Raw genomic sequence first — 232,454 nt, 5'->3', positions numbered from 1 at the left:
AAAAAAAAAAAAAAAAAAAAAAAAGAATGAAATAATGCCACCTGCAGCAACATGAATGAACCTAGAGTTTATCATACTAACTGAAGTAAGTCAGAAAGAGAAAGACAAATACCGTATGATATCACTTATATGTGGAATCTAAAATATGACACAAATGAACTTATCTATGAAACAGAAACAGACCCACAGACATAGAGAACAGATCTGTGGTTGCCAAGGCTCGGGGGAGTGGAGGGGTGGATTGGGAGTTTGGGGTTAGCAGATGCAAACTATTGTATATAGAATAGATAAATAACAAGGTCCTACCATATAGCACAGAGAACTATATTCAATATCCTGTGATAAACCATAATGGAAAAGAATATAAAAAGAATGTGTATATATATATATATATATAATGTATACGTAACATAATATATATTAATCACTTTGCTGTCCAGCAGAAATTAACACAACATTGTAAATCAACTATATTCCAATAAAAAATAAAAAAATTAAATTAGAAGACTGAAAATATACTTAAATCTTAGGCCTTAATTAAGAGTGTTTATAAAAAACAATAGTAAAAAACACTTGTTAAAAAAAAAAAAAAGGTTCCAGTCTCATTTTGTACATTTTTTGCCCCAGAGCTAGAATCGGCCATTTTTTTTCAAGAAGTTCTGCTAACTTTTAAAGGGAAGGGGTATTTAGAAGCCTTTTAGCACTAATAGTGTTCAGTATTACTGGGTTAGCCTTTGTTTCAGGACTTTTCAGTGAACAGAACTAGATAACACATATTTTTAAGATGAAATTCGTCATGAATACATACTTTCAATTCCAGTTTAAATTAGACTATGGGATATTTATTTAACATCATTAATCTTAATTTATATCTTCTTTCTCCCATAAAAGTATCCTTATTCTAAACAACACCAACATAAATAGCCCATTAAATTTATCTCACAACTGTATGTATAGCAATATCGACACTACCAACAATAGTATGATTATTGTTTTAAGATATTTCTGCAATTTTTTTTGTTCTTAAAGTATATCATACTAGGGATCCATGGACAAATTACTGTGTTACAAAGTCATTTGAAATAGTCTTTCCCTGTTTGGTTATGTCACTAACTCAATACACGACACTCAATTGTTTTCACTTATTTTTTATATTAAGTGATTGATATTTTAATTTATGCTTATAAGTATGTGATATATTTACATGATCCAAGGGCAAATCTACCCTTATAGTCACATAAGTCTAGATTGTATTCCTGTTCCATCTACCCTATTCACTCAAACTCCCTATTGGTAAATATATTTTTAAAATTTAATGGTTTACACTATCATATACTTAATGTTAGCACCTATATTTACATATAATCATATTTCTTCTCTTTCTTAAATAAATGGATCAAATATGAGCACAAGGAGAAGTAGCTTAAACAAGATACAGGGACTTCCCTAGTGGTCCAGTGGTTAAGAATCCACCTTACAATGCAGGGGACGCGGGTTCAATACCCGGTCAGGGAACAAAGACCCCACATGCCGCAGAGCAACTAAGCCCGTGAGCCACAACTACCGAGCCTGCACACCACAACTAGAAAGAAGCTCACGCGCCACAATGAAAGATCCTGAGCGCCGCAACTAAGGCCCATGCAGCCATAAATAAATAGATAGAATGCTTCTGATGCCTAAGTGTCTTTCTCCTGCAACTCCAAACCCATACTTGCTACTTTGGGTGCACGGATGGTTAGGTCAGCAGGCTGGGTCCACCTGTCGCCTTTCCATGTAGGAGGCTTCTAATTAGCGGGAAAAGAGTATTTTTCTAATATATTGCAAGGAATAGCCAAATCTTCCTGCAGGAAGAAGAAAAGTGAACAGCGGTTACCTGTACCTAGCATAGTACAATCAGAAGGCCGTAGAAACCATAGGGGACAGGCTTTTCAGCGCTGGCTCTTCTTCCTGCCACGACTTTCCTGTGATTATTGCCAGCTGAGTGCATGGCCTCATTCCTCTCTCCCCACTCTCCCCATCCCTTCTCTATTGCACACAGGACATCAGTCTCCAAGGAAAGGGACTTTTTTTCTAGTCTGCCAATCATATTGGGAAAGTGCTAGCCACGCTTACCTTCCTGGGAATGTTTTCAGCTCATCTGAGAGCACTTTGCATTTCTTTATCAGATCATCGAAGAAAATGCAGCTTTTATATAGGTGCAGGATTGCTATAAGAAAGACGTACCTATAGACTCTACTGTGATTTCAGAAAAAGCGAAGTCATTATATGATAACTTACAGCAAAAGGAAAGTGAAAGGTCTAAAGCTGGAGAATTTAATGCCAGCAAAGGAAGGTTTGATAATTTTAGAGAGAGATTTGGCTTTAAAATGTCATGATATCAGGAGAAGCAGATTCTGCCAACCAAGAGACAGCAGACCAGTTCCCAGATGTCACTAAAAAAATCATGGAGGAGAAAGATTATCTGCCTGAACAGGTTTTTAATCAGAGGAAATTGCCCTATACTGGGGAGGTGGGGGGAAGCCACAGAGGATATTTTATCACTAAAGAAGAGAAGCAAGCATCAGGATTTAAAGGCAGGAAGGGATAGGCTAAGTCTACTGTATTGTGCAAATGCAGTCAAGGTTTATGATTAGGACTTCCCTTATCTATAAAGCTGTTAATCCTGAGGCTTGAAGGGAAAAGATAAACACCAGCTGCCAGTCTTTTGATTGTACAAGAAGATTTGGACAATGAGAACGCTTTTTCTGGATTGGTTGCATTGATGCTTTGTACTTGAAGGCAGGAGGTACCTTGTCAGTAAGGGACAGTTTTTTACAGTTTTATAAAAATTTTACAATGATTGTTTCACTAGTATATAGGCTAGGCTACCAGGAAGCAATCATATTAATTATACTAGGCTACAATAAAGCAATTGTATTGCTGCTTCTTTGTTATCAATGCATATATTGGTTATACCTGTAAATAAACATGAATTTCTTTTTCACACTATCTTTTCAATTCTGATATCTAGTATTAGTAACACATAAAACGTCTATAGTATTTGTATCACATAAGACAATATTGATGTAGGTACTGAGGGACAGATAATTCATCTTGTAAATAGATCATGGAAACTTACGGTATCGATAAAAACAATACAGTGCTATAAATATATTTTCTTTATGATTTTCTTTTCTCTAGCTTGCTTTATTGTAAGAAAACAGTATATAATACATATAGCATACAAAATACGTGTTAATTGACTGTTTATGGTATTGGTAAGACTTCTAGTCAACAGTAGGCTATTAGTAGTTAAGTTTGGGGGGAGTCAAAAGTTATTCATTGATTTTTGACTCTGTGGGGTTTGGTGCTTCTAAGCCCTGTGATGTTCAAAGGCCAACTGTAGATAAATGGGAGAACAGAGACAAATTTTCCATGCAGAATATTTCAAAATAACTTATGTAGATACTCCCTCCTCAAGAAAGTGGAGTATAACTTCTCACTCCCTTAGGGCAGGTTCTACTTAGGGACTTATTTCCAAAGAGTGTGAAAAATGGGGGGAAAGTAACTTTACAGTGGAGAAACCTGGCAACACTACCTTAGCCAGGTGGTCAAGGTTAACTCTAAGGACATGTCATGTTGATACCACATACTCTTGATATGATGTGTAAAAAATGGTACTTCACCTCTATGATCTTCCTCTCAAAACTAATAACCTCTCAGTTAAATCATGAGAAAAACATCAAACCAAACTAATTTGAGGACATTCTACAAAAATACCTGAATAGTGCTCTCCAAAACTATCAAGGTCATTAAAACAAGTAAGATCTGAGAAACTGTCACATTTAAACTCACAGAGGAGATTAGGTAAGACATGATTACTAAATGTAATGTGGTATCCTAGAAGGAATTCTAGACCAAAAAAAGGACATTAGAAAAAAAATAAAATAAAATATGAATAAAAATATGAAGTTTACTTAATAATAATAACAATGTATCAATATTGATTCATTAGGTATGATGTAGTAATTCAAAATGTTAATAATAAAGGAAACTAGGTGTAGGATATGTGGGAACTTTTCCATACTCCCTTTTATATGAACTTTTCTATAAGCCTAAAATTATTCTAAATTTAAAAGTCTAGTTAGAATATTATTAAAGTAAAACTTTAAAATATGTTATTAATGTAGTTTTTCAGGAAACTCTTCAAGCTGATATCAAAATGTAAGTAAAAGAACAAAGTATTTATGAATAATGTTCAAAACACTTATGAAGAAAAAGAAGGCGGTAGGACAAACAGCAAAACTTTATGTTAAAGCTTCATAGTAATTAAGATGGTATGGTGTTACCACAGAGATAGGAAAGAGTCATAAATTATGGAAACAAGGTATGATAGAGTTAGCTCTATAGGTCAGACAGAAAAAGACAGATTGATCAATAACTGGTGCTGAGATAATTTGTTATTCATACAGGAAAAAATAAAGTTCAATCCATGCTTCACACCACACACAAAAATACATGCCAAATGCATTAAGGATTTCAATGTGAAAAGTCAAAACTTAAACTTATTTGGAAGAAAATTTAATACCTTTAAGACCTTAAGAAAGAGAAGGATTTCTAAAATGCACACAAAAGCACAACCCAAAATAAGAAAACATTTATATATTCTATTTCACTAAAGTTAGAAACTTCTATTCATTCAGAGATACCATAAATAGACTGAAAAGTTAATCCATAAACAGAGAAAAGATATACACAGTGGACAGAACAAACATAGGATTAGTATTCAGAATACATTTATATCAACAAGAAAAATAGAAACAGACCAATAGTCAAATGGACAATGCAGTAGAGGAAAAGTATGAAAAGATAATCAACTTCATTTGTACTCAGGGAAACGAAAAGTAAAATTACCATAATTTGTCATTTCCTACCCACCAGATTGACAAAAAATAAAAAGTTTGACAATGCCAAGTACTGGCAAAGTTGGGAAGCAATGAGAATTTTCATGCTGGTCCACATGTACATTGTACAGTCACTTTGGAAAACAATTGGGGATTCCTCTATAAAGCTAAAGACGCATAAATCCTACATCCAGCTCTTTCATCCTAAACACGTACTCACTCTCGCTCCTATAAAAGAATACATGTACACATTATAATTATAAGAATACAAATAAAACTTCATCAATTAAAATAACTAAATAATGGAAATAATTCAATTTTCCATCTAAATTATGATGAATAAATTAATTGTGAGATATTGCTATGATGGAATGTTATGTAGAATTGAAAAAAATAAGTAAATAGTAGCTACATATAGCAACACAGATGACTCTCCAAAGAGATTGTTAAATTATGAAAATAAGTGACAGGAGCATACATAAAACATAATTTTATTAAATAGTCTTAAAAAGATAAATTAAGCAAAATATTTTTAGGGAAAAATTTATTTTGGTAACACTACAAAGAAAATAAAGAAGTTCAAGATAGTGGTTATCTCTGTAGGGAGGAAAGTAGATAGGTTGGGGTGGGATATACAGGAATCTTAAAAATCTTAGGAGCTCTATTCCATAAACTGAATTATGGCTACACAGGGGTCTAGTTTATTATTACTATTTATGATTTTCTTAAGAGTGCACATTTAAATTACATATATATTTTTGGGTGCAATATGTTTAATAATATTTTAGTTAGATGCACATGTAAATCAATAAAGAAAAACCTTTGAACTAATATTCAGCTACACTAGTGATCAAATCACTGAAAATTAAAGCAATGAAAAAAAGTTTACTGAATTCACAAATAAAAAATTAAATATACATATTTTTACATACAAAACAAAGGGATAATAAATCAGGTACCCATGTTCAGTTTATTAGGTACTAACCATTATATTTCTAGGAAATAGTTTGGCAGCATACATCAAGAGCCTTAAAAATGTTTTTATCATTTGGTGTAATTCATCTTCTACTTTTCGAAGAAATATTCAGAAAGACTATGTATTGATGTTCATCATGATGTCTCTCATAAATTCAAAACATGTAAACAACTTAATGTCTTAATTAAATATAAACAAATAAATTATAGTATACTCATGAAGTGAAATATGCAAACATTAAAAATATATCTTCGAATTATAATAATGTGAGAAAATGCTTATATGAAGTTATGAGAGGAAAAATCAAGATTCTGAACAGCTTATACAATATCCAGGTATGTCTTAAAAGCCTAAAGTTAATTTTCTTTGATGCTTTAATTCATCTTTTAGGCATCTATTACAAAGTGTCTGAAAATATTAACTTAGATCTTTGGAGGGAATATTTTAGAATATTAATAGTGATTATCTCTGGAAACAAAAATTATAGGGGCTCCTGGGAGTTTTCTTACACATTTTTTTATGCTCTACACTTTTCTGTGCCTTTCAAAAATCTCACGAGAATGCAAATTTTATACAAAAAGACGTCATTAATGTTTCTTATTAATTCATTCAATAAATATGCATTTAATATCTGCTCGTCTAGACAGTGAGGATTTGTTTGTGAACAGGACTGACACCATCCCTTCTCCCTCAGACCTTACATTCAAGGAGAGGAGACAGAAAATAAACAGGAAAAAAAAAGCCCTGCTTGTTTGGATGTGGGGTGAGACAGGAAGAGCGGACTCAAGATGGTCTGAGCAGCTGAGAATATGGTGTCATTTACTGAGAGAGGGAGAAAGTGTTCCAAGTTTGTCAAGTGCATTGAGAGGTTACTGATCAAGAAATACATGTGAAATACACATATAAAGGACAAGTGTCAGCGGGATGGACACTTGGTTGAATACACTGGAAAGCTAACTCCCCATTTCTCTCCAAGTCATAAAAAAAATAAAACTTTGTTTTTATTATGAAAATTTCAGTGTAATGAGTTAAGCACTTTTTATCAGAGGGAAAAAAATAGAAAATTAAAGGATTTCCAGATTCTATAGCTCTTTGCAGCTTCAGGTTTGAATTTCTTAATTTGCCTGAGATGCTAAGAGAATTCGGTGTGGAAGCTTTTGAGAGGCATTTTATAAGATCCCTTCACCAGATTCATTTTTTCACTATTTGCCTAAAGTTTTACGAGGGTCCAAGCATTCTCTAATTATAACCATTATCTGTACTTCAATGGTGAAGACTAATGAATCTCTTTTTTGCTTCTATGATTTTCACTTCTAGTGATTTTCACAAGATCACTTCAATTTAAGAACTATGGGGGCTTCCCTGGTGGCACAGTGGTTAAGAATCTGCCTGCCAAGGCAGGGTACACGGATTCGAGCCCTGGTCCAGGAAGATCCCACATGCCGCGGAGCAACTAAGCCCGTGTGCCACAACTACTGAGCCTGCACTCTAGAGTCTGCGAGCCACAACTACTAAGCCCACGTGCCACAACTACTGAAGCCCGGTGCCTAGAACCCATGCTCTGCAACAAGAGAAGCCACTGCAATGAGAAGCCCGAGCACTGCAACAAAGAGTAGCCTTCGCTTGCTGCAACCAGAGAAAAGCCCGTATGCAGCAATGAAGACCCAACACAGCCAAAAAAATAAAATAAAATAATAAAACAAATAAATTTATAAAAAAAAGTTTAAGAACGATGATGTCATCTCCAAATGTCTTAATGTCACACACACCTCATACTTTAACAGTTACAAGTAGATTCATATGATATTATTATATGGCAACTTAGGTAATTGTAGCTTATCAAGCATCAAATAGTCGAATTATTTTACACACTCACACACCTGAGAAAATAACCTGCACTTCTTAAATTAAAATAGAGAAAAATTTCAATACCATATTATATGACAACCAAAGTCATAGGAGGGTCTCTACAATTTCATCCCTACAATCTTCTCCCTTCTTTTCCTAGAATGCCCTGCCCCATCCCCATCTGAACTATTGTTATTATTCTTTCTATTGTTACTCCTCTTTCACAGTACACTTTAGGAGATCCCTTTATCTAATGGGCCTAACTGACCCCCTGTTCCCCCCTCGACTGTGTTAAGTGCTGCCATATCCGTAGGAGATCTCCTTGTGCTCACCTCTCTCATAGCTGCATGGAATTTGTTATTTTCATCAATTATTGATTATCAAAGTCCAAGACACTGTGCTAAGGACTAGGGATATGGAGGTAAAGAAAATAAAACCTATCTGAAAACCCCTTGAAGAAACAGAAATTTTATAGTTCATGCTCACTATTTTTTAATCATACGAATAAATAAATTAATTTGGAAGCTAGACAGACTCAGTATTATCAGAGTTGGCCATAAAAAAAAAACTTTGGTGGTTATAATATCCTCTGTGATTAAGTCAACAGAGCATAAAGTAGATTTCAAAAGTTGAGAACATTTCCTTGGGTCTGTTGACCTAAAATCTTGAAGGAATTAAAACAGCACTTTTTTTTTTGTGGTACGTGGGCCTCCCACCGCTGCAGCCTCTCCCGTCGTGGAGCACAGGCTCCGGACGCGCAGGCTCAGCGGCCACAGCCCACGGGCCCAGCCGCCCCGCGGCACGCGGGATCTTACCGGACCGGGGCACGAACCCGCGCCCCCTGCACCGGCAGGAGGACTCTCAACCACTGCGCCACCAGGGAAGCCCAAAACAGCACTTTTAATTAAGAGAAATGAAAAGTAGTCAGAATATAAAGATATGAGCTTTTGATAAAAGTTGCAAATGCTTTTAAAGCACTGAAACGGTCCTTTTTTTCAGGCCATAAATTTGTTTTGTTTTGTTTTCACATTTTTGTATGTGTGCAATGCTTTTAAAATCAGTGACATATTGGGACTTCCCTGGTGGCACAGTGGTTAAGAATCAGCCTGCCAATGCAGGGGACATGGGTTCGAGCCTTAGTCCAGGAAGATCCCACATGCTCCCACACGGAGTAACTAAGCCCGTGTGCCACAGCTACTGAGCCTGCGCTGAGTCTGAGAGCCACAACTACAGAGCCCGTGTGCCACAAATACTGAAGCCCACATGCCTAGAGCTCATGCTCCACAACAAGAGAAGCCACTGCAATGAGAAGCCCGCATACCAAAACGAAAAAGTAGCCCCTGCACGACACAACCAGAGAAAGTCCGTGCGCAGCAATGAAGACCCAATGCAACCAAAATTAAATAAAATTAAATTAAAAAAAAAACTCCGTGACATATTGTGTAAAAACCTTGTAATTAAGAAATCAGAAACTTAGGTTTTAATGCAATCATCATCATCACACCTTTGGGGGAGGTTCTTAGTATCTCTTAGTTTAAGCTCCCACATTTGCAAATGGGTCAAAGATATTTGTCCTTTTGTCTCAAAAGACTGTTATGAGGTTCAGTTGAGTGATCATAGATTGGAAATTTATCAAAACTTAAAAATGATAAGAGAAATATACTTTTTGGGGGGTGGAGTTCTGTCATTGCTATCTACGGTAGGCAGACTAATGTGCCCTGCAAAAGATGTAGAAGTCCTAATCCTCAGAACCTGTGACTATGTTACCTTATATGGCAAAAGGAACTTTGCAGATGTGATTGGGTTAAGAATCTTGAGATGGAGAAATGATCCAGGTGGTGAAAAAGACTCTCCTTGATCAAACTCTGGTCAGGCTCCTCTAAGCCCTCTTCTCGACTAGGCCTCAACCATGGCCTGTGAAGACTTGAACAAACATTAACATAGTTTCTAACAGCTCAAGTGTGCATCTAGGGAAGATACTAGCCCCTCCTTAAAGTTCCTGCCAGAGAAAACTCAAGGCTGCCAAAAGAATTTACTGTTTGTTCCAGCCGACCTCTGAAGGTAGGGCCCCTGTCTCCCAATCTCTGTGGGAAAGTAGGAGCCTAACTATGATGAACACCAGTTAGCACACCCAGGTGGGTTTTACATGAACCAATCCTCACTTCCTGCTCTTTATAGTTTTTCATTTTTCTGACTCTGCTCAAGCCATTGCCACTCCCTACTCCCTCATTCTCCCTTTAAAATACCCAATCACCTCTGCACAAATTAGAATTGAGCTCAGCGTTTTCCCCTATTCTCAGTAGTCACTGAATAAAGTCTGTTTTTATCACTTTAACTGATGCCTGACTGCATTTATCTTTGAGAGTGAACCAATATAAAATCACAAGGGTCCTTATAAGAAGGAGGCCGGACCGTCAGAGAGAGAGAAGGAGATGTGACAACAGAAGCAGGGGTACTGATGCAGCCAAGAGTCAAGGAATGTGGGCAGCCTCTAAAAACTGGAAAAGGCAAGGAAAGGATTCTTCCTTCAGAAGGAATGCAATCCTGCTGACACCTTGATTTTAGCCCCCTTTGAAACTATAAAACCTCTAACCTTCAAAACTGTAAGATAATAAATTTGTGTTATTTTAATCCACTAAGTTTGTGGTAATTTGTTAAAACAGCAATAGGAAACTCATATACCATCCATGTTACATGATCAGCCCAACAAAAGTGTGTTAATATCATCTGACCACATGAGATAGTATTAAATCAATCATCTGTATGGACTTTGTTGACCATGGAAGATCAAGAACTTATAGAAAACTGACAATCAACACAGTTTTAAGGAATATATCTTCAAATAGGTCCATGATTCAAAATCAAATATCTTTGGGAATTCCCTGGCGGTCCAGTGGTTAAGACTCAGTGCTTTCACTGCCAAGGACACGGGTTCAGTCCTTGGTCAGGGAACTAAGATCCCAAAAGCTGCACTGTGTGGCCAAAAAAAAAAAATCAAATATCTTTCTTTGGGAAGGTGCAATAAATGCTGAATACCAGAGCATTTACAAAAGACTGAGTAGAACTTCTTGCCAAATATTTAAGGGTTAAAGCATGACCATTTCCTCAACACTTCTAACAAGGCTGATTCATCTTTACTGAAACTGATTTATTTCACAATTTCTAAGGGAACTTTCTGACTTATATGATAATGCACTCTTAATTAGCTCTGCTCATAGGGGAAATATAATAAAATGATATACTCTAGACCCAATACCAGCTTCTTACAAAACGTTTAAAAGGTTCCTTCTGTTTTCTTGGTAAGCTTGCTTACAGGAGGGAAAGAATGAGGGACTATTTTTCCAGAAACCGCACAGAAAGACCAGGCAGGCAACGATCAGCAACTACATGTAGTTTCTATGCTGGAGGTCAGATGTGATTTTTATTTGGTCACTTATTTTCCCTCTCTTGAGTTTAGAATGATTAAAGATATTTGTATTTCAAGGTGTTTTTGTTGTTGTTCATTTGTTTGCAATCCTGAGAGGTAAAAACATAACCAATGCCACCATCAGATCCTTTCATGTTTTCTAACTTACTGATTTGTTAAGTTTCCATTGTTAATGTCTTTCTTAGTTAATATTATTCAGAATAAGCATCTAGTCCAAGTTTGCCCAGTTGTGAAGATGGCCGTTAATATTCCCATTTATCTCACATATCTCTAATACTCTTAAATGTATACTTTATAATCTTTCAATACTTCTGGCCTCAATCAATTTCTTCAAGATACATATAATACAAATAATTGTGCCCATTTCTATTCTGCTGCATTTTTGCCTACCATATCTGGGGAAAATAACTGGAAAGTGACTTATTTTTAGGACTCTTTCTGATGTTCATCTAGGTTCAGGGATATTAACAATTCAAACTGGATGAACACTTGCAGCAAGGGAAATGGAAAGTATATTTTTCTGGGAACTCCTGTTTTGTCACCATTAAATCATACTATGAAACAGTTTCAGTTTGGAAAGGTTCCATCTCTGCTCCATCAACCCTGTTGCTCCAACTGGGCATTTTCCTTCAAACCATAAACTTCCTTCAGCTTAGTTTAAGTTTAAATTAACTTCATCAGGAAAGTAGGTAAAGAAAAATATTATGTTTCAACTGTAAGTTTGGAAGGGACTCTGTTGCTGTGTCCCTTTGTAATGGCAAAACTGCATTGATGCAAACAACCCTTCTTTTAACACATGTGCATGATACACATGGTTTAGGAAAAAGAAACCGATTATTGCCTGAGATCCATTTATAATGAAGTAATGTCTCTAAAATTACCATTGACATTCTACCTTCTTCGGTGGCAAGTCTTGCAAAAGCAACAGCTAAATGAATTTGTTACTTCAATTTGTGGAGGATTATAACAGGTATTTCTACTCATGAGGGCCTTAATGTTTCATAAATTGAGAGTTGCATTCTAAATTAATTAAAGAGGACCCAGTAGGAGAAATGCAGAGTTAGCTGACTTAATCGTGGAGCCTTGGGTAACAACAAGTCTCTAGAAATTAAATTTCATACGACTCTTCCTTTGAAGAAATGCAAACTGATCTTCTAGAGAGTCAAATTAATTTGGTTATCTATCATGGTTTGGGAGAGTGAGGCACTGGATAACAACTTACTATTACTAAGAAAGAATTATAACTATGCCATACCTAGCTTGACAATTTTATGCAAGGACTTTAAGTATAATAAAATATAATTAATTTTCAAAAATTATATGGTATGGATTTGTTCTTCTGGGAATGGCAGACCAAGGCTTCCACTGAAGACAGCTAGAAAATCTAGGCAAAAAAAGCTTTTTTAATGACTTGATGGAATGTTACAGCTAATAAAATGGGGGAAGGATTACTGAGCCAGAAGCCAGTGGAGGACATAGGCCTGGGAAGGAAGTCTGGAGTTTGGGGTCACTTTTCCCCTGGGGATGTTTGCCAATCCTGGAGGACTCCTTTACCAACCCCAGAGGCAGAGGCTGAGGTTGAATGGTGCTTTAACAACCTCACAAGGAAACAGAGAATGAGGTCCGGAACCTACCAAAAGTGTGTCTGATGAGCCTTCTTTCTTTAATTTCAAGAAAAGAGAATTGCACTCTAGGAGCAGGGGTGAACTAGAAGTTGACGACCCAGAAAATGAAGAAAATGTGTCTCAGCTTCGATTATCTCAATGCCCAGAGTTGGAATAATATGAAGGACCCGAATAGAAGCAAATTTAAATCCACCCTGGAGGAAGTTTACATCTTCCTAGGATTCCAGTTTCAATCTGGCATAATCAAAAATAACCAGGCACATAAAGGAAACATAACATGAACAAAAACTGGAAGAAGAAAAACCAGACCTGCGGAAGCTTCAGAGAGTGAAGTTAACAGACATGGACTCCTAATTGTTGAAAAAGAAAAAGAGTTTGCTCGTTGGCTTATTCAGGTGAGAAAGGGAAAGGATTCTGAAATATCAAGTTGCTGAAGCATTTCTGTTTCCAGACTAGCCAATCCAGACTGTGTTCCCTCTACCCTAATCTCTCCTTAGAACCACTCAACACAAGCCCAAACCTTATGGGAAGCTCTTCCCCACTCCCCCTTTCTGACACACCCCATGGTTCCTTCCAAGTGCATTCTCTTTGCTGTAGCCAAAGGAATAAAAACCCTAATTTTAACTACAAGTATATTTCCTGTAGTCTTTGCCTGGTGGCTTTGACACAATTCAGCCAAAGATTTAGTACCATTTCCCTCCATGAGGGATAGGAAAGCTCTGATATGACTTTCTAGCAATTGCAGACATAATAACCTAAGAGTAAGAGTGTGAAATATGAATGTCTTGAGTAGTGTGAGCCATCTAAATGATGGAGGAACCCAGAGAAAACCATGATTCAAAAAGACACATGCACCTCAATGTTCGTTGCAGCACCATTTACAATAGCCAGGACATGGAAGCAACCTGAATGTCCATCAACAGAGGGATGGATAAAGAAGATGTGGTACATATATATAATGCAATATTACTCAGCCATAAAAAAGAACGAAATTGGGGCATTTACAGAAATGTGGATGGACCGAGAGACTGTCATATAGAGTGAAATAAGTCAGAAAGGGAAAAACAAATACCGTATATTAACGCATATATGTAGAATCTAGAAAAATGGTATAGATGATTTTATTTGCAAAGCAGAAATAGAGACCCAGACATAGAGAACAAACAGAACAAATGTATGGATACCAAGCGGGAAGGGAGGTGGTGGGATGAATTGGGAGATTGGGATTGACATATATACACTATTGATACTATGTATAAAATAGATAACTAAAGAGAACATACTGTATAGCACAGGGAACTCTACTCAATGCTCTGTGGTGACCTAAATGGGAAGAAAATCCAAAAACTAGGGGATATATGTATATGTGTAGCTGATTCCATTTGCTGTACAGCAGAAACTAACACAACATTGTAAAGCAACTATACTCCAATACAAATTAATAATAAATAAATAAATAGATAAATGATGGAGAAAAGCCTTAGACATTTACTGCCTACTAATCACATATCTGAAGAAGTTAATAACAATATAATTCAAAGATTGTTAAAGCTGTAATACCAATCAGTTCCTAGAAGGAACCAAAAAAAATGACATAGACATCATGGTTTAGAGCACCTAACACCAGATGATATAATCCTTCAAGTTTTATATAATTTTTTCTACTTCACTTTTTAAAAGTTGTAATTCAGCAACTTTTGTTTACAATAAGCTTTGCCTTGGTAACCAGTTCATAATATACTTATATGAATACTGAAAGGTAATATTATTTGATTTTCTTTGACTTTACTTTTGAACACTTATCTACTTGAGTATCAGAGACAACATTTTCATCAGTGTCTGGGCAAATGAAATCAAAGTCTCTGGGATGGAACCCAGGTATTGGAACATTTTTAACCTCCAGGTGATCTGAAGTTCATCCAGGATTGAGAATCACAAGTTTACACCTCTATATCTTAAAACAAATACAAAAAGAATGCCTTGTTTAGGATAATGAATGACATTTTTTCAGGTTAAATTATCCTGTTGTGTAAATTAACTAAATAATTGAAGCAAGGTTTAAGTTGCAATGATAATAAAAAGTTCTTTTCATAACCAAGAGGAAGGTGCCATGTAGATCAGACTTTCCACTATATTTTTTCATTCTACAAAGGTTTATTGAATGACTACTATAAGCCAAGCCTTGGGCACTGGAAGCAAGAGTGAACCAAAGAGACATGGTCCCTCAAGGACCTATGGTCTAGAGAAAGAGCCAGACATTAACTAAACAGTCATATAAATAAGTATTTAAGAATGATCTGTGACAAATGCTATGCTATGAAGAAACAGTACAGAGTGCTCTGAGAGAACACATGGGAGGCTCCCGTCTCAGTCCAAAATATTAGGGAAGTTTGAGTTTGAGTTGAAATGTTTGAGTTGGGAAATTAAAAAGAAGAGCAAGTATATCCCAGAAAAAAAGAAAAAGCATGTGCAATGTCCCTAAGAAGAGAAGTGATGTAGGGCAATGCTTCTCAAAGTTGAATTGAAAAAGAATTTTTGGGGGGAGTCTTATTAAAAAGCAATAGATCCAAAGTTGAACCTGGCATTTTCATTGCTAACAAGTTCCCAGGTGACACTTTTGGTCCTCAGATCACAATTTGAGTATCAAGAGAAGAACATTCAAGAAACTGAATGACTTTTAGTGTGTTTGGACCACAGAGAGTCAGGGAAAAATGAGGCAGGAGCCACATTACACTGTAGGGTCAAAAATGTCATTGAGTGCTAACAGTCTGCCACTCGATTTTGTTTTGCTGGATTGATGAGCTGGATTGATGAGCATTATCATCTAAAATTAACAGTTTATTTTCCTTTTTTTCCAATCTGTATAACTCATTGAATTTCTTACAACTTCCAATACAATGTTGAATAGTCGAGAAGAGAGGGCCATTTTTCTTCTCCCTGACTTTAATGGGGATGCTTCTAAAGTTTCACCAATACATATATTTGTTTTAGTCTTTCTTGCATATGCTTTTTCCAGCCAAGGAAAATTTCCTTTATTCCTTGTCTGTTAAGTGTGAGTATGTGTCTTTACTTGTGAATAGGCGTTGGATTTTATCAAACCACTTTCAACATCTATTAAGATATCAAATGGTCTTCCCCATTTAATCTAACTTAGTAAATTATAATAATAATTTTCTAATGTAGAACCATCCTTACATTTCTAAGAAAAATATAGCATAAAAATCTGGGCCATAAAGTATTTTTCTTTTAACTCATTGCAGTATTCAATTTATTAATGTTTCACTTACGTTTATATTCATAAATAAAATTGGCTTCAAGTTTTCTTTTGCAGTTTCTGTCCAATTTTGGTACAGTGTTTCTCCTAGCTTCATAAAATGAACTGAATAGCTTCCTATCTTTACCAAGATTCTGGGACATTTGTATAAATGAAAATTGTTTCTTGAAGATAAGCAAAGCTTGCCCAAATTCTGTAGGAATCTAGGGCCTTTTAGAAATATATCTTTTTTTTTTTTTTTTTTTTAGAAATATATCTTACTACTATATAAGCTTCTTATATGAATCTTGGTCTATTCAGGTTTTTTTTCTTTTTTACTATTTGATGAGTTGATGTTAGGAATTAAACATTAAATAAAATATAAATTAAATTATATTTTATAAACTGTTGGCATAATGTTGTAGGTAGTATTCTCATAATTTTAAAGCATCTCTTCAGTATCTCATTTGTCTTCCTTGATGTTGCTTATTTGTGGATTCTCCTTCTTACTTGGTTATTTTGACACTCTTTTCTACCTTTTTAGTCTTAATATTAGGCTTGGTTTTATGAAGGAACGTTTCTTATTTCTTTAGTCTGTTTCCTATTTCATCAATTTCTTCTTTTTCATTTCTTTGTTTATTCTCTCTTTGGATTATTTTGTTTTACTTTGTCTGGTTTCTTGAATTGAAAGATTACTTAATTTAATTTTGAGCTTCACTGCTGTCAAATAACTGTTAGTTTGGTTCCATTACACTAAATATCTCCTATAAATACTACTTTAGCCACATTCTACAGCTCTTATTATATAGTGCATTCTTTCACTTATTGACTTAGTGAATACTTACTGAGCACTTACAGAGTTCCAAAAACTGTTCTAATTGCTAAAAATACAACAGTGAATGAAATAGATAGTTCTTCCCCTCATGAAACTTACATTCAACTCTTATTTTAGATGGACTGAACAGAAAATGCCTCTCTCACAAGGTAAAGTTGAACAAGAATGAGAAAAAATCCAAACAAGTATCCAAAAGGAAATCAGAATAGGCATAAACAGTAAGTAAAAACAGTAAGCACAACAGCAAGTAACTTGCTGCAGAGGAAGGAAGTGGGTGTGGAAACAGCACAGAGAGTAAAGAGGAAAGTTGTAGGACAGGAAACCAGATGGGACCTGCAAGGCCATGGTTAATATTTCTAGGTTTTATTATAATTGTGATATGAAACCAATGGAAAGTTTTGAGCAAGGAAGTGACATGATCTGGCTCAAGTTTTAAAAGTATCTTCCTGGTAGAAAAGACAGTCTCTTCAGTAAGTGGTACTGGGAAAACTGAACAGCTACATGTAAAAGAGTGAAATTAGAACAATCTCTAACACCATACACAAAAATAAACTCAAAATGGATTAAAGACCTAAATGTAAGACTGGATACTATAAAACTCCTAGAGGAAAACACAGGCAGGACACTCTTTGACATAAACTGCAGCAGTATCTATTTGGATCCATCTCCTAAAGTAAAGGAAATAAAAGCAAAAATAAACAAATGGGACATAATTAAATTTAAAAGCTTTTGCACATCGAAGGAAACCATAAACAAAATGAAAAGACAACCCACAGAAAGGGAGAAAATATTTCCAAATAATATGACTGACAAGGGATTAATCTCCAAAATATACAAATATCTCATACAGCTCAACACTGAACAAACAACCCAATCAAAAACTGGGCAGAAGATCTAAATAGACATTTCTCCAGAGAAGACATACAGATGGCCAAAATGCACATGAAAAGATGCTCCACATCACTAATTATTAGAGAAATGCAAATCAAAACTACAATGAGTATCACCTCACACCTGTTAGAATAGACATCATCCAAAAATCTATAAACAACAAATGCTGGAGAGGGTGTGGAGAAAAGGGAACCCTCCTACACTGTTGCTGGAAATGTAAATTGGTGCAGCCACTATGGAAAACAGTATGGAGGTTCCTCAGAAAATGAAAAATAGAGTTGCCATATGATTCAGCAATCCCACTCCAGGGCATATATCTGGACAAAACTATAAATCAAAAACATACATGCATCCCGATGTTCATAGCAGCACTATTTACAATAGCCAAGACATGGAAACAGCCTAAATGTCCATCAACAGATGAACAGATAAAGAAGATGTGGTACATATATACAATGGAATACTACTCAGTCATAAAAAAGAATGAAATAATGCCATTTGCAGCAACATGGATACAACTAGAGATTACCATACTAAGTGAAATAAGTCAGAAAGAGAAAGACAAATACCATATGATATCACTTATATGTGAATCTAAACTATGACACAAATGAACTTACCTATGAAACAGAAACAAAATCATAGACGTAGAATACAGACTGGTGGTTGCCAAGGGGGAGGGGGTTGGGGGAGGGATTAAGTGGAAGGTTGGTGTTAGCAGATGTAAGCTTTTATACATAGAATGGATAGACAACAAGGTCCTACTGTATAGAACAGAGAACTATACTCAGTATCCTATGATAAACCATAATGGAAAGAATATTTAAAAATTTTTTTAAAAAAATGTATATGTATAACTGAATTGCTTTGCTTTACAGCAGAAATTAACACAGCATTGTAAATCAACTATACTTCAATTAAAAATATATTAAAACTGAAAAAACCCCCACTAAAAATAGAGCTACCATATGATCCTGCAATCCCACTCCTGGGCATATATCCAGAGAAAACCATAATTCGAAAAAATACATGCACCCCATTGTTCATTGCAGCACTATTTACAATAGCCAAGATGTGAAGCAACCTAAATGTCGATTGACAGATAAATGGATAAAGAAGATGTGGTATATATAGATAATGGAATACTATTCAGCCATAAAAAAGAATGAAATAATGCCATTTGCAGCAACATGGGTGGACCTAGAGATTATCATATCAAGTGAAGTAAGTCAGACAGCAAAAGACAAGTATCATATGATATCACTTGTATGTGGAATCTAAAAAATAACACAAATGAACTTGTTTACAAAACAGAAACATACTCACAGACAAAGAAAACAAACATATGGTTACCAAAGGGGAAATGTGAGGAGGAGGGATAAATTAGGAGTTTGGGATTAACATATACACACTACTGTATGTAAAATAGGTAACAAGAACCTACTTATAGTACAGGGAACTATACTCAACATTTTGTAATAACCTACAAGGGAAAATATTCTGAAAAAGAATATATATATATATATATATATATATATATATATATATATACACACATAAACTGAATCATTTTGCTGTACACCTGAAATTAATACATTATAAATCAACTATACTTCAATAAAATATATTAATTAAAAATAAAATTTTTTAAAAGAGCAAAATAAATAAATACATACCTACATACATCATAATAAATAAAGTATGGATAATGGATTATAGTGAACAAGAGTTTTTCAGTCCTGAGGTGTTTTTAATTTACACTTTGGATTTTTTTTCAACTTTAAAGGCATTTAGCAAATAGCTTCTATTTTCTATCACAGTATGTTTCATATGCTTTGTCTACCTGATTTGTAGATTCCTGTGAAAAGTGTATGAATGCTCCCTCTGTGACTTGATGATGCATTGTTATATTTCTATTAGTTACTACTTAACATATTTTGAGGTGATATTGTGATATTGCTATATAACAATTCATGGCCTTCTTGGTAGATTATTCTATTTCCCATTAAGGTTCTCTCTCCCTGTTCCTTTTTTTTTTTTGCATTAAATGTTTTGTTTATAATCCTTAACCTGTCATCTTGTGACTGTTATTTGCCTGGTATTCTCACTCCCTCATTACTCTCTGTCTCTCTCTCTCTCTCTTTTTTCAACCTTTTAAGGTTATTTTTCTTAAGGAGCCAGGCTACACTTGGAACATTTATTTGTTCATTTCTGATTACCACATCTTAGCACATGGATAATTTGAGGAATATCTAGTGAAGGACAATAAGGATTGTGAAGGATCTGGAAACCATAGTGCATGAATAAGCTTATAACTGTAGTGCACAAAAAGAAAACCTACAGGGAAGATAATAGTTGCCTTGACATATCACAAGGTCCTGTGAATATGTTATTGGAACCTGGAATTTGAGAACTAGAAGAGTTATTCTCCTTGTCCAAGTTCTTCATTCTGCAGACCAGAAAAGTTAGCTCAGGGAGATGAAAACCCTGACTTAAAGTCACAGGGCAGTTAATTGCTGAGTTGAAGATACAATACTGAGCTTCTGATTTAAGCTAGTCATGCTATTTATAGCTATAGGAAGGCTGACCTAGTGTCCGTAAGTAAGAAATTTTTAACAGTTAGAGTGCTTTGAAACTGGAATGGACTGTTACGGTGTGAATCGTGTCCCTCAAAAAGATATGTTGAAGCCTTAATCCTTAGTACCTGTAAATGTGATCTAATTTGTAGAGTCTTTGTAAATGTAATCAATTTAAGATGTGTTCATACTGGATTAGAGTGTCCATATACGACAGAAATTTGGACACAGATACACAGGGAAGATGGTGTGTGAAGACAGAGACAGAGATTGGAGTGATGTATCTACAAACCAAGGGGCACCAAGGATTGCCAGCAAACACCAGAAGCTAGATTGGTTGGTCAGAATATGGAGAGATTGGAACCCTCATACATTGCTGCCAGGAATGTAAAATTGTGTAGCCTCTGGAAAACAGTTGATTCTTCAAAAAATTAAACATATAATTTCTACCTGACCCCGAAATTCTATTCCTAGCTGTATATCTAAAAGTATTCAAAACAGGTACTCAAAAAAGTACATGCACACACATGTTCATAGCAGCACTATGCACAATAGCCAAAAAGTAGAAACAACCCAAATGTCCATCAACAGAAAAACAAGTTGAGATATACACATACAATGGAATATTATTCAGGAATGAAGTACTGATACATGCTACAATATGGATGAACTTCAAAAACATTATGCTATGTGAAAGAAGCCAGGTACACATATTGTGTAAAAGATCACATATTGTGTGATTTCATTTATATGAGATACACAGAACAGATAAATCCGTAGAGACAGAATGAAGATTGGTAGTTGCCAGGGGCTGGGGACAGTGTGGAGAAAGGAGGAACTGCTTAGTAGGTAAAGGGTTTTACTTTAGACTAATGGAAATTCTTTGGAACTAGATAGAAGTGATGGTTGTACATTTTGAATGAAGTAAATTGTTGCTGAATTGTTCACTTTGAAATGGTTAATTGTATGTTATGTTAACTTCACCTCAATAAATAATTTTTTTACGTGGTGACGGACTTCCACTTCCATTTCCGGACTAGATGGAGTAGACACACTTTCCCCATTCCTGCTACTAAATAAATTCCTCCCCTGGATGTTATATATAAAACAAATTAGGAATGACATACATACACTACCATGCATAAAACAGATAGCTAATGGGAACATGCTATAAAACACAGGAAGCTCAGCTCTGTGCTCTGTGATGACCTAGATGGGTGGGATGGGTGGGGGGTGGGAGGGAGGTCCAAGAGGGAGGGGATATATGTATACATATAGCTGACTCACTTTATTGTACAGCAGAAACTAACACAACATTGTAAAGCAATTATACTCCAATAAAAAAAAAAAACACGATGAGACTCTGAAAGGTAGAAAGAAAAAATCAGACTGTCTAGAGACCTTGGGATCTGAGAAGCAACATGGTGATATATTCCTTGGGTTTTCGTTTTGCTTGATATATCTTAAACTGGGTAATGGAGAAGCCAGAAATTTGGAAACCCCAGTACTACAGACCAAGAGAAAAAAAAAGAAAAAGCCCAAAGAAAAGACTTCTCTCTCCATCCAAAGGACCAAGAAAGAAACAGTCTGGCAAGACAAAAGCTTTTCAACAATTGCCCTAAACTAGTGATACAGCACAGAAAAACATGCAGCTTCCACACTGACCCCCATCAACAAAGGCTGAGTGGGGAGCCTAGACTCCCACCCAACCAGAGGTAAAGAGAGGTCCCTCCCCTCCCTGTTGAAGTGGTGTCAGAGAAGGTCTAATGGAGAGTCAGGGCTTTCACTACTATGTGGTAGTAACAAGGCCACCCCAAGCAGTGACAATGGACGCCATGTGGGGAACAGGAATGAGACACCCCTGCCCTTCTCAGCCAAGGTGATATCAATGGAAGCTTAGTGTGACAGGAATGCTCATTCTCACCCAGCTGTAAAGAGGAGCACTTCCCCCACCCTGCATGTCAATGGAAAGTGGACTTCCACCTCCATTTAGTACTAATAAAGCAGCATCCCTCTTCCCCCACCAGAATGATGTCAAAGAAACCTGCTAAACAAACTAATGGTTACCAGTGGAGAGAGGGGATTAAGAGGTACAAACTATTATGTATAAAATAAGCTACAAGAATATATTGTACAACACAGGAAATATAGCCAATACTTTATAATAACTATAAATGGAGTATGATCTTTAAAGATTGTGAATCACTATATTGTATACTTGCAAGTAGAACTTGCATACATCAAGTAGAACTCAATAAAAAGAAGCCTACTGGGCTGCCCTGGTGGCACAGTGGTTGAGAGTCCACCTGCCAATGCAGGGGACACAGGTTCGTGCCCCGGTGCGGGAAGATCCCACATGCCGCGTAGCGGCTGCGCCCGTGAGCCATGGCCGTGAGCCATGGCCGCTGAGCCTGCGCGTCCGGAGCCTGTGCTCCGCAACGGGAGAGGCCACAGCAGTGAGAGGCCCACGTACCGCAAAAAAAAAAAAAAAAAAAAAGAATCCTACTAAAGCAAAACATTTAAGTATGATTCAGAGTCTCATGACAGAATATAAAAATTCCAGGTTCAAACAAAAATCCCTCGTCATCCTAAGAACTAGGAAAATCTCAACTTGAATCAACAGACACCAAAACCAAGATGATGTAGATAGATGCTAGGATCAGCTGACAAAGATTTTAAAACAGTCAAATGAAGAACCAAATGGAAACTTTAGAACTGAAAAATATAATAACCTTAATAAAAAACCAAATGAATGAGCTCAACAACAGAATGGAGGGGGTAGAGGAAAGAATCAGAAAACCTGAAGATAGAACAATAGAAATTACCCAACAGAGTAAACAGACTGACAAAAAGTGAACACAGCCTTAGGGACCTGTGGGACAATAAACTATAACAAAAGATCTAACATTTGTGTCATAAGAGTCCAGAAGGAGAGGAGAAAGAAAAGGATTGAAAAGATATTTGAAAAAATAATAACTGAAAATTTCTTAAATTCCACAAAAGGCGTAAACACACAGCTTCAAGAAACTAAATGAACCTCAAACAAGATAAATTCCCAGCCCCCAAAAAACCAACATAGTATAATATCTTCAGGGCATAGGGCTTGGTAAACAGTTATTAGACATGACACCGAAAACATGATCCATAAAAGACATTATTGACAAATTGGATTTTACCAAAATTTTAAATATTTGCTCTGTGAAAAACTTCTGTTAAGGGGATAAAAAGACAAGCTGGGGCTTCCCTGGTGGCACAGTGGTTGAGAGTCCAACGCCTGCCGATGCAGGGGACACGGGTTTGTGCCCTGGTCCGGGAAGATCCCACATGCCGCGGAGCGTCTGGGCTCGTGAGCCATGGCCGCTGAGCCTGTGCTCCACAACGGGAGAGGCCACAGCGGTGAGAGGCCCGCGTACCGCAAAAAAAAAAAAAGACAAGCTAAAGACTGGGAGAAAATATTTGCAAACCATTTATACTACAAATGACATATTTAGAATATATAAAGAACTCTTACAATCCAACAGCAAAAAATAAACAATCCATTAGAAAATGGGCCAAAGACATGAGCAGATATTTCATTGAAGAGGATATACATATGGCAAGTAAGCACATGAAAAGATGCTCAAAATCATTAGATATTAGAGAAATACAAATTATAACCACAGAGAGATATTATTATATACACATAATTTTATTATAATAGCAAAAGATTTTAAATAGTGACAATACCAAATGCTGATGAAAATGAAGAAAAACTGGATCACTCATACATTGCTGGTGGGAATTTAAATGGTACAACTACTTTGGAAAATAGTTTGGCGGTTTCTTAAAAAACTAAACATAGGGCTTCCCTGGTGGCGCAGTGGTTGAGAATCTGCCTGCCAATGCGGGGGACACGGGTTCGAGCCCTGGTCTGGGAAGATCCCACATGCCATGGAGCAACTAGCCCCATGAGCCACAATTACTGAGCCTGCGCGTCTGGAGCCTGTGCTCCGCAACAAGAGAGGCCGCGATAGTGAGAGGCGCACGCACTGCAATGAGGAGTGGCCCCCACTAGCCGCAACAAGAGAAAGCCCTGGCACAGAAACGAAGAGCCAACACAGCCATAAATAAATAAATAAAATTTTTTAAAAAAACAACTAAACATACACCCACCATATGACCCATCAATCATGTTTCTGGACATTCACTCTAAAAAAATGGAAAAATGATCACAAAAATCTTTCACACTATTGTTCATTGCATCTTTATTTGTAATAGCCCCAAACTGAAACAACCCAGATGTACTGCAAAAGGTGGATAATCAAACTACAGTACATCATACCATGGAATATTCCATATTCCTTTTTTCAGCAAGAAAAAGAAATGACTATTGATATATACAACTTCTATGAATCTCCAGGGAATTATGCTGAGTGGGAAAAATAAATCAATCTTAAAGAGTCATATGCCACATGACTTCATTTATATAATATTCTTGAAATATTATATGTATTATATAAAATTATAGAGATGGAAAACAGATTAGTATTTGTCAGAGGTTAGAGATGGTGGGGAATGAGGGATGTGACAATGAAAGGGAAGCACAAAAGAGACATTTGGGGTGACAGAATTATTCTGTATCTTGATCGTGTTGGTGGTTACACAAATCTACACATGTGATAAAATGACATGAATGTTCATTGTACCAATATCAATTTCCTGGTTTGGGTATTGTTATATTTATAATATAATACTATTATAATAGTACTATTGTACTATAATTACATAAATTATAACCCATAGGGGAAACTGGATATAGGGTACACGGTCTTCCCTGTATAGTCTTTATAACTTCCTCTGATCTATAATTATTTTTAAAAACTGGTGACTATAATTAGACAGCCATTTAATTTAGAGGAACTTTGCTTTAGTCGTATTTTCTAATGATTTAGCATGACCCTCTGGGACATTTGGTTGAAATTTAAAGGAATTACCACTAGATGACACTATAGATTGCACAACCAAACCATCAGAATATTCCCTAAGGGTTTGAAATTTATTTAAGCCTCTATTGTTTTTTTTTTGTTTTGTTTTGTTTTGTTTTGTTTTTGTGGTACGCGGGCCTCTCGCTGTTTTGGCCTCTCCCGTATGCGGAGCACAGGCTCCAGACGCGCAGGCTCCGCGGCATGTGGGATCTTCCCGGACCGGGGCACGAACCCGCGTCCCCTGCATCGGCAGGCGGACTCTCAACCACTGCGCCACCAGGGAAGCCCTCTATTGTTTTTAAAAACATGGACTTGTAAGCATATAAAAGATGGAATTTACAATCAGACAAAACATTACTTTCTGTTGATCTTAAATCTCTATGTCTTAAACCTTAGAGATGGTTTTTGTTTTTAAAGTTTTGGTTCAACTAAAAAAAAGCTTTTATTAAAAACAAACAAACTTCTAGGTACTTCCTTAGAAGCACTAAAGTTATTTTGTGGCCATGATTGAAGAGCAGAGATGGTGGAAATATCACTAAAGAACCCTGAGATATGTAAATCCTGTGAGTTAGGTACCAAATCTGTGAGCTAAGCTACAAACCAACTGCAGATCAAAAGGTATCTGCATGGGTCTCCCCAGTTCTCTAAGCGTCTAGGAGGGCTTTTAGGCCAAGCAAACCCACACCCATATTTTTCTTGAAGGTGAACCTGTTTTGCCTGGTCTTGGAGTGCAAGAGGGGTCATGTGAGGTGACAAATACATTTCAACCTCAGAACCTTTGTTCTTGTTGTTACCTTTTCCTGGAATAATCCTTTTTCAGATGTCTGAAAGGGAGGCCCACTCCCTCCCTTTACACAAGTCTCTAAAATGTCACTTATTCAGAGATGTCTTCCCTGAGCCACCCTACCATATTTAGCAAACTGCCCCCTGCCCCCTACACCGTATTTCTTTAGCCATGCCATCTGATTTCTTTTATTCTTCCTAGTACCTATCTGACATTGTGGCATATTTTTTTCCCAAGGTAGGAACTTAAGTCCATTTTATTCAATACTCCTGTCTACCTAGATCAGTTCAAACACATGTTTGTGAGATAAATGAAAAATTAAGAGAGATATATAGCAGGGCTTATAGAGCACACACAATAAATACTGGTTTCTAGGGCTCCTGAGTCTTCTACTTTGCTAGCCTGTTCCTGGTATCCTCTTCTGACATCTAAAAATCTACAAGCAAAACATGGCTGTTTGAAGCTCTTAACAGTTCAGTATTTAAAATCTGATGGCTTTCCAATGAATTTTTTTAAATAAAGCCATATTTTCTAAAAACCATATTTTTTAAAGGGCAGAAAATATCATAAAACAGAGTAATTAGTTGTCAGCCAATACATGTAAATTTATTAAAAATTACAACTTTAATTAAATTTTATATTGGTTTTACCTTCTGCCAGTAAAAACTAAACATGTGGCTTTGGCTTGTTCTTATGAAAAACTAACAAGTGTTTCTTAACATAAAATAAGTATAAATCAGCAGTAATATTATTTTTTCTTCTCACAGAGGTAGCATAAAATGATACTCCATAATACCAACATAAAAAATTAGTACTCATGCTTAACTACTACCTCCTCATCAGTAGTTTTTTACTGTATGTTGAGAAAGTCGTAATTTCAATCATATGACTTTTTTATGTCCTTTATTCAGGTCATAGTTTCACTGAAAAGGTGAACTAGCTAAAAAAAAATGAGAACATGATTCATATTCAAACAAAACCTGTTCACAATTCTACAATTCAAAAAAGTTCTGAAAAATTTAAAGTTTTATATAGTCTATAAAATATGACCTGAGCAGCATATTTGGTATAGCAGAATAAGAAATTCTGAAAATCAGCTCCTCCATAAAGGCAATGAGAATATTGGCAAAAAGTGTCAAATCAACTTTTTCAGAATTCTGAGGAATAGCCAAAACTCACAATAATACAAGGAGCATTTATGAAGAACTGTTACAACTCAATATTTAAAAGACAAATAACCCAATTTTAAATGGGCAAAAGATTTGAATAAATATCTCTCCAAAGAACACTGTATAAATTACCAATAAGTACATGAAAAAGTGTTTGACGTCATTAGCCATCAGGGAAATAAAAATCAATACTGCAATGAAAACCACTTCACAGTCACTGGGATAGCAATCAAAAACACGGACAAGGCAAGGTTGAGGAGAAATTGGAATCATTATACATTGCTGATGAGAATGTAAAATAGTGCAGCCATTTTGGAAAAAAGTAATTCAGTTCCTCAAAAATTTAAACAGAGTTATCATATGACCCAGCAGTTCCACTCATAGGTATATACCATATTTTCACACAAAAAAACTTGTGCCTGATTGTTCATAAGAGTATTATTCATTATAACCAAAAAGCCAAATATCCATCAACTTATGGATAAACAAAATGTGATATATCCATACAATGGAATACTATGCAGCAATGAAAAGGAGTGAAGTACTGATATCTGCTATAACATGGATAAACCTTAAAAACATTATGCTAGGAGAGGGGGAAGATGGCGGAAGAGTAAGATGCGGAGAGCACCTTCTTCCCCACAGATACATCAGAAATACATCTACACGTGGAACAACTCCTACAGAACACCAACTGAACGCTGGCAGAAGACCTCAGACCTCCCAAAAGGCAAGAAATTCCCCACGTACCTGGATAGGGCAAAAGAAAAAAGAATAAACAGAGACAAAAGGATAGGGACGGGACCTGCACCAGTGGGAGGCAGCTGTGAAGGAGGAAAGGTTCCACACACTAGGAAGCCCCTTCGTGGGCGGAGACTGCGGGTGGCAGAGGGGGAAAGCTTCGGAGCCGCGGAAGAGAGCGCAGCAACAGGGGTGTGGAGAGCAAAGCGGAGAGATTCCCGCATAGACGATCAGGGCCGACCGGCACTCACCAACTCGAGAGGCTTGTCTGCTCACTCACCAGGGCGGGCGGGGCCTGGAGTTGAGGTTCGGGCTTCGGCCGGAGGCAGGGAGAGGACTGGAGTTGGCAGCGTGAAAACAGCCTGAAGGGGTTAGTGCACCACGGCTAGCCGGGAGGGAGTCCGGGAAAAAGTCTGGAGCTGCCGAAGAGGCAAGAGACTTTTTCTCCCCTCTTTGTTTCCCAGTATGTGAGGAGAGGGGATTAAGAGCGCTCCATTAAAGGAGCTCTTTTTATTAAAGGATTAAAGGAGCTCCAGAGACAGGCGCGAGCCGCGGCTGTCAGCGCGGACTCCTAAGGCCGCTGCTGCCGCCACCAAGAAGCCTGTGTGCGAGTACAGGTCACTGTCCCCACCTCCCCTCGCGGGAGCCCGCCACTGCCAGGGTCCTGTGATCCAGGGACAACTTCCCCGGGAGAACGCACGGCGCGCCTCACGCTGCTGCAACGTCACGCCGGCCTCTACCGCCGCAGGCTCACCCCTCATCGTGCCCCTCCCTCCCCTTGGCCTGAGTGAGCCAGAGCCTCCGAATCAGCTGCTCCTGTAACCCCGTCCTGTCTGAGCGAAGAACAAACGCCCTCAGGCGACCTACACGCAGAGGCGGGGCCCAATTCAAAGCTGAATCCCCCGCAGCTGTGCGAACAAAGAAGAGAAAGGGAAATCTCTCCCAACAGCCTCAGGAGCAGCGGATTAAAGCTCCACAATCAACTTGATGTACCCTGCATCTGTGGAATACATGAATAGACAATGAATCATCCCAAATTGAGGAGGTGGACTTTGAGAGCAAGAGTTATGATTTTTTCCCCTTTTCCTCTTTTTGTGTGTATGTATGTGTATGCTTCTGTGTGAGATTTTCTCTGTATAGCTTTGCTTTCACCATTTGTCCTAGAGTTCTGTCCGTCTGTTTTTTTTGTTTGTTTGTTTGTTGGGTTTTTGTTTTTTTTACTTTAAAAATTTTTTTCTTAATAATTAATTTTTATTTTAATAAGTTTATTTTATCTTACCTTTCTTTCTTTCTTCTTCCTTTCTTTCTTTCTTTCTTTCTCCCTTCCTTCCTTTCTTTCTTTCTTTCTTTCTTTCTTTCTTTCTTTCTTCTTTTTCTCCCTTTTATTCTTAGCTGTGTGGATGAAAAGCTCTTGGTGCTGCAGCCAGGAGTCAGTGCTGTGCCTCTGAGGTGGAAGAGCCAACTTCAGGACACTGGTCCACAAGAGACCTCCAGCTCCACGTAATATCAAACGGTGAAAATCTCCAAGAGATCTCAATCTCTACATCAGCACCCAGCTTCACTCAACGACCAGCAAGCTACAGTGCTGGATACCCTATGCCAAACAACTAGCAAGAAAGGAACACAACCCCACCCATTAGCAGAGAGGCTGCATAAAATCATAATAAGGCCACAGACACCCCAAAACACACCACCAGACGTGGACCTGCCCACCAGAAAGACAAGATCCAGCCTCATCCACCAAAACACAGGCACTAGTCCCCTCCACCAGGAAGCCTACACAACCCACTGAACCAACCTTAGCCACTGGGGACAGACACCAAAAACAACAGAAACTACGAACCTGCAGCCTGCAAAAAGGAGACCCCAAACACAGTAACATAAGCAAAATGAGAAGACAGAAAAACACACAGCAGATAAAGGAGCAAGATAAAAACCCACCAGACCTAACAAATGAAGAGGAAATAGGCAGTGTACCTGAAAAAGAATTCAGAATAATGATAGTAAACGTGATCCAAAATCTTGGAAATAGAATAGAGAAACTGCAAGAAACATTTAACAAGGACCTAGAAGAACTAAAGATGAAACAACACAATAAATGAAATTAAAAATACTTTAGAAGGGATCAATAGTAGAATAACTGAGGCAGAAGAACGGATAAGTGATCTGGAAGATAAAATAGTGGAAATAACTACTGCAAAGCAGAATAAAGAAAAAAGAAAGAAAAGAATTGAGGACAGTCTCAGAGACCACTGGGACAATGTTAAATGCACCAACATTCGAATTATAGGGGTTCCAGAAGAAGAAGAGAAAAAGAAAGGGACTGAGAAAATATTTGAAGAGATTATAGTTGAAAACTTCCCTAACATGAGAAAGGAAATAGTTAATCAAGTCCAGGGAGCACAGTGAGTCCCATACAGGATAAATCGAAGCAGAAACACGCCAAGACACATATTAATCAAACTGTCAAAAATTAAATACAAAGAAAACATATTAAAAGCAGTAAGGGAAAAACAACAAATAACACATAAGGGAATCCCCATAAGGTTAACAACTGATCTTTCAGCAGAAACTCTGCAAACCAAAAGGGTGTGGCAGGACATATTTAAAGTGATGAAGGAGAAAAACCTACAACCAAGATTACTCTACCCAGCAAGGATCTCATTCAGATTTGATGGAGAAATTAAAACCTTTACAGACAAGCAAAAGCTGAGAGAGTTCAGCACCATGAAACCAGCTTTACAACAAATGCTAAAGGAGCTTCGCTAGGCAAGAAACACAAGAGAAGGAAAAGACCTACAATAACAAACCAAAAACAATTAAGAAAATGGGAATAGGAACATACATATCGATAATTACCTTAAATGTAAATAGATTAAATGCTCCCACCAAAAGACACAGACTGGCTGAATGGATACAAAAACAAGACCCATATATGTGCTGTCTACAAGAGACCCACTTCATACCTAGAGACACATACAAACTGAACGTGAGGGGATGGAAAAAAATATTCCATGCAAATGGCAATCAAAAGAAAGCTGGAGTAGCAATTCTAATATCAGACAAAATAGACTTTAAAGTAAAGACTGTTACAAGAGACAAAGAAGGACACTACATAATGATCAAGGGATCAATCCAAGAAGAAGATATAAAAATTTAAATATTTATGCACCCAACATAGGAGCACCTCAATACGTAAGGCAAATACAGCCATAAAAAGGGAAATTGACAGTAACACATTCATAGTAGGGGACTTTATCACCCCACTTTCACCAATAGACAGATCATCCAAAATGAAAATAAATAAGGAAATACAAGCTTTAAGTGATACATTAAACAAAATAGATTTAATTGATATTTATAGGACATTCCATCCAAAAACAACAGAATATACATTTTTCTCAAGTGCTCATGGAACAGTCTCCAGGATAGATAATATCTTGGGTCACAAATCAAGCCTTGGTAAATTTAAGAAAATTGAAATTATATGAAGTATCTTTTCCAACCACAATGTTATGAGACTAGATATCAATTATAGGAAAAGATCTGTAAAAAATACAAACACATGGAGGCTAAACAATACAATAATAACAAAGTGATCACTGAAGAAATCAAAGAGGAAATAAAAAAATACCTAGAAACCAATGACAATGGAGACACGATGACCCAAAACCTATAGGATGCAGCAAAAGCAGTTATAAGAGGGAAGTTTATAGCAGTACAATCCTACCTTAAGAAAAAGGAAACATCTGAAATAAACAACCTAACCTTGTACCTAAAGCAATTAGAGAAAGAAGAACAAAAAAACCCCAAAGTTAGCAGAAGGAAACAAATCATAAAGATCAGAAAAGAAATAAATGAAAAAGAAATGAAGGAAACACTAGCAAAGATCAATAAAACTAAAAGATGCTTCATTGAGCAGATAAACAAAATTGATAAACCATTAGCCAGACTCATCAAGAAAAAAAGGGAGAAGACTCAAATCAATAGAACTAGAAATGAAAAAGGAGAAGTAACAACTGACACTGCAGAAATACAAAAGATCAGGAGCGATTACTACAAGCAACTCTATGCCAATAAAATGGACAACCTGGAAGAAATGGACAAATTCTTAGAAATGCACAACCTGCCAAGACTGAATCAGGAAGAAATAGAAAATATGAACAGACCAATCACAAGCACTGAAATTGAAACTGTGATTAAAAATCTTCTAACAAACAAAAGCCCAGGACCAGATGGCTTCACAGGCGAATTCTATCAAACATTTAGAGAAGAGCTAACACCTATCATTCTCAAACTCTTCCAAAATATAGCAGAGGGAGGAACACTCCCAAACTCATTCTATGAGGCCACCATCACCCTGATACCAAAACCAGACAAGGATGTCACAAAGAAAGAAAAGTACAGGCCAATATCACTGATGAACATAGATGCAAAAATCCTCAACAAAACACTAGCAAACAGAATCCAACAGCACATTAAACAGATCATGCACCATGATCAAGTGGGGTTTATTCCAGGAATGCAAGGATTCTTCAATATACGCAAATCAATCAATGTGATACACCATATTAAGAAATTGAAGGAGAAAAACCATATGATCATCTCAATCGATGCAGAGAAATCTTTCGACAATATTCAACACCGATTTACGATAAAAACCCTGCAGAAAGTAGGCATAGAGGGAACTTTCCTCAACGTAATAAGGGCCATATACGACAAACCCACAGCAAACATCGTCCTCAGTGGTGAAAAACTGAAACCATTTCCACTAAGATCAGGAACAAGACAAAGTTGCCCACTCTCACCACTCTTATTCAACATAGTTTTGGAAGTTTTTGCCACAGCCATCAGAGAAGAAAAAGAAATAAAAGGAATCCAAATCAGAAAAGAAGAAGTAAAGCTGTCACTGTTTGCAGATGACATGATCCTATACATAGAGAATCCCAAAGATGCTACCAGAAAACTACTAGAGCTAATCAATGAATTTGGTAAAGTTGCAGGATACAAAATTAATACACAGAAATCTCTGGCATTCCTATACACGAATAATGAAAAATCTGAAAATGAAATTAAGAAAACACTCACATTTACCATTGCAAAAAAAAGAATAAAATATCTAGGAACAAACTTACCTAAGGAGACAAAAGACCTGTATGCAGAAAACTATAAGACACTGATGAAAGAAATTAAAGATGATACAAATAGATGGAGAGATATACCATGTTCTTCAATTGGAAGAATCAACATTGTGAAAATGACTGTACTACCCAAAGCAATCTACACATTCAATGCAATCCCTATCAAACTACCACTGGCATTTTTCTCAGAACTAGAACAAAACATTTCACAATTTGTATGGAAACACAAAAGACCCCGAATAGCCAAGGCAATCTTGAGAACGAAAAATGGAGCTGGAGGAATCAGGCTCCCTGACTTCAGGCTATACTACAAAGCTACAGTAATCAAGACAGTATGGTACTGGCACAAAAACAGACATATAGATCAATGGAACAGGATAGAAAGCCCAGAGATAAACCCACACACATATGGTCACCTTATCTTTGATAAAGGAGGCAACAATATACAGTGGAGAAAAGACAGCCTCTTCAATAAGTGGTGCTGGGAAAACTGGACAGCTACAAGTAAAAGTATGAGATTAGAACACTCCCTAACACCATACACAAAAATAAGCTCAAAATGGATTAAAGACCTAAATGTAAAGCCAGAAACTATCAAACTCTTAGAGAGAAACCTAGGCAGAACACTCTATGACATAAATCACAGCAAGATCCTTTCTGACCCACCTCCTAGAGAAATGGAAATAAAAACAAAAATAAACAAATGGGACCTAATGAAACTTCAAAACTTTTGCACAGCAAAGGAAACCATAAACAAGACCAAAAGACAACCCTCAGAATGGGAGAAAATATTTGCAAATGAAGCAACTGACAAAGGATTCATCTCCAAAATTTACAAGCAGCTCATGCAGCTCAATAACAAAAATACAAACAACCGAGTCCGAAAATGGGCAGAAGACCTAAATAGACATTTCTCCAAAGAAGATATACAGGCTGCCAACAAACACATGAAAGAATGCTCAACATCATTAATCATTAGAGAAATGCAAATCAAAACTACAATGAGATATCATCTCATACCGGTCAGAATAGCCATCATCAAAATATCTAGAAACAATAAATGCTGGAAAGGGTGTGGAGAAAAGGGAACCCTCTTGCACTGTTGGTGGGAATATAAATTGATACAGCCACTATGGAGAACAGTATGGAGGTTCCTTAAAAAACTAAAACTAGAACTACCATATGACCCAGCAATCCCACTACTGGGCATATACCCTGAGAAAACCATAATTCAAAAAGAGTCATGTACCAAAATGTTCATTGCAGCTCTATTTACAATAGCCAGGAGTTGGAAACAACCTAAGTGTTCATCATCGGATGAATGGATAAAGAAGATGTGGCACATATATACAATGGAATATTACTCAGCCATAAAAAGAAATGAAATTGAGTTATTTGTAATGAGGTGGATGGACCTAGAGTCTGTCATACAGAGTGAAGTAAGTCAGAAAGAGAAAAACAAATACCATATGCTAACACATATATATGGAATTTAAGGGAAAAAAAAAGGTCATGAAGAACCTAGGGGTAAGATGGGAATAAAGACATTACTAGAGAATGGACTTGAGGATATGGGGAGGGGGTAGGGTAAGCTGTGACAAAGTGAGAGAGTGGCAGGACATATATACACTACCAAACGTAAGGTAGATAGCTAGTGGGAAGCAGCCGCATAGCACAGGGAGATCAGCTCGGTGCTTTGTGACCACCTAGAGATGTGGGATAGGGTGGGTGGGAGGGAGGGAGATGCAAGAGGGAAGAGATATGAGAACATATGTATATGTATAACTGATTCACTTTGTTATAAAGCAGAAACTAACACACCATTATAAAGCAATTATACTCCAATAAAGATGTTAAAACAAACAAACAAAAACATTATGCTAAGTTAACGAAGGCAGACACAAAAGGCCACATATTGTGTAATTCTGATTATTTGAAGTGTCCAGAATAGGCAAATCCATAGGGACTGAATGTAGGTTAGTGGTTGCCAGGGGAAAGGCAAGGGAGAAATGGGAAGTGATGTATATATTCTAAAATTAGAGAGTGGTGATGGTTGCACAGCTCTATGAATATATTAGAAACCTCTGAACTGTACACTTTAAAATGATGGAATTTATGGTATGTGAATTATATCTCAGTAAAGTTGTTTTTAAAAGTAAAAATATGACAAACTCATCTGATAGCAAAATCTAACTACTATAAAATTGTTCATTGTCTTTCTTTATGCCACTTAGTGTAACTATTCATACATTTGCCTGCAGAAATATGACTGCATTTCTTTATCAACTGCTGTCCTGGGCCCTGCTACAGGTGTTACATATTAGGAAATGTGTTTGCTCTTTACCTTTCTAAAGTGATAGCAATTCTGAATACTTAAGGACAGGTTCCAGGGATTTTCGAATAACAGCCATGAACCTAGATTATTATTCATTACCACTTGTATAATGACAAATACTGAACTTCAATTTTGGTTTCCCTCTTGTAGCCCAAGACTAGAGTGAACAGATACATGTTTAATTAAAAGGCTACTATGAGGTTACTTGGCCTGAAAGCATTCCTAGACACTTAGAACAAAAAGGGATTATCTATGATCTATGCAGATACCTCTGACCTAAAGTTGGTTTGTAAACTATGTTTGGTTCTTAATTCACAGAATTCACAGCTCTCAGAGGTTTTTGTTGATATATCTACCATCTCCCATTTTCTATCACAGCCACAAAGAAACTTTAGCACCTCCAGGAAGTGCTTAGAAATGTTTTTTTTTTCCTAAACACTTTTTTAATGGGACCAAAAGCTTAAAAGAAAAACATAAATAAACAACAAAGCCAAATAAACACATGCCTGTACAATGTACACTTTCTGATACAAAGATCTCCACCATCATCTGTAAGAAGACTAAGGTTTCTCTTAGTGAATCACCCGTGGGATGAAACACGAATCAATGGAATACCATAAGTCAATGTTTCTTTCCTGTTAGAAGCGCAGACCGTGAGTACTATACACGTCAACGCTGTAATAAAACAACCTGTGTGTCCCTGGAGAACCTCGGTGGATTATTAGTAGTTCTCGGTCTACACTTTTGAAAATACTTGACTGTGTTTAATGACAACAACAGAAATTCCAACAAAGTAAGAGCTAATTTTTAGTTTGCCTCTTGCTGGGAGTTGAAAGATACAAAGGACCCCTGAAAATATATTTAAACCAGAGTGGCTCGAGTACCCTATACCTAGGCCAGTGGTCCCCGAAGTGGTCCCTGGAAGAGCACTGCAGCATCAGTATCACCTGCACACTTGTTAGATATACAGATTCTTGGGCGCCACCACAGACTGACTGAATCAGGAACTCCAGTCAGGGTGGGCAGTATTTTGGATTCACAAGCCTTCCAGGTGATTCTGATACATGCTGAAATTTTAGAACTACAAAATGTCCATGTGGAATATGGAACGTCCCCACATATTCCAAGATATTTTGGAAAGTGCTTTATATAACATTCCCCTTTTAGAAAGTCATGCTGCACATTAACTGCATATTAAAGGCTTGGAGTAGCCTATAGTAAGGGAAACATGAAAGCACAGGAACCCAGGGGACTAATGCAGGGCATTACAGTGCCTTTGGGGGCAGTTTGTTGCTTTCCTGGAGGTATAACTTCAGTGTGCAGAGACCAAATATGTTTTTCCTTTAAGCACTGCCATAAAAACTATTTTTAATTATTTTTATTTTTATTTGCACTTTTTTTTTGCCTTGCTCGGCTGCTATTGGTCTTTATGTAAGCACATCTGCCTGTCTGTAATGGGCTATGGTAAACTGCTCTGGTTCCCAGAGGGACCCCACATGGCTTGTCCACCTCCCCCTGTAGGAGGGTTTGGTTTTAGACTGTTTTTTTCCATAAAAGAAAAGCAGGGATGTGAGTCAAGTTGCAAAGTCTCAGAAGCTGGCACAGATGGGGTTTCTTAGCAATACTCTAAAAAGGCCAAAGGAAGTCAAGAGTGGAACATTCTCTCTCATTCTTTGTATGATATTCTTTTATTTATTTATTTTTGTACATCAAATTCACCCTTTGCCCTTTAAACATCCATTTAAAATTAAGAAAGCAATTTATTATTGAAGAATATGATAGCCATACTGCCTTTTTAAAAAAACACATACTCTTTCACCTCTAGGCTTGAAACCTCAGTCTCAAAATGATCTGGAAGAAATAAGCAATTCTGCTTTCATTATTGGCATTACAATTGTGCTCTATTAAACAAAAAATTCTACTTTCTGTTCTCGGCAAAAGTATAGATCACCAAGATATATATTTTGTGCATTAACCTTATTCTTCTCTACCTTAGTTTTTTCTTTGCATCAACCTTCTCTCTTACTTCTACTTTACATTATATTTTTTATCATGTGTTTTTACCAAGCTGCTTTACATTTTCTAGAAGTAATCGATAAATAAAAGTGAATTTGTATTCTCTCTTTCATTCTTATGTGTAAAGAATAACCAAGTTCTGTTTTTTCCTTTAGCATTCTTTACACCTTAGCAAATATTTTTGGAGCATCCACTGTGTCTGCCCTGTGGCAGGAACCATAGGTATACAAAATTATATCCCTTTTATCCCCAAAGTACCAGTAAAACAATTAGGCAGAAACACCATGCAATTGTGGAACAATTCAAATAACAGTCCCAGACAGTGGTGAAGTAAAGAAAGGAATGTCATGAACAACATTATCAAAATGACTTGCAATCAGATTGCATAGACAAATTTAGAAAGCTGTCTACATTTTTTTCTTCTCTACTTATGATATAAATTGGAAATAAGATGAAAGATTGAGAAATACTTTGGGTTTTTTCCTATTAACAATCATTTTATTTTACTTGCTTTTATTTTTTTTAAACATCTTTATTGGAGTATAATTGCTTTACAATGTTGTGTTAGTTCCTGCTGTATAACAAAGTGAATCAGCTATATGTATACATATATCCCCATATCGCCTCCCTCTTGTGTCTCCCTCCCACTCTCCCTATCCCACCCCTCTAGTTGGTCACAAAGAACCTAGCTGATCTCCCTGTGCTATGTCTCTGCCTTGCCCAGCAAACATTTGCTTACCAAACACTTCCTTTTCCATCTCTATGTGAATTGCTTTCCTCTGCTTTAAAGTCCTAAACCACTAACTCCAACATCCTTTTTTTTTTTTTTTTGAGTGTGGGCCCTGTTTTGATATGGTAACTTCTAGATACTACTTTGTGGTCAGAAATTAGAAGACCTTCAAAATCAGGGCAAGAATTTGCAACTTTATTTGGGTTGAAGTTTTCAAAAGGCAATTGATGGAATATGATGAACCCTTCAGGATACCTAAATCTCTACTTCTTGTTTTTTTATACATCTTTATTGGAGTATAATTGCTTCACAATGCTATGTTAGTTTCTGTTGTACAACAAAGTGAATCAGCCATATGCATACATATAACCCCATATCCCCTCCCTCTTGAACCTCCCTCCCACACTCCCTATTCCACCCCTCTAAGCCATTGCAAAACAGCCAGCTGATCTCCCTGTGCTCTGCGGCTGCTTCCCACTAGCTAGCTATTTGACATTTGGTAGCGTATATATGTCCATGCCACTCTCTCACTTCGCCCCAGCTTACCCTTCCCCCTCCCTATGTCCTCAAGTCCATTCTCTATGTCTGCATCTTAGAAAATGGGCGGAAGACCTAAATAGACATTTCATCAAAGAAGGCATACAGATGGCCAAGAGGCACATGAAAAGATGCTCAACATCACTAATTATTAGAGAAATGCAAATCAAAACTACAATGAGGTATCACCTCACACCAGTCAGAATGGCCATCATCAAAAAATCTAGAAACAGTAAATGCTGGAGAGGGTGTGGTGTAAAGTGAACCCTCCTGCACTGTTGGTGAGAATGTAAATTGATAAAGCCACTATGGAGAACAGTATGAAGGTTCCTTAAGAAACTAAAAATAGAACTACCATACAACCCAGCAACAACACTACTGGGCATATACCCAGAAAAAAAACATAATTCAAACAGAGTCATGTACCACAATATTCGTTGTAGCACTATTTATAATATACAGGACATGGAAGCAACCTAAGTGTCCATCAACAGATGAATGGATAAAGAAGATGTGGCATATATACATAATGGAATATTACTCAGCCATAAAAAGAAACTAAATTGAGTTATTTGTAGTGAGGTCGATGGACCTAGAATCTGTCATACAGAGTGAAGTGAGTCAGAAAGAGAAAAACAAATATCATATGCTAATGCATATATATGGAATTTAAAAAGATGCCAACATCCTCTTTCATCTTTAGCTGGGGATGGTATTTTTTTGACGAGTTACTCAGTTCTCCTGGGTCCCTCCCAGGAGGGATTAAACTTTTGTTATTAAACTTTTGTTTTACTTTCTCCTGTTAATTTATCTCATGTCAATTTAATTCTTAGACCAGTCAGAGAAACCTAGAAGTTCTTCCTCCCTAACATCTTCCACGTAGAAAGAACATCTAAGTGGAGACTAAAAAGGTTAGAATTTCTAACCATATTTCTTAGAATCCCCTCAGATTGTCATTTCTTTCATTACAACCAGTTGCCTCCTTGAATCTCTGTCCAACTCAGAAGTCATGGGGAAAGTTAGAAAGATCTTTTTTTTTACCAGCTCTGAGAAGGAAAACAACATGTACAAAGAAAAATGGAATTGAGAAAGAACATGGGTAAATGAAGAAACTATAAAATGTTCAGTGTGGTCCATGTAGAATGATGCGGGGAGTGGACAGAGGTCAGGCTGGAAGGTAAACAAAAGCCAGCACGTGAAGGACTCATATTCTATACTGAGCTTTTGTACATTATCCTGAGGACTAAGAGGCATGGTTCTGTTTTTGGAACCTCTGTCAGAGGGTCCTTCTGACTATACTGTCCCAAAGAGAACAGAGATCATCCCAACTTGCTGGGTCCTATGGAAAGCTCTGTTGATTACATGATATATTCAAAGATGGAGACCAAAGGAGATTGTCTTTGGGAAGATTTTTCCTGCTTAGAACACTAGTATCCAACTCTGTCCCCAGGCTTCTTTCCCTTCCTGTTAGAAACTGGCTTTGCCTCTGAATCCAGGGATTTATGGCAAGTAAATATCCTCACGAAAATAATGGTGATTAATACTTTTTTAAAAAATGTAATGGGATTTCTGGTTTCGAGGTCTGTGTGTAAGGAGCTTGGAGTCACCCTAACAAGTAAAAAGCTAAAGAGACTGAAAAATCAACAACTCTTCTTAGATCCATAAGGGAAGTAAGGCCACAGGGCAAAGGCTACCCCTAAATTTGGGGAACACAGAGAATCACAATTTACCAGAGCAGAAAGCTGCAAACTGAAACCTCCGTGGGAAGAAATACCCTGCTAGGAAAACCAGAGCAGTAATTGATAAATTGCTGGAGGCAATTTGTCAGATTTGACAAGCCTGAGAGTGAAAAACTCCAGGGGGATCCAATTATAGGGGGCCACCACCACATTCTGGGGACTCTCACCTCCAGGAGCTTGACCAGGTCCTCACCGTGAGTACTGGAGAAAAATATCCTCTTGCTTCCAGCAGTGGGAAAGGAAAAGGAACCATTTTGAAAAACACTAGAGCACTCTAGTTCTTCTTAACAAGGTCTGCCCTTAGGAGAAACTAATTAACCACATTTAACCTGCTGGGGTTTTATCAGAGGCTAATTGAGCCAGGGGAAGGGAAATACCCAACTCCAGCCCACTCTAGCCTTCCGGTTTCACATAAATGTAGGGGAGGGGAGGTGATGGAGGGTGCAGGAGAGGAGATGAATCAGAGTAACACTTGCGAAGTTCACAGTCAAGAGGTGTAGGCTCACTGAAACACTGAGACCTAATCATAGGACTACAGAATGCTTCCCCTGCCCCCATACGTCACCATCACATTAGTAAAGGCTTATTTACAGCAGTTTCTTTTACCAAGTACATCATGTCCGGGTATAAGCAAAAATTGCAAGATATAGTAAAAAAACAGAAAACACAGATACAGTGAACCCTCCTGCACTGTTGGTGGGAATGTAAATTGATACAGCCACTATGGAGAACAGTATGAAGGTTCCTTAAGAAACTAAAAATAGAACTACTATACAACCCAGCAACAACACCACTGGGCATATACCCAGAAAAAACCCATAATTCAAACAGAGTCATGTACCACAGTATTCGTTGCAGCACTATTTATAATATACAGGACATGGAAGCAACCTAAGTGTCCATCAACAGATGAATGGATAAAGAAGATGTGGCACATATATACAATGGAATGTCACTCAGCCATAAAAGGAAACGAAATTGAATTATTTGTAATGAGGTGGATGGACCTCGAGTCTGTCATACAGAGTGAGGTAAGTCAGAAAGAGAAAAACAAATACCGTATGCTAACACATATATATGGAATCTAAAAAAAAAAAAAAAATAGTTAGGAATGGTGTAATTTAAATGGCTCACCACAATATTTTGAGGTTTCCAAACTGGAGAAGTTCAAGATTGATGTGAGGGGCCAAGCTGGAAAGGCCTGACACGCCTCACAATTTGATACAAGGGATTTTCCATTCGGTCTCTTTTTATCAGTTGCCAGGGGCACTTCATAAAATTACTCACCAGATATGGGAAGGTCTTTCAGTTTCATCTGATGGGTGTGTTCTACTTCACTGGAAGAAAAATCAGTTTACGTTTTACTAGTTTTTTTTTTTGGTTTTTTTTTTTTTTGGTTTTGCGGTACACGGGCCTCTCACTGTTGTGGCCCTTCCCGCCGCGGAGCACAGGCTCAACGGCCATGGCTCACGGGCCCAGCCGCTCCGCGGCACGTGGGATCTTCCCGGACCGGGACACGAACCCGTGTCCCCTGCATCGGCAGGCGGACTCTCAACCACTGCGCCACCAGGGAAGCCCTTTACTAGTTTTTTAAGATTTCTGTATTAGTCAGTCTATGCTAAGTGCTATACAGCAAACAAAACAAAAACCCAAACTCCCAAGTCTCTGTAACACAATTAAGTTTATTTCTTCTTCATGGCACAATCTAATGTAGGGAATAGGAGAGGGGGACCTCCAATCCATAGTCGTCATTCAAGGATCCAGGCTTCTTCCACATGGTAGCTTGCCATCATCGAGAGCCTTGGAGTCTTCAGCGTTGGGCCAAGTGAAAGATATATTTCACTTCTTCCCATGATCCATTACAGCCACGTGGCTCCACCTAACTGTAAATGATGCAGATAAATGCAATCCAGCCCTGTGCCCAGGTTCTCTTCCTTAATTTCCAAGTGAAGACTAAAATTAACTGGCTCTATATTTCTGATTTTTTCCAGTATGTTTTTTGTGACAGTCGTTGCCATAGTTTTCCCTTCCCAGCTCTGGTTGTAGGCGGTCATTTGGATATTAACTGGATATCGTCATGACTTTTAGATACATATCATAAACAACTGAATATATTTGCTTTCTCATAAATTGTTTATTGTTCATATTAATTTAATATGGAGACAAGAAAATGAGTGGTATTTACAAAACCTATTTTAACGTATCTCCTATGTCTTTTAAAAAATTTTGTAGCAGAGAATTCACTGAAGCAGTGGAATTACATGCTACTTTACAGAAACAATTATGTGACTCAAGAGACTCTTGTTATAATAAGCCATAAATTTAGCCTTAAACTTTCTAGTTATCAGTATGAATAGTAAAGGGTTATTTGATCTTACATGGATCCTAATAATTTATCGTCATAATCATTTCATAAAATATTTTGGAATGTAGGCAGAATGGAGAAGAGAACCAGTGAGTTGGTAGGAGATACTGAACACAAATCCCTTTTTGACTTCCTGTGAATTTGTCATGGAAGTTCACAAATTTATAAAAATGCTCTATGCATAGATTGTATTTTTTGTGAATAAAACATTGAAGGAGTAGAGCTTCATATTTGACCCAGGCAGTTGATGGGGGTTGGGGGTTTGGATGGGGTTCAAGAATAGGGAGCGTCTAGATGAGATTCAGATATATCTGATGTAATTAGCTGCTCCTTCTGAGAAGAAATTAGAATTCTACTTGGTAGATTTTAATGAGTTTAAAAGCCACTTCTGTGAACCCCACCCTTTGTCTCTCAGCCCTGGGAGAAACTCTCAAAGAGTCAAATGATCTTAGACTATAGTCCTTCATTTTCTTATCTAAGTATAAGAGTTTAAGCTCTCTACTTTACCATTAAATGTCTCTACCAGGCGATAAATCATTCACTTGGTTTTCTCAGAGAACTTTTCCCTTGTAGCAGGCTTGCAATAAAATTGTGACTCCTTATAATGATTTCATTAGAGAAATTTCTTTACAGATATTTTTCAAGGGATTTTGTGATTTTTTAAAAAATTCAAATTCAACTGAGAGAGGTAACACTTAAACCTTCATCAGCTTCATTGTTGAATTTATTCATTTCCTTTCCAAAGGCTTGCTTTTGATAGGATGGCTTTGATAGGAAGCCAGAGCCTCAGGACATTGATGCCTGAGGGGAGGAGGGGGGAGCAACTCTTAATGGGAGAAGATATTAGATTCAAAAGTCAGCATAATTATAACAGGGAACAGCCAAATCTGACTCCATGTTGCATCTGTTTCTTTAACTTTTGCTTCCCGTTGCTTTTGTTCACTAAAAGGATACTGTCTATACGTAATGGCCTGCATCCGGGAACCCTGCCCCTCTGCCTGAATGTTAAACCAAAGTGCCTTTGTTCAGGGAAACATCCGGACCCTGTCCATCTGTGGACGGCTGCAAGAAAGAAGAAATTTACACATCCCCTCCCCGAGGCTGGCCATTCCAGCGGATATTTGCAAAATTTATGGCCTTTTTACTTTACTTCCTCACCTCCTCCCCGTCTCTGTGTTATAAAAGAAACTGGCATCCAAACCCCGATAAGATGGTTTTTCGGAGACACTAGTCTGCCATCTTCTCAGTCTGCTGGCTTTCCCAATAAAGTCATATTCCTTGCCTCAGCACCTCGTCTCCGATTCATTGGGGTGAGCAGAGTCGTGGGGTGAGCAGAGTGAGGTTGCACTCAGTAACATAATTAGAAAGCCAAGAGAGACCCAGGACGCAAACTGATGTGTGGGATAAAACAGTTGCCCTCCAGCTCTCTGACTCTAAGCTCTAAAAGCCAAGGATGAGATAGTATATTGTCTCTGCATTTTATAGAAGGCTACTTATTTATTTATTTATTTTTGCGGTATGCAGGCCTCTCACTGTTGTGGCCTCTCCCATTGCGGAGCACAGGTTCCGGACGCACGGGCTCAGCGGCCATGGCTCACGGGCCCAGCCACTCAGCGGCATGTGGGATCTTCCCGGGCCAGGGCACGAACCCGTGTCCCCTGCATCGGCAGGCGGACTCTCAACCACTGCGCCACTAGGGAAGCCTGAAGGCTACTTATTTAATGCAACTTAACTTTTGGGGAAAAAAAAATGTAAATTCCTCTGTGCATCAGTTATTTCGGGATATTTGCTAATTCCCTATGGACCGTACAAGGACTGCCTAGGAAGAATGATTTAACTCTAACATCTGCTCTCTAAATGGAATAGACTTGCCTCAGCTATCTTGATGTGAACTATAAAATTTACATTTTTGAAAATACATAGATTTAAAAAAATATAACTCATCAATGTTATAAAAATTTCTTTCTTTATATACTTTTCATCAGAGGACTTTTAGTGGTACCACACCTCTTGTACTGCCTCAGGAACCCTGCCCCTCTGCCTGAATGTTAAAGCAAAGTGCCTTTGTTCAAACTCAACTCCAGCACATCTGGATTTTTCTGGTGCTGCACATTCAGCGCACCTGCAATAATTCTGTCGCTATTGCCGTTGCCATTATGAATAATGGAAAATTTATTAATTAAAACATGATATTTTGAGGCACCAGCCTCACAAAGTATCAAGGAGACAAAAAAGGTACCACTCCTGACTTCCCAGTTCTCCAAACACAGCACTTTTGTCTGTTGAGGAAGGCTGTAAGTGATAAGTATTCCCGGGCGTCTGGTCGGGTGTCCACCCGATGGCACTCCACCTCATCAGGCCTCAGTGTGTCCTCACCTCCTTTCCTTGGTCAGCTCTGTCCCATGCTTATCCGCTACCACATCTAAAATATCCCCTGACTGCTGTTGTCCCTGGATGTTCATAGGGGCTGGGTTGTCAACTCACCTCCAACCTGCACCCTGGAGAGCAATTGTCTTCCCAGATCCAAGTCTCAAGTAATGACTCATTCTTTCCTTCTTTAACCCCCCTCACTGATCATTCCTTTTTATTATGTTCTACAATTCTCTGCTGATACTTCTTCACTAACACCAGCAGCTCTGAAATTGACTGCTTTTAGGGAAAATATACTTTTCTACTGAGATTTTTCTAAAGATTTTTCCTATATAACTTTTATACTCCCCCTTCCTTTAGTTTACATGAGATTCAGTCAATAACCCCACATATGCCGGTCAGTCTGTCTGACTCCTAGGGTGAACACATTGGTTGTCATTCAGCAACAGTTGAAAATAATTAGCACTAGCAGCTTCCAAAGAGAAATCTTCTGAAGGAGTGAATGGTTGGGAGCGTTGCCAGTGGCAGGAAGCTTAGACTAGCGATTAGGTCACTCCCACTGAGTCTTTGATTCATAGGTTTGCTTCCTGTAATTATTGTTGAACCCAAGTTTCCTTGATGCAATGAAAGAGAAAAGGATGATCAGGTGAAATTCCAAGAGCAAAGGGAGAGAAATAGCTGCTCAAACCAGAAGATATAATGTGACCCATTACCCAAAAGTTGCCGTAGTTTGTTGACTAATTTCCCATTATCCTGTCAGTGAGTCACTCTGGCTGTCAGACTTCATTCCGGTTTATAACAGTGCATCACTTATAAGAATTACCATCAAAGAAGAAGGAACTGGCCATAATCTATGAGCAAAGAGCAAAGAGCTACTCTTACCTTTTCCGTTCTATATTTGAAAACTTTCACTTGTTTTTGAAATGTTTTCTTTATATCATGATGCACTATTGTTCAATGATAAAATATAAACAAAAAACCACGCTGTTATCTTTCCTGTCCTAGACACCTCAGCCCAGGACTCTGGAATTGCCACATGAAACAGACCAAGAATTAGCCCCACCAGGACTCTGTGTCTGACAGAGGCCCCAGGGAAGATGGCAGGGATCTGCCCCACTGTGCTCCGTATCTGTCTTCAGGTCAGATATGTTCTCCCATACACTTTGATTAGCTCTAACTATTCCTTAATTCATTGGAGCTATTCATGCTGTCAACCCATACTCCTCCTCATGACTCTCAGCCTCTGAAAGCAGCTCTGATGAGGAGGTGCCTTTTCTTAATATTTTACGTATTAGACATCATCTCATTTTTCAGTTTTTTTAGAGGTCAAGTATGAGAGTAGTCCACATGTAGCTTCTGGTTTTACCCAGTGCCAACCATGACTATGGTCAGCAAATCCACTGATACCAAAAGTTTCTGTGAACATTGTGGGATTTGTTAAAGACTGTGTAAGGAACAGGGAAAGGAGGAGTGACATCGCACACCACACAGCACATGACAATAAATCTTCATTAGTCGGTTGCTGTTTTTTTAAATTTCCTATTGGAGATACTTTCCTCTCTCTCCCTTTTCCCTCCAACCCAGCACTCACTCCCTCTGCTTCCTTCTACCTTTCTTTACTATGCAGAGTGCCTGGGTGCTGGCCAGCTTTTACTTTGCTAAAGGTTTATTAAAATCTTATTTCGGGACTTCCCTCATACTCTAGTGGCTAAGACTATGTTCTCCCAATGCAGGGGGCCTGGGTTCAATCCCTGGTCAGGGAACTAGATCCCACATGCCACAACTAAAGACCTTGCATGCCGCAATGAAGATCCCATGTGCCGCAACTAAGACCTGGCGCAGCCTAAATAAATAAATATATTCTTATTTCAACCAAACAGTCTCTCTTAGGAAAGCAACGTCGGAGTGCAATTTAAGTTGTTGTTTTAAAATGTAATTTTCCAGATCATTGCATTACACAATCTGTAGTTTCTTGACTTTCCCGTGTCAAACTAATTTTTTAGATCCAAAAACAGAGCCACAAAATAGTTCAATTGGTTTCTCAAAAGTTTTAAACAATCCCAATTTTAGTTTTACTGGCATTCAGATAAATTGCTCTGCTTTTCCCCCCGCTGGTATTCCTACCGGCCTTCTACTATATCAGGATAGATGGTTCTGTGCAAGACTGTGTCAACCATTTACGTCTAAGTTTATCTTTTTTGGCTTTTTACTTCTTTTCTCCTTAAGTCTCCCACATTCCTTTTCTACAGGAAGCATGGAAGAGATAAAAGGTGACGGGAAAGATAGTAGTTTTTGGCTGCTCGCCTCAACTTTGACCTTCAGCATTCATCAGCTAACTTTCATGTCTAGCCATATACTTTAAGATGAGAAAAAAAAAAAAGGAAAGAAAGGAACAGAACCAAAGGAGAGAGCAGTTTCTGTTTTCAATGCTGTGGAGGGCTGATTGTTAAGTTTTCTGAGTTCTGGGGGCATTCAATGGAAGTTTCCTTCAGAAGTCACTTGCTTCCCAGCACTGTTCCTTACCTTACTGGGTCACATCCATCATTTGTCTCATTTCTTCAAATGCGTGCTGTCATACGGAAGAATAAACAGGAGTGTATGTAAGTACCAACTCATTTGCCTTGTTGGGATGGGAAAAAAGAATTTTTAAAATGCCTATTATACTGATGATACTTCTACAGTTTCACGAAACTCAACTTGATATTTCATGAAACACATCTTATGTGCAACTCCTTTGCTGGTGCTGGGGATACAAATGTGTATGAGACAATTTCCTTTCTTTGATGAATTTACAATAGATGGCAAGATAATTTGACAATAGTTATCAAGAGTCATAAAGATGTTACTACTCCCAACAATTTATTTTAAAGGTAAGATTCAATATAAACTACATGAAAAAAGGAGTTTATTGCTGCATGAATCATAACCAAAGGAACTGGAAACAACTTGTATAGAGGTCAGTAACAAAGTATAGTTAAGTAAAGATTAAAATAAAATATTGTCATTTAAAATAATAATTGTGAAGACAAAATAGGAAGATTAACCATAAGGATATACCACTGATATTAACTAAGTTCAATTTCATTATGGAGGCATGCTCAATTTCATTTTTATAGTTAATCAGACAGATTTAAGCATAAATACACCCTAAGAAGTATGGTATCATTATATAGGGTCAGGGAGTTTATAGAAATTAGGACAAGGAGAGGCTATCTCTTTTAAACAGACTAGAATTGTACACTGGCCACTGAGAGGGGAGACTCCATAATATATTACAAAAAAGTTTTGGGGGAACAGTTAACTATAGGCTGCATGATATAAAATTTTTCTTTGGGATCCAAAGTTTAAGTTTACGCAGCTGAAGCTTAGGTTGTTTCTATGACTGCTTCAAACCTCCAAAAATACAAAAACATTCAAGTTATCTATGTTTTCTATATAGAGCCCCCAAGTTGTCTTTAATAGAAGAAAAAAAGCTAAATATACATTTTTATTACAAAATAGCCTAAAAAAGTACCTGGAGTATTATAGAAGAATTAACATGACAATTATGAAGAAAATATAAATGTGTTTGCTAATTCAATAAGTTAAAACATAAGAATAAAAATTATTTTTGATTTTGGGCTTCCCTGGTGGCTCAGTGGTTGAGAGTCCGCCTGCCGATGCAGGGGACACGGGTTCGTGCCCCGGTCCAGGAAGGTCCCACATGCCGCGGAGCGGCTGGGCCCGTGAGCCATGGCCGCTGAGCCTGCGGGTCCGGAGCCTGTCCTCCGCAACGAGAGAGGCCACAACAGTGAGGGGCCCGCGTACCGCAAAAACAACAACAACAACAAAATTATTATTGATTTTGAATACATTTAAAAAATTTTAATTGCAAAGGGACAAATTCTTGAAGAGCATATGTAAGCATGTAAATAGTCGTATTATGGGTGGTAAAATTGTACGTGAATGTTTTTTCTTTTATTAATTAAAATATTTTTATAATTAAATAAAACAGTAAATCAAAAGCTGAGACTTAGTTGTCATTTTCTACTGAATTCATCACCTATGATGTCATCTATGATGGGAGCCCATCTATGAAGGAGGAAGCCACATCTATCTTTGTTTTTTTTTTTTTGTTTTTTTTTGCGGTACGCGGGCCTCTCACTGTTGTGGCCTCTCCCGTTGCAGAGCACAGGCTCCGGACGCGCAGGCTCAGTGGCCATGGCTCACGGGCCCAGCAGCTCCGCGGCATGTGGGATCTTCCCGGACCAGGGCACGAACCCGTTTCCCCTGCAACGGCAGGCAGACTCTCAACCACTATGCCACCAGGGAAGCCCCCGGGAAGCCCCCACATCTATCTTTTAAACTGGAATAATTTTTTAAAGACCCAAAGCTTCTTTGGGTCCTTACAGTGGTTCAGTGTTAGAATTTGGAATGTAATATGAAAAGAAGTCTACTTCTATAATTTTTAGACAAATGTAGACTGGAATCCTGATCCTTCCAATCACAGGAAAAGCTACTGAAATGCTAGTACTTGATTTCCTTACTTGTAAAGAGAATAATAAAACCTACTTTTTTATTTGTCTTGTTTTGTTTTTGTTTATGTTTGTTTTGCTTTAAGAAGAATAAGTGCCTGGTATCTATTTGGTACTCAGTAAACGTGGATGGGAGTTGGTGGGAGTGTTGGCCAAAGCCTGACTGCACTCTGGAGGACATTGACCTCGAGTTCACCTCCATAAAGGGCACAGCTCCTCATGATACTACTTCACGGAGGGCTTGAGGGAACAAAAAGATCTGGCCTTCACCAACACCCCTGCCATAAATGTTTCCTTTGCGGAAAGAGCAGAGTACAAATAGAAGGATAAATAAATAACCATTCTTCTCCTCTCCCTCTCCATCCCTTCATTCTTGCAGACTAGTTGACATTTACAAAGAAGCCAAGACTCTCCTTCCCAGTCCAAGGGAGAGGTAGGACAGGTGCTACTATTAGCTGTAACATTTATTCATAAATTCATTCAACCATCTATGGCGCCGCCAGAGACGTAAAGATCCTCTGGTGCTGGGTTTCATAAGGGATCAGCAAAAAGGGTCAAGAGAGAAAAAATGTTGAGCTTTATTTTAAGCTTCTGATTGTGTTTTCCATAACAAGCTTAATAAAACCTTAATTGGGGGCAATTCATCGCAAATGTCCTGCTTCTTAATTCTTTTGACAGAAGCTAGCTACCATGGCAGACAAAGGGATTTTACAAGGATTATTATGCAATGTTGTACAAACAGCCAAAACTGCATTATGCTCAGTATCTTTGAAGAGCCTGGCGTTCCTCCTTTGGAATGACTCAATGTAATGTCCTCCACAGTGTCTCTTGGGAGACTTACCTCCTGTCCCACGTATTTGTGGTCCTTCATCCACACCCAAACTTTGCTCCCACTCTCTGAATTTCCCAATCTCAAGTATTTGTCACACTGAGTTATTAAAGCACCCTGATTCACTTTCACTCACTTAAATAGTTATGTGGAAATTACTCATGTCGTTGGCTCCTGGAAAATAAATTTGTAATGATTTTTTCTGAGCTGTCATATAATATGCTTCCTTGACATCTGGAATCCAAGTGCGGTGGAGTGGAGTGATAACAATGCTATAGTGGTAACAGTTAGAAAACAGAGATATGATGGCAAAGGAGCCATTAGAAGAAAGACAATAAACTTGAGTTAAATTTAACAAGCAGATGTAGAGTATCAATCAGGTACAAAAAGAATCTACACTAGCTGTGGAAAAGGCTACAAAATGAGCAAGATGTAATCACTCTGGAACCTTCAGAAGCTTATGACTTAGTGGGAAAATGGATATTGACAAGTATGAAATGCCTTATAGATTACAAATAAAGCTATATAGGAGTGCAAAATAAGCAGTTATTAACCCTGGATATGACAGCATATGGGCCATGGAACTCGTTAACATCTTGGGCTTTGTAGCCAGACAGGCCTGGGTTAAAATATTAACTTTACCATTTACTGGCTTTCTAGCTTTTCCATCTTAAGCAAATTACTTAATCTTCTGTGTCTCAACTATCTCAAAGATAAAATGGGTTTAATTATAATAATTATCTCATCAGATCACTGGGAAGCTCAATTAAGCCATGCATATGTGCCCCGTAGCCTCCTGTGAGAAGGGGGAAAAGAGGACTTTTAGGTCAAGCAATTTCCTGTTAGGAAAGCAGAGTGGAAGTTGTACATATCCATCTACTGACATTTCACTGGAGAAAATGTAGTCACCTGGTCACACACAACTGAAGGGGGAGCTGGGCAATGGAATCTCTAGTTGGACAGCTAGAAAAAGGTAGAAAAGATCCGGAGCAATTATCAGATGGCCACGATCTCCAAAAGCAAATGCAATAATTCTTATCTAATGGTCAGACTTTTGATCCACATCCAGAAAAAAAGCCACAGCTCTGTGAAAATGCCATGAACAGAGCAGACAGAGCAGACGAGAACCAAATCCTCATCCCTATTCCACAGGAGAGGAGAGATGTTGCACTTCTAGAGTACGCTAATTTGACATTGTGAGCGAAATTAGGGCAATAGAGAGGAAGCTTGCATCTGTGGTTTTCCCCTGGTAGCCTTCAGTTTTTCCTAGGCTGCTGTTGGAAGAAAATGAAACATATCAAAAGTGTGGAAAGGCCGAGAGAAGCCAATTGGTACAGACACGCTGGCTACAGGGCAGAGTGACAGCTAACAGCAGGGATGGAGACAGGGCACGCCAAGCAGAAGGGTACGTGGGTCTGGGATAATTTAATACAGTGAAAGTATCCCTAAACACACTTGAATGTTCTCTGAAAGCATCGCTGTGTTGCTGCCAAGCACAGAAACTGATGTTCATGAGGGTGAACTGGGTGAAGAACATCCCTAGAAGACGGATATAGGATCCAATATTATTTACATTTTCTCCACCTCTCTTTATCCTCCTCCCTATCTCTCCTGCACCAAAAACCAATCCTGAGATAATTTTTATCCCAATTAAATGAGATTTAAGTGAACATTAAGAAAATACATTTAATGAGAAAAGAAATCTCAAAGGTGGAACCTGTAATCTAATGGAACAATTTCTGTGTGGCCAACAAGGAAGGTTAAATGGCCCAACATTCACAGAATCAAGCATTTAGTACAATTCATAAAGATATATTTAGTAGATAAAATTTAAATGCTGCCATGCTTTAAAGGCAAACTTCATTCACCCAGATAGCCTCATTACCCAATAGAATTATGCAAATCAGGTTAAACCTCATGAACTTGATATTTAATAAAGTTTCTCATTTTTTTCATACTTTAGTATGCAGAGAAAACACATTTGATGACAATGAGTATGTCTCAATGGATATGTTTAAAATTATTATTGGTCATAATTGTGTGTGTGGGTATTGTTTTACTTGTCAGTTTTCCAAGCCTAGAAGGTGAACTTAACAAGAGTTACTAGAGCAGATTTTTCCATCACTTTAAAAATGTCACTTGCCGTCATTCTAATGAATTTGTCCAAAGAAGGAAAATGATATTACAGATAGCTCTAAAAATAATAATCAGAAATCAATTTATGTTTTAAGAATATGTGTCTGTGTGTATATCTGTATCTGATATTCTTGGTATTCCCAGCATTTCAAACAAATCATAAGAAAACACTGTCTGACTTGAACAAATTACTAAGCTTCTAGCGTCCCCTTCTGGACCTCAGGAAAGCTAAGAATTAAGAGAATTCAGTTCCATCCAACAGGATCTTCTGTACATCTACTAAGTATTGATTAGTGATTTTAAGTAAGATAACTCATACTCTTTAGCCGGCTTCACCCCCAAACGGAGAGTCTGCCATAAAGATACAGAGCAAGAAGTCATCTGGGTCTCAGGAACAAGGAGTAACCAAGACCTAGAAAGCTCTCAGAACACCCTGCCTCTCTCTGCGTGACTGCTTCGTTTATTTGCATGTCTTTATTCTGAAGGATTTTCTCTACTTCTTTCGACCATAGACAAACTGGTAATCTCTGGATTGCAATTTCAAATTTCCAGGACAGGGAAACATATTAGCCTAGTTTATTTCAGGTTTCTACTGCCAACCCTGCCAGCTGAGGCTGATGTGGCAAGATCACATATACGAAAGCAGCTAAAAGGGAAATAACCCTAAAGTTAGGGAGGTAGTTCCCAGAGAAAGGAGATTATTTAGAGGTGATCAGATAGTCTCTAAATTGTCCTTATACATTATATACTTAGCCTGGAATAAGAATTCTGGGAACAAGAGAGATGTTTATATTATAATCCCTGTCTTTACAAAGGTTACAATCTCATAAACCCACATGTAATCATGAAGGAGTAAAATTTAGTACCGTGTTTAAGTGCTGAAGTGATGGCTTTGATCGAAAGGGAGCTGAATATAGTGGAAACGTGATGAAACCTCCTTTATGTATCCTTAGATGGGTCACAGATTCTTGATTTGTGGCTCTTCATCTTATCTGTAAAATATGGATGATTACATTTAACTCAAAGGCATTTTTTTGGTGATAATTAAGTGCAGCACCTACCAAACACATAGTAAACAGCAGAATCCAGGTTAAACCAGTTTGGTTCAACAAGCTTGTATTAAACACATCCTTGGTGAGGCACTGGACTAGATCCTGGCAAAAGAATTAAACATAGGTGTTTGTTGTCCTTGGGAAATTCACATACTGTTGGAGGAGGGGGGGGCGTGGAGAGGAAACAGATGAACAGTTAATTCAATGATTCTGGATGTGCATTGGATTGATCTGACAAGTTTTTTGGGGGGTGCTAGGACATAAACTGGGTCTTATGGAGGTAGATAGGACTTGAACAGGAACGCTGCATATCAAACTGGGTAAAACTTTGAGCTAGTTGACCCAGCCCGGAAAGGTTGACGGTTCACATTTTCTCTGTGGCAAGGAAGTTAATTAGTAAGTAAAAAGACCTTTTCCAAACAATGCTGGGCTTAAATAAAGGGGCTAAGGGAGATATCAATGCGATTTTTAAGCAGGTTTTTACATAGTAAAGGAAGTTATAAAATCCACAGTGTACATCATCTACCAATAGGTAGAATCGAAAGCATATTTTTTGCGCTCAGAGAAAATGAAAATACTCAAGAAACATACATTAGAATTAATAGTATAAGTTCAGAAAATTTATGCCACAAACTGACACTAGGTAAATTTCAAAATCACTCTTTGCTGGATTAACTGGGGGAAAAAAAAAAGAAAGAAAGAAATGACACCAGCATTTGACTATTTTAAAGTTGCTGCACTAGTCAAAGCCTGCCAGAGCAATTTACCATCTCAGAACAATTTGTTCACTTCACTTAGAAATTAGAAGTGTGTTTGGGCCAATAAATCTAAATTTATTTGTAGTAGTCATTTTTCTTAATGGAAGTGTTTTTCAGATGTTGCCTAAGTCTAGTCGTCTGGGACCTCTTCCAATAAATGAGGAAAGTTTGATTTCATAGGTTGTCACTGTTGATTTTGTCTAACCTTTGGACTAATTGGTTCATCCCAATGTATTTGCCCTGATATATAAGACTTCCAGGACATTGGAGAAATTCATCTCTCCTTTTACGGGTAAGTGTCAAAGTTAACTTGCTTCATGGAATTAAATGTGTTTTCAGTTCAATAGGGATATACCTTATTAAAGGTGTTTGAAAAGATTTATAAGGATAGTGGTTGGAAAGTTTTGAAAAGATCACATTTATGCAATACACCTGCTGGAAGCTGATAAATTTATTTTGAGAGTTAAGGGAAAGTTGGAACAATAACTCTTGTTTGTTAAATTAAATTTTACTGAAGCTGGTTATTATTATTTTTTTTTCCCCAAGATAGGATTTAAACCCTGCACTGTAAGTACATGCTGTAATTTGAATAGAGTTTGAAGATAAGTCTGTTTTCTATTTGGGGAGATTCTAAAGTATTAAAATCGTCAGTAACATGACTGTGATGGTGATCTGATTTTTTTTTTCTGCATAAGATTAAATCTAATGGTCAAATATTTACAACGAATTAAGGCTGGTTACTTTAAAAGTCTTGTTTCAAGAATCAGATGGCTTTTATCATTAAATTGCATTTTAAAAATTACTGAAACACTGTATGTAACACAGGCATAAATTAGTGGTGAGATTCAAGAGCAGTTTTCTGATACTTTTTTCTTTTCAGCAAGGGCTCAGTACCGGAAAACAACTATGGAGAGGAAAATACTTCCCATTTACTTTTTGTTGCTGCTTTCTGTTTTCTTGATTCAGCAAGTTTCTTCTCAAGGTAACTTAACCATCAAAAATACTTTTATTTAACAACTATTGCTAATCATTCAGTTCTGACTTTTATGACAACAAAAGAAATAGATTTCTAAAAACGTATATTTGTTTGAGTTTAATACATAATAAAACCTTAAAATTATGTATAGAATATATAGCATATTTATAAGCATTTTGTATTATGAAGTTTTTCAAGAAGTTTTGAGCTTTTCAATGGAATAATTTTTGTACTAATTATTCCTATAGTTCTCCCAAAGGTTTAAAAAAATATAGACACTTACACAATAAAACTATGCTGAAATGATAAAATATCATCAGATTAACTGAAATGAACAATATGTATATAGTATATAATTTTTTCCTACATGTTTACAAAGAAATTTAATCTTTTACATCAAATAAATTATGGCATCATGTCGATATATTACAATGAACATTTACAATGTTTCAAATGACATTTTATTAATCTTGAAAATGCGCCTTCTTTCTTATAAGGACTGTTCATCCAGATATAAATTTACACAGGTATGAATGTCATTTTATATTATAATATTGAACAATTCACAGCCATCCAAAAACAGAGTTAGTCCTGGATGAACAGTTCTTGTTATTCATTTTTAGAGAATTTTAAGGTACATTCAGTGTAATCACCTTAATAGAAGTCTCTAGCATCACAAGATAAATTACTTAACAATAACACCAAGCTTTGGATTTTTGTTTCCTTTTCATTTTTTTTTTTGGTTCAAGTTATTGTTTTTTTTTTAAATTAATTTTTATTGGAGTATGGTTGCTTTACAATGTCCTTTTCTTTTTTTCTTTTTCTCTGATAAGCAAAATCTGAGAGAAGAAAAATCAAGGTGCATGACTGTTATGGCATTGTTTACATTTCCAGTAAAATAATTAAATAAGCCTGAGCATGTGAGATAGCTGCCTGCCATGGACATAGTTTCAGAATCACTTAGATAAGGTGGAAAAACGCATGAAAGAAAATATAAATATTTAATCAGGAATGACGAATACCAGGGTGTATCCAAACCCTCTGCTCTCTCAGAATAATATTACAAGGTTCATAATACTGGGTGCATTTCCTAAGCTACCTCTCCTCTGTGATACAATTGGCTGTTCACTAGAACAGTTTTACTCTCCTTTAAATAAATGAAATTAAAATTAGTTGTTAAAATCAACATCAATAAAAGTAGGACAGCCATTAAATCTATGGAAATAAATTTTCCTGTAAAGATGATTGACTTCCTATTTCAGAAATCTGCTAGTTATAAAAGAATAACCTTTTGATGTTGTCTTGTCTGCTTTTCTTGCGTTCTCAGCCTCTTCCCATTCTTTTTTCTTTATATATATGTATTTATATACATATACTATATATGATATGCATTTTTGTATGTATTGTGCACACGTGTATGTAAAAAGTTCTGAAAATTGTCCTAATGTTTACTGTTTTATTTGCATATTAAGACTTTAACTTTCCTGGACTCATTATTTTGAGTAATTTCTCAGTGTGCTTCTGCATCCCTCTATGGATTTAGGACATTGCACCTGCCAGTTTCTATTCCAGAGATGGATTCAGTTGTTACATTTCTGAGGTTATCTTTCAGGGAGGTTTTCAAGGTGTTTTCTAAATGACTTAAAAAATTTTGTTTTTGTTTTGTTTTACCCAAAATAACTCTGTTCATGACCTTTATTCAAGTCCAGATGCTTTTCAAGAGTCACCTATTTGGTACTCTGTTTAGTGGTGGTCGTAAGCATCTGACTTCCCCAACACTTATAGCACCCAGTTATCCCCACCCATGAGAGGAGCAGGGGCCTAGGAAAGTTTGTGCTGGCATGACTAGCTTGCTGTAAACGTATGATCAGAAATGAGAGGCAATGTGATCAGGACAAGTTTGGGTATCAGAATCAGATATATCAGAGTTCAAATTCTAGGTGGGCTGTTTACATAGGATGACGATGTAATTTACTATGCAAATCAAGACACTTCTAAGAGTGAAAGAGGTCACTATGAATGATTTTTTAAAATTTATTTATTTTATTTTTGGCTGCGTTGGGTCTTTGTTGCTGTGCCCAGGCTTTCTCTAGTTGTGTCGAGCGGGGGCTACTCTTGGTTGCGGTGCGCGGGCTTCTCATTGCGGTGGCTTCTCTTGTTGCAGAGCACGGGCTCTAGGTGCGCAGGCTTCAGTAGTTGTGGCTCGCAGGCTCTAGAGCACAGGCTCAGTAGTTGTGGCGCACGGGCTTAGTTGCTCCGAGGCATGTGGGATCTTCCCAGACCAGGGCTCAAACCCATGTCCCCTGCATTGGCAGGAGGATTCTTAACCACTGCGCCACCAGGGAAGTCCACTGTGAATGATTAATAGGTGTTAATTGACTTGTAATACATATATACTGGAGTTATTAAGTAGCTGGGTGCCCTTGAGCAAGTTATTAAAATTTCCGTGTTTCAGCTTTCTTACCTGTAAAGAAGAGACTACTAATACTCTCCTGGCAACGTTTCATAAGCATTAGAGATAATGTATGACTCAGTGCCCAGCACAGAGATGCTCAGTAAATGGCAACTAGTCATCATCCTAGTAGCAGTATCAGTAGAGCTGTAGCTGCCAGCCCTCCTCCAGGAATAGCATCCTCTTTTGTGCAAAGCCATTATTCAGCCTGATTTTCAAAAGTGCATTTATCTTCTCAGTCTAGTAATGAATAAAATGGCATGATCAAGGTCACCTAGGAGACCAGGCAATAGTCACCTGGACCCATTGCTAACCATCATTCCCAACCTTTCCAATTGATAAAATTCTGCCTCATCAAGCAGCTTTGTCCTCCTCCCTAGATTTCTTCCTTTTTACAAAGTGGCTTGGCCCTGTTTACACTAGTATTGTATAATTTTAGATTTATCAAGCTGTGCAGGGAGATGTGGGGAAGGGTATTCTAGAGATGCCATCTGCAACTGTGATTATAACTGTCAACACTACATGGAGTGCTGCCCTGACTTCAAGAAAGTCTGCGCTGTAGGTAAGTCCTGAGAGCTGGTGTCTCCTCTGTCAAGCACATGTCCTGTGAGAGTCTCCTTGCACCCCCTGCAATGCTGTTGTCACACTATTTCACGTCTCTGTGCTGAAGTGCCTTTCCCTTCCCTTGTGTAAATGCTGCAGTGTGCTGTGCCTGAGGGTGGTGTCAAAGCTTGTGATCACTGGGGGAGGTTAAGGGGAGCCTGGAAGTCTGTCACTTGCACAAGGTTACTGACTAGTGCCAAGTATCATGTCTTGTTTTAAATAGAGACAATACTATGACTCAGGAATCATTAAGTAAATAGTAATGAGTAATTCTTTGCTATTAACCAGAGAGGTAATTGCTTAGGGATGGAGCCCTTGAATAGCTTCATCAAAAAATTCATGGACATAAAATAATCTTGCTGTTTAACTTTTTGTTATTAATATGTTTCTAAATTACCTGAAAAAGACACTTTAAAAGTTTTTAATAATGAGTGTATAATGATGAATTTCAGTTACATCCCAAAGGGTATGAATTTTAAATTATGATACTTCATTTAAACATACTTTGAACCACTTTCTTGTTAATGTGCAAATATTTCATATTTAATTTATGAAAGTTATAATTAAAAGTGGCTCAAAGTTATATTTGCTTCAGAATTTGCATGTGAAGTTGATAAATATATTGTTGTACAATTTGTTTGTTGAGTAAGGAAATTTCAAATAGGCCTGGGTAAATCATCATGGCTTTAACCAAGGCTTTTTTGGAAGTGAGCAGGCTTCTTATATAGTCCATATCATGGGATTAGGCTGAAATCTTTCAACTCTACACCATACCCAGTTTGTCATCACAAAGATTTCTGTATTATAAATGATTTTTGAGCCTAAAGAGTGACTATTTATATTAAGCCAGCTCTTTAGAATATATTATTGTAGAATATGCATGCTCAATTGACAAAAATCTACTTAAAAAGTAGCAGTATCAAAAGGAGAGAATGGTGGGAATTCATATGAAGTGTACTTACCTCTTTAGGCATTTCCCAATTTTCCACTGTCCATACATGAAATGACTCAGACAGCATTGGGCTGTCTCTTGGAGCCTTGAAGGGCAAGAAAATTTTCCTTAGTCACCATATTTCTTTCTTGACCAGGGCTGTCTCCACTTGGGAAACCACCTATCTTCCAAATTCCAAATAAAAGACTTAGCTATGCACTTTTGGAACTCTAGTCAGCTATAGGGTGGGAAATGGCTATCAGTACATGGGCATGACTGATTGTGTAACCAATAATCCATAATGTTTTGTTTTGCTCTGGGTAGAGTTTTCCTGTAAAGGCCGCTGCTTTGAGTCCTTTTCAAGAGGGAGGGCGTGTGACTGTGACTCAGAATGTAAGAAGTACGGCAAGTGTTGTTCCGATTATGACAGTTTTTGTGAAAAAGGTAAGCATCTCAGTACCAATCATTGCCTCTCAGTACAGCCAGATCTGTGCACCTGTCTTAGCTTCACTGATAATGTCTTAACATGCGGTACAACTCAGGTCGTGATTTTACTAACATATACGCTATTTCATATTAATTTTGTTTCACCAAGATGAATTAAAGAAGGAATGCTTCTTCTAAAGCACTCCCTGGCTCAGCCAGGCTCCAGGAGTGCAAGTGATTGCAGGTTGAGTAATGGAGAGGATAGGGGCTGGGTACACATGATTTTCTCCTCCAGGTGTGGTTCAATTTCAGGTTAAATCAACAGTAAGCAGCTCATTTGATGATTTCTTGTCTAATCCTATGGTGATGACCCCACAAAGTCAACTGTCCTTTGAGCTATCTGTGCTTTTGCTCTCAATGTTTTTGAGTGTATATTTGGGGACAGAATCAACACGTCCAGCTTCTTTGAACTAGTAAATTTGAGTCAGTTTAAAGCACTAAGTTGATAGGCAAACCAAGAAGCTAACTGTCCATTGTATTCCCCTTCTGATCTCTACAGTCCTCTCAGTAGTCTCTATCTAAATGCCTGTGTGTGAAGGAGTCAATAAAAATAGGTAGTTCCATTTTAAAATCCTCTTCTCTGGTTTTGGTCCTGAAGGAGTACTCTTGAGGCCATAATAAAACCCTCCAGATTTACCAAAAAAAAAAAAAAAAAAAAAAAAAAAGGACTTTAAACAACGTACTTAAATAATGAATTCCTTTCTTTTACCAAATGTTTGTTCTTAAATCCTACTCTGTTAAAACAAGAATATTTATGGGGGTAAAAGTGAAAATAAGCATTGCTTGCATAATCTTATTTTATTTAAACAAGGCTGCACCTTCTGCTTCTTTCAAACAGTGGAGAAATAGGGTGGAAAACTATTAATCAGCATAGTTAAGGAATATTTCTTAACTCTTCAATGTTTTCATTGGAGAGCATTCCAAAAATAATGGAGACAACCCCCTGTAATCAAAATCGCAGAGTTCAGAGTTCCTACAGCTTTCAGAAGGACACATGAGATGAGTGTTCCATATTTACTCATCACTCTGATAGTTGTTTTGGCTGTGAGACAAAAAAACTAAGAATTTATTTTGGGCAGAGGATGGATAGGGAGGGAAGATGGTTAGAGAATGACAAAGCATTGAGAGAACATGTTAATAAAGACAATAGTTTATGCTACCAAGTGGTGGGTCAGATTACTTGAGGTTTTTGTAAAACTCAAGGATAAAAAATTGATGAAGGTAGTGCATCATTTACAGAATTCACAGAGATAGTCAGGGTCCAACTGAAAATGAAGGCATCAACTAGATCTTCAGTACTTCATTTATTTTCTTTTAAATTTTATTTTACATATTTTTTTATACAGCAGGTTCTTATTAGTCATCAATTTTATACATATTAGTGTATATATGTCAATCCCAAACTCTCAATTCATCACACCACCCCCCCCCCGCAGCTTTCCCCCCTTCGTGTCCATACGTTTGTTCTCTACATCTGTGTCTCAATTTCTGCCCTGAAAACCAGTTTATTTGTCCCATTTTTCTAGATTCCACATATATGTGTTAATATACGATATTTGTTTTTCTCTTTCTGACTTACTTCACTCTGTATGACAGTCGCTAGATCCATCCACGTCTCTACAAATGACCCAATTTTGATCCTTTTTATGGCTGAGAAATATTCCATTGTATATATGTATCACAAATTCTTTATCCATTCGTCTTGTCAATGGGCATTTAGGTTGCTTTCATGACCTGGCTATTGTAAAAGGTGCTGCAAAGAACATTGGGGTGCATGTGTCTTTTTGAATTATGGTTTTCTCTGGGTGTATGCCCAGTAGTGTCATTGCTGGATCATATGGTAATTCTATTTTTAGTTTTTTATGGAACCTCCATACTGTTCTTCATAGTGGCTGTATCAAATTACATTCCCACCAACAGTGCAAGAGGGTTCCGTTTTCTCCACACCCTCTCCAGCATTTGTTGTTTGTAGATTTTCTGATGATGCCCATTCTAACTGGTGTGAGGTGATACCTCAATGTAGTTTTGATGTGCATTTCTCTAATAATTAATGATGTTGAGCAGCTTTTCATGTGCTTCTTGGCCATCTGTATGTCTTCTTTGGAGAAATATCTATTTAGGTCTTCGGCCCATTTTTGGATTGGGTTGTTTGTTTTTTTAATATTGAGCTGCAGGAGCTGTTTATATATTTTGGAGATTAATCCTTTGTCCATTGATTCGTTTGCAAATATTTTCTCCCATTCTGAGGGTTGTCTTTTCGTCTTGTTTATGGTTTCCTTTGCTGTGCAAAAGCTTTGAAGTTTCATTAGGTCCCATGTGTTTATTTTTGTTTTTATTTCCATTACTCTAGGAGGTGGATCAAAAAAGATCTTGCTGTGATTCATGTCAAAGAGTGCCCTTCCTATGTTTTCCTCTAAGAGTTTTATACCGTCCGGTCTTACATTTAGGTCTCGAATCCATTTTGAGTTTATTTTTGTGTATGGTGTTAGGGAGTGTTCTAATTTCATTCCTTTACATGTAGCTGTCCAGTTTTCCCAGCACCACATATTGAAGAGACTGTCTTTTCTCCATTGTATATCCTTGCCTCCTTTGTCATAGATTAGTTGACCTGGGTGCATGGGTTTACCTCTGGGCTTTCTATCTTGTTCCATTGATCTATGTTTCTGTTTTTGTGCCAGTACCATACTGTCTTGATTACTGTAGCTCTGTAGTATAGTCTGAAGTCAGGGAGTCTGATTCCTCCAGCTCCATTTTTTTCCCTCAAGACTGCTTTGGCTATTCGGGGACTTTTGTGTCTCCATACAAATTTTAAGATTTTTTGTTCTAGTTCCGTAAAAAATGCCATTGGTAATTTGATAGGGATTGCATTGAATCAGTAGATTGCTTTGGGTAGTATAGACATTTTCACAATATTGATTCTTCCAATCCAAGAATATGGTATACCTCTCCATCTGCTGGTATCATCTTTAATTTCTTACATGTGTCTTATAGTTTTCTGCATACAGGACTTTTGTCTCCCTAGGTAGGTTTATTCCTAGGTATTTTATTCTTTTTGTTGCAATGGTAAATGGGAGTGTTTCCTTAATTTCTCTTTCACATTTTTCATTGTTAATGTATAGGAAAGCAAGAGATTTCTGTGCATTAATTTTGTATCCTGCAACTTTACCAAATTCATTGATTAGCTCTAGTAGTAGTTTTCTGGTGGCATTTTTAGAGTTCTCTATGTATAGTATCATGTCATCTGCAAAAAGTGACAGTTTTACTTCTTCTTTTCCAATTTGTATTCCTTTTATTTCTTTTTCTTCTCTGATTGACGTGGCTAGGACTTCCAAACCTATGTTGAATAATAGTGGTGAGAGTGGATATCCTTGTCACGTTCCTGATCTCAGAGGAAATTCTTTTAGTTTATCACCATTGTGAATGATGTTTGCTGTAGGTTTGTCGTACATGGCCTTTATTATGTTGAGGTAGGTTCGCTCTATGCCCACTTTCTGGAGAGTTTTTATCATAAATCGGTGTTGAATTTTGTCAAAAGCTTTTTCTGCATCTATTGAGATAATCATATGGTTTTTATTCTTCAATTTGTTAATATGGTGTATCGCATTGATTGATTTGCATATATTGAGGAATCCTTGCATCCCTGGGATAAATCCCACTTGATCATGGTGTATGATCCTTTTAATGTGTTGCTGGATTCTCTTTGCTAGAATTTTGTTGAGGTTTTTTGCATCTATATTCATGAGTGATATTGATCTGTAATTTTCTTCTTTTGTAGTATCTTTTTCTGGTTTTGGTATCAGGGTGATGGTGGCCTCATAGAATGCGTTTGGGAGTGTTCCTTCCTCTGCAATTTTTTGGAAGAGTTTGAGAAGGTTGGGTGTTAGCTCTTCTCTAAATGTTTGATAGAATTCCCCTGTGAAGCCATCTGGTCCTGGACTTTTGTTTGTTGGAAGATTTTTAATCATTGTTTCAAGAATTTTAATCACTGTTTGTGATTGGGCTGTTCATATTTTCTATTTCTTCCTGGTTCAGTCTTGGAAGGTTATGGCTTTCTAAGAATTTGTCCATTTCTTCCAGGTTGTCCATTTTATTGGCATAGAGTTGCTTGTAGTAGTCTCTTAGGATGCTTTGTATTTCTGCGGTGTCTGTTGTAACTTCTCCTTTTTCCTTGCTTATTTTATTGATTTGGGTCCTCTCCCTCTTTTTCTTGATGAGTCTGGTTAATGGTTGATCAATTTTGTTTATCTTTTCAAAGAACCAGCTTTTAGTTTTTTTATCTTTGTTATTTTTTTCTTTGTTTCTATTTCATTTATTTCTGCTCTGATCTTTATGATTTCTTTCCTTCTACTAACTTTGGCTTTTGTTTGTTCTTCTTTCTCTAGTTCCTTTAGGTGTAAGGTTAGATTGTTTATTTGAGATTTTTCTTGTTTCTCAAGGTAGGCTTGTATAGCTATAGACTTCCCTCTTAGAACTGCTTTTGCTGCATCTCATAGGTTTTGGATCATCGCGTTTTCATTGTCATTTGTCTCTAGGTATTTTTTGATATCCTTTTTGATTTCTTCAGTGATCTCTTGGTTGTTTAGTAACACATTGTGTAGCCTCCATGTGTTCGTGTTTTTTACGTTTTTTCCCCTGTAATTGATTTCTAATCTCATAGCGTTGTGGTCAGAAAAGATGCTTGATATGATGTCAATTTTCTTAAATTTACTGAGGCTTGATTTGTGACCCAAGATGTGATCTATCCTGGAGAATGTTCCATGCACACTTGAGGAGAACGTGTAATCTGCTGTTTTTGGATGGAATGTCCTATAAACATCAATTATATCTATCTGGTCTTGTGTCATTTAAAGCGTCTCTTTCCTTATTCATTTTCATTTTGGATGATCTGTCCATTGGTGTAAGTGAGGTGTTAACATCCCCCACTGTTATTGTGTTACTGTTGATTTCCTCTTTCATAGCTGTTAGCAGTTGCCTTATGTATTGAGGTGCTCTTATATTGGGTGCATATATATTTATAATTGTTTTATCTTCTTCTTGGATTGATCCCTTGATCATTATGTAGTGTCCTTCCTTGTCTCTTGTAGCATTTTTTTATTTTAAAGTCTATTTTATCTGATATGAGTATAGCTACTCCAGCTTTCTTTTGATTTCCATTTGCATGGAATATCTTTTTCTATCCCCTCACACTCAGTCTGTATGTGTCCCTAGGTCTGAAATGGGTCTCTTGTAGATAGCATATATATGGGTCTTGTTTTTGTATCCATTCAGCAAGCCTGTGTCTTTTGGTTGGAGCATTTAATCCATTCACGTTTAAGGTAATTATTGATATGTGTGCTCTTATGACCGTTTTCTTAATTGTTTTGGGTTTGTTTTTGTAGGTCCCTTCTTCTGTTGTGTTTCCCACTTAGAAAAGTTCCTTTAGCATTTGTTGTAGAGCTGGTTTGGTGGCGGTGAATTCTCTTAGCTTTTGTGTGTCTGTAAAGCTTTTGATTTCTCCATCAAATCTGAATGTGATCCTTGCCGGCTAGAGTAATCTTGCTTGTAGGTTTTTCCCTTTCATCACTTGAAGTATATCATGCCACTCCCTTCTGGCTTGTACAGTTTCTGCTGAGAAATCAGCTGTTAACCTTACGGGAGTTCCCTTGTATGTTATTTGTTGTTTTTCCCTCGCTGCTTTCAATACTTTTTCTTTGTCTTTAAGTTTTGCCAGTTTGATTATTATGTGTTTCGGTGTGTTTCTCCTCTATGGAACTCTGTGCTTCCTGGACTTGGGTGGCTATTTCCTTTCCCATGTTAGGGAAGTTTTCGACTATAATCTCTTCACATATTTTCTCCAGTCCTTTCTCTCTCTCTTCTCCTTCTGGGACCCCTATAATGCGAATGCCGTTGCATTTAATGTTGTCCCAGAGGTCTCTTAGGCTGTCTTCATTTCTTTTCATTCTTTTTTCTTTATTCTGTTCCGCAGCAGTGAATTCCACCATTCTGGCTTCCAGGTCACTTTTCCATTCTTCTGCATCAGTTATTCTGCTATTGATTTCTTCTGGTGTAGTTTTCATTTCAGTTATTGTATTGTTTATCTCTGTTTGTTTGCTCTTTAATTCTTCTAGGTCTTTGTTAAACATTTCTTGCATGTTCTCGATCTTTGCCTCCATTCTTTTTCCGAGGTCCTGGATCATCTTCACTATCATTATTCTGAATTCTTTTTCTGGAAGTTTGCCTATGTCCACTTCATTTAGTTTTTCTGGGGTTTTATCTTTTTCCTTCATCTGGTACATAGCCCTCTGACTTTTCATCTGGTCTATCCTTCTGTGAATGTGGTTTTTGTTCCACAGGCTGCAGGATTGTAGTTCTTCTTAGTATTTCATTAAAAAAAAGTAGCAATCAAACTATCTTGCATCTCACCCCTTAGTCTTTTTTTTTTTTAAATTAATTAATTTATTTTTGGCTGTGTTGGGTCTTCTTTGCTGCATGCGGGCTTTCTCCAGTTGTGGTGAGCAGGGGCTGCTCTTTGTGTCAGTGAGTGGGCTTCTCATTGCAGTGGCTTCTCTTGTTGCAGAGCACAGGCTCTAGGTGTGTGGGCTTCAGCAGTTGTGGTACGTGGGCTCAGTAGTTGTGTCGCATGGGCTTAGTTGCTCCACAGCATGTGGGTTCTTCCCGGACCAGGGCTCCATCCCATGTCCCCTGCATTGGCAGGCGGATTCTTTACCACTGTGCCACCAGGGAACACGTACTTAAGATTGCTATAGATACCAGTTGTAGGCATCTATATATCTCAAAGTCATAACACTTCAAGAATTGAAGCAGTCAAGTGCCTCTGAATATGGGTGAGAAAACAATCCAAGAAGTTAAATAGTTTGCTCAAGATCACTAGTTAGAATGTGATAAAACTGTTTCTTGAGTTGAGGTACCTGGTGTTTTTGTGGGGTGGGAGGAGAAAGAGGGAAAGGTATGGTGGTCAGTTCATGCAGATTGCAAAAACAGAGTTCTGAGGAGAAGTTTGGTAAGAGCAGGAGGATTTATCACCACTGTCCTCTACCCAGAGTGCTTCCCCCTACCCCGTTCTCTGCTTTCTTATCTTTCAGAAGTCCTTCTTTTCTTCTGGTTCCTAATGGTCAAAACATGTTCCATGTAGGTTAAAAAGATACACATCAAACCACTAAGCTGTTTATCTTGGAGAAGGGCAATACATTTTGAGGAAAGCATAATGTGAATGTGTGAAATTCTTCCATGAGTTAATATTTATGTAGAACTTTTGTAATTAACAAAAAGAAAAAAAGAAACGTAAATTGGTATCATTTGATTTAAATGAATATGAAAACAGGAAAATGTAATTTTTATATTTATCTTCTCAAGAGCACAAACATCTGTCAACCACATGCAGTGATTATTTTGATATCACAGGAGGCTGGCACAAAGTATAGAGCTCATATTTTTTAGGCAGGCAAATACCTTCAGAAATCATCTAGAAGAAACACCTCTGTTTGCAGGCAAGAGGGGTTCAGGAGGGTTTGCCCATTTGCCCAAGGTCACGATAGACCCTTGTAGGTCTAGAACTAGAAGTCTTCTGACTCCTGAGCCTTTGCTCCCCATCATAATTTACAATTTGAGAACCAATTTTTTTTTTGTAGCAATGCATCTTCAGATAGCTTGGAGTAGTTGGTGTTGGGCCAAGAGCCTGCCTATACAGGTTTTCACCAGCATTTACTCTTGAAGCCAGATGCATCAGTGCCTTTCAGTTAGAGTTGCTGATGAATATGAACAAGAAGTTAACTGACCCATCTTGCTTGGTCTCAGTGCACAGTCCTGCATCACCACCACCTTCAAAGTCTGCACCTCCACCTCCAGGAACAACTCAGACCATCAAATCAACAACCAAACGTTCACCCAAATCATCAAGCAAGAAGACTAAGAAAGTTATAGAATCAGAGGAAATAACAGAAGGTAGGAAGATGACAGATGTAAAAAAAGGAGGTTTCTGAGATGAAATAACCTGTAGGTGGACTTTTATAAGACTCCTCATAGTACAGGGTGATCTTCTGAGTCATTAAAGGCTCATCACACTGCCTGTTTTAGGGCAGAGTTTAAGCCAAAGTATAAATGCTCAGTTATTCATTTTCCTTATTTACCAAACTCAGTATGGGACTAGGTTAAAATAATCAGAAGAAACAAGTCTTACTGTTTAAAAAGAAACAAAAAAAAAGCCATGATTTTGTTTGCAGAACAATTTGATTCTGTAAGATATGGGGAAGTTGAGAGAAAGTTATATAGTTATACCGCTAGTTATCTGTGACAAGCTCAGGTGCCTTGCTTTTAACTGACATTTACAAGAGCTGTTGCTCATAGTACTGATAAAACAAAAGCAGAACACAGACATTTGTAGATCAATAAATAGCATTTTTTGTTGTATTTGAACTGGCAGTTCTTTTTTGCTTTAAATCACAGTTGGTGTGATCAACTTTTTATTTATAGAACATTCTGTTTCTGAAAATCAAGTCTTCCTCCTCCTCTTCCTCAACTTTTCGGAAAATCAAGTTTTCCAAAAATTCAGCTGCTAATAGAGTTAAAGAAGAAACCCAAAGGTTTGAGCATTGATAAAGATCAGTGACTATATCAATGCCATGTTAACAATAATGACCTAAAAGTAAGGCGTGTGGGTAGAATGATTTGAGGACATTTCAATATTTGGGGGGGTATGTAACTTCATAAAAATTACTTTAGAAGATACCAGTGAAAATTTCCTATAGGAAATTAGTGCCAAGCAGCTAGGAAACCACTCTATAAAGCAAAGGAAGAAGATACTATAGAAGCAACTGTAGAACCACAGGATGGCACCAGAGATGACTATTAAGTTTTCTATTTCAAGTCCTGTCTACCTGATATCATCGCTTTCTTCTCTTTCCTCTATCTTGTCTTTTCATTTCTCCTTCCCCAGATTTATTTTATTTAACTTTTATATACTTCCTTAAGTGTTTTAAAATGCTAATCCATTAAATTCTCATACCTTTCTGAGAAAGGCAATATTATTATCCACATTTTACAGATCCTCTTTATTATTTTCCTAATAAATTATCTGTCATATCTGGCTAATTTTTCTGTAGTAGAGAAACTACAGAATTTGCTATTACCTCCTAAAAAGAGATTCCCTTTGTTCTGCTTTTTTATTATTTCCTGGATTTCTAAAGTACATTCTCATTCTCCAGGAAATACTGGATTTTGGATACTGGAGTTTTGAAGAACTCATTTCCTGGGTGGTTATTTCCCTGAAGCCTTCTTTCCAGCTGAATAGCCAGATATTTAATCTTTGAGTTATCCAGAAAGTCTTGCACACAATAGAAGTGTTTGCTAAACGGAGCTCATCTCAGTGATGTGCCTCTTGGGCTCTGTATGTCACCTATGGGGTAGCTGCTAGGGGAAATCCTGTTAAACAGGGTCCTTTTGCTGCCATGGCATCCTAATCTCCTCTCTGTATCCCGAGACTGCTGAGTTTATCCAGGTAGAGGAAAGAAAGCAGTTAAAAGCCATGTGCACAGAAACAGGCCTAAGCAGGAACCATGGGGGTGACTGGAACAGATTCCTTGGATGTAGTTATAGAGGCCTCTGAGGGAATTGGTGCAGTGAGTCTAAAAGATGTTGGAACTAGGTTTCCAGTAGGAAGGAAGTGGCACCAAGCAATAAGGAATAAGAAGAGTTGAGAAAGTGACAGGCAAAGAACACTGACATAAAGAGTAGAATTAGTGTTATTGATCATATTGATCATTTCAAAGTTGCCACTTGCTTCCATATATTCTATTGAGTTTTACTTGTGTTTTTCACCCCTTATCCCATTCATTCCCTAAAATAGCCCAATAAGATAGGTTGAGCATTTATCATTTTACAGTAAATTAACAGACATGTTAGAAATTAGCAATTTGCCTAGAGACAACATAGCTAGTCAGTGATAAGGATGGCATCTTTATGTCAGTATTAAAGAAAAAAAACTATACAAAAATAAAAGACGTATATTTTTTTCACTAGCAAAAGAAAACAAGAAGAAAAGAACCCCTAAAACGAAACCTACCCCAGAACCACCAGTAATAGATGAAGCTGGAAGTGGACCGGACAATGGTGATTTCAAGCTCACCCCAACTCCTAACATTCCCACCACTCAACGTAATAAATTTACCACAACTCCCAAGATTACAATAGTAAAACCAATACTTTCTAAACCCAGTATTCCACCTAATTCTGACACAACTAAAGAGACGCCTTTGACAGCCAATAAGGAGACAACAGATGAAACTAAAGAGACTTCTACAACAAATAAACAGACTTCAACTACTGCAAAAGAGAAGACTACTTCAGCTAAAGAGACACAAAATGCAGAGAAAACATCTACTAAAGACTTTGCACCCACATCTGAAGTTCCTGCTACATCTACACTCAAAGCTGAAACTATAAGCAAATCCCCTGCTCTCACCTCTCCCAAAGAGCCAGATCCCACCACCAAGGAATCTACACCTACCACCACCAAGGAGCCAGCTCCCACCACCAAGGAATCTACACCCACCACCACCAAGGAGCCCGCTCCCACCACCAAGGAGCCAGCTCCCACCACCAAGGAATCTACACCCACCACCACCAAGGAGCCAGCTCCCACCACCAAGGCATCTACACCCACCACCACCAAGAAGCCCGCTCCCACCACCAAGGCATCTACACCCACCACCACCAAGGAACCAGCTCCCACCACCAAGGAATCTACACCCACCACCACCAAAGAGCCAGCTCCCACCACCCCCAGGGAGCCAGCTCCCACCACCAAGGAATCTACACCCATCACCACGAAAGAGCCAGCTCCCACCACCACCAAGGAGCAAGCTCCCACCACCCCCAAAGAGCTAGCTCCCACCACCAAGGAATCTACACCCATCACCACCAAAGAGCCAGCTCCCACCACCACCAAGGTGCCTGCTCCCACCACCACCAAGGAGCAAGCTCCCACCACCAAGGAATCTACACCCATCACCACCAAAGAGCCAGCTCCCACCACCACCAAGGTGCCTGCTCCCACCACCCCCAAGGAGCCAGCTTCTGCCACCCCCAAGGAATCTACTCCAAGTTCTCCTAATACACCTGCTCCAACCACCTCAGAGGCCTCTCCTTCAACTATCACCATGGAGCCTCCCACTACTCCTAAGGGCCCTGTTGAATCAACTCCTGAGTTTCCTGTAGAACCCACACCAAAGACTCTTGAAAACAGTCCCAAGGAGCCTGCTGTACCTACAACCAAGGCTCCTAAAGTGACCAAACCTGAAATGACTACAACAGCTAAAGACAAGGCCACAGAACAAGACACAACTGATACCATGGCATCATCCAAAATTACTCTTAAAGCAACAACTCTTGCACCCAAAGTAATGACAGCAACAAAAAAGACAACTGAAGAGACTACAAGCAAACCTGAACCAACAACAGCTATACCAAAAGGTACAGCTACTAACGCTCAAGTGACAACTCCTAAACCCCAAAAACCAACCAAAGCACCCAAAAAGCTCACTTGTACCAAAAAGACAAAAACACCTAAAGTGAGAAAACCGAAGACTACACCAACTCCCCCAAAGATGACATCAGCAATGCCTAAATCAAACCCTACCTCTTTAGCAGAAGCCAAGCTCCAAACCACCACCAGCCCTAACCAAACTCCCAACTCAGAAATAATCGAAGTAAATCCAAAGAATGAAGATGCAGATGCTACTGAAGGAGAAAAACCTCAGATGATGATTCCTAGGCCCCCTGTGTTAACTCCTATAGTTATTCCAGGCACTGATTTCATAGGGAGAGGACCCAGTCAAGGCATTGGCATCAACCCCGTGTTTTCAGGTAATATGAATCAGTTACTTTCATGTTTAAAATTGACAATGTTAACTTAAATCTTTCTGAACCAGGATGCCCTGATTTAGTATTATTCTATTGATTATTTAGAACCCTGAACTTGTGAAGTTTACATCTTCTCTACAGGTAAGCAGAGGGGTAATCACAGTAAGTTTATTTTGTTATTTGGAAAATCAAGTAATAACCTAGGATTGCAAAAATCTGCAATATTGTTTTCCAAACCAATTCCACAGGGCAATCAGAATTGAGAAACAGAATTTCACGTTGAGATCGAATATCCAATACTTGTCTAATTTAGAAGATCAGGTACCCTTACCCATTCCAGTTCATAATTTATTTTTATATAACACTTTTGAATAATATCACCTTTAAGTAAAACAACTATGAAATATATCACTTTTTCACCTCTGAAATACATGTACCTCAAATTATACTCTTCAAGAGCTTAGGAAAGGGTGAACAGAGGAAATAGAACCCAGTGGGTTCTATTTTGAAAAGAATGGAACACTTTTCTCATTTTTATATTGGCTTAATTTGTGTTAATTTGTTTTAGATGAGACTAATTTATGCAACGGTAAGCCGGTAGATGGACTGACTACTTTGCGCAATGGGACATTAGTTGCATTTCGAGGTGAGTTTTGCACACATTTCTTTTTCTGCCCCTTGTTTTTTTCTTGGTGCTTATGAGAGCAAGAGTCATGGGAGAGTACAAGTTTGGGCTGAGCTTCCTGGAGGGAAACCTGATTGATGAACTTACCTCACACAGTATTATAAGGACCTGAGGGTAAATACCAAAATATTGGATTAACAAAACTGGACATAGTAAAGTAACAAACAAAATAAAGTTATTTAATTATAACTCCTTAATGCTAACAGGTAAAGAAAATGAGAGATAAGTCATTTTCTGTAAATCACAAAGCCAGAAGGCTCTTCCTAGAGAAGCTGGGAAACTAAAATATTTTAAGTTATGCTAAATTTCAGACTTGAGAAATATCTACTCTCAGAAATGTTCAAATACTACCTTCTGTATTAGTACTAAAAATTCTGACTAAACATCATAGAATGCTTGTTAACACATTCAATCTGCTTCTTTATGATAAACTGTTTTTAAAAGATTTCATTTTGATTTCTTCTGGGATTCAGTTTGTAGGCTGATCATCACTTTCAATTTTAGGTCATTATTTCTGGATGCTAAATGCATTCAGTCCACCATCTCCACCTCGTAGAATTACTGAAGTTTGGGGCATTCCCTCCCCCATTGATACTGTTTTTACTAGATGCAACTGTGAAGGAAAAACTTTCTTCTTTAAGGTAAGAAAAATATCTTTGTGAGAGAAATCAGCAAATAGTTATTCTTTATTATGACAATTTAACCTCCACCTCAGAAGGGTCTCCATATTTTAATAAACTATCATTAAAATTTAATAAATAGTTAACACTCAATTTGGTAACATTGTCAACTTATTCAAATACTTAACTAAGTTAAAACTTTCTCCCTATACTTAAATCTAAGAATGAGTTCCTAACCTTTTTTTTCCTTTTTAACCTTTTAAAAAAGCTGTTCACATCATTTCCTCTTTTTAATTACCAGGATTCTCAGTACTGGCGTTTCACCAATGATATAAAAGATGCAGGGTATCCCAAACTAATTTCCAAAGGATTTGGAGGACTAAATGGAAAAATAGTGGCAGCTCTCACAATAGCTAAATACAAGAACAGACCTGAATCTGTGTATTTTTTCAAGAGAGGTATGTGTTACATAATTGAAAAAATTAAAAAAACTTTTAAGGAGTGATCTGCCAGGAAAATTTTATTCAATATTTCCATTTATTATAGGGTTTACTGTCAAAAGATATCTTTAATGGCTAGAATCAAGTATTTTCAATTAAAAAATAAAAAGGGCAGTAAGAAGTATTTAGCTCTCTCAACATGCAAATCACAACTTCATGAGTTTTCAGGACATTGATATAAAGAATGTCATTTATTTTCAAAGTTAAATATATAACTATGCAATTTGTTGGCTTTATTCACAAGTACTTCGAGATTTAGTAATTATTTTTATAATACCTTGACTAATAACCATTATTAATGTCTGGACATACTTTATGAAAAACATTGTTTCCTCTACCTTGTAAAAGCTCTTTTCCATCTCTTTGGGGAATTAAAATTAATTTTCATATTGTACATGATTTTCTAATTCATCATAGGTGGCAGCATTCAGCAGTATACTTATAAACAGGAACCCACCCAAAAGTGTACTAGAAGAAAGCTTGCTATAAGTTATCCAGTGTATGGAGAAACGACACAGATTAGGACACGTCGATTTGAACGTGCTATAGAGCCTTCTCAAACACACACCATCAGAATTCACTATTCACCCATCAGAGTCACTTATCAAGAGAAAGGTAATATTTTTTACTGTGTTAAAAATTCTTACACATGAAGTAGATGTAATAGTTTCTTACAGAGTATGGCTTATTAAATATAAATACTGACCATATAACCCTAATACTTAGTATTATTCTAATAATAATAAATTGATGCAAAACATCAATTTGCTTCAATGAATGACCAAAGATCAATACTTTTTTCTTTGTGGCTAAGAAAGGCAATTTATTCAGGCTTGTTAATTATAATACCATTAACCAAGAACATTAAATCCAAATCTGTAATCCTTAAAACAGTCCTAAAAGGTAGATATTTGTACCATATCAGAGATAGCAAAAGCTGAGGCATTGAAGTTAACTCACCCAAGGTAACAGAGCTACTGAGTGACCAAACTGGGACTAAAACCCAGGTCTGTTTGACTCGAACAGCTGCTTTTTCCAATACAGTACATTGCCTTTCAATCTGATACCTTTAAAGTGTCATCTGCAGGTTTCCTCCATAATGAAGTTAAAGTGAGTACACTGTGGAGAGGACTTCCAAATGTGGTTACTTCAGCTATATCACTGCCCAACATCAGAAAACCTGATGGCTACGATTACTATGCCTTTTCTAAAGGTAAGTTATTAAGTAAAATCTTAATAGCTTTCTGAAGATGGTATCTAATCTCTGAAACATGAATAAATTCAAAGCAAAAACAAGTGTTCAATGGTGACTGAAGGTGAGAAATTAAATTACATCACTTATTCTAATTATTCTGAAGAGAAAGTTTAGATTTTTGCTTTACTTTCAATTAAATTGAATGGATTGCAATTCATTTCTGCCCTATCATTCATGAGATTAAAGCCTATTACGAAGAAACATCCAATTAATTGAGTAAAACCGCTACTGAAAACAATATTTTACTTCTATTATCTGTGGCATTTAACAGAGGTCTTGTTTGCCACGAAGCTGTACTGATTTACATCATTACACAGTCTGTAAGATCAGAAAGAAGTTGCTGAGAAACTAATTTTATTAACAAAATTATATTACCTGGGATATTTTTCCTTGAAAAATCCATAAAAATATAAGTTCTTCTGCCTATATAAATGTCATCAGAATGTATTTTTTTAAAGAATAAACCCCCCCAAAAAGAATAAAACCCAAATGAATTATTTTTTAAACTAACTCGGTTTTCTCAAATTCTTACTTTGAAAAAGCAGAGTTAAACCTAATTTTATTGAAAGATGGTGAAAGGTCAGTCAAGGCAATTGTTTTTCTCTTTGTCAGAAAGTTCAAATTAATTAATACATTTCTGATATTAAAATGATAAATACTGTCTTTGAGTATAATAATAAATATAAACTATTTTTAAGTTCAAGTGTTTTGTTTCTTTTTAATTGAAAAAGTGACTTCTCTTCTGTTTAGATCAATACTATAACATCGATGTGCCAACTAGAACAGCAAGAGGCATTACTACTCGTTCTGGACAGACCTTATCTAATGTCTGGTACAACTGTCCTTAGACTGATGGGCAAAGGAAGAATCGACTAACTAAAATGAAGAAAAGAATGATAAATTTTGACACTGAAACACATTTTATTAATAAAGAATGTTGATATAAGCATACCAATTTAAATACAAAAATGTTTTTCAACTCGACAATCATTACACTAAAACAGATTTGACTAGCTTATTCACAGTTATAGTTTATAGAACACTTAATTAATATTTCCTCTATTTATTCCTCCTCTCCCTCCCATTGCATGGCTCATACCTATAAGAGAGAAAAAGAATTAAACTGAATGCATCTTTTAAAAAGTTAGCTCAAAACTAGAGTATTCACTTACCCTAGTTCATTATAAAAATTTTCAAGATCAAGTGTGCAGGCATGTAGACAAAAAGCTGTTAGATATGTCACATCTTCAATGGAACTTACAACAATCAGATTAATGTTTTATTACATGAATGCAATCTCTAACAGTTACATTGGAAAACAGAGATATTGAAGTTTTACATTTCTTTTACTAGCTAAACAAGTCACAAAGCTTTATTCTGCTGTATAAAAAGTATAACAACAATAGGCAGAGATGTAACAAGTAGTTACATCTACATAGCACTATAACAGTTTAGCTTTTCAGATTATACCATGAATTTAAGGAAGAAATGAATAAAAATAAAATGTAAGCACATATTCATGATATACCTATGGTATACAAACTTGTCTGCAAGATGTTTACAGATTAGTAAACATCATATGCTCAATGTATACTTATTTAATCAACCCTTGGAACGTTTTAAAAAACTAGATACATATTGGAGGCTTAAGGATTAGAAAACTCATTCCATTTATTACTATCCTACATCCTATCACGTGATCAATATGTTAGAAATTTACCTCTCTGTCTGTTAAACTGACGACCACGGACACCTTGTCTCAATGTTGTCTGAAGTCTTACTCGTCTGAAAGGCTTTGGCTGACTACTGCTGGTATCTAAGAAAAGCATTAATATACAAGAAAGCAAGTTAATAAACAAGAAAGCAGTTATAGTGACAAAAACTAATTACTAAATGAATGCATGGATAAAATGCAGAGGTGCCCATTGCTTTCAATATTTAAATGTTGTTTTTTTAACAAGGGACATTTAACAAGCAGAAAAGGTAAAAAGTTAAGAAAAAAGTTCTTTTTGACTTTTTTCATTCATTCACTCTACTAATTTAATAATAAATATGTACTTGGTGCCTATCCATTTATCAGACACTGTGCTAGGGGTTGGGGAATACAATGGGAAACAAAATACCACATCCCTCAGGAAACAACAGTCCATTACAATATAACATGAGTCATATCTGACTCTTCTCTTTTCCAGATGTCCCCAATCCAATCATTAGAAAATCTTGCAAGCTCTAATTTATTTTTATTTATTTATTTTGCGGTACGCGGGCCTCTCACTGTTGTGGCCTCTCCCGTTGCGCAGCACAGGCTCCGGATGCGCAGGCTCAGCGGCCATGGCTCACGGGCCTAGCCACTCCGCGGCATATGGGATCTTCCTGGACCAGGGCACGAACCCATGTCCCCTGCATCGGCAAGCAGATTCTCAACCACTGCGCCACCAGGGAAGCCCGCAAGCTCTAATTTAAATATATATCCCAAATCTGACTACTTCTCACGACCTTGACTCTACCATCCTGTCTAAAACATCATTTTTACCTTGAATTATTGCAATATCCTCCAAACTTTCTTTTTGTTTGTCCATTACTCACTTTCAGTCTCTTCTCTACACAGCAGCAAAACTGATACTGTTAAGTCTTTAAAGCAGATCATGTTACCACTCTGTTTGAAGCCCTCCAAAAACCTGCTACATCCATGAAAGCCAAAGAAATTCCAATGGTCTCCTAGATCTTTCCTCCCCCACCCTGTTACCTCCTGCTAGTCTCTCTCTGTCCTTACTGTGCTCCAGCCACAAAGGCCTCCTTGCTGACCCTGAACACATCACACCGCTGCCTTATGGACTTTGCATCTATTTCTCTCATCCTGGAACACCTTCCCCTGAATAGCTGCACAGCTTTGCTCCCTTACCTCTTTCAGGTCTTTCCTTAAATACCATTTTCTTAGTAATGTTTTTGTGAAATTGCCTGGCACTCGGTGGGCACTTAAGTATTTGGGGACCAAATGGATAATTGCTTAGATGGGGAGGTTTAGTATTTTATGTTGTCAAATAAATTTAAGAACACCCTAATTTCATATTATACTGTAAAAGGGAACAAGAACCATATTTTCTTATGCAAGCTCTGATAAGATATAGCTAGTACCAATTCTCCTGCTGAGGAAAGACAATTCTTATGGGACATCAGGATATAACTGGAGGCACAGAACTTCAGTTATTGTATTGTATTATTAATAATATTACTGTTTTACTAGTAACTATGACAGCTACAATTTTTGGGGGCTTTCTTACTGTGTGTAAAGCATTGAGATATAATTTACATACATTATTTTAAATCTTGACTGCAAGATGAGCTATGAATGCCCATATTTCACAATGAAATGAGCAGAGATTTAAAGTTACTAGCTGTTAAAAGGCAGATACAGGATCTGAACCTGGGGATGTTGGCTATAGGTTGATGTGTCACAGAAAAGCGTCTAAAAGGGAGAATATATCTTGAGATAGGAAAGTTCCATGATTGAAAAAAGTAGTAACTGAGCAGGTCTTCCATAAAACCTGAAGGTTCTACGACAGAGTTTGAGGATTACTGCTATAAACCATTTAAAATGAAAACAATCAGAGAGGATGACTGAGTATGTATTTCTTCAATAATAAAAGTAATTCCCTACCTAAAAACTTTGAGATAGATAAGCTAGTGTAGTATACTGTTTAAGAGTGGAGTCTCTGGAGTCGAACTTCTTGAGTTTGCATCCTGGCTTGCCCATTATTTACTCACTATGTGACTTGGAAGGAATTTTTCAACCTTTTGTGACTCAGTTTCCATTACTATGAAATGGGTATGCGTGCTTACCATGTTGGGTTGGTGTGAGAATTAAGCGAGTAAATATAGGTAAAGGGCTTAGAATACTGTCTGACATACAGTAAGTGCTCAATGAATGTTAATTAATTTTTAAAAGGTCCTGCAGAATTAATTTTTATTGCAAGAAAGATACATAAAATAGCCCTTTTCAAAGTTAACTTCAAAAACATGAAAAACCAAACTTTAAAACTATTTATATCAGTAAATTTCAATTTTTTTTTTTTTTTTGAAGCAACAGGCCTCCCAACCCTCAACCCTCCATACCAAATCTCATGTAGAACCTAATATGCAGAAGAAATAAAAAAGGAGCTGCTCTGGTTTAAACACAGGCAGGAGGCCTGGAGTACTACTCCTTAGCTTCTCTCCTAATAACCCACCCCTCACAACCCCTATAGCACCTCTAATGTAACCAATTCCCATTAATATAAGCCAAGTTCCTTTTAATAAAATAAAATTTCTCTTTTAAATGAAGCATTTTAAAAGTCAAGGAAAAAAGAATTATCAATTTTAACTAACAGAGCAGGATCTTTTGCAAACAAGTTTGATGTATAAAAGCTGTACTGTAGTCAAGAGCAGGAACTTACCTACAGAAGAACTGGAAGGAGGGTCCTGGCTGGTGGAAGGAAGATCTGACTCATCAGATGCCTGAACAGGCTCTTCCTCCTGCTGGCTATCAATTTCGAGGCCTGCTTCTGAACTAATACTAAGAAAGGAAAACAAAAATTGATTAGAAAATACAAAACTGATCCTAGAATGTATCCTAAATTTTTCCCAAACTTTATTTTTCGATAGTCTACCATTTAAATAACCCAGAGCTCCCCTCCAACTCAAAACTGCAGTCTCTGATATTGGTAACCATACATTTTTTTTAAAAGGCAGGGGAAAAGAGAGCTCAAGCTCCGTTTTCCTCACTCCTTTTCTCACTAGGACATGTTTCAATTTTAATTTTTGCTTTTTCCTCTCTTTTGCTGCTGTTGTTTTTTCTTTTTGACAAAAGATGTTCACATTCTTGATATTCACAACAGATATATTATCCAGATTTTGATACATCACAAAACAACTTTCTAGGAAAGCAGAGTACTAAAATAATTCACAACGGTTACAACTATTAGTAATATACCACTATTTCACCATGGGCTCTAGCCTAGATGAGACAGGCTAGGGTAGGTGAATTCCTGGCTCAAAGCTATAACTCCATTTTTCTCTCTCTCTCTACCATTCAAGAAAGTACATCAAAAAGCAAGTGAGGGAGATAAGAGTACAAGAATAACTTGAATCTGTTCCAGTTTTTATCGTCTGCAAACTTTAGTACACTTATTAATAACAATGTACCTGAAAGATAACTCTCATGACTCCGCTAAAGTTGAGAAGAACTGGTGAAGTGCAGCCTACGCAAGTTATTTTAATGTTCAGAGTCTGAGCTTTCTCATTTGTAAAACGGAGATAATACTTTGCAGAGACACTGTGTGGTTTAGAAATGACATATATAAAGGGACCTGCATACATGGTATGGAATTAAAGGCAGCTAGTATTTTCAGCAGGATCTGTAACTTTCCCCAAATTAAGCAGCACTGTGTTAGAGGCATAATAATAGACCTGCCTTTTTTCTTATATACTAGAGTTGGCCTGTAATTACACTAAGAAAATGTTGCTAAATAAAACAAAACCTCTGAGCTCTACCTAGGAAATCTGGGTTCTACTTATAGCTATGCTTCTGACTATGAAGCAGTCCAACTTTTTTTATTTTATGAAGAATCAGGTTCCACCTTGAAAGTTAAACTTCTCCAAAACCACTGTCCAATGGTTCTTTCCATTAAATTACTCCATCTCCTTTGGTTTAAAAAAGCCCAGATGATTTGTTATGAAATACTTCTTTTGTTAAACTTTGTTTATAACTGATGTGCTAAAAACAGTCAGGTCTTGAAGATTTCTGATTTTTAACAAGTTAGTGTTTCAGACCAAGTTCTAAATGCACGTAAATAAAAAATAGGTGAGGTTTGCTTGAGAGCCCACTACTAAATGGAAAATTGAGTCATTTCCTAATATTTCCTAATTTTCACAGAAAGCCTTCTTTCTTGGGGAAAAGTTCAAGCAGCGATATTAATGGAAGGGTGATTCTAAAGAATACTTTGTTCTAGAATGCATCATGCAATTTTCAAGGAGAGAACCTTTTAAAAAATTATTTGTCTTCTGTAATAACAATGTCTTAAGTCTTAAAATATGATATTTTGTGCAAATATTAGTTTTCCAAAATATATGGCTTAGTTTACTTTTGTAACAGGATGCTATTGAAAACACAGCTCAAGAGACTGTTGCTTCCTGGCTTAAAAAAAAATATGTAAAAGTCTGACAAGTTTAAGCAAGCAAAAATTACACGGTAAACATTTACCCTTCAGATTCTGCCTCCACAAATACTTCATCTCCATCATCACCTGTTGCTGTTTCATTTGTTGTGGATAAAGTGCCAGTGGATGTTGTCACCATTGGAACAGACTGAGAAGCATGCTCTGAAGCATCAGAGGTGGTACTCTCAGTAAATACAGTCACTTGAAAAAAATGAAAGACCAGAAAAGCAATGAAAACTTTAACAACTTTGTGGTTTCTCTAATTTTTAGCTAGAAGATATATCACAGGTTTCCATTTTACCATTATAACACATAATCTATTGATCTGCCTTTGATACCTACCCGGGGCTGCTACTTGCAGAGGAGTAGTGGGAACACTTCGGCCACCTGACTCCTCTTCGTGAGCTAGGAAGAGGGGTGTTTCATACATTCCCAAACCTAAAGACAATTCTGAATATTAATGATTGAAAGAACAAAATATTGTCAATATCCCAGACATCTAAAAGAAAAAAACTAATCAGTGGAGACACACAAATTTGTTGGAGCCCACAATTAGCCCATCAAGCAAAAAACCCCTCAAAAATGTAAATACAATTTAAATGTTTCCTTTAAGCTCCCTAACACTAATTTAAGTAACCCTAAATAAAAAACAGCTAAAATGCTCTTATAAGTTTTGTACAAGCTAACTTTACTGAGTGCCCAACTATGAACTAGGTACTGTGTTTGAATCTACTCTACACCAAAACAGCAAGGTATTATTAGTCTCCTTTTCGCTAAAGAAACTGAATTTCAAAGAGATTAATTAACTTTCCCAAAGTTACTAGTAAACTGGTAGCATTCCAATTTAAGCCTAGATCTGACTTCCAAGTCTTGGAAGTGTCCTATAATAAAGCCACATAAAATTGTGAATTCCTCTGAAGTCAACTCACAATTTCATATTGGTAGAGGGAAGCAGTGTTAGACCTCACATCCTAAACCACCAGGGACTAAGATGTATTGCATGACTTACACGAGGGCTGCAGATTAATCTTTGTTTTGGGCTTATTATTAAAACAGTATGCATTCCCTATTCACTTACAAAATGCCATAATTGCTTCCCAGAAATATAGCGGGTTCTATGAATGCCAACCAATGATTAAAAGGTAATTAATTCCAGAAATAGCACAATTCATGTCCAAATAACCAACTGCTATTGGTTATGTTAGGGGTCATTTTATTCCACGTTTTTTTAACATTTTATTTTTCTTATTTTTAATGTTAATGGAAAATATCTAACTAGTTTTATACACTTAACTAGGAATGTCAAATGTCAAACTAAACAAAAAATATGCTGTATTCCTTCCAACAACTTTCAAATGGCTGGTTAGTACCTAGGTATATTTATTAGCACAACAGATACTCCTGATACTATATTAAAAGCCAAAAGAGATACAAACGTAAAAGCTAGTCATTATGCCCAAAGAACTGAAAATTTTGTTGGAAAGACTAATATGTAAGGCAGTGCTTAATAAGCAGTAAATATATTATAGCTTCTTCCATAAATTAGGATAAGGTTTATTTAGATATAGACTTTTTTACATTAATATTTGCTCACTTAAAAAAAAAGCATGTCAGAACAGCTTATTATCAAAATACATGCAAATCCAGGAGAGCTAAGCTTTTATTTAGCGATTTACCTCCTTGAGAAGCAAGTTGGCCAAGATCAGAGTGACTAGAACTCGTTTGTGGCATATCTTCAGGTGGCCCAAAACGGAATCTAGGAACACCAGCAACCTGTGGGGAACTAAACAGACAAAAATTAATTTAAGATGACACTTAAAGTTACCTTGTTTAAACTGCAATGATGGAAAGACTATAGGAAGAATGAAGAATAAGCATAAACAAAGTAGGAAGAAAACAGTTTGAAAATAAAGTTGATAAAGGAATTCTCATTTATGAAAATATTTTCAAAATATCAGTTGTCAAGAATTTAGCAACAATATAAATCGTGTGATTCATATTATGTGATCTATATATACATGATTTATACATAAATAGCTTTCAGCTGTCCTGAACTACACCTCACATTTCTTGAATCTGCTAGAAATCTCTATGTAGATATATTGAAAGCAACATAAACTGAACACGAAATGTAACAAAAAAAGAATAAAGTCATGAAAAAAGTTTTGTCTCAGTTTTCAACGTTTAGTCATAGATAAATCAGGTCACCTCTCGAGCCCATTTCTTATCTGAAAGAATTCACTAGGTGGCTCCCAAGGTCTAGAAAAAAACTTTAATATTAGATGGCTAGAAATTTGTTTTCTCGCTGACCTAATAACACTACCATCCATCTTTCTGCCCATAATCCAGGATATAAAATAGCATTATCTCACTCTTTGCCCACTCCTTACCCTAACCTTTCTTGGCTAGTCAGCTACTGATGTTTATGGATTCTACCTCAGTAGTAACTCTTGAATCTATTTTCTTTTCTGTTTCACACTATTGCTTTAGTTAAGGACAGTCTCAGGTGAATTTTTAAACCTGTCTCCATAAGTTATTCTTCTACTAGAAGGACATTAAATTCTTCTGAGCTATGTGAGAATGTTGTTGATTGGCTGGCACTCAGCAGTTCTTTAGGAGTGAGTCTGTTTCTGACTGGCTGACTTTTGGAAGGATGGGGCTGACAATGATCAGTTGGCTTGTAAAATTGTGTTAGCTGAGGTGAGTTGTGGTTAACTGAGCAAATTTAAAACTGGTTTTGACGGCCATATGTTGCCACATACTACAGAAAAATCAATCATTCCCCAAGTTTGTAGAAACATTTTTATTCTATTCTTCAAGTACATCCTGTCATGCAACTGATACTTCAGCCACAATTAAACATGTGCACTTCCACGTGGAAAGTCTTTTTATTCTTTAAAAGGAGTGGTATAGCACAAGCGTTAAAATAGGTTCTAGAGCCAGACTGGTCTGAAATAAACAAACAGTCACTTCCTAGCTGTCTGACCTCTGGAAAATTTGTTAGCATCTCTGTGCTTCCTTATCTGTAAATGAAATAATAGTATCTATCTTCATAGTTATGAAGATTAAATAAACTGATTCAAGGGAATACTCAGTAAGTTTTAGGTGTTTTTTTCCAAGACTCAATTTAATGTTGTCCCCATTAAGTCCTCTCAGATTCTCTTCCCCTAAGTGTTAGAATAAATCACTCCCTCGTTTATATAAACAAAGCCTATTGCTTATGCCTCTATTCTCCTAGATTGTTTAGGTTATTATTAGTTGTGCATATGCTTAGCTTTCACAACAATATTTTCCATCATGATCACTGTAATTACTAATACCTTCACCAACATCTATAAAGCATTTATTATGTGCCTGGTGATATTATAAACATGTTAACATAAATTCATTTAATTCTCACAACTTATGAGGTAAGAACTATTGTATTATTATTCTTATTAATAAAATGAAGATACTCAGGAACAGAGAACCCAGCAACTTGACATAGCTAGTAAGCAGTACAGCTAGGTTCCAACCCAGGCATTCTAACTCTAAAGTCCATGCTCTTAACCATTGTTATACTGCCTTTAAATTTCAAATTCCTGATGGAAGCAACTGTACTTCATTCACCTCTATGTGATTTTCCCCAACACTACACCCTCAACCCTCCTACCCTCAACTGCTTAGTACATAGCATAGGACTTAACAAATAATGAATCAATCAAATGTAATCAAGTTAACAGGGAAACAGGAAGAATTTGATTAGTCACAAAGTATGTTTCCCTCTCACTGACTTACTGAATTGCTTCAGCAAATCCATCAGTACGATGTGGCACAACAAGAGTTGGGGTACTTGGAACTGTTCTATCTTCATCATCAAAAAAATGCTGCTGCTAAAAAGACAGAAAACAAGTACTAAACAGGCATGACAGGAGCATACGTATGGACTACACAAATAACTGCTGAACAAATGAATCACTTTTACACGACAGGTAGGTACTTACCATGCCACCTATTCCTGGAGTCAACTGAAGCCCACGTCCTACAGACTGCCTCCGGGTCATCTGGATTCTCTATGTCAAGAAAGGAATTTCATTTGTTTTAAGGAATTAGGCAATGAAAGAAACACCAAATATTAACAGATATGGCTTATTATATGCTGGTAATAAAATAACTGAAATGTTAGCAGATAATGTAATCACTGGGATTTTTCTTAGGAAAAACTGCTACTAATCTTGTACCAGTACTAAAGAAATCCATTTTGTAAACAACGACGTTTTTAATTATAGACTATAATATTAACCAAGAGACAAATATTTTATTAGCCAGTAGATAATATTAACCAATATGTAAAACCAAACTCTGATCCTATTTGTAGGTTCCGATCTAACTTAGTTCCTATCTCCTTAATTTAAGTGTTAGTAAGTATCCTTTGATCTTAAAGTTTAATTATCCTTTGGAGTTCAAACAGCCGTACTGACTACTTGTAAACTGTTTCCCAATTTAGACAATTCTAAATTGATAGAATTGGCATATTTTGCAGGATCCATAAACAATCCTGTAAGACTTTATATTTTCAGAAGATGAGGTTATCTTCATCAGTGGTATTTTAGTAGAATCTACACTTGACAGTGTTTAGTACACTACAGAGTAAGACTCAAGCTACATGATTAATAGAGCCTTTGTACTTTTCCTGCTATTTCTTCAAGAGCTTCTGATAAGAGATGTCCAATCCTACTACAAAGAGTGTTACATGGAAAGGGTCATGCACACTTTCATGAACTTTAATAGTGGATATTAATATATGTGATTGCAAAAAAATAAGAGGAAAAGAAGTTCTGTTAAGCAGAACAGAAATTTCCTTTTTTTTTTTTTTTTTTAAAAAGTGCACCTTAGAGAAAGAAACCTTCAAAACAAATGGTGGACAGATGATGAAATACATTTTATTTTAATTAAAATCCAAGAAAATTTTCTTTAACCTGTAAAAACAGCGAGGAGACTTTTATTTTCTATGAATATAATCATCTCACTTTATATACAACTTTAATAAGCCTTGCCTTTCCAAAGTTCACTTCCTCTATGAAGTAAATTACTGCCATATTTCAGGGAAAATAATTCAGAGATTAGTTTCAGCTCAAAAATTTTACAAAAATACACCAAACATTAGAACGTTCACTTAATTTCTGGGGAAAAACAAAGTAATTACTAATGGAAAGAAAGGGAGAAAAAACCCAACATGTTTTCAAGTAAAATTTTCAGAATGACTAGTATTTTTAATACCTGAACTGGTGGTCCTAACTCTTGAGGTGGAGCATGAATGGTCAGTCTTGGGGGAAGTGGGTGTGGTGGGCGTCTTGGTGACTGAGGTGCTCGAGGGGTCTGTCTTTCAGATGCTGATGATGGCTGTTGTTCTCTAGAAATCTCCTGGGAAAAAGAGGACTCTGCAGTACCGGTATTTCCTTCACCTATAGGAAGAGAGAAGCTTACTTTGAACAATTATGTTTACCACAAAGTAACTTGGACAATCCCTAGAAGTATAAATCTTACCACTCGGAATGTTCACCTAATATTTTCAGAAAAAAAGTAGTGAGGTGTGGTAGACCCAGAGATACTGGGTGTGCAGTTAACACTGGTATGGACTTAGCAACTCCCTTCTATTTATTTGGTTGGTTAATGGAACAAAAATGTAACGTACAAGAAACATTTTTCTGAAGATATCAAATAATGGACATAAAGCACCTAGCTTAACACATGATAAAATAAACATTTAATAAATTTTGGCTCATATTATTAAAATAGGCAAATTACCTAAAGATCAGACCACTACAGTTATTAGTATTACACTCAAACAGGGTGAAGGAGATTGGTAAAAAGCCTTACAATAACTTTCATATTCTGGTTTTCCTAAATTTTGAATTTCAACGGCCCTTCAGATGTCTAGGTCTTCTACATACAAAGTAAAACAACAGAAGTGAAAAGTTGAATACGATATCAATTTAGTAGTTTAAAAGTCTGAGGTCTAGAATCAGATTCCAGCCCTAACACTTTTTGTTTTTTAAACGTTTTTATTGGAGTATAATTGCTTTACAATCGTGTGTTAGTTTCTGCTTTATCACAAAGTGCATCAGTTATACATATACATATATCCCCACATCTCTTCCCTCTTGCATCTCCCTCCCTCCCACCCTCCCTATCCCACCCCTCTAGGTGGTCACAAAGCACCGAGCTGATTTCCTTGTGCTATGCGACTGCTTCCCACTAGCTATCTATTTTACATTTGGTAGTATATATAACTCCATGCCACTCTCTCACTTTGTCCCAGCTTACCCTTCCCCCTCCCTGTATCCTCAAGTCCATTCTCTAGTAGGTCTCAGTCTTTATTCCCATCTTGCCCCTAGGTTCTTCATGACCTTTTTAAAAAAATTCCATATATATGTGTTAGCATACGGTATTTGTTTTTCTCTTTCTGACTTACTTCACTCTGTATGACAGACTCTAGGCCCATCCACCTCACTACAAATAACTCAATTTCGTTTCTTTTTATGGCTGAGTAATGTTCCATTGCATATACGTGCCACATCTTCTTTATCCATTCATCTGTCGATGGACACTTAGGTTGCGTCCATGTCCTGGCTATTGTAAATAGCCAGCTTTAACACTTAATAGCTATGTGATCTTGGTTATATCACTTTGCTTCTGCTTCTCAGATTCTTCACTGGTACCTGAATCTGATAGGCTTACTGTAAGAATTAAATAGTTCAGTACAAGTATAGTTGCTCAGAAAAAGCACTTATTTTGTAATTACTAGCAATGTACCAAATCCATCTACTAACTTAAAATTATCTAGACTACTAGGCATATTTTTGCTTGATTGTAAAAAATAAAAGGAAGTCTCCAACAAGTATTCAATGAGCATCTGTTATATGTTTTGTATCTAGGAAAAATGGCTATGAACACCCACCCTCACAAGACTTAGCTTCTAGTGATATTACCTAAAGAGGCAAAAAAATTTCCCTTTATAACCCAATTATGTGACACAAAAAAGGTGTTTCTTAAATCCATAAAATGTTTTAGAAAACGTAAATTATTATAATTAATCTCTCTCCTTAGCTCATCTCCCTTAAAAAGCAACACTATTTTCATTATATGGTTCAGTCTTCATTAGTTTATTTTTCTCTTAAACAATTAAAAGTTGAAAAGATTGCCTGCCTTTGCTTTCTTTAATTCAAATGAGCATACAATTTGCACTTTTAAATATACAGGCCTACACAGAAACTCAGATATACTGTTTTCCCACTAGTCTACATATATAAAGTTTTTATTATATTACTATTAATGATTCTGGCTCAGTATTTGTTAAAACCAGAATGGCATACTAGACGATCACCAATTCTTTAAAAAAACATTTTAAAACCATTCTAAAATAAAATTATTTTCTATGAATTCCATAATTCTTTACTGCCTATAACAGTCCAGCTGACCTCCAGGACTCATCCTTTCAAGAATTAACAAAAGGTGTGCTATATTGATGAAAAAATCTTTTATTCATTGGAAAACTGGACAACACTGCAAAACTCCTACACCCACAAATCTTGAAACATGTAGCCTGATTAGACTGACCTCTTCTGGTTGTGAACTGCCATTACTATTAGAAGTCCCTGACTTAAATTTCTACTTAAGAGCAGCAGCAACACATGGCATTTATAATGCTTTGTAGATTTAAAATTTTTGAATCTTACAGCAGACCAATGAGGTAGAAAAAATAGTATAATGACTACATTTTAGATATAAACATAGTAGACTTTATGAGAATGATAATGACAAAGCAAGAACAAGAGCCAGTCTTTTGCTTGCCAGTTTATTAACCAAGTTTTATTACCTATGTGATAATTAAGTGCAGTCCTAGTTTAGAAAACGTCAGGTTAAAATATTAAAAGTGTTCAATTAAAAAGAGACTAAAAAAACAAAACAAAACATAAAGAAAGAAAAACAAAACCAAATCTCACCACTGTTTTGAGAATCAGCTGCTCTCTGATTACTTTCACCTCCACCCATACTTTCTTCTGTTTCTGTACCTGGATCAGTCCCATCACCACCCTAAAAACAAAATATGAATGCTAAATGCAAATAAATCAAGTAGTTACCTTAAAAAATAATTAACCAAACCAAACCACAGTAGAAACAAACAAAAACCCAAAGATAAGAAAAGCTGTAGTGTTCTGAGAATACAAGCCTTTTTATATTCTTGAAAAACAATACTAAGCAAGTTCTTAAAGAAAACTGATTGTCAAAATTCTAGCCAGTTACCTCAGCATCATCAGCTTCATACCCATCGTTGCCATCTGCACTACCAGTGCCTTCATTACTATCTTCACCCTCGTCTCCCATCCCTGTGTCATCTTCATCATCATCGTCTTCTTCTTCATCTTCTTCATAATCCTAGTAAAAAATCCCCAAGTATAAATAAAGATCTAGGACATGGTACATGTGTTCTGCATATCTTGATACCATGGTTAGAAATTTAAGTGACTCATTATTGACCAGGATACAGGAGTTGTCCTGAAAGTTATATGGGATTACTTCAGTGGCAGCAAGTATCAAAACTGTGAAGCTTACTGGAATTAGTACAGTAATAATCAACTCTGAATTCTAACTATTCATATGAGATCAATTCAAAGATTAAAGCTCCCAGATGTCCACAGAATGTCAAGTGGTCCACTTTAATTCTAAATTTAAAATGTGGCATTGAATAAGAAAATGGTGAAATTATACTATGCTATAAGCTTTTAAAAAACATTGATTAATAAAGGAATCTAAAAACGAGAAGCTGTCAATATAGGATTAACTCCCAAAATAAAATGCCAAGTTTCACTTAGAATATGTTTTAATTATCATGACATTCTTTTGAAAAGAACTATAAGGGCTCCACAAGAAAAAAAAACCCTTTTTATTTCCAGAAACCACAGTGCTTACAATTAAGTCTATAGTCACTTATCAGTGAGATTTAAGATTAAGTTTAATTAATCTAACAAATTCTAAAGGACTCAGTAATCATTTAAAAAAAATGAGATTTTCCATCACTTGTTCTATTCAAAATGTTAAGTGCATAACTAATCAGGATAAAAGAAAAGCATAATAATCTATTTAAAGTGATGGGGAATCAGAATTTACTGGTTGATGCATTAGTATTCCCAAGGATTTCAGCATTTCATCCAGCAGTTTAAAACAATACAAGATTTCAAATCCAAATTTACCTCATGTTCCCCATCATTTTCATCATCATCCTCCTCTTCATCATCACTGTCAATTACAATGACATCATCTCCTTTGCCTTGACCATCTTGTGATGATGTTGTTTGCTGATCTGATTGAAGAGGTCCAAGGTCTATTTGTAGAGACTGAGAGGTTTCTTCACTGTCTTCCATTGGTGTATAATCTCCCTGGGTGACTCCCTTTAAAAGCAAAAGATAAATGAATAAACAAACAAATAAATAAAGTCAAGTATACTTAAAACTATCAGTGACATACTGTAGATATAAGTAAAGGCTAAAGAATACTTATGGACTACCAGAATTTTATTTTTAAAAATACAGTTTTGAAAGCAGAATTAATTTAAAATAAATGCTTTGAGTTTCTTTACAGTCTTCCTATAGAAGAATTATTATAAATCCCACTGGGTAATACTCCAATAAAAAAGAGAGAAAACATTTTATGTAGACACACATGTATATATGTGTCAAATCTACCAGTGTGGTACTGTAGATGAGTGTTGTCCATCAGAAGTATAATGTGAGCCACAATACATTTCCCATATGGAATTTAAAATTTTTTAGCAGTCACATAAAAAAAAAAAAGCAGGTGAGATCAATTTTAACAATAATTTAATATAGCCCAAAATTTCAACATGTAACCTATATAAAAATTATTAATCCTACATTTTAAAATTTGTAATAAGTCTTCAAAATCCAATGTATATTTCACACTTAAGAACATGCCAGTTTGGACTAGCCATATTTCAAGCTCAACACCCAACATGGTTAGTTAATAGTGCGGACCAAAGGCAGAAAAAAGACTATCCATGGAACTGCAACATATAATTTTAAAAAAGACAAAAAATTTTCCCCAAATCAGAAATACTGTGTAAAACACACTAAATAAAACAAACTATTATAATTGTCTTTTTACAAAAATACTTCTCCCCCTCTCAAAACTCCATCTTAAGCCTTTAAGCTGCATTAAAGATATACCAGACGTAAAAATAATTCTTCCCTTAATCTATTTCCTCACAATTCCATTTTTTAGCTACTGAAATAAACTGCAATTTAACTTTATTTTTTGGTATTTACTATAAAAATTTAAACGTTTACTTTTTATTTTAGTTCAGCACTCAGCAAAATCTGTTTTTTTTTGGCCATGCCACACGGCATGTGGGATCTTAGTTCCGTGATCAGGGATCAAACCTATGCCCCTGCAGCGGGAGCAAGGAGCCCTAACCACTGGACTGCCAGGGAATTCCAAAATCTCTTTTATACAAGCCAGAAACAATGTCTTATGAACTAAATCATTCATAAAGATGTTTACTGTAATGGAAAATATGAGTAAGTCATGGTATAACTAAAAACGTAACAAACTAACATGCTTATTTCAAGAAAAGCAACACTTAGAACATCTGCTTCATTGTCAGAAAATTAGAAAAATGAACTGTTACACTTTCACACACTAAGTAGACAGTGCAAGAAGACAAAATGGAAAGCCCAAAGGCACTTTTGAGTCACAGACAATTTTGCCAATCTCAAGAAAAAGCTTTGCACAAAAGATTTCAGTATAATTTAACCAAGCCTGGCAATAACACAGAAATTCACATCTTATTTCAAAATTGTTATTATGCTCTTCAGGTATGACCCGCTCTGAAATATACACAAAATCGATGTCATTTAGAGTATTACATATTCATCTTGGAGGTTTAGTTTTCTGTTCTTAACCAAGGAAAACGGAAAAAATTAACTTACAAAATTAATGCATCTAAGAAACTAACATTTACTTGCAATCTATGGTTACTTATGATTAGCCTGAAACAATTCCTTTATACAGATAAAATAATTTTAGAATAAAATGATCCTAAAAATTTATCCAGACAGAAAGTACTGTTTCAAGCTTAACAAGACAAATGGAAACCAGACAGCCTGAGTTCAAATCCTAGCTCCAATGCTATGAAAACCTGGGTGCATGACTTAGCTGGGCATTGGTTTCTTCACCTGTAAAACAGGGAACCCTGTTGCAAGATTTCTTATGAGGATTAAATCAGTTAATAAATGCAAATATTTCAGAACCACACTTGGCATATAATAATGAGTTGTGTTAACTAATATTATAATATTACTATAAATATGAATTACTATAAATTATGAACTCTCAATTTGTAGGGCGGAGGAATGGAAGAAAAGCAATAATTTGAGTGCCTAATATGTGGCAGGTACTATTTTAGGTACTCTACAAAACTAAAAATTATGTTATCTTATGACAAAATTGAGGCTTAGGAGAATTAATGTCTTGCTTACAGTCACACAGCTTCTAAGTGGTAGAGTTAGGAACAGAAGCCAGAGCTTTGTAATTTCAGAGTCTATGCATTCCCATTAGTTAGGCTGCCTCTGGAGAAGCCTCAATGTGAGTTCAAAAGATGAAGAGGTACACAAATGTGTTTCCTTTCACAGATTATTTTAATTCAGTAAGGGAAGCAATAGAGGGGAGCAACAAAGGATACCAAATGGGGCACTTATTGATTAACTCAAGACTCAACCAGCTCATCCTTCCAAATGAAACAGAGTGGGTAATCTTTACTCATGACAACCTTAGCTTGGAAAATCTATGCTAACTATAAACAAAAACATTGCTTTAATAAAGTTTAGAAGGCAGGATACTAATTAGAAGTAAAGCAGAAACAGCATTGGTAATTCTAACAATATTTCATTAAACATAAAAGCAGCAAATTGAAAACAGAAGTCCAAATAATATTTCAATTTGTCAAAGCTCATTTCATTCACTAAAAGCAATAATTTGTTTACTTTAAGTATGTTTTACTTACTTCTCCAATGGAATCTTGAGAATCTTGGTTGTATACTTGAGTCTCTACCTCTCCATCAGTACTTTCTTCTGCCATAACTTCTTCCTGAATCATGACATACAAGTGTGGTAACCATATCAGTTCACTAGATGAAGCATCACCTGGTCAGTGAGTTCTCCCAATAAAACAAAACTCAAATCTGTAATTTTATGAAGCTGTACATCAGAAATGTTCACTTATATTTACTTATAAAATATAAACAATCACATTCCTCTTTGGTATATACAAAATAAGGTTTATGAACATTAATTAAATATATGCAAGTGAAATTAATTTAGTAGTCTCAATGCTTGATAATAAAACAATTCATTACAACTTATCTTCAACAAAAGAAAATAAAGGAATACCATTTTGGTCAATCAGAGAAAAAGATGGCAGGTACCAGTTTAAAATTCCCATGAGACTATAACTTCCTTATTCTTTAAATTAAAAAAAAAATTGAAATGGAATTCATCCTACGTTTTTGTAACTGTGTTTTAAAAATTGAAATGGGAACTAATTCAATTAAACATACTCAAGGAATATAAAACAGTGTTGGCAACAGCAACAATACCTGGGTTTTCAGTGGAAATTTTACAGTAAGTTCAACAAGAGAGTTTTCTGGATTTTGATCCCAAAAGGTCCATTCTCTTAATAATGTTGTAACTGAAAGAATACCTTGGGTCTATCGGTAGAAGTAAAAGTAAACAGAAAGATCTTTACACACCTCAGTTCCTACAGGTGTAACACTTTTCAACTTCTTTGGAAGAGGCATTTCCACTGTATCGTCAGAGATCTGGTCTGATGCTTCTATGGTGCTATCTTCTTCCTCTTCACGTGTGCGCTTCGGCAAAGAAGAACTTGGGGTAGCCGACACTTTGAAATTACATAATTTAAACCTTGAATTAGAGCGTGATAATCACTCAATTTAGACAAAGTTAATTTAAAAAATATCTTGGTCATTTAACTAAAAAAAAAACATGGTAAAAATTTGGACAGAACAACATAATTTGTTCCTGCTAATCTATGTGTAAACAAAGAGCAATTTACGCTCTGAATCAATGGTCTTAACCTTTGGTTAATAAAGCCAATCAACTTCTACAACAATACATCTGACTCACTGTGACTGTACTGATACAGAATTGCTACTCACAAAGCTTATATAGGGCCATCTTATAATTTATAAAACCCAGGACTCCTTGGATAAAAAAATTTTCCTTGTACGTTTAGACTTGAAAATTCTTACTTAATCTTCTTCTAGATATCTTTTAGTTCTCAGGACTTGTATTAAGTTATAGCTGACCCTTGAACAACTCAGGGGTTAGGGGTGCTGGCCCTCCATATCAGCCATTCCTTCATGTCTGCAGATTCAACCAACTGAGGATGTATAGTACTGTAGTGTTTACTATTGAAAAAAATCCACATTTAAGTGGACCACAAAGTTCAAACCTGTGTTGTTCAAGGGTCAACTGTATATAAAATAAGTTTCAGGTTGTATCACCTTTAAAATTAGTCAAAAAATAACTGGAAAGGAAGAAAGATCTTAGTGACAAAAACGAGTGACCTAAAATAGAAGTCAGCAGTAAACATAAAATAAGATGTTAGGAATATCGTCATCCATTTTAATACCTGATAGAAAACAAGTAGGTACAAAGAACATTCAAACTATGTATTACACTCAAGAAACTATAAATTCACAGGTCTACTCTAACCTCATTTTAAAATTAATCTTACCAGTGCCAAACACTGCTGTGGAAGTAGAAGGACGCTCAACTGGTGAACTCTGAACCACCTCCACTATGTTTGGGGATAGCTCTTGATTTGTAGGCTCGATCTGAGGATGACTCTGTTGAGTGGGCTGCACAAAAGCCGTAGCCTGTGTTTGTTGCTGAACAGTTAAAATGGGTTGAGGGATAGAAGGCTGGACGTTAGGACTAGTAGAACGAACAGATCCACTTGTGCTTCCGAAAACTGGAACATGTTCCACAGGCCCTTCTGATTGCATGGCTGAAAAATAATTAAAACATTTAATATATTAAGTTTTCTACTTTTACCAAAGCTGGAATTGTCCTTCCCTATTCTCTTATAGGTGACATTTTGCATAGTTATTTATGTACATACCTCTTCCACTCACTAGACAAAAAACACTGAGGGTAAAAGTAATGTATTATGCAATTTTGTATTGCCTATGTGACAGACATAGAGTGTGCAGTAAACTGTTGGCTGAATTAAATAAATAAACTGTTTTTGCATCTATTATTCTATGTAAATGACCAAATAAAATGACATTAAGAAACTCAAAGTCAAATTATAAGTTTTTATTAAGTATCATTTTGTTTTCAACTAATATAAAATGACTGTTAAGTTTAACTGGTAATATATCTCATAATTATTTTACTGAATGTAGTTCAAATAAAATATTCTGTCCTTTCACAGCATATATACGTGTTATATATTTCTAAACACTTAGTTTACTGAATTCTAACATTTGTTAAGACAAGGATCTAAGAAAATTGCATTTAGTAACTTTTACTGACACCTATCTTGGGGTTGGGTAAAGGGATTAAACAATGAGAGAAACAAATTCCTACCCTTGAGGAGCTCAATCTAGCGGAATAAAAAAACATGTATTCAACTGAATAAAATGTGGCTGTAATTGTTGTAATGAGTAAGAAAGTGACATGGGAAGAAAGTGCAGAAAGCAATTACAAGGTCAGACAGTTTATCAGGGAAGAAGTTGATGTTTGGGTTGAACCAGTGATTTAATATGGTTTTCTGAAGTGGCTTTCATATCATCCTTCTTAGCTAATAGAGGTAAAAAATTTGGTCCTGGAAAAGCATGCCATATACTTATAGGGGTGTATTTCTCTCCTTCTTTAGCTTCAAAACACAAAAAGCAAAAAGGAACGGAGGGAGGAAATATGCTACATTAACAAGTATCCCAGGAGGCATACACCTGAAAATATTAAATGCCCACTTTTACATGAGGTCTGACTTTAGCTTTAGTGGAAGCCTCATTTATCCTTGAAGTTACTGTCATCTTCTTGTAATAAATCTAAGTAAACAGTTCAATCAGACCTGTTATTATTTTACTTACCTTCTTGTGATTCCACTTGTGTAGTGGGCATCACTGTAGCTGTTGGGGTAGTAGTAGGATTTGTAACAGTTGCAGGTGTAACCATTGGGCGGATACTAGCCCTAGGTGTTGACTTATTCCCAGCCATAGCTGCAGCTGTCACTTTACTTGGAGTAGACACAACAGGAGTTGGCTTGATATTGGCTGTTGGAGGGTCTGATGTGCTGGCACTTACAGAGGGGAAAATGCAAGAATAATAAATCATAAAAAATTACTAAAAATATTCTTTATAAAATACATATACTCTATCAAAAGCAAAGCACATATGCTTCTTGAAGTGAGTGTCTAATAATTATGACCTTAATATGCATTCAGACCTTATTAACTCTGTTTTCCTAACACTGCTTTGGGTAGACCTTTGGCAGATTAGAAAAAAAATTAAAGAGACAGTTCAGTATAGTTCTACATTTTTTGTTCACTAAATATTACAAAACTCTTATTGAAGAGGTTTTGAACTTAAGCATTAAAAACTGTGCAGGAAATGTTCTGCAGTGCTGCATCCTGACAATGTAAAAAGTATTCAACTGTGCTCAGTCTTTTATCCTTGTATCATATAACATCACAGGGAACATTAGTAGCCTATCTTAGAAGTCAATCACAAACTAAAAGATGAAAGACACTTTCTCTGTCACAAAGCTCTACCTATCTGATAGGACTGAAAGTATACTGAAAACAAGACTTCTGGAAAAAAAAATCTCAACAACTACACGATGCAGTTTTGCACAGGATAAATGGCTCTTTAGTTACATATTTTAATTTTTTCTCCCCAAAGATCACTAGATCCTTCCCGTATTTTAAAAGAAAAACAGGGAACAGACTGCAAACAGACTGTCAAAGAACAAAACTCACATTCCTCTTTCACCAGAAGTTGGAGCTGTTTTCAACGTGATCTGTCTCTGCTGTTCTGGGACCTATAAAAAGAAAACTATGGATTACTGTGCCTATCCCACAAGAGTCCACTAAACGGTGCCATCAAATTACTTTACTTGTTAATTCTTTCTATATACCTGGTTTAGTCAAAATTCAGTCTGACAAAGGCTCCTAAATCACCAGACATCTTCAAGTAAAATGCACAGGGCAAAGATGATTTGTCACTTAAACCGAATTAGCTAATTACCTTATTAGTAGGTTCTTGAGGCTCATCTCTCTGCTCAAGGTGTCTCTCTTGATGCTCCCTGAGTTCTCTTTCCAAGCGACTAATTCGACCTTCATACTGGGACTTAAGAGCAGTCATACGAACATCCAGTTCATCTTTCTGCTGATCTAAGGCTCCATTCCTTTGTTTAAGCTCCTCATTTTCTTTAGTTAGCTGATCTTTTACACCTAAAGAAGTAACCACATGATTCTATTAATATCAAAATCAAACACTGGAAATAAAATGCATTTATGTGCGTAATGAGTACTCAAAAGTCGTATCAGATTCTATTCCTGAACTTTAACATCCACAATAATTCTGATACACATCTCAGTAAGTAAAGTTCTAAACCTATCTGTATTTGCTTTATTACTCCAATATAAAATATATTCCAAAATAAAACATTTTACTTTTCCTAAGATCTCAAAAAGACAAAGGATCTACCATAAACTAGTCAGCAGGAGCCCTTTCATATGATCTTTAATATTTTAATATATTAGGAATTATAAAATTTTCATTTCATATAACCTACAGCATATACTCAAGAATAATTAAGAAACTTCTTTTATGAAATAAGTTGCCAGGGGCACTATAGAGATCATTTAAAAAGCTGCATATAATAAAACTCAACTGATTTGGCATCTTATTTACCTACTAGCAGACTGGTAAGCAAGGTGCAGTAAGGCCCTGAGCATTGTAGCACTGGGCTCCTCATAAATTTGACATGATATTCTCCCTGAAGGGCTAAAGGGGCCCTCAGTGAAGTGAGGCACAGAAAACTTATTTGGCTGGTAAGATCTGATGCTGTCTAAGAATTTACAGAAGGCTTCTGGACAGTATACTGTGGACCCAAAGGATCACCATTAAAAGGTAGTAATAGTTACACAGTAAAGCAGAAGGATGGCTGTACTCTCTATCTACTATCTACTACCAGTTAACAATTAAGAAAGATTTCATAAAAAAATTACTGACATCCTCATCACTTGAAAATTAAAATTGCTGTAATTTGTGTCTAATTAAATAAACCTAAATATCTAAAGCACACATGCACATACACAGAAGTCACTTTATAGTATTTACTTTTCTTTTCTACTTAATTTTTAGCCTGAATCAAGTAACCAACTTTCACTATCAAGTTCAAATCTTAAAGTATACAGAAACTTACCAGCTAAATGTGCAATTTTTGATTTTGCTGCTACAATAGCCTTTCTTGTTTTTTCTTCCTTTTCAGTTATCTGCTGTCGGAGCTGTTCCTCCTGTGTGGTTCTATCTTGAAGGTCCTGACGAAGTCGTGAAAGTTCAGATTGAAGCTGCACAGTCTGTTCCTGGAGACTTCTTGCTTCCATCTCTTTTTCAGATAATGTCTTTTAAAGGAAGATGAAGTATGCACCATGTAATTCAATGAAATCTATATAACTGTATGCCCTACAGACTTCAAATGTAAAACTTATTAATTTGCTTATTTAGATTAAATGGAAGTATAAATATAAAATGGTGGTCAAACCAAGTAAGTGAACACTTAAAGATGATTAGGTATTATTTACATACATAAGTCATTCAAAGTAAAAGGATAAAATATATACCTTTCCATATAAGAGAAAGTATCAGTGTTTAACACATTTTTTTTCCCAAAATTCCTTTTTATGACTGAGTAAAATTCAATTGTATTTCTTTAGCTTTTCAACAAGAAAACAATTCCTTCAACACCTTCCACTACTCTTCTGCTCATACCTTCTGCAGATTCTCCACCTGACTCTCGAGTGATTTTGACTTTGTTTCAGCTTGGTTAAGGGTTTCTTTGAGCTCCTGCATTTCCTGGACTGAGACATGCTGTTCCTGATGTTCTCCAGAAGACTGAGCTGAGGTCTCCATGACCTAAGATGACAAAGAGTATATACTTGCACATTAGTCAACAATTCTGCAAATTCATCTAAGAAAATAATCATAAGTATGTAAAGAAATTTATTTTTAAGGGTATTCATAGATAAATCTTCTATGGAACAACTTTAATGTCCAAAAGTAAGCTATTAAACAGGTTAGGGCTTTCCATACAACTAGGTATTAACCAGCTAATCAAAATGCTGATGCATTATTTAACACAGAATTATTTGGAAAAACAAATCACTCATATGTAAACGAAAGCATACTAAAGTGCTAACAATGGTTAACTGAGAGGTAAGAATTTTGAAATTTTTTCTTTATATGTTTTTTCGTCTAACGTGCTAAATACACAATAAAGTCAATATACAAGTTCTTTACCACTGGGAATTAAAAACAAAATTCAGATCCAAAGTAAAACAAGGATTTAAAAATTCTTTTTGGTAGGTGGTTAACACAGACTACTTATTTAAAACTGTAACACAACCTGATCAATTAAAAAGAACTAGTATTTTTTTTTTTTTTGCGATACTCGGGCCTCTTACTGTTGTGGCCTCTCCCATTGCGGAGCACAGGCTCCGGATGCACAGGCTCAGCAGCCACGGCTCACGGGCCCAGCCGCTCCGCGGCATCCTCCCAGACTGGGGCACGAACCCGAGTCCCCTGCGTCGGCAGGTGGACTCTCAACCACTGCACCACCAGGGAAGCCCAAGAACAAGTATTTTTTGATATACACAATTTCAGTCAGCAATGAGTTACAAGAACATAGTTTTGAAAAGGAGCAATATTTGAAATTGGGAAACTGAATTAAAATATCTAGCATTTACTACTATCTCTATATGAATTTATAGTTCATTTTGGGACATACTAAAGAGCAAATCTTTTTTTTTTTAAATTTAATTAATTAATTAATTAATTTTTGGCTGTGTTGGTTCTTCGTTGCTGTGCACAGGCTTCCTTGCAGTGAGCGGGGGCTACTCTTTGTTGCGGTGCGCGGGCCTCTCATCGCGGTGGCCTCTCTTGTTGCAGAGCACGGGTCCTTGAGCACAGGCTCAGTAGTTGTGGTGCACGGGCCCAGCTGCTCTGCAGCATGTGGGATCTTCCCAGACCAGGGCTCGAACCCGTGTCCCCTGCATTGGCAGGCGGACTCCCAACCACTATGCCACCAGGGAAGCCCCAAGAGCAAATCTTAAACCAAATAAAGATATCACATATAAGCTTACCCTTGCTTAGAATCTAAAAACCAATAATTAAAAATTATGAATAAGGTTTTTGTAAGTTATCCAAATATTTATATATGTATCCAAATATATATCCACCCATATATCCAAATATATACATAAAACTGTGTAAACTGTGTATATCAAAACTGTGTTATCAAAAAATGATAATATATATATGAAGAATAAATTAAAAAAAAAACAGTTCAAAATACCTTATCTTGTTGTGCTTTAAGTTCTTCATATTGAGTCTTGTACCTACGCCCAATTTTCTTGACTTGAGTAATAGTTTTAACTTTTTCTTGAATATCAATTATTTTGGCATCTAAGTCCTTCTGGATGTTTTCCTTTTCAGTTCTTACTTTATTTAAATCTTCCTTTAGACTCTGGATTAAGTTCTGGTTGTTAGTCAAAGATGCATTTGATCTAAGCAAAAAAAATGGGGTAAACACTAAATATTTGGAACTTTCCAAATTTTAAAATCCTTTAAGTTACATTTTTATTGTGTTGCTTTAGTCTGTTTTTTATTTAGAAAATTCTAAGAAAACCATACACACTTCAAAAGATAATTTCTTAACTTAAGAACCTGTGGTCCTTTAGAAAGATCTGATTTACTTATTATATGTCATACATGCCCATTTTAGAGATGAGAAAAACTGAGCTACAAATGGTCAAGTAACATGCACACTTTTACTCTGTGTTGGTATACAGAGTTTAATCCACATCTGTCTGATAGCAAAATCTATACTCTTTCCACTCTACTGTGTGCTGAGTAAGTATATTAGGCTTTATAGGCCACATACAATGTTTGTTACATGTTCCTCTTCCTCCTTTTTTACAACACTTAAAAAATGTAAAAATCATTCTTAGCTTCCAGCTGTACAAAAAAAGACCTGTGGATTATAGTCTGCCAACCCCTGTACTGTTATCATGAACAGAACTTGAAATCAGATGACCTGAATTAAGAACATGGGTTTAACCGCTACTAACCTTATAAGCTTGGGTACCTTTCTGAATCTTAGCTTCCTCATCTTTAAAATTAAGTAATATCTCTCCTATTTAAAATGCCAGACTACTGTTATGAAAAAAATAAGAGAATAAATATGACAAAAATTTGTAAGCTTATCAAGTATCACATAAATAGGGGCTATGACAGGGACAAAGGACATTGAAGCTTAAAAGAGGTAAACCAGAAACATTAATTTTAATATTACATTTATCTTTAAAAGCCAATATTTCACTATAAGTTCATTTAAAAACTTTCTTTATTAAAAACTTTCAAAATAGATTCATGGATATATGTTAACCCAAAAAAATAAAAGATAAATCTACTTGCAAAAGTCACTGACTATTTTAAAAAGTTTGCTTTAGATTCATACCAACTATGTAGTTTTTAAAAAAGTAATAAAATATTGAGAAATAATGCATATATGAAGGCATAAAACTAAATTACTGCTTGCTTTGCTCTATAAAGTAATAAAAGGAAAGCCACATGTAAGGGCTCCAGCACTTTCCATTCTTTAAAAAATCAGGAAGCACTTAGGGGGTCACATAAAGAATAGAAACAAACTTCTTTAAGATTTCAAGAATTGTATACAACTTAAGGTTTCTTCCATATACCTTGCAATTTCAGCTTTAAGTCTTCCAGTTTCTTCAGTCAATTGTTGAATACGCTTAGCATGAACTTCCTTTTCAGAAAGGAGCTTCCGATACTCTTCTGTATCTGGATCTTTCTGTTGACTCACTAGATGCTACAACAGCAAAAATGCATAATATGGTTTTATAGGTTTTATGAAACTAATGTGCTATAACAAAGTATCAGAGTATTTGTGTTTACATTTGCTACTTGCATATATAGTGATCAAGCACCAAACTACAAGAAAATAAGATCAAAGCTTTAGTTCCTTTGTTTAGCTAAGATGTTTAGCCAAAATGGAAGGGGAAAATAAAATAAATGTCATTCACTATTATTTTTCATAGCTGCAAAGGAACATTTCAGAATCGTTACAATGGAGCCAAAAAAGGGATCCAAAGAATCTACAAGTTTTTAATATTAATATTAAATACCTAATTTCATTAAAGTGACACATACAAGGGAAAAAATGTCATAATGTATTACAATCTAAACAAAAATATGAAAATAATCGTAAATAATTGATTCCATTAACTAGGAAAGAAGGCATCATAATTTAACAGGAATGTATCTAGATTTGGGCAGATTATCCTTTCTTGATTTTTCAGACTGCTTGTTTGATTAAAAAAAAAGAATAAATGCGCTCTAATATTCTATAGTCCTCTTCAGATATGAGTAGTTCCCTAGAGCATTTTCCAGGTGCTAGGTGCTGTGTGAACTGCTTCATTTATTGTTTAATTTTTGTAACATGAAGAGGGGTATAATGTCCTCATTTTCACAAATAAGGAAAATTGGCTCAGAAAGATTAATGTCCTCATTTTCACAAATCAAGTAACTAGTATGTGGTAAGGCCAATTCCCAATCTTTTGTTTGAATATAGAGCTAGCATTTTTTTTTTTTTTAACATCTTTATTGAAGTATAATTGCTTTACAATGGTGTGTTAGTTTCTGCTTTAAAACAAAGTGAATCAGCTATACATACACATACATCCCCATATCTCCTCCCTCTTGCATCTCCCTCCCACCCTCCCTATCCCACCCCTCTAGGTGATCACAAAGCACCAAGCTGATCTCCCTGTGCTATGCAGCTGCTTCCCACTAGCTAATGATTTTGCATTTAGTAGTGTATATATGTCAAAGCCACTCTCTCACTTCGTCCCAGCTTACCCTTCCCCCTTCTTGTTTCCTCAAGTCCATTCTCTATGTCTGCGTCTTTATTTCTGTCCTGCCCTTAGGTTCTTCAGAACCATTTATATGTGTTAGCTAGCATACGGCATTTGTTTTTCTCTTTCTGACTTACTTCACTCTGTGTGACAGACTCTAGGTCCATCTGCCTCACTACAAATAACTCAATTTCGTTTCTTTATATGGCTGAGTAATATTCCATTGTATACATGTGCCACATCTTTATCTATTCATCTGTCGATGGACACTTAGGTTTCTTCCATGTCCTGGCTATTGTAAACAGAGCTGCAATGAATATTGTGGTACATGACTCTTTTTGAATTATGGTTTTCTCAGGGTATATGCCCAGTAGTGGGATTGCTGGGTCGTATGGTAGTTCTATTTTTAGTTTTTTAAGGAATCTCCATGCTGTTTTCCATAGTGGCTGTATCAATATACATTCCCACCAACAGTGCAAGAGGGTTCCCTTTTCTCCACACCCTCTCCAGCACTTATTGTTTGTAGGTTTTTTGATGATGGCCATTCTGACTGGTGTGAGGTGATACCTCATTGTAGTTTTGATTTGCATTTCTCTAATGATTAGAGATGTTGAGCATCCTTTCATGTGTTGGTTGGCAATCAGTATATCTTCTTTGGAGAAATGTCTATTTAGGTATTCTGCCCAGTTTTGGATTAGGTTGTTATTTTTTGATAATTGAGCTGCATGAGCTGCTTGTATATTTTGGAGATTAATCCTTTGTCAGTTGCTTCGTTTGCAAATATTTTCTTCCATTCTGAGGGTTGTCTTTTTGTCTTGTTTATGGTTTCCTTTGCTGTGCAAAAGCTTTGAAGTTTCATTAGGTCCCATTTGTTTATTTTTGTTTTTATTTCCATTTCTCTAGGAGGTGGGTCAAAAAGGATCTTGCTGTGATTTATGTCATAGAGTGTTCTTCCTATATTTTTCTCTAAGAGTTTCATAGTGTCTGGCCTTATATTTAGGTCTTTAATCCATTTTGAGTTTATTTTTGTGTATGGTGTTAGGGAGTGTTCTAATTTCATTCTTTTACATGTAGCTGTCCAGTTTTCCCAGCACTACTTATTGAAGAGACTGTCTTTACTCCATTGTATATTCTTGCCTCCTTTATCAAAAATAAGGTGACCATATGTGCATGGGTTTATCTCTGGGATTTCTATCCTGTTCCATTGATCTATACTTCTGTTTTTGTGCCAGTACTACACTGTCTTGATTACTGTAGCTTTGTAGTATAGTCTGAAGTCACAGAGCCTGATTGCTCCAGCTCTGTTTTTCTTTCTCAAGATTTCTTTGGCTATTCGGGGTCTTTTGTATTTCCAAACAAATTGTGAAATTTTTTGTTCTAGTTCTGTGAAAAATGCCATTGGTAGTTTGATAGGGATTGCATTGAACCTGTAGATAGCTTTGGGTGGTATTGTTATTTTCACAGTGTTGATTCTTCCAGTCCAAGAACATGATATATCTCTCCATCTGTATCATCTTTAATTTCTTTCATCGGTGTCTTATAGTTTTCTGCATACAGATCTTTTGTCTCCTTAGGTAGGTTTATTCCTAGGTATTTTAGTCTTTTTGTTGCAGTGTTATATGGGAGTGTTTCCTTAATTTCTGTTTCAGAGTTTTCATCATTAGGGTATAGGAATGCAAGATATTTCTGTGCATTAATTTTGTATCCTGCTACTTTACTAAATTCATTTATTAGAGCTGGCGTTTCTAACCATACTATGCTATATGGTTTTGTCCCTCCTAAAAAGGTACCAGTCAGTGAACAAGTCTTCTTAAAGTGATTCAGTAAGCTACATAAATCCATTTATCACATACCAAAGCATTTTAGAGATAAAGCAAAAGCCTAAATTTGGAATACAAGTAAATAAATTAGCTGTTTTTAAAAATATACAAAACGTAACCAAAACTTTAAAAACTGAGTTATAAGTTTAATGCCTATCACGTATGTAGAGGTTACATGTTAGACTTTTACTGATCAACGCATAATACTTTCCACTAGCTCATCAAACATTTTTATCCCCTTAAATTTTACCCTATTATTTTAAATCAACATGTTTCCATATTTTGGAATGGGTTTAACTGCACTTACCTGGTTACGTGCTTTCCAACGTTTGACATCTTCTTCTAATAACTTCTTCTCTGCTTGCAACATACCGCTTTTCTCACTCAGCTCAGCATTTGCTTCTTGTAAGGGTAAAATATCTAACTCCAGTTTCCTCACCTGAAAATAGTTCCAGTATTTTTTTTAATACCTGATGTGAGTTTATTTAAAATACTCTTAAAAATAATGTGCCTCTTCTCTTCATTAGTAAGTTACAAACCTTGGCTTGCATCTGTTGTAGATCCTGTTCTAGCCTTTCCTTTTCTTCCCTCAGCATCTTATTGGTCTCCATAACTACATTCATTGTTTCGGTTTTCTTCATCAGTTCCTCATGCTGGGCCATTGTTTTTGCAGTTACCTAAAGATTTCAAACATGTATACAGCAACATATAACAATAGATTAAGACCTACCTTTTCCTACCAGTTCTAATCTTTCCTACAAAAGTAAAAAGGATTTAAATGTCAACTTTTAAACAAATTCTTAGAAGTCTTACATGTTTTTCTGTAATTATGCTAATTACAGAGTTTAAACAAATACTAGAAATTAAAAGATGAAAGTAAAAAGATACTACAAATCCTGCTGACAAATAGTATTTACATTAGGTAAGAACATCAATCCAGATCTTTCTGTATCTATTCTTTTTCTTGCTACACTGAATTAAAATAGTTCTAAAACAATGTTATTTTGATCCTCAGTTTTTTCCCCTTTTCAGAAACTCTTTTATATTTCACTCAGTTGTTTCATCACTTTGGTTCTGAGAAATTTTACTGAATATTTGTTAATTTGTGAAGACCTTTTCTTCTGTTCTCATTGAGTATAATTATCCATCTTTTGCACATGTTACTTTATTCCTTCACCATTTTAAAATCTATGGTTCATGACTGCCGTGCTACACTGTTCATCTTTGGTAGACATTCTATTAGTTTTGATATAATGTATGTGACTTCTTGACTCTCCTCTGACTATATGTAAGAGTTTGTTGAGCTGGGCATTTTCTACTAGTATTATTTGCCTTTCTGCAGCCCAAAGGAACAGCAAAGAAAGCAGAAGAGACTGAGAGAATATACAATCTTTGTTAGAAACCCCAATTCTGCTCTTTTCCTCCAAGTGTTAACTCCATTGAATTACAGGGTCTGTTTATTATTTCCGTAATGAGAAATGTTTGAATTTGGGTTGTTTTCTCAATAGGATATAACTCTGGAATTTTAAATTTCTCTCTGAAAATGTAAATCCAATAAATCTAATTGTTCAATTATTCACTTTCCCCTGTTTCAATGGTTTATCTCTAGCAGGCATTCCAACTATCAGTTAAAAGAAGATAAATGATTCAAGGTCTTAATTTCCTTCCTTCCAGATGTAGAGTTGTTATGCAATAGTAAGCCTTTGGGTGGTAGTGTGGACTAGGAGTTAATAAGCTTATGTTGTGATCACATATTCACTAAGCATCTTTTATTCTCCTTTGGTCAATTGTTTTGACTACATTTTGCACCTCTGATGAGAAAGGAATATTCTGTAGCAGTTTCAACCTACCTTTTTTTCTAAAATGACTATCAATCTATAATGAAAACTACAGTAATAAATTAAGATAACTGAAATTTATTAAGCACTCACTGTGTACCAGACATGATTCTAAACGCTTCATGTGCACTAACTCAATCCTCACTATTATTATCACTCCAATATTACAGACAAGGAAGTTTAAGAGCAAGGAAGTTAAACAATATATCCAAGGCACACATCTCACGGTGTGAAGCTAGAATTTGAAACCAGTCAGTCTGGTTACCATTAGTCTCTCACCACTGTATTGTGCCAGTGTTTACTAATGTTTAACGAATTTACACGTTTAAAAAGAATGCTTATTTCAAACTAAATTTTATGTTATTAGAAACTGAAATGAGCTCATCTCTTGATTTAACAAGTGCTTTCTTAAAGCTTAGGATACATACCTGAACTTTCTCCCTTTCAGCATTTAGACTATCCTGCAGTTCCTGCAGCTCTCTTTCTAAAAGTTCAACCCTTTGTCGATAGCGCAGGCTCTCAACCTGAGCCACTTCAAACCTAGTTTCAGCAATTTCTTTTTCTCGTCGTATAAATCTACAAGAATATGTATTTTATTTGAATAGAAAAATGCCAACAACATAACATTTCAAAACTTGGATAATTTTTAAGATGACAAAAATCATTCACTTTAAAAACTATTTTTACAAAATGCTTTCATTAAAAAATAATGGGGGATATATTTTATTACAGACAGTGGCTTCTATCTTTAAAATAATCCGAAAGGCAATTAATTTTCTAAAGAACCCACTCAAGTTCTTACTATTAGATTCAACTTGAACTAATTTATTTAAATTGGCATATGTCTAAATGTCAAAAGTGATCACTAATTGGGTGATAGTGGCTTTGTTGACTAATAAGAGACAAAATGAGCTTTACGCCTAAATATCCTGTAACTCCCACTTGTCTAATTTATACATTTATAGTGTAAACTTCATAATTGTTGTTAACCACAGAAGTAAAAAGCATTAAGAATATATTGGATTTACCTGAGAATTTCCAAAATTTGTTCTTGAGATTTTCCTTCTTCACTGAGAGATACATTCAATGGACCTTGTACACCTTCCTTCATAGAGGCGACGATTTTGTCACTTAATTTTTCAATCTGATCATGAAGTAATCTGTTTTGTTTTTCTAGATCTTCACAGCGAGACACACTCTTGGAAACTTCATCCTATAATCCAAGAGTCTATCATAATACCAGATTTTCCAATGTACATTAAAAAAAAACTTTCAATTCTCTAAACATTCTGATGTACAATATGATTATGATGTACAATAATACCTTCAACATTCTCTCTCTTTCCTCCCAAGATGCTTTACATTCCAACAACTGTGATTCTGCTTTCTGGGTTGTTTCTTCCAAGTGCTGACGCACTGACACCATTTTGGAAACCTGTTCTTTGGCAGCTTGTAGAGCTTCAACATCAGCAGCATGTAGCATCAATTCTCTCTCATACTTATTCTGAGCTTCCACAGCTATTTTAGCCTGAAAGGAATTATTTCCCCATCGACATAGATGATTAAAAACCCATAAAGCTAATCTTTGAAAAGATGCACATTGTATTATTTAAAGTAATAAAAGTGAAGACAATTTCTAAATGTACCAAAATAGGAGAATGATTAAAAATCACACTGTAGTGGGAAGCAGCCACACAGCACAGGGAGATAAGCTCGGTGCTTTGTGACCACCTAGAGGGGTGGGATAGGGAGGGTGGGAGGGAGGGAGACGCAAGAGGGAAGAGATATGGGGACATATGTATATGTATAACTGATTCACTTTGTTATAAAGCAGAAACTAACACACCATTGTAAAGCAATTATATTCCAATAAAGATGTTAAAAAATTAAAAAAAAAAATCACACTATCTATTTAATGAAATATTAAACATCTGTTCAAAATGAAACTTAAGAAGATGATATAGTAACTCGGAACAGCCTTTATGAAAAAAAGACTAAATATAACTGAGTTACATAAAATACATATATATACACAAAGTGAATGAAGGTAAATGAAAATAATCTATTTGAGTACTGAAAAATGGATACATTATTTGATTCTAATTTCCAATATTATGCTGTTTGGCAATAAGCCAAAGACAATTCATTTTTGTCTAATTTATCTTCAATTTGAAGCACTTTCCCCTGTATTCCATTTTTAAAGTAATCCTGATATATATACATGTTATGTATATAAGCAATATGTAAGCAATAAAGAATAGTAACCCAACAAATGGCTATTAATATACCACCAAACATAAAAATGAGAATGTTTCCAATATCCTTACATGTCTTTCCTTCCCATTCTACCATTTCAATAATTCCCATTTTCCTGAATTGTTTTACCATTTCTTGTTCATAAAAAGCAGTATCACATATATGTGTGTGTGCATGCTGTATGTATACTTAAATAATGTGGTTTTGTACTTTTAAAGCTTATAAACAGTGGTGTATAGAAATCTGTGTAAGCTCAGTAATACATTAAAAAGGTATTAAAATTATTTTGTTGAGAAAAGTATCTCTATCGTGTCTGTAGTACAGCTTTACAACCAGAATTAGTGAAGGACTACAATAATGAAAGAATGTTTGCAGGCCTTCCCTGGTGGCGCAGTGGTTGAGAGTCCGCCTGCCGATGCAGGGGACACGGGTTCGTGCCCCGGTCTGGGAAGATCCCACGTGACGCGCAGTGGCTGGGCCCGTGAGCCATGGCCGCTGAGTCTGCGTGTCTGGAGCCTGTGCTCCATAACGGGAGAGGCCACAACAGTGAGAGGCCCACATACCACAAAAAAAAAAAAAAAAAAAAAAAAAAAAAAGAATGTTTGCAAGTGAAAGCAAGTACACATGTAATCTCCTACTCCTATTTTTCTATATTTTTCCCATTTATCAACTTTGTTTTGTTAATGGATATTGCTCTACAGGTATCTCCTACTTTTTGAAAGTTTGCTTTATGCCACTTTGCTTTTATGAAAAACCTACATTAGCGTCTGTTTTTGCTAACCAAAAGAAATCCAAAGAGCATTTTTGCTTTTACAAAAAAAGGAGAAAAGTGAAAAGTGTTCAGCGTTTGTTTTGCAGGAGCCATTATAGAGGCTGTGCGCACCCCGAGTAGCAAGAGAGGCACCGCCAAGCTCCCTCCCTGAGAACTACACTCAGAATCTCAATATCAAGCTGTCAGAGCTTTGAATTGTGTCTGTGAGCATCTATGCTTTATCTCAATTTATTTTGTGCTTCCATTAGCAAGATGTGTCCTAAGCTAATTGTTTCTTCACTTCATGACATTGCAGTTTACACACGGCTTCATAGGAACTTTCTACTTTTGGACAGCAGGGGAAACCTGTGTTTACTTTTAGCCTTCATATATACTTTTCAACTGATGTTATTCCAAGTTCCACAAGAGTGGAAATAAACCTGCATTTTTGTAAGATTCACCAATCCCCAAAATGCATTAATATACTCCAAGAACTGTTCCCTAAGATCAAAGCTCACTTCTCGATAACTGGCTCTAAGAGTGACACTTACTTGTTCCTGACAGTCCCGTCTGGCTTGCTGCTCATTACTCAAAGCTGTGCCTGCTCTCTGAAGAGCTTCTTGTACTTCATTCTGAACACTATTGAGTGTTTTCTTTAACTCAGATAACTAAATCAGAAGAACAAGATTAAAACCAGAGTTAATTGCAAACTTACTTTAAAAATACTGAAGATAGATTTTTCAAAATACAAGTAGCCCAAAGACTTCTTACTAAATTTAAAATAGTCATAACCTGATATAATCTACTGGACAAATTTTGCAGGTCTATGTTGACCCCACATTACTATCTGCAAAAGTCAATTTTTAGGCAGAGGCTTCTAAAAAGCAGCACTGATACCTAGTACCATAAAGTAGTCTTAAATATCCAAAAGGAAACATGTGCAGATGTACAGAGTAAAACATAAAACTAAAATTGTTGGGTATGTGTTCATTCAATATCTGTTGAGATGAACTGAATAGTAGCTGATGAGCTAATTAAAAGAATTTAAATTCTTACCATAGAAAAAGTGATTGATATGGTAAAAACTTAATTTACCTGTTGTTCCATGCTCTCTATGGCTCTTCTCTTGTCATCCTGAAGTTCCTGTTTTTCCTTCTCTACTTCCATTAACTTCTTTTCCAGCTGTGTCTGAAACTCAGCTGACTCTTTTAAGCGAACTTCAATATTCTTATGTACTTCTTCTGTCACCTTTGCCATCAACCAAACAATAAGATACAAAGAATATACATATTTAAAATTATACAGTTACTTTCCCCAAATCTAAACTAAATTTAAAAAATACTAAAATTAATGTTTGCCTCGTATTTTTTTTAAAAAAATCCATCAAATGCTGATTCAAGAGTTCAAAAACATCACTTAAAACTATGCATAATTTACCTCTCTACCTGTTTACTGGCCATTTTTCTTTTTTGAAGTGAAATTTCCAATTTTCATTTTCCCCTCATTCTTCATATCCACTTGCCAAATCTGTCCATTCTACCACTGAAAGGGGTTTTTCTCCCCACATATTTTGATTTTCATGATGCCAGCCACGAAAGGATCTTTTAAAACTGTGGCCCTAGTCTATTGCTATAGCCTCCAAAACAAACTTTGTACCCTCCAATCTATTACATTAATCTTTCTAGTTAAAGCAAATTCTGGTTATGACATGTTGGAAAAAAATCAATGCCTCAATAATCTTACAACGTATAATTTAGTATGACTTGAAAACCTTTCACATTTGGCTCCTGACTACGTTTATAATTATATTCCTCACTATTTCACTTCATAAATGCAACACACTAACTAGCCTTTTTATCTTGGCTGATGGTGCCTTCTACGTGGAATAACTTCCTACCTTTAACTATCCAAATGATGCTTTCTTTCAAGGCTGGACACAAATGCCTTCTCTCCTGTGGAGTTATGCATACTCAAAAGACAAATAATCTCACCTACCTCCCACTCACATCAACATTTCATCTATACCTTTTCTACAGCAATACACTTTCCATGTTGCACAAATTTTGTGTGATCTTTTTGTTTGTTTTATTTGGCTTATTAGACTCAAGCACTCTTAAGAGGTAAGTGCAATGTCAGTCAAATCCATACTTTTACACAGTGTCTTACACATAGCAACAACCTAACTTAAAAAAAAAAGTTAGTAAGTGCACGCAAACCGATTTCAAAATTGTATATACCTGTTTTTCCTTGTTGAGGGACTCTTCCAAACTAGTAACCATTGCACGATACTGTTCCACATTACTAGTGCTTGTTTTGAGTCTTTCCTTCAAGTCATTCACCTGCTCTTCTGCCTGCCTTAGCTGACTCAGAAGGTCATCCACATCTTCTTTGTTGCTAGGCTGACCTAAAAGATTTAACAGCTTTCTTAAAATGAACACGTTAAAAGATATTAGAGATGACTGTTATCAATCCTGACTGTGAAGTTAGGATTAAGGCTGAAATAAGTAGTTAACTACCTAAAAAGTATATTTCAACCCATACTGAATACCAAAATAAAACCAGGTTACTGTTAGTATGTTATTTCTTCAAAAGAACTTTGCTGTTACAAATATTTTTTTTAAAAAAAGATACTTAAAAAGAGAATACAAAATATTTCCACTAAACTGAGACAGTTACTTGAAGAAATTACCATTCTTAATTTATTTAAACGTTGTTTATTCCAAAACACTACACCTTAATCATTTAGTGCAATTTTCATTCTAAAATTCATGGAAAAGGAAGAAATTGCAGATTAGAAAGAATGTTTTCATACCATATGATAACAAGAAAGAAGTATTGGATAATTATATATATATACTATATATATCACATATACACATATATACTTATGTTTTAAATTTCTCTTCTATTAAGAAATAAAACCATGTAGAAAATCTGGACACAATGGCTTTGCATTTGAAATAATGTATTGACAAAGAGAAGCAAAACCTAATGAGACAAATCTTTTACCTGTGGCTATCAATGAGCAAAAATTAGAAATGTTGCTCTAAAAGAGACCAAGCCAATCAATTATTTCTGTAAGTGAGCCATATCATTACAAATTCAACAAGTAACCTCATCTCGAAAGGGAGAGTTAAAAATTCAAGTATTAACCCTCCACAAGAGAAACATTCTTAAAGTATCAGTAAAATGGTTTCAATAATTGGAAAACTAAGAGCATATCTTGGTCAGCTGCCATATGTACAACTATTCCGAATCTTCCAAGTCTGCAAATTTATTAATTTAAGTGGAAAACTGAGCTTTACTATAGGAACAATAAAGGTTTTTTGTTTTTTAAATCTTTTGCTAGTATCCACAAAGAATAGGCTATTTATCTACAGGATATGTTATAAACCTAAAGAGGTACTTTTTATCAGCCTACTTAATTATTTACCTTTACCAGTTCTCTGTGAGGACTGAGAAGCAAGCTGGACTTCCACATTACTAAGGTGCTGTTTCAATGTAGCAATTTCCTTTTGAGCATTTTTTAACAGTTCTTTTGTGTTAAGATGAAGATTAGTCTCAGTATCCAGCTGTCTCTTTGTATCTAAAAGTTGAACCTATAAGAAAAAATACATTAACCCTACAAACATTTACCTTTAAGTTCTTAAGTAACTAGAGGTTCAAGTTATCTTTTTACAGAACTTTAACACTCTGGCTAAAACAGGGTAACAGAGATGAGATTTACCTCCCCATCTGAAACAACCAAAATCAAAAAAACAAACACCAACCAAAAAACCCCAGACAAAACACATTAGAACAACTGTGATACCTGAGTTAGGAAACAAAAGAGGTGAACCCTACAATTTCCCAACTTATTGATTTAAGAGTGTGCAGGCTAAGGCATAGGGAAAGGGAAATGAGGCCCACAGGATTCCTGAATTGAGAACATAGAACTGAGAGTAGAAGAAGGCTAGTTTGAATTCATAAGACAATCAGAGAGAAGAGAGCTGCACTGAGTACTGTGATTTGCACAGGATCCCTCTTGAATATTCAGCAAAATTGTGATCAGTGCATGCCTATGAAATTACCCTAGACAGGGTAAAGAATCACCCAAAGAGACTGAATGAAGACTCTCTGGTGCTCAGAGAGAGTTATTAGGAATAAATAATGCCTGTTTCCAGCAGCCTGACTGCAAAAGCTCTTAATTCACTGGGCACTGGGACTAGTAGTCAGGAAGATACTGGCTTGGTAGCAGTGAATAATTAGTTCTAAACTGAGCACTGCTTTGGGCCTGCCTAATAAATCGTAAAAAATATATTCAATAGAATCAAACTATTTTCAATGAACTTTACTGCATTCCAGAACAAAGTTCAAGATTTATAGAAATACAGAAATATCCAGCACCCAATAGGATAAAACCCAATCAAAAATTACTAAGCATACAAAAAGGCAAGACAAACTTACGAGTCTGTAAGAGATCTCTTCAAAACTATGCTTCAACATGAGATGACAGTTTATCTACACACCAGCTTAATTTTTAAACATAAACATTCTACAGAAATTCAGAACACAGACTCACATCTAGATTTCTAGTAAGTGTATGCCTTTGTTCCACCTCATTTTCCAACTTCTTCTTTAGATGGGATATCTCATGTTCCAGTTTTTCTATCTGGCTACTAAGCCTTTGTTTGGTTTCTGTTTCAGATCGTTCCAATATTCCCTAAGGTAAAAAAAGATTTTTGTTATACTTAAGAAAAAAGTAACCCCCCCCCCCCACCAAAAAGAAAACCCAAAGGCAATAGAAAATTATGGGAATACAACTCATTTCTACATGAAGAGGTTAATATCTAAAACATTTACCAAGAAGGTATTTGACATTATCCATACTAAAACATCTATTTAATAGGGAAAATAAAAACCATATTACCAATGGCCATTCAGATTTCTTGAAGTTTTAAAGACTATAAACCAAAGATTAAATCTTGTACGCAATTAAACTGTACAGGACTCTGAATATAGACCTGAGGATTAAAACTGCCAATTGCATGGCTTCAGTCAGTTTTCTTTAAATGTTTTATTTAGAATATTGACGTCTTAATAAACTTCAAATTCAATGATCATAATGCATGACAAAAATGACATGAATTTTCTCATTAAGAAACCTGAGAAAATACAATGTCAAAATTGTTCAAATATAACTTAATTTTTCTACATGTCCTTTTTTATTTGGTTACCTGAATTGTTTGCAGATTAGTTAGCAGCAAGTTTTGCCCTCTTTGTTCAGCCAACAAAGATTCTCTTTGCTGAGAAAGACGAACTTCTGACAATTTAAGCATTTCCTTTTCCTTTTTCAAATTTTCTGCTCTTACCTTGAGGCAAATACAAGTTAAAGAAAAAATATTGAAAAGCAATGTGTCAAATGTAATAACACAATTATAAAATTAAAATGATTCTTCATTACTACATATTTCTTAATGTTAGAAACTAACAGTAGAGACTACATCTCTTCACTATATAAGGAAATACAACTCTTAGTTTCATGTATTGAAATATGAAGCAAATATTGGAAATACTAATAGATCAAAGGAAAAAATCTTGCAATTACCACAAATACTTACACTATCTTTGCTCTAACAAATCAGACTTTAAAACAAACAATAAAAAAATCTAAAATGCCAGAGTGTAAGAGGCAAAACTGAAAAATTGTGCTATAGTCATACCTGCATACTATTAAATTATGCAAGTTTAGAATCTAAGCTTGGTTTCTAAGGATCTGTTTGAAAGTGCTGACTGATCTATTTAAACTTTTTTCCCCCATAAAGACTCTGAGTTTCATGGGATATAGGAGGGTTCGCTGAAAATCAATATCCTCAAATATTCATATTTTCAGGATGAGTCAAAAACTATCAATCATAAAACTTACTCCACCAGTTTGAAAAAGTGCTGCTGTCTAGTCTCCACAAAGGAGTGGGTACAAGACAAAAATGAAAGAATATAGCCAACAGAATTAGAAAAGCTAGGTTTTAAGTCCCAACCAACCCATCTCTCATCATGGCCCCAAAACAGGCAAATTACTTAGCTTCTGCGTCTGTTTCTCGATAGGCCAAATGGGGGACAACTGTACCTAGTTCATAAGTAATGATTAAAAAGTTGTAAGAGACAGTTTTATAAAAAGTAAAGCATTGTATGAAAATTTATCTTCAAAGAATTTAGAATTTAGTTGAAAGTACTGTCAATTTCTGATTGACATTTATATTCATCATTCATTTCATCAATTATATTTTATTCACTGAAATTCAGAAATATAATTCAATGCTAATGAAATTTTTATACTGTCCTTTATTAGAAATAAGAATGGATAAAATATTCACCCACTGCCTTTGTTGTAACTAGAGCAACAGTGACTTACAAATTTATTTTGAAATGGAAAATCTGTAAGACAATCTTAGTCTAGACAAACAAACTTCTTTCCCTCTCCAGTTTTATTAGAAACAATCACCCAACTGATCTGATGGACAAGTGGATGCCTGGAAACTATTTGATAAGGACATGTAATTCACAAACCTCAAATATCTACATTACACCAACCAGTAAAAGCAAAGTAATAATTAAAAAACAAGTGTCAAATGCAACTTATAACGCAAGTGAGATGCCGGAAATTGGTCTCACTTCTGCAACAGCTAGCTTTTCATTAGCTCCTCTCAAATCTTGTGTCATTGTGTTGATGATCTGTTCCTGCTTTTGAGTTGCTGCAGTGAGTTTCTGATTTCTCTCGTGTAGGGATGTTATTTCTCGACGATATCCTTCAACATTATCTTGTAGCATTTCATAACTTATATGAAAAAAAAAAAATTCCATAAGCAACTGAAGTACTATATCCTAGCTTAGTTCCTTGATTTTCACAAGAACTTAATTTTACATGATTAATAATATGAAAACAGTGGCTTGTGTAATAATGTAAAAATCTCCATTCTTTTTTCTAAATTCCACATTTAGCAGTCAAATTCAAATTCTAATTAAACACAGTATTTCATGCTGAATTAACTTTTTAATCTTACTCATTTACAAGTATTCTAATCATATTCAAAATAATGCCATATAATGTTGATACACGAGACACCCATCACTATACAGTATGCAATTTAAGATATTCACTCATGGTTAGTGATGGATTTTTGCCAGTCCTTTTTTTCTCTCTAAAATTCTTCATGTTATTTTCTTATGTGCTTGAAAGCTTAGAAAATGGCTGGCTAGAGCTATCAACATAGGAGAAAAAAAGGTGCTTTTATTGGGATATCAAACTGTTGGAATGTACAGAGACAACTTCTTGTCATATACTTACAAAAACAGTTTGACCATGTAGTATACAAAGAAATAAGTTTTCTCCTAACTTGATAAACTAACAAGTATTCAATGGCTCTGGTAATAACTATGGAATGAAATTTACCATTATTCCTTTGTTAAGTGACCAAGAAAGTGAATTTTCCCAAAATTAACTCGCTAGAGCCTGCTTCTCTTCTACCTAGACTAGAAAAGGCTGAATTTGCTCACAGTTCTCTTATCTTCCTTACTTAAAATAATTAAGTCCTATGGAAACAGTATCTTCTTTAATCTCAGGAAGGAAAAACAGCAACATTCCTTACATGAACTTCAACTTAACTAAATAACTACCTGGACTCCTTAGCAATATCCAGGAAAATCATTAACCAAAAGTAAAAAATGAACCCCTGTACATCTCATCCTGGATCAGAATCCACCAAAAAAAGTAACACTATTGCAAATTAACACTTGAATTTGATTCAACTGAAAACTAAGTATACCGTTTAGACTTAATTTTTGAAAAGAAAATTTACCGTTTAGAAGCAAAATCTAGCTGGGTAGAAATTTTGGTATTTTGTGATCGCAAATCTGTGACTTGCTCCTGAAGTTTCTCAAGCTGCTCATTCTGCATTTTTTCATTATCTGCCTTTTCTTTTTTGTAGTTCTCAAAAATTTCCTGCAACTAAATATTGGAGAAATTATTAGAAGATGATAGTCCCTGTTCTCAAAAAACCTGACCCAAGATAAAGCTGTAAAGGTGGGGTCTTTACCTGTTTAAGGGCAGCCTTGGCTTCTATAGCCTCTGCTGACTCAATTACAGGTACTGGAGTAGGAGTGGAAACAGTCTGTGATGTACTTGAACGTTTTTGAGTTGACACAAGAGAACTATCATCTAAGCTTGAAGCTTCAGAAACGTAAAAAGAATGATGTAACATTTCTTCACAAAATACGTCATTACCAAAAAACAAGCTGACTCATTTAAATGAAATCATAAGATTATAGAAATTATGAGACAAAGAACCTACTAAACAATTTATTAAAGTTATTTATGACTTCTAGTTAAATAAAGGTAATTTTTGCAGATTAAATGTCAAAACATAACCAGAATAAACACTGTAATTCATTGCTTCTCAGATGCATATTTTTCAACAATGACCAGCATTTTTCTTACCTAATATATTTTAGAATTGATGACGTGCTATGATCACTCATATACGGTAGTCAAATTTGAAGTTAGCACTGTTAAAGTAGATACTAGTTATATTGCAAAATCCATTCCCTAATATACATTTCAGAAATATTTCCCCAAAATACTTGGAAACTTTTAAGATACGTATAAAAACGTACCTTGTAAAGGAATGGTAACTCCTGTTGTCTGTGACAACAAAATACGGTACATATCACGCTGACGAACTATGGAATCAACAAGCTGCATTTGATGTCGTCGTGATTCACGGAGTTGTTCCAGTTCAGCGAGGGCGCTCTCAAGTTTGAGCTGAAGCTCAGTTATTCTGCAGGAAAAGAAATCAGTCTATTTCACAGGACTGAGATTGAGAGGCAGTCATAATTTCTATTGCAAATTGACTAAGCATTTTATCGCCTATCATTAAGCACAGTATTTTCATCTCTCTTATCCTTTCTTTCTTCTGCTGCTATTTTAAGAATCACTTTTAAAACCCCCACCATATAGGACACAGACACTCACCAACGTCATCTGAAAAATTTGTTTGCAAAAATTAAACCAATTCCACTGAGTCCAAACTCCAGTCTTCTTACTTTCATAGCCATTCTTCCTCCTCTAGTACCAAAACCATTTTTTCCCAAAAAATTCTTTACTGTAATTCCTTAAATATCTTCTCCATGAAGCCTGGCCTGTTCCCTAAAATCTAGGCTGGGTCTCATACCCTACGCTCCCATGGATAGGCTCATCTATTACAGCACTAATCACACTGAACTAAAATTATCTATTTATTGATCTTATTATCTATTTTATCTATTATCAGTCTCATCCACAAACTGAGGTCCCTGAGAGTAGAATTTTTGTTTTTTTGGGTATTGTTGCTCAGCTGTTTTTTTCTCCTAAATCACTATATTCCCAATATCCAGCACTGTTAGGGGCACACAAAAGGTTTCAATAAATGTTTGCTGAATAAACCAAAGTAGTCTATTGCTTACTTGGATGAAGTTGTTTCTTGTTCTTCTCTTTCTCTGGTTTCCCCAAGTTCCCGAAGGGCCACTAAGAGACGTTGATTTTGCTGTTGAAGCTCTTCAATGTTTCTGTAAGATACTAGGTGCTGTGATATTACTTCAGATGAACTACTTATATCAGCAGAGCTTACTTCCTCATCACGGATTACATGGTTACCCCTCGCTTCTTCAAGTTCCATTAGAAGCACTCTAATCTAAAAAAGGGTTTTAATATGTTATCAAATAGTATTGGCTTTGATTCTGGAAATGTTTAGAAGAAAAGTAAAAATTTTCAAGTGACAATGTTACTTTATGAACACTGTCAACTTAGTATTAAATTATCTTGAAAAACAAAACATCAAGCTTATCATTTTAGATATTAAGGCCTAAATAAAGAAAACCTTAATGGAAAAATTTATTTTTCATTTCTATGGACGTATGTAATGAAAACTACTATTTTTTTAAAAAACAGATTCCAGAAGCATGGTTCCATTTTTCTAAAACAAAGACCAAATAAAACACACAGAAATATATACCCATTTTGTGTGTGTGTGTGCGTGTATGCTTGCACTCGCATGCTTATATATGTATTATGTGGTGGGGCAGAAGGGGAGCATGGAAAATAGATGTTAATTTCATTCATGTGAAATTTTTATCTATGTTTGTGTGTACGTGTGTATACCCACACACAAAAATTAGGGTAAAATATATGAACAAAACAGACCTACATTTCCAAACCTGTTCAGTTAAATAAAAAAGTGGTAGGGTAATGCATTTATAGATGCATATACAAAATGCATGATTTTATTTTAGTAAAAACAAAGAATGTTTACATATGTTTACATATGCTCTTGTGTATCTGTACATATAAGAAGACGTGAAAGAATACACCATTGGTGAAAGAATAACACCATTCTGTTAACTCTGGGACTTGGGCAGGGGAAGAAAACTTTTATTTACCTTTGAATTACTTCATTTATTACAACCAGTACCTTCAATTTGAAAATTTATCAAACACATAAGGAAAAGAGAAGGGGGAGCAGCTACGGGAAAACAATGACTAGGCTGCAATTCTGCTAGAGTGGTTTTCTTAGTTGATGAGAATTTCGTATGTGCTAGTTCTACCTTACATACCTGCAAACAGATTCAAACACTACTAGGCAGTCAGTTCAGGGAAAAAATACAGGAAAAGAAACAAAAAATTCTAACCTGTTGTGAAAGATCTTTTATTTGTACTTCCATTCTTTGATTGTCTCTTTCAAGCACAGATGAATGTTTATTGGCTTTATCTGTGTCCTCCTGCAATCGCTGAATCTCCTTTAAAATGAAAAGTCAAATGAAAATTGTTTTTCCTTCTAAGATCTATATAAATAGCAGTTACACAAACAACAAAAATATTCAGTGCTCAAATACCACAGTAATCAACTTATAAATAAAAAAATTCTATATAATATACTAGCCTCTAAAGAGAAATTTCTTAAAAATAGGAATACATGTACTTCTTAATATCTCAAATATTGCTCATTATAATGTTCATCACTGTACGATAATGATGAGGAATTCCCCCTAAGTTAACTGTGAACTACAATGTTACAGCCACACCAAATTCATAGTGTATTATCAAATGATATCAGAGAAATACTCTCAAAAGCTTCATTACTAAGACAAAGACAAAGGACTGCATTACAATGATGATCATTATTATACTATCTGGTAATAAATGTTAAAAGTAAAAAATGTTGGGTAAGATGCATAAAAGACTTGGTTTTATTAAAAATGCATCAGGAATTAATTCTAAAGAAGCAGCAGCCAATGTAACAAGGCTGTTAAAAAAAGGAAAGAAATTACAGCATATTGCAGTGCTCTGTAAAGTTTAGCATCACAATATCATTAGGGATTTAGGGGCACAGTTTTAAGGAGCTTGATGTAAGCAAAAAATATCTTTGAAATCTTATGTTTTATCTCAAATTTATACAAAATTTGCTTCTTAATGTACTGTTTTCACATAATAATGTTTTACACACTATTCGAGTGAAAGATGGCTCATATTTTTCCTGGTGTTTAAAGTACTTCTGAGCACAGTGCCCTCAGGGAACATGGATAAACCAATTTCAGTTGACAAAATGAAGCAGGCAAATATTCATGAAAGATGGTAACGACACAAATCTACTGAGTTCAAACTGGGATAAATTAAGATGCCAAGGAAGGAAGTAATTTGGTTATAAAACTCTAAGAATCTAACAAATAAGCACCACAGAATCTAGACTGGACATGATGTATGTTATGGACAGAAGATTCAGCTATGAAAAACATACAGAAATTATCTTTAAAGTCTTCGGCAGTTATGAAAAATGTCTGTGTTTATTACTGTGCCTGTATGTTAGTGATGAATTAACAAATAGGTTTCCCCCACAATGAACAGCTGCTATTATCTAATTTTTAAGCCCCTCTACTTTACTACCTCCTTCAGACAATAAGCTCCAAGCAAAATGCTCACTCTCAACAGTGAGAAAGTCAAGTAGATCCAAAGGACCTCTTTTTAAACCACATCAAAGGGGCAGAGGTGTGTCTAAAACCTAATATTCTGTCAAGGCAAGACTGCTAGACATCATTTGATTTAGGAGAAAGAGAACATTAGACACAATACACCCTGATTTAAACTGACATCTAAATTGTAATAACAACAGCAACAAAAGTTTAAGGTGAATTAAGGATACAATTTATTTATACAATATATTTATACTCTCAAAAAAAAATTATCAGTTTAGATACAAGTTGATTTAACTGATTTTCCCCAATAAAACTTGCTTAATAAATCTTGAAGATTTCTCAGTAATAACAGTCGTATCCTAAAAACAACATTATCAGCATATAAATACTCTTTTTAAACCATTACCTGTTAAAAAGGAATTTTAAGAGGTAAAGAATATTTACAAACTTCTTTAGTACTTCTAATATGCAAAGGAACAGTAACAAAATAATGTATATAAAGATTTGCCAAATTGTGAAACGATATTTAAAAAAAGGAATTCTTTTCAATGGTAAGTCAAACAATATTATCATTTCTAGACAGAATATCAGAATTGCCTGACAAAAAATGACTATTGCTAAATTTAGAAAGGTTCTATTAACAGAGATTGTTATTTTAATCTGAAGAGTAGCCCAGGGAGATTTGGCTATTTATCATCCACTAGAGAACCCTACAGAAATCATCCCAAATGTCTTAAAAAATGCTAAAGGTTTTCAATGTTAGCTGAATAAAGATAAAACATTTTGCAATTACAGATGTTTAATAATGTAATGACAAGTTCTAAAATATATAATTACCCTATCACTGAAAAAGTGGTTAGCCTTTTAACTTAAATTCTTTAATTCTAAGAAAGAACTACCCTATCTAGTAAATGGTTTCTCATATGTATTTTTTCTACAGTTAAAATTTAGGAATGGAACCAACCTTCATAGCTTGTTCAAGCTTAACAGATAAACTTGCCACAGCTTTCTGGGCACGTTCATACTCCTCACGTTGGCGTTTCAAAATTGGTGCTTTGGCTTCAACTTCTTTCACTATTTCATCTAGATACTTATTAATTCTTTTGTTCTCTAGTTTCTCCAAAAGCAGCTGATCCTGAGTTTCCACATAAGCATTATACAGCTGAAAGAAGAAGAGGGGTCATTTCAAACCTAAGCATAACAGATATACACAGTTTGTCTAGCTTCTTCATAAACATTCATTAGCAATTACACAAGATGGAAATGTTTACTGTATGTTACACAGAACCAGGAACCAAGAAAGCCTTTCCTGGGGACTTCCCTGGTGGCACAGTGGTTAAGACTCCACGCTCCCAAAACAGGGGGCCCAGATTTGATCCCTGGTCCGGGGACCAAGAGTTTGCATGCCACAACTAAGGAGCCCATGAGGCACAACTAAAAACAAACAAACAAACAAAAAAAGTAAGAAAGCTTTCCCTAAAACGATCCGTTAATCACTAGGCAATTTTAAGAATAATTTTTCTGGGGCATAAGTGTCAGAGAGATGTGAACACTTTTGCTGAAGGAAAATAACAAGATTTAATACCATTTTTACCTCAGTTAGCTTCATGCCAGGTTTCACTATCTTAGCTACGGCTGCTGCAGTAGGAGACATGGCTGCAAGCTCTTCTTCAGACAAGATGGCCCCTGAGCCAACACACAGAAATCGAGTATATTTTTGTAAAATTTCAAAGTAAAGCCACTAATATTTCTTACAAGTAAAAGTGATACCTACTGTACATTACATATAAATTCCTATGAAGACTATATAAAATATGACAAGTAACACAATTCTAAAAACCATGCAGTAATTATAGTTAAAACTATTCTGGAAATTGACACACAATTATGTGTGATCAAATGGTACTTATACCTAACAATACAATAAAGATACAGATAAAGTAATGCGGAACTAAAAATAAATAAATTGTAATGCTATAACTTAATGAGTTTCCTACATCACAACATGACAAACACTATTAGTGAAGTTAAGTGAGGACTATGTAGGGAAGTTCTAGTATTTCAAACCTTTAATAAGCATCTATTAATCCATACCTTTACGTTTTGTGGCAGAAAGCAGGTCATTTGCATTCTCTAATTCCTTCTCTAATTTCCTTATTTTCTCAAGCATTTCTTTTTCCATTTGATCTTTAGATTCCTCTACTTCTAGAAGATGATCTTGTATTGCTTTATTGGCTAAAAACATTTTTAGAGACAGAATAATCAAGCACATAATTAAAATCTTTAAGTTACAGAATGTAACAGAATAGTCAGCACACAATATTAAATTCTACAGAGGCTGTGGTTGACAGTTATTACCCACTGGAAGCTCTTGATGTACTTATAATTCCTGAGGTGTCCTGGCCTAGTCAATCTATTTCTCCTTTTGATGTCCCTTTTATAAGAGGGGAAAATAGGGGAACTCAAATTATAAAAAAAGTGGCTCTAAGTGTCTCTTTGGTTTTAATCTGATCTTAGATGTCTAGAACATAGGAAATGCCTGGAAAAGATCATACATAAATAACTTACATTAAAAAAAAGCAGGAATATATGAAATCAAAGACTTTAAAATACATTATAACTTAAAAAGTAAGGCTTATTTATGGATTAAGAGAGTACCCAAACTATAAACCTATATGTATTTATCAAAGGAAACGTTTCAAAAATGGAAGAAAAATTTCCTATTACAATCAGAATATATATATAAGGTTATCAAATGAAAGAAACAGAAAAATGTTAGCTACTTATATTTTCAAATATTTGCTGAAAATAGAATTTAAAATTTCTTGAACTAAGGATCTTTCTTCTGTATCAAATTTTGTCCCTAATAAGGTATCTGACCTCCAAATCCAAAAATCTACAGAAGGGTAAAGAAAACAGTACCTTCTATCTAAAAACAAAATAATCTTCCCATAATTGGAAAGTCTTACCTTCTCCAGCTTCCTTCAAAAGTTTGTGTAATTCATCCACTGCTCGGGTCAGTTCATTGCTCTTTGCCTCTGAATCATCAGCAGCACTCTAAAATTTAATCTTAAAAAAGTTACCCAACATCCAATAATGCAACATTAGGACACTAAAGCATATGGTACGGTACCTACCTTGTAAAGATTAGAGAGTTTTATGTGAGCATTTAATTCATTGTGGAATTTCTCTTCCATACTGGCCTGCTGTTCCTTGGCCTGAGGGGGAAAAAAAAAGCCAACACCAAAAACCAAATTAGAACAGTCTGATTTGAACTGAATTTAGAATGCTTATCAAATGCCAAGATAAAAAATTCAGTTTTGAAAGTAAAGAGATGAAGACTAAAACACTAAAATTAAAATCAGTTGTCATTATAGAGATAAATTATCTTAAGGATAAAATGTTATTTTTATCTTAAAGTAGGATATTTAAATGTCATTAAAATTAACCATACTCGTTTTTAGACAGTACTTTGGATACAGTATGTAACTGATTCTAGCAATTTTAGCCTAGTTACATCCTATGAAAGTGCCCTGGCCATTTTGTGGTGCCAGGAATGGTTCAAAATATGAAATCATTTTATAAATCAATAGCTTCCTAAGTGTTACAATATTTTTGTAAAAGAGACATTTTAAACTGGTCAACTACACCTCTTTCAGTTTGGTCAACAGATCCTCTACATGCTTTTGAAGATTCTCATTTGATGTTTTCAAGCCATTCATCTGTTCTTCCATTCTAGAAACCTAGAAACAAAGAAGTAGAGTTGGTTGCGGGGAAGGATGTTGTATTAACTGAAATTAATTTGGTATAAAGCTGCCAAGTACCAGGACTGAGTGAGCCAGAGCCCCCTAATCAGCTGCTACTTTAACCCTGTCCTGTCTGGGTGGGGAACAGACGCCCGCAGGCTACCTACACGCAGAGGTGGGTCCAAATCCAAAGCTGAACCCCAGGAGCTGTGCGAACAAAGAAGAGAAAGGGAAATTTCTCCCAGCAGCCTCAGGAGCAGCGGATTAAAGTTCCACAATCAACTTGATGTACCCTGCATCTGTGGAATACCTGAATGGACAACGAATCATCCCAAAATTGAGGCAGTGGACATTGAGAGTAATTGTAGACTTGGGGTTTGCTTTCTGCATCTAATTTGTTTCTGGTTTTATGTTTATCTTAGTTTAATATTTAGAACTTATTATCATTGGTAGATTTGTTTACTGATTTGGTTGCCCTCTCCCTTTTTTTTTTGTATATATATATTTTTCCTTTTTCTCTTTTTGTGAGTGTGTGTGTATGCTTCTTTTGTGATTCTGTCTGTATAGCTTTGCTTTTGCCATTTATCCTAGGGTTCTGTCTATTTTCTTTTTTTTTTTGGTATAGTTTTTAGCACTTGTTATCATTGGTGGATTTGTTTATTGGTTTCATTGCTCTCTTCTTTCTTTCCTTTTTTATTTTTTACTTTCAATATTTTTTTTTGTTATTTATCTTAATAACTTAATTTAATTTAATTAATTTATTTTTCTTTCTTTCTTCCTTTCTTTTTTTTTTCCTCCCTTTTCTTCTGAGCTGTGTGGATGACAGGGTCTTGGTGCTCCGGCCGGTGTCAAGCGTGAGCCTCTGAGGTGGGAGAACCGAGTTCAGAACATTGGTCCACCAGAGACCTCCCGGCCCCACGTAATATCAAATGGTGAAAGCTCTCCCAGAGATCTCCATCTCAGTGCTAAGACCCAGCTCCACTCAACAAATAGCAAGCTCCAGTGCTGGACACCCCATGCCAAACAACTAGTAAGAAAGGAACACAACGCCACCCATTAGCAGAGAGGCTGACTAAAATCATAATAAGCTCACAGACACCCCAAAACATACCACCAGATGCAGTCCTGCCCACCAGAAAGACAAGATCCAGCCTCATCCACCAGAACACAGACACCAGTCCACTCCACCAGGAAGCCCACACAACCTAAAGAACCAACGTTACACACTAGGGGCAGACACGAAAAACAACAGGAATTACAAACCTGCAGCTTGCGAAAAGGACACCACAAACACAGTAAGTTAAGCAAAATGAGAAGACAGAGAAACACAGGGTAGATGAAGGAGCAAGCAAAACCCACCAGACCAAACAAATGAAGAGGAAATAGGCAGTCTACCTGAAAAAGAATTCACAGTAATGTTAGTAAAGATGATCCAAAATCTTGGAAATAGAATGAAGAAAATACAAGAAACGTTTCACAAGGACCAAGAAGAACTAAAGAGCAAACAATGATGAACAACACAATAAATGAAATTTAAAATTCTCTATAAGGAATCAATAGCAGAATAACTGCGGCAGAAGAACAGATAAGTGACCTGGAAGATAAAATAGAGGAAATAACTACTGCAGAGCAGAATAAAGAAAACAATGAAAAGAATTGAGGACAGTCTCAGAGACCTATGGGACAACATGAAATTCATCAACATTCAAATTATAGGGGTCCCAGAAGAAGAAGAGAAAAAGAAAGGGACTGAGAAAATATTTAAAGAGATGATAGTTGAAAACTGCCCTAACATGGGAAAGGAAATACTGAATAAACTCCAGGAAACCAGAGAGTTCCATAAAGGATAAATCCAAAGAGAATCACGCCAAGACACATACTAATCAAACTATCAAAAACTAAATACAAAGAAAAAATATTAAAAGCAGCAAGGGAAAAGCAACAAATAACATACAAGGGAATCTCCATAAGGTTAACAGCTGATTTCTCAGCAGAAACTCTGCAAACCAAAAGGTGTGGCAGGATCTATTTAAAGTGACAAATCGGAAAAAACTACAATCAAGATTACCCTACCCAGCAAGGATCTCATTCAGATTCAACGGAGAAATTAAAACCTTTACAGACAAGCAAAAGCTAAGCGAATTCAGCACCACCAAACCAGCTTTACAACAAATGCTAAAGGAACTTCTATAGGCAGGAAACACAAAAAAAGGAAAAGATCTACAATAACAAACCCAAAACAATTAAGAGAATGGTAACAGAAACATACATATCGATAATTACCTTAAATGTAAATGGATTAAATGCTCCAACCATAAGACACAGACTGGCTGAATGGATACAGAAACAAGACCAGTATATATGCTGTCTACAAGAGACCCACTTCAGACCTAGGGACACATACAGACTGAAAGTGAGGGGATGGAAAAAGATATTCCACGCAAATGGAAATCAAAAGAAAGCGGGAGTAGCAATTCCAATATCACACAAAATAGACTTTAAAATAAAGCCTATTATAGGAGACATAGAAGGGCACTACATAATGATGAAGGGATCAACCCAAGAAGAAGATATAACAATTGTAAATATTTATGCACCCAACATAGGAACACATACATACATAAGGCAAATGCTAACAGCCATAGAAGGGGAAATTGACAGTAACAGAATCATGGTAGGGGACATTAACACCCCACTTTCACCAACGGACAGATCATCTAAGATGAAAATAAATAAGGAAACACAAGCTTTAAATGATACATTAAATAAGATGGACTTAATTGATATTTATAGGACATTCCATCCAAAAACAACAGAATACACTTTCTTCTCAAGTGCTCATGGAACATTCTCCAGGATAGATCATATATTCGGTCACAAAGCAAGCCTTGGTAAATTTAAGAAAACTGAAATCATATCAAGTATCGTTTCCGACCACATGCTATGAGACTACGTATCAATTATAGAAAAAAAATCTGTTAAAAATACAAACACATGGAGGTTAAACAATACACTGCTAAATAACTAAGATATCACTGAGGAAATCAAAAAATACCTAGAAACAAATGACAATGAAAACATGACGACCCAAAACCTATGGCATGCAGCAAAAGCAGTTGTTAGAGGGAAGTTTATAGCAATACAATCCTCCCTCAAGAAACAAGAAACATCTCAAATAAACAACCTAACCTTGCACCAAAAGCAATTAGAGAAAGAAGAACAAAACAATGCCAAAGTGAGCAGAAGGAAAGAAATCATAAAGATCAGATCAGAAATAAATGAAGGAAATGATAGCAAAGATCAATAAAACTAAACTCTGGTTCTTTGAGAAGATAAAAAAAATTGATAACCATTAGCCAGACTCATCAAGATGAAAAGGGAGAAAACTCAAATCAATAGAATCAGAAATGAAAAAGGAGAAGTAACAACTGAAACTGCAGAAATACAATGGATCATGAGAGATTATTATAAGCAACTATATGCCAATAAAATGCACAATCTAGAAGAAATGGAAAAATTCTCAGAAAAGCATAACCTTCTGAGCCTGAACTAGGAAGAAACAGAAAATATGAACGGACCAATCACAAGCACTGAAATTGAAACTGTGATTAAAAATCTTCCAGCAAACAAAAGCAAACAAAAACAAAAAAAACAAAAAACAAAAAACCAGATAACTTCACAGGTGAATTCTATCAAACATTTAGAGAAGAGCTAACACCTATCCTTCTCAAACTCTTCCAAAATACAGCAGTGGGAGGAACACTACCAAACTTATTCTATGAGGCCGTCATCACCCTGATGTCAAAACCAGACAAAGATGTCACAAAAAGAGAAAACTACAGGCCAACATCACTGATGAACACAGACGTAAAAATCCTCAACAAAACACTAGCAAACAGAATGCAACAGCACATTAAAAGGATCATACACCGTGATCAAGCTCGGTTTATTGCAGGAATGCAAGGATTCTTCAATATACGTAAATCAATCAATATGATACACCACATTAACAAACTGAAGGAGAAAAGTCATATGATCATCTAACTAGATGCAGAAAAAGCTTTCAACAAAATTAACACCCATTTATGATTAAAAAAATCTCCAAAAAGCAGGCAGAGAGGGAACTTACCTCAATAAAACAAAGGCCATATATGAGAAACCCACAGCCAACATCATCCTCAATGGTGAAAAACTGAAACCATTTCCACTAAGATCAGGAACAAGCAAGGTTGCCCACTCTCACCACTATTATTCAACATAGTTTTGGAAGTTTTAGCCACAGCAATCAGAAGAAAAAGAAATAAAAGGAATCCAAATCGGAAGAGAAGAAGTAAAGGTGTCACTGTTTGCAGATGACATGATACTATACATAGAGAATCCTAAAGGTGCTAGCAGAAAACTACTAGAGCTAACCAATGAATTTGGTAAATTAGCAGAATACAAAATTAATGCAAAGAAATCTCTTGCATTCCTATGCTAATGATGAAAACTCTGCAAGAGAAATTAAGGAAACATTCCCATTTACCATTGCGACAAAAACAATAAAATACCTAGGAATAAACATACCTAAGGAGACAAAAGACCTGTATGCAGCAAACTATAAGACACCGAAGAAAGAAATTAAAGATGATACAAACAGATGGAGAGATATATCATGTTCTTGGACTGGAAGAATCAACACTGTGAAAATAACAATACCACCCAAAGCTATCTACAGATTCAATGCAATCCCTATCAAACTACCAGTGGCATTTTTCACAGAACTAGAACAAAAAAATTCACAATTTGTATGGAAACACAAAAGACCCTGATAGCCAAAGCAATCGTGTGAAAGAACAACGGAGCTAGAGGAATCAGGCTCTGTGACTTCAGACTATAATACAAAGCTACAGTAATCAAGACAGTATGGTAGTGGCACAAAAAGAGAAATACAGATCAATGGAACAGGATAGAAAGCCCAGAGATAAACCCACGCACGTATGGTCACCTTATCTTTGATAAAGGAGGCAAGAATATAATGGAGAAAAGACAGCCCCTTCAATAAGTGGTGCTGGGAAAACTAGACAGCTACATGTAAAGGAATGAAATTAGAACACTCCCTAACACCATACACAAAAATAAACTCAAAATGGATTGGAGACCTAAATGTAAGGCCAGACACTATCAAACTCTTAGAGGAAACCATAGGCAGAACGCTCTATGACATAAATCACAGCAAGATCCCTTTTGACCCACCTCTTAGAGAAATGGAAATAAAAACAAAAATAAACAAATGGGACCTAATGAAACTTCAAAGCTTTTGCACAGCAAAGGAAACCATAAAAAATATGAAAAGATAACCCTCAAAATGGGAGAAAATATCTGCACACGAAGAAATGGACAAATGATTAATCTCCAAAATACACAAGCAGCTCATGCAGCTCAATATTAATAAAACAAACAACCCAATCCAAAAATGGGCAGAAGACCTAAATAGACATTTCTCCAAAGAAGATATCCAGATTGCCAACACACACATGAAAGGATGCTCAACATCACTAATCGTTAGAGAAATGCATATCAAAACTACAATGAGATATCATCTCACACCAGTCAGAATGGCCACCATCAAAAAATCTACAAACAATAAATGCTGGAGAGGGTGTGGAGAAAAGGGAATCCTGTTGCACTGTTGGTGGGAATGTAAACTGATACAGCCACTATGGAGAACAGTATGGAGGTTTCTGAAAAAACTAAAAATAGAACTAACATATGACCCTGAAATCCCACTACTGGGCATATACCCTGAGAAAACCATAATTCAAAAAGAATCATGTACTACAATGTTCATTGCAGCTCTATTTACAGTAGCCAGGACATGGAAGCAACCTAAGTGTCCATCGACAGATGAATGGATAAAGAAGATGTGGCACATACATACAATGGAATATTACTCAGCCATATAAAGAAATGAAACTGAGTTATTTCTAGTAAGGTGGATGGACCTAGAGTCAGTCATACAGAGTGAAGCAAGTGAGAAAGAAAAAAACAAATACCGTATGCTAAAACATATATATGGAATCTAAAAAAAAAAAGAAAATATGGTTCTGAAGAACCTAAGCGCAGGACAGGAATAAAGACGCAGATGTAGAAAATGGACTTGAGGACACGGGGAGGGGGAGGGTAAGCTGGGAGAAAGTGAGAGAGTGGCATGGATATATATACACTACCAAATGTAAAATAGATAGCTAGTGGGAAGCAGGCGCGTAACACAGGGAGATCAGCTTGGTGTTTTGTGACCACCTAGACGGGTGGGATAGGGAGGGTGGGAGGGAGACGCAAGAGGGAGGAGATATGGGGATATGTGTATACGTATAGCTGATACACTCTGTTATACAGCAGAAACTAACACACAATTATAAAGCAATTATACTCCAATAAAGATGTTAAAAATAAATAAAGTTTAGCTGCCAAGTAAAAGCAAAATAATCCCCCACACCCAAAAAAGCATTTTACATAAAATATGAATGTTTAAGAAAATGAAAAATAGCTCACAGAACAACATGTTTAGTTTTAGCTCAGAGAAACTCACCACCACTTCTTAAACATGTGTCTTAGGAAGGACACACCATAAGACAGTAGATAGTATGAAAATTCATCCAAGGATATGTAAGTTCTTTATTTAAATGCAAGTCAGAAAGAGAAAACAAATATTGTATATTAACGCATACACGTAGAATCTAGAAAAATAGTACCGATGAACCTATATCCAGGGCAGGAATGTAGAGAATGGATATGTGGACACAGTGGGGGAAGCAGAGGGTGGATGAACTGGGAGATTAGGTTTGACATAAATACACTACCATGTGTAAAAAAGAGAGCTAGTGGCAACCTGCTGTATAGCTCAGGGAACTCAGCTCAGTGCTCTGTGATAATCTAGATGGGTGGGATGGGGGATGGGAGGGAGGTCCAGAGGAAATATGTATACATATAGCTGATTCACTTCATTGTACAGTAGAAACTATCACAGCATTGTAAATCAATTATAATCTGATAAAAAAAAATGTAACTAGTTAATTTCCTAGGCCAAATGTTTATGAGTTATGTCCTTCACATTGACCCCTAATCTTACAATATATTTAATTTGGTACTCCACTGAATAAATTTGTATAAGCTGGCACACAAATGTAAACTGTAACTAACATAAAGATACAATTTTACTAAATTACCTCCTCTTTTTTGTTTTCAAGATTACATTTAAGCTCAAGAATTTCATTTCCTTTATCTCTTCCGAGAGCCAGAAGTTCATCAGTTTTGGTCTTCAACTCTGTATTCAGCCAAGTATTCTGATTATGTAACAACTCCTTTTCTTGCTCCAAGCGTTTTTCTCGATACTAAGGAAATCCAAGAAAAAAAGGTTTACAGTTAAATATAGTATACAGTTATTCAAAAGATTTTGTGTATAGCTAAGGTACACAAGCAGAACTTTTACAACAGAAATAAGTATTTGCATGGACTCTTAACAGAAAAGAGAATCAGGTAAGAACAATATGAAACAAACATCATATAAGCAAAACAGTTCAATTAAAATTGTCTTAAAACTTAATTCCTTGATATTAAAAAAATATAGCTTTTAATTCATTTATAGATAACTTGCTTATATTTAAAATTTAATTTAGGTGAGTTTTAATCAAAAGTTGTATTCTATGCATTAGAAATTGTTTGTTTCTCACCTTAACAGAAACATCAGAAGCTTGAAGTTCATCGAATTTTAACTGAAGCTCACCCTTTGTTGCATTGCTTTCTTTAAGTTTTTCACTTAGACGTTTAACATCCTCTAGAAAGGTCAGAAGAGAATGTGAAAATGACTAATGAATGGTCAGAGGAACCAAACATCAAAAATGCATCTCTAGGAATACAAACACTTATATAAGTAGTTCTCAACTCTTCTATTTTAACTTGTTTCTGCCATACTTAATCACAAATTTAATTTTAACAAATAGATGATGAAGTCAAATTCATGCATCCAACCAAGCATGTAAATTATACTGGTTATCTTATTTTAAATGCAGTATCTAAAGCTAAATATACAATATTAACATTAATTCCCTCATATTAACCAAAAGTCTATTAAAATTTCACAAATTAGCCATTTCTTAAGTTAAAAAGCAATGATACATATTAAAACCTTACATTCAAAACAGCAGGAATATACATACTTAATTATTTTTGTATTCTTTACATGAAGGTTTTTATGAAAAAATTTAATTTTACTTACCCACTAGCTGATCAAAATCATCAACAAATACTTTGAATTAATTTTTCTGAGAATAGTTACTAATTGACTATTATTGTACAGTAACATAAGTATTTGAAAATTCTTCCTTCAGTAGAAATAAAAATTCTGAAAAATCTTATAAAAAGGAACCAAAGGGAACTGGATACCACTAAACTGCTTAAGAGTCACATTCACTTGAATACATCAACTGTATTACATATTATATTCTATGTCTAAATATCTTATATTCTTGCTTCCTAATTCTTTCAGCCTGTGCTTTTAAATACGGGCTCTCCTTTTAGGTTCTTATATTGAATGCTTGTGGACAGCTTATACCAGCAAGTGCGTCTGTATCAAAAGGAGTTCAGCCTCTACAACTGAACATCTGAACAGTTTCCAATTTGATACTATAAATAATACTGTAGTTCATAAACCTTGGTCCAAATTCCTTCAGATGTTTTTCATTTGTGTACTTGTCTATAGACACCTCTTTAAGGGCTCAGAATGATCTAGAGATAAATGAGTAGGAGAAACAACAGGATATTACTCTGAACTCTATTCTGAGCTATGACAAACACCAGCTAATAGAAATGGACTGGGGATTAAATCTTAGCACTGTTAGAAGAGAAAGAAAAGAGTGAAGTTAGAGACTAAGGTCCTTTTTCATACCTGTTAAATATTCAAGTTCTTGAGATAGTCTCTCATTGGTTCTAATTAAGTCTCTTTTCTCAGCTTCTAATTCTTCCTTTGTCCTTGTAAACTGGCTCTGTCATATAAAGGAGTTAGCATAAAACATTTAAATAAGAAAATCAAGTTGATCAAATATATAGAAATGAACATGGAATTGGCACCTTAGTTAACATTAGCAGTGGTTTAAAAATGGTTGGTTTTCTTACTTATGGCTTATACATAAAAATGTTTAAAAACTACCCATAATCTCAACACTTCTGTTCATATTTTGGGTTTTTAAAAATTATTCTTCCTAGACTCACAAAAAAATTTCCCATGTCACTTTTTAATCACTTGAAAGTGTCATATAATTATATAATTACTTCAACAAGCCTTTATAAGAAACTTAATTTACTTCTAATTTTTGCTGTTATAAAATAAAACTTTAATGAATATCACTGCACCTTGGCTCAAATTATTTCTCAAGAAAGATCCCCAGAAACAGAATTATTTAAAACTCTTAATATATTTTGTCAAATTGCTTTGCAGCAAGACAACGGCAATTTATAGGCTTTTCTTGAAGTCATAATTGCCAATCTGAAGGCACTTATGCCAGAAGTGAAGATTATGCTTTTAAAAAAAAAAAAAAAGGAGAAACAAAAAAATCAGTGTTAACATGGGGAGGTGAAAAATAATTACATTGTTGCATTATCTGCATTTTTCTGATTACAAGTGAAGTAGAATAATATTTCATATTGCTATTGGCTATTTGTACAGCTTCCTGTCTGGTTTTAAAAACCTTTGCCCATTTCCCCCTTTGAATAATTTTTCTTATAATTTGAAAGTAGTCATGTATTAAGGATATATATAGTCATATTTTTATTGAGAAAATACTTTCTATGATTTATTTGCTTTTTAATTCTTTTTTTTTTTTTAACATCTTTATTGGGGTATAATTGCTTTACAATGGTGTGTTAGTTTCTGCTCTACAACAAAGTGAATCAGTTATACATATACATATGTTCCCATATCTTTTCCCTCCCGCGTCTCCCTCCCTCCCACCCTCCCTATCCCACCCCTCCAGGCTGTCACAAAGCACCGAGCCAATATCCCTGTGCCATGCGGCTGCTTCCCACTAGCTATCTACCTTACTACGTTTGTTAGTGTGTATATGTCCATGACTCTCTCTCGCCCTGTCACAGCTCACCCTTCCCCCTCCCCATAACCTCAAGTCCGTTCTCTAGGAGATCTGCGTCTTTATTTGATTCTTTTTATGTAGAAAATTTAAAATTTCTATTGGATCAAGTCTATCACTCTTTCCCACTATAAGTGTCTTCCATATATCAAATATCTTTTAACCTCAAATCAAATGCAAACTTTTAAAAAGCAATGGCAAGAGTCTAAAGGTCTATCTGATCAAAGAATCATTGGGTATGACCACTTTATTAAACAAACTGGCCCGCAATCCTTGTAATCATATTCAATCTGTTATTCTTAATCACTACTCTAAGGAAATGATTACCAATGTGGATTCACACATATCCCCAACTGTATCACAATACTTGAAATAATGCCTAGGCAATAGTAAGCATTAAATACATAATTTCTAAAAGAATGGAAGGAAGATAGGTAGGTAAGTGGGTGGATAGACAGCCAGATGGATCTATGAATATCTACCTACTTACAGATTTATGGCACTTATAATGCAAAAAAATTTTTTTTAAATCATGACTTAAGAGCTACACAGCTAAAAGCAAGTGTTTTTTTATATCAAGAACTTACATATTCTAACAAGTAAAAGGAATATACAATCAATCATTAAAACATAAAATCCTATTAAGGAATTTATGTATATACATTTTTGTTAGTAGCTTCTCCTAACTGAACATATTTCATCTTCCCACTGACTAAATAACCAATAAGCACAATCAGAATAGAAAACTTCCTCAAGTATCAGGTTTACAATTAGCTTTATTCACAGGAATAACTTTTACCTGAATGGCAGTATTGCGATCCTGAGCCACTTCAAGTTCTTTGTTTTTCTCAGTTAGCACCTTCAGTTGACTGTCTGGATAAAAGGAATTTTATGAACACACGTACATAAGCTTAAAATTTGCGATGACAGTTTGTATTCAATGGCCACCCATACACGTTTTGAAATTAAGAAACTAAGTTTCAGAAAGGTAGAGCTGCACAACACTGCATTCCAAATTCGTAAGTACAACCCAAATTTACTGTATTTCTAGTACAAAGTTTTAAATATGCTATCCTGTCTTCCAAATCATATTTGTGATCATTTTAGCCAACATTTTTAGGAAAAAGTATTTGCAATTACCAATTTCCTTATTTTTCAATGACATCTTCTAAATCAATCATAAAAAAGTGAATTAATTGTATTTGCAAATTCAAAAATTAAGTGAAAAAAGGCAAAATCAAGAGAATAAATAACATTTAAACTACATGAAATGTATACAGAGTAAATCACAATAATGGATAACTAATTCAGCTGGTTTACCACGCTAAAAAGAGCTATGCTTGATACTGAATTTTCAGTCCCACAATCTCTACTCATAATGAGCTATCTCCCCTAAAGTTTCTCTTCTAAACATATTCCAATAATTAGGAAGAGTATACTTTCTGAAACTTTCTTCCACTGAAACACGTCTATGTTATGTGCTGGTAATTTAATGAACAAATACATTATTATTACTTCCAAGTTAAACAATTCGTTTATTAAAAGAAAAACAAAAAACCTGCTAAATTTGTCCACGTTTTCTGTCATTTTAATGTTATTTACTGCTTCCAAACTAAAAAAATATAAAAATATAAACTGTACACCCCAGGAAGGCATGTCTATCTAGGTTTATCCCCATCTTCTCCTCCCTCTCCCTTTTCCGGATCTCATAAAAGAAGCTGAGATCACAGTCATTTTCTTGAAATTTTTTAGCACTATTGCTCTACAAACCTTTTTTTTTATGCCAAGACAAAACTGTGTACAGGTGATAAATCAGATGTAGCTACTCAAGTATTCATACCCTCATTACACATATATACATACCATCATATGTATACATCACATGTTTTAAAAATGAGATGTGCCAAAATTAGTTGAAAAGGGTTTTGACTCAAACATACAGCTGATGGGCATGGACTTGGTTAAGAAAGAAGACTAATGTTTCAGCCATTCTCTTAATTATTAGCTTCTTGCATTCCCAATGAAATTAAAATCCAGCTATACCTAATAACAAATATTATGCCCCTACTCTATAAAGATCTTCCTGACATTCGCTTTTTTCTCTGTAAACAAGGCACAAAAAACACATCATCCTCCCAAGAAATGTCAGGACCTTTAAGATCTTGTGTACTTTCTAGGACTTAATGATGTAAGAAAATTAATTAAGAAGAAAAACAGCTGTTCATCTTTCAATGGAATTAGGCCTTAAAGAGGAAATTACATCCTGAGGTTCATAAGTAGTTATAAATATCATAACAAGAGTTAAAACATAAATATAATAATGGAACTAATAGGCTTTAATTTTTCAACAACATAAAAATAATTAAGTCACTCTCTTTTTCAGTTGGATAATGCTTCAGCCTTTTCAAAATGCTTTCATATATACCTCATTTGACCTGTACAGCTGTTTAAGTAGATAGACAAGTGGCTCTAGCCATTTTATAAACAATAATCAAACACTGTTATGATTTACATATGACATAAGAGTTTTTAATAGCAGTCAGAATTAGAACCCATGCCTCCTGACCATTAAGCCCTGGACTCTTTCAAAGTCTTTACCACTGAATGAAAAAAAATCACACTGAAAGAAAAAAACATGATATTACCAGAAATGAAAACAAGGACAATCAGTATTTTCATATACAGTAAATAAATGTTTCCAAAGCATACAAAGGAGGATCTGAAGACCTCAATACTCTAATATTAGAAAGATATAATTAAATACTTACTGAGCTTCTCCAGCTCAAGCCGCAAGCTTTGGCACTCTCGGGTTTCATTCACAAGTCTCTCCTGACTGTGGGACAGCCTCTTCTCTATCTCAAAGTACTGTTGTTCTACAGATGATCAGAGGAAAAAAAAAAAAAAAAAATCAAACATACATGTACACACTGTCGACACTGCTACTTATTTTTGATAACCTTGATTTTAAAATTTAAGACATAGTATTGGGACCCACACTCCAAATAAGAGAGAATTTGAGTAAAGATAAATAGATCGAGTACAGAAAAGGACTTTAATCCAACATTTCCAACTGACATATGTAAAATGACAAAAGAAAATAAGGCCTGAGAGGGTTTTAACAAATTATTTTTCTGCCTATTCCACAAGATTATGAAATTCTTCAAGGCAGGCAACATGTCTCACTTATCATAGTATTTTCCCCACACATCAGTAGACTTCTTGGCATACAGCAGACCAAAAAAATATATTTATTAAATGGAGAAAAAATTATTTAGGTTAAAAACTGCTTTGCTTTAAAAAGGTTTGTCTTAAAATAGCCAAAATAATGCCTGAACATATAAAATTACTAAATTTATGTAAAAATAAACATGTTAACTTTCCAAGGGAAGCGACTGATAGTGTACTGTTCAACACATTAGAAGCACATAGAATACGCTCAATATTTATTCTGTAAATTAACACATAGAATGCAGTGCACTATATTCAGTGTTGGGATTCAGAGAATTAATTTTCAACATCAATTCTCCTTGGTAATTTTATTTATTTTTTTAAAATGAAAACTTCTTCAGAACTTTCAATCCACTTAGCAAAAACCAGTTACCAATCCCGCACCGCCCGCCCACCCCCCCAAAAAAAACCAAGACACACAACCTGGTAAACCAGGACACACAACAGATGGTTTGTATTTTACTAATGGTAATTACTATGCTCTTAATATTTCTTCAATGATATTCAAGTCACCATTGTGAGGAACTTTCTTATTTGAGAGTCTACTACAGGTATTTATAAGGTCTTAATAGATTTTCTATCAAAGTCCAACTTTTAGAAAGAAGTCGTATATATTAAACATTTACTGCACGTGCACTGTGTTTCCAGCGCTGCCTGATGCATCCACTCGTTCTTGTGAACACAAAACGGACCAGAGCGAGACAGACTCAGAACAAGTGCAGGAAGTTATCGTTAAAGACATAGGCCTTTGAAGGCAGATGACTAGAAAACAGAGCATAAATTACTATCATTTAACGTGCAACATACAGACAGGGTACTCTAGGCTTAGAAGAATTAGGAGTCGCAGACCCCTAGTCCGGTGTAAACAGACCCAAATCTTCACAATTTCTGTTTGCCAGACGTTAGGCGTCCCTAAATGAGACCACCCGAATTACAAAGAAAACAGGAACTCAATGTGGATTCACATTTTAAAAACAAACAAACAGGCTCCTTCGTATCAAACTGTGAGGGAAGCAGTTACGAGAAGGCCTATGGTGCCCACGGAGCCAGAGAAGCGATGCTAGCTAGCAGTGAAGCCGTGGATGGTGCGAGCTTGCAAGGGGAGGAGACCAGCCATCGCTGGGGTCGCGCCCAGAAACAAGGGCGCGAAGAGCGTCGCACTTACCGCTCTCCACCTTAAATTTCTCGTGCCGCCCCTTGAGACCATCGATCTCGGACTGCTGGTCAGCAAGGAACTTCTCAAGTTTGTTCTGGACCGACTTGGGCAGCTTGTTCAGTTCCGTGCGCTCCAGGACTTGCTGCAACACCGCCGCCATGTCGATCGGGCCGGGGACCGTGGCGGCAGCGGCCGACGGAGCAGAAACGGAGAAGAAAGACGAAGACGAAGAGGACCCAGAAGCCTGGGCTGCCGCCTCCGCCACCTCGCTCGGTGTCTCGCGCGCGCCCGCCCGACGGAGACTCAAGCGGCGGGACCCTGGGAAATCGAGTCCCGCGTTAACTACTGCACCAGACGCGCCGCAGCGCCCGCGTCCGCAGTGCGCGCGCAATCACCGGAAGCTGTGCACCCTGGGAATCCGAGTTCAGAGGCAGTCTCTGACCCCTGTCGTGCACTCCGCTTTCCGGCCCCCTTTTCAACCCGCTTCTAGCCGCGTAGGCTTCAGGGAAACGTAGTTTTCCCCAATCCCTTCCGTGAGCCCAATTCCGCACCACCAAGTCCGCTTCCTTCTTTATCCCCGCCCCCCGGCTCTCCTTGCCTGCCGCGCGACCACTTATCCGCGAGGTGGCGCCACACAGTACCCGTTAACCTACGTTCCTCCCTGAAGAGGAGGGCGACCTTACTGTCACAGCTCCGGGATGCCATGGGTCGTCCTCTTTGGCGGCTTTTAGACACTGGGCCGCTAGAGGGCATCGGTCCCGGCAGGGCCGGACGGCAGACGCCGGGCTACCGCCACGCTCTTAATGGCGCCCGGAAGGGGGCGGGGTGGCGACCGCAGTCGGTTTGGCTGAGGCGCTGCGGTGAAAGGAGGGGGCCAGCGTGCGTCATCAATCTGAGCCACCTGACTCCAGAGACCCCGGGTGTGGAGTAGGAAGTGAGGTGCGGGAAGTTCGTCGCTTTCTGATGAATTCATTGACTGTGGAATTGGGACCGGTGTGGAATCTGGTCCCTGGAGGCTGGTACTTGCACTCTAAACACGTTTCTCAGGTGGTCTGACAGTTCGACAGATTTGTCTGCCACGCGTGCACAGTCTGAGTACAGGTGAGTCAGCCTGAGGGTGGAATCCGTGTGTGTGTGTGTGTGTGTGTGTGTGTGTGTGTGTCATGTGTGTGCACTCGGGCACAGAGAACTGCCTTTTCAAGGAGGACAGAAAGGGGTAGAGTATAGGAACTATATGGACGGTCACTCCTGTGCGACACACTCAAGTCCAGTTATGAGACTTATCTTACTTAGATTTTTTGGTTTTTTGGTGGCGGAGTTGGTAACAGTGATTTAATAGGAATTTAAAGAGCTCGGTTTATTTTCCAGGAAGAGGATTTTAAAAAGCCAAGAGGAGTTTGAGTGTAGCTTTTATTTGTATGTTTTAAGGTAACGTTACAGAAAATGTTGCCTTGTGTTTATATTGTTAAAATTGAAAAACTTTTGGAACAGAAGTTGTTGAACACGTTCGTTCTTAAAAACCACTTCTTACCCTGCCACCGTAACAGAACTACTTGTTTCCAAATTGTAGTTCTGTGACTTCTAAGCAGAATCCGTAGATTATTTCATGTTTGATTACTCTTCTAAAAGAATTTGTTAAATTCTTTATTGAAAATAAAGCATTACTAATGTCATCCTCCCTACAGTTCCCACAGTAGCAAACCTTTGAGAATAGCAGTAAGGAGCTTAAGGTTGTTTCTTTCCCCCAAAATATTTTATATAAGCACTTTAATTAAGGTTGCTGGTATGTGCAGTACTGTATTATGTCCTAGGCCCACAATATTATCATTATTGATCTACCATTTGGAAAATGCAGATGTTCTGTACTTGGACTTAGAGAATCCTAAAATTAGATTTTCCGACCTGCTATGATCCAAATTCTTTATTTTGTAGACAGGAAAACAGAGTCCAGGGAAGTTGAGTGGTCTCAAGTCAGCGTTTGGACAACTTGCAAAGCTTCTGCTGATACACAGCATTTCAGGAAAAATTGAACTGTATAAGAGAAGATCTACATTTTTATTAGCGTCCTTTATAAAGTATGGTTAGCTACATTTCAAAGTTTTGAAGGAGCACTAAAGAAAAAAAATATCCGACAGTCAACCAGATTTCATAACCCAAAGATTTTCATCTTTCTGTTGCATTCAGTTTCTTACACGTTAACGTGACTAGTAGATGACACCTTGGAAAAAGTAAGATTAGAAAGTTACATATCATAACCTTGGAGTCACTGTTAACTGCTATTTCTTGTAAGAATTAAGAATTATTTAGGGCAGAAGGAAAAAGAGTAGAATAGCATGATGAAGTAGAAGAAAGTTTAATACACAGAAATGCATACCTTAAGGTGGTAAAAGTGGAAAGCCCTTAACTTTATAGAGGCATTAATGATTTAGACAGGCAGTCCTAGACTTCGCCAAAAAAAAAAAAGTGCAAACCTGAGAGCTAAGAAGACATTTAATGCATTTTGAGACAAAACCGAACAGGAATTTTGAAAAAAGACCATCTAATAGGCCATTTCAAACTGGAAGCGATTCTCTGGGCTTTAGTTTTAGAGTAATGCAAGTCATTGTGACTGGCAGTTTATTTTACTGATGTCAGATAAGCCACCCCAGCACATCTATAGTTGCCTGGATTTTGTTGTCCTGAATAAGATTGTGATTTTTTGCAGGACCTAAGTGACTATTACCGCTATTCAGAATGCTGCAACTGTGTTTCTTCAGTCTCTCTGTGGCTATTTTATAGCTTTTTGGAATCATGTCTTTACATTTGTTTCTCCCACACTGAATGTGAACTCCTTGAGATCATCATTTATTATTTCCTACCTCTTTTATTCAGCATCTTTGATTTTAAGCTACAGAAACTCAAATCAAAGGAGTATGAGCCAGTCAGAGGAATATGCTGATTTTCATCCCCAAACTCGCGAGAGGGTAGAACAGGAGTCCCCCTTAGTGAAAGTTTAATTGAGAGACTGGGTATGACTCCTTAGTATGAGCACAGTATTTAAGAATACTATTTAAGAAATGGGTTTTAGAGCCAGACTGCCTGAAGTGAAATCCTACCTTTGCCACTTACCAGCTTTATCGCTTGGGCAAGTTATGTTACCTTTTTTCGTTTCAGTTTCTAAATCTATAAAACAAGCGTGTATATATGTCCCCTACCTCATGGGGGTTTTTCTGAATATTAAATGTTACCATATGTTAAGTACTTAGAACAATGCCTTACACAAAATGGAAGCTCTACAAATGTTTGTTATTATTGTATTGCTGTTTGTCTACTTCCATCATTCCAGTTGTACTCTGAGTTACTCAAGGGCAGAGGCCAAGTATTATTCATCTTCGTGCCATCCCACTTGGCACAATTTCTTGCACATAGTAGTTCTTTATAGTGTGCTTACTGAATACATGAATTTGATTCCCTTTACCTCCCATTGAGCAACTCAGAAATTATCATCTTTTCTGTTTTAGAAATGAACACAGTGAGGCTCAGCAGTAAATTACCAAAGATGATACAACTAAGGAGTAATAGATCTAAATAAGAAATCAGGTGTGTTGGCTACTAGTAGTTTAGTGTTCTCTTCATTATCTGAGTTATGGGAGTAGGTTTTATCGCTCATGTCAACTCTGGTTGATTGGTAGTCATTTCCTGCAACACTCTGTTGAGAATTCTGAAGCTACATTCAAACTTTGCAAGAAAGAATATCCTATTGAATAAGCAATCACTGTAAGGTATGGAGTAGTATCAGGGTAGTACAACTTCTCTCTTTATACTACCCCCATGAGGAAAACATTGCAAATTATATTTTTTGCCTAAAAATGCTCTATATTTTTTCTTGTAATTTAGGAGGTTGAATTAGTTCTTAATAATGGGAAGAACCTACATTGTAGAAGAGACTGTCGGCCAGTATCTTTCAAACATCAGTCTCCAAGGAAAAGCTTTTGTCTCTGGTCTTTTAATAGGACAGGTATGTATCTTTTCCTATGTATTTACTGATAAAGCAAATTTGTTTATTTAAAGTTAAAATATGCTATTTAACAATAAATTCAAGTTAGGGGATGGAGGGATGGAATGAAGAAGAATAATGTAGCCCAGGTTTGCCCAAGTCAGCACACATTCCCTTTTGACAATGTAAAAGTAACTTATAAGGTAGACACTGCAAAATTAGAATTTTACTGACCAGATTATTCACGTTTTATTGTCTTTCCAAAGTGATTTTTGCACCCCTTTAATTCCAGGTTGTCCCATTCTTTACAAAGGTAGCTTTTTACCATTTTATTTCTAGTTTGTCTTATTTCAGACTTGTAGCAAATATAGGTCGTATATTTTATTGTATATTACCGTACCCATTTATTGAATTTTTTTTTAATATTGATTCAGTGGAGATTGAGGGAAAGGGACTGAGAGAAATTTGGACATTACACAAATTTTATTTCCCTCTTAGAGTTAAGGCTCAAAAATCAAACCAAATGGAACAGATATTTGGACAGTTACTTTAAAAAGCATAAGCACCCACTGATTTATTATAATTGAAGGAAGAATGTGTTAATCAGCAGGGAGGACTTGTCAGCAGTACACAGAAATGAAAAAAGGAGAGTCACACAAACAAACTGGCTACATACATCTAAACACTAGGGGAGAGTGTACTCTGGTCCAAAGATTAATTTTGAGGCCTAATAGCAAATAAAACCCTATTGGGGGCAGATTTCTTTCTGGATATTTTAACATGATGCCTTAGAACCTTCAAATTGGATAATTAACTTGTTCTGATTCTATCCACATTCCCAAGCTACTTTCTCTTATAATTTGATGCCCTGTGTTGCCTACTTATAAAGAATGCACCATGCAGAGGACTTACATGTTCACATCCCTTCATGGTATTCTAGTTTTAGCATCATTCTGAATGATCTTAGGTAATGTTAGTGTAGCCCTAAGAGACAGGTACATTCTCAGAGTTTTCACAAATCCGATTTCTTAACTTGTAAGACAGAGGGCAGACCCTGCACTGTTCACCCAGGTAATACCACCCTCTGAGGCTTCTCATTAGACAGGCAGACGACCTCTCCTGGCAACGATCTGAACTTCTTTTAGATTCAGGTTACTTAACATCTAGTATGGGGTTCTTTTTGCTAGGAACAGAAGTGATCAGTAAAGGTGAAAGGTCAGGGAGAAATACCCTCTTCCAAACTTGCCTTACAGCACATAGGCTGTTTCTAGAGCTCAGCAAAACTACCATCTTACGTATAAGTCTCCCACAATTTAGGGAGAATTCCAATCTCTCTTCATGCTGCCTTTTCATTCCTTTCAGTATTCTACATGCTTCTTCTTTCTCTTTATTCCAGGATTCATCACTTTTCTTGCCTTCCCCTCAAGCTTTCAGGCTTGCCTCTCTCCTACTCCTAGGGTCAGTTTCTTTTTCTTTTCAAAATCATAGATTTTATGAAAAGAAAGAGCTTTCTTAATCAGCACCTACCTTTTCCTTTTGTGCACTTCAATGTAACTTTCTGGAAATAACTTTTATTGAAATAATTTCTCTTCCTTTATTTTCCGTTCCAGGATGACACTAGTGATTAGAATTTCAGGTCATGTGTGAGGATAACATCATGCTAACTTGTATTTTTACTCTTTCTTTATAGGAAATTTTCACTGTAATGAGACTGAGCTATTAAATTTTCCCTAAATTTATCTTTAGGTTTCCCACTTCTGGTTAGCATTTAATTGCTATTAAAACTGAGGAACATAAATCTAATATCACTTCACCTTTGTTTTTCTGTGGACACACATGAACAAGTTCCCCACTATCATTGTTTTTATGAAAGTAAGATGCACAAGGTCATTTGTTGCTTTATTTTATTGGGTTTTTATATTTGTTGAACTGTCTAATCTGTTCCAGTAAGCCATTTTTAAGGACCACTGCATGATTCACATTCAGGTTGCCCAAACAAATAAGGAGCTGGTATTAAATATATTAAAAGATAAATAACATGTGAGGAAAATGTTGTAAAGCTATCCATGAAAATCGTTTTCTCTGTAGATTCTGGTATAATACAGGTATTAACAATTTAAGCTGCTATAAATATTGCTCAGTTTTTGCACGTCATAAGGGCTTTGGATTCCTCAGTCAGTTATCACCCTAATAAGCTTTTCTAATTTGTTTTTAAGTGTTCTTCACAAAAGGATTACGTGATTCTTGCCACTAGAACGCCACCCAAAGAGGAACAAGATGAGAGCTCCAAACATTCCAAAGCTAAGTTGGATAACTTGGATGAAGAATGGGCCACAGAACATGCCAACCAGGTCATCACGTTTGTTTCTTTATATAGTTAAGTTTGTGGTTATTGACTAACAAAATAAAAGTACCTTATCCTCAGGTTACTAGACTAGGATTTCAGAGTACTCATTCTTAAGTTTTCAAAACTTGGGTAGTATGTCAAAAATAGAAGTATTTTCTGCTCTGTTTCCTCCATGATTATATTTTTTATTTATTGATTACTTGCATCTAGTTTTTAAAAAAGTATTTTCTTACTTGAAGTTAAGTAATCCACCCAAGATTAGTGTAATAGGTAGTGAAACTGGGATTTGAACCCAGGTGGTGTGACTTGAAAGCCTTTGATCTTGTACACTATGCTTTTCTATTGTTAACTTTTATCTGTTGTGTTTTTTAACCTATATCCTGTTATTGGTCATTTACCTTATTTCCAGTTTTTCCTTATTTTAAAATAATACTAGTTATTGGTAACATTGTTGCTGGTCAGAATTATTTTAAAGACTTAAACCAGGTACTGAGGAAATAAAATGATGGTTAAATTTTTCTTTAATGTCCTTAGAATTTATATTTTAAGCAAAGTGAAAGACATTATTACCAAAACAAATTGTAAGAGAAGTGAATAAAAATAGGACAGTACTATAGGAATATAGAGTGGGGAATGATTAAATATCTGTCAAAGGTTGGATTCAAACAGCTTCACAGAAGGCTCTGAACTTGAAAGATGAATAGGACTTTGCTAGTAGAAGTCAGGGAGCACATTGAATGCAAAAAGGACAGTGGATAAATGACCCAACGGCATGAAATTTAAAGGTATGTTAGAATAGCACGAAATTGGGTGTAATTGAAGCATGGTGTATATAAAAGAATGCTTTTAGACATAAGGCTGTATGGGGCCAGTTTATGGATGGTTTTGAAGTGTCATTCTAGGAAGGAAGGAGTTCTTTTGGAGCCAGTAGCTCTATGGTAGACTTTCAGAGCTCCCTATATTGAGAAGGATTGAGAAATAATCCTGCCAATAATTGAGAAAGTAATTGCAGTGCCCTGGTACAGTGTAAATGGAGAGTAGAGGGATTGGAGAGAGAGAGAGCAGAAAATATAGTTACAGTAATAGTTCAAAAAAAGGTGACATGAGCTAGTGACTAGACTGCAAGCTTCCTGAGGATGGGGTCACGTCTTTTTTGTTCATGGCCGTATCCTTAGTGCCAGGCATAGTGTTCCCATGGTTTATGTGAGAACTCCAAAATGTTGGATAAGTGAATGGATAAATAAGCAAACTAAAGCAGTGGGCTAAAACTTCATTGCCAAAACATTTCAGAGAAAGAGCTAGTATTAAGATGATTCAGTGACCAAGTAGATTGGCAGTAAAAAGAGATTGTGAGAGAGTTGCTAAAGATTATTGAGATTTTTTTTTTTAGCCTGGGTCTAGGAAGATGGCGTTGCCATTACATGAAGAGGAAACAGATTTGGGGTGAGTCAGAGAGAATGATGAGTAAATTCACTTAAAAGTAGTTATTGAATGGATTTTATCATCCAATAAAGTATGTTAAAGTAAGGTAAAAATAAAATTATTTCCTTCTCCAATTATCTTTAAATCTTCAAACACACACACATGTTTATCTGCATTTGTGATGGGGGGGTAGTATGTAGTTATATTTTTGAAAAATGCAATAAATATTTAATACCATCTTCTAATGAAATATTAAATATTTTAAACTTATATTTCCAATGGTTTGTAAATAACTTTCTACTCTAATTTTGCTTTTGGCCTTCTGTAAAATTACATACCTGTATCTATATCTATGTCTAGTCTATATACATCTATACACACAAACATAAAATTTATGTAGTAAAACAGATAAACTTTTTACCTCTAGCAAGAAATGGTTAATTTTATTTGTTGATGATTTTCAAAAGATGTGCAAGTTCCCCATGCTAAGTATGAAAACTTTATTCCTTATTTATGTATGTCAAGCTTGTGTCACTGTAGTAAACAGAATTTATGAAATCAGAGGGAACCACCAGCAGACATAATGCAAATATATTAGGGGTTAGACTATGGTATCTAATTTTCTGAAGACTTAACTTTGTGATCAGTTTGCTCATACATTAAATACATAAAAGGTAACCAGAGCGCTAAGAGTATAGATGGTAGAAAGGAATACATGTGGCACTAAGAACTAGCCACAATGATGTGGAAGGAAAATCACAGATATTATGCAGGACAAACTGGTAGGATGTGTCAAAATCCTTAAACATATGTATGACCCTTTAACCTAGTTATCCACCTCAGGAGATTTATTATAAGCAAATAATCCTGTGAACACAGAAACTTGCTAGGATTTTTAACCAATATTATTTTAAGGTACAGAAAAATTGGAAATAATATAAATGCCCAATATCAATAAGAAGGTTTTAAAAATTGAGGTAAAGCTAAACAACAGGAAACAATGGAGTTTCAAGTTGGACCCCCTCTGCTCAAATCACAGACTCTGCTGAATATTATAGGGATACAAAGGTAGTTGAGAATTAACTTCTTCCATTAAGGAGCTCCCAGATCAACTAGTAAGGTTCAGACATAACCATAGTACAGGTTCATGTGATAAACTCCATGGGAAAACTACACTGAGGTCCTGCAGGAATTTGGAGATCAAAGGATCAGGGAAGGCAGCTTCCTCAAGCTGACTTCGAGGTATTCAGTAGAGTTCAGACATGTAGACGTGTAAGAGAAAGTCTTTTCAGGCTGAGTGAGCAGCCTGAGTAAAGGTATAGAGTTAGAAAGCGTAACCATATATGTGGAGAACAGTGAGAAGTTTGTGATTGATGCTTGAATGTTTCATGGGAAGTAGTATCAAATGAGGCTCTGAATATCAGATCAGCCAGATTTTAGAGAGTCTGCAATACCAGTCTAAGATAAAAATTTGTATTTTATTTAGCTGATAGTGGAAGCCCTTGAAAAATTTAGGAGGTATTTTAGTTTTCAATCTTAGGAGAAAGGAGTTTATTTATTGATGTAGCTAAAGAGTGTCATTATTAAATGGTTTTATTTATAAAGTAGTTTTAAGGTAAAAAATTAAGGACACTCTAGGAAGATTGTGTGCATAATAACACCCCATTCATCTTGGTTTTCATCCATCTTGGCTGTGTTGGGTCTTTGTTGCTGCGTGCGGGCTTTCTCTAGTTGCGGTGAGCGGGGGCTACACTTCGTTGTGGTGCGCAGGCTTCTCATTGCGGTGGCTTCTCTTGTTGTGGAGCACAGGCTCTAGGCGCGTGGGCTTCAGTAGTTGTGGCACGTGGGCTCAGTAGTTGTGGCTTGTAGGCTCTAGAGCGCAGGCTCAGTAGTAGTGGTGCACAGGCTTAGTAGCCCCATGGCATGTGGGATCTTCCCAGACCAGGGCTCGAACCCATGTCCCCTGAATTGGCAGGCAGATTCTTAACCACTGTGCCACTGGGGAAGTCCCCATTTCTCAATATTTTAACTATTTTTTTCAAAGCCCCTACCTCAATGCTTTACATATAGTTGGTACTAGGTAGGCATTTGCTGATTTAATATTTAACTTCTCAAACACAAAAGATTGCATATAATGTCAAATGCTTTTGTTAGCTAATACTATATTTCTGTTTACAGGTATCCAGAATGCTACCAGGGGGACTTTTAGTCCTTGGAGTATTTATTATTACAACTTTAGAAATGGGAAATGAATTTCAAAATACCCTACATAGAGTAAGTCTGAAATATCAAAAATTCTTAAAGTTATATCTTAATTGATTATACTTGTATACAGTGATCCTAGTCATATTTAGATTAATCCTCTATGCTGGGATTATGTTGAAACAGCTTTTTCCACCCAATTGCTTGGTATCTTGAGTGTAATACATGTCAGTATTTATATTTTCAACAAATGCTACATATTTTTAAAATAGTCGTTATTTTAAAGATAACTTTTTACTATTGTGAAACAAGTTATAATGGTTTAACAATTTTTCTTGTGCCGTAGCAGTATTCTGCTAGACCTTCCATTTAGTTCCAGGTGATTTCTGTAATGTGAAATTAATAGGTTTTGCAATTCTTCATCTCTTCAATTCTCTCAGGATCCTGAAAGTAAGACATAAAATAACAACAGTCAGATACTTATTCTTTATTTCTGGACCGAGTATCTATTATGAATCCCCTGCTTTTTGTTTAATTCCTATGTCAATCATTTGGGTAACATGGTTTACAAGTAAATGTGAGGGTCCACAAGCTGTTTCCCCTTAAGCCCAGACCTAAAGCAAACTCAGTGCAGCCAGTTTTCATCTCTTTTAGTACTCAAGATCCAAATAAGCCTTCAAAAGTTATTTTCCACCCCAAGAGAGAAGGAGACCTCATTATCTTGAGAAGTGCAAAACCCCACAGAATCCTTCCAAACCTTTTTCTAGTAAAAAGTGTACAGCTAAGAATCCAGGTGCTACAGATTCTTCCAGTTTTGTAACATTCTCTCCCATCAAATATCCCACCTTCAAACCTTTGATATTTGTACTTATGGGGGTAAAGGAAGAAAATGGTGATAATCCCTCCCCTGGCAAGTTATTCAACCTTCTGCCATTTTTACCGTTTTAAATAAATGTACCTCTTTTACAATCATTCATCCTATTTGGCATTTTGAAATGTAATCTATATCCATGTGTATTTAATAGCATTGGCTGTACATCCTCTTGTGGTTGGGTTGAATGTGGGCTCAGTGCTAGAGAGATATAGTAGATCCTCCTTCCTCTTGCTTTTTGTATCTCTTTTGTTTCTAAGAAGCATGTAAGATTTTAGAAATGCCCTATTTCAGAAATTGTAGCATTTTAATTATCTAACTTTATTTCCATGGACCTGCATTGAGGGACAATATATGAAGTAACCTTATAAAACTCGTCACTGTCTCCCATAAGGTCATTGCTAAGAACTTTGTTATATTACATAATATTGTCTTTGAAGAAATTTCTTTTGATATCATTATTAAGAAAGTTACGCCTCCATCTCCGGGCTATTGTAAATAGAGCTGCAATGAACATTTTGGTACATGACTCTTTTTGAATTATGGTTTTCTCAGGGTATATGCCCAGTAGTGGGATTGCTGGGTCTAAGTGTCCATCATAGGATGAATGGATAAAGAAGATGTGGCACATATATACAATGGAATATTACTCAGCCATAGAAAGAAACCAAATTGAGCTATTTGTAATGAGGTGGATGGACCTAGAGTCTGTCATACAGAGTGAAGTTAGTCAGAAAGAGAAAGACAAATACCATATGCTAACACATATATATTGGAATTTAAGAAAAAAAGCTGTCATGAAGAACCTATGGGTAAGACAGGAATAAAGACACAGACCTACTAGAGAATGGACTTGAGGATATGAGGAGGGGGAAGGGTAAGCTGGGACAAAGCGAGAGAGTGGCATGGACATATATACACTACCAAACGTAAAACCGATAGCTAGTGGGAAGCAGCTGCATAGCACAGGGAGATCAGCTCGGTGCTTTGTGACCACCTAGAGGGGTGGGATAGGGAGGGTGGGAGGGAGGGAGATGCAAGAGGGAAGAGATATGGGGACATATGTATATGTATAACTGATTCACTTTGTTATTAAGCAGAAACTAACACACCATTGTAAAGCAATTATACTCCAATAAAGATGTAAAAAAAAAAAAAGAAGGTTATGCCTCTTCTGATCAATTGTTTAGCTTATGGACTGTGCGAATTAGGGAACTGATTGGGTTTCTCTGTGCACATTATTTTTAGAAAGCTTAGAGCCAAATTTATGAACCCTCTCCCCATATCAAGTATGCATTTTTATAATTCTTACATGTGGCATAGATTTTTGTCACTATTTCTGATTTTTTTCACTTAGAATTTATGTTATTACTATATTTTATGTGCCCTTATGTATTATTACCTTACATCTTTTGTGACATTTAAATAAGAAATGCCAAATGGGTGACACGCTCCATTTTTATAGGTTAAAAATCACTTGTCACTTCTCATTCTAATTAAAGTCTTTATTCTGTACTTCACTTAAATGTTAGTTGCCCAAAATCATGTTCAGTTGATCATTAATGACAGTGAATTATATTTTTTTATTTAACACCTAATTTTTATATATCCCTAAAAATGGAATCTAAATGGTTAATAATCAGTTTCACTCTTTCTTTTGAGAAAAAGGAAATTTAATGATAGCATCATGGAATTTTAAAGCTAGATGAGTGCTTAAGGATATTATAATTGTCTTTTTCTGCACTCTCTTTCTTATTTTATTTTGCGTTCAGTTGATGTGTTTTCCTCTCTTTCAGCTAGTATTTGCTGTGGAAAAATCTATGAATAAAAAGAGACTGTGGAATTTCACAGACGAGGAAGTCTCAGAACGAGTGACACTTCACTTTTGCTCTTCTACAAAAAAGTATCTTTTATTTAGGTGTTTATGTTCTAAAGTATATGATACCAAAATAATGTTCCTGCAGGTTTTTTCCCCAAACACTTATTTAAGTCATCATTTAAAAAATAGGCTTAGTTTGTACGTTTTTCTGTAAATAACACATAATTCGGACTGCCAATAATAATGGTAATAATGGTTGTTAATCATGTATCAGGGTTGTAAAGAGTTTGAGAGAGGTGGCAAGGACTGGGTATTCTGAACCCTTTACCAGCTCTCCACCCCTGTACATTAAAATACACTAGGGCCCCTACAGAAAGGTACAGCTTAGGCAAAGTAATGCTTTTATTTTGTTTACCTCCAGTTCCTATAGATAAAATGTTCAATGCAAAGCACAGGTGCACTGAGCTGGCAATTTTTATATCTTTGGCCAAGATCAAGTGACACTAAAAGCCAATTATAGGGCCTTCTTAGCTTCTTTCCTCTACATATTACCAGGGCAAGTACCTCCCAAGCATGAGGCAGCCTCACCAAGGGAGTGAAGCAATGCAAGGGCCCAATAAATTAGGACCTGCAAAAAGACAAAATTCAAAAAGTGATCATCCCTGTAGAAGGCGGGCTGTTAACTCCTTTGGTATTTAACTAGAAAGTTTCATGTACAGACCCTTTGACCCAATAAACATTCCCAGGCTTGACTTCATTCAGAACAGCACTCCTATTTGTTAAAAAGGGTCTGTATTTGAGGACAGTTTTGTAAGAGCTATCATTCTATTCATTGTGATTAGCAGGATTTATAAGCAGTAGGAAATAGTTTAAAGTACCACAAGTATTATAGTCAGAGGAATTTGTATATATGTAAGTATATGTATTTACACAAACATATACATACATATATATGTGTATACATATCTTTAAGTGTCATGCCATGAAGTGGTATGATTTTGTAAAAACTCTTGGATGCATATACTTTATTTTTATTTTTTGATGGTTTATTTTCTTTTGATCATCAAGAATTGCTTTCTTATTTTTTTGGTTATTTCTATCCTTAATTAATAAAGAACATTTTGTCGAACTTATGATATCCATAATCCAAAGGTAAGAAAAACTGCTCTTTAAAGATTTTTCTGTGTTGCAAACTATTTTTAAATAAAATTCAATTTTTAGTTTTAATAATTTTCAGTGCTATCTCTTCCTATTAATGTCCACAACCACCTGTAGTTTTTTTTTTGAAATATGATTAATTTCACTACAGACAAGGACAATTTGTGTTTTTTTTTAATTGTTAAAATATTTTTGTTAAGCTCTCCCTACCTTGTTTATGTGTCTGGTATTATATTTGAGAGGCTAGCAGTAAAAGTGTCTAGGCTTGTGGGAGCCACAGTGCCCAGTAAACAGGCTGTCTGTACTCAGCAGGATCCAGACTAACATTTTGCCAAGGTGTCTAAAAAGCAATGTGAGGGACTTCCCTGGTGGTCCAGTGGTTAAGACTCTATGCTTCTACTGCAGGGGGGCACGGGTTTGATCCCTGGTCAGGGAACTAAGATCCCACAGGCCATGCAGTGTGGCCAAAAAAAAAAAAAAAGAAGCAGTGTGAAAAAGTAATGCAGTATTCTGTTAGCAAGGATAGAACAGAAAGGAAAATGTCTGGCACCTAGTATTTGCTCAGTGATTATTTACTCTCCATCAGAAGCTTCAGAATTGACACTGTTGAAGCTACATATGGGACCTACAGGACCAGAGGACTTGTCAGGATTTTAAGCAAGCCTTTCACTGGGCGAGGGAGTTGCCAAGATTGCCTGGGATGTGCTGAAGAATACTGAACTTTTAATGCATGCTTTATTTTTATTTAGTTCTAACCTATTACCCTTTGATGAAGGAATTTGGCCAAATATATTAGATAACAGCTTGTATAAGTTACTGGGTTGTACATTTTATGATGTTTTATTGCTCCGTGTGTTTTACGTAAATCACATATTTTATGTTTTTCCCCCTTTGCTAAAGAGTTCTGCAAAACCAGCAGATTGGAAGTATCAAAATGGACTATCAGCTTCATGGCTTTCTTTAGAGTGTACAGTATATATTAATATTCATGTCCCACTGTCTACTACTTCTGTCAGCTATACTCTGGAGAAAAATACAAAGGTATCAGGGTAAAATGAATTTTCTTTAGTGATTGCTGAATAGATGATCTGCCTTTATTCTGGTTGTCTATGCCATTCATTTTATTATCCTCAAAAACTGCATTCTAATTATAATAATATTGTTATGGGTAACTAATTTGTTACTCTACCCAGATTAAAAAATTAGAGGTGGGACATTGTTATCATACTAATGTATTTAGCATAATAAGTGCTCCATAAATACTTGTTAATTAACATGTAATTATGTACATTGTAAAATATAATTATGTAGAAAGATGTACTGTTTGGTCTTTTTGCTTTCTCTTCATCTTTAGTTTTTTTAAAAATTTATTTCATTGAAATATAGTTGATTTACAATGTTGTGTTAATTTCTCCTGTACAGCAAAGTGATTCATATATTCTTTTTCATATTCTTTTTGATTATGGGTTATCATAAGTTATTGAATATAGATTGACAGTTTGGGATTAGCAGATGCATACTGTTATATATAGAATGGATAAACAACAAGGTCCTACTGTATAGCACAGGGAACTATCTTCATCTTTAGTTTTGTTTTCCATCTTCCAGTTCTTTTTTGTATTTCTGTACCATTCTTTTGTTCATAACTTATTTCTCTTATTTTTTCCTATTGAAAGAGGTAAATGGAACTTGCTTATTTTTTCCTCTTTAATACTGCTTTATATATTTGTTTGAGGCTCTTTCTCTTTTCTCACTTTTTTTAAGGTAACAGGAATTATTGAATTTTATTTGACTGTGGTTATTAAGTCTCCTAGGTCTGTGGCATAAATGTTAGTTTGGGAAAAAGATTAGAAAAACTATTATTAAATATGGGTGAAGTGCCAAAAATTGGGGATATACTTTTTTGTTGTTTATGATATTGAATTTAAATGCCATATTGCTGATACTTAGGGATTTTTAATATTTCAGTATACTAGGTAGAAAAAAGTCGACTCGAGGGAGTTTAATTGAGATGGCATTATATTTGAATGATATCCATGTTGTGTTTCTTTTAAGAATGGACTTATACACTGGGCCAAGCAAATAGAAAATAGTATTTATTTGATTAATGGACAAGTTAAAGATGAAGATTGTGACCTATTAGAAGGACAGGTGAGTTAAGAGAAAATCATCTTACTTATGAAATTATTTGTGCTTAAGGAAAAATAAAAGATGACTTATCTTTAGTTCTTTAGGCCTTGCCTTCATGAAAACAATTCATCTACTTTTTATTTCTAAGGTCTTTTAAACTAAAGTGCAAATGTTTTTCTCAGAAAATGATAGGAGATTATTTCTGAAATCATAGGAATTTTGAAACCTAAAGGAGAGAGTGTCATCTAAGTAACATCTAATTTCTACAATGTAAACTGCTTGCTTAAAACTAAAGTCATGTTCTGCCCTGATAACAGTTTAAAAACTAAGTTTGACCATTTTATAGGAGGGGTCTGTATGGGCTTCTAAAATATCTTTGATTTGAAGAGGAACTTTGGTGATCTCTCCCTTTAGAGCAGGGATCAGTGAACTTAATGTAAAAAACCAAATAGTAAATATAGGCTTTGCAGGCCATGTGTTCTCTCTTACAACTGTTCAGCTCTGCTGTTGTAGCATGAAAGCAGCCATAGACAATATGTAAATGACTGATCCTGGTTGTGTTCCAGTAAAACCTTATTTACGAAGACTGGTGGCAGTCTGGATTTGACCCATAGGCCATAGTTTGCCAATCCTTGCTTTAGAGGAATAAAAGTAGGAGATTAATGGTTTTTAAGAGTGCACGTTGATTGATGTAGACGACACAAAGTTACACATCTATAGAAAAAGCTAAAATAAAACAAATAATAAGACCTTTTTTCCCTCTGAGTTAGTGTATGTTGGATAGTCCCTAAATTGTCTTTTATGTTCCACTCCAACCTCAACAATCTAATTTTTTAAATTTTTATGTTATTTCAGAAAAAATCTTCTAGAGGAAATACTCAAGCAATTAATCATTCTTTTGATGTCAGAGTGCTAACACAGTTGGTAAATATTTTAACATACTCCTTATCTAAAATTAAAATACAGTATTTCTTAGAATAAGCTTAATGAAATTGTTTCTGTTTTTATGGTGATTGTTAGAGAGTCAAAGAATTTTAGAGACGTAAAGGACTATAAAGAATGTTCAGTTCTAAGAAAGTTATTCCCAAGAAACATTTTAATAAAACCTATTTGGGTCTATTGCCTCAATCCTATTAAAATTTTAACATCAAGTAGATAGCAATTAGGAAAAAATGTATATATGTATACATACCCATATATATGTACACACATATACATATATACATGTGTATGATATTTGGTGTTGTAAGTTTTATGAGCAAAGTTGCAATTCTTAACTTAAAAATAAAACGTGTGCACAGATGTGCCAAAAGTTGTTATATACCTAATTTGAAGCAGATTTATACCTCTGATTTGACAGAAGCCACACAGTATTGGCAAGGTTTATGTTTTTATATGGTTGTTTTAAATTACACATCTCTTTTCTGGAATTTAAAGTTACATAATTATTCCTAAAAGTATGCATACTTTTGATTTTAATCTTGCTGGACATTATCCTAGAGGCCAGATAGGGTATAAAGTACATCCATGTTTTTAGAAAACTTTTCATTTCAATATTATACTGAAGGGGCTTCCCTGGTGGCGCAGTGGTTGAGAGTCCGCCTGCCGATGCAGGGGACACGGGTTTGTGCCCCAGTCCGGGAAGGTCCCACATGCCGCAGAGCAGCTAGGCCCGTGAGCCATGGCCGCTGAGCCTGCACGTCCGGAGCCTGTGCTCTGCAAAGGGAGAGGCCACAACAGTGAGAGGCCCGCGTACCGCAAAAAAAAAAAAAAAAAAAATTACACTGAAAATGTTGAAACAGGGAAATACTACCAGGACTTATATATATTTTTAACTGAATAAAATAGACTCAAAAGCAGTTTGTCATATGAGGATGCTTTAATTTCTTCTTTTCCTTTTCTGTGTTCAGCAATACAACATTACTAAATTGTTGTTGGACTTATGCCACTAAACATTTCTCAGTTTCTCTTCTCAGTATCTTAAAAGTACTTTTAGTCTTCAGTTTTCCTCCTCCTTTTTGATTTTAGAAGTGTTCTTTATTTTAAGGCTATTCCTCTACCTATATGCTTTTTACTAGTTATGCTTATGTGACCTCTCAGTTTATTAAACAATTCAGTTAAAATTATTTTAGTTATAAAATTGCAGTTAGAAGATGTGTAGAGGATGGGAATATAGAGAGAAGAGTAGAAGATAATATCATGAGATAATTTATTATAATTAATAGTATATGGTATCATATATTTTTGTCAATAATTCCACTGGTCAGCCAGCTGGAAACTTTAAAATGACCAATATATAATAAGTAGTCAATAAATATTTGATACCACTTTCCTCCCAGTCACCCTTCATCAAGTCTTGTTGATTTTTTCTTTGCAGCATAGCACCTCTTTTATTTTCCTTGTAGTCCCAGTGCCATTAGCCTTACAACATAATTATTTTACCTACTTTATCACAAGTAACTCTTAACTAGTCTCTCTCCATCTATTCATTCTTATCCAAAGTGATTCATTCTCCGAAATCTTGATACCTTTGTTTGTATATCTCTTGGAATATCTTCCGTATTTCTGATCTATCCTGCATATTACCTCAGATTATCCTTTCTGAATCACAGTTTGCATTCATTCACTGTTCATTTACTTATTAGTTTTTTTTTTCAGTTAGTATTTATTGTGTGTAAGGGTTAGACACCGATTGTGTTACTTTGCTTGATTAAAATTCCTTAATTGCTCTATATTGACTAGTTAGAAAAGTCTAATTTAAGGCTTTTCAGGGCCTCAACATGCCTTTTTGTTATTTTCTAACTTACTGTTCTAGAGGTATGCTTTCTATGCCTTCAAAGTTCTGTGTGTTTCCCAAGCCGTCTGTCTTACCAGTGCCATTTTTTTCCCTTCTCATCCAGACTGTCAAACTCCTATTCTGTACATGAAGATCTAGCCCAAATGTTACCATTTTGGTAAGGTTTCATTTGGTCTCCATAACCAGAGGGATCTTTCCTTTTCCAAAATATCATGTCAGCATCACAGAAGTTCCTCCACTTATGAATAGGTTAGATTCCCAAAGTAGCTAGTTTGTTCCTAAGTCCAAAGAAACCAAGGCGAGTTGACCTGTATAGAGCCCAGATACATTTCCACCGAAAAGGAGTGAAGCAGTCCTTTTATTCTTTAAAAAGTCTTCTCCTTGGTGTGTGTGTGTGTATGTGTGTGTGTGTGTGTGTGTGTAGTCTTTTATATATATAGTCTAGTCCATTTGGAAAATAATGTTCTAATTTATGCATATATAATATATATGCTATAAATGTGTTATATAATATGTATTGTAAGTTAGATATTAAGTATGTAAAAAAGAGCATTATTTTTCTATAGTAAAGTTCTGTTTAGTGGATGAGGGAAGCCCATTACCCCTCCTCCACTCCACTTATTGATATATCAGTGATCTCTACAAGTATCATAAGAGGCTTATTCCAAATAGAGTATCAGCATCATCACCCTTTTGCTTGGTTTGATGATTGACATTTTTGCATGGACCTGGAATCTTCTGGACTATTTATTTGGTCTGTGACAAATTTTTTACCAAGACCTTGACTGTGTTTAAGTTTAAATTCTTAAAAAAAATTTAACCTTTGCCTGAATTACATTAGACATTGACTATTCATGCTCTTTCAGTGGCTGCATATTCAAGCCTTTTGATTCACCATTTGTCCTCATCACTTCCTGACTGTTTCTTAGTGCCTAGGCACATGGTTAGTTAGCACTGGTCACAAGTTGTATGATTTGTTTCTGTTCTTCAGAATTGACCCTATTGTTGATATTTATTTCAGGTACACTTAGAACATATATTTTTACCATGTCCATTTTTTTTTTAATCATAATTTTCGGTACCAGTGTGATTTTATGGGCCTCTAGTAGTACTTTCAAAGTTTCGATCCTCTCCTTGTTTTGGCAGTTATTGAAATGATAAGGTTAAAAATGTCTGTGCAAAAGCTCAAAACCAAGCATAAACTAACCCTACTTAGATTAAATAAGAATGGGTCTGTGAGGTGAAAATGACAATCACTGGTATCATTTTCTGGTGACGGGCATAGTTGACTTGCTTTTTTTTTTGCTGTGAAGCCTATAGCATTACTTTCAGTCTATAAAAGTTATGAGTTAAAAATGTATAAATAAATGAGTGTCTATATGTTGCTTGTAATTTTATCATATTTATCACATCCTGCTTTGTATTCCAGTTATTTTTGTGCAAGTCTTGCATAGTGTACCTTCTCTTACTAGATCATATCTTCTTTTTACATCTTTTCATCTTAATAGTTCTTACTAGATCATATCTTCTTTTTACATCTTTTCATCTTAATAGTACTTATCTGAGTAATCTGCAAATAATGTATGTTTAATGAATATTGGTACTTTAGATGGTTATATTAGTAAGAAAAAAATTAGATGTAGTGTATTTAATTTCAGAGTATGTTCAAAATACTCAGAAAATAACATGTAACTTATAAGGAGAAATATGAAGGCCTTTTAAAAATTTATGGGGAATATTTTCAGACACGTGGTTCAGTTAAAAATTCCTTCTTGCTTCATGAAATGACTCACATATATAATGTTTAAATGTTTCACATAATTAATAGTCATTGGCTATTAGAATCTAAACAGATTTTGTCTTTCAGCTTCTGAATTCAGACCACAGATCCACAGCCACAGTCCAGATCTGCAGTGGCTCTGTAAACCTTAAGGGTGCTGTGAAATGCAGAGCTTATATTCATAGCAATAAACCCAAGGTTAAAGATGCTGTACAGGTAAAAAAAAAAAAAAAAAAAGGAATAACTGGTATATGAAAAACAGAAGCATGTTAACATAATTATTCAAAAATCTTAAAATTTTACCTTTTTTCAATCTCAAATTTCATAATTATTCATTTGATTTTAACTGATAAAAGTCCAGTCTGTTGGGCAGTCCAAATGTACCAGGTAATTGGTCCCAAGATTTTCATATGTAGAATGTCTATTTTTATACCTTTTTGAAGTGATGATTATACAAGTGTATTAAGTGTTCCACAGTTGTAACATATTAGTATATTTGAAATCATTTCTTCTGAGGGAAATTGAACTTTTTAAATAACAGGAAAAGTACACCTACAAAGAATTATTAGGTATTGTTCTGTAATCAATATAATTTAGAAATTTAAAAAATGATGACTGGCACTTTTGTCATAGTTATGCATTTTCTAATTTGGACCACTAGCATTATTTGTTCAGATGCAAAAGTTTGTTCATTTATTTGGTTTAAATTTATTGTTTAGATGAAGTCTGGGTAAATTTGCTGTTAAACTATTAATGTATAGATAAGCCTGTTACATAAATGGACAAATGGAATGACGTACTAGTTATTTTAGTGGACATGATTATACAGGGAAGTCATTTATGTGGCAGGTTTTGGTAATAAAATAATGCAGATTTAAAGAAATGGATTTTATTTCTTATTGTGGTTTGTTTTGGTTTTCCATAGGCCATGAAAAGAGATATATTGAATACAGTTGCTGATCGTTGTGAAATACTATTTGAGGATCTGCTTTTGAATGAAATTCCAGAAAAAAAAGTTATGAGTATAATATTAAGTACTTTTTTTGCATGTGTTCAATTGATATATTCAGATGTTAAGATATAATAGATAATATTATCTTTTTAACTGCATATATCTTTTTTAAAACAATATGTAATCATTTACTTTTCTTATTGAATGAAAATTTTCAGTTGCCACCTAAAAAAAAGTTGTTGAACACCTTGTAATAGTAAATCTGTCAACATTTAATAATTTCAGGGAAGATTTAAAAAGAAAAATTCTGTGTGAATTTTTGCCAGAATAGATAAGCTGTGTTACCATTTTTTTTTTAGTTATTTCTGAGATATACATTTTAAAGAAATAACTAGAATTATGACTTATAACATTATACCAGAACATATAAGATTTTTAGAAATTGCATGTAATGTCTGAAACATTTATATTAACATATTTCCATACAAATAACCCAAAGAAAGTTTAGTAGTAGTTGTTTTTTTGTTTGTTTGTTTGTTTTTTTATACTACAGGTTCTTATTAGTCATCAATTTTATACACATTAGTGTATACATGTCAATCCCAATCACCCAATTCAGCACACCACCATCCCCACCCCCACCGCGGTTTTCCCCCCTTGGTGTCCATACGTTTGTTCTCTATGTCTGTGTCTCAACTTCTGCCCTGCAAACCGGTTCATCTCTACCATTTTTCTAGGTTCCACATACATGCGTTAATATACGATATTTGTTTTTCTCTTTCTTACTTACTTCACTCTGTATGACAGACACTAGATCCATCCACATCTCAACAAATGACTCAATTTCGTTCCTTTTTATGGCTGCGTAATATTCCATTGTATATATGTACCACAACTTCTTTATCCATTCGTCTGTCGATGGGCATTTAGGTTGCTTCCGTGACCTGGCTATTGTAAATAGTGCTGCAGTGAATATTGAGGTGCATGTGTCTTTTTGAATTATGGTTTTCTCTGGGTATATGCCCAGTAGTGGGATTGCTGGATCATATGGTAATTCTATTTTTAGTTTTTTAAGGAACCTCCATACTGTTCTCCATAGTGGCTGTATCAATTTACATTCCCACCAGCAGTGCAAGAGGGTTCCCTTTTCTCCACACCCTCTCCAGCATTTGTTGTTTGTAGATTTTCTGATGAAGCCCATTCTGAGCAGTGTGAGGTGATACCTCATTGTAGTTTTGATTTGCATTTCTCTAATAATTAGTGATGTTGAGCAGCTTTTCATGTGCTTCTTGGCCATCTGTATGTCTTCTTTGGAGAAATGTCTATTTAGGTCTTCTGCCCATTTTTGGATTGGGTTGTTTGTTTCTTTAATATTGAGCTGCATGAACTGTTTATATATTTTGGAGATTAATCCTTTGTCCGTTGATTCATTTGTGAATATTTTATCCCATTCTGAGGGTTGTCTTTTCATCTTGTTTATTGGTTTCCTTTGCTGTGCAAAAGCTTTTAAGGTTCATTAGGTCTCATTTGTTTATTTTTGTTTTTATTTCCATTACTCTAGGAGGTGGATCAAAAAAGATCTTGCTGTGATTTATGTCAAAGAGTGTTCTTCCTATGTTTTCCTCTAAGAGTTTTATAGTGTCCAGTCTTACATTTAGGTCTTGAATCCATTTTGAGTTTATTTTTGTGTATGGTGTTAGGGAGTGTTCTAATTTCATTCTTTTACATGTAGCTGTCCAGTTTTCCCACCACCACTTATGGAAGAGACTGTGTGTGTTACCATTTTAAAGCCATTAATTTATTAGTGTTGACCATTATGTATAATAGAGTCTTTAATAGGTGTATATGCAATTGATCTTTCTTTTTCTTTCCAATTTATTTTTTTTGTGTGTGTACTAGTTTATATACTTCTCATCTATTCTCTAACAGACTTTACTAGATTTTAAAAAGGCTGGGTCATGGTGTCTTAACCTTTTATAACTATTCCATCTTTTGAGAAACATGAACAGTTTATACCTTTTCAGTAATTTGTATTAGAAAAATTTAGTTTTACTCAAAAAGAAAATATAATATTGAGTATGCTTTTTGAAGCTACACATTTATCTGCCTTTCTACTATTCAGGTGGATTTGCAATTCACGGTTGAATATGTACATAATTGAAACATACGTTATTAGCTTGTTAAGGGAATATGTTTATTTTTATAGGAGAAAAGCATAGCTCCTGTGCTAACTAACTTCTTTTAGTTATAATAGCCCATATATCAGGTTTGGTGGACTGATTATAATCTTTTGTCTATTCCTAGTATGATAGATACCTGGAATTTCCAGGTTTAACATCTGTCCTTCATGTACTTCACAAATAACCCTGAAGTTATTATTAGTGGAATAACCCATCCACTAATAATGTATAGTTTTGCTGAGACATGAATTTGATTGAGATTGCAATCAAATTGTAGCAATTGGATTGAGAGTTTTGTTTTGTGAAGTATGTAAAACCTGGTCACTTAGCCACCCAGTTAGTCTAGCAGTGTCATCTCTGTGGCTTTGTTTTTGCTGCTTGACTTTGTGTGTGATAACTCTCATGGTATTAAACACTACTTCACTTTCTGAGTAACAGTATGTGTTACAACTGAACTCTGAATTTTAGGATTTTCTGGGACATGGGGATATATCCACCAATAATGCCAAAGATCTACCTTATCACACACATTAGTTAAATATTCCTTTTCATTACAAATGCTTCATAAAAAGGGTATCAAATGACTGCTCTAGTATTCTATTTAGTGAATTAGTATTTTGAAATTTTTGCTGACGTCCAATCAGTAAAATTAATTACTTCTAATAACAGTTGTTTATACATTAAATTTGATATATTAGAAGTTAATGTTATCATCTAATGTTACATTTTTACAAAATCAAAAAATATTTTCACTGATAATTGAGTGGCCTTTGAGCTGTGGGAAGAGAGAATAGGCAGTGTAGTTTGGTGGAAAGAGGAAAGACTGAAGTTCTTGGGTTCTGTGTCTACTCTAACACTACTGGAGTGACTTCAGGCGAATAATTTAGCCTAAGCATCCACTGTCTTATGTGAAAAACAGGGATTATAGTAGCTATTTTTCGAGCCTGTGAGATGAAAGAAGATGATGTTTTTAAAGTCCCTAATACAGGTTGGTAGGCCAAGCCCTCATCAAGTAGTAGTTACTATTAAGTTGGAGGTACTGAAGGAAGAGAATTACTTAACAATGGTTGTATTTAAATTTTCTTAACTTTAAGTTTTGTGGAATGTAGCCTTATATTTCAAAAATGAACCAAGTGTAAGTATACATTTTTTGAACTGTAGTAAGAGGATAATTATTCCAGCAACATGTTAGTAGATCTTAAGATAGCAAGATTAAAAAATATATTGCAAGTATAATAATATGAACATGTAAATTTTGAAGTTGAGTATATATACACCCAATTGTTAGATCTTAAATTTAGTCCTCATTTTACTTAGCTTATCTTTCTTTTTTCTTTTCTTTTTTTTTTTAAAGGAAGAAATGACTGTCTTTATTCTCAGGTGACATGATTTTGTACACACAAAATCCAAAAGAATCTTTAAAAATAAAACTACTAGAACTAATAAGTGAATTTACCAAGGTCCCAGAATACAAGGTCAATATACATAACTCAATTATATTTCTCTATAGTAAGAAAAAACTGGAAAATTTTTAAAAATTAAATACCATTTATAATAGCATTCAAATAACCATAAAATACTTAGAGATAAATCTAACAAAATATATATAAGATCTATGTACTGAAAACTACAAAACACTGCCAAGACAAATTAGAAAAGACCTAATAATTGGAGAAAGATGCCATGCTCATGGATTGGAAGACTCAATGTTATTAAGATGTCAACTTTTTCCAAATTGATCTATAGATTCAACATAATGCAGATCAAAATCCCAGCAGGACATTTTTTTTTTTAATTCCCTGTTCATCATTTTATTGGAAGTCCTGGGTAGTGCAATAAGGAAACAAAATATATACAGATAGGGAAGGAAAAAATAAAACTTTTCAGATAACGTGATTGTCTATCTAGAAAAGTCACAAAAAATATACAAAAAACTCTTTAATAAGTGACCTAGCAAGATCACAGCGTACAAGGTAATATACAAAGGTTAGTGTTTTCCTATATATGTAAATGAACAATTGGAATTTGCAATGAAAAAATAACATATACAATACAATAGGACCCCGAAAATGAAACTTATGTATAAATATAATAAATATACATAGAAACTGTGTATGGAAAACTATAAAACTCTGATGTAAGAAATCAAAGATCTAAATGAATGGATAGATATTTCTTGTTCATGGATTGAAAGCCCCAATATAGTTAAGATGTCAGTTCTTTCCTACTTGATCTATAGATTCAATGAAATTCCTATTGAAATCTCAGCAAGTTATTTTATGGATATCAACTAACTGATTCTAAAGTTTGTATGAAGGGGCACAAGACCTAGAATAGCTAACACAATATTTTTTTTTGTATTTTATTTATTTTTTTTTATACAACAGGTCCTTATTAGTTATCGATTTTGTACATATTAATTTGTATATGTCAATCCCAATCTCCCAATTCATGCCACCACCACCACCCCTCCCCCACCATTTTCCCCCCTTGGTGTCCATACGTTTGTTCTCTACATCTGTGTCTCAATTTCTGCCCTGCAAACTGGTTCATCTGTACCATTTTTCTAGGTTCCACATGTATGTGTTAATATACGATATTTGTTTTGCTTATGCTTCTTATATACTGGTAAAATCTTGTAGGTTTGTAATATGGTAAAATCTAGAATGCATGCCATGAAATTAACCTGAACTAGAATATTTTTTGCATGCATAAGGAAGTCTGCAAAGGGCATACTAACATTACATTCTTAATCTTTAAAGTAAACATAGTTTTTTAATTCTGGCTATCCAGATGAAAGAACTTAATACTTCAGGTGACAGTAAAAAAAAAATAATAAATAAAATATGAACTCCAGTCAGTCCTTTTACTTATTCTGGTCTTCCCCTTTTCTTTCCCTTAAGAAGTATTCCAGACTTTCTTCATTATTCTCTATCAGCCTGCATTCAGTCCTGCCCAACTTACTCTCAGCAGATGACATACTCATTGTGAAAACTGAGGTCATCAACTATGAAATCTCTTACCTTCTTCCATCCCTACATCCACATCCATCCATACTGCCTGTCCTCTCAGAACATTTATATTCCTCTTTGCCTGTAGTCATGGTTCCACTCTCTGGATCGCGCTTCTCATCCCTTCATGCAAATGTCTGTTTATCTTTTAAGAGTCAGCTCAGATATTGCCTATTCTACAAAATTTTCTGTAATATTCCAGTATGAGTTAGGATTCTATACTTAACCAGCAAAATCTCAATTCTTATCATATTGGCTTAACTTTAAATTTTTTTCTCTGTTTTGAACTTATTTAAATAATTTTGAACAAAATACTCTGCTATGGGAATACACCTAAAGGATTCTTTTTTTGAGTACTTTTTAAGATGTATGTTTTTTTTTAAAGCTGTCCTCTCCCATTTTAAACCTCAGACCAGCTAGAAAACTTGGTCTTATTTAGATAGTAAATGTTTAATTTAACTTTAACTTGAAAATTGTAAGCGCTTTTTTTTTTAATGAGTAATACAAGTTCATTGCAACCAATTCTTTAACATTTGATTTTATAAGCAAGCATATTTGTCTCTTTTTCAGGCAAACCTAGAATTAATGCAGTTTGAAATTGTTTTAAAATTTTGCATGCCAATTACACTTAGGCCACCTTTGAAAGTTTTGAACTTAACCTGTTTTAAGAAACTATGGCCCCAAATAAAATACTATATTCCTAATATCAATGTGTGGACAGTTTACATGCTGTAAGACAAATTGCAGTAATATAATTTTACAGCTAGGAGGCAGTCTGGTCAAAGAGTAAAATTCTCCCAGTTCTCATTTGAAAACAATATATTAAGCAGAATCTGGCAGGAACACATATTTAAGTCATGGCATTTCCTATGACACTTAAGGCATTCTTCATTGTCATCTGTTTGCAGTTATATAAAGCTACCACTTGCTTCTTGATGAGGAAAGGTAGGTTACTGTTAAAGTGAGCCCTGGTTTTCTACTTGGTCTGTACATTGGCAGCTTTTTAAATCATATCCATTGCTGAAAAAAGTCATTCTTTACACAAAATCTCTATCTTTTTTGATACTTCATCAGAGTTATGGTTTTGAGCCAAACAATAATTATGTGTTTATGTTAGAAATTGAGCGAAATGTGTGTGTTGAAAGAAGAATGAAATATTCATTGTTTACTTAGGTCCAGATTATTTTTTCTAAAAATGATTTAAGGCTATTTACAAAAAGGCATTACAAGTGAAGAAGGTAAAGTAGGTATTAATAATGAGAACGAGGCAAAGGGAAAATGAAAAAGAAAGCAAGATGGATTTGGTGGTGAGATTAGTACAGAAAATGTGTATCTTAATGTCCTACACATGCTTGATTAGGGGGCTACATCATGTAAGATGAAGTCAGTGGTGAGATTAGTACAGAAATGAATGCTATCACAACCTATACACTTGATGTAGGTGAGCCACTAATTTGGCTCTATAAGCTTGCATGAAAAAGGGAAAAATTGTTTAGAAAATTCAGTACTTGTAAGGTTAAAACAAAGAAAAACAACTTCTGAGACAAAATTATCTCCTAGGTATTCCTTCATAGGACAGTGGATAATATAAGAATGTATAATCAACAATGTCTTCACATTGAAGGCAGTGGTGAGTTTATATTTCATGGGAGTATCATTTATGTCCCTTGCAGAGGCCTTAGGTATTGAGTTAAAGAATTCAGTAAGCAATTTTGTGCGAGATCAATTAGAAAATGAAAAGACCTTTTAAGGTTTTATTTATTTTGGCATATGCTTTCATGTACTTACACAATATTTATCACTGATACCAGTGACAGACCTGTCTAAATACTGATACTGTTTCTTCTCCTTTTAGATTCTGAAAAAGAGTTCCACATCCTCCCTCACCGAGTTTTTGTCCCCATTCCGGGATCCACTGTAATGTTATGTGATTATAAATTTGGTGATGAGTCAGCTGAAGAAATTAGAGACCATTTTATAGAGATGTTAGATCATATGATTCAAATAGAAGATTTGGAAATTGCAGAGGAAATAAACACAGGTAATTATATGAGGTTATTTAAGAACCAGAGTAGACTATAGCTGAGGTTACCTATGGGACATCTAGTTTAAGTATCATGTCTTTAGATTTTCTTAAAGCTAGTTCTCTTTGATACTTTTGAGGCATTTAAAAATGTGTCTGTTTTTCTACACAGTTTATAAACATGCAGTGTTTTTCTGGAAAATTGTACCAAAATTTAAGATACTTTAGATTTTTCCAAGCCTAGCAAGTAGATCTTCATAAAACAAGTTCAGTCTTAAACAGGTAGAAATATATAGCTTTAAGGGATTTCTTTTATTATAAGAGAAGTTTTCTCAAAATCTGTTATTTTAATTATTTGGTTAAGCATCAGGTTACAGAAGTTTTTTTAAACACTTTATTAAACATCTCCATACGATTTGCTGTTATTTTCCTGTCCCCTTCATATAATTGAGATACTAAGCTAAAATGGGCAGTTCCAAAAATTAGATCAAGATTATTTTTACAGAGCATAGATTTGCCATACTATGTAATTGTGTACACATATTCTTCCCCTAACCATTACTTTCATATTTCATCTTACATTTTAAAAGGTTTTTTTTTGTTTTGCTTTGCTTTGCTTTGTTTTTGTTTCTAGTGAGAGTAGGATATGAAAACGTGTCTATAAATAAATGTTTGACAGTCTTCCTGAAACATTTTAAAAATATGTGGTAAAAGTAGTTATTTGCAAGTATCCATAAATACTTGAGTATCTAGACATTTATCAGTCTTGAAATTTCTGATATCATAGTAGAAAGTCTTTAGGTTACTTCTGAATATAAATGTTTATGAAATTTGAATATAACCATTTTTAAGTGCTTTTTCTAATTCTGATTTCTTAGTTATTCTTCTATTGCTTAACTAATTCCCATTCCCCACAAGAGTAGAGTGATTGAGTCCTGTTGTTTCTATGGTGAATCAAGTAAGTATTTGGTTGGTGAATTTCAAATCTGTCAGTAAAGCCTCAGGTTAGTTGGAGATCACCAGGCTTGTTTTTTCAACAGCTCCAAGTTCATATTAATCATGTGGAATAGTAAGTTTGTTTTAAAGGGAAAAAAAAAAAACCCTCTAAATTGCTCAGTAAAAGATGTTAAAGCTGCAGCTATGTTTCAGTCCCCTGAAAACTAATATTTTTAAAGGTATAGCTATAGAATATTCTCTAAGTGATAGATTTTGGAGTAGACTGGTAGAAATGTTTGCTACTTTGTGAAATATGTTTTTCCAGATTAGCGACTATGCTGTTTCTTCCAACTAATCTTAGAGTCATGAGGGCAGAGATTTTTGTTTGCTTTTGTTTACTTCTGTCACTAGTGACTAACAGTAGTTCTTGACCAACTCTGTTGTTGATAACTTGAATTAGTTTTACGTGGGATCATTAGAGTTGACCTGGTTCATCCTCTTTCATATAATACTGAAATCTATGGGTATTTAGACTTTTTTCTTCCTTATTCTGAATTCCAGTCTGCCTTCCTGAAACCTCTACTTTTTCGGTAATCTGGAGCAATTAAACATGAGTACAGTTGACACTTGAACAGTACAGGAGCTAGGGGTACTGACTTCCATGTGGTCGAAAATTCATGTATAATTTTGCAGTTGGCCCTCCATATCTGCAGTTCTGCATCCACAGATTCAGCCAACTGTGGATTGTGTAGTACTGTAGTATGTATTTATTGAAAAAAATCCAAGTATAAGTAGACCTGTGCATTTCAAACCCATGTTGTTCAAGTGTCAACTGTACTGCTTCTTTATTGAGGCCTTGCTTTAAGTTTAGATTGAGGGCAGTTGTCATGTTCTAAATATTTCAAAGCCAAATACTCCCATATACCTTTAACTGTTCTCATTATTACAGTTTCTAGACCTCATTTTTCCTTACCACCTTATTTACCTTTCTTTAGATTAGACATTTTTAACCTGTGGTGTCCAAAATTTTGGGGTCATAGTTGGCTATCAGGAGATCCCTAAACCGCTTGAACATAATTGTATAATGTTTTCCTGGGGGAAAGATCTATAGCTTTCAAAGGCTTGGTGACCTAAGAAGGATTAAAAACTGCTTTTTAAAATATCAGTATAGTCTGGCTTGCCTTTCCTGAGATACGTTACCCTGAATTGAACCTAATACTCCAATAATATTAGCTATTGTTTTTATAGAACCTGCTATGTGCCGGGCACCGTTTTAAGAGCCTTACAGATGCTAAATCATTTAGTCCTTATAAGAACCCTATAATGATTATTATACTATTGTTAGCTCAGTTTTCCCAATAAAGAATTGAGGCTCAGAAAGGTCAAGTAATTTTTTCAGGGTTACATAGCTAATAAATGGTGGAGCTGGAATTTAAACGTAGGCAGTTTGGTTTTAGAATCTGCTTTTTTTCCGACAGTTTTGTTTTACTGCCTTTCTGTGACACTTAACCAGGACAGACTATAGGGTTATTACTTTCCATGATCTAGGTACTTATTTTAGCCTAGCCCTCTTAATTCCATCATTTAAAACAATTTTTTTAACTTAAATAAATGATGTTACATCATCCTCATTTAATTTCATCTTATGTCAGTGTAATTTCTCACTTGTTGGCTAGAAGCTTGGATCTGTTATCATATGTAGTTTTCATATTCTTTTGAATTATTTGTCACACTTTTAGTGCATATTACATTGCTGAATTAAGTATGACTAAGGGAAGCACTGTATGCAAAACTTGCCCCATTCACAACTTACTTTAAAAATCAGATATAAAAGAATAGGAAGAGAGAGATTTCATTTAGATTTTTTTAAGACTACCATCTGTCTGAAATATTTTTATCTTGTTTAATTTTGTGTCATATTTTAAACATAAGCATTTATAGACTAGTTTGTATTTTATTCAATACTTTATAAGTAATACTTTAAAAATAGTTATTAATCTCAATAACAGATTAATATCCATTGTTTAAATTGCTAAAACAGATTAAAATAAAAATCCAAGTAGCTTTCACCACTGTAATACATTCTTAAGGAGGCAACTATGGCAGCCTTGCTTGACAACCTCCCCCAAATAAAACTAAAACCTAATAAATTAAAACCCATATGAAACAATTTTGTATTGCATTTCAGCAAACATTTATTGATTTTTCCATAAGGTTCACAAGGAAAGGGACTTTTCCTTTCTTGCTCACTGCTGTCATTTCTAGCACTTTCCTAAGAACCTAGCCTTAACACATTGTAGGTACTCAGTAAATATTTGTTGACTGAACAAATTATTGATTTTGTCAGTCCTAGGGTTTGGGAACCAAAATTCAATAAGATACTGACTCTGTCTTCAAGGAGCTAAATGGAATTTTTTTTTAACCTGGGTAGATAATTTTATGTGCTCAGACTAGGTAGGTGCCTCCATTATACTTAATCATAGTTTTTTGCTGCTTTTTTGCATTAGTTTCCATTCTTGTAATTATTGAACTCATCAGTTGCATGTTTAATATTAATTTTTCATATTAGACTGCAAGTTTCTCGAGAGTATTTATTTCTCTATCTGAGTTCCATGCCTAAAACATGATAGGTATTCATAAATATTTGTTCCTAACTGACTGACATATACTGAATTGGTCATTTTTAGGAAACTATAGCACAGCTTTTTTTAATACTTATTTTATGCTTGGAAAATTGTAAGCTTATGCCAAGCAAGATATAAGGTTTTTAAGGTTTGTGTAGTGCACTACACTGAACATGATGAAGATTTTAAGAGGATATAATGGTCATAGCTCTATGGCTCAATAGTTCAGAACGTTTTAAGGGATATAGAACATTAAAAACATATGACAACATGTAACACTAATTGTTGCCCTGTAAATATTAATTCTTGTTTATAGCATTTAGTATGTCTATTTGTTAGATGTTTATTAAGCATTTGCTCTGTTCAAGGTAGTGTTATAGATGACAAATCAATGGCCAGATTCCTTTCCTCAAGAAGCCTATAATCTGACTTGGAAGATAGAATTGTATGCATTATTAATCATTGCAGGGCATGTAGTAAGGTCCAAAGAGTAACTAAGAACTCAAGAACATCAAGATTAATGATCATAATTTTAGGGTCTCTAGTGATTTGGCTAATAATTCATTCAGAAAAAATATTTTGATGGTAGGTTAGCAATAACCTGTAATCTATAGTAAGAAAGATTTGACATTAGTATTTTCAAATTTTAGTAAATTCTTTCCATTTTTTCTTTATTATTACTATTACATTTCACTTTAACTAGAGGTTAGTTCAATAATACAGGAATGAACAGAGAATTATCAGAATATTTAGCACAGGCATTATCCCTGTAAGTGATTCAGAGCAGAGATAACATTTTTTTTTTTTTATAAATTTATTTATTTATTTTTGGCTGCATTGGGTCTTCGTTGCTGCGCACTGGCTTTCTCTGGTTGCAGCGAGCGGGGCTACTCTTCGTCGTGGTGCGCGGGCTTCTCATGGCGGTGGCTTCTCTTGTTGCGGAGCACGGGCTCTAGGCGCACAGGCTTCAGTAGTTGTGGCACGCAGGCTCCAGAGCGCAGGCTCAGTAGCCGTGGCACACGGGCTTAGTTGCTCCGCGGCATGTGGGATCCTACCAGACCAGGGCTCGAACCCGTGTCCCCTGCATTGACAGGCGGACTCCCAACCACTGCGCCACCAGGGAAGCCCCAGGTAACATTTGAGTTCATTTTCAAGGATGAATACAGTAAAAGTAACTCTAAGCTGTTTAGGAATTGAACATTGGCATCAGATTTATTGTGGCCAAGAATAGGACTTGTCTAGAATTATATTATTTTTGCTTCATCAAGTATTTATTGAATTAGAAGGAATGATATAGTTATTTAGTAGCAAAATAACACATTCCAAATTATGGGATAGGGTAAAAGCATAAACATTTTAATAGAAAAATTAAGTGCTTTTACATATACATTCAGTTGGTTTAGAATTATGTTCACTTTTTCATTTATTCTTTCATTTATTAATTTATTCAAAAATATTAGATGCATAATTTTACCAAGATGTTTTAGCTGAGTCCAGGTCTTCCACTTACAGCTGTGTAACCTTGAACAAGTCCTCTCTGAACCCCAAATTGTTTTGGTGTTGGTACTAGAATTTAGTAAAAATGTTAGAGAAAATACTTTCTAAACAGAAAGAGATATATAAATGTAAGGTGATATTTACTAGAATTATTATAAAACTTTTAAATAATGGACCTTCTGAATTATAATGAAAAACATTAAAGTATAAGAATAATGCTATATAGTGTGCATAGATTTTCCTAATTATTTGAAATTAGGGTTTCCAGGTAAAATAAACAATGAAAAGTGGAGTTCAAATGTTCAAATTCAAACTTGAAATCAATTACTGTACATTTAGGATTGTTAAACTTGTTATAAGTATCAAGCTTTATTTTCCAAGTATTTGATGTTACTATTTGCTTGATTATTTAATTATTTCTGTTCTGTAATGTAGTTGCTATGTTTAAAATACGTATTTTGCCAAGTAAGTATTTTAAAATAACATACTTTAAAATGATTTAAGGAATGAAGAACAATTTGTTTGTCAAAATGACTCACTTAAGGTGAGGGATAACTGTGGCTTTAAAATTTCTTAAATGTATTAGTCATCTCCTGGTAGATATTAACTTAATAATTCAGATGTACTTTATCCACAGTTTCAGCAAATTTGGAGACACACATTTAAAATCTGGTGAAACCCATCTTTGCCAATTCTGTCTTGATATCAGAGGTGAAATTAATTTTCATTGCTTGGTTAAACATTGATAATTTAATTATAAAGGAAAAAAAGTAATGCTGAAGATGTATTTTAATGGCTAAATCACTGACTAGTGAAACCTCATTAACTTAGGATTTAGGGATCTGGAAGATGACACCTAACTAAGGAGTTCAAGTGCTAGCATTTCATTTTAAGCTTCTAAATAGTCCTACCTATCAGCAGCTTGGAATGAAATTGAATATATATACAATTTAACATGCATTCATCATGGCCCTTGTCTTCTCCTTTGTTGACAGTTGCTTAAGAAAGGTTGCTTTCTTACATGAATAATTTGAGATTTGTCTGCAGTTAAAATTACCTGGTTTTAAGGAATGGTTAAGATCTAATTTCCTATTGAATCACATGTCCTTTGCATTTAAAGTTCAGAGGACGTTAAGGTATTGGTAAAAATGACAGTATCTGAGGTTTGAATTAAGTTCTTCATGGCCGCCCCAAAAACAGACAAACAAATTGTTATGGTAAGGATTTATTCATCCTTGAAAAACACTCTGCTTCAGTAAAATTGTCTCAGCTTTGTATCAAATCAATATGATTCTGAATGACAGATTTTATTTATTTATTTATTTATTTATTTATTTATGGCTGTGTTTGGTCTTCGTTTCTGTGCGAGGGCTTTCTCTAGTTGCGGCGAGCAGGGGCCACTCTTCATCGCAATGCGCAGGCCTCTCACTGTCGGGGCCTCTCGTTGCGGAGCACAGGCTCCAGACGCGCGGGCTCAGCAGTTGTGGCTCACGGGCCCAGTTGCTCCGCGGCATGTGGGATCCTCCCAGACCAGGGCTCGAACCCGTGTCCCCTGCATTGGCAGGCAGACTCTCAACCACTGCGCCACCAGGGAAGCCCCCTGAATGACAGATTTTAAAATGGAAATAGCAGAGCAATGGAATGTCTTTTTTTAATAGAAGTAAATTGTTTATACAGAGGACTTGACCTCTTAGAGCATGCTCTTCTTCACAAATAACAAATTAGTATTAAATGTGTGAGTAATATGACATGACAAATAAAACCATTTTTGTGCTCTTTATCTATAGGTACTCAAGTAAAAAAGTAAAAAATTTCCTGTAGCAAATAGGTATAATTCATGTTTCATCCATTATTTTTGTTTTTATCTGAGATAAGGATTTTAGTGGCCCAAAGAAAAAGCTCTTTAGCAGTGATATTTGCTAAAAGAAAAAGCCGAAGTTCTGTGTGTGTGTGAGTGTATGTTTTTAAAATGAATAAAATTGTACTCTCCATTCAACTTTTAGACATATGGATGAAGTTAGGGGAAATTTTAAGCTGGTGGGCTAATGTATTCTAGAAGTAAAGTGTTACAGCCCCCGAGAAAACTGGATGCTGTATAAATATGGAAGACTGAATAATTCTGGAGACAGTTCATGAGAATTTGTTGGCCTTTGTGACTAGTTTGATATGGGAGTAGAACAAAAGAGAAGAACGTTTTGTGTTTGTTTTTAAAGTACTTTAGTCATATGCTCAAAGAGGGAAAAAAAGAACAGTTTTACCTTGATTCTAATGAGGTGACTACTAAGGATTATTTCTCAAAATGGCAAACTTCATGGGAAATTGATGAGACGCAGGCAAATTTTTTTTCATCCATTTCGGTACCACAGTTAATTATTTCAGTAAGTTATGTGTCATCCTTGTGAGCACATCTGCATGTGCCAGTATGTTGGTCTACAAAGATGTCTATAAAAGATATTTTAAATCCAAGCAATAAGCTATTTTACTTTGAATTTAAACAGTAGTATTTACTGTGTCACTCTGGGGTTCTCTTCTCTTCTTTGTAAATAAAGGGATCAACATGAAGTTCAGTTAACCCTTGAACAACATGGGGGTTAGGGGCACTGACCCTCACGCAGTTGAAAATCCACATACAGCTTCAGTTGGCTATCCGTATGGGCAGTTCCCCATCCATGGATTCAACCAACCATGGATCATATAGTATGTATTTAGTGGAAAAAAATTTGCGTATGAGTAAGTGGATCAATGCAGTTCAAACCCATGTTGTTTAAGTATCAACTGCAGTTGTTTTCAAACATAGTTCCCTTGAGTTCTATAGAACAGCACTCTGCTGTCACCTCTTAGGGGAAGGAGGGAGTATGACTCCAGGAGTCCTTCATCCCTGCTTCAACCAGAGTAATTCTGCTTTCATCTGTTTTACATACTGGGATTTTCTGTCAGATTTTCTAGCACTAGTTTAAAAAAAGAAAACCATTGGTCTGTGTGATCCCTAAGGATGTTTTCAGTTCAGACACTTTTAGTCAGTGTTAAATAAATTCAGCTTGGCTAACCTATGCAAATTATTGTCACCATAATGAAGTAGAAAGAGAACTTGTATTTGAATCCTCATTCTGTTGCCTATGACCCTCAAATACGCACTTAATGTCCCAGGTTTTATTTTCCAACTATAAATGAGATAATGTACTTACTTTGCTTAACATTGAATTGTTTTAAGGTCAAACTTATGGTCCCAGTTTGCTTATGTAATTCAGGTTAGATCAAGAGTCAGCAAACTTTTTCTGTATAGGGCTAAATAGTAAATATTTTAGGCTTTGCAGAGCATGTAAGGTCTGGCCCATGGGCTGCACTTTGGCCCATGGCTACAGTTTGCTGATCCCTACTTTTATTATTACTGATTACTTAAAATTATTAATTGCCAAAACCATCAATAAGAATATTATAAATTAATCCCAATTAAGAGCAAAATTTACCCTTTCCTATCTAGTTTGATTTTTGGTATCATTTATCTCCACTACCATATAGTAATCAGATTATAATTTGTGGGAGTCATTCAGAACTGGCTCTGTGGCTCCTTGGTTTTGATCAGTTATAAAAGTACATAAAGTATTTTTTTTTAAGATAGAAGCTGAGGTCATTGAATTGAATCGTTCTTTTCTTTTTTTAAAATTTTATTTATTTTTGGCTACATTTGGTCTTCGTTGCTGGGCGCAGGCTTTCTCTAGTTGTGGAGAGTGGGGGCTACTCTTCGTTGTGGTGCGCAGGCTTCTCATTACGGTGGCTTCTCTTGTTGCAGAGCACAGGCTCTAGCTGTGCGTGCCTCAGTAGTTGTGGCACGTGGGCTCAGTAGTTGTGGCTCGCGGGCTCTAGAGTGCAGGCTCAGTAGTTGTGGCACACAGGGCTAGTTGCTGTGCGGCATGTGGGATCTTCCTGGCCCGGGGCTCGAACCCATGTCCTCTGCATTGTCAGGTGGATTCTTAACCACTGCGCTACCAGGGAAGTCCCCATAAAGAATTTTAAAAAGTACATCAGTTTGATATATAGTCCATGAAATTTAATTCGCCTGCATTTGATAAAGAGCAAGTTTAAAAAGTCAAGTTGAAAAAAAAAAAAGTCAAGTTGAAGGAAAGTGGAATTCACTGTGTGTTTTTTATAATGTTCTTTAAAACTCATTTTTAAGCAGTAATTATTCTTATTTTATTTAGGATTTATTTTTATTATCCTCTTGCAGCCTGTGTAAGTTCCTCTATGAATACTGAAGCTTCATTGGACAACACAGATGATGAACCACCAAAACAGCCAATTAAAACTACAATAGTGTTGAAAATTCAGCAAAACATAGGTATTATATTTCTTCTATAACATTGAAAAGATGGCATTTTGGATTTGAGTTTTCTTGTTACTTTAAAATTATTTTCATTTCATTTCTTAAAAGAGCTAGATTAAGCTAGTATTTATTGAGTATTATAGAAAGCGGTACGCCCTGAGAGATAGAAAGATTTATAAATAAAGCATTGTCTCAAGTGCCCTAAAAGATGACACTTCCTATTAAATGTTTTGGTGTTTTTAGAAGAAACACATGTTGAGTTTTGGGAATCAATTAGTATAGTAGGGCCAGTGTTTTCCAAGCTGGTGTTCCCAGGATTGCTATTGTGGAAGATTTTGATAGGTGCTCTATGAAAAAAGTCAAATTCAAGTCTGGAAATTCTAATGTATTTTAGTATTTTAAAGGCTCCAAGAAGTGTGGCAGTCACTTTAACATTTTTCAGACTTATTGATCAAAGAACATGTAGACTGTTGTTTAGTTGAATGCCAATTTGAGAAATGCTTTATAAGCATTAAGATTTTTGACTGACTGAGAGAAGCCAGAAACTTTGGTTATTTTTCATGTCAGTTACTCATAAGTTAAGTTAATTACCTAAATTCTTTGTACCTAAGTGTGTGTGTGTGTGTGTGTGTGTGTGTCTGGACTACTCTGGTCAGTTTTCTTTTTGTTGTTGTTTTTTAACTTAAAATACTCAGGAAAAAAAATTAAACGTTACCAACCCAAGCTTAATAATTCTTAGATTTTAGTTTCTGTAGTTTTCAATAGCTATATAAATGACTTCGCATGGTAATTACTGAGGACTCCTGCCCATTGGAGATGTCTTTTTGGTTTAAGCTAAGTAGCATGAGACAGCTGAAATGTCAATATAAATATTTATAGAAGCCTTTTTAAGTATGTATTAGTTTGTCTCTTAGATGTGTGTGAGTGCACTCATGTATAAGAAAGATAATTTTTTATTTTAAGGTGTTAATGAAGGTGGTGAAGTATATGATTACCAGTCCAACTTTGTAAAATATAATTTTCAACCTATTGCTATATTTTCCTCTAAGACTTTGCTGGCTTTTCATGCCTGTATATGTGTGTGTGTAAGTATATGTATTTGTGTGTGTATGTTGTTCTTGTTGTTTAGGCCCATCAGTTACCGACATTTCAAAGCCTAGGATCACTTAAGCCTTTCTTTTGCTCATTCCATTTCCATTTGTTTTGTGTTTGTTTTACTTTTAGGTGTGATTGCAGCATTTGCAGTTGCAGCCCTTGCTGCGGGTATCTCCTTTCATTACTTCAGTGATTAGGGTGAGGCACAAAGAGCTTCCTGATCATCCAGCGAACACTGACCAACAATTATGAATAATAATGATGCAAACAATCCATCTGCGTCTAAGACAATAGCAGTCAGATCTGCTGCCATAATGCCTATTAGGTGTGTTTCTGACTAAAATGAAATCACCAGCTGCCTTGTTTAGCCCTGCTTATATTATAGGTGGCTCAGGCTTCCAAGAATAAAGTTATGAATCTAGATGGAAGTTGCACGTAACAAATCGTTATTATCTATTTTTTAAAATGTTCAAAATCATGGTTTATTTTCATAGATTTTAGTCCTGTTGACCTGAACCACATATTGATCAGGACATTGGGAATTTGAATAGTCAGGGTTGACTGAATATATTAGTAATAGAACAATAGAAATTTCTGCAAAGTGGGGCAAAAACTTATTGGATAAGTTCATAGTTTAGGACCTTTCTATACTGATTTCCAAAATACTGATTGAGTTCCATTTGAGGGGTAGGAAACCTCTCCAGACCTCTTGAATCAGCAAGGATTGTCATAAATCATGAGTTTTCTCTGGTTAGTATATCATAACCTAATATATTAAATAAGACTTTTGCTTCAAGTAATATATTAGGTACTGCAAAACAGCTAGATCCTGAATACAGTCTCCTTTTGAATACATTAATAGGCTCAAAGAAAGTAGGGGAAATCTCCAAGAAATACACCTCTATTTTTTCTTCCTGACAATGGAACACATTTTGATATGGAAATTATGAAAACTATATTAAGCATAAGGTTGACAGTGGTTGCCTGGGTGACAAATACCAATTGCAGCACTGCCATATGCAGTTTTCCTTAGACCAGAAACAAGGAGATAAATCTGAATCTGAGATGTCCCATCCAGGACAGTTGAAGTGGGCCTCAGTTTGTAATACCCTATAGTTCCTGGCAGAAACAAGATATAGGCCCCAGATTCCCATAGATTAAGATAAGCAGTATTATTCATGGCTGGAGATCACCAGGTGCAAGTTGAAACTAGCTAGCTTGAGAAAGAACCTGTAGATATAAACTTTGGACTCAATTTTCCAAGGTCTTATCATCAACATACATGAAGGATGGAACCACAGACTGATCTGAAAAAGAAACAAGTGGAACTGCTTGATGAGAAATATGTTACTTGCAATTTAAAAAAAGAAAAACCCTTAGACATGTTGAATATCATATTAGACTCAGCTGAAGAGACAATACATAAACTGGAAGCTAGATATAAGGAAATTATCCAATGTGCAGCCAGGAGAAACAAGGTGTTAGAAAATATAAATATTAAGGAAAAGATAAGAGATATAGAAGGAAGAATTATGAATACTAGAAGTACCAGCAGAAGAGAATAGAGAGGATGGAGGAGTGGCAATATTTGAAGAGATAACAGAATTTTCCACATTTGTTGGAAAAACACGAATTCATAAGTTCAGGAAGCACAGTGTATCCCAAGCATATATAGATAAAATCCAAGCCTAAACCCAGTGTAGTATAACTGTGAGATACCAATCAAAGGGGGAAAAAGCAATCAAAGCAATCAATCTTAAAGCAATCAAAAGCAAGCAATCTTAAAGCAATCAAAGGGGGAAAAAGATTATCAGTGAAGGCAAGACAGATACTTCAGAAAGCTTCTCAACAGCAACAATGTACTCCAAAGGTGGTAGAATAGTGCCTTCAAAATTCTGAGAAAAACAATTGTCAACTTGGAATCTGTATGAAGCAAAACTGAAATAAATACATATTCAAGTGAAAAACAGATTTTACCATCAGTGGAACTTCTTTAAAGAAATTGCAAAAGGATTATCTTCAAGAAGGAAAATAATTCCAAAAGGATGATCTGAAATTGAAGAACTAGTAAGCAAATAAATGAAAAACATGTAAATCAAAAGTGTTGTTTGTATAAAACAATCATAATGAAAGAAGTGTTTATAAGAAGCAAGATTGTAACTAAATAAAACTAAATAAACATTTTATGCAACATTAATGTGGACTTTTAAAATAGGGTATAATTGAAAAACTGGACAGTAGCTTATAAGATGGGGGGGGTGATTAGAATTAAAGTGTTCTGAAGTGTTTTATTATTCAGAAAATGGGTTAAGGTACTGTTTAACTTTGAAATTATGTTAAATACGTGTAGTAAAATTTCAAGTGTAACTGCTAAATAATAGATATGGGATGAATCATTCCAAAGAAAAAAGTTAAAAATATGGAATAAGAAGACAATACCTCAATACAAAAAAAAGGGAAAGAAATTAGGGGTGGGGGAAGTACAAAATTAGTAAGATAAATAGTAACAAGTCAAATAATTAAAATAACTATGAATAGGCTAAACCCAGTTAAAAACATTGATTCAGTTTTTTAAAAATCAGCTATAGGCTGATACGGGATTTTTTAAAGGATAAAAAAATGCACTAGGCAAATAGCAAAAGAAAACTTATGTAGCTTTGGTGCTATCAACTCAAAATTAGACTTTATTATAGTATTATTAAAGATGGAGAAGACCACTAAATAATGGTAAAAGGATCAATTTATTAGGAATATATACAATTTTAGATTTGTATATGCTTTATAAAATGGCCTCAAAACGTATAAACTCTAGGGCTGAACCAACAAATTGAATAGCAGTGGGTGATTTTAACAGCTCTCAATTACTAATAAATCAACTAGACAAAAAATGAATGAAAACACAGTTTTGAATAATGGAATTAACAATGCTGATTCGATGAACATATTTAGAATAATCAACAGAATATTCTTAAGCATTGTATATTAGCAAAAATTGACCATGTATTAGGCATGAAGTAAGTTACAATAAATTTCAAAAAATTAGTATTAAATAATAAGAAAGAACTTAGGTTAATTTTTTTTAATCATGGTTTTACAAGTTTAAAAAAACTTCATAGATGAAAAAAATACATAATTAGTACCTAATTATAAATACTACATTTGGAAAAATTGGGTGATGCAACAGAAAGAGCGCTTAGAGGGGAATGGTTTTAAATGCTTAAATTAAAGGCTAAGTGTATAACTTAGGAAAAGGACAACAGAATAAACACAGTATAGAAGCAAGGAGTCAGAGGAAAGGAAAGAAATCAATGAATTAGAAAACATAGAATCACAATGTCAACGTTGTTTTCATGACAAAACAAATTGGCATATTTGAACAAGAAGAAAACAGGGCTAAAGTAAACAATATAAAGATTGAAAAATGAGTCCTAACCCACAGCAGAGATGAAAATGATAAGAGACTACCAGGAGCATCTTAATGTATGAAAACAGACAAAATAGACCAAGGTCTAGAAAAGTGCCATTTCCTTAAATTGGCTGAAGAAGAAATACACAAGCTACATGGACTTAATAGTATTGAATAGAAAATACTTTTAAAATTTTTGATAAAGAACATCTAGCTCATGTTTACAGATGTTTTACTCTTTCAACGACCATACTATTTCAACATATTGTACAAACTCTTCCAAAGAATATATAATGAGGGAATACTCTTCAGCTCATTTTGTGAGGCCTGTATAGCTTTTATTGATACTAGAACCAGACACATTTGGTAGGAGAAAAGAAAATTACAGACTAAAAGCACTTATTAAGACAGATCTGAAAGTCAAAACCATTATTGATGAACTGAATTCAACATTATGTAAAAAAGGATAATGCATCATGGTGAAGTTGCATACATTAAAAATCAGGAACATGACAAGGATACCTATTATCACTACTTCTATTCATCAATGTCCTGTAAAAAAATGAGCAAAAGACAGAAACCAGGTACCCTTAAACACATGAAACACATGAAAATATGTTTAATTTCAAGTGATCAACTAATTAAGACCACAATGAATAATATTTCATCTGACAGACTGAAAAATTAAGAAATATGCAATACCAATGAAGAAGATGTACATCAAGAAGATATCTAAAGGTGGGGTTGTAAACTAATAAACTTTGGAAAGCAATTTGGCATTATCTTGTAAGGTTAAGCATCTGTGTACTCTAAAACCTAACCATTCTACTTCTACATACATACCTTAGAGAAATTCTTGCATTTGTGCACAAGAGTACGTGTGTGGGAATGTTCAAGGCAGCCCTGTTTGAAACCACCCAAATGTTCGCTGACAAGAGAATAAAAAATAAATTGTGGGTTTTGTAATTTTATTTGGCAGTGAGAATGACCTGAGAATAAAGTGATGATTAAATAAAGCAAGTCTTAGAAGCCTACATGCAGTTTTATAAAGATTAAAAACAAGGAAATCTAAACTATATTATGTTGGAATACATATATTTGTGTAAACTCTTTTGTTGTTTTTTAAGTAAAGATCATGTAAAAATTCATGTTTACGATTTCAGAGTGACAGTGATGGCAGGATAGGAAGGCAAGAAGGAACAAATGAACAAATGAAATAGTATCGGTGATGTTTTAGTTCTTGAGTTGAAATGAGTTTTTGTTTTAATTGATGTATAGTTGATTTGCAGTGCTGTGCTAATTTCTGCTGTAAAGCAGAGTGACTCAGTTATACACATATATACATTCTTTTTTTTATATTCTTTTCCATTATGGTTTATCCCAGGAGATTGGATATAGTCCCCTGTGCTATACAGTAGGACCTTGTTTATCCATTCTAAATATAATAGTTTGCATCTGCTAACCCCAAACTCCCAGTCCATCCCTCTCTCTCCCCCGCCCCTTGGCAACCACATCTGTTCTCTATATCTGTGAGTCTGCTTCTGTTTTGTAGATAGGTTCATTTGTGCCATATTTTAGACTCCCTATATAAGTGATATCATGTGGTATTTGTCTTTCTCTTTCTGACTGACTTCACTTAGTATGATAATCTCCAGTTGCATGCATGTTGCTGCAAGTGATATTATTTCATTCCTTTTTATGGCTGAGTATTATTCCTTTGTATATATGTACCACATCTTCTTCATTCATCTGTCGATGGACATTTAGGTTGCTTCCATGTCTTAGCTATTGTGACTAGTGCTGCTTTGAACATAGGGGTGCATCTGTCTTTTTGAATTATTGTTTTGTCTAGGTATATGCCCAGGAGTGGGATTGCTGGATCATATGGTAACTCTATTTTTAGCTTTCTGAGGAACTTCGTACTGTTTTCCATAGTGGCTGCAACAACCTACATTCCCACCAACGTTGTAGGAGGGTTCCCTTTTCCCCACAGTCTCTCCAGCATTTGTCATTTGTAGAATTTTTAATGATGGCCATTCTAATCAGTGTGAGGTAGTACCTCATTGTAGTTTTGATGTGCATTTCTCTAATAGTTAGGGATGTTGAGCATCTTTTCATGTGCCTACTGGCCATCTGTATGTCTTCTTCGGAGAAATGACTATTAAGGTCTGCCCATTTTTTGATTGGGTTTTTGTTTTTTTGTTGAGTTGTATGAGCTGTTTATATATTTTGGAGATTAAGCCCTTGTCGGTTGCATCATTTGCAAATATTTTCTCCCATTCTGTAGGTTGTCTTTTCATTTTTTTTTTTTTAAATTAATTAATTTATTTATTATTTTTGACTGTGTTGGGTCTTCGTTTCTGTGCGAGGGCTTTCTCTAGTTGCGGTGAGTGGGGCCACTCTTCATCGCGGTGCGCGGGCCTCTCACTATCGTGGCCTCTCTTGTTGCAGAGCACAGGCTCCAGATGCGCAGGCTCAGTAGTTGTGGCTCACGGGCCCAGGTGCTCCGCGGCATGTGGGATCTTCCCAGACCAGGGCTCGAACCCGTGTCCCCTGCATTGGCAGGCAGATTCTCAACCACTGCGCCACCAGGGAAGCCCATGTCTTTTCATTTTTTAATGGTTTCCTTTGCTGTGCAAAAGCTTGTAAGTTTGATTAGGTTCCATTTGTTTCTTTTTTGAAATGAGTTTCTTGATCATTTTATTTACTTCATGACATTTATGTATGTGTTATTTTGGTTGTCTGTTACTAAAAAAATACCCCCAAACTTAATTGAAACAACAACCATTTCATTTTTCTAATAATTCTGAGTTGACAGGAATCAGTTGGCTGATTCTGCTCTACATGGTGTTGTTTAGAGCTACAATTTTCTAGGAACCTGATTGGGCTTGAAACATCCAAGACAACTCTTTCACATGGTTGGCAGTTGATGCTGGCTGTTTGCTGGAAACTCAGCTGTCACACCTCAGTTCTCTCCATGTGTCTTGTGGTTCTTCTATCATGGTGGCTGGACTTCTTCCTGTCATGATGGCTGGGAGCCAAGAAGTAGCATCCCAAGTGTGAGAGTTCCAAGAAGAGAAAAGTAGAGGCTGTGAGTTCTCTTGAAGCCCTGGCTTGGAAGTCTCAGAACATCATTTTCACTATATTGTATTGGTCAAACTAATCTACAGGACCAGCCTAGATCAAAGGGGACAGGGAAGAAGAATCTTTACCTCTCAATGGTTATGCATATGCAAGAAGAAAAGGGCTTGATGGAAGCCATCTTTGGAAATTAGTTACCATAATATACCCCGGGTTATAGCAGTTTATGTTCCTGACATGTGGAAAATGCATTCACCACCTCCCCAGACACCTGAAAGTCTCATCTTGTGTCATCAGATTCAGGCTCAAGGCTCATAATTTTGTCATCTAAATTGGTTTCAGGTACACAGGGGCAACCTTTACTGCAGTTGCTCTCAATCTAAAGATGCATGAACTAAAGAACCAAGTTTTCTTCTCCATACTCATCCAGCATACAATGGCAAGACAGGTAAGAGCCACTGTTGTTCAAAAAGAGGGAAAATTGGAGGTACAATGCAGTGAATGCTCCATAACAATTCTGAACTCCAGTGGGACACATGTCTAATTCGTCATGATTCTACGAGCAGAGAATGTATGTCAGTTAGAACCTAATTCTTCTTGAGAGTGGTCCTCATCTCTTGGCTCTTCCATACAAGATTTTGGCTCTACTCTGAGTCATTTTCCATGAGAAATGGCTTATATTTGAAGCTGAGTAGCTTTCTCAACCTGCCTCCTATTAAGGCAGGTTGAGGAAGGTTCAAGGCCCAGAAGCATCTTTTTATTTTGAGCTGTCTCTCCCTTTTAGACTAAACTGATATAATTCCTTTTAAAATCATGTATTTACTATGAATCAAATTATCCATTCCATTAGACAAAAGGCACACCCACAAATGTTCAAGACGGACCTCTCTCTTTCTACTTTGAGCAGAGAGTCAAGGTGCTGAAGGACGATACCCTTAAAAATCTTAGATACCCATTGTCTAGCTAAGAGGAGTACAGTCTTTGCTCATAAGATTCTTGTAAGTCTTTTTGTATAGCTAAGAGATCTATGAGGCACTGGCTTAAATATTTCTGAAGTCTTAAAGATTATTACAGCTGCACCCTTGATCCTAACTACCCTGATGCTCTGTTTCACTAGCAATTCCCTAGATTTGATCTTTGCCCATAAGGCATTTCCTTCTTGAGAACCTTTTGCTGTCTGGAAAAGGTGTTCTGGGTCCTTTATAAAATTTTTTATAAATTTTTCTCCAAAACCCAACTGTTTCTGATTTAGTTCATCTCTCTCTTCTCATATTTGATCTTAGCCAGCTAGAAGAGGTCAGTTGGCATTTTCAATATTCTGCCTGGAAATTTCCTCAACCAGATCCACAAGTTTATTAGGTTACTTCTTCCCCTTAGCAATTTCCACAAGTTTATTCTACCTTTCGCATTACTGTAGGTGAAAGTGTTGCCTTTCACAACAACAGTTGCCTTTTAATGACAATTTCCTCATTGTTATTCTACCACCACTGTTTCCTGAAGGTTGTACAGCCATCTCCTTCTCAGTTCCAAAGTTAAAGCTACGTGTTTTGGGTTTGGCCCAACAGAATCCTATTTCTAGGTACGAATCAACATCTATTGGTTATCTCTGGCTTCATAACAACCTCAAAACTTGTTGGCATTAAACTACCATGTTTTTGTGAGTAGACTGGCTAAGCTGAAAGGTTCTTCTTCTCCCCATGATGTTGGCCAGGGCTTCAATTACCTAAGAACTGTGACATCCAAAATACCTGATCCACATGGTTGGCAGTTTATCTGTTTCTCCTCCACATGACCCCTGCATAGGTCTTAGGCTTCTCAGAGCATGGTGGTTGAATTCCAAAAAAAAAGAGCCCCAAAAATCAATGTTCAAAGAGGAAGTAGGTAGAAATTGTTAACTTCTTAAGGTCAGTGTTCAAAAGTCCTGGAATGTCATGCCTCCATATTCTATTGGTCAGAGCAAACAGGACCAGCCTAGTTTCCATGGGAGGGGAAAAAGCACATTTCTCAGGGGAGGAGCACATGCATACAGAGAGGGAAAGAGTTGATGGCATTCATCACTGAAGACTAACTACACATATATATATATACTTTAGTATATATCAAACTTTAAAAATGGTCAAGGGGCTTTGCTGGTGGTGCAGTGGTTGAGAATCCGCCTGCCAATGCAGGGGACACAGGTTTGATCCCTGATCTGGGAATATCCCACATGCCATGGAGCAGCTAAACCCATGCACCACAGCTACAGAGCCTGCGTGCCGCAACTACTGAAGCCCGCGTGCCTAGAGCCCATGCTCCACAACAAGAGAAGCCACCTCAATGAGAAGCCCGTGCACCGCAACAAAGAGTAGCCCCCGCTCACTGCAACTAGAGAAAGCCCACGCGCAGCAACGAAGACCCAACTCAGCCAAAACTAAATAAGTAAAAATAAATAAATAAGTAAAATAATAAAAATGATCAAAAATGCAGGAGAAACGGGAGACTATTAAAGAAGTTCCCAGAAAAATAATTACTATTACCTAAAAGCATAATCCAAATATTATATTTACCATAGTCTGCCTTTTACTAAAATGCGTCTGTCTTCTTTCTGTTGTGACATTTCTGTGAAAATATAAAATATCTTCCCCTTTTACTTATTCCTATAATGCTCAAATGCCAACTGGTTCAAAACCATATTACCATAATTGTTGGGGATCATCAAGTTCTATTAAAATGCTTGTTATGTTTGTTGACTATTATTTAAAGGATTTGTCTAAATATAAATTAGCCAAAATAGTAAATTTTTCTTGATTTCTAATATTAACCTAATAAGTGATTATATTGGGAATATCAAATATGGTATTAAATATTAACTAAAGGTAGTCAATGAGTTCTCATATAATTCATAACCTCTTAAAAGGAAATTAATATTTTAATGGGTTTTGATTAATTGATTAAAGACAGGAGAAAAAAGTGGAGTTAGAAATGACAGTTATTTTTCTTGGCTTTTGCCACTTCTAAAGTGTTTTCACATACATTATCTCCTTGGATTTTTACAACACTCTTGTGTTGTAAGCAGAGCAAGAATTTGTTGAATGGATCCAAATTTGATGGATACAATTGAAGTACACATTGATTTTTTTTTAAAACACCTTTATTGGAGTATAATTGCTTTACAATGTTGTGTTAGTTGCTGCTGTATAACAAAGTAAATAAGCTATATGTGTACGTATCCCCATATCCCCTCCCTCTTTCATCTCTCTCGCACCCTCCCTATTCCCCTCTAGGTGGTCACAAAGCACCGAGCTGATTTCCCTGTGCTATGCGACTGCTTCCCACTAGCTATCTCTTTTACATTTGATAGTGTATATATGTCCATGCCACTCGCTCACTTTGTCCCAGCTTACCCTTACAGCCTCCCTGTGTCCTCAAGTCCATTCTCTATGTCTGCATCTTTATTCCTGTCCTGACCCTAGGTTCATCAGAACCTTTTTTTTTTTTTCAGATTCCATACATATGTGTTAGCATACTGTATTTGTTTTTGTCTTTCTGACTTACTTCACTCTGTATGACAGACTCTAGGTCCATCCACCTCACTACAAATAACTCAATTTCGTTTCTGTTTATGGCTGAGTAATGTTCCATTGTATATATGTGCCACATCTTCTTTATCCATTCATTTGTTGATGGACACCTAGATTGCTTCCATGTCCTGGCTATTGTAAATAGTGCTGAAATGAACATTGTGGTACATGACTATTTTTGAATTATGGTTTTCTCAGGGTATATGCCCAGTAGTGGGGTTGCTGGGTCATATGGTAGTTCTATTTTTAGTTTTTTAAGGAACTTCCATACTGTTTTCCATAGTGGCTGTATCAATTTACATCCCACCAGCAGTGCAAGAGGGTTCCTTTTTCTCCAAACCCTCTCCAGCTTTTATTGTTTGTAGATTTTTTTGATGATCGCCATTCTGACTGGTGTGAGGTGATACCTCATTGTACTTTTGATTTGCATCTCTCTAATGATTAGTGATGTTGAACATCCTTTCATGTGTCTGTTGGCAATCTGTATATCTTCTTTGGAGAAAGATCTATTTAGATCTTCTGCCCATTTTTGGATTGAGTTGTTTCTTTTTTTATTATTCAGCTGCATGAGCTGCTTGTATATTTTGGAGATTAATCCTTTGTTCATTTCTTCATTTGCAAATATTTTCTCCCATTCTGAGAGTTGTCTTTTCGTCTTGTTTATGGTTTCCTTTGCTGTGCAAAAGCTTTTAAGGTTCATTAGGTCCCATTTGTTTATTTTTGTTTTTATTTCCATTTCTCTAGGAGGTGGGTCAAAAAGGATCTTGCCATGATTTATGTCAAAGAGTGTTCTTCCTATGTTTTCCTCCAAGAGTTTTATAGTGTCTGGCCTTACATTTAGGTCTTTCGTCCATTTTGAGTTTATTTTTGTGTATAGTGTTAGAGAGTGTTCTAATTTCATTCTTTTACATGTAGCTGTCTAGTTTTCCCAGCACCACTTACTGAAGAGGCTGTCTTTTCTCCATTGTATATTCTTGCATCCATTATCAAAGATAAGATGACCATATGTGCGTGGGTTTAGCGCTGGGCTTTCTATCCTATTCCATTGATCTATATTTCTGTTTTTGTGCCAGTACCATACTCTCTTAATTACTGTAGCTTTGTAGTATGGTCTGAAGTCACAGAGACTGTTTCTTCCAACTCTGTTTTTCTTTCTCAAGATTGCTTTGAGAAAGCAAAGCAATTTGGAGTCTTATGTTTTGTACAAATCGTGAAATTTTTTGTTCTACTTCTGTGAAAAATGCCATTGGTAATTTGATAGGGATTGCATTGAATTGGTAGATTGCTTTGGGTAGTATAGTCATTTTCACTATATTGATTCTTCCAATCGAAGAACATGGTATATCTCTCCATCTGTTTGTATCATCTTTAATTACTTTCATCAGTGTCTTATAGTTTTCTGCATACAGGTCTTTTGTCTCTTTAGGTAGGTTTATCCCTAGGTATTTTATTCTTTTTATTGCAGTGGTAAATAGGAGTGTTTCCTTGATTTCTCTTTCAGATTTTTCATCATTAGTGTATAGGAATGCAAGAGATTTCTGTGCATTAATTTTGTATCCTGCTACTTTACCAAATTCATTGACTAGCTCTAGTAGTTTTCTGGTGGCATCTTTAGGATTCTCTATGTATAGTATCATGTAATCTGAAAAGAGTGATAGCTTTACTTCTTCTCTTCCATTTTGGATTCCTTTGACTTCTTTTTCTTCTCTGATTGCTGTGGCTAAAAGTTTCAAAACTATGTTGAATAATAGTGGTGAGAGTGGGCATCCTTGTCTTGTTGCTGATTTTAGAGGAAATGGTTTCAGTTTTTCACCATTGAGAACAATTTTGGCTGTGAGTTTGTCATGTATGGCCTTTATTATGTTGAGGTAAGTTCCCACTATGCCTACTTTCTGGAGAGTTTTTATCATAGATGGGTGTTGAATTTTGTCAAAATGTTTTCCTGCGTCTATTGAGATTATCATATGGTTTTTGGTTTGTAGTTTTCTTTTTTTGTGACATCTTTGATTTTGGTATCAGGGTGATGGTGGCCTTGTAGAATAAGTTTGGGAGTGTTCCTCCCTCTGCTATATTTTGGAAGAGTTTGAGAAGGATAGATGTTAGCTCGTCTCTAAATGTTTGATAGAATTTGCCTGTGAAGCCATCTGGTCCTGAGCTTTTGTTTGTTGGAAGATTTTTAATCACAGTCTCAATTTCAGTGCTTGTGATTAGTCTGTTCATATTTTCTATTTCTTCCTGGTTCAGCTTCGGAAGGTTGTGCTTTTCTAAGAATTTGTCCATTTCTTCTAGGTTGTCCATTTAATTGACATAGTTGCTTGTAGTAATCTCTCATGATTCTTTGTATTTCTGCAGGGTCAGTTTTTACTTCTTTTTAATTTCTAATTATGTTGATATGAGTCTCCCTTTTTTTCTTGTTGAGTCTGGCTAGTGGTTTATCAATTTTGTTTATTTTCTCAAAGAACCAACTTATAGTTTTATTGATCTTTGCTATTTTTTCCTTCATTTCTTTTTCATTTATTTCTGATCTGATCTTTATGATTTCTTTCCTTCTGCTAACTTTAGGGTGTTTTTGTTCTCCTTTCTCTGATTGCTTTAGGTGTAAGATTAGGTTGTTTATTTGAGTTTTTTCCTGTTTCTTGGGGTAGGATTGTATTGCTATAAACTTCCCTCTTAGAACTTCTTTTGCTGCATCCCATAGGTTTTGGGTCGTCGTGTTTTCATTGTCATTTGTTTCTAGGTATATTTTGATTTCCTATTTGATTTCTTCAGTGATCTCTTGGTTATTTAGTAGTTTATTGTTTAGCCTCCATGTGTCTGTATTTTTTACAGTTTTTTTTTCCTGTAATTGGTATCTAGTCTCATAGCATTGTGGTCAAAAAAGATACTTGATATGATTTCAGTTTTCTTAAATTTACCAAGGCTTGATTTTGTGACCCAAGATATGATCTTTCCTGGAGAATATTCCATGAGCATTTGTGAAGAAAGTGTATTCTGTTGTTTTTGGATGGAATGTCCTATAAATATCAATTAAGTCCATCTTGTTTAATTTGTCATTTAAAGCTTGTGTTTCCTTATTTATTTTCATTTTGGATGATCTGTGCATTGGTGAAAGTGGGGTGTTAAATCCCCTACTATGAGTGTCTTACTGTCGATTTCCCCTTTTATGGCTGTTAGCATTTGCCTTATGTATGGAGGTGCTCCTATGTTGGGTGCATAAATATTTACAATTGTTATATCTTCTTCTTGGTTTGATCCTTGATCATTATGTAGTGTCCCTCTTTGTCTCTTGTAATAGTCTTTATTTTAAAGTCTATTTTGTCTGATATGAGAATTGCTACTCCAGCTTTCTTTTGATTTCCATTTGCATAGAATATTTTTTTCCATCCCCTCACTTTCAGTCTTTATGTGTCTCTAGGTCTGCAGTGGGTATCTTCTAGACAGCATATGTATGGGTCTTTTTTCTTTAAATCCATTCAGCCAGTCTATGTCTTTTGGTTGGAGCATTTAATCCATTTACATTTAAGGTAATTACTGATATGTCCTATTACCATTTTCTTAATTGTTTTGAGTTTATTTTTGTAGGTCTTTTCCTTCTCTTGTTTCCTGCCTAGAGAAGTTCTTTTAGCATTTGTTGTAAAGCTGGTTTGGTGGTGCTAAATTCTCTTAAATTTTGCTTCTCTGTAACCGTTTTAATTTCTCCATCGAATCTGAATGAGATCCTTGCTGGGTAGAGTAATCTTGGTTGAAGGTTTTCCCCTTTCATCACTCTGAATATGTCCTGCCACTCCCTTCTGGCTTGCAGAATTTCTTCTGAATGCTCAGCTGTTAACCTTATGGGGATTCCCTTGTATGTTATTTGTTGCTTTTCCCTTGCTGCTTTTAATATTTTTTCTTTGTATTTAATTTTTGATAGTTTGATTAATATGTGTTGGCATGTTTCTCCTTGGATTGATCCTGTATGGGACTCTGCACTTCCTGTACTTGATTGAATATTTCCTTGCCCATAATAGGGCAGTTTTGAACTATAATCCCTTCAAATATTTTCTCAGACCCTTTCTTTTTCTCTTCTTCTTCTGGGACCCTTAAAATTTGAATACTCGTGTGTTTAATCTTGTCCCCAGTGTCTCTGAGACTCTCCTCAATTCTTTTCATTCTTTTTTCTTTATTCTGCTCTGTTGTAGTTATTTCCACTATTATATCTTCCAGGTCACTTTATCTGTTCTTCTGCCTCAGTTATTCTACTATTGATTCCTTCTAGAGAATTTTAAATTTCATTTACTGTGTTGTTCATCATTGTTCATTTGCTCTCTAGTTCTTCTAGGTCCTTGTTAAACCTTTCTTGTGTTTTCTCCATTCTATTTCCAAGATTTTGGATCATCTTTACTCTCATTACTCTGAATTATTTTTCAGGTAGACTGCTTATTTCCTCTTCATTTGTTTGGTTTCGTGGGTTTTTACCTGCTCCTTCATCTGCTGCATATTTCTCTGTCTTCTCACTTTGCTTAACTTACTTTGTTTTGGATCTCCTTTTCACAGGCTGAAAGTTCGTAGTTTTCATTGTTTTTGGTGTCTTCCCCCAGTGGGTAAGGTTAGGTCAGTGGGTTGTGCATGCTTCCTGGTGTAGGGGACTTGTGCCTGTGTTCTGGTGGGTGGGGCTGGATCTTGTCTTCCTGGTGGGTAGGGCTGTGTCTGGTGGTGTGTTTTGGAGTGTCTGTGAGCTTAGTATTATTTTAGGCAGCCTCTCTGCTAATGGATGGGTTTGTGTTCCTGTCCTGCTAGTTGTTTGGCATGGGGCATCCAGCACTGGAGCTTGCTGGTTGTTGAGAGGAGCTGGGTCTTAGCATTGAGACAGAGATCTCTGGGAGAGCTCTCACTGATTGATATTACGTGGGGCTAGGGGGTGTTTGGTGGTCCAGTGTCCTGAACTCAGCTCTCCCACCTCAGAGGCTCAGGCCTGACATCAGGCTGGAGCACCAAGACCCTGTCAACCACCTGGCTCAGAAGAAAAGTGAGAAAAAAAGAAAGGAAAAAAATTTTTTGAATAAAATAAAATAAAAAATTTATTAAAATAAAAAAGTAATTTAAAAATAGAAAGCAACCAAACCAATAAACAAATCCACCTATGATAACAAGTGCTAAAAACTATACTAAGATAGGGCTTCCCTGGTGGCACAGTGGTTGAGAGTCCGCCTGATAATGCAGGGTACGCGGGTTCATGCCCCGGTCCAGGAGGATCCCACATGCTGCAGAGCGGCTAGGCCCATGAGCCATGGCCACTGAGCCTGCGCGTCCGGAGCCTGTGCTCCGCAACAGGAGAGGCCACAACAGTGAGAGGCCCGTGTACCAAAAAAATGAAAACAAAACAAAACTATACTAAGATAAACATAAAAATCAGAAACAAGTCAGTCACAGACAGCAAATCCCAAGTCTACAGTTGCTCCCAAAGTCTACCACCTCAATTTTGTGATGATTTGTTGTCTATTCAGGTATTCCACAGATGCAGGGTACCTCAGGTTGATTGTGGCAATTTAATCCGCTGCTCCTGAGGCTGCATGGAGAAATTTCCCTTTTTCTTCTTTGTTCTCACAGCTCCTGGCGTTCAGCTTTGGTTTTGGCCCCACCTCCTCATGTAGGTTGTCCTAAGGCTTCTGTTCCTGCCCAGACAGGATGGGGTAAAGCAGCAGCTGATTAGGGGGCTCTGGCTCACTCATGCCAAGGGGAGGGAGGGGTATGGTAGTTATAACTGGAATGCAGGGCGAGCCTGCAGCAGCAGAGACCAGCATGACGTTACAACAACCTGAGTCATGCTGTGTGTTCTCCTGGGGAAGTTGTACCTGGACCACAGGACCCTGGCAGTGGTGGGCTGCACAGGCTCCCGTGGTGGGGGGAGGGGTGGGGCATGTGGATAGTGACCTGTGCTTGCACACAGGCTTCTTGGTGGCTGCGGCAGCAGCGTTAGCGTTTCATTCCCGTCTCTGGTGTCCGAGCTGAAAGCCGTGTCTCTGGAGCTCATTTAGGTGGTGCTGTGCCTTCTGTGGTCAGACGGGAAAGTAATCCCCTCTCCTCGCACACCCTGAAACAATGGTCTCTTGCCTGTGAGGCAGGTCCAAACTTTTTCCCGTACTCCCCCTCGGCTAGCTGTGGCGCACTAGCCCCCTTCAGGCTGTGTTCACACAGCCAACCCCAGTCCTCTCCCTGGGATCCGACCTCTGAAGCCTGAGCCTCAGCTCCCAGCCCCCACCCGCCCCGGAGGGTGAGCAGATAAGCCTCTCAGGCCAGTGAGTGCTGGTCAGCACTGATCCTCTGTGCAGGAATCTCTCTGCTTTGCCCTCTGCAGCCCTGTTGCTGCACTCTCCTTCGTGGCTCTGAAGCATCACCCCCGCCCACACACCATCTCCGCCAGTGAAGGGGCTTCCTAGTGTGTGGAAACTTTTCCTCCTTCACAGCTCCCTCCCAGAGGTTCAGGTCCCATCCCTATTCTTTTGTCTGTTTTTTCTTTTTTTTTTTTTGCCCTACCCAGGTACGTGGGGATTTTCTTGCCTTTTGGGAAGTCTGAGGTCTTCTGCCAGCATTCAGTAGGTGTTCTATAGGAGTTGTTCCACATGTAGATGTATGTTTGATGTATTTGTGGGGAGGAAGGTGATCTCCATGTCTTACTCCTCCGCCATCTTGAAGGTCGCCACACATTGATTATTATATGTTGTATCCAAGGACATATAGTTAGGAAGAGTAGACATTTGGGTAAGTATTACCTATCTCAATAATCAGATTATTCCTTATTTTTTCATCTTTGTAAAAATATTTTGTAAATATTTTACGTAATTAGCCCCATCAAATAAAGGTAGAGTTTATACTGTACTGTGGAACTACTTAAATTCTGATCCCAAAATAGCCCCGTACAAAAATTCTTAATTAGAAAGGCTTACCTTTTAGGAAAATATTTTTCTTTTGTGTGTGCATATGTGTGTGTATGTGAATTTGTGTTTTTTAAAAATTCGTATTGAAATATAGTTGATTTACAATGTTTTAGTTTCAGCTATACAGCAAAGTGATTCAGTTATACGTGCATGCACACACACACACACACACACATATATAGTTTTTTTCAGAAGATTTTCCAGGTTATTACAAGATATTGAATATAGTTTCCTGTGCTATGTACAGTAAATCCTTTTTGTTTATCTATTTCATATATAGTGGTGCATATCTGTAAATCCCATACTCCTAACTTATTCCTACCCGTATATATATATATATATTCTTTTTAGGAAAAGATTTTTCAATCCATTTGTTCAGTTTGTTAAGGAGGTCTTATGTTTACAGAATTGTGAAGGGAAACTTGATGATACAGATGAAGGTACTTTAATCAGCTCAGATTCTATTTTAGTCAAATCCAATTTAGTTGTAGATACGCCTGATACCTGTCACCATGATTAAAATTCTGAAGGTTAGGCTTCCCTGGTGGCGCAGTGGTTGAGAGTCCGCCTGCCGATGCAGGGGACACAGGTTCGTGCCCCGGTCTGGGAAGATCCCACATGCCGCAGAGCGGCTCCGCAACAGGAGAGGCCACAACAGTGAGAGGCCTGCGTACCGCAAAAAAAAAAAAAAAAAAAAAAATTCTGAATGTCAATAAACTAAGATGCTGACTGCAATATCTATATCTAAACAAAAATTATGTCATTTAAAAAATATTTCTGTGCTTTCAAGTTACTATTACTGAAAATAATTTTCTAGATTTTAATTATAAATGAAATAATAGCTGTTGATAATGGAGAGTTGAGTTGTATCCCTAGGTCTTTCAATTAGGAAACAAAACCTTGGGAAATCACTTAATTGCTTTGATCTTTAGGTTGAAACAAATTCTAACATTAAACTAACTCTTATTATGTAGTGCTTTACAGTTTACAAAGTATTTTCATTTTTATCATACTTTTAACAATTCAGAAATTGAGGTTCAGGAAAGTAATTTGCTAAACATAGTAGTGGGGCATATACATTTTCAGGGGAAAGATACTGATGAAAGGGAGGGATTGAATATGCAGAAGCAAGAGGGATGACCATACAGAAGAAAACATGAAAGTAAGATTCCTGAAAAGGTGGAAGGGGATAGTCTCTAAAGCATTGGCCTTGAGAGAAGGAACATCTATTCTAATGTAATAGCTCAGAGAGAAAAGAAAATTAGTGCATGTGTATATAGACTTATAGGTTCAGTAGTGGAAAGTTAAAGATAATTTTATCTGATGGCTTCACATCTCTGTGAAGTTGGCAAGGTCATCTGCTGTGAGTGAAGAAAGAGGAGCACAGAGAAGATTTCAAAGACTTATTGCAAATAATGGGAGGTCAATCCGAACAAACAAACATAGCAGGATTACCAGACAGTGGTAAAGCCCCATTTGAGGTTAGTAATAATAAATGAATGAACTTATATTATTTTGCCCCCAGTAGTCTTTGACTTCTCAGTTTTAAGAATAGAAAAAGTAAATATCAGCATTTGAGGGTCTCGTCCAACAGATAAGCTGAAAGCAAAGAAAGGCTAAGAAATGTAAGATATTGTCAATACTGTTATTTAAAGGATGAACTATGAAATCTAAACTGAATAAAAAATTGAAGAGAGAGAAATGGGAGAGAACACCGTGAGAGAGAAAGAAAGAGAATGTTGTGGTGAATTGTAAGTGCATCAGTGCCATGGAGATCGAGAAAAAATAAAAGACTTAAAATTTTGATAGTTGAGGGACACCCCTGGCAGTCCAGTGGTTAAGACTCCACACTTCCACTGCAAGGGGCACAGACAGGTTCAATCCCTGGTTGGGGAACTAAGATCCCGCATGTAGTTGACGGGTAAATATGGAGACATGATTGTGATCATAAGCAAGAATGCTTGGAATAGTAATTTGGGAAGAAACACATAGATGATAGCAAATGAAGTGAATGGCTGATGTAAAGTAGGTTATTGGAGGTCAAGAGATGAGGAGGTCAAGGAGCAGAGTCCATATTATGGAAGGGTGGTCTGCTAGAATAATGATAATACCCAACATGATAATAGAACTTGAAACATAAGAGAAGGCTGTGTGAATTGAGTATCAAAATTTTGATAAATGAGGGAGAGTTATTAGAATATCATTACTTGACAGTTCCAAGGATGGAGAAAAAATGATACAGACAAACACCATGACCCTTTTAAAAAGGACGTAAGGTTTTTTACAGAAGCAAGTGGGAACAATGATCTACAGTGTAAATGCTGTTTGGATTTTGAAAGAATAAACAATCACCACTTGAAAGCAATAAAGGGAAAGGGTACTTTCTTTGAAGAACTAGGTTTTACTTATGGCAAAGATGTAGAAGGAATGCTTAGAGAAAAGGTTGAAAATAAAGGGAAGTGTGCTGCTTTTAGAGGGGAAATGTAAGTGAATGGGGATAATGGTACAGTAGAGTATTATGGCAAACAGCAGGTTGGGAGTGGGCAAGCAGTAATGAATGGGAAGAGGTTGGGGAGCTTTCACTTTGGTTGTTGAATGCAAGCTTGAGAATCATGGCAGATTTAATCTCAGTGTACTAAAATGTAATCTGTCTAATAGTGACATAATTTATCAACTTTTGAAAATCTTTGTGTGCTAGCCGGGAAAAAATGGTTAATTCACTAATTCTTGGTTGCACTGTTTTATATGTCCCTTAGATCAAGCTTGTTTATGTGGTAAATATCTACATAGATAATAATTTTTTGTTATTTGATCTATTAAAGATTGAAAGAACTGAACTGAAATCTCTGATGGTGGATTAGTCACTTTATCCCTGCATTTTTTTTATTAAAAAATTTTAATTAAAAAATTTTTTTTGGCTGAACCATATGGGATCTTAGTTCCCCAGCCAGGGATTGAACCCACACCTGCTGCACTGGAAGCATGGAGTCTTAGCCACTGGACCATCAGGAAGTTCCTCTCCCTGTATTTTATTAATTTGTACTGTGTATATTTTATGACACTTTATTAGGTACGTGTAAGTTTAAAATTGATAGATTTTCCTGGTGAAATGTACCATATTATCATTATGTGATGACCATTTCTATAATAATGCTTTTTCTCTTTAAGCTTATTTTGTTTGATATTAATTTAGTGATTTGTGCTTTAAAAAATTATTTTCGGGCTTCTCTGGTGGCGCAGTGGTTGAGAGTCCGCCTGCCGATGCAGGGGACGCGGGTTCGTGCCCCGGTCTGGGAAGATCCCACATGCCACGGAGCGGGTGGGCCCGTGAGCCATGGCTGCTGAGCCTGCGCGTCTGGAGCCTGTGCTCTGCAACGGGAGAGGCCACAACAGTGAGAGGCCCGCGTACCACAAAAAAAATAAAAAAATAAAAAAAATAAATAAAAAATTATTTTCTTGTTATAACTTTTCCATTATTTTACTTCCAACTTTTGTGTCCTAATATTTTTTTCCTTGTTTTGAATATTATTTTTTTATACAGCAGGTTCTTATTAGTTATCCATTTTATACATATTAGTGTATATATATATCAATCCTAATCTCCCAGTTCATCACACCACCACCCCACCCTGCCCCACTTTCCCCCTTGGTGTCCATACGTTTGTTCTCTACATCTGTGTCTCAATTTCTGCCTTGCAAACTGGTTCATTGGTACCATTTTTCTAGATTCCACATATATGCGTTAATATTTGATATTTCTTTTCCTCTTTCTGACTTACTTCATTCTGTATGACAGTCTCTAGGTCCATCCACGTCTCTACAAAAGACCCAGTTTTGTTCCTTTTTATGGCTGAGTAATATTCCATTGTATATATGTACCACATCTTCTTTATCCATTCTTCTGTTGATGGACATTTAGGTTGCTACCATGATGTGGCTATTGTAAATAGCACTGCAATGAACATTGGGTGCATGGGTTTTATTAAATTTTGGTTTTCTCTGGGTATATGCCCAGTAGTGGGGTTGCTGGGTCATATGGTAATTCCATTTTTAGTTTTTTAAGGAACCTCCATACTGTTCTCCATAGTGGCTGTATCAATTTACATTCCCACCAATAGTGCAAGAGGGTTCCCTATTCTCCACACCGTCTCCAGCATTTGTTGTTTGTAAATTTTCTGATGATGCCCATTCTAACTGGTGTGAGGTGATCCCTCATAGTACTTTTGATTTGCATTTCTCTAATAATTAGTGATGTTGAGCAGCTTTTCATGTGCCTCTTGGCCATCTGTATGTCTTCTTTGGAGAAATGTCTGTTTAGGTCTTCTGCCCATTTTTTGATTGGGTTGTTTGTTTTTTTAATGTTGAGCTGCATGAGCTGTTTATATATTTTGGAGATTAATCCTTTGTTGATTCATTTGCAAATATTCTCTTCCATTCTGAGGGTGGTCTTTTCCTCTTGTTTATAGTTTCCTTTGCTGTGCAAAAGCTTTTAAGTCTCATTAGGTCCCATTTGTTTAATTTTGTTTTTACTTCCATTTCTCTAGGAGGTCGGTCAAAAAGGATCTTGCTGTGATTTATGTCAAAGAGTGTTCTTCCTATATTTTCCTCTAAGAGTTTTATAGTGTCCAGTCTTACATTTAGGTCTCTAATCCATTTTGAGTTTATTTTTGTGTATGGTATTAGGGAGTGTTCTAATTTCATTCTTTTACATGTAGCTGTCTAGTTTTCCCAGCACCACTTACTGAAGAGGTTGTCTTTTCTCCATTGTATATCCTTGCCTCCTTTGTCATAGAATAGTTGACCATAGGTGCGTGGGTTTATCTCTAGGATTTCTTTCCTAATGCAATGGGATTTCCATTGATCTATATTTCTGTTTTTATGCCAGTACCATACTGTCTTGATTACTCTAGATTTGTAGTAAGTCTGAAATCAGGGAGTCTGATTCCTTCAGCTCCATTTTTTCCCCAGAGATTGCTTTGGCTATTCAGGACCTTTTGTGTTTCCATACAAATTTAAAGATTTTTTGTTTTAGTTCTGTAAAAAATGCCATTGCTAATTTGATAAAGATTGCATTGAATCTGTAGATTGCTTTGGGTAGTATAGTCATTTTCACAATATTGATTCTTCCAATCCAAGAACATGGTACATCTCTCCATCTGTTTGTGTCATCTTTGATTTCTTTCATCAGTGTCTTATAGTTTTCTGAGTACAGATCTTTTGTCTCCTTCGGTAGGTTTTTCCCAGGTACTTTATTCTTTTTGTGGCAGTGGTGAATGGCATTGTTTCCTTAATTTCTCTTTCTGTCTTTAGTTGTTAATGTATAGGAATGCAAGAGATTTCTGTTCATTAATTTTGTATTGTGCCACTTTACCAAATTCATTCATTTGCTCTAGTAGTTTTCCGGTGGCATCTTTAGGATTCTCTATGTATAGTACTGTGTCATCTGTAAACAGTGACACTTTCACTTCTTCTTTTCCAATTTGTATTTCTTTTATTTATTTTGCTTCTCTGATTGCCGTGGCTGGGACTTCCAAAACTATGTTGAAATAAGAGTGGCGGGAGTGAACATCCTTCTTTTGTTCCTGATCTTAGAGGAAATGCTTTCAGTTTTTCACTATTGAGAGTGATGTTTGCTGTGGGTTTTGTCAAATATGGCCTTTATTATGTTGAGGTAGGTTCCCCCTATGCCCACTTTATGGAGAGATTTTATCATAAATCGGTGTTGAATTTTGTCAAAAGCTTTTTCTGCATCTATTGAGACGATCTTATGGTTTTTATTCTTCAGTGTTTTAATATGGTGTATCACATTGATTGATTTGTGTATATTGAAGAATCCTTGCATCCCTGGGATAAATCACACTTGATCATGGTGTATGATCCTTTTAATGTGTTGTTTGAATCTGCTTGGTAGTATTTTGTTGAGGATTTTTGCATCTGTATTCATCAATGATATTGGTCTGTAATTTTCTTGTTTTGTAATATCTTTGTCTCGTTTTGGTATCGGGGTGGTCTTGTAGATGGTGGTCTTGTAGAATGAGTTTGGGAGTGTTTCTTCCTCTGCAATTTTTTGGAAGAGTTTGAGAAGGATGGGTGTTAGCTCTTCTCTAAATGTTTTGAGAATTCACCTGTGAAGTTATCTGGTCCTGGGCTCTTGTTTGTTAGAAGATTTTTAATCACAGTTTCAATTTCATTACTTATGTTTGGTCTGTTCATATTTTCTGTTTCTTCCTGGTTCAGTCTTGGAAGGTTATACCTTTCAAAGAATTTGTCCATTTCTTCCAGGTTGTCCATTGTATTGGCATAGAGTTGCTTGTAGTAGTCTCTTAGGATGCTTTGTATTTCTGTGGTGTCTGTTGTAACTTCTCCTTTTTCATTTCTAATTTTACTGATTTGAGTCCTCTCCCTCTTTTTCTTGATGAGTCTGGCTAAAGGTTTATCAATTTTGTTTATCTTTTCAAAGAACCAGCTTTTAGTTTTATTGATCTTTGCTATTGTTTTCTTTGTTTCTATTTCATTTATTTCTGATCTGATCTTTATGATTTCTTTCCTTCTGCTAACTTTGGGTTTTGTTTGTTCTTCTTTCTCTAGTTCCTTTAGGTGTAAGGTTAGATTGCTTATTTAAGATGTTTCTTGTTTCTTGAGGTAGGCTTGTATAGCTATAAACTTCCCTCTTAGAACTGCTTTTGCTGCATCCCATAGGTTTTGGATCGTCGTGTTTTCATTTTCATTTGTCTCTAGGTAGTTTTTGATTTCCTCTTTGATTTCCTCAGTGATCTCTTGGTAATTTAGTAACGTATTTTTTAACCTCCATGTGTGTGTGTTTTTTTCATTTTTTTTCCCTGTAATTGATTTCTAATCTCATAGAGCTGTGGTCAGAAAAGGTGCTTGATATGATTTCAATTTTCTTAAATTTACTGTGGCTTTATTTCTGACCCAAGATGTGATCTATCCTGGAGAATGTTCCGTGCACACTTGAGAAGAAAGTGTAATCTGCTGTTTTTGGATGGAATGTCCTATAAATATCAATTAAATCTATCTGGTCTATTGTGTCATTTAAAGCTTCTGTTTCCTTATTTATTTTCATTTTGGATGATTTGTCCATTGCTGTAAGTGAGGTGCTAATGTCCCCCACTATTATTGTATTACTGTTGATTTCCTCTCTTATAGCTGTTAGCAGTTGCCTTATGTATTGAGGTGCTCCTATGTTGGGTGCATACATATTTACAATTTTTATATGTTCTTCTTGGATTGATCCCTTATCACTATGTAGTGTCCTTCCTTGTCTCTTGTAACATTCTTTATTTTAATGTCTATTTTATCTGATATGAGTATTGCTACTCCAGCTTTCTTTAGATTTCCATTTGCATGGAATATCTTTTTCCATCCCCTTACTTTTTTATAGACAGCATAAATATAGGTCTCACTTTTGTATCCATTCAGCGAGCCTGTGTCTTTTGGTTGGAGTATTTAATCCATTCACATTTATGGTGATTATCAATATGTATGTTCCTATCACCATTTATTTAATTGTTTTGGGTTTGTTTTTGTAGGTGCTTTTCTTCTCTTGTGTTTCCCACTTTGAGAAATTCCTTCAGCATTTGTTGTAGAGCTTGTTTGGTGGTGCTGAATTCTCTTCACTTTTGCTTGTCTCTAACGCTTTTGATTTCTCCATCGAATCTGAGTGAGATCCTTGCTGGGTAGAGTAATCTTTCCCAGCAAGATTAAATATATCATGTCACTCCCTTCTGGCTTGCAGAGTTTCTGCTGAGACATCAGCTGTTAACCTTATGGGAGTTCCCTTCTATGTTATTTGTTGTTTTCCCCTTGTTGACTTTAATAATTTTTCTTTGTGTTTAATTTTTGCCAATTTGATTACTATGTGTCTCTGCCTGTTTCTCCTTGGTTTTATCCTGCCTGTGACTCTCTGTGCTTCCTGGACTTGGGTGCCTATTCCTTTCCCTTTTTAGAAAAGTTTTCGACTATAATCTCTTCAAATATTTTCTCAGGTCCTTTCTCTCTCTCTTCTCCTTCTGGGACCCCTATAATGCGAATGTTGTTGCATTTAATGTTGTCCCAGAGGTCTCTTAGGCTGTCTTCATTTCTTTTCATTCTTTTTTCTTAATTCTGTTCCACAGCAGTGAATTCCACCATTCTGTCTTCCAGGTTGCTTATCCATTCTTCTGCCTCAGTTATTCTGTTATTGATTCCTCTAGTGTATTTTTCATTTCAGTTGTTGTATTGTTCATCTCTGTTTGTTTGTTCTTTAATTCTTCTAGGTGTTTGTTCTTCAATTCTTCTAGGTCTTTGTTAAACATTTCTTGCCACTTCTCTATCTTTGCCTCCATTCTTTTTCTGAGGTCCTGGGTCATCTTCACCATAATTATTCTGAATTCTTTTTCTGGAAGGTTGCCTATCTCCACTTCATTTAATGTTTTTCTGGTGTTTTATCTTGTTCCTTCACCTGGTAGAGAGTCCTCTGCTTTTTATTATGTCTATCTTTTTGTGAATGTGGTTTTCTTTCCACAGGCTGCAGGATTGTAGTTCTTCTTGCTTCTGTGTCATTATGTTTTAAATGTATTTCTTTTGAATATCAAGTACCTTGATTTTTAAAGTCTAATTTGAGAATATGTGCCTTTTAACTAGTGAGTTTAAATCATTTATGTTTTTGTTACTATTGTTATGTTCGGAACTGTTTCTACTTTAAATTTTCACTTTGCCACTTAGAAGATAATGCTCATTTCAAATGGATAGCAATTCACTGCTATTCACCTCAGGAAAAGTCAAATCAGGTTTAAAATTCCTTTCCATTTCTCCACCAAAACAAAAGCTACAACAAAATTATTTATAAATCCCTCTTCTCCTTAAACACTCAAAGTAGGAAGATGATGGGCAAAAATGGCATCTGTATTTTTAATAAAAGTTAAATATAGTGTAAAGCCATGGTCTTATTCTTCTGAACTTCTTGGGACTTATGTAGCTTATTATGTAAGCCTCTGTAATTTAAGTTGCGTAGCCAGTTGAATTTCATGTGTGATTATCATTGCCTGTTGAAAGTGCATTAATTTGTTGGAACAGGAACAGTGTAGGGGAGTTAATTATATGTTGTCAGCAATGAACAAATGTAAACGTTTAAAAATGAATTATTATTTTTGAGATACCATGATTAAATCAAACTAGTATGTGTTCAGGGATTGGGAGTGGGGATGGACACTCTGAGAAATAAAATAGCCTAGGGTGAAACACCTGGTTTTGTGAAAACTAATTTTTGAAGCATTGTCTTACATACTATGGCAAAATAAAAGAGCCCTGAAAGATACAAGGACTTTGACACTCATTATAGCTGAGAACCTCAAGTAAAGATAAGATGCAATGTTTTCTCTAAATGCTATTGCCCAAATAAGGAAAACCTACAATTGAAAACTGAGATTAGTGTATACTTAACCTTGTTTTCTCTGCCCAGGGCCATGGCCACTGCATTAGTTGTTGGAGTTGTGAGACTTACTGAAGCTTTGTCTGGATTCCAGGTAAATTTTGTTTTGTTTTGTTTTCTGTAGAATTGCCATATGGACTTGAATATATTAAAACATATTTTCTAATCTTACAGAATCCCAAATTTGGTTGTTCCTGTATTCTTTATACTGGTGACTGCTTTGTGAGGAGTGTGATGTAATGTGAATAGTATAGGCACTAGGCATTAAATTCAAACTCTACATCTTAGTAGCTGCATAAACCTGGACAAGTGAACTAACCACAAACACTTCAATTCCTCCATCCTCTGTGTTAGTTAACTTCATTGGTGGTGGGGGAGATCCTCTCACAGTGTATATGTATATCAAACCATCATGTTGTATACTTTAGATGTCTTACAATTTTGTCAATTATACCCCAAATAAGCTGAAAAAAATTGTCTCTGTCCTTGAGCAGGATGTATTAAAAATATTGCTCTGCCTATCTCATAGAGGAATTGTGAGAATCAAATGAGGTAATGTATGTGAAATTCTTATAGATCTTATAACACATTATAAGAAGGTTAGCTATGTTATTTGGAATCTCCAAAGCTACTACTGCATAGTATGGATAGTATTGCCTTCACATGAATTCTTTAGTAATCACAACTTACATGGTGTTTTTGCCTTTATATTTGTTTCAGTAATTTAATATTTAATTTGTTTGTGAGGTGCTTTACTTTCATAACAGGATATACAAACAGCTGCCCATGACAAATGTAGTTGTTCTTAAATAACTTCTAAAATTTTCTTGCTAAAGGCACAAGGGTTATTGAAATAGCATATATATACCAAATTTTTTTCAAGTCTAATTGCTGTAAAAATAATAACTTTTGTCATAAAACCTGCAGGTTTTTATCTAAATTTGTGTCAATACCATAGTAGTCTTTATAATCTTTTTAGGATTCCAACATTCAGTTAGGGATCAAACTCTTGAAAGTTGACTAAATCATTGCTGTTAAGTATTTTTTTAATTAAAAAAAAAATTTAATTGAGGTATAGTTGATTTACAATATTACATTAGTTTCAGGTATACAACATAGTGTTTCACACTTTTTATAGAATATACTCCATTAAAAGTTATTAGAAAATAATTGTTAAAATTCCCAGTGCTGTACAATATATTCTTGTTCCTTATCTGTTTTTACATAATGGTTTATATCTCTTAATCCTATATCCCTATCTTGCTCCTCCCCTCTTCCCTTTCCCCACTGGTAACCACTAACTTGTTCTGTGTATCTCTGTTTACATGTAGCTGTCCAGTTTTCCCAGCACCACTTATTGTCTCTTCTCCACTGTATATTCTTGCCTCCTTTATCAAAGATAAAGTGACCATATGTGCATGGGTTTATCTCTGGGCTTTCTATCCTGTTCCATTGATCTACATTTGTTTTTGTGCCTGTGCCACACTGTTTTGATTACTGTAGCTTTGTAATAGTCTGTAGTCAAAATGCATGATACCTCCAGCTCTGTTGTTCTTTCTCAAGATTGTTTTACTATTCAAAGTCTTCTGTGTTTCAGTACAAATTTTAAAATAATGAAGAATGCCATTGGTTTTTGATAGGGATTGCATTGAATCTGTAGATGGCCTTTAGTAGTATGGTCATTATAACAATATTAATTCCTCAAATCCATGAACATAGTGTATCTTTCCATCTGTTTGTGTCATCTCAATCTCTTTCATTTTTTAGTATTGGTCTTTTACATCCTTAGGTAGGTTTATTCCTAGGTATTTTGTTCTTTTTGATGTGATTGCAAATGGGATTGTTTCCTTAATTTCTCTTTTTGACAGTTTATTGTTAGCGTATAGAAATGCAACAGATTTCTGTATATTAATTTTGTGTCCTGCAACTTTACCGACTGATGAGCTTTAGTAGTTTTTTGGTGGTGTCTTTAGGATTTCCTAAGTACAGTATCATGTCATCTGCAAACAGTGACAGTTTTAATTCTTCCTTTCCAATTTGGATTCATTTTATTTCTTTTTCTGGTCTGATTGTTGTGGCTAGGTCTTCCAATACTATGTTGAATAAAATTGACCAGAATGGGCACACTTGTCTTGTTCCTGATCTTAGAGGAAATGCTGTCAGCTTTTCACCATTAAGTATGAGGTTAGTTGTGAGCTTATCATATATGGCTTTTATTATGTTGAGGTATGTCCCCTCTATGCCCACTTTCTGGAAATGGATCTTGAATTTTACCAAAAGCTTTTTCTGCATTTATTCAAATGATTATGTGGTTTTTATTCTTCAATTTGTTATTGTGGTGTATCACATTGATTAATTGTGGATATTGAAACATCCTTTCTTTTGAAAAAAAATTTTTTTAATTAATTTAATTTATTTATTTTTGGCTGTGTTGGGTCTTCATTGCTGCGTGCAGGCTTTCTCTAGTTTTGACGAGTGGGGGCTACTCTTCATTGAGGTGTGCAGACTTTTCATTGCAGTAACTTCTCTTGTTGCAGAGCATGGGCTCTAGGTGCACAGGCTTCAGTAGTTGTGGCACACGGGCTCAGTAGTTGTGGCTCACAGGCTCTAGAGTGCAGGCTCAGTAGTTGTGGCACATGGGCTTAGTTGCTCCATGGCATGTGGGATCTTCCCAGACCAGGGCTTGAACCCGTGCACCTTGCATTGGCAGGCAGATTCTTAGCCACTGTGGCACCAGGGAAGCCCCGAAGCATCCTTTCATCTTTGGAGTAAATCCCACTTGGTCAAGTTTTATGATCCTTTTAATGTCTTATTGGATTCAGTTTGCTAATATTTTGTTGAGGATTTTTGCATCTATGTTCATCAGTGATACTGGCCTGTAATTTTCTTTGTGATATCTTTGTCTGGTTTTGGTATTAGGGTGATAGCTTCATAGGGTGAGTTCAGAAGTGTTCCTTCCCCTGCAATTTTTTGGAACAGTTTGGTAGAATTCATCTATGAAGCCATATGGTCCTAGACTTTCATTTGTTGGGAGTTTTTAAATTACTGATTCAATTTCATTACTGGTAATTGTTCTGTTCATATCTTCTATTTCTTCCTGGTTCAGTCTTGGGAGATTGTACATTTCTAGGAATTTGTCCATTTCTTCTAGGGTGTCCATTTTATTGGCATATAGTTGCTCATAGTAGTCTCCTATGATCCTTTGTATTTCTGTGGTTTCCGTTCTAACTTCTTTTTCATTTCTGATTTTACTGATTTTGGTCCTCTCTGTTTTTTTCTTGATGAGTCTGGCTAGGGGTTTATAAATTTTGTTTATTATAAGAGCCAGCTCTTAGTTTCATTGATCTTTTCTATTGTTTTTTCAGTCTCTATTTTATTTATTCCTGCTCTGATTCTTTATTATTTCTTGCCTTCTACCAACTTTGGGTTTTGTTTGTTTTTCTTTTGCTAGTTCCTTTAGATGTAAGGTTAGGTTGTTTATTTGAGATTTTTCTTGTTTCCTGAGGTAAGCATGTGTCACCATAAACTTCCCTCTTTGAACTGCTTTTGCTTTGTCCCATAGATTTTTGATTGTTGTATTTATGTTTTCATTTGTCTCCAGGTATTTTTTAAATTCTTCTTTGATTTCTTCAACAATCCATTGATTGTTTAGTAGCATATTATTTAGCCCCCATGTGTTTGTGGTTTTTGAAGTTTTTTTCTTGTAGTTGATTTCTAGTCTCATAGCTATATGGTCAGAAAAGATACTTGATATGATTTCACTTTTCTTAAATTTACCAAGGCTTGGTTTGTGGCCTAGCATGTGATATATCCTGGAGAATATCCGATGTGTACTTGAAGAGAATGTGTATTCTGCTGCTTTGAATGGCATATTCTATATATATCTATTAAGTCTATTAGTCTAATGTGTCATTTTAGGCCAGTGTTCTCTGATTGACTTTCTGGCTGGATGATTCGTCCATTGTTGTAAGAGGCGTGTTAACCTGGGAGGAAAGGATTTGAATTTGAGAGTGGTCACCAGCATTCAATGAAGCCAAAAGCCAAGATGAGGATTATAGAGTCTAGTGTGTTTGGTGTTAGGTGGCTGTGTTTTGTATCCCACATTTGCCCCTTAAGAATGACTTTCTATCCTTCTCTAACCTGCTTTGTGCCCAGGGAAAGTTGACCTAACACACATCAACAATGTTCTTTTTCCCTCTGGCTTCTGGTTGTGTTTGGACAATGGGAGGCACTGAGGAGAGATAAGAGAACAGAAAGAGAGGTAACTCCTGTTATTTATTTTGATATCTCTCTCCCTCCTAGGTCACAGATTGGCAGGGGCAGTGTTCTCTCCCAACAACTAAAGCTCCTGTTGGACAGCACTTTCCTATAACTATGTCTCTCTGGTTTCCTCAAGGCCTGGGGGTAGTAGTCACTTACACCTGTTGCTAGCCCTGTGGTGCTTTACCATCCCCTGTTAGTTTCCTGCCTACATTCTTGTATACACACAGTCTCTTCATTATACTCCTTTCAATCATACCTTTTCTGTTTGTGCTGTTCCTTGCCAGAAACCTGCCTGACACAGAGGTCATTGTTGATCTTTGTTAGAATCACTTTTAGTGGAGTGGATGAGGAAGAGAGGTGGAGAAGTAAATGGAAAGAAAGAAAGAAAAAGATTAAGGACATGGATTCTTTTTTCAAGAGTGTGGCAGTGAAGGGAAGGAGAATGCTAGAGAGCATCATAGCTAGTGAAAATTCTGAAGAACTAGAAAAAATAAATTTAATGAGAGATGTAGACTTAATTTTAGGTTGTGAATAAGAAGTTAATATAGAAGGAGAAGAAAAATGGTATAATATAAGCAAAAAAGTTGTGAAATTTGAATGTGATATAATCTGATTAAAATCACAGAAGGCAGGATTAGCCTTGTACAGAGAGACATCTTTGAGAACAATGAAATGGTGAATAGAGGATTAATATATGTGGGGTAAATCATTAGGGAAGTTCTTGCTGAGGAGGCTCGATTTCTTCTGTGATGTTGAAGGCAATGTCATTTTTTCAGAGGGGGAAGGATTTGTGAGAGGAAGACTGACAGGGAATGATAAAGGATGAAATGATGACTGTGGGAAATGGAAGAGGGAATTATTTGCTGGATAAGCTATGTACTCTAGTTGAAATGTCCAGAAATTTGGGGATTTAAAAGAGAAGTGCTTTGGAAGAATAACAGGATGAAATATGGAGTGTGCTAACAGGAAGGTGGTTGATGTCATCTTCCAAGTGTCTAAGCTACATGGGAAGGACAGAAATCATGAAAATGGAGATAGTGTTAAAAAGACAAGATTGAGAAATTGGAGGTCTTAAAGAATGTGCGTTGGGAGTAAAGGACTGAGAGAGCCTGAGGGGTAGATGCCTATCATCAGAGAATGGTATAATGAAATTGAAGATTTTTCAAAGAGTAGTGAAAGTAAAGGAGGAACTGAATAGATATGACAGTGTGTTAGCTAATCAGAGAGGCATGAGTGGATGACAATTTCTTCACTGAAATTTTATATCAGCTGGGTTCCAGAATATAAGACCTTAGACAGTAATAAACAAAATAAAAATAAATCCCCATCTTTTTAAATTTCAGAAATGTGTGCTCCTAATTGCAAGTCCTGAAATGGCTATATCTTACCCATTTTAATTACCACCCTCTATTATCTAACATAATTCCATGCATGTATTAGATACTCAAATATTTGTAGAGTATTTGAAAAAAAGAACAAAGAAAAACACATCAAATTTTCATTATAAGATAATAGCTTACTAGATATATTTGAGCAGCTAGGTATATGATTGTAATTATATTCTGCAATAAATTCAGTATAAAACTCCTCAAAATTCTGTAAATTTCTTTCTTATTTGATGTTAATGTTTGTTTGGCACTTCTGTTTTCAGAACTAATTTAATTTATATTTATTGTGGTATCTACAGTCAATTTGATATGGCAGGTTGTTTTTAGGATCTTTCTCTTTCAATTCAAATATATAGATTTTTAAAATAAGTTCCTTATATAGAGGAATGTGAGTGGTGTGTTTGGGATAGATAATCGCATTCAAACTTCTTCATAAATGAGCTTCTATTTATGTAAGCATATCTCTAAGATCTTATATTTATGTACTATGTTACCATTTTACTTCATATATAACTGTTAGTAATTATAACAATAATAATAACATTGGGTATTGTTTATTATGTGACAGGTGCTGTTCTAAGTAGTTTAGACGATTTACTCATATTTTCCAAAATGTGCTATTATTATTCTTATTTTACAGATGAAGAAACAAGTATAGAGAGGTTAACTAACTTGCCTAAGATCACAAAATTAGTGAGTAGATTCAAACCTAGGAAGTCTGGCACCGGTGCTCAGGATATTAACTACCACTACTAATATAGACATAGATTTAGATACAAATGTAGATGCATTTATCATCTGCTTGCTTAAATGTCTGTTTTCTTTACCTTGAGCTCCCTAAGGTCAAGGACATTGCATGGCACATTGCAGCTTATCAATAAATATTGTAAACTAATGAAAAATCTTCTCACTTTCCAAGATAATTTTGCTGTTTCCTACAGATTTTTCTATTATATTTATAATACTTTTCAACTAACACTCTTGGCTTTTCTTTTCAAGTCTATTCCAGTTATTATTTGGGTGGTTTGTTATGAGACATATTATGACATTTTAAATCTCTACATCTAAAACTTCATTCTTTTGCTGAGACAAAAATTCTCTCTTCCTCTCCTCCTGCCAAATATCACAGCAGATTAAGTGTTTACATGAGGGGAGTTTGTAGTCCAGGATTTCTGCAGCAGCGGGCTTCAAATATTCCAGTCAAATCCTGCCTTTTTTCTGACTCTTCCTCATGAGTGTTATCGTCAAAGCTTCACTCTGGCATCTATTAGTCACTGAGTGCTTATTTTGAGAATGGTTGCTATCATCACTACTCCCTTTACAAAGGTGCCACCTAGTTACTTTTGTTTTGGCAATTATGGGTTAAATACATTCCAGGGGTTAGTCCTGCTTAAGCTTGCTAGCTCTCTATTTTAAATTAATGCACAGTGGGTCATTTCTTACAAGAGTAAAGCTTTCATTAAACAGGAATCTTTCAAAGCACTCATTTTTATTCTTTTCCGTAGATGAGAGTCTTCTTTCACCATTAAGTGATGCTTTTCTCCCTCTGCCCTACAAAGCTACACTACAGTGCAGTTAATAATGACTGGTGATTGAAAAGAACTTATACCTTAATCTTAAAATATTGTTCTCTTTTGAGATACATGTTTGACTATCCTTCCCCACTGCCTTGTGATCATCTTTTTAAGTATTTACTTCCAGTCCATCGAATTAATATCACCCTAAAAGACCTGTTCCACTAAGGAGTTTTTAAATGATAAATATCACATATAAGGATCCTGTTTTTTGCTATGGTTTTTAAGTCCAGTAATTCCCTAACAGAGAACTCTGTAATGGATTAATAAATTCATTAGCAGTTACTCAGTAGGAGAAAACATGTGGAACTCTTTTTAAAAAGCTCCTCATTTTATATATAATTACCCTTCAGTCTCCCTCCTAGCATTCATCAATTTAGAAATAGGCCATAGGGTATTTAAAATGCCTTTCCCAATTGGTAAAGAGGAATAGAAGATGGAATTTTGGATTCATAAGCAGAAACTACCTATTGCAGTAACTACATGTTAAGGACTGGTCAATGTAAGCTGGTCACAGTTAGGAATTCTATCTCACCCATATTTGAATCACCAATATCTAGTATAACTGCAGACCTTCTTTTTCTTTCCCATTCTTCTTTTCCCTTTTTCTTCCCTTCCTCCAGTTGAGACATAGGATTTTGGGGTCTAGGAGAGAGGTAGAGCTGGAAATGTGAGTTTGAAAGCAGTCTGAATATAAATGGTATTTAAGACTATAGACAGGAGGGAGTTACCTAGGGTGAATGTTTAGAGAAGTTAGAGAAGGAGACTTAGAGGAATAGTCAGTAGGATAGAAGCAGGATGTGTTCAAAGAAGCCAAAGGAAGTGACTTAAAAATAGGGGAGGTGGTCAGCTCTGACACATGCTTATAGGAGATAGAATAAAATAAGGAATAATGCTGAGTCTAAACTCATACTGTTCACTGTACAACAGGCCAGTAAATCGAGAGATGAGTTGTTGGGGCAAGGAATAGCAACTTTATTCAGAAAGCCAGCAGACCAAGATGGTGGACTAATGTCCCAAAGAACCATCTCACCTGAGTTAGAATTCAGGTTTGTTTTATACTAAAAGGGAAAGGGGTGTGGTAGATTGTTGCAAACTTCTTGGTGCCAGAATCCTTTGCTGTTGCATCTGTCCATGTAAGTCCTGTCACAGTGTTCCTATAAACCTCCAACAAGACAAATGTTATACTCAATTCTGCAACTTTATATCTCTAGATGAATGGAAAAGTGTTATACCTTTAAAGGTCAACACCTTGAGAATGGGCTATCCTGTGTATTTCAGGCTATAAGCAACATTATTTTAGTGATTAACTTGCAACAAAAACAGTATAATACAAAGGTTAAAGTAAAAGAAATAGATCCAATATGGAGTCAGATTTGTCTTTCCCTGTTACAATAAGACTTATAAGGAATAAACTTAAGTTTGACAAGGTGATTACAACTGTAATTAGAGTGCTTGGGACAAAGGCCTGATGGGAGTGGGATGAAAAAAATTAGAAATGAGGAATAAAGATGATGACTTTAGACACTTCTTTCAAGAGATGTGATTTTATTTAAAAATTTTTTTTTAATATTTATTTTATTTACTTATTTATTATTTTTGGCTCTGTTAGGTCTTAGTCGTGACACACAGGATCTTCATGCAGCACATGGGCTCTTCGTTCTGGTGCGCAGGCTTCTGTCTAGTTGTGGCATGCGGGTTTTCCCTTCTCTTGTGGCGCGGGCTCTAGAGTGCATGGGCTCTGTAGTTTGCGGCACGTGGGCTCTCTCGTTGAGGCGCTAGAGCTCAGTAGTTGTGGCACGTGGGCTTAGTTGCCCCGTGGCATGTGGGATCTTAGTTCCCCAACCAGGGATCGAACCCTCGTCCCCTGCATTGGAAGGCGGATTCTTTACCACTGGACCACCAGGAGGTCCCCCAAGAGATGTGATTTTAAAGGGAAGCAGAGAGGTGAAGAATAGCTGGAAATTTTAAATTATAAGGGGCATATTTTAAATAGTGGACAATTTAAAAACTCATTTATAAGCCAGTATGAATAATACAGCATAGAGAAAGTGAGAAATAGATGATGCGGGTAGAGGGGAAATAATTTCAGGAATAAAATTACTGTGTGGGTGAGCATAGGATCCATAGCACAGTTTGATCAGTCGGGCTGAGCTGCGTGAGCTTCTTCCATTTTAACATCAATGGAAACAGTGTTTACATGAAGGTGCATATTTTAGATTGGTAATGGAAAGGTGAGGTAGGGCTCATCTGATAATTTCTGTTTTCTCAATGAAATATGGGCAAGGTGAAGTGTTTGGCATGGGGTCAAAATGTTTTAAGGAAAAAAGAGAAGCCATAAAATAGTCGTTTAGGAGAGTGGAGACTAGAATTTGCGACATATATCTGGTTTCAACATTGGTTCACCAGAGGAAAATGTGCAAACCTGTTTTAAGCACACTTGTCTCTGAGAGCCCACACTTGGTTACTTATCAAGCACCATGTCTTCAAAGATAGGCTATATCACTTTGGCTCTCACTCACTGTCATTTTCCACTCTGATTCAGACACCTAGAATTTTCTTTTATCTTGCTCTTCAGCTCATTCATGCGTTTAAAAACATTTTTTCAAATTATATTTTATTTTGCATTTCTATGTGTTTTGTGTAGGAGGAGAGTTTTCCAAATGTTTTCAAGGGATATGGAAGTAGAACTTCTACTTCTCTGAATTTGTTTCATCATTTATGAAATGGGAGTAATATCTACTTGCAGAATTGTAGTTAACTATTAGAAATGATATGTATAAAATATTGGCCCATAAAAGACAATCAATAAATAATAGTTGTAATTATTATTACCACTAAATATTATTTTGTCTAAAGAATAAAAAGACCTTGCTTCTACCCTGCTTTTTTTCCTAGATAAAGTTAGCTTCTGAAACTCTGAAACTGTATTTTTAAACAAATACTTTTTAAACAATTTTAATGTGCCACAGTGTTTCTAAGTTTCTTATGTATTAGTTTGGTTGGAATATAAGATATCTTACTGAATGATAAATTTTTGTATTTTGAGTTATATAATGTTTTAAGGCCTTGATAATGTAATATTTGGGAAAGAATAGACTTTAAATAGGAAATGTATTTTCTTATGAGACTTTATTCTTATTACACAAGAAAAAAATTATATTAAAAATATAATTTGAAAAACACAGTAGTAACAATGAGGATAAAACGTGGAGTAAAAAAGCCAACATATAACTTGAAAGGGATTTTTGAAAACTGTCACAATATTATCCATATCCTCTTTGTCTACCAAAATATTACTGAAGACTACAATGTATTGAAGTTAAAGCATTATATCAATTTGAGTAACTAATACTAAGAAATGCTAATCATATAATTTTAGTGTCAGTCTGGGTTTTTTTTTTCCCAAATTAGAACAGCCATTACTACACTTGGTGTTCTCTAAAGGAATATAAATACTACCAAAATCAATGTCCAATGCTTAAAGGAGAAATATGAGACACTGACATAGTGAATCTTTATTCCATATCTTCTTCCATGTTGCTCTGGTCTAGGACATGCATTTCTGTTTCAGGTAATAACCCATATTCATTCAGGAAAGATTCCACATCCCCAGTAAAAAATTCTTCGGCAAACTGTTCAGCAACACTAATGAAATTGCTTATGAGTTCCCCACCTTTGTAGACGAGCAGTGTGGGGAGCACATCTGAGGAAAAACGGTCCCCAGCACCTGTATTAGAAGCTTTTATTTTACAAAACTTGACCGTAGGGTATTCGGCTGCAAGGCATATTAAGCTACTGTTTAGAGCATCACAGCCCTTAATACCATCTTCATAAATGTGAACAATGATTGTGATTGTTTTCTGCTCCTTTTCAATGGTTTCCAAGAATTGCTCCCCAGATTCCAGCTCATAGACAAACCCATATCTAGGCCCGAAACTCAGCTTCTGGTGCATATCCTGCATACACTGCCTACGGTATTTACGAAGGCAATTTTCATCTTCTTTTTCTCTGTGGATTAGCTCATATTCTTGAACGCTCATCTGGAAATAGATGAAAGAAATGATAGAGATCATTCAGTCAGAAATTTATATTCCTTATAATACCGAACCCATTCTCAACTTAAAGAGTTTGCATTGGCTGTCCCCCCTACCTCCTGAGATGGCCTTCTCCTTCACCTCATTTGTTCAAATATCACCTTCTTTGATTATTCTACCTAAAAGTGTCCCTGCCCCATGTTCTTTATGCTGGTTTATTTTTCTTCGTAGCAATAAACATTACTTGATATTATAGTATATGTTTCATTGTTTAATATTAGTTTTTCTAACTTTTATGCTGTATGGGGGCAGAATTTAGTGTCTGGCACATAATAGGGGTTCAGTAATTATTTCATGACTAAATACATGCATAAGTATTGCTAAATATAGTTGAGCTATGAGATGGTCATGAAATGTGCCACTTTGGGTGAAAAAAATCCAGCAAGGTCTACTCTAGAGTGACTTTCATAAAAGTGTATACACATGCTCATACATGCACAAGTGCCTGTACATGCACTTAAATGTGTTTCCAACAAATGCCTTTGGACATTATTGTCTCCTCCACAAAAGTTGTGAAAAAGATTTTTTCTTATCACTTACTAATTTTTTTGGAATATGTAGGATGGAATTTAAGAAAGACAACTTTTACTACTATTTGGAGTTCACCAGATTAGCCAAAAGACCAGCAGCATCACCATTACCTGAGAAGTCCTGGGAAATGCAAATTTGGGGATGCCACCCCAGATCTACTGAATCAGACTCTGTGTGAGCCTGAGTGAGACATGTTTAAACAAGCCCTCTAGGTGATTCATATGCACTGGTTTAGGCTAAAATGAGAAAAGACCTAACTTCTATCTTCCAAGACAGCTATTTTTCACTGAAACTGGAATATAAAATTACCTGCAGAGCCTTTCTTAATAGCGATGTCATTATTAACTTAGTCAATAGAATGTTAAACACCCTTTCCCTTCACATACACACACACACACAAGATATAAAGGAGTGATGATGGGACATAGTGTGACTAAGAGATGTGGAGCAGCCCAGAACCAGGGAAGTTGGACGACTCCCAAATTTATGGAAAATCTACTATGTCTTAGACAATTTACATAGATTATTTTTCTTAATCTTCACAATAAACATATCAGGTAGTTTTTTTACAGAAGATACTGAGATTAAGTGGAAGTATTTGGTGCTTTCATTATTTCCTTTTCTTGTTTCTTCCTCCTATATTTGTTTTTCTAATGGCCTCATTCTTATTATTGTTTTCTGCTTTAAAATTATCATTCCAACTTAATTTGTTTTAATCCTAAACATTGTTAAATGTTTTATATAATTTTTAAGTTGCTACCATAGTTCTGCTAATTTAACAGGCTGAACCACAAAATACTGATTTACATATGCATTTGAGCATTCTTATGAGAACTTGTTCCATTCACATCTTCAGGCAAATAGATATTTAGGCATTCAGATACATTTCTAAAGCTTAACCTTAATACAATATTTTTAATCATTATAATGTCTCACATTTGTATAGCATTTTACATGTTTCAAAATACGTTCTCATTTATTTTCTCTTTAAAACAAGTGAAGGAGGTATTGTTATAGTTCCTCAGATAGGAAAATTTAATTGTCTCATCCACATCACATAGTGACTCAGTGAAGGAACCAAAATCTGAAAATGAGATCTCTTTTTTTTTTCCACTTCCCTCACAAACATTATATTGCATTAATTTTTTTTTTTTTGGCTGCGCCAGGTTTTAGTTGCAGCATGAGGACTTCTTAGTTGCAGCATCCATGGGGGATCTAGTTCCCTGAACCCAGGCCCCCTGCATTGGGAGCACAGTCTTACCCACTGGACCACTAGGGAAGTCCCTGAAAATGAGATCTTAGATTTGAAGATTTTTTACAAGGGCCAGAAGCCTAGAACCAAGAATATTTCTGATGCAGAGACTGTCTGTTGAGAATCAATATACAACAATCAATATACAACAACTCATATATACTGGTTTGGAGATAAATAAACCACTAAACTGATTTTTCCCCACAATGAAAATCACCTTATGGTTTCTTTTAGTATTTCTTTAGTATTGCTGTTGTTTTTATATAAATAATATGTGCTAATTATAAAGATTCAAAACTGAACTAAAAGCTAAAGGAAGGAAGTAATAAATACTGAAATTTTACCACTCTGATACTCTAAGATAATCTCCATCAAGATTTTATAGATCATCTTTTCATATTTCACTTTTTTATGTATGTATGACATACACATTATATAATAAGAAATAAGTGAGAATTTTAAAAAATGCTGCTCTTAAAAAAATTATGGATATATTTTTTTCATAGTGTGGCTTATTCTGCTTACCTTCTTCCTCCTCCTCGGAAAGGAGGTTGAGAACTGTCAACCAATCCCACCCTTCCAATTAACCAATATTGTCAATTTGGTGAGTGTCTTTCCATACTTTTCTACATACATGCTCATATAATCATAAACATAATCATAAGCATAAACACATATACAGTGTTTGTTTTCCATTGCTCTAGAGAATGGGATCACATAACTTAAAATTCTCTGTATCTTACTTTCTCATGTTGTGGAACTACCTCTAAGTCAACTCATGTATTTGTAACTCATTCTTTTAACAGTTGCCATGTATTTCTTAGTATGGGATGACTTTATAGGCATAGGCGTTTACTGCATTTCCTTTTTTTTTTTGCTAATACAAACAATACTATAATAAAAACACCCTGTAGATTATTTATTTTTGATTTCTTCTTATCTTACCTTTCTGCTGAATCTTTCTTTTGAGTCTTTGTCATCTCCACTCTGAGGAGAAGACATTTGTCTGAGAATCTCCTTCTTACTAGGTGGGAGTGAATTATTATCTTCACTCTCCAATTTAAACTTTCTCCAATCACTTATTACTCCTTTGGGTCCTGGAATAAAATTTAAAACAAATTGTTTTCCTTTTTACTTTCCAAGGACTATTTACACAATTGATATTGCCATGGGAATAGACTTGCTGTCTTCTGTATCAGAAAAATTATCTTATTTGGGCTAGAAATTTCTGACTGCCTTGCTCATAGAAATGTTCTCCCACATTAATCTTGTTAAGTGGGTTTTGACTACGAATCTTTCTATAACATCTGTGTTAATGAAAATACAAATTATGCACTTTGAGCTATTGGAAAAAATTGTGGGTAAAGATATTTAAAAATTAGAGTATAGAGTGGAAACTAGAATTTTAGAAAAATAGTACTGTCATTAAATAAGAAAGAAACTTCAGCAATAAACTAAAATTGGAAGCACACTATTTTTTTTTTGTTTTCGGTACACGGGCCTCTCACTGTTGTGGCCTCTCCCGTTGCGGAGCACAGGCTCCGGACATGCAGGCTCAGCAGCCATGGCTCACGGGCCTAGCCGCTCCGTGGCACGTGGGATCTTCCTGGACCGGGGCACAAACCCGCGTCCCCTGCATCGGCAGGTGGACTCTCAACCACTGCACCACCAGGGAAGACCTGGAAGCACACTATTAACAAAGGAAACTAGAATTTGGGGGGAAACAGATTGAAATGTTATCAAGATCCAGAGAACAATAATGACAATAGCACTTAAAAGACAACCAGTAAGAGGGAGGCCTGACTTCAATTAAAACTAAAATGGCTTTAAGAAACTTATTATATAACCATTCAATTCTTTCTAAGATCCTAAGAATCTTTTTACAAATATAGAAAAGATGGAATTTGCAGATTTAAGAATATTAATTAAATCAAGGATGATCTAACTGAAGTTCTGATGTTCAGTTGCCCTGATAAATAATAACAGTGTTTGGAAGAAGGTCTAAATTCTTGAAAATATGGAGTTTTAAATATCCTTCACTAAAACTTAACCATATCCATACTTTAATATTGTATTATGTATGTAGATGTATTCTCTCTCCCATATATTTCCTAATAATTTTTATTTATATAATAATAATATACAATTTTAATATAAATTTATTTATATTATGTTCAGACAATCGATTTTTTTTACTTACTTGCATAGTCTTCATTTTCCAGATGTGTCTTCTGCATATACAAAATATGCATGTGTATAGCATGCGTTTATGTGTGAAGAAAAGAGAATCCCTTTTTTTCCTCTTTTTTTACAAATGGTAGTATATTATGCACACTTCTGTTCACTTTTCTTTTTTTACTTCATAATATATCTTAGAGATTTTTTTCACATATATACATAAACATCCTTTTTTAAAAATGGAGGCATGGTATTCTACTATGTAGATATTAATTTACTTAGTTTCTTATTGATGTAAATGGTTGCTCCACATTTTTTCTCTGACATTATTCTGAGTGAAGAACCCTACACATACATTTTTTTTCCTCTCTGTTCAGGTCCACATATAGGTAATGGTAGTAAAATTGCTTGGTCAAAAAGCATATATATTTCTAATTTTAATATCGCTAAACTACCTTTAAAGAGGTTGTACCAATTTACACTGCTACCAGTAATGTATGAGTATGCCTCTTTCCAAAGTGTGATATTAAACTTTTTTACTTTTACAAACCATGTGAAAAAAACGTATTTCACTATATAGTTCTAACTTTGTAAGTGCCTATAAATTTTTTTTTCTAAATAGTCTATTCTATATTTTGCCCATTTCTCCATTTGGTTGTTGGTTTTATTCTTATTGATTTGTAGAAATTTTAGTATATATTAGGAAATTCACCCTTTGTCAGTTAGTTGCAAATGTTTTTCCTCAATTTGTTAAATTTTTTTTGGATTTTGCTCCTGATGACTTTTACCAGACAGCAGACATTTGCTTCCCCCCTTTCCTTCCTCCCTCCCTCCCTCCCTCCCTCTCTCCCTCCCTCCCTCCCTCCCTCCCTTCTTTCCTTCCTTCCTTCCTTCCTTCCTTCCTTCCTTCCTTCCTTCCTTCCTTTCCTCATTTCTATAGCTGAATTTATCAATCTTCCTTTATGGTTTCTTGGTTTTGTGTCATACCTAGAAGGTATTCTAAATACTGCCACTATGAAATTAGTTTCCATGCATTTTTGTTTAGTACTCATATGAATTCATTCAAACTCAAATTGACATCTAATTAAAACTGTTCTAAAAGTATTTGATTTCACATTAATTTATCCAGTCAAATATTTTTTAGATGATTCCACAACCCATTCAAAGGTATTACTTAAATTTCACACTGAATAGTGGCAATAAGAACATTAGAGATCTCCAGATCTAATTTTAATTTTATAATTATTTTTTTCTTTTAACTTTGCTTACCTGTGTGTGTGGCCTGTCCTTCAGAGTCTTCCTCCAAACTTTGCCTTTTGGCTCCTTCCATTTTAGAGATTCAGATTTGATATAATCTATAGGATAAACAAAGAAATAATGACGGCAGATGAATTCTAGGAGAAATATATGTATATATTCTGCTGCCAGGTTCCATGTAAGTTAAGGGTTATCACTAAGTGATGCAGTGTTTAGTTTTCTATCTACCTTGTAAAAGCACATTAATTTAATATTTGTGTCCTTAAAGATATTTGGACCTAAGAATTTTACATAATTTATAGTTTGTCTTTTTTTACTTAAAAAGCCTTCAGCTTGGGTCCATGTACTTAGTAAACATTACTTATTTTCTTTTTTATTACTGTTTGTTACCAAATTTCATAAAATTATATTCTAATCATTTTATATAATAATAATGTTTTAATTAGTAATAATTATATACTTACTATGAACACTTGTATGTGCCAGGCATTGTACCAATCATTTTATTGTATCAAAAGTCACTTAATTCTCACACAACCATATATAGCAGGGACAATTGTTAATGCCATTTTACAAGTGAGGAAGCTGAAGGACAGGGAGTTTAAGTTCTACTTGCCTAAGATCACATAGTAAGTGGTGGAGCAAGGATTTGAATCTACATTTGATTTTAGAGCTGTCTTAAAGCATTACACTCTTAATGGAAGTTAAAATACTGTATCATTTTTTCTCAGTGTGATTTGACAAATCCAGCTTCTGAACTGGCATTAAAGAACTATGATCTAAGGAATAGTGTGATTCGAAGCCTAACACTGTAACTTCTCTCCAAACCATGAAGCACGTTTTGGTGACGTTACCCACCAAGCAAATGAAAACAGCCAGTAACTATGCCTATAGAATTTTGAGAAGCTAAAATTTGTCACAAAATCTACCAAAAGCACATGGAGTTTTATTCTTAGGAAACTCCGTTATGTCTTCATGTAGAACCTATTTATTCCTAGTTCACATTCAAATCCAACTTATTTGCCTATTTATTTTCCATTATCTGGAAAACTCTATTATACATACTGACACATTCCCCAAGAAGGTCCATATAGTTGTGACTTTCTTGAAATTTTCAAGTCAAGGAGGGTTTACTGACAGGGGATATGCTATCTTTTTACTCTTTCTCCTTCTACCCTTTTCCCTTTGCCTCTTTCTTTCAAAGTCAGTTATTTTTAGATTAATTAATTAATTTATTTATTTTTGGCTGCATTGGGTCTTCATTGCTGCTCATGGGCTCTCCCTAGTTCTGGCAAGCGGGGGCTACTCTTCGCTGCGTTGCTCGGGCTTCTCATTGCAGTGGCTTCTCTTGTTGCGGAGCATGGGCTCTAGGTGCGCAGGTGTCAGTAGTTGTGGCACACAGGCTCAGTAGTTGTGTCACACAGGCTTAGTTGCTCCATGGCATGTGGGATCTTCCCGGACCAGGGCTCGAACCCCTGTCCCCTGCACTGGCAGGTGGATTCTTAACCACTGCACCACCAGGGAAGTCCTCAAAGTCAGTTTTAAGCAATGATATCACCCAGCTTATGCTTTGATCCCATCTTAGTTTTTTGTTGATAAACACTGAGCTTGGTCTGTTTGGTGATTTCCCGAGGCACAGAATGGTAAAACAGAACTCTTTGTCTTGATTCCTTTTTGGCTCGGACTTCTGCCCAACATTTGGACTGGTATCTTAATTTTATTGTTTCCCTCATTACAGTTCCTACCCAGAATCAGAGGAGGTCAAAGGTCTTTGCCAATTTGATTTGCCAATTTGAACAAGAAAAGACCTTTAAGAGAAGGCTGTCAAGGGAATGCCAGTCCATTCCACAGTATTTATGTAGCTATAAATGTAATAGAGAATTTTAAACCTGAATGGATTTAGTAGTGAAAAAGAATAAAAGATAATGAAAATAAGAGAAAATGGAAATAAATAAATGTTGTTGGACAAAAGAGGCTACTTAATTACTTAATGCAATTATTTAAAAATAATTTTTGCATCTAAGAAAAATGAGTATTATAAGTTTGCTTCAAAAGACCACTGCAGGGCTTCCCTGGTGGCGCAGTGATTGAGAGTCCGCCTGCCGATGCAGGGGACACGGGTTCGTGCCCCGGTCCGGGAGGATCCCACATGCCGCGGAGCGGCTGGGCCCGTGAGCCATAGCCGCTGAGCCTGCGCGTACGGAGCCTGTGCTCCACAACGGGAGGGGCCACAACGGTGAGAGGCCCGCGTACCGCAAAAAAAAAAAAAAAAAGACCACTGCAGAACAAAGTAATGGAAACTATTTCATAACTTCAATAGCTATTTAGTCCCCGGAAAAGTAGAGACTGAAGACAGTCTCTTTTATTTTGCAAAAGTAGATTGATAATTTGGGGTAGCTACTATTCACAATAAATATATATAAGTTTAAGAAATCCTAAAAATAATTTTTTTCAAATGGTGAAGAGACAGAAGCATAGATTATTTCTTGACCTGTTTCTTGCCAACCTAGTTGGCAATCTAGTGGAGAAAAAAAGAAATTTCACTTTTCAAAAAGACTTTCACCAATTTCAAGGAATTCCTTTACTGAAGAGATAATCCAGTTACATGGGGGAAAACCTGTTTCATTGATTGGATTAGCATATGTTAGGAATAGACTATGGGCCAGGCATTCCCCTGGGCTCTGAATTACATGAAGAACAAAACTCTTCTAGTATGGCATTCACAAATACTAAGACTGAAGTCAGCTGGGTTACCTATGTAGTAAAAGACAGAGTCTGTTCCTTACCTAATGCCTCCATTTGAGTTAGAGTACAAAGATTGGTGAAATTTACTACTAAGGGAACCAGTCAACGGAGACAGAAATTTGAAGAAAAATATTGAAATATGAGGCATATTTGCTTTCACTGCTTGAAGACACTGTAGAGGAAGACACAAGTCTAGTGTAATTAGCTATTGATATATTTGACCTGCCCACCTGTTAATATCCCCCGTCATTAACTTACTATGAGGCTTTCTGATTATCTCAAATAATTTATCTTCTTCAAAATTTGCTTTAATATCCTAAAATTAATCCAGTTAGTATTTGGAAGGTGCTCAGATGCTTACACATAGTAAGTGTATATAAGTCTGTAAAATAAAACTTTTACATTTCTATCTTTTATGTTTCTATATATAATGTAACAGTCATTTTAAAAATATGATCAATATTTGGTATTATTAGTGGCTAATAAATTCCATGTCTGCTTTAGGTTAAAGGATTTAAAGTAACAATAGGATTATTACAAGACTTTGGGTTATTGTAAACACATGCTGTGTGATTGGAAATTAGTGATAAAGTAGGGCAAGAAGACAAAAAAATCTGCCACCTTCCCCAAGATTTACTGTGGTTCAAGAGTTACTGTATTTTCCATATGATATATTATAAAAATCTGTGATGTTGTTCCTTTTTGATTTTAGACAGTTATAATACTGTTTCAATTAATAAAATCTGTGTTAAGTAAAAATTGTGTTTGCATGACCTTTGACAGAATGTCACTCACTCAAATGGGTACTACCAAACTCTTTTTTTTTTTTTTTTTTTTGCGGTGCGCGCGGGCCTCTCACTGTTGTGGCCTCTCCCGTTGTGGAGCACAGGCTCCGGACGCGCAGGATCAGCGCCCATGGCTCATGGGCCCAGCCGCTCCGCGGCATGTGGGATCTTCCCAGACCGGGGCACGAACCCGCGTCCCCTGCATCGACAGGCAGACTCCCAACCACTGCGCCACCAGGGAAGCCCTTTTTTTTATATATATATATCTTTATTGCAGTATATATAATTGCTTTACAATGTTGTGTTAGTTTCTTCTGTACAACAAAGTGAATCAGCTATATGTATACATATATCCCCATACCCCTCCCTCTTGCATCTCCCTCCCACCCTCCCTATCCCACCCCTCTAGGTCATCACAAAACATTGAGCTGATCTCCCTGTGCTATGCAGCAGCTTCCCACTAGCCATAAATTTTACATACCAAACTCTTTAAAAGTAAAAGTAAATATTGGTGAGAAATATAGTTTAAAAGTATAATTCTACCAAGTTAGTGTTTATTTTCCTCTTAGTTTAGGATTTTAATAGTAGTTTAAAATAATAGCTTATGTGGGATAAGATTTTTCAAACTTTGTCCTCAAAACTCTAACACCTCCCATCCATGGTTTAGTAATTATTAAGAAATAAAATGACACAATTTAAAACAATTTTTCTTTTAGTTCCTGTTTTGCACATAATAGTGATAATCTAGAATAGAAAGGAAGTAAAATTCTTAAGTATTTGTTTTAAAAAACTCTAAAATCCCCAAATCCACCCCTAAAATATTTCATTATCATCATTATTCTTGTTCACATGATACCGTGATGATGACATTTGTTTATCATTTCATATATGTTGATCTAATCTAATCAGAACATCTAGTTTAGAATTTACTGTAGATTCTCAGTGTTCCAGAAGAGCTTTGCTTTCAATACTAACTGTTGTAATTTACTGGTAGGTTTTCAAATAGTGGGCTCATCTCATCACTGTTTAAGGTATGGGCTCATCTCATACCTTAAACTGATTTTTCTCCTAGCATCCACAGCAATTTGTAGAACTTATTTTTACATGCTTCACTACTGTAAGTTCTTCCAGGACAGAGATTAGTCTTCACTTGTCATTGCCTTACTTCTTATAACTGTTTCACATGTTATAAAAAATCCATAAATGACAGCAGCAATTTTGAAAGAATATAAGTGCTAGGTACTTTATACACACTGTTTTAAATTTTCACAGAGCAATTTTCCTCATTTTTCAGATGTGAATTCTCAGGCTCTGGGAGTTTCAGTGACTTGCCAACACTCACAGAGGTAGTATGGAGTAGATAGAGCTAAATTTCAAATCCAGGTTTCTCTGACTTTCAAATCTCTAAAATACTTATTTCTTCCACTTTGCCATCACCTATTCAATAGCATGCTTAATGAATGAATGAATGAAACAAATCAACCTAATTTATGCATAAGCATTAAAACCAAGATAAGAATATGAAAAATAACAGATCAATAAGTCACCATGTCCTTGTTCTTGGAGATAGTGTTTATTCTAATGATATATTTCTTGAGATAGTATTTATTTAAATTATAATTTTCTTGAGATAGTACTTATATGAATTATATATGTCTCTGTTTGGATTAAACCTCATTCATTTATACTAAATGTAATAGAAGAGTCTATTCCAAGTTATCTGAGTTAATTCTAAATGACTAATAATGACTGTAAAGTTAATACAAAAGACAAAATGGCTTTGCTTGCTGTTGGTTCTTGCCAATCATACATACTGATTGAGAATTTATCATCAATCCTATGTCTCTGGATCACTCATAAAAGCAAGTGTAATAGGCAACATACATCAATTATGTATCAAAATAAAACTACAAAACGCTCTTTATAGAACTACTCTTGCTTGTGTAGCAAAATTAAGGAACTGTTACACTGAGCTTTGTGTGGAGATTTGTGCAACTAAGTGAGATACTTCACTCAAGGACTCATCTCAACCTTTTTGAAAGAATTAATTCTGTACTCCAAAGAACAACATTTGAATTTTTAAATGTAATTGAAGTAACAATTCTATGGCTTCAGCAATCTTTAAGATCAATTTCTAAAATTAAGCCTGTTTCTTAGTCCTGTTTTTATGTAGCTCAACTTTTATATAAAAATCTTCTCAATGTGTGACATATCTTTGGAAACTAACACTTAATCTTTCAAACTTTATGCCACTTTTCTATTTGTCAAAAATCACATGTAAACATAGTTTCCTGGTAACTGAGTCTTCTTGGGCTGCTATAACAAAATATTACAGACTTTGAGGCTTAAACAACAGAAATTAATTTTCTTACAGTTCTGTAGGCTAGAAGTCTCAGATCAAGGTCTGGCAGGGTTGGGTTCTGGTGAAGCCTCTCTTCCTGGCTCACAGACAGCCACCTTCTTGTGTCTTATATGACAGAGAGAGGGGGAGCTCTGGTATCCCTTCTTGTTAGGACACTAATCCTATGGATCAGGGTCTTACCCTCATAACCTCATTTAACCATTAACCTCATTATTTCCGTATTAATTACTATCTCAAGATACCGTCACATCTGGGGTTAGGTCATCAACATATGAATTTGGGGGAACACAGTTCAGTTCATAGCACCTGGCTCTTACTTTTGTAAAGAATTATCTAAATTATGTAATAGATGATGGCCACTATTTCTGTGCTTTGGGCCTGAATAGCGCATCTTTTCCCTAATTTCTAAAGCTTTGGGGCCTCTATGTTTCAGGGTTTCCCATCTATCCTTTAAGAATTGCAGGTAGGGAAATGAGGCATACCTAGGATTATGTTGTCCAATTTTTGGATTGTTTATTAGTTCTTTCCTTGCTTCTGGACACGCATTCCTGGGTTGCCACAGAAGGTTCTATAAAAATATAGGCCAGGAAACCCCTACATATCAAATAATACAAATGCCAGTTATTTTCTTGGCCAGTCTCTGGGTTGTTCTGATGTCCTTAGGAAAACATTGGCATTCTATAGTAATTGCAATACAATCTAGAGTGTTGTGTAAAGGTAAATCAGAAGAGTGATACATAGACTTGGTTAGAATGTATGGGTTCACCTTGATCTAGGTCAGATCAAATAACTAGTTGTAGATCTAAGAATACACTGTGTATCAGTATTTTCCATACAGAAGGAAAAAAGCTGTTTTAGGCATTACAATAACTATTATTTTCTGTTGAGAAATAAAAGCTATAAATGCCAGGGGAAAGAAAAGGCCCAATAGAAGTATTCCATTTTATTTAGTAGGGCTGAGGTTCAGGTAAATGTGTTTTCATTCTTTTTCTTATTTTAATTGTAGTTTAAGGTTTTAGATTCTGTATTCTGATACTGGTTTCCTTAAGTACAAAGTAAAGAGGTTAAACAACCAAAGATTAAAATGAACTTCCCATGACATACATGACATCTTTCCATGGACATAAAAAATGTAAAAAAGAACATTAAAGTATCTTTAATGTGAAAATTTCAAAATATTTTTTTGTTGTTGTGCAATTTAAAACAAATAACCTTCCCTCTCTCTTATACATGAATGCATATGTTCCCTTCTGGAAACATGGAATAAGAAGCTGTTTTAGAGAAGGTGCTATACTAAAAATGACATTATTTTGTCTGAACATGATTAGTCATGGAATGTAAATAACCAACTGGGAGTAAAGTACTGAAATGCTTGATTAAAATAATTCTTTAACTTAACTGAAGTGGAATGTAGCAAATTATCTTTAAGGCATACTTGGAACATACTGTGTTATTAGGTGTCTGAAACCAAGCAAAACTGCTAGGTGAGAAAAATCTATAGAAATTCTGCTTCACCTTCAATTTTGATAGAAACCTAGATTCTGTGTCTTGGTCTATGCTCCATAAGGGTAATACACTGTGCTGCTCACCCTTGCAGGGCTTCATGTTCTACCCTTTTCCACCTCTAACCATAAATCTTCATAGATCTGTGCCTTCCTTTGTTTTCCAAGGTGACTGTGAGCTAATCTGATCAACTAAGCCAGGTTAATGTTCTCACCAATGCTAATATATTAACGTCAGATGCTTTAAGCCGTGCTACGACTGTCTTCCCCAATGTCATATTGGGCTCCTGTAGAAAACAGTTCTGCTTTTTCTTTCTTATTAAAAAAAAAATCATCAGTGGTGGGAATTTCACTTCAGATAGGTCTGACAGCACCACCTCAGATCATGGGAGCTATTACTGGGCTTGTGAAAACTGCATTATCTCTCAAATCGCAAAATTAACTCTGATGATTTCACCCAAGCCATAATTTCCTCTTTCTCTACCCCACCCCACTATTTTATTTACTGACTTTGAGAACTAGAGATTTTTAGTAAGAGTGATGTGGTCTTAGGTTTAATATTAATATAGAGGGGATTTTATGCCTCATAATATATCAGTTAATTTCTTGAATTACTCTCTAATTGGTTTATTTATATATGTCTTCTACCCAGTGAGGAATTAGCTTCTTGTGGGCAGGAACCATGCATTGCAATGCTTCCAAGTGACAGTATAGCATAATGATTAACAACACATAAACACTTGGGTTCAAATATAGCTCTGCCAGTTATTGGCTGTGTGACCTTGAGCAAATCACTAAAATTCTCTGTGCTTTAGTTTTCTTATCTGTAAACTTGGGGTGATAATAGTGTCTACCTCAAATGACTGTGTAAGGATTAAATGATACAAAATGTATTATGTGAAATATATAGTATTTAATAGTAGGAACTTAATAGGTATTGAGTAGAATGATAATTAATAAATAATTTAAAATTTTAGATACTAGAACCAAATATTTAAAATTAATAACAGACATTGTCAAACTAATATAAATTTCATTTTGGAATCAATATGTATACGCACTGCTTATGTCTAATTATCTCCCTCACTCAAATATATGTGTGTATGTGTGTGTGTTGTGTGTGTGTATGTAGGTATCCACATTCATGTTGTACATTTATCTCAAAGCTGTTTTACATTCTCCTATCACATTACTGACTAAGGTCCTTTACCATCATACTTTGATTTACTTCTAGTTAGGTCTGTTTGCCACAAGGCATTTAAGAATGTGAAACCTGAAAAGGAGATTAATTTGAAGTCATGAAATACAGGCTAATAAAATGTACATGAAATTGCTTTGAAAACAATAGTAGAAAGGTTTTCTGTAAATGTGTACATATGTGGAAAATGGGAGATGAGTATTTATTCGAATGTGATATACTTGTTTTCCAATGAATTACCTCTCTAACTCTGATTTTTCAGCTTATAAGTGATTTTCTGTTTGAATTTCCTTTCAGCATTTATGTCATAGTGATTCATATATATTTTCTGAATTTCAGTTGTCTAGTAGAGTAGGACTTTAAAGAGACAGTAACAACACTCAGGATTTCTGCTGCCACCTTTAGTCACTCTAGTTGTTAATTTGGGGGTAGGTCAACTTTTACATTTTTATATCATAAGGAGAGTTTTCTTTAGAAATAAATCCCCAGAAGCATGAATGGAGCATAGGACACACCATCCTCAAAATGGCTGTAACAAATAATGCTGAGCAAATGGTTGGCTCTAAGCAAATGTTCCTTTTCTTTTCTTTACATATAAAATTCACATATTGATGCTATTGAAAACATCCCTTACTTTATTTTTTACTTTTTTCCTCCCTAGTGTCTAAAGTTTATAATAACATTGATAGAAGAACTGTGATAGAAACTTTAATGTAAGACACTGCAGAGTAGATAGAATGTTTTCTTAGCTTCTACCTTTCTCAGATAGTTCTGATTTTTCAACAAATGAGACAGGCAAGTGAGAGATGTAGGGAGGCTTTTGAACAATTTGTATGTCAGGAATGTATAACAAATAACAATCATATTTGTCAACCAGTATCATCAGTAAAAAGTATTCTGGGAAAATAGGAGCTTTCAAATTATAACTGAATTATTGCTCCTAACAAATGAAGAAGACATTAACTTATCCAGGTTTGCTCTTACTACATACAGATATTATCTTACTTGTTCTGAAGAAAAGAGAAATGTCAGAACCTGGTGGGAAATTCAGAGCATATATATCTTGTTTTGAATAATCTCTGTATCTTGTAAAAACACTATACCAGGACATACTATTTGAATTCCATTATAGACATCACAGATGGTATATATATATATATTTGACAATAACTTATGTAATATTAAATCCAGTTTATAAACATAATATTTAGGCAAAAAACTGCTGTGGAGAATTAAGTGATCTCTAAAATTTTTTCTAGCTTTAACATTAGGTAATTCTAAGTAGCATGCATAATCGTCAAATATATATATATATATATATATATATATTTAAAATGGATGCTATAATTAAGAGCTATTTTTGCAGTTAATAAAAATATTCCGGGCTTCCCTGGTGGCGCAGTGGTTGAGAGTCCGCCTGCCGATGCAGGGGACGCGGGTTCGTGCCCCGGTCCGGGAAGATCCCACATGCCGCGGAGCGGCTGGGCCCGTGAGCCATGGCCGCTGGGCCTGCGCATCCGGAGCCTGTGCTCCGCAGCGGGAGAGGCCCCAACAGTGAGAGGCCCGCGTACCGCAAAAAAAAAAAAAAAAAAAAAA

The 232,454-nt window shown here is 35.7% G+C and overlaps 4 protein-coding genes across 9 annotated transcripts; 2 read left to right on the top strand and 2 right to left on the bottom strand.

Annotated features, from left to right (window-relative positions):
* Positions 1-55,058: 55,058 nt before the first annotated feature.
* Positions 55,059-75,734, top strand: PRG4 (proteoglycan 4). The gene is given in 14 exon segments (XM_027083003.1): positions 55,059-55,476; positions 58,362-58,484; positions 59,781-59,900; positions 67,737-67,883; positions 68,412-68,433; positions 68,435-68,497; positions 68,499-68,521; positions 69,957-71,801; positions 72,367-72,444; positions 72,988-73,124; positions 73,405-73,561; positions 74,021-74,218; positions 74,691-74,816; positions 75,609-75,734. Coding segments are annotated over 14 exon segments (3,213 nt in total). The 5' UTR covers positions 55,059-55,400; the 3' UTR covers positions 75,707-75,734.
* A 25-nt stretch (positions 75,735-75,759) lies between these two features.
* Positions 75,760-141,043, bottom strand: TPR (translocated promoter region, nuclear basket protein). 3 transcript variants are annotated; one of them, XM_027082997.1, is made up of 52 exons: positions 140,875-141,043; positions 140,201-140,509; positions 138,576-138,680; positions 136,607-136,680; positions 134,613-134,709; positions 133,399-133,502; positions 132,895-133,059; positions 125,591-125,683; positions 125,078-125,158; positions 124,910-124,997; positions 124,035-124,175; positions 123,535-123,626; positions 122,905-123,102; positions 120,660-120,767; positions 119,439-119,665; positions 118,611-118,774; positions 118,034-118,167; positions 117,797-117,945; positions 116,613-116,775; positions 115,178-115,312; positions 114,523-114,663; positions 113,395-113,560; positions 112,199-112,365; positions 111,057-111,209; positions 110,513-110,629; positions 108,279-108,482; positions 107,983-108,167; positions 107,383-107,530; positions 105,656-105,793; positions 105,424-105,555; positions 102,121-102,251; positions 100,716-100,926; positions 99,134-99,277; positions 98,568-98,766; positions 97,385-97,590; positions 97,117-97,178; positions 96,229-96,437; positions 94,866-95,138; positions 93,859-94,007; positions 93,114-93,197; positions 90,286-90,483; positions 89,339-89,470; positions 89,038-89,128; positions 86,312-86,496; positions 85,036-85,104; positions 84,830-84,924; positions 82,729-82,835; positions 81,395-81,502; positions 81,097-81,253; positions 79,292-79,410; positions 76,579-76,674; positions 75,760-75,957 (listed from the first exon to the last, which is right to left on the bottom strand). In XM_027082997.1, exons 1-52 carry the CDS (start codon positions 140,942-140,944, stop codon positions 75,902-75,904), a joined length of 7,329 nt encoding a protein of 2,442 aa, XP_026938798.1. In that variant the 5' UTR covers positions 140,945-141,043; the 3' UTR covers positions 75,760-75,901. The 3 variants fall into 3 exon arrangements, with proteins under 3 accessions (XP_026938798.1, XP_026938796.1, XP_026938797.1); XM_027082995.1 differs by lacking the exon at positions 140,875-141,043 and having other exon boundaries at positions 84,830-84,921; positions 140,201-140,500; XM_027082996.1 differs by lacking the exon at positions 140,875-141,043 and having other exon boundaries at positions 81,395-81,490; positions 140,201-140,499.
* A 101-nt stretch (positions 141,044-141,144) lies between these two features.
* ODR4 (odr-4 GPCR localization factor homolog) lies at positions 141,145-179,771 on the top strand. 4 transcript variants are annotated; one of them, XM_027082999.1, is made up of 14 exons: positions 141,145-141,292; positions 144,068-144,188; positions 146,384-146,518; positions 150,115-150,210; positions 152,806-152,912; positions 153,944-153,980; positions 154,887-155,027; positions 156,042-156,137; positions 156,972-157,040; positions 160,781-160,909; positions 161,619-161,709; positions 168,692-168,877; positions 178,142-178,252; positions 179,462-179,771. In XM_027082999.1, exons 2-14 carry the CDS (start codon positions 144,090-144,092, stop codon positions 179,527-179,529), a joined length of 1,365 nt encoding a protein of 454 aa, XP_026938800.1. In that variant the 5' UTR covers positions 141,145-141,292; positions 144,068-144,089; the 3' UTR covers positions 179,530-179,771. The 4 variants fall into 4 exon arrangements, with proteins under 4 accessions (XP_026938800.1, XP_026938799.1, XP_026938803.1 ...); XM_027082998.1 differs by having other exon boundaries at positions 152,782-152,912; XM_027083002.1 differs by lacking the exon at positions 144,068-144,188 and having other exon boundaries at positions 152,782-152,912.
* A 36,277-nt stretch (positions 179,772-216,048) lies between these two features.
* Positions 216,049-222,650, bottom strand: PDC (phosducin). Its single transcript, XM_027082639.1, has 3 exons — positions 222,279-222,650; positions 219,777-219,928; positions 216,049-216,994 (listed from the first exon to the last, which is right to left on the bottom strand). Exons 1-3 carry the CDS (start codon positions 222,337-222,339, stop codon positions 216,470-216,472), a joined length of 738 nt encoding a protein of 245 aa, XP_026938440.1. The 5' UTR covers positions 222,340-222,650; the 3' UTR covers positions 216,049-216,469.
* Positions 222,651-232,454: the final 9,804 nt, after the last annotated feature.

The sequence above is a fragment of the Aethalodelphis obliquidens genome, unplaced genomic scaffold (assembly GCF_003676395.1).
Source record: "Aethalodelphis obliquidens isolate GAN/ISIS:26980383/991018 unplaced genomic scaffold, ASM367639v1 scaffold48, whole genome shotgun sequence".
NCBI classification, from domain to species: domain Eukaryota; kingdom Metazoa; phylum Chordata; class Mammalia; order Artiodactyla; family Delphinidae; genus Aethalodelphis; species Aethalodelphis obliquidens.
Note: the sequence above shows the minus strand (reverse complement) of the source record. Positions and strands in the feature narration are given on the sequence as shown.

Bases quoted from the DNA above. Each gene is read 5' to 3' on its own strand.
- TPR (XM_027082997.1), bottom strand. From the start codon at position 140,944: ATGCCCTCTAGCGGCCCAGTGTCTAAAAGCCGCCAAAGAGGACGACCC. The intron at 102,252-105,423 runs GTAAGTGCAGTT...TTGCTGTTGTAG, and splicing joins GTTGGAAAGCACGTAACCAG to CATCTAGTGAGTCAACAGAA. The intron at 97,591-98,567 runs GTAAGTTTCTGT...TTACTTCTTTAG, and splicing joins AAAAATTGCACATTTAGCTG to GTGTAAAAGATCAGCTAACT.
- ODR4 (XM_027082998.1), top strand. From the start codon at position 144,090: ATGGGAAGAACCTACATTGTAGAAGAGACTGTCGGCCAGTATCTTTCA. The intron at 150,211-152,781 runs GTAAGTCTGAAA...TTTTGCGTTCAG, and splicing joins TTCAAAATACCCTACATAGA to TTGATGTGTTTTCCTCTCTT. The intron at 156,138-156,971 runs GTGAGTTAAGAG...ATGTTATTTCAG, and splicing joins GTGACCTATTAGAAGGACAG to AAAAAATCTTCTAGAGGAAA.
- PDC (XM_027082639.1), bottom strand. From the start codon at position 222,339: ATGGAAGGAGCCAAAAGGCAAAGTTTGGAGGAAGACTCTGAAGGACAG. The intron at 219,929-222,278 runs GTAAGCAAAGTT...ATTTTATTCCAG, and splicing joins AGGACAGGCCACACACACAG to GACCCAAAGGAGTAATAAGT. The intron at 216,995-219,776 runs GTAAGATAAGAA...ATCTATTTCCAG, and splicing joins AAGAAAGATTCAGCAGAAAG to ATGAGCGTTCAAGAATATGA.